At 46.7% G+C, this 230,016-nt stretch overlaps 4 protein-coding genes across 7 annotated transcripts in view; 2 read left to right on the top strand and 2 right to left on the bottom strand.

The window, feature by feature from the left end:
* The first annotated feature begins 9,123 nt into the window (after positions 1–9,123).
* On the top strand, positions 9,124–107,309 carry FARP2 (FERM, ARH/RhoGEF and pleckstrin domain protein 2). Of its 2 annotated transcripts, XM_043995279.1 has the most exons (30): positions 9,124–9,262; positions 10,042–10,180; positions 18,322–18,551; positions 45,946–46,050; positions 48,680–48,722; positions 50,512–50,590; positions 52,367–52,464; positions 53,803–53,917; positions 56,861–57,008; positions 59,533–59,628; positions 60,910–61,073; positions 61,390–61,458; positions 62,998–63,055; positions 64,571–64,826; positions 77,348–77,526; positions 89,557–89,586; positions 91,834–91,923; positions 92,615–92,748; positions 94,261–94,342; positions 94,972–95,209; positions 97,800–97,930; positions 100,283–100,351; positions 101,082–101,171; positions 101,347–101,367; positions 101,535–101,617; positions 102,060–102,175; positions 102,595–102,758; positions 104,917–105,024; positions 105,304–105,455; positions 105,797–107,309. In XM_043995279.1, the coding sequence occupies exons 3-30, from the start codon at positions 18,345–18,347 to the stop codon at positions 105,888–105,890; spliced, it is 3,219 nt and encodes a 1,072-aa protein (XP_043851214.1). In that variant the 5' UTR covers positions 9,124–9,262; positions 10,042–10,180; positions 18,322–18,344; the 3' UTR covers positions 105,891–107,309. The 2 variants fall into 2 exon arrangements, with proteins under 2 accessions (XP_043851214.1, XP_043851215.1); XM_043995280.1 differs by lacking the exons at positions 89,557–89,586; positions 101,347–101,367.
* A 139-nt stretch (positions 107,310–107,448) lies between these two features.
* On the bottom strand, positions 107,449–125,241 carry STK25 (serine/threonine kinase 25). 2 transcript variants are annotated; one of them, XM_043995281.1, is made up of 12 exons: positions 125,006–125,239; positions 124,201–124,296; positions 120,076–120,306; positions 119,218–119,274; positions 117,858–117,966; positions 116,435–116,592; positions 116,078–116,263; positions 115,599–115,744; positions 115,175–115,289; positions 113,801–113,872; positions 108,446–108,582; positions 107,449–108,230 (listed from the first exon to the last, which is right to left on the bottom strand). In XM_043995281.1, the coding sequence occupies exons 2-12, from the start codon at positions 124,228–124,230 to the stop codon at positions 108,191–108,193; spliced, it is 1,281 nt and encodes a 426-aa protein (XP_043851216.1). In that variant the 5' UTR covers positions 124,231–124,296; positions 125,006–125,239; the 3' UTR covers positions 107,449–108,190. The 2 variants fall into 2 exon arrangements, with proteins under 2 accessions (XP_043851216.1, XP_043851217.1); XM_043995282.1 differs by lacking the exon at positions 119,218–119,274 and having other exon boundaries at positions 125,006–125,241.
* Positions 125,242–180,662: 55,421 nt separating this feature from the next.
* BOK (BCL2 family apoptosis regulator BOK) lies at positions 180,663–214,274 on the top strand. The gene is made up of 5 exons (XM_043998725.1): positions 180,663–180,992; positions 181,778–182,000; positions 187,175–187,303; positions 205,643–205,806; positions 212,304–214,274. The coding sequence occupies exons 2-5, from the start codon at positions 181,778–181,780 to the stop codon at positions 212,427–212,429; spliced, it is 642 nt and encodes a 213-aa protein (XP_043854660.1). The 5' UTR covers positions 180,663–180,992; the 3' UTR covers positions 212,430–214,274.
* An 8,577-nt stretch (positions 214,275–222,851) lies between these two features.
* Positions 222,852–230,016, bottom strand: part of THAP4 (THAP domain containing 4) — a 62,572-nt gene continuing 55,407 nt past the window's right edge. Inside the window, exon 6 of one of the 2 annotated variants that reach the window (XM_043996318.1) lies at positions 222,852–223,960. In XM_043996318.1, coding sequence (XP_043852253.1) covers positions 223,841–223,960 — 120 coding nt within the window. In that variant the 3' untranslated portion in view covers positions 222,852–223,840. The remainder of the gene's footprint in view (positions 223,961–230,016) is intronic. The other variant, XM_043996319.1, reaches the window with a different exon arrangement.

Genomic DNA, 230,016 nt, shown 5'->3' with positions numbered 1-230,016 from the left:
GTCACCCTTTGTTACTGGCAGGATCTAGAGTTGAAATGATCTAGACCAAATTCAACTCAATTCAACCAACATTTATTAAACACCAACTATATACACAATATTGGATACAAAGACAAGAGCAAGAACCAGATCTGTCCTCAAGTTTCTTACCAGGGGACACACACACACACACACACACCCCTTGCAAGTCAGTTTGAAGAAAGAACATTAACAACTGAGAGGATTCGAGGAAGGCTTCATGGAACCTCAAAGGAAGATGAGGATTCTGAAAAGGTAAAGATGAAGGAAAACTTTCCCAGGATGCAAGCTGATTTGTGCCCACACATGGAACCTGGAGATGGCGTATGGAGTTTGAGGAACAGTCAGTAGTCCGGTTTAGTTAGGTCATAGAGAGCAGTAAGAAATCAGGTTCGGAGTGGGGCTGTGGCCAGATTGTGGAAGACTTTGAATGCCAGCCAGAAGAGTTTGTTTTTTGTCTTAGAGGCAATTGAGAGGCCCTGAAAGCTTTCAGTCAGACTTGTGACTTAGGAAGATTAGGCAGTCAGCTGTGTGAGAAGTGATTAGTAGGGGGTAGTGGGGAAGAAAGCCTGTAAGGAGGTTATAACAACAGCTCAGAGAAGTGATGAAGGTCTGGCCTAGGCTAAATCCCTCATTTTACAGGAGAGAGGGAGAGGGAGGGAGGAAATAAGGAAGGGGGAGAGAGGAGAAGAGAGACAGAGAGAGAAACAGATACAGAGAGAGAGAGACAGAGAGAGAGAGAGACAGAGAGACAGAGAGAGAGAGACAGAGAGAGAGAGAGAGAGAGAGAGAGAGAGAGAGAGAGCCAGAGACAGAGAGAGAGAGAGCCAGAGACAGAGAGAGAGAGAGACAGAGAGAGACAGAGAGAGACAGAGAGAGAGAGAGAGAGAGAGAGAGAGAGAGAGAGAGAGAGAGAGAGAGAGAGAGAGAGGGAGGGAATGTCATAGGGATAATAAATAGCAAAGCCAGGTTTCAAATGCACTTTTCCTGATTTCAGATATCAGATCCTTTGTAAAACAGGCCCCCCCAATTTAATAATTATGAATTTAATTAAGAAATATGAATACTTCAGTATACAAAGAATGAAAAAGTATTTTGTCCAAGAAAACTGTGACCTTCCTGTGTCCTTTATTTGTAAAGTGCTTAGCCTAGTGCCTGACACATAGTAGGTGCTTAATAAATGTTTGTTCCCTTCCTCATTACCACAAACAACCCTGCATAGCTTCGACTTCTTTCTGTTCTCCTAAATCATGACAGGTTTCCCTATGTTCTTGTATCACTAGCTGTTAATTTCCTAATTGAAGCATGAAATGTCACAAGAGACTGAAATGAGATCTCCAGGGATTGCCAACAATCTCCAAGAGGGAGCTTCTGATACCAGATGTCTATTTTCCTAAAGTCCCTCCTGGCTGCCTTATAGATAAGCTACCAACTGTCAGAACTGACTAGAAAAACAGGCACTGTGTGCATTGAGGTAAATCCCCGATTACTTAGTCATGCCTTCTGGACTTTTGAATGTCCCAGGTGGCAAACTGATGCTCAGAAGATTGTTTCATCAGTCAAGAATACTCATCTTGAGATACACACACACACATCCCACACAGAAAGACAGAGACAGAAACAGAGGCAGAGACAGAAAGGGATGTCTAACTGGGTACTAGATTGATCTGTGATCTTCTTCATGTGGATAACCCCACCAGTAATGCAGATTGCAGCATATCCATACCCTTGGAAGGACCTGGCTCCTCTCATCCATGCACTTCCATCTCCGCCCCCCCCCCCCAGGAGCTCCATTTCCCATTTGTCCATTTCTCCCAGTTATTCTCCTTGTCCTGAGATAAATACATTCTTGAAGTTTGAGTTTGAGTTTGTACCTTGAATCTTGGTTAAGAACTCTGTTTCTTCCTCTCCTACCTAATATTGCTCCTTAGCCAAGATTCTTGTGTAACTCTAGTCTCTCCCAAGTCCTGCCCACTTCTCTCTTCATCTTTTCAGCCTTTCTTTGCTGAACTGAAACTGGCCTTAGTCTTTCCTGAGGTCCTGGCCTGGCTCAATGTTCCTGAAGGACTTCTTATGACCATCCCTTCAGAGAACAGAGAGGAAACAATGGAGTCCTGTGAAACAGGTGTGAGGTGCTCTATGGAAGCATCTTTCCTTCATTGGGGACGCTGATGAAGGAGCCCTTTCCAGGTGGGCCCACTGGAAGATTTTAGGCCAGAGCTTCAAGGAGGGAATAAAGGTGGTTCTGTTTGGTATTTTTTTGGTTTTTTTTTGCAGGGCAATGAGGGTTAAGTGACTTGCCCAGGGTCACACAGCTAGTGCCAAGTGTCTGAGACTGGATTTGAACTCAGATCCTCCTGAGTCCAGGGACGGTGCTCTGTCCACTGTGCCACCTAGCTGTCCCCCCCCAGTTTGGTCTTAAGGTTCCAGTGGACTGGGACTTGGATAATAATTTTACTCCACAGAATTTCTGAGTCTCGGACCCAGAAAGGACCTCAGACTACACCAGAAAATGTATCCTTTATAAAATCCCTGATAAGGGGTTATTCGTAGCTTGTGTTTGAAGACATCGACTCAGGTAGGGGGTAGGGGGGAACCACTACTGCGCTAGGCTTGGCAAAATAAAGAAAAAAATGTAACAATCCCTGCCTCTGTTCAGGAACTTGATATTCTTACTTTAGTGGTGTTAAAACTATCCTTCTTCAGGGTAGTATAATGGTTGAGCCATCCTCAAAGTCAGAAAGTCCTGGGTTCAAGTCTTACCTTTCGTATATACCATGGGTGATCCTGGGAGGAAGTCACTTAATCCCTCAGGGCACCAGATAGGTCTCTAAGACAATAAATGGCTAAGAAGATGCCTACTTGCATTGGTGGAGGGAATTTCTTCATTGGGATTTCTTTCTACCAATGAAATGACAGGTTCGGTCCCTATCCTTAATTTCCTCTTCTCTTTCTACTTGATCCTTTTTGATCTCTAGTGTTGATGCTCCCCTGACACACCCCTCGGTTAGACTCTCAGTTCTTCAGTCTCCCTACATCCTGTGACCTACTCTTCTGCTCCCCTTCTGCTATGCACGTGGATGGTCACTATTAGCCAATGAGCATTCTGCTCCTTTGATCAAAACCCCAACAGTTGTCTTTCTGACAGTGATCTCCTACTAGCACCCCATCTCTCCCTATGCCCATCCTTATCATGACCTCCAATCCCTGCAGCCCTTAGTACTACCGTTCTGACTGCTTTCTTTCCAATTTAGACCTAGAGCTAGTTAAATAATCCAAGTCAGCTTGCTTCTCAACTCGCCAAATCTCTCATTCCTTTGTTAACCCTGGTTTACTTAAAGAACCATCTGCCTCATCTGCTTCTACTCACATGCTGGAAATCATGTGCCTGAGCTGATGAGGGACATTACAAGCAAGTTATCTAACCTTAATAGGGTCCTCACTGAAAGAAGACAACCTTTTTATCTGCTTTGTGTCCCACTCCCCATGGAAGCTGTTCCCAACTTTCACTTGGACATCATCTCCTACTCTTTCCTTATGGTTTCTGATAATGACATGGCCCTTCTCTTTGTCAAATTTAATTTATCTGTATTTCCCCTTGATCTTCAATGTGGACAAATGATCTCTTAATTGTCAAATCTGGTGGTCTTTTCTCAGTCCCTATCCTCCTCAACCTCTGTGCATCATTTGACCCTCTTGACCACCCTTACCCTCTGGGATAGTCTCTACTCTTTGAGTTTAGAGACTTCTCCTGGTTCTCCTTGGAGTCCTCTCATCACTCTTCCTTCTCAGTTGTCTTTGCTGGTTCCTCATCCATGTTACATGCACCCCAACTGTGGGTATGCCCCAAGGCTCTCTCCCTGGGCCGCCTTCTCTCTGTAAACTCTCATCGATCAACCCCCATGGGTTTAATTATCATCTCTCTACACATGACTCTCAGATCTGTAAATCCAGCTTTAATCTCTCCTCTCTGCGTTGTAAGGGAATAAAATTCTAGCCAGTCTGTCTAAAATAGCTAGTGAGTGGTTGCCAATAAAGTAGAAGCTTTAGCAAGAGTTTAGACTTTTAAGCATTTATTAAGGAGAATAAGAATTTGGTGAAGAGAGAGAGAAAGGCCTGATTCATCTATCTGTCTTGGGGAGCTACAGTTCTCCTGCTCCACTCTCCATGAGAGTCCTGGCGAAAGATAGTGAGAGAGCCAGCCTCCCCCTTCTTCCTCCCACAAGCAAACATCACTTCCAATCGTTACAGCATGTTGGTCCCACATGGACAATTGCCTATTGGATGGCTCCACCTGGATGTCCCATGGACACCTCAAGCTTTACATGGCCAAAATAAAACTCATTAGCATTCCCTATAAACTCATGCCTCCTCCTAACTTGTCTGTTTCTGCCCTGAAATTCTTCTAGTCACCCAGATTCACAAGCCTTTCTGAAGGGTCAGGAACGGAGCAGGAGATACAAATGCAAAAGCAAAGACGATCCCAGTCCCCATCTTGGGAAGCCCATTTTGCTCAGCCTCGAGAACACAACAAGGCTAAATAAATGCTGCTGCTGCTACTACTAATAAATTTGATAACAAACACATAATGCTTCTGCCCACTGCTTTATAGCTTCTGGAAGTCAAGCTTCTTCTAGATTTCCATTAGCCAGACAGGTGCAGTTATAAGAAATGGGTCCAACTCCGTCAACCCAAGGAATGATACACCCCCAAGATGGCAGGAGCCCTGCTCGTCTGCTTGCAAGTTTTCCCTCAAATACCTGAAAATAAAATACAGAAAACAAAACCACCAATTGGTGACTCTCCCTGAGCCTGCTGTAAGAGGATAAAGAACATGCCGGAATGAGGGTAGATGCTGCCCATTTTTTATAAAGGGGCCAGAGTCCGATTCCACACCCTCTCGTTTGTTTAACTTGCCTTTTGAGCATTGTTGGCATGCTCCCACTGGGGTGGCCTAGCAGGGAGAGGGGAAGGCTTAGAGTTAGGAAGGCCTGCCTCAGATAGTGACTCTCTGGTTGTCCCTGCAGGTGGAGATACCCACATTGGCTTACAAAAAGCCTCTTTAAATCCCTAATCTGCCTGCAATATAGGACTAATTTAACCTACCAAGTCCAAGAGGCAGTGTTGGCCCAGTGAACAAAAAGCCCTGGATCTCAGGGAATTGAGCCTCTAATACTGACTAGTTGGGTGACTCTGAGCAAGTCACTTTGCCCCAGTCTTGCTTTCTCCGCTCTTCCACAGGGGATAATACCACACCTGTAGAAACTCCCTCACAAGGGAGACAGCAGTAAAGGCCCAGACCTCCCAGTGTTAAGTGTCTCTCTCTGTCATTTGGGGCCACATGGCTGTGGCCATGAGTATCTTGCAGCTGTGGGCATGGGGGAGTCCCATAAAGAAGGGGGAAGTGAAATGAATGCTGCCTTTCACCTCAAAGGATATGGGCGCACATGTTTGCCATAAGGACTTTCTTCAGGAAGACCTTGTGACAAACATTTTCTGTAGTTTTGGGGCCAAATGAGGATGAATAGTCTTGGGGCTTGGACAAGGTTTGGGATCTTCAGAACACCCCCCCCCCATCTCTCCCATTAAAAGACTCTGAGGAATCAAAGAGGGTGTGGGGATGTAATGAACAGGGAGAGAGCACGGTTGCATTGCCAGGCCTAGTCCTCACTAAGCATTTACTAAAGGCCCAATGAGCTCCCAAGCATTGTCCTAAGCATCGCAGACACAAAGACTAAAAATCAACAAACCCCCACTTTCTAGTAGCTTCTGTTCAATCCAGGAGAGAAGACAGGCATGCATGATACAAAGTAAGAAGCAGGAAAAAGGTGATTTCATGGGTGCCCGGAATCCTCTCCTGAGGAAATTCCTTCCACTGACTTCACAGTAGCACAAAGCTGCTTTGAGCCCCAAGGGCACCCCCAGCCAGCAGGGAGGAAGGTGCTGAATTCAGCTCTTCTAGGTTTCACAGCTGGCCCCCCACGACCCTGTGCTCCCTCTTGCTGCTGTTCAGTCATGTCTGACTTGTGACCCTATTTGGCTTTTCTTGGCAAAGACTGGAGAGGTTTGCCATTTCCTTCTCCAGCTCATTTTACAGATGAGGAAACTGAGGCAAACAGGGTGACATGACTTGCCCAGGGTCACACAGCTAGTAAGAGTCTGAGACTGGATTTAAACTCAGGTCTTCCTGACTCCAGGCCCAGTGCTCTAACCACACTGTGCCATGTAGCTGCCCTCATACTGCTTCTACACGAAGTAAAGGCAGATTCATTGGCAGGGGGGGTGGGAGGCACAAGCAAGAGGGTGAAGGAGAAGAACCAAGGAAGGTCTTAAGGCTCAGCTCTCTGCTACTTTGCTCCTTTGATAATTTGCTCGTTGCTCATTTGTTCGTTCATTCATTCATTCATTCATTCATTCACCTTTACTGCACTTACTACCTGGCCAGGGTTCCCATCTCCAGTAACAGCAGCTAGTATTTATACATTGCTTTAAGGTTTGTAAAGAGCTTGACAAGTGTTCTTCCATTTCTTCCTCACTACCACCGTGTCACTCCCTGCCTTCACAAACCCCAGAATCAAATACAAAAGGCTCTGTTCGGCATTCAGAGCCCTTCATCACCTGGTCCCTTCCTAATTTGCAGCATTCTTACACCTTGTTCCCCAACACATACTTTCTTATCCAGGTTGCAGCACAAAGAAGACACGACCTCCTGACTAGGCGCATTTTCCCGGGTACTCTTCATGCCTGCAATGTGCTCCCCCCTCCGCTCCTCCAAATCCCACCTAAAATCCCATCTCCTACAGGAAGCCTTTGCCAATTCCCGTTAAGTCTTCCGCTTTTCCTCCGTAAATTATTTCCCAGTTATCCTGTCCCTGGCTTGTTTGTATGCATTTGTTCCCTGCTTGTCTCCCCCTTTAGATTGTGAATTCCGGGAGGGTCGGGACTGTCTTTTGCCTTTCCTTGTATCCCGAGCTCTCGGGACAGTGCCTGACACGTAGCAGGCACTTAACGTTTACTGGTGACTCCCTGACCATCCTGGGAGGTGGGTGCTATGACTGAAATAAAAGGCAGGAGTGGAGCTGGAGCAGCCAGTGGGAGGACTGGCAGGTGCCTTGTCCAACACTTCGTTTCCCAGTAGGCTCCATGAATTTTCTTCCCGTGGCTCCCTATTAGCTCGAGTACATGTAGGGGACCCCTCCTGGGGCTACGGTCCCGTGACTTTTCTTCCCGTGGCTCCCTTTTGTCTCGGGTGTGTGTTGGGGGGAGCGGGTTTCCCCGTCTAGCACTTCACTACCCTGTACTTTCCACGCATTTTCTTCCCGTGGCTCCCTATTGCCCCTAGGATGCTGTCCCTTCCAGCCCGTTTGCGTTAGGTTTTAGCGGATCTTTCGGCAGAATAAACTAAGCTTTGGGTCAAAGTGGGACAGAGACGGGTTTGGGCCCCTCGGGGAGCCCGCTCTTCTTCGGAGCCTCCAGTGATGGGGCCAGGTGCGGGGGTCATCTCTCCCCGCTTCGCTGCGGCTCCTGCTCCCGCCCTAGGGCAGCTGCTGGTTGGACAGCTAGGAGGTCCCGACCCCCCGCGACATTTGCCCCTCCTCCAGGAGGAAGAGCCAGCCCCGGGCGCACGTAGAGGGAGGGTCCATACCTCGTACAGCAGCCGAACCCACCCGGCTCCACTCGGAAGACGCCTCCGGGCTCTGGGCAACAAGCCGCAGACGCTCGTCCACCCCCTCACTCGGGACCCGCCTCTCCCTGTGGATCCCACCAATCAGAGGCCGAGCTCCCCTCTCCTGGCTGGGCTCTGGGCGAGGCCCCGCCCTGCGTGCAGGAGGGCCAATTGGAGGCCTGTCCGCGGGGGAGGGGGCGGCGCCGAGCGCGCGCCTAGCCGAGCGGCGCCCGCGACGGGGCCAGTTGGCAGTTGGGAACCGGGACGCCCCGGAGGCGGCAGCGGCAGCTGAGGGGGAGCGGGGCGGTGGCGGCGGCCGTGCAGGGAGCGGAACGTCCGGCGGGGTGAGCGGGCCGCGGGCGGAGGGCCCGGCTGGGGAGGGAAGGGGTTCCCCCGGGGCTGAGGAAGGGCGGGTGGGCGGACGGGCTCGGGCCGGGCCGAGCCGTAGCGATGGGGGAGGGGAGGGGCCGCGGGCGCGCGGGTGGGGGGGAGGACTGCGCGTGCGCGCCCCCGCGCCTGCTGCCCCTCCTCCTCGGCCCCTCCCGCAGCCGCCGCCGCGAGTCCCCAGCTGAGCCGAGGGAACGGCCAGAGCTGGGGTGGCAGGGCGGGGCGGGCAGAGTGGGAGCCCCCTGGGGGCGTCCCCACCCCGCTGTCCCATTCTCCACCCCGAGGTCCCCCAGGACCGCAGGCTCTTCCGAGCCAAGAGCTCATCTAGTCCAACTTTCAGGGTGGGGGGGGGAATGAACTGAGCCCCAGAGAGGAGTCACACGGATGGGGGCGGGGGGGGGGGGGGGCGCTGAAAAAGGATTTGAACTCTAGAGTCTCGGATACCCAGTTCTGCGCTCTTTCGTGGCACTGGGGGTACCTTTCGTTCCTTCTTTGAAAATCAGATGAAGAAACTGAGGCCCAGAGTGGTCCCTTAACCGAGGCCCCTCGAATCCAGAGCTAGCGCTCCTCGACCGGTGCCTTCTGTGCCACTCGTTCCCAGGAGGGCACAAGAAGGGGCGAGGCCTGATCTGGACCTTTTCCCTCCCGAATTAAGACGATCTCAGCTTGCAGCCCCAGCCTCTTTCCGGCCCTGGACGCTGGATCGCCCTTGGGGACTGGACTTGGGCGGGCCGTGGTGGGAGTGGGCACCCTCCACTCCCGAGCGTGTCTCTCTTTCCACCAAATCCCCGCTTCTGCTTCACCTGCTTTCCGTGGCGAGATGCCTTTTCTGCGGAGCAGCTGGTGAACACGGGCACCAGGAACCTGCCAGGAGCTGCGTCCGCGGGGCAGGGGAAACCTGCCTTGGGCCTTTGGAGGCAGCGGTTAGGCTAGCCGGGCCACACGATTGGAGCCCCGCCCCCCTCCGTTGGGCCCTGGGGCATCCCTAGGCTGCCAGGCTGGTGTCGATTCGGCTTCAGACACTCGTGGCAAGCATTTCCACTTAGGCTGCCGTGTGCTGACCAATCTTGGACTCCTCGTGGATGACCTTTCGGGGGAGAGAAATTCTCACACCGCAGTTTTATGAGATAGCAAGTTAATTTCTGAGAGGATTTAATTCTGGCTTAATCACCAGACGTTTATGTTTAAAAGGTTAATATTTAAAAACTGGTTTTACTAACTCATTAACTTGTTGAGTGAGAGAGAAGATAGCAGTGGTGAGGGATGGGGCGGGGTTTGGGGAGGGAGCTTCATTTCTGGGACCCTGTTGCATGGGCTTTGGTGACTGGCAGAGTTTGCCTGGTGGCCTTGGGAAAGTGTTTCAGGCAAGTCAGGGACAAAGTGGTGCTATTCCACATGGCCACTCCCTGGGTAAGCACATTAATGAAGGGTGGGGATTGAATTGTCAGAACCCCAGAATGTTGAAGAGCCCTGAAAACAGCTATCCTGAGGCACCAGGGAGTCTCCATAAGGAATGGTGGACCCTAAACTTTGGACAGGAGCTTGTAAAGTTAGATACATCTTTTACTACCTCTCTAACTTCCCTGAGAGAATCTGTTATGAAAAAATTTTTTTAAACCCTTAAGAGGTTATCGAAAGAAAAGTAATAGGGAAAATAAAAGGAGGGGAAATTGTCAAGAGAAATGTTTTCAGTGTCAAGTGCACAGGTCGTTTAAGAGGGCAGAGTGAGGGGCAGCCGGGCTCTGGGGAAGGTGCTGGAGGGGCACTGTTCCATGGGCTGTCTCAGGTCCTACTTATGGCTGGTGGCCTCCTATGGAGGCTGGGGGGTTCCTTGTTTGGGCTAGATGACTCTGATGTCTTATTTAATGTGAGATTCTTGGAGTCACTTGTGTGTCTCCCTGTTGCAAGCAGAGTGCCATGCACGTGATTAATGTCCATAAAATGTTTGTGAATCAATTATTTAATCACAGAATCTCAGAGCTGGAAGACTTCAGAGGCCATCTAGTGTGCCGTGCCTGAACCGGCGTCCCCTCTACGGCAGGCCTACCTGACCAGCGAACAGCCAGCCTTTGCTTGAAGACAAGCACCCAGTGCAATGCCTTGCACATGGTAGGTGTTTGTTAAATTGACTTCCATTGACTGAGAAGGAAGCAAGGGAGGGGAGGGGAGGGACAAAGTGGCCCTATGGTGGTCCTGTCACAAATGCCTTCACCATGGTTACAATGTGACATAATCTCCAAACCTGTCCCCAAATCCCCTGTACAACATCCCAGGCAAGAGGCCTTGAAGTGACTCCCCCAACCTTTCTCCCCCACCCCCCACCCAGTTGCTCTTGGTCCTGCCCTCTGAGGCTGAGCATAACAAGGTGACTTTTTTTAAAAAATAAAAGTATTTTATTATTTTCCAGTTACATGTAGAGATAGTTTTCAACATTTGTTTATATAAGATTTCCAATTTCAAATTTTTCTCCCTCCCTCCCCTAGACAGCAGGTAATCATATATATATATATCATATATATATATAAATATATATGATATATATAATAACATTAAACATGCTTCTGCATTATGTCATGTTGTAAGAGAAGAATTAGAGCAATAAAGAAAAGCCTCAAAATAGAAAAACAACAGCACCAAAAAAACAAAAGAAATGGTATGGTTCGATCAGCATCCATATTCTACAGTTCTTTTTATTTTTTCTGGATTTGGAGAGCCTTTTCCATCATGAGTCCTTTGGAACTTTCTTGTTCCGTTGTCTTGGTGAGAAAAATCTAGTTTATCACAGTTGATAAACACATAATGTTGATGATACTGTGGACAGTGTTCTTCTGGTTCTGCTCATCTCACACATCATCAGTTCATGCAAGTCCTTCCAGGTTTCTCTGAACTCCTCCTGCTCGTCGTTTAAGGTGACTCTTTTTTTCCACATGATAGCCCTTCTTCATAATATATGTCCTCAGTTCCTTTACCCAGGCCACAGTTGGCTCAGGGCCTTTCTTAATCTTCTGAACCCTCTCCAGCTTATCAGTATCCTTTTAAAACTGGTGCTCAGATCTAAATGTGACAATTCAGATGGGATCTGACCTGGAGGGCATATATATAGCGGGGCTGTGTCCTCACTTCTTCTGGACAGTAAACCTTTCTTGCTGGTGTTGGATTTCTAGTATCACCCTACTGATGCACATTGAGCCTGCCGGCCCACTCCCAACTAGGCAGGCCCTCCCACCATATAAAATTGGGGAAAGCAATAAGCATTTATTATGCACCTACTGTATATCAGGCATAATGCTAAGCACTCCAAAGATATTATTTCATTTGATTCTCACAACAACCTTGTGAGGTAGGTGCTGTTATCCCTGTTTTAAAGTTGAGGAAATTGAGGCAAACAGAGATTGAATAACTTGCCCAGGATCAGACAGTGGGTAAGTGTCTGAGGCTAGATTTGAACTCAGACCTACTTGATTCCAGGCCCAGCACTCTACCCACTTTTCTACCTACCTGAAGCCAAATGTAAGAGTTTACATCCCCCCCCCCCTTTTTGTTTGGTCTTATTTTTGATTGTTTCAGTCATCCAATGTGATTTTCTTTCTCGTTGAAAATTTAATAAGCTTGCCATCTCTGTCCTTGTCCCATTAATTGATTAAAAATGTTGAATGGCATAGGTTGTATACTCTAGAGCTATAGAACCAGGTGGCATAGTGGATAGAGTATTTGATTTGGAATCAATAAGAACTGAGTTTGAATCCTTCCTCAGCTTTGTGACAAATCACTTTACTGCTCAGTGCCTCAGTTTCCTTTTCTGTAAAAAGGGGATGATACATTTAGTATCTGCCTCACAGGGTCGTGGTGGCATTTTAAATGAAATGATATATGTAAAGCTCTTTGAAAATCTCAAAGTGGAGAGAAAGTGTGTGGATTTGTTGGCTATTATTATTATTAGAAATTTTGCAATTTGATATCAAACCATTAGCCCCAAATTTCATTCCACTTACATTTTTTTTTTAAGTGAGGCAGTTGGGGTTAAGTGACTTGCCCAGGGTCACACAGCTAGTGTTAAGTGTCTGAGGCCGGATTTGAACTCAGGTACTCCTGACTCCAGGGCTGGTGCTTTATCCACTGTGCCACCTAGCTGCCCCTAATTCCACTTACATTTTATGCCATGTTCTAGAAATCCAAACCTTGTTTCCTGTCGCCATTTTCATCTCTGATGGCCATTCCCTTCCCAAGTCTGCTTTTCTCTTTGGAAGCCCCAGCCTTTGATCAAAGGGGATAAGCATACCTCTGCTCCCAAGGGCTTTTCCTTGTGCCTTGCACTAGTAGAGGCCTAGTCAGTGTCAGCTCAATCGCATTCCTTTTCTTGCTTAAGACAGTAACAATGGCTTTTTAGATCCTCTCTGGCAGATTCTATCATTTGTGCCCATGTGACTCATCAGAAGAGGGTGGAAGTTAGCAGGCTTGACCAGCTTTGGGAAGCGTGTCACCAGGCTACCCCAGCATCCATCTCTCTTCCCTGGGACCCTGGGGCTTGGATGGTCTTTCCTCTGAGGACAAGCAGCTGCTCTTTCCTTAGAGGTCCCAGCCTCCTCCTTATTGGGGAGGGGCTCAGGGGGTTGGGCTACATCATCCTTCTTTCTTCTTGTGGCTCTGTGCTCATCCTGTCCCTCTCCAACCTCAGGCGGTTCAGGTAGTGCTTTCTCCCCCTCCCGAGCCTTCTCGAAACCATTCCACTTTGTTTGAATGAGAATGTTCTTCGGAATGCTCTCCAGAAGGGGAGCTGCCTTGGCCTTCCCTTCTCAGAGGCAGAACGGCTTGACCTTGGAGCATCTTAGGGTCTCTGCAGGTCATTCAGCTCTCCCTTGATCCTGCTTTGGTATGGATCACACAAGTATGGAGTGGGAGCTGTAAGGAATGCTACAGGTCATCGACTCAACCCCCTCCTTTGACAGAGGAGGAAACTCAGGCCCAGGAGAGGCCAGATGATTTGCCCAGGGTCATATGGCTAGGAAACATCTTTCTAACCTCAAGTCCAATGTTGTAGCCAATAAATGGTTATTGGGACATCATTTCTACTACTATCTCTGCTGTGATTGAGCCCCCGTTGTTTTGAGTGCTTGGGAAATTGTGTAATGGTGGCGGAGGAAGTCCATGAAACTTAAACTTCTGTTAATCAGAAGAACCTGCAGGATCCTGAGGACTGAGTCAGTTTGTTTTCCCTTCATATCCCCCGGCAGCGTCTGGAATCGAGAAGGCAATTACTGAGTGCTTGTTGACTTGATTTGACAGAACTGCCGAATTCCCAAATCCTGGTAGTCTTTTGACTTTTACAAGAGAATTTAACCTCTGCCTGAGAGTCTCTTTGCCTCTCTGCAGTACATTTAACCCTGTCATGGCCTGGTGGTGATGGGATACAGAATTTCATGGGCCTTATTTTTTGGCTATAATGTGCCATAAATGAGGTAGAATTGTCAGGCAGGATTTTTTCCCCTAATTTAGAGTAAAAGAATCCTCTTTTTCTTTTTTCTTTTATGCTTGTCTTTCTATTTTCCTACCAGTGTTGTGTCGCCCTTTCCCCATTTTTGTGCCCTGTTGTTAAACACCTTGATACGATTGTGTTCTGAGAGGAAAGGCTGGCTTGTGATGCTTTCCATCGAAAGTAAACAGTAGCCGGACTAACCAAGCACCTCCCGAAGCAGGACCGGAACCGAAGAGGAGCAGGGAGGAGACAGAAGCACAGAGCAGGATAGTTTGTATAGAACAGTTCCCTATAATGAATTTAGAGGATATTTCTGGACATTGGTCTTCATGAAGTTATTGGCAATTGTTGTCTTCATCGCTGCCTTGTGGTATAGTGGACAGAATACAGAAATGAGTAGTTGGGGGAGATCTGCTCCCTTTAGGAGCCCTTCATTCAGGTGGATGATATCGGGCAGGTCACTCAATCTCTCTAAGTGTCACTTTGCTCATCTGTAGGTTGGAACAGTAACACTGATAGTGCCTGTATCCCAGGGTTGTTGTTTTGCTCACAATTGAGCTTTGAGGGTTGTAGAAATGCCAGCTAGGCTTATCTTCAAGAAATGTCTGACAAGGAATCTGATTAGAATGGAGGTGCTGCCTTAAACAGGAGCCTTGTAATCGAAATATCTCCTGATCCGAGAGGAGCAGCATAAATCAAACAAGGGTGGGGGGGGAGGGGAGAGACCCGAAATACAATGTAATTAAGCGCTTGGCATGTCTGATTAAAATCTTAGGTTGCTGTGTTTCTATTTGAGGCTTTACATTCTTGCTTTTTGTGTTAGTTACTTGTATCTACCTTTATATATGGATGGCCTAAATGCAAAGGCAGCATTTAGCCCCCATAAGCTCATGATGTCTCTGTTCCTCTTGGGAGGTGATTAGGGCCTGCCTTCTTCAGTGAGGGTTTAGCCCTTGGGTGCTGTAGTCAGAAAGAGCTGGCTTGAGTCAGGACTCTGGCTTAATCACACTCCATTTCCAGCCTCTGGTCTCTCTTGCAATTGAGGAAGATAGGACTTTAATTGCTTTAATATTGATGCCTACTACTCAGTGCTGTTGTTTTTTAATTGTAAAGTGCAGAAAAGTGGTAGTTGCTCCCATTGTTAAAGGGAGCAAGCATCTGAGCCAGATTCTCCAGCATAGGTGTTAACAGACTTTTTCAGCCTGTTTAAAGTTACAGGGTACGTTTTCTGTTTGCTCATTTCCTTAGGTATTTTTTTTTTAGCTCTTCTTATCTTAAAGCTGAAGTAAATATTAAATGGGAAGTTCCTGCCAGATCATCATTGTATGGTATCAGAAAACAAACTTTCTGAGTAGTGTTATGCAAAGAGTGGTGGCCTCCATCTTGCCTCTGACATAGACTGGCTGTGTGACCCTGGGCATGTCTGGTATCCTTTCTGAACTTCAGTGTCATCTGCAGAATGAGACTAACTGTACTGACTCTCCCGGGTACTTGGTGGGAAAAGGTTCAGTAAACCTTCAAATGCTACAGAAACATGAGCTAATGAAGAAGATGAGGAGGGGGAGGAGAAGGAGGAGGAACCTGCAGAACAGTCACTTATATTTGGCATCAGTTTTGTTGCTTTTGTCCAGAATGTTTCTGACCAGAGAAGGCTGTTCTTCAACTTCATTGCTTGGACCCCTTGGGCATGGGGCTGGAAAAACTGAGGGTCCCTTCTCAGAATAATGTTTTTAAATACATAAAGTAAAACACAGAATTACAAAGGGAACTATTTCTCTTGAAATACAGTCATCAAGCTTTTAAAAAACCAAGTTCATGAAGCCCGGTTTAAGCACGCCTGGGCTAGATGAAGCTCACTTGGATTGGGTTTTGCTTTTTAGAAGGGAGTGGCAAACTACAAAAGGTTTAGCTTTTGTAATCAGTATACTTTGAAAGTAAAGTTTGGGGGCAGCTCGGTGGCGCAGTGGATAGAGCACCAGCCCTGCAGTCAGGAGGACCTGAGTTCAAATTCGGCCTCACTTACTAGCTGTGTGACCCTGGGCAAGTCACTTAACCCCAGTTGCCTCACCAAAAAGAAAAGAAAGAAAGTAAAGTTTGTTAGTTTAGTTGATGGGTATTTCACATTTACTAAGTAATCTTCTTTTTCATCCTTATCTTTTCCCTATGTTAGCTCAGTGACAGAGAATAAGACCCTCCATCTTTGGGCTCCAGGTCTTTTCCCCAGCTGTCACCCAAGTGCTCTCCCTCCTCATTTCTGCCTCCTACCCTCCTTGGCTTCCTTTCAAGTCCTACTAAAATGCCACCTTCACCAGGGAGCTTTTCTTGAGTCCCTTTAATTCAGTGTCTTCCGTCTTCCAGTTTATCTTGTCCATAACTTGTTTGTTTATCATTGTTTGCATCTTAACACCCATATTACACTGAGTTCCTTGAGTGCAGGTTTTCTTTTGTGTATGGCTCACAATAGGTGCTTAAAGGGATGTCCCCACTCCAGTTCAGGCATTCTTTCCTCACACCACAAGGCCTCCTTTCTCACCTTAGTTTCACAACAGCTGAGCTCTCTGGGAAAGACTGAGCTCCTTGTGTGGCTACTTCACTAACCACCTTCTGCTGAGGGCCCTTCAGGGAGCTTTGTCTGTCACTGCCTTGCTTAGCTCTGTCACCTGAAAAGCTTAGCTGTGCTGAACCTAACAGGACTCACGTGGAGAATACACAGGAGCCGAAGTCGGTGCTTCTCTTTGGCAATGTCTTTGTCTTCTGGGGGTTTGTGTTTCTTAGTTAGTGAAATCTTTGAACGTAAAAGCTGTTCAGAGGCTGTCTTTGCTGTAGCATGCCTAGGTGGATATTAAATACATACTACTACTGTTCAGTCCTGAGGTGATGTAGTCAGTCAGTATGAAGCACCTGCCTTCCTCCCCCTATCTCCTTGCTTTATTTGATATTTACTTATCTCTGTTCTTGTTTCTTTCCTGGAGTGTAAGCCCCTTCAGGGCAAGGGTTGTTTTGTTTTGTGTCTTCAGCACCTGGCTTTTGATAAGAATTTGTGGATTGATTGTGTGCTGTGAGATCCAGGTTAAGGATTGGAATAATTGGGGCTAGATGGAAAGCTAAAATCTTTGTCTCAAGAGTTTAACGGTATTAAAGGAAGTGAGGACTGCTGAAAGGTTATCTACTTTAGAGGGCACTTGAGACTTGGTGAAGGAACTCATTGTGTCCAGTGGTTACTGGGAACCCTAGGACTAGGGGTGAGCAGAAACATCCCATGGCCCCAGATAAAAACTTATTGGAAGAATTGGGTTTGGTGGGTGGGGTGGGAAGCCATTGGGATGACCTTAATCAACATATTTAATGTTGAGATCATTGAGTCAGTTCTTTTCTTTTTCTTGGCCTCTGGGTAGAATAATTCTTGGGAGCTTTCCTACTTTGAATAGTGTTCCTTCTTTGTAGGCAGCCTAGAGTTAGGGGGAGAGAGAGAGAGAGAGTGTGCGCATGTGTGCATGTGTGTGTGTGCTTGCATGCAAGCTACATCCTCTGGCAAGGAGGGGAATCCATATTCAGATTTACATCACTTGGAAAAGAGTAAAATGTTACACTTAAAAAATTTTAAGATTGACAAACATGGATATTGTGGAATTGTTTAAGGGAGATGAGACAAAATATATGCATTTTAAAATTATAGGAAGGGCAGATTAGGGTAATCTGTTTTCTCTTTGGTATTCTTTATAAAAACAATTGTCCCAAAAATGCTTCATAAGCCTCACATGCATATATAATCACAGCAAACCTTTTTGGCGTAACAATCACCTAACACTTTTATGTGTATACATACACAAGATATGCTTGAAAAGTGATGAAGGAACTTGTTGAGATGGTTCCTTGTATATTCTAGGCTTATGATTTTGGGTGCTTCTCAATTTGTTTTTTTAACATTCATTTAAAAATTTTGACTTCCAATTTCCCTCTCTCCAGTATCTACCCTACCCATCGAGAAGGCAAGTAATATAATATCCATTATACATGTGAAGTCATACAAGACATGTTTCCATATTAGTCATGTTAAAAACAAATGAAAAGTTGGTTAAGAAAAGTGAAGAAAATGGAAAAAATATGCTTCAGTTTGCACTCAAGTGTTGTATCTCTGGAGGTGGATCGCATTTTTCATCATGAGTCCTTGGAATAGTTGTGGATTGTGTATTGATCGGAATAGCTAAGTCTTTCACAGTTGATTCTTTCTACAATATTGCTGTGGTTGTACCATGCTATTCATTCTGCATCAGTTCATATAGGTCTTCCCAGGTTTTTCTGAACACATCCTTGTCATTTCTTATAGTAGTATTCCATTTCATTCAGATATCACAGTTTGTTCAGCCGTTCCCCATCTGATGAGCATCCCCTCAATTCTCAATTCTTTGCTTCCACAAAAAGAGCTGCTATAAATGAGTCCTTTCTCCCTTGATCTCTTCCATCATGGTGCTATTGCAAGGTCAAAGGGCATGCACAGTTTTAAAGTCCTTTGGGCCTAGTTCCAGCAATGACAGCTGGACTAGGACAGACAATGTGAAGGGGCTGTGTCATGCATGGAGAATGCAGGCAGAAAGAATCCTGCCCTTGCCCTCAAGGAGCTTAGGAGGGGGGCGGGGTCTGGAGAGGGGGTGGCACGGACCCAGCATTTTTGTGCAAACTGAGGAGGGGGGAGAGAGAGAGCACTGGATATAAGGAAAACATAGGCAAAGTTTTAGTGTAATTTTGGTGTTTTCTCCCTCTCCCCACTTTCTTTTAGTGATTACTCCTTGCTGTTGAATCATGGGGGAAATTGAAGGCACTTACAGAGTCCTAGAGACTCCAGGAAGCCGTTTGGGGGGGCCGAATCACACGGGGGTCAGCACCTTGGAGCCGGGGCAAAGTCTGTCCTCAGCCATGGCGAAGACGTCTGCCAAACTGCAAGAGAAAGACCTTGCTGCTATCAGAGTCAAGTTGCTGGACAATGCCATCGAGATACTCCACGTGGAGGTGAGAGTGGCTGGGGGGCAGGCTGGGTGTTGGCAGTGAAGGGACGCTGCTTCCCTACTTCCTTGGCAGCATGGAGGAGGCTTTGTTGTCATTGAATAAGGAATAACTTTTGGTGGTCCAGACGTCAGAGTGCCTGGAAGCAGAACATTCGAAGTCTGGAAGGAGACACTTTGATGTGCCTTTTCTTATAGCTGTTTGATCCTCTGTCATCTGAATGCTGTAGAACTAATGGAGAGAATTCTAGCAGGTGAACCAGCGGCCTGGGGGTGATGAGTGTCGGCTGCTTGGGAAGGGTTATGCTACTTCCCCCTTCATCAGAGGTTATCATAGATCCCAGAGTGTTGAAGAAGGAAATGATTCCTCCTGTTTATGGAACACAGTCACAGCCGAATGAGGTCCTGTCCTTTTCCTCAGGATTTTCAAATGGCTCTTAGGAGGTCACACTGAGATAGTTTTGGTGTCGGAGAGGCGGCCGGGGACATGAGTGAGTCCAGGAACGTGTCTGGAGGAGTCAAGAGAAGGGATGATTGGATTTTAAAGGGGACTTGGAAGAATAAGAATGACCCTGGAATGTGCTGCTGCTCCCACCGGGTCTGGGAGGCAGCCTCAGGAGAGGGGACACTTAGAATCAGCTCTTGAGGCTTCTCCCATGAATTCAGTTCATGGAGAAGAAAGTGGGCAGCTAGGTGGCTCTGTGGATAGAGCACTGGCCTTGAAGTTGGGAGGACCTGAGTTCAAATCTCACCTCAGACACATTAGCTGTGTGAGCCTGGGCAAGTCACTTAGCCCCAGTTGCCTTAAACATCCGGGGCTATCTCCAGTCTTGCTGATGTATATCTTGCCACTGGGATGACCCAGATGGCTCTGCAGGAAACAGTGAGGTTGGTGACTTTGCAGTTAAATCCAGTTCGCTACAAGTTATGACATCCCCCTGGTGTTGTGGTCCTCTTTGAGAACGAAGGACAAAGGACATCTCATGGAGGGAATCCTTGAATGGCCCACTTGCCTTTGGCTGCCCTCAGAGCTGTTAAAGCAAGGGCTGGGGGTATGGTGGGTGCGGGGGAGGATTTGGACTGATATGCAAGCCTCATTCTGCTCTTGTAAAAGGTGATTGGGAGGGGCAGCTAGGTGGTGCAGTGGATAGAGCACTGGCCTTGGAGTCAGGAGTACCTGAGTTCAAATCCAGCCTCAGACACATAACACTTACTAGCTGTGTGACCCTGGGCAAGTCACTTAACCCCAATTGCCTCACTAAAAAACAAAAAAAACAAAAAAGGGTGATTGGGATTAGCAGGGGTTGTCTTACACTGGGGAGCTAAGATCATTGGGGAAAAAGGAGAAAGGCACTGAGAACAGGCTGTAACCTTTAAACAGCTGGCCCAGTACCCTTGGAGGGCATGCTACTTGCTGACTCCCAAATGTGTGGAGAGACCCAGGGTGATGGTAGTGATGGAATGCAGACAGGGCCTGCTTCTGGCCCTTGGCACCTGGGGGACAGATCTGTGTGAGGAGGAGTAGAATACTTGGTGACTCTGTGCTCAGGGTAGTGGTGGTGGTGGTGGGGCTACGGTGAAAACCTCTTGTGCAGGACCCTGTACATAGGATGTGTGTCCTGTTGGCAGGTCGGTGATTGTGCTATGAGGTTCCATCAGAAACAGGCTCCAGATCTTCTCATATCCTCAGGGCTTCTTGGCTTCTTTTGCCCTTGTCCACAGGGGCCTGACAAAAAGCACTGAGTTGAAAGTCAAAGCTGGCTTCAGATGCTGGTGGTGGGTAGCCTGGGGCAAGTCCCTTTTCTTCCCTGGGCTGAAATTTCTTCCTCTGAAAATTGGTGGTGGTGGTGGTGATGGTGGTGGGGGGGAGGGGGGGTTGGCCTGGCTGGTGTCTGAGGGCCCTTCTAGCTTGAGATCTCAGTGACTGTAAGCACCAGCCCACAGTTAGTATGTTTGCTTTGCATTCTACAGATGAGGTAACGTTCCTGGTTTGGTTTTTTATTATGTGACCTTAAGCTTACTTTCAGGTTAATCTGGTTTTTCTTCTCTAGTTCAGCTCTAATTAATGAAAACTCTCAGTAGGAAGAGGGAAAAAAGCCCAGGTGTGGGTTATCTAGATCATAAGCAGCCCAGAACTCTCCAGAAAGACTCCCTTGGTCTGTGCTGTCTTATCAATGACCGGGATGATGCCACTGGAGGTGGCATTTCCGTGGAGATTTACAAATACAAGAGACCTCATTGGGCTTGATTTTATCATCTCTGTTCACCAGACTTCAAGATAATTTAGTTTTTTTTATGTAAATGGAAAAGTTTGGTAGAAACTCAGGAATTTCATCTAACCAAGTTAGCTCTTTGCTGCTTTTGCTAGATAGATACCCAAATTACCCACATGTTTTTACTGTTTGAAAACACTGAGATTCCAAATCCCTGAACTCAGCTGCCTCCTGCCCCCTTGCTTTCCTCGCTGGTTTGCTCTTGCTGCCCTGCGGAGGGCCATTGGCCTGGCAGCCAGACACTGCCTCTGTCATTCTGGACACTTCAGGGTTTGCTCTGGAGAAGTTGTCATGGCAAAGTTGGCTTCTAGATAGTGATGACAATTGGTTATCATGGATTACTATTCAAAATGGAAAAGATGGTTTTTCCTTAGAGGCCTTTAAAAGTGCCTTTCATTTTGTACTAGTAACGAAGAATATGTCCCAATTCCCAATTATTGTAAGAGGCTTAGGTAAGAAAGCACTTTGCAAATCTTAGAAGGCCTCCAAGTGTCCCCAGTTTTGTTGTGACTCTCCAAGAAGTAGCAGATGTTTGCTGTGGCCTCGCCTGGGACCCCAGGCTCCATTTAGCTGGTGTCTTCCATATGTTAGCAGGCATCAAGAAGAGGACCTTCATTGTCTTTGTAGAGAAGCAAACAATGAGAACAGAAATTGTGCATAAAATTGAAATGTTGACAGAGATGTTTGCTAAAGTTTTGAGAGAGGTAAATAATCCAATTAAGTGAATGTTTATTTGTACACTTACTATGACCGAGGCACTTAGAGCCAAAAATGAAATGGTACCTGTGCCCCTGTTAACGTTTTATGGAAAGAGCCTGGCATTGGAGGCAGAGGGTCTGGTTCATACCCCACTGCTGACATATACTTAGTGATCGTGGGCAAGTCCCTTCACCTTCCCCTGGTCACGGTTTTTTTGTCTCTGAAATGAGGCCATTGGACAAGATGCTTCCAAGTGTCCCTTCGAGCTCCAGACTCTGATGCTAGGTCGAGTCCTTTAACATACGTTAACTTTGTGACCCTACTTCAGTCCTTTCCCCTACATCTAGAAAGATCTTCAAAGGGGTTAGACTGCATGTCTTTCAGGGTCCTTTCCTGCTAGATCTGTGGTCCTAAGTCAACTGAGAATGGATCAGTGGTTTTGCTTTATTTATTAATTTTTTTTGGTGGGGCAGTGGGGGTTAAGTGACTCGCCCAGGGTCACACAGCTAGTGTCAAGTGTCTGAGGTTGGATTTGAACTCAGGTCCTCCTGAATTCAGGGCCGGTGCTTTATCCACTGCGCCACCTAGCTGCCCCCTGTGGTTTGCTTTTTAGTAAACACTTAACCTAATATGTTATTGCCATGTTGTTGTTTAGTCATTTTCAGTCACGTCCAACTTTTTGTGAGCCCATTCGGGGTTTTCTTGGCAGAGACACTGGAGTGGTTTGCCAATTCCTTCTCCAGCTCATTTTACAGATTGGGAAACTGAGGCGAACAGGGGGAAGTGACTTGTTCAGGGTCACATAGCTAGCAAGCATCTGAAGTTGGATTTGAACTCAGGAAGACAAGTCTTCTTGACTCCAGGCCCAGCGCCCTTATCCACTGTGCCAACTGGCTGCCCCTGTTGCCAGTACACATCAGCTTCTGTGGAGTCTGTGCTCCTGTTTCACTTTCCCTCATTCAGCAATTTTGAAAGGGGAGTTTGGGGAGGAGTTTCAAAGTTAGCCTGGTGTGGAGGTAGCTTGGCATCGTGGAACTCATGTGGATTTGAGACAACCCGCCTTTGATGTTTTCTCACTGTGTGTCCATGGACAAGTCACCTGAGCCTTATTTTTTTCAGCTGTCAAATGTGATCAGTCACCGAATAAGCATTTTATTATGTGTCTACTCCATGCCAGGCATTGTGGATATAAAAAATGGCAAAAGACAGTAGTCCCTCACCTCAAGCAGCTCACTATCACAAGGAGCTAACATGCTAAAAGCCACTTACAAACAAGAGTGGAGGGAAGGCACTAGAATTAAGGAGGATTGAGAGGGAATTAAGAGAGAGAAACTTCTTGTAGAAGTTGGGATTTTAACTGGGACTTGAAGGAAGCCAGGGAATCCTGGAGAGATGAGAGAGAATGTTCTAGGTATGGAAAACAGCTAGAGAGATGGGGAAAGGCCAGGAGTCCAGTGTGGCTGGGTCAGAGTAGGAGCCGGGCAAGGTTCTGGAAGGCTTCGAAGGCCAGACAGGTCATGATAGGGAGCCACTGGGCTTTCCTGAGGGGTGGGGCTTGGCCAGGGGCTTTAGGAAAATCACACTGGGAAAAGTGATTTTGGTGACAATAATGCTTTAGTATCAACCAGTCATCATTATTATGAGGTTCAAATGGGAGATAGATGTGATATACTTTGCAAATCTGAATGTGCCTTTGTAAATAGTAACTCTTATTATCATTAGCATCTTCACCACTTCTGTATAAGCAATTTACCAAAACTTTTAAAAACTTTTTTAAAATATATTTTTCATTTGAAAATTTTCGATTGGAAACTTGCTCTTGATGTTACATCTGTTAAACCATTATATCTTTGTAAGTTCTATAGGTATTTAGAACTTTTTGACCATCTCTAATTTTCTTTTTTTTTTTCTTTCTTTTTTTTGGGGGGGCGGGGCAATTGGGGTTAAGTGACTTGCCCAGGGTCACACAACTAGCAAGTGTTAAGTGTGAGGCTGGATTTGAACTCAGGTCCTCCTGAATACAGGGCCAGTGCTCTATCCACTGTGCCACCTAGCTGCCCCATCTGTAATTTTCAAACATGTATTCATACCTGATGACTGACTAGGGTTTTGTGAGGTCACAGAATAAGAGAAAATATTTTATGATGCTTGGTGGTAGTTGGGAGTTGCATTAGGTGACTTTTCTTATGTGGGTATTTATTCTAATGGGATATGACATGTATAAGGTCTGAAGAAAACGAGGCCAGGGACATCAATGGTTTGGAATGTTCAGAGAAGCTGGATTTGTGACTGTATCTTGATTTTACCTTGACCTAAAATGAAGTTTGAGATGCAGGGTGCAGTTTTTAGCTATTTGTGGTCAGGGGCCAGTTGTTGGCCCTAATAAAGCCTGATTTGTATACACTTGACTGTGGTTTTGAAATTAGGAAACTGGCTCTAGATCTCGAAAGTATTTTTTTCAGAGTCATAAAGGAAGTAATTTGGAAGCTTGTATATCAGGTTGTGATTTCCTGTGGTTTAAAGACGTGCATTAGTAATACTTTGAATTTGAAGCCACGGTCAGATGTGAAAAACAGACCTGAATACTACCCCTAAATGGGAAGTGGATCCTCAGACTTCCATGAGACTTTCTCTTAGGATGGATAGTATATATTGTTGACAGGTTTTAAGATTAGCGCATTATAACCCATTTCCTTGCTCCTGGTGCAAGTGGACATGTTTGGGATGTCCTTTGGGTGCCATTATTTTCAATTTTTTCAAAAATGAACGCCATTGAGAAAGTTGTGCCTAGAGATTCATGGGAGCAGTTTGGAGGAGGCTCCCCAGGGGTACAGTCTTTCTCTGTGAAACAGCTCTCCTAGAGAAGCAATAGTTTCTAGTCAGATTTACCCAGCAAAGGATGGGGCACCCAACCCCAAGCTGCTTTTGTTCTCTTTTCTACTCCCTTTTTTGCCTCAGGAATGATGGTGATTTGGTCAGCTGTAAAAGTCTTACTAGCTTAAATATGTGACAAGGAGCAGGGCAGATGAATTCTGAATCTTAGGCGTGTTCTTGGAGACTTTTAACTTTTTTTGAGCTGATTCAGCAATTAATGCTTTCTGTCCTGGAAGAAATAGTCAAAATTCCAGACAGAATTGTGGCCAGATGTTTGTCATTGCTACCATATGAATATCCTAAGTATGGCAAATAAACTGCTTTAGAACTTATTTTTGTCTGCCTTCAGAAGAGAAAGTTAGTAATTCAGCATCTAAAATTTGAAGATAATAGATAGAGGGTTTAAAAAAAAAAGGAAAGCTAGTTACCATTTCTAGTATAAACAGATTATTTAATCCTACCATGGCTTTTCACAACATACTATTTTGTTTGGGGGACTTGGTGTCTTATTTAAACTTTGCTGCCCAGGGATGTGGTCACATTGGGTGGTACAAGATAGAAATGTAGTTATTTTTATTTTTAGAGAGGGAGGGGTGGGGGTGGGGAGAGAGAGAGAGAGAGAGAGAGAGAGAGAGAGACACGGAGGCATCGATGGAGAGTCACATACAGAAAGAGAGGGAGTGCAGAGAGAATGAATAGACTCTTCGTATGGGTTTAAAGTAATTTTAGCCAGTGAGGAAGACATTAAAGCAAAATGAAAAGATAGAAGGCAATTACACCACACCAGTCTGCACGAATTTAGGTACAAATCTCAAGGAGCCATTGGATATTAAAATCTCTAGGTGAGGGTTCCTCGAAACAGCCTTTGTTACTGTGGTTGCAGGTACTCTGACGACCAGTGCTCTCTCATCTTCGTCTTTCCCCCAGCTCCCAAACTTGTCCTCATTCTCATCCTTGTCCCCCCCCACTCCCTCTCAAACTTAATTCTTTCTTTAAGTTTCTGTGCATTGTGAAGGCAAAGCAAAAGGGAGTTGTGTATGATTTCTTTTATTTTCTTTTGCTGGCAGGTAGCAATTATCCTTCAACCATTTCCAAGCACAGCCATCTCAACTCCCAAACCACTTATGTCTCCCCCTTCTTTCTCCCTCCCACCCTCCTTCCCTCCATCTCCCAAAAGGAAAAGTTAAAGCAAAAAATAGAGGCTTAGAAGAAGTCAGTTGGGGTTAGGGTGTGCCTGGGTGCTTCCCCTTTTCACCAGTAGGTCTAAAGTCCTTCTTTCACAAGTTAACAATGAAAAGAAGTGTCTGAGTAGTTAAATTTCTATAGATTGTGAAGGTAATTCTGAAAGAAAAACATTCTTCAACAACAAAAAGCATCTTGTGCAGTTCATCAAGCATTTCAGCTGTGTTTCCTTCCCTGCCAACCTTTTAAAAATGAATGTTCTATATTTACTGCTTCTATTTCTCCTTAAACACACTCTGTAGCTGGGTTTAGGGCCCTCCTGTTTTTCTGACATTGAACTCTCAAATCAGCACATCCCCTGCTCAGACAGCCTTTTTCTCCAGCCTCATTCTCCTTACCCTTTCCATTGGTGTTGAATTCTTCCTTCTTCACTTTCCCTGGTTCTGGCCTTTCTTTCTCTTCCTGTTTTGTAAAAATGCATGTTGTTCAATTTTGAATTCTTGACCTTTTGATTTCTTGCCACATTGACCCTAGACCGTGTATTCAGATCTACAGTTTCAGCTGCCCTTTATGCAAATGACTGCTAAGTTGTGGCTCCAGCCCAGACCCTTCACCCAAGACAGAGAGGCAATGTGGGCCAGTGCAAATAAGACTGCCTCTGGAGTCCAAGGACCTGGTTTTAAATCTCTGATGCTTACTACCAGAAGCCCTGGAAGCAAGTCATGTAATCTCTTCTGGGTCTCAGTTTGCTCATCTGTAAAATGAGGGAGTTGGACTATAGTCTGAGATTTCCTTCTAATTCTAGCTTTGTGATCTTACAGTCTCTTTATTATCTGCTGGATGTCTATACTTGGCTGTGCCATTGTTATCTGAAACTTAACGTGCCAGAAATCCCCAAACTGACACTCTCTGTTTTCCTATCTTGAGCGCTAAAATCATACTCTCCCATCACCAGGACTCCAACAGACCTTGTCGTTATTCAGTCTTGTGTTACCCACTATTCGTTAACCATCTGAGTTGTTGCATAGACCTCTCCCTTCTCCAATACCCATTCCTGTGCCTGGCACCTTCCTTCCTTTTGCCAAGGCTCCTAATTCTTTTTTTAATAGAAAGTAAATTGAGTGTCACTTTATTACGTAAATGAAAACAAAATAAAACCCTATGGCTAGAAAGGTACATGTACAGAGGTGAGTTATATGACAAATACATTTCAACAATCTGACCCACAGTCACATCGATCTCCTTATAACACTTCTGTATGATAACTCTAAGCATTAGTACTTGACATCTACAAAGTTTCAGAATCCTGTAAAAATTAAAGTCATCTTGGGTTAAAATACAGCACAACTTGGAGGCAGCTAGGTGGCACAGTGGATAAAGCACTGGACCTGGATTCAGGAGGACCTGAGTTCAAATACATCCTCAGATACTTGACACTAGGTGTGTGACCCTGGGCAAGTCACTTAACTCTCATTGCCCCACCAAAAACAAAACAAAACAAAACAAAAAAGTACAGCACAACTTGTAAGGCAGAAATAGAGGCATTATTATCCAGTTCTTTAACTTCACTAAAAATGTAAGGCAAACTTAGAACTTTTTTTCTTAGCGTTTTAAAAAGTGAATGGAGCTCACAAATGTTAACCTGACCAAAGTTATAATAAATTACCCACAGTTAAACATTGCGTGTAGTAAGAGACATGTCTGACATGATTTTTCTCTCTAGAGATGTAAACTGGATTTTAATTTGTTTCTAAAATGATACCAGTCAGAAAATTTGTTGTAAATCTATTGAATGCCTCACTCATTATAAGGATGCTATGTATTAATAATGAATCAATATATTTTAAGTGAAAATCCAGTGTATCTTCAGTCATAGAATACAAGGTTCCTAATCTTGGAATCATTCCTGATTCTTTCCTATCCCCCAGTCCCCAGATCCAACTAGTTTCCAAGCCTTCTCCAGTCTACCCTCACCACAACTCGAACCTTTTTTCTGCACTCCCTCAGCTTTAGCTTTGCTTTAGGTCCTCATTACCTCTTGCCTAGATTTTTTTTTTTTTTTTGGTGAGGCAGTTGGAGTTGAGTGACTTGCCCAGGGTCACACAGCTAGTAAGTGTCAAGTGTCTGAGGATGGATTTGAACTTGGGTCCTAGTGAATCCAGGGCCAGTGCTTTATCCACTAAGCCATCTAGCTGCCCTTAAAATGTTTTTGTTTTTTGGGGGGTTTTTTGCGGGGCAATGAGGGTTAAGTGACTTGCCCAGGGTCATACAGCTAGTAAATATCAAGTGTCTGAGGATGGATTTGAACTCAGGTCCTCCTGAATCCAGGGCCTGTGCTCTATCCACTGCACCACCTAGTTGCCCCCAATGGATATTTCTGTTTGTTTTTTTTTTTTTTTTGATGAGGCAGTTGGAGTTAAGTGACTTGCCCAAGGTTACACAGCTAGTTAAGTGTCAAATGTCTGAGGCCATATTTGAACTCAGGTCCTCCTGAATCCAGGGCCTGTGCTCTATCCACTGCGCCACCGAGCTGCCCCCACAATGGATATTTCTAAAAGGGAGTTCTGCCCATGTCCTTTTCCCCCATGTCCTTTTCCCCCTCCTACTTCCCCAAATACAGATACTCACAAATCTTCACAGGCTTCTCTTGTCTCTAGGAATCTTCTCTAAAGTCTGGCCTCCCACCCTCCCTTTCTAGTCATGTTACCTCCTTTATGTTCCCATCCAAATTGGTTTCCCACATAGGACATCTGGCCTCTTACCTCCCTGCCTTTGTGACTAGATCCCTTAGGTCTGGAATATACTTTCTCATTGTCTGCATTGGACAATTCCTCACTTCTTTCTGCTCTTTTCCTCTTGCATTTCCATATGTCCCGTCCTTACAGTGGAAAATAAGCTTTGTTTTTTATTTTTGTGCGTAAAAACATTTATTTGAATGAATGGGTGAAAAAAGGTGTTTATTAATTACACTGTACTAATGGGGATACACTTGGAAAGTCCGACTGTCCCTGCCCTCAGGGAGCTCACATTCTAATGGGGGAGGTTTCAACTGTAGGTCATATCGGAAAAGGCCCATGGTCCTTAGGGTAGACTGCATTGGGCTGTTAAGCAAAGGTGTCTCAATGAGTTATTTATTGGGTTAGAGAAGGTGATGCTTCAATTGTGTTGCTACAGGACAATAATGAAATTATTCATTTGCGTTAAATATTTAACAATATTTCTTCATGAAAGAGGTGAATGTTTTTTAAAAGATGTATATCTAATAGAACAGGAGGCAAAATGGAATAAATACAAGGGTTACAAATTCCTGCATTTGACAACATATTAATAAGTGAATGAAGTTAGGGCTTGTCTCTAAGGTCATTTCCACGGATTAGAGCGCATCTGTTTCTGATGTCAAAGCATTGGGTAATGCTGTGAACTTTTGGTTTGGGGCCCTTCTCAGGAGGCCCTTCCCTTCACTCTCTAATTCAGCAAGCCAAGCCTTGTGACAGATGAAAAAGAGAAGTTTAACAAACCAGCTGACCCACCTGTAGCCCCCGAGGAGACGTTGCCAGGTAGTATTTCCAGGAATGCCTTCCCAAGGCTCCTGGGTTGTCTCCATCATTGTCTGAGAGGAGATGGAAGTCAGGGTGGTGGGAGTTGTTTGAGTTGTCTGGAGCAGGCTTCTCTGTCTCCCCCTCCTTGTGGGGGGACATGATGAGGGCATGATGAAAGAATGCTGATTGAAACTGCTGAGAAATGAATAGATAGCTGACCTAGACACCCTCTTTAAATGGAGCATCTGGGAGAAGCCAACCAGACAGAGGGAAGGGCCCCAGGGGCCAAGGGTACTTGGGAGGTGTGAGTTCCAGGGCTAAAGTAATCTCCCAGGATGAAGAGTTTTTTTGGGACATGATGGAGGAATCCAGATTGCAGCCCATCTCTGTGGTTGTCAGCCTCCTTTCTTTCTGACACTGAAAAGTTCAGCAGGGGAAGTAGAGAGAGGAAGGGGGAGGGGAGGAAGAGAGGAGACTATAAGCTTCTTGAAGTCAGGGACTGTCTGGCTCTGTCTTTGTCGTCCTCCCTGGCATCTAACAGAGTAGATGGTACTATTCTGTTTTGTGAAAGGTTCTCCTAAGGTACAGTGCCCAAGGCAGAGCCCAGTACTGCAGATACGCCTGCCTCAAAGGAGGATTGTCATCTCCTTCCCTCCAGAAACTGAGGTCCTGTCAGTGCAGCTAAAGATCAAGTTTACCTTTTTTTGCTGCCTTGTTATTTTCTGGCCCATATTGAGCTTATAGCCCACAAGAAATCTTGGCTCCTTTTCCTTTTAAAAATTGCACAGATGTCTTTTGCTTTTTATATCACATTCATTTCTCAGGAAGTCCCTTCTCCCTTCTCCTCAATACAGCAAAGCTTGCCTTGTAGCAGATTTTAAAAAGAAGTTTAACAAGCCAGCTAACTCATCTGTTGTGTCTGACAGCCCGTTGCTTTTCCAGTAAACTGTTTGCCAACCATGTCTCACATTTTATAACAGTTGACATTTATTAAATTTATTACATTTTGTCTTAATAGGTTTGGCCCATTTTGCCAGTCAAGATTCATTCATTCACAGAAACCACTAGTGGTCAGAGATAGGAGCAAACGGTGTTCTGAAAGAGGGCTTCAGTTCACTAACAGTAACTGTTAGCCCAAGAGTGTTGGCACCTGAGTTGTTTTCAGTCACAATCTACAGACTAACAAAGGTGACTGAAATGGGAATAGTCAGTGTGGGGGAGTGAGAGGCAGAAAGACAGGCACACTGGCTTATTGGTGGCAGAGTTGGGAATCACTTCCGCCATTTTGAGGAGTAGTTTGGAAGTATTCAGATAAAATGACTAAAATCTTCATTCCTTCTGATCCAGAGATTCCACTACATTATGGAGGTCAATGGCAAAAAGAACAGTTCCATATTCACCAAAATATCTCTCCCAGCACTTTTTCTAGAAGCAAAGACCTGGAAACAAAGGCAATGCCCATTGATTAGGGGAATGGCTAAGCACATTGTGGTACATGAATATGATGGATTATCAGCGTCCTATAAGAAACAGTGAATATGAGAAACATGGAAAAACATGGAAAAACTTAGATGAACTGATGCAAAATGTCATAAGCAGAGCCAAGAAAACAATATGCAAATCTATACCATGATTACAGCAACGTCAATGGAAAGAACAGCCACAAAAGTCATGACTCTTGCAAAGTATCAGTCACCAAGACGGGAGAGGAGAAGCTGGTCCTTTGGAAAGTCTGACAGGCGCCCACTGGTAGAGAACAGTGCACAGAATTTCAGATTTTTTTTAGATGGATTGGTTAGTTTTACTGAATTTTTTTCTCTTTTTCCTCTTTTTAAAAAAACTTTGATATAAGGATTGACTCAGGGAAGAGGCACAGGGGCAATCTAGGTGATACAAAAACAAGAGATATTGACAAAAATCTATTTCTAAAAAGAGTAATTTATTAAGTACTGTCTGTATACAGAGCAGTGCAAGAAGTGTTGGGGAGATAGAAAGTTTTCCTGCTGAGAGATCTTTTGGGGTCCCAGTTCTTTCAATTCCAGTTGTCATCTGAAAACTTAATAAATATGCCCTCTCTAGCTTCATTTAGGTAGGGAATGGTGTGTGGTATTTACATGAAAGTAGGAAGTGCACTGGGTTTGGCCCTTCCAACCTTGGAGAGTTTCTGAGGTGGCAGAAACCTCCATGGCCGTTTAGTCTGACCCATCCCTGAAAGAGAATCTGAAGAGTGTGAATACCCAGGAGCCCCCTCATGGCCTCCTGAGGGGTCCCATTGCTTTTTCAGATTACTGAGTGAGAATTCTTTCCTCACCTTTTACCTTCTAGCCCATTCCCCCCTCCCCCCATTCTCCTTGAAGTGAGAATTTCTCCAAAGCAATTATGCCTCTGTTTTACCCACTGTTTCAACTCTGAACCTCGTTTCCCCATCCTTCAAATGAAGGGGTTGGAGTAGATCATCACTAGGTTACTTTCCAGCTCCAACAGTGAGTGACTTTCTATGAGACTGATTATGTATCTAATAATTTACATGGAGCTGAAAACAGGAAGCAAGCAAGCAAGGCCTCAGAGCAGCCATGATAAATACCACTAAGTCCACACACACTAAAGGTCTTCCTTCAGCAATAACAGTGAGCATTCTTTAAGCACCTACTGCTTAATAAAGCTCCAGGAACTGTGCTCCACCTTCTGGGCATACAAAAACAAAGGCAAAAACAAAAAACCAGTCCCTGCTCTCTGACAATATGCATATAACTGGACAAACAAGACGGAGACAGGATAAATTGGTGATGACAATAATCATGATAATGTTATCTAGCATTTATATACCACTGTAAGGTTTGCCAAGTGCTTTACTTATATTATTTCATTTGATCCTTGCAACAACCCTGTGAGGTGGGTCCTGTTATTAGGCCCAAGCGGAGTTAAGTGACTTGCCCTGTGTCACACAGCCAGTATGTGTCTGAGGCAGGATTTCAGCCCAGGTCTTCTCATCTCCAAATCCAGTATTATCCCCTGGCAACACCCGGCTGCCTCCAGGACAGACAGTAGCCTGGGGGCTGGGGTTGGGGGACTTGGGGGTGGGGGTGGACCAGGCTTCTAGCTGACATTTGAAGTAGGGAGGCAGAGACAAGGAGGGCAAGAATTCCCTGATGGAGGAGAGCCAGTATTAGGGTTAGCTAGTTATACTCAAATCCTCCCTCAGTGTTGATTTATTCTTATTTTAGGCAGCTCTATGCCTCTCACACATCTCTCAGGGTATCCGCTGTATTCATTCTGTCACACAGTTCTGTGTTTGGGATTCATGACATGTTGACCTTGGGCTTATCATTTTTTTTTTTCTTTCAGGGCAATGAGGGTTAAGTAACTTGCCCAGGGTCGCACAGCTAGTAAGTGTCCAGTGTCCGAGGCCAGATTTAAACTCAACTCAGGTGGTCCTGAATCCAGGGCCGGTGCTTTATCCACTGTGCCACCTAGCTGCCCCCAGAAAGTACATTTTTAAAAAAATTGTCTCCATTTCTTCAACTTCTCCAAGGCCCTGAATGGGACTTAGTAAGGAATTCTATTTTTGTAGGCTTTATGACTACTCAGTGAAGAACAAAAATAAGTTAGGCGGATCTAAAATGTGGTTATAGGCGTGTTTGTGAGAACAATTGTACATAAACGTATGCTCAGTGTGTGTATAATTCTGTGCTTTCCCTAACCCACTCTCAGTTTGCCTTAGTGGTATGTAGAATTATAATTTATGCTTCCCATATATTTTTGTTGAATTGAGGAATTTGTGATTGTAGGCCTATCCTGATCGCAGTGAGAGTCATCTTTCCCCACCCATTCATATGTTCTGTCTGGCATTGCACTGTGTGGATTCTGGAATGTTCACCTTTCTTAAAAGCATCAGCATTTGGTAGAGGCTAGTTGGTGGATGGCCTACACTTGTTTAGTCATTTCAGTCATTTCTTACACTTTTTTTTGGTGGGGCAACTGGAGTTAAGTGACTTGCCCAGGGTCACACAGCTAGTAAGTGTCAAGTGTCTGAGGCTGGCTTTGAACTCAGGTCCTCCTGAATCCAGGGCTAGTGCTTTATCCACTGCGCCACCTAGCTGCCCCGTTTCAGTCATTTCTGATTCTTTGTGACCCTATTTGGGGTTTTCTTGGCAGAGATACTGGAGTGGTTTGCCATTTTCTTCTCCAATTTATTTGATAGATGAGGAAACTGAGGCAAACAGGGTTAAGTGCCTTGCCTGGGTCACACAGCTAGTAAGAGTTTTCACCTGGATTTGAACTCAGGTCTTCCTAACTCCAGGCTTGGCACTCTATCCACTGTGCCATCTAGGCCACTGACCTATAGTACAGTCTTTTTATTATGAATTAAACTTTTCTTATGATCATGAGAAATGCATTCTACCATAAACCTGGGTTGGGGGATATTTATAAGTTTATGAAAAATTCATTTTTTTGTCTTTATTTTGACTCTATTGAAATGGAGACTTATGCCCTTGTCATGTTTTAGTATTTGAAATGGATTCATTTACACAAATTTGAGTAAAAGGAGGACTATCCTTTCTCATTAAAATAGTTTTCAATAAAGACAAGTAAACATTTGCTTGAAGGGCAGTTTAAAATTTTAAATATTGCTCTATCATTGGTAATGGGGTACACTCTCTAAATGAAAATCACACGTAGTCTTCTCCCTCCTTTATCCCAGCATCACAGAATACGTTCTCTTATTTTAGCAGGTACGAGGAAAGAGTTAATGCTAACATGGCAGCGTCTGGTAATCCTCTGGGAGACATCAGCATTTCTAAAAGAGGCTGTTGGTTAAACCAGGTGGTCTCTGATGGATTTTACAAAGTAACAGAGTAAAGGGAAAACATTAAAGCTGAATATTCTTGAGTCTTCTCTCAGAATATCTGGGAAGACCTTTCTAGGGTAAGGAGAGGGGGAGATTGGGTGGAAGAGGAGTGGGAAGGTTGGCATGGTCCTGCAGGAGGCAGGAGTGGGCTGGGGAGACTTAGCAAGGAGGAGGCCCACTTCTCAGCCTCCGAGGGGAAGAGGCCAGATAGGAAGAACTTTTTTTTAAAAAAATCTAATTAATTAATTAATTAATTTGTTTTTTTCCCGTTACATGTAAAGATAGTTCTCCACTTTTCTTTATACACGCTTTCCAATTTCAGATTTTTCTCCCTCCCTCCCCTAGACAGCAGGCAATCTGATATAGGTTATATATATATACACATAATAACATTAATCCTATTTCTGCATTAGTCACGTTATAAGAGAAAAATCAGAGCAATGATGAAAAACCTCAAAATAGAAAAAACAACAGCACCAAAACCAAAAGAAATAGTATGGGTCATTCAGCATCTATACTCCACAGTTCTTTTTTTTTCTTGGATTTGGAGATCCTCTTCTATCATGAGTTCCCTGGAACTCTTCTGTACCATTGCATTGGTGAGAAGAATCTAGTCCATCACAGTAGGTCAACACTCAATGTTGATGATACTGTGTACAATGTTTTTCTGGTTCTGCTCATCTCACTCATCATCAGCCCACGCAAGACCCTCCAGGTTTTTCTGAACTCCTCCTGCTCATCGTTTCTTACAGCACAATAGTATTCCATTGTATTCATATACCACAACTTGTCCAGCCATTCCCCAATGGATGGGCATCCCCTCAACTTCCAATTCCTTGCCACCACATAAAGAGCAGCTATAAATATTTTTGTACATGTGGATCCCTTTCCCCTTTCCATGATTTCTTTTTTTTTTTTTTTTAGTGAGGCAATTGGGGTTAAGTGACTTGCCCAGGGTCACACAGCTAGTAAGTGTTAAGTGTCTAAGGCCGAATTTGAACTCAGGTACTCCTGACTCCAGGGTTGGTGCTCTATCCACTGTGCCACCTAGCTGCCCCTCCATGATTTCTTTGGGAAAAAGACCCAAAAGTGGTATTGCTGGGTCAAAGGGTATGGACAGCTTTATTGCCCTTTTGGCATAATTCCAAATTGCTCTCCAGAATGGTTGGATCAGTTCACAGCTCCACCAATAATGCATTAGTGTTCCAATTTTCCCACAGCTTCTCCAACATTTATTATTTTCCTTTTTTGTCATATTAGCCACTCTGATAGGTGTCAGGTGGTACCTCAGAGTTGTTTTAATTTGCATCTCTCTAATCAATAGTGATTTAGAGCATTTTTTCATATGGGAATAGATAGCTTTGGTTTCTTCATCAGAAAACTGCCTGTTCATATCCTTTGACCATTTCTCAATTGGGGAATGACTTGGATTCTTATAAATTTGATTTAGTTCCCTATATATTTTAGAGATGAGGCCTTTTTCAGAAGTACTGGCCTCAAAAATTGTTTCCCAGCTTTCTGCCTCCCTTCTAATAGGAAGAACTTTTGATTGGGTTTGGGGGCTCTTTCTGCTGTTCCTACAGACATCAGCTGTTGTGTGCAGGAGGAATATTGTGTCATAAAAACAGTTCAGGGGCAGCTAGCTAGGTGGTGCAGTGGATAGAGCACTGGCCCTGGATTCAGGAGGACTTGAGTTGAAATCTGGCCTCAGACACTTGACACTTACTAGCTGTGTGACCCTGGGCAAGTCACTTAACCTTCATTGCCCCTCCCCTCCCCCCCAAACAAAAAACCCAGTTCATAACCAGTGTTACTAACACACTCTGCTATTCAACAATTGTGTCTCTTTCCTTTCATACTAAACGGTAATAGTACACAGCTGGTAGACAGTGGCCCATTGCCTAGGAATGTAAGCACTGCTTGCTTTTAGTTCACTACAAGCCCCAGAGAGCTCTCTATTTATACTTGGGTAAGAGACTTATTTTTGTCTCTTTAGGAAATACATTTAGTAAAAACAAATGTTAATATGAATAACCGGTCTCAGACAAAAGTTTTACTGGAATTGTGGCCGATTTTGTACTTGAAAAGTACAAGATGAAGTTAGGTAGACTCTGCTGGACCATGAAGAGACTCCCTAGTCATCTCCACCCCATGGTCCTCTCCCTTCATCCTTATGTCCTTGGCTTTGCCTAAGCCCATCTTTCACCTCTCTCTGTGCCGCGGAGGAGCTAAAGCTCCACCCAACAGCAAAGTTAAAAATGCTAATGTTTATATGTGGAACCCCTAAGGAAAGAGGCTTTGGTTTCTGCAAGAGATTACTGAAAATACATTTGTCTGCATGCAGTTCTTGACAGCAAAACATTCATTCTAATATGTACTTTTTCTAATACAGCAACTGCAAAATAATCTATAAAATGCTGTACACAAAAGAAAATGGTAACAAAAACCATTTTTCTCACTAGTAATTCCTTAGAGTTATGTGACTTTCTGTGCTAATATCTCAATAAACACAAAAGCGATTTCAGACAATACTCACTTTTCATACACATGAAGTCTACAGTACCATAAGTACAGTACAGTAAAGAAAATTCTTAAAACTAAAACCTTTTTAACCTGACTTTTACCTTCCATTGTCAGTTGGCAGTGTGGGGACATAGTGCTATGTACCATACTGCTGTGAACCTCTCTACCTTACCGGCTCTGTGGAAACCAAGGCGAAGGTCGTTGGGGCTTCTTTGATGTCATTGGAAGATTCTGAGACTGTCGAGATCTTGACATCACCTCTGACACTGACCTTCATGTCTGGTGGATGGTGTCAGAGAGCAGCTTGAAATAATCTGTCAGCCACATGTGCTTTGTGTACTGTTTGAGATCCTTAAGGGTCTCAGTATTGGAGCATAGTTACAAATGTGTGTGGTTGCCAATGCAAAATTGAAAATGAAGTTACTGGGGCAGTTAGGTGGCACAGTGGATAAAGCATCCTTCCCTGAATTCAGGAGGACTTGAGTTCAAATCTGGCCTCAGACACTTACTAGCTGTGTGACCCTGGGCAAGTCACTTGACCCTCATTGTCCTGCAAAAACCAAAAACCAAACCAAAATGAAGTTACCAATAAAATAACAGGAACATGTGAAGTCACGCAGTTATTGAGATGGATTGTACAAGCACTGTCCCTGGAGAGGGTGTATCAGTTCATTGACTCTAATCACCATCCCTGTGACTTCCTAGTCCAAAGCAACCTCCCTTTCCCACCGTTCCCTTTTACCCCTTGTTCTGCCTCCTTCTCACCGACCACAGCTGCACAACCTTAGTTCTGGCCTCATTACCTCAGGCCTAGATTATTCATTAGTCTCCCTGCCTCAGGCTTTTCACTCTTCTAGTTCCACACCAGGGCTTCTGAAACTTCCTTCCCACTCACTCTAAAATAAACAGTATGCATAGCTTATTACTGTGCCAGACTTTTTTGTGACCCCAGAAGGGCTGGAGACCCACAGTCGAAGAAGCTTTGCTTTGTACCAGGGCCCCAGTTAAGCACTCCTGTTGTCCATCAATTCCAGTGGTCCTGTTGCCTGGAGGAACCAATATAAAGTGCGTCGTTTAGCTTTTGAAGCCCTTCACAAGCTGCCCCAACTTCCCACCCTCTGGTCCACTCTCTGTTTCTCCTGTTTGGTATTCTGCCTCCCATCTCCATGCCTATGTAGGTGTTAAACTTAGCCTCAGGCTTCCCAAGTGGAGCTTCCCCTCCCCCTCCACTTCAGCTGTGGGGAGGGGGTTGGGGTCCTCTGAGCTGGGCTAAGCTATGCAGATGAAAAACCCCAGGCCATGGGCATTGCCTGTGCACACCACCGGGAGGTGCGTGAAAACCCTCAGAGTCGCTGGGAGCACAGGCTTGGCTGGCCCTGGGGGTGGCCAGCCCCAGGTTTCACCTGAGAGAGAGAGTTAAATAAGAAGGGACACTGGAGACACTGAGGGGCAGTCAGCACGGGGAAGTTGGAGACGGGGATTGGAGAAAGCAAGATGGGGTGGACTGACGGAGCAGACAGAAAGAACGGTGTAGAGAAAAGGGTTTTTGTAGTGAGTTAGACTGAAGGAGGTGGGTAAGAGAAGAAGCACTTGGGAGTTTGTCACGACAGTACAGAAAGGGGGTTTGCTAAGGAGACTGAGGCTAAGGTAGTGAGAGAGAAGTTAAAGAGTGAAGCAAGGGGCTTGGAATTAGAAGAAAGGAGCTGAGCAGTATCAGTGAAAAGTGCAGGGGATCTGGGGTGAAGGAGAAAAAGAGTGAAAGTTGGAGAAAGCTGGAGCATACCCTAAGGCAGTGCCGCACTGCCCTTGTATTAAAAGCAGCCGTGTCTTATAATTTACACTTCTTTACCCTTATCTTTTACATTGATTTTTAGAAATAAACTCTGCTTTGATTATTTAATTAAGAGGCTTCTTAGTCTTTTGCTCATCAATTTGGGAGCGGAGCCCTGTGGAGAAAATTTTAAATGGCCCTTACTAAATTAATAGCAGTCAGACAGCCAGCCAGTCAAAAGTCCCAAGATTAAGCTCCCAGTCAGAACAGCCCCAAGTTAGTTAAAAATATTTTCATACCTAGAATGCATTCTCTCCCAGTCATCCTTACAGGGAACTTTCCCACTGCCAGTGCCCTCCATCTTTATTCTTTTTTTAAACTACCTTTTATTCTCTTTATATTCATCTGACATAGACTTATATTTGTCTTCTCCATCTGGATGTGAACTGACTGAGTAGAGATTCTTTCTTTGTACCTATGTCCCCTGTGCCTTGTGCAGTAGCTGGCACATTCTAGGCACTTAGTACTTGTGGATGGATTGAGGGGTTTACATTTTACCTTAAGGGAAGTAGAGAGATATTGGAGATTTTTGAGCAGGGGGGTTATGTGATCTCTGATTTAGAAAGACTTTTGTTAGTGGTATGGAAGCTGGATGGGTGAGAGTAAAGGCCTGAAGCTTTAGGTAAATGGCAAGGAGGGCCTGTGGCCATGGGAGGGGAGAGAAAGGGGTGGTAGGTACTTGGGGAGCCCAGCACAGTGCCTGTCACCAAGGAGGTGTGCTGAATTGACAGATCGCTACCCAAGTCAGCCTTTGAAAGCACAACTAGGACTGAGTCGCTTGGCTAAATGAAAACTCATTTATTCCTCACTACTTAGCAAACAGAATATGCATTCCTGCCTAGGTCACAATCTGACTGTACCTACCAGAGCAGCCTCATCTCCTGTGATTTCCCTTTGTATGTCTGCTGTCTAACTCAGGTCTCCATTTTTATGTTGACCTTGCCCATTTCTCCTACCCAGTCTCCCCCAAATTTCATGTTCTGTCCCTTCAGGGCCCAGTTCAGTTTCCATTTCCTTCATGAACGCTTCCTTGATCCTCCCAACTTTGTTGTCCCCATTCTGCTCCCCACCCTCTGTGTGAAAGTGATTTCTTGCTTGGATCTAAGTTTTGCATTTTTTTAAATTAAAAAATATCTAGGGGCAGCTAGGTGGCGCAGTAGATAGAGCACTGGCCCTGGAGTCAGGAGGACCTGAGTTCAAATCTGGCCTCAGGCACTTAACACTTACTAGCTGTGTGACCCTGGGCAAGTCACTTAACCCCAATTGCCTCACTTAAAAAAAAAATCTTACTTTGATTATTCTACCTATTGCTCCCCTCCATCCACTGGAAAAAAGAAATAGAGAAATACAAAACCCTTGTATTCCATAAGCACAGTCAAGCAAAGCATGTTTCCATCCTCCAAGACATCTAGGCTTGAAATCTATGTCATCCTGAGTCCTCACTCTCTCATACCTCTCTCCCCCCAGTCCTTTCTGCCTTTGTGGTCTAACAGTTTCTCATGCTCTCCCTTCTCTTCTCTGACACAGCCACCATCCTGCTGTTGTGGTCCCATATCACCTCACGCCTGGACCATTGACATCGTCTTTTGGTTGGTCTCCTTGCCTCAGATGGACAAAATGATCTTTAAAAGCACTGGTCTGACCAGGTCTCTCTGCTCTCCCCATTCAAAAACTTCACTGGCTTCCCTATTATTACCTGGCCCCTTCAGACTTTTCCAGTTGTCTTACACCTTACATCTCTGTATATCATTTGATCTCACGATACTGGCCTCCTTGCTGTTCCTCACACTTGTCATGCCATCACCCCACATGGTGTTTTCCCTGGAGCTATCTTCCTCCTCATCTCTGCCTCCTGGCTTTCCCAATTTCCTTCACGTTTTAGCTAAAGCTCTACCTCCCTCCTATAAGAAGCCTTCCCAGTTCTCCTTATTCTTAGTACCTTCCCTCTGAGACTACATGGCACCCATTTATCTTGTTGTTATCTTGTTGGTATAGAGTTGTTCACATGTTGTCTCCCCATTAGACGGTGTGAGGGCCAAAATTTGATATACGGAATGTTATTTGGGTGACTCGCCTTAATATTGGGGTCCCGGAAATATGAGGGACCTTTTAGGTTCACCCTCCCCTCTGAACTGCCCTTTTTAGATATTTCTCCCAGGTCAATAAGAAAGGAGCCTTTAAGCTTTAATTCTCAAAAGGATCAGATTTTATTACTTGGGAAGTAATTAAACAATAAAGGTAAAACTATAAAAATCAAAGATAAGGAAATAGGAAAATAGAAATACAGATAAATACTCTTAACTCTAAACTTAACATATTCAATCCTCAGACCATTTCCAGTTAAGCTAGTTCAAAGGAATTTAGGGTTTTCTGTAATTAACTCACCAACACCTGGCCAAGGACGGCCACCACAAGGGCTGAAGAACCAGAGACTGCCTTCTGAATCACCCTCCCCCTCCCTTCAGGGATCGTTCAATCTTTCCTCCCCCAAAAGGGGAGGTCCTTCAGAAACTGCCTATGGAGAGTTCTTCTAACCTCAGTAGCATACATAACCTCAGAGTGGGCCAGGTGTGGCCCCTCCCAAATGAGTCAGCTAAAAACGGCAATATTAATCTTTACCACAAATAATTTTTACCACAACGGGGAATCCCTTGGGGGAAGGAACTGGTTTTTTTTTTGTTTGTTTCTGATTTTTTCCCAGAGCTTAGCAAAGTACTTGGCATATAGTAGGTACTTAATAAATGCTTATTGACTGAGGACAATCATATTCATTGTTTTTTATAGCACACTAATGGTCCATTTCATTTGTATGTTGCATATTGTTTATAGTATTTCTTTATTTTAGCCTTCAGTTGATGGGCATCTTTGCTACCACAAAAAAAATGTCACTAAATATTTTGGCAACTATCCAGCCTTTCTTTCTATCCATTACCTCCTTAGGGTATATGTCTACCAGCAGAATCTATGGATCAAAGGGTAGAGATGTTTTAGCCACTCGATTTACATAATTCCAAATTGCTGTCTGAAGTGGTTAGATCACTCCACCAGCAATGCATAACATGCCTGTCTTTCCACAGTCCCCCCAAAATGATCTCTTTCCATCTTTTGTAATCTTTGTCAGGGTTATTGTGATTTTCATTTCTCTATTAGTAATTTGAAACATTCTTTCATATGGTTGCTAATAGTTTGTAATTCTTTTGAGAACTGTTAGTTCATATCCTTTGACCACTTATCTAATAAGAAATAAATGACTTTTGGATTTCTCAATTTCTGTTGCCTATTTATCCTAAATATCTGTTATCAGAGTTAGTTGATAAAAATATGCCACCTCCCCAGAATGACTTTTCATTCTAGTCACATTAATTTTATTCTTGTGAAATTTGGTTTTCAACTTCATATAATCAGAATTAGCTTTTGTTTTTAGAAATTGACCTCTATCCCTCGTTTTTGTTAAAAATTCACTTCTTGGGGGCAGCTAGGTGATGCACCGGCCCTGGAGTCAGGAGGACTTGAGTTCAAATCCTACCTCAGACACTTGACACTTACTAGCTGTGTGACCCTGGGCAAGTCACTTAACCCCAATTGCCTCACCAAAAAAAAAAAAAATTCACTTCTTATCCAAAGCTGTGAAAGGTAGATGATCTTTTTTTCTAATAATTTTTCAATGGTATGACCATTAATATTCAAGTCACATGTCTATTTTGAATTTGTTGTGGTTTATGTCGTAACATGTTAGTTTAAGGCTAATTTCTGCCAGACTGCTTTCCAGTTTCCCCAGAAATTCTTGGCAAATAAATTGGGTAATGTATCTTTTTAGATTTTTTGGACACTTCATTACTGTGTTCAGGTATTTAGCATTCTTCTTTGACAACCCTGTTCCACGGGTCTCTTTTTCTATTTTTAAACTAATACCAAGTGATTTTGAATATTCCTGCTTTATCATATAATTTGGCGTCTGGAAGTTAATCCTTATCTTTCTGGTTCTCACTGTTCTTAGAACCATGCATCTACATTGCACCAGGCAGTTTTTATGGTTCTGCTTAAGTTACGAGTGCAAGAATGCTGACAGTGAGATGTTTCATTTTTTTATTCACGTCCAACTAATTGTGACCCCATATGGCAGACAGATGAAGAAGCTGAGGCAAACAGAATTAAGTGATGTGCCCAGGGTCACAAAGCTAATAAATGTCTGATGCCAGATTTGAACTTGGGGGATGAGTCTTCCTGATTCCAGGCCAATCACTTTATCCATTGCACCACCCGGCATGCTGCCTTAGCTGGCATACACTAAAAATAGATTTGTTCCAACTTCATGTTATCCAGCATCCCTTCTTTCCAGTCCCCAAGTAGATGATGCATGGGGTCTGGGAAGGCCTCAGATTGTGTTTTGTCTCCCATAAGCTGAAGCAGCTCCCACAGCTGTGTATTTCAGCATCTTCCAGCCGTCTTTGTGGGCTTTTTGAATGGCATTTGAGGCCGAACATTGGCATCACGCACATTAAGACTATAAGAATTGAAGATTTGGAAGATGCCCAGATTAGAGTGAAATGCCATCAGAAATGCTGGTGACCTTTTAAAGAATCCAACATGTGTTCAGCCCGAGCTTCCTATTCCTCAAAGCTTTTTTAAAAAAAAAAAATTGCCCAGTAAAATAGGAACTTGCTTTGTTATGGAGTGATTGAGTTAATTGACAAGGAAAAAGCATCATGTAGCATCGTTTCAGACAGAGAGAGGGATTTTGAATTTTGCCAAAAAGGAGGAGTAGGAATTTGGGTGGATGGAGGAATTCTGTTTGGGCAAATGAACTAGAAATGGGTACATTTAATAAACAACTTTGAAGAACTAAATCAAGTTGTCCCAGGAAGAATTTTCCCACAGTGCTCAAGACAAAGAATAAAGAAGTACTTTGTTAGCCAATCTTTTGTGACTCATTTGCATCAAGGCAAAATATTTAATGCCTCTCTTGTAAATGTAACATTTTTAACAGTACACTTTTATTTCTCAGTTTAAAAGGACTGAACAGCTTTAGAAATGGGATTATTCAAGAAAAAAGCCTGTTTTACCTGTAATTTTCTATGTTATTGCTTATCATTTATTTTGTAGTCTAACAGTGGAAAAACACTTCCACATTCAATATTCAGCTGTTACTGAGTCAATTGTGGCAACATAACCGTATGTTTGTTTCATTTTGTGTTACTTCTGATTGTACTAATGCTTCAAGAAATTTTAGAATTTTGGTTTGTCCTAAAATATTAAGCCAGACTTTGATTGGATTAACTAGACATCTGGTTTCCCAGTTGTAGCAGGGTGTCCACCAACAGATGATGGGCAGAGCTCTGTTTTGAGTAGCAGGAATAAGAGGAGGGTTTGTGTAGGTGAAAGTTTGGGCAACAACTTTTGAGAAAATCAGAATAAGGATAGAAATTAGCTGAGATACTTACAGCTTCCTACGTGAAGCCTAAGTCCTAATTTGGGTTGGAGGAACAGCGTGGATGGGGTGCCAGGGTAGAGGTCAGGAGCGCTTGAGCTCAAATCTGGTGTCACACTTGCTGTGTGACTCTGGGCCAGTCCCTTCACCCTCAGTTTGCCTCCATTTCCTCATCTGTAAAACAGCTGGAGAAGGAAATGACAAACCACCTTGGTATCTTTGCCGAGAAAACCCCACATGGGCTCATGAAGAGTCAGGTACCATGGAAATGACTGAAAAACAAGTGGGCCAGTCCCTTCACCTCTGTCTGCCTCCATTCCCTCATCTATAAAATGGGAATGGTAACAGCGCCTCCCTCCCCAGGTTGTGACACAGCACAGGGCCTGACACAGTGAGCGCCCTAACAACGTGGGTGAGGACAGAAGCGAGTGTCCTCAGACAGTAACCTAAGGGCTAGAACAGTTTGGTCTTGTGTCTCCAGCACCAGCACACTGTATCTACTGGGCCGTTACCATGGGCCAGACATGATGCTGTGTGGAGCTGAGAAGTGGAGAGCAGCTGCAGACTGATACTCAGTGGGATGGTGTATCAAGGAAGGGTTTTTGTCAGATGGGTGAGACACGGGTGTGTTGGAAGGAAGGAGCCAGTAGACACAAGAGACTGCAGATAAGTGAGAAAGGGATAATAGAATGGATAACCATCTGGAGAAGGCAGGAGAGGGGAGAGGCCCAGAGATGCTTTTAGATTTATTGACCTTGGCAAGGAGAAAAGGCTACTTTGTGTGAGACTGGAGAGAGGGAAGGGATGGTGGGAGAGGATGTCTGAGTCATGTGAGACCAGTAGGAGGGAGAGAAGAGGAAGCTGTCTGAGGATGGCTTCAGATTTTTTCAGAGAAGTTAGGAAAGTAGGTCCTCAACCGAGAGAATTGGGAGGTGGGTGGGGAAGAGAGCCTTGAAGGATGACTAGATGATTAGGTGTGTAGGAAATGCTTGGGGCAGTTTCACTTCTGTGGTTTATTATCGCTGCCATACAGAAAACTGACCTCACTTAGTATATTGACATTATCTCTTCTTGCATGTCTGGAGGTCACAAAATTAAAAAAAAACCAAACACTTTATTGAAAGATTGAAAACCAAAAAACTCCCAACTCACCAAACAGACACAGGCCAATAAGCAGGCCTTTTTCAAAGATCTCATTAGATTTTTTTTTTTTTTAGTGAGGCAATTGGGGTTAAGTGACTTGCCCAGGGTCACACAGCTAGTAAGTGTTAAGTGTCTGAGGCCAGATTTGAACTCAGGTCCTCCTGAATCCAGGGCTGGTGCTCTCTCCACTGCGCCATCTAGCTGCCCCTAATTAGATTATTTTTGATTGCTAGTTTTCTTCTTTAGCATCATCTCTGCTGAAAAGAGTAAATGTGGCTAACAGGAAGTCAGCTAACTTGTCTTGTGCAGAGGGGAAATAGGAGCAGTTTAGGATGCAGTGGAATTATTGGAAGTAAACTCTCTGAGGGCATTCTTGGAAGGTAGTGGAGGAGGGCTACATACACTCTGCCTTAGCCTCAGCTGCATTCACATATTCTCTCATTGGCCAAGAAGACAGTGGAAATTGTCGAGGAGAGGTCAAAGTCAGCAGAATAATCAGTACACATATTTATTTTTATTATTATTTATGTTTATTAAGTGCCGACTGTGCACAAGTCAAGGATGAGCTTGGGATGCTTCTGGGATGAAAGGGAGGCATAACTCTCTGGTTGCATGTAGTTCCTCAGTCAGTGTGGATGGCAGCATCTCCATACCTCCTCCTCAAGCACAGATCAAGTAGGTTGGGCACTCCAACCTACAACTCCGACCACAACTCTTCTCCTATCAGATTGAAATAGGAAATGAAAGAGACCCTTTTCATTGTTATTTGGGAGTTTCAAAGAAATCTCAATACAAATATAAACCCTTTGAATTGATTGTTTAATTTCTAAAAAATTGCTATCAATTTCCATTAAAGCCACAAATGTATTTGATTTGTGACACAGTAACCATTTGTCATATATTGTTACAAAGGTAAACAAACACACAAAATTTAACCAAGTTTTGTGTGTTAACAGGAGCTTCGTTCCACAGCTTTAAAAATGTTTCTTTTCTTGAATTGAATCTGAAATTAATTTTCTTCTGTCCTTCCTTCTTCCTCCCCTCCCCCTTTTTTTTCTAGCCCAAATGCTATGGACAGATCCTGTTAACAGAGGTGTTTAAACATTTAAATTTGATTGAATCAGATTACTTTGGATTGGAATTCCAGAATGTCCAGTCTTATTGGGTATGTAAAGAACAAAATTGTTTATTTTTGGAAAAATGTTGGAATACTGTTATACGGGGGTGAAATGCATATGACATTAAATGGTATATACTTGCTGTTGATAAGGTTCCTGCCAGCTACCTTGTATTTATTTTATTTTATTTTAAAAAACATTTATTTATTTAATAATAATAAACATTTTTATTTAAAGTTTTGAGTTCCAAATTTTATCCCTCCTTCTGTCCCAGAGGGGGAGTAAGCAGATATAGGTTATACATGTGCAATTATGTAAGACATTACCGTATTAGTCATTTTGTAAGAAAACTTGAATAACAGGAAAAAATGAAAGAAAATGAAAAATAGCATGCTTCAGTCTGTTCAGTCAGCATCAGTTCTTTCTTTGGAGGTGGATAGTATGCTTCATCATTAGTCCTTCGATCATATTGCTAAGAATAGTTAAGTCACTTACATTTCTTTATCAAACAATATTGCTGCCGCTGTGCACATTCTGGTTCTTTCTGCTCACTTCACCATACATCAGTTCATATAAGTCTTTCTAGGCCTTTCTGAAATTATCCTGTTTGTCATTTCTTTTTTTTTTTCAATCTTGAAACTATTTTATTATTTTACCGTAACATGTAAAGATAGTTTTCAACATTTGTTTTTATAAGATTTTGAGTTCCAAATTTTTCTCCCACCCTCTCCCCTTCCCAAGACAGAAAACATTCTAATATAGGTTATATATGTACAATCACATTAAACATCTTTCTGCATTAGTCATGTTGTGAAAGAAGAATCAGAACAAAAGGGAAAAACCTCAGAAAAGAAAAAAACAAGAACAACAAAAAGTAGAAACAGTATGGTTCAATCTGCATTCAGATTCCACAGGTTTTTTTTCTGGATGTGGAGAGCATTTTCCATCATGAGTCCTTTGGCATTGTCTTGGATCATTGTATTGCTGAAAAGAGCTAAGTATATCACAGTTGATCATGTTGCTTTTACTGTGCACAATGTATTACTGATTCTGCTCACTTCACTCAGCATCAGTCTGCTTAAGTCTTTCCAGGTTTTTCTGAAATTTGTCTGCTCATCATTTCTTACAACCTGTTTGTCATTTCTTGTAGCACAATAATATTCCATCACCATCATATACCCCAGCTTGTTTAGCCATTCCCTAGTTGATGTGTATTCCTTTGATTTCTAATTCTTAGCCACCACCAAAAGAGCTACTAGAAATTTGTATTTATTTAAAAAAATATATTTTAAACCCTTTTTTTGGGGGGGGTGTTTGTGGGGCAATGGGGGTGAAGTGACTTGCCCAGGGTCACACAGCTAGTAAGTGTTAAGTGTCTGAGGCCGGATTTGAACTCAGGTCCTCCTGACTCCAGGGTTGGTGCTCTATCCACTGCGCCACCTAGCTGCCCCTGAATAATCTTGCATGAACTGATGCTGAGTGAGAGGAGCAGAACCAGGAGAACATTGTGCACAGTATCATCAACATTATGTGTTGATCAACTGTGATGGATTTGTTTCTTCTTAGCAATACAATGGTCCAAGATAGTTCCAAAGGACTCATGATGGAAAAGGCTCTCCAAATACAGAAAATAAGAACTGTGGAATATAGATGCAGATTGAACCATACTATTTCTTTTGTTTTTTGATGCTGTTGTTTTTCTTTTTCTTTTTCTTTTTTTTTTGGTGGGGCTATGGGGGTTAAGTGGCTTTCCCAAGGTCACACAGCTAGTCAGGTATCTGAGGCCGGATTTGAACTCAGGTCTTCCTGAATCCAGGGCCGGTGCTCTATCCACTGCACCACCTAGCTGCCCCTTGTTTTTCTATTTTGAGGTTTTTCCTTTTTGCTCTGATTATTCTCTTATAACATGACTAATGCAGAAATATGTTTAATGTTATTGTACATATATAACCTATGTCAGATCACTTGCTGTCTTGGGGAGGGAGGGAGGGAGAAAAATTTGAAACTAGAAATTTTATAAAAACAAATGTTGAAAACTATCTCTACATGTAACTAGAAAATAATAAAATACTTTTATAATTTAAAAAAATAGAATGTTCTACAAGAATGGCAGGATCCTTTCGGTTTTTTGTTCAGTTAACAGATACGTATTCAGAGTCTGACATGTGAAAACGCAGTCAGAGAGTTTGGGGGATACAAAAATCCTTAAGGATCTTATAATCTAGTGGGAAAGAATTTTAGAGTTAGGAGAACTTCATAAGTCGTGCCTGCACCCGAGCAAGTGTGTTCTCTACACTTTCCCTGAAGAGAAATGCTTCCCCCTCCTTCCCAGCTGGACTTGGCTGAAAATACCTCCAGTGAGGAGAAACCTGCTCCCTCCCGAGGCAAGAAGTCACCCAGCGCACTCCTGGCGTGCTCTGGTTAGGAGAACGATGTCTTTACATTAAATCTATTGGGCATGTTCAAAAGATTTTAAATTATGTAATAAAAAAGTCATCTTCCTTTTTTTTCTGTTGTCATAGAATCTGACTTTTTAAAAAAGAAATATTTTTACCATTTGTTTTTCTTCTGGATTGTGAATAATATCAGCATTTTTCAGTGTGTCTGCTGAATGGACATGCTAAAAGGAAGCATTGTATAGAATGAGTTTACTTTTCTTTTTTTCATTCCCTTTAGATTTGGCTTGAACCGATGAAACCCATCATTAAACAAATACGAAGTAAGTCCATTTTTGTCCTTTGAAAAGCTTTTGATTTTTTGATGATTCTTAGTTTTTGGAATTGCTTGAGTATAGTTTGATCATCAAGGGACAGTATCAACATGAATAAAACAGCAGTTGATAAAGTAATTTCTGTTTGTTTTGGGGTTAGAAGACAATTTGCAACAGATTTACCTTTTGTTTCTGTTTTTCTTTTGCCACTATTGAAATGAATGTATCATAAGCACATACCAAGTGCTTTTATGTGTTGGAGGTACAGAGAATAAGGTAGAGAGCCCATGGACATTTAAAATTCCATTGATGATTGGTAGCAGATAATCAATAAATTACTGTCCTTATATTGGCCTTTTTTTTTTTTTTTTTAGTGAGGCAGTTGGGGTTAAGTGACTTGCCCAGGGTCACACAGCTAGTAAGTGTCAAGTGTCTGAGGCCAGATTTGAACTCAGGTCCTCCTGACTCCAGGGCCGGTGCTCTATCCACTGTGCCACCTAGCTGCCCCTTATTGTCCTCTCTTTCTTTTTTAGGCTTTCCTTCTTTGTATAACTAGTTTTAGCTTATTCGACAATCACATTATCTTAAAGGTTTTAAATAGCTTGAAGTAGTTTAGTTGCAGTAGTAATAACAACATTGTACCTTTAAGTTTTTAATGATTGGGTTTGTGAAAGGGTGTTTCTTCCTGTTGTTTGTAGATTATAAAAATTATGACACTTTTCCTTTTTCTGTTGAAATTCTACTTGTTACAGTCATAGTAGGGAATCAAGCACAATAATAATGTCTATTAGATCAGACATAGTGGTAGGATCCTATAAATGAATCATAGGATTATCACAAATATAAAAGGGCTCATTGGCCAGTCAGTTATGTTACTTGGTTTTGGAAAGCTTGATAACGATGGAGGAACCCATTTCAATTTAAACTTCCTAGATGTGTAGGAATAAATGGGTCAGAGGCATTTTTTTTCCCCGTATTTTTATTGATGATCTAACTATTCAAGGCATCCTGGTATGGTGTCTGTAAGCCCAGTTTGTGCACCAGAAAACCTTAACTTGAGACCTGACTTGGACACTTATGAGCTGCTCTAGGATCCTGAGGAAGATAGTAGTATACTTCCCAGAGCAGTGTGTGTCATCAGGGATTATGGCCTGGCCTGGGAGGCAGAAGACCTGTACCCTAGCCCCATCTCAGGCACTTAGTAACTGAGTGAACAGGGCAAGAAAAGTCACTTCCTAGTGACCCAGGAAAATGCTGTAAGTTTGTGTGGCACTGACTGATGAGTTGTGGCTCACTCATCTGGACCAATAGAGAATGCTTGTGATGGTTTTTTGTTCAGTTATATCCGACTCTTGATGACCCTGTTTGGAGTTTTCTTGGCAAGGATACTGCAGTGGTTTGCCATTTCCATCTCCAGCTCATGTTACAGATGAGAAACTGAGGCAAACAGGATTAAATGACTTGCTCAGGGTCATACTTCTGGGGAAGTGTCTGAGGTCAGATCTGAACTTGGGAAGAACTCTGTCCACTCTGCCACGTGGCTGCATTAGGATTTCCTCACACTGATGAAAGGATTTTCTCACATTGATGTCCGTCCCTGCCCTTTCTTGCCCCCTTTTCCCCCCAAAAAAGCCCTAAAAAAGCACCAGGCCTCATATAATGCTGTTCAAGGAAAGTAGTTAATATCTTATTTAAAATGAAAATATTTTTACATTGTTTCCAAAATTTCAAGTTAAACGTGTTATTTCTATGTCTATAGAAAGTAACTTTGTGGTGTTTTAAAATATTTTTGTCATAGGACCAAAGAACACAGTTCTTCGGCTAGCTGTCAAATTTTTCCCACCTGACCCTGGACAGTTGCAAGAAGAGTACACAAGGTAAAGAAGCTATAACTTAACACATTTTAAAATGAAAACAAGTTCTGGGAGCAGAATTAGTCATTGGGACTCATTAGAAAGGCAGTTATCTAAGACTTTGAACCAAGGATTTGTGACGCAAATGTCTACTCAAGTAAAATGAAATTGTTTAGACAATGAGATGGTTTTTTTTTGCGCTAATATATTGATTAAGATCATTTTTACAGGATGTTTGTAATTGGAAAAATTAGTAGATCTTTGCACAGAGCTTTCAGATATGCCTGATAGATATGTCTTATTTTTATAGAAAGATGCTCTTAAAATTTAAAAGGAAAGAGGAACCTTGGCCAGAGAAAGAATCACAATCCCTGGGTTTTCTTTTCAGCCTGTTCCTGCCTCATAGTGGACTCCTTAGAGGTCGTGTCTCTTCCCTGGGTCTCAGTTTTCTACCTAATCTTTGAAACAAAAGGATTGATCTAAAAAAATCCATCTGGCCCCTTCATTGCACTGTGGAGGCTGTTTGAAAAGACCCAACAGAAGTTGTCTGTGGTCCTTTTGTGTAGCTTCTCTTACATTAGATAACGTGATTTATGGTCATGCAAAACCTAACTGTAAAGAACCCAGGTACAGTAACCCTGATTAACAAGGTGGCCAGTGCATATTGCTCATTAGAGAAATTATATTTTAAAATATAGGATTAGATCTTTATAGAATTGACATTAAAATAGTTGGTATTAAATTGCCTTGGAAAATAAATTTTAATAAGAATTTCAGTCAGGTGATGTGGATCTCTTTTAGACTAACAGGGTTAGGCGTCAGAGAACAGGCCTATAACATCACAGTTTGGGTTGCCTTCCTCCCACGTGGTCATGGTTATTTTAGTGTTTTCTGTCACTGGGAACACCCCTTAGGACATTACAATATGTATGAAAGACTCAGCATGGTACAGTGAGAAAAGTACTAACTCCCAGGCCCACATCTATCAGCCTATTTACCCAAACTTTGCCATCCTGAAATAAGGAGAGGTTTAGAATTGGTCTGCATAATGTTGAAAAAAAAAATTAAAGGGTTTTAAGAAGCAGCTTGCTTTCTCAAGATACTAACCCCCATTAAAGTGATTTAAGGTGATTGAAATGTGTAACATTTAGAGGTAAACCTTGTTCTGGGGACTCAGTGTAAAATGTGTGTTTGACTAAGATGAAGATTGTAACCCTGAATTTATTGCCTAGAAGAGTGTACAGCTGTGGACTTGCTGGAAGGGGCAGCAGATGATGTTGGGAGACAGACACCCCCCCCCTTCTCTGCTACCATAGGGCTCTCTGGGGGAGGGGCAGCTATTAGCCACACTTGAGACAGAGAATCTGATGAAGATGCTGCGGATGGTATCACTGCTGTCCAGTTAGTGACCAGGGCTTGGGCAACTTTGCTTGATATTGCCACCACTACGGGTGCACGTTTTTATGTGTAACAGATGTCCACATTCGTTTCTAAACCAGCCCCCCTGAAAAACAGTGCCACGTCTGAGTGTGCGTGGAAGCCAGCAAGCCTGGTTGTTTGGCCAAAGCGACTTGTCCTGGCCAAGTTTATTCCCAGTTTTCCTCTGATTAGTAGGTGCTTGTGTGTGGCATTCACTCTCTGGGGCCCTCAGTGACAGCTCATTTCCTTCAAAGTCGTGTGCCACGCCCACTGCTGAAGGCCCTTCCTTACTGTCACTGCCCAGGAGCAGTGGGTGCCTTGCCTTCAGATGAGAGTCAAAGCTCGTATCCATAAGTAACTCTGAAAATCCTCTTTCTTTAGATATTTGTTTGCCCTCCAAATCAAGAGAGACTTAGCAGAGAAGCGACTCCCCTGCAGTGACAACACGGCCGCCCTCCTCACTTCTCATCTCTTGCAGTGTTAGTATCTCTCTCACCACCAGTTTTGTGAATGACTGGATCCAAGCCCATGGAGTCTCCTGGGCATGTCTATACCCAGAAAGCACCAGGGTGCATAGGGCATGTATAGAATGATGTCATGCTGCTGTTTGGCTTAGAGTTATTGCAGTGGAACTGTCTGGGGAAGAGTGTTTGGGAGCTGACGGAAACTCTCGGGTGCCCTCAGCTCCACAGGGCTTGATTTCTATTCAAACTGGGCATGTGCCTCATAAAAATCAGGTCAGGCCCAAAGAGGTAACAGATTCTGAAAGAGATGGCCCTGCCTGCTAGAGCTTTGGTCACCTCCAGTGATTTCAGTGAAGCAAAGCACAATAAACCCAAGGTGCAGAGGGAAGCAGTGTTGCTTCAAGTCCTGATGCAAGTAGAAACCAGACCTTCATGAGAAATAACAGGCATGTCCAAATCACATCTGGTTGTAAATATAACAGGGAGCAGGGGGATGAGGGAAGATGGTACGGGACTCTGAAAAGTAGAGAAACAATTGAAAATTGTCTATTAGGATAATCCAGTTTTAAAAGAGTGATAAAGATATAAATCTGAGGTTCTAAATTTGAAAGCAAAAAGGGAGGTTGTCAAAAGTTCGAGAAGTTTTTGGGAAAGAGCTAGGTAAACCCAAGGTGAACCGTTCAGTTGTCCTCCCTTGTTGCCCACCACCATGTACTGCAAAGACTCTTGGATGCCATCCGTACTTTGGTGAGGAGTTGGCAGAGGCTTGCCGTCATTCTGGGTTGGGAAGCACAGCTGAAGCTGACCAGACACAAGCAGAAGAAATCTGTGCTAGGACGCTCCCCCCCAACACACCCACACACCCCTCAACATTGAGAACCTGCTGTGTGCGGGGCCCTGGGATGACAAACATAAAAATGAATGAGTCGCTGCCCTTCCATAGCTTGCATTCTATTGGGAGGATAAGACATGTATATAGAAATGGAACAACAAAGTAAATGTGAAAGAATTCCAGTGGGAGGGTGGGCAGAGCTCAGTGAAGGTTCTGTTGACTTAGAGAAGTGTCCTGTATTTCAGACTCGTTGCCAAGACAGGCTCCCCTTGCCTCTGTGCTGTGGTGAAATGAAGCAGCTCTGACTTTCTGAAGGGTTTTTTGGCAAACTGGGCTTTGGGGACAGGGGAAGTGATGTGTTGGCTGGTTTGTCTGGTTGTTTGCTATGTGTCTGTGTGATTCATGGAAGGCTTCTCATCCTCTATTTGGCATTCATCTCATCTGTTGGGTTTTTTCTGACTTCCCAGTTTACTGTTTTTTAAAAAAAACTTAAGCAAGGTCTTTTGTTGGTTTTACTCCAGCTGAGATAGGGGACTACGAAGAAAATGCAGATCGAGAGCATCTTAAAATCAATAACTATGTACCGAACCAAGAACAAATTCAAGAGAAGATCATAGAACACCATCGAGAACACAGGTAAGCAACATCACTGTTACCTCTATTCACTAACCAGAGTGGGGCGGGGGGACTGCTGGAATGGAGGAGGGTGGTTTGTTCACACAGTCGTGATCTGTATTGGAGCCTTTGCTTTTTTTGGTCTCAAAGTGAGGGTTCAATGCAGGGGGCAGAGCAGGAGGTGAAGAATCACTGTTGTCATTTATTAAGCACCTCCTGTATGCCAGGCACTGGCATAAGGCATGAGACAGGACAGTCTCTGCCCTCAAGGGGTGTGAGGAGGTGAGAGCTTTAGGCTGATTTCATCATCTTGCACAGTGTTGAGTTCTTGGGGACACAGATTGTATTTGGCACTGCAGGAGGAGAGGCAGCAGGCCTTCGGAGGTGGTGGGATTGCTCAGTGTCCAAAGCCGGTATAAAAATCACCTGTGCTAAATGGACGTTTGGAGCCACTCTTGACGTGTCCATAAGTTGAGTCAGTGGAAATGTTTAAGCATTTTGGGGTAATGATGCCCTCTCTTCAGTTGTGAGCACAGCAGTGTAGTGGAGGATAAATGTAGAAATGAAAAAAAAACATTAATGAAGCCCTTCTGAAGTGCCAGCCAGTCTCTGCTCTGAAAGAGATCCCTCTCTAATTGGGAGGGACAGCGCTGAGTGTTCAGCTGTAGGCTAATAGACCCCAAAGTCCTCAGGTGCGTGGCTAAGCAGGGCTCCTTGGGGTCCATCTGGGAGGCCACATGGCTTGGCTGGGTGTCTTGGAGGGTCAGGGTGACCCTTGACAATAAGACCTGGCCATTCTCTTCACTGGAATGACTGCACACCTCAGTAGTGTCGCTCCATCTCTCTCCTCCCCACCTTGGGGTGGGGTCTGGGGCCCCAGGAGCTAAAGGTCAGTTTGTATAAAGGTGAAGTAGCACCCTGTCTTGTCTTTGAAGCTTTTGGTTTCAGTAGTCTAACATTAGCAGTAGAGGGAGGGCACCAGAGAAAAAGTGTGAGGGGTTAGAAATAGGATGTGCCTAAAAGGTTAGGGCTGGGTACAGCCACCCTGAGTACAGAGGGACCCTGCGGAGTTGGGGGGGGGGCGCGGCGTGACTAGTGTCACGCAAGCAGACTTCATTGGCTCAGATGGTAAAACAAAGTTGTCTTTTGGGGTGCAGGCCCCTCTGGAGGCTGCAGTGGCGAAATAAGATTCACCTCTGGGAAAGCAGAAGGAACAGGATAGAAATACAAGGTGGCAGAAATATAAGATTTGTGTTTATTTGGGATAAGGAGAGAGGAAGGGAGCAGTGGTTATTTTTTTTTTTTTTTAGTGAGGCAATTGGGGTTAAGTGACTTGCCTAGGGTCACACAGCTAGTAAGTATTAAGTGTCTGAGGCCGGATTTGAACTCAGGTACTCCTGACTCCAGGGCCGGTGCTCTATCCACTGCGCCATCTAGCTGCCCCTGTGGTTCTTTTTCAAGAAGAGTCTTTTGTTAGGATCAAATCCATTTTATAACAGCTTTCTGTGCTATTTGAGACTGTGAACATTTTAAATGTATTCCATGCTAGAGTATCACCCTTTGTACCCAGATTGTGCCAGCCACTTCTCAGGCTTCTCTTGTTTTTAATCCTACTTCGAAGACCTTAACTTTGCCAGTCAGGCAGCGCCCCATTGATTCTCTTAGAAAGGCACATGCAAACCTGGGTGGGTGTATATGTTATATTTTTAGCTTTCTCATCAGGGTTTATGGTTTCTCTTTTATAAGAAAATGTCATCCTTATTTTGTAGAGTCTCATTTCTGATGTTTCTTGAAGTTTTCCACTTGGTTTCTCCTTTGTCAGTCAAGACAGCCTGTAGCTGGTTCTTGGTGTTAAAGGGCATTTTCTTTGGTTGCACCAGGCTTAGCTGAATCCTCAAGATTATAGAATCAACTTTCCACCCACACCATTTAACATAATAACACTTCTCCAGCTTTTGGCTGACCACGAGCCGGTGAAGATGGTTAATAATAGAGAACGAAATGGGCTCATGTGCCCTATGTTGTTTGCAGGTTGTCTCCCCCATTAGGCTGGGAGCTTTTTTGGGGTATCCCCAGCACTTAGCCCAGCCCCTGACACATAGTAGGCACTTCATAAATGTATTGACTGAGGAGTGATTGGAGGTAATTGAGTAGAGGGAAGGCAGTGACATTCAGGAGAACCAGGAAAGACTCTTCATGGAAGGTGGCATTTTAGCTGGAAAGGAAGCCAGGAGGGGGAGGGGAAGAGGGAGAAGCATTCCCAGTGGACAGAATGGACGCTGAGGATGTCCAGGGGCCAGTGTCCAGTAGTGCTGAGGACGTGGGAGGGAGGGAGGTGTGAGGGCTCTGAAGGCTGGACAGAGGGAGCATTTTGTGTTTGATCCTGGAGGTGAGTAGAGCCCAGAGTCTACAGAGCAGGGGAGCAACCCAGTCAGACCCTTCATGGAGTTGGTTTCTGTTCATTACTGGTGCCAGACAAACAGCACCCCAGGGTGGGGTTCAGTGCTTGGCCCACACTTGGCTCTCCGGTGTGACGTAGCATCAATGGGGGAAATACAACTCCACTTATTTTTAGAAGGCAGCCTGACTCCTAGAAAGATTACCAGACACTTAATCCATTCTTAGTGAGCTTCTTAGGCAAGGTGACGCCTCCCTGTTGTTGGAACATTGCCTCACGTTCTGTCTGAGCTCTTCTGCACATGGTAGCTGGATATAGCTTTGCCAGTCATCTACAAACCTCCTGAATATTCCGGGACTCCACAGATGACATTCACCAAGCAAGACATTTCCTGTAGAGTGGAAGGTCATTTAGATCATTGTCATCAGCTAGGCTTCCTGCTGATCTAGTCAGTCTGTAGCTAGGTGCATAAACAGAAGACCATGGTATTTCTTCACCATTTATTAGGAATAGGTTATTTTTAATGTTGTACTAAAAACTGTTCTCATGTTATTTTTCCTTTAAAGGGGCCAAACACCCGCTGAGTCAGATTTCCAGGTACTTGAAATTGCTAGGAAGTTAGACATGTATGGGATCAAGTTTCACCTGGCCTCTGATCGAGAGGGGACCAAAATTCACCTTGCTGTTTCTCACATGGGTGTACTCGTATTCCAGGTGGGTTTCATAGGGGGAGGGGTGTTCAGTGCCTTAAAAAAACCTTGTTATCTTCAAGTTTGATTCATTTCTGTGTCCCATAGTTATCATGTTTTGTTTAGGTTTGTAAAAATTGGGTCGAAATTCATATAATTTGAGTCGAAATCAACTGGTCCTGGTAATAAATGTCAGCAAGCATTTAGTAAGTATTTATACCTGGTGGGCCTCAGTTCTGATTTGGAGGAGCAAGAGAAACGGTGTCTACTGTCTTCTATCTGATGGCTCTTCAGCTGCTGATAGCAGCTATCAAGATTGCTCTGATAAGGAAGTCAAAGCCATCTGTAGTCATATGAAATCTCTAAACCACTATTGATCAGAGAAATGAAAATTAAAACAGCTCTGAGGTATCACCTCACACATATCAGAATGGTAAACATAGCAAAAGAGGAAACTAATGTATGTTGAAGGGGATGTGGGAAAGCTGGGACTCTCATTCACTGTTGGTGGAGTTGTGAATAAATCCATCTATTCTGGAGAGCAATTTGGAACTATACCCAAAGGGCTATCAAACTGTGCATACCCTTAGATCTGCCAATATCGCTGCTAGGTTTATATCCCAAAGACATCCCCAAAAAGAGAAAAAGATCTAGTTGTACAAAAATATAGCAGCTCTTTTTGTGGTAGCTAAGAATTGGAAATCAAAGGAATACCCATCAATTGGGGAACGGCTAAACAACTGTGGTATATGATGGTGATGGAATATTATTATGCTATTAGAAATGGCAAGCAGGATGATTTCAGAAAGGCCTGGAAAGACTTGTATGAACTGATGTCTAGTGAAGTGAACATTGTACACAGAGACAGCAATATTGCTTGAGGAAGAACTGTGAATGACTAAACTATTCTCAGCAATGCAGTGATCCAAGACAATCCCAAAGGACTATGGATGAAACATAGTATCCACCTCCAAAGAAAGAAGAGATATTGATGGAACACAGACTAAATAAAGCAGGCTATTTTTCACTTTTTTTTCATTTTTTCCTTTTATTCAAGTTTTCTTATACAAAATGACTAATATGGTCATGTTTTACATAATTGCACATGTATAACATATGTGTTTGCTTACTACCTCAGGAAGGGAGGAGGGAAGGAGAGATAAAATTTGGAACTCAAAACTTTAAATAAAAATGTTTCTTATTTAAAAAAAAAAAAGGATTGGCAGTAGATAGAGCACCGGCCTTGGAGTCAGGAGGACCTGAGTTCCAATCCAGCTTCAGACACTTGATACTTACTAGCTGTGTGACCCTGGGCAAGTCACTTAACCCCAATTGCCTCACCTCCTCCCCCCCCAAAAAAAGGATTGCTCTGAGCTAAGTGGGCCTAGCTTCTTTAGCCATTTCTTGAGTGACATCATTCCTGGCTTTTCATCTTTGTCATCACTTCGTTCTTGATTTGTCAGTGTCCCCTGTAAAAAGTCGTGCCTGTTTCAGCTCAGGGTTGTAGGTGTTTCTTGGCCAGTTGTGCATTTTGGTCCTCTGCTTTTCAAGGTGACCTTCTTCTACATCATGTAGGACTGTAACTCTCTGGGATCTGTCAGTCAGGCACAAGATTGTGTCAGCGTTTTAAAGGCATTTTATTGAGGTCACCTCAAATCCGTGGTCTTTTTCATATGAACGACTCCCCCATACTTATGTAATAGATTATTTGAGCCTACATTTGGGGACTTTATGTTTATCCTGATTAAATTTCGTCTTGTAGGTTTGGGCCTAAGGCTCAGCCTGTCAGAATCAGTTTGTGTGCTGAAGTTAACGTGTCTATTTCATTATATTTTTAACCAAACCACGTTGTTCTTTCTTCCTGATGGTGGTATTGTTGAGCTGTACTTGAACAACCTGAGCTTTGTTTGTCATGCTCATCTCCCACTTACGCAGTCCTGTTTAGCCCCATGAGCATAGTATTGGATGCAACATCGTAGTGGTCATCAGTCACTTCATTGGAAAACCACAACTTTTCCTTGACTCTAAAAGCTACAACTATATTGATTGGTTAAAACATGGTTACTTAAACCCAAATATCTCCCCTTGCCCATTCTCTTTCCCCCATAAAGCCCTCCTGATTTATTTTAGTACTTAATCACTCCCTCCTCAAAGGGTCCACCTTCGATGCATGTATTAAGTGTTTTGTTTGTTGTTACCCTTGCCTTAGTGTTAGCCTCATCTTCCCCATTTTCTGAACAGACCAGCCTTTTCTTAATCCAGCTACTGCTTCCACCTGCTTTTCATCTCTTTATAGTAACTATTCTATTTGTATACAGAGCCTTATCAAAAGATTTGAATTACAAGGGAAAAGATCTTGCACACAGAATTAGGCAGTTGAAGTTTAAAAGAAAAATCTGTGATTTGGTACATTTTGTATCTATTACCTATCTAGTTTGTAAAATTATGTCAGTCATTGGCATTTGATGTTGTGTGCATGGGGGGGAGGTTAGGGTAAGTGCTTATATAATGAGAAATGTGTTCAATATTTTGTTTTTTTTTAAATGTAGGGGAACACCAAAATTAACACCTTCAATTGGTCCAAAGTCCGTAAACTGAGCTTTAAGAGGAAAAGGTTTCTTATTAAACTTCACCCAGAAGTTCATGTAAGTGTTAACACCATATAACCCTTTTTTCCCACTGCTCTCTTTAAAAACCCAGAAACATTTCTTTTGCTGGAATCTATTTTTCAAAAAATGAGTGTCATGTAAAAATCTACATGCCTGATAATATGGTATACTTTTAGTATAAGACAGATATTCATCCAGAATCATGTAGAAACTTAGACTCAAAGGGATTATGGTCATTCCCTAGTCTAATTCCTCAGTTTGCACATGAGGAGATTGACATGTGGGGGTTCAGTGACTTGACCAAGATTGCACCCAGAGTCAAGGGCCAGAATGGTCTGAAAAGTCTTTTTGAAGGTAGATCTTTATTGTCTATTGAAGGGGACTTGTGGGCAAGCAAGCACTTTGTTCATTTTTCAGACACAAATCAAAGGACTTAACAGCAGTCAGGCTTCACTTTTCAAAGGGCATTAGACTGGCAGCCCTGCTCTTTAGAGGAAAATCACACACTTAAAAGGGCTCCCTGAAGTACAGTGTCTGTGTGAGTGCTCCAGACCCATCATCAAGAGCAGTCAACCAACCAATCAAGAGCTACCGGCCGATACTTGGACTGATGGTCTTCGGATAATGTCGTGGAGGGATTTCTGGTGGTCTCATCCCTGAGGACTGGCCTTTAGAACAGGGAGACAGGAGATTAGTAAAAGGCAAGGGTGGGGTAGCTAGATGGCACAGTGGATAGAGCACCGGCCCTGGAGTCAGGAGTACCTGAGTTCAAATCCGGCCTCGGACACTTAACACTTACTAGCTGTGTGACCCTGGGCAAGTCACTTAACCCCAATTGTCTCACTAAAAAACAAACAAACAAACAAACAAACAAAAGGCAAGGGCAAGGTTTATCTAGACATGTCTTTTGCTTTCGGTATGAGCCAACATCAAAAGTACCTTTGCTCATTTAACCCCTTAGGAGAGCCACAAGAGCATGAGGATTACAGAGAAATAAAAAGACGAGCAAACGTTGTTTTTCTCACTAAGTCAAAAACGAAACAAGGGGACTGTTTTTCTTAGGGCTGTTGCCATAGTCAAGAGAGAACAAGGAGAAATTAATTTATATAAAAATGCATTATATTTTGGAGTCATATTTCTATTTGCATATAGCAAAGCTAGCTTTGGGATCAGCATGGAGATTTTCAAAGGAGGCATTTGGTTATTTCTCACTTTTATCATCCCTTGTGTTTTGGTTTGTCTTTTGAAGTTACTTTACTGTGTGTTTAAACCTTTGTTCCTTAATGAATAACCTGAGTCTCTGTGTTTTGTTTCTAGGGCCCATATCAGGATACATTGGAATTTCTCTTGGGGAGTAGAGATGAGTGTAAGAACTTCTGGAAGATTTGTGTAGAATACCATACCTTTTTCAGGCTTTTTGATCAGCCCAAGCCAAAAGCTAAAGCTGTCTTCTTCAGCCGAGGGTCTTCATTCAGATACAGGTAGAGGGTCTTACTGGTACTCTTTCCCTAAATCACTGTAAGATGATATGAGAGAGATCTTTACTGAGAGAAAGCAGTATTGCAAGATAGCCTGCATACATACGTAAGAAATGTGGCCATGTAAAATATTAGATGGTTAATCACTGTGCACTTGAGCTGAGATTTTTAAAAAATGATTTCACCAAAGTGACAGAGAGAATCAAGCTCACTCCTTGCAAGGGGAGCTGGAAGATGCCGAGAGAGCCTTGAATTGGAAACTTTGTTACTGTAACATACTTGGAATAACTCATGTTGACCATCTGAACCTTGTCCACAGTGGGAGAACCCAAAAACAACTGGTGGACTTTGTTAAAGACAGTGGGATAAAGAAAATGCCCTATGAAAGGTAAGCCCTGGGAGTTGTGTGACTGAAATGTATCGGCCCCATTCCTAAAAGTCAAAACCTAAATTCTCTGAATTTTGTACAAAAGCAGCTTCTTATTAATGAAACGAACCAGTAAATGTTTCTTAAAACACATTTTAGAGGGTTTAAAGACAGGCTGAAGTATTTCTTTTCAGATGGTAGAGCTGAGGTGCTCAGTTGGGTATAAACACCGACATTGTCATGTCCCTAAGGCACAGCTATGATTGTGTCATGGCTCTGTCTTCTGAAAATGTCCCCTTTGCTGGGCACTTCCAGGCCTCCACTGCGGGGCTCTCCAGGCCGAGCAGACTTGCTGTGGCCCACCTTGGCCTTTCCTCTTGTGTCTCTAAACCTGTGCTATCCCCATCATCTCCTTTGTCTCTGAAAACAGTAACTTAATGGCTCAGCTTGTGGGTGACTGGAATGTGCCTCCCAGTCTTAGATAGGTGTCTGATGTCTTTGCCAAGAAAACCCCAAATGGGGTCTTGAAGAATTGGACATGATTGAAACATTTGCCTGGAGACACACAGGGTCTTGCTTAATTAGTAAGTCAGTGTCTGAGACAGGATTTGAATTCAAGTCTCACCTGTCTGTTGTACCTTCTAATTGTCTGCAGGCGTTTTGTTGTTTAGTCGTGTCCGACTCTCTGTGACCCCATGTGGGGTTTTCTTGGCAGAGATCCTGGAGTAGTTTGCCATTTCCTTCTCCAGCTCATTTTACAGATGAGGAAACTGAGGCAAATAGGGTGAAGTGACTTGCCCAAGGTCACACATCTACTAAGTTTCTGAGGTCAAATTTGCATTCAGGTCTTCCTGACTCCAGCATTGTATCCACTGAGCCTCCTTGTCCATTGCCTCTTGTGCCTTGTTTTTTCTTTGGTCCTTTTTTTTTTTTTAAAGTATCATTTTTATTTTATTTTTTGGTGAGGCAATTGGGGTTAAGTGACTTGCCCAGGGTCACACAACTAGTACGCATCAAGAGTCTGAGGCCAGATTTGAACTCAGGTCCTCCTGAATTCAGGATTGGTGCTTTATCCACCGCACCACCTAGTTGCCCCTAGTATCATTTTTGATAGTCATAAGCATTGAAGCTGAGAAGTTACTTGCTATTTCCTTATGGTATTTTTCCCTTTGGTATAGTGGCTGGAGATTTGGCCTTAGAATCAGGAAGACCTGAACTCAAACCTTGTCTCTGACACATGGACCTTGTGATCCTAGACTCATTGGTGCTCCGGGAACCTCTCCACACCAGTTTTGTTTTGTTTTTAAATTAATTCCTTCTTGCATTGTTAGTTTTGTTCTCCTATGTATATATTAATGATCCAAATTTTAGTTTTCCATTTCCTACTTAGATTTCTATAGGCCTTTCATGGTTTCTGTTTGAGAAAAATAGGGAGTGTAGCATCATTTGGAATTGGGAGTTTTTCTTAATGGATAATGTTGTATGCGTTTCCTTGGGTGAAATTGGTTAGTAAGAGGAATAAGGTTCATTCTTCTAATAACTTCTTTCTTCTGCATGCAGAAGGCACAGCAAGGCTCGAATCACTGCTCGAACTTTGAATAAGGATTTGCCAAAACAGGTGAGTCTGGCTATACTTTGTACATAGCCAGGTCAGTACAGGTGTAGCTCATTTCCATTGTGCATCAATTTGTTTTTTTGTTGTTTGTTTGGTTTTTTTAGTGAGGCAGTTGGGCTTAAGTGACTTGCCCAGGGTCACACAGCTAGTTAAGTGTTAAGTGTCTGAGGCCGGATTTGAAATCAGGTACTCCTGACTCCAGGGCTGGTGCTCTATCCACTGCGCCATCTAGCTGCCTCATTGTGCATCAATTCTAAATCACTTATATTATTGGAGTAAAATTTTCACCTTTTCAAAGAGTGTTTCTGCCTTTATTTTTGGCTTGCACATGGGTTTTCTTGTCATCTCCATTCATATATTGAGACCTATCATGAAAATTTGACATTGCATTACCTCATTTTAAGTAATTGATTTTGATGTTCGTTTTGTCCAAAGATATATTTTTTGTTTGTTTTTGTTTTAGTGAGGCAATTGGGGTTAAGTGACTTGCCCAGGGTCACACAGCTAGTAAGTATTAGGTGTCTGAGGCCGGATTTGAACTCAGGTCCTCCTGACTCCAGGGCCGGTGCTCTATCCACTGCGCCACCTAGCTGCCCCGCAAAGATATTTTAAACATACTGTGGATGCTTGTGATTTAGGCCCAGTGTGTTGTAAACTGTAGTGGAAAGCAACAAACCAAACTTGAAACCAGAAGTTCTACCTCTAAATAATCGCCCTCCTATTTCTGATTTTTGATAAATTTCACCTATATGATGGGTAATTTTCTTAAAGCTTGGCAAGGAGAGGGGGCAGCTAGGTGGCGCAGTGGATAAAGCACCAGCCCTGGATTCAGGAGGACTTGAGTTCAAATCCAGTCTCAGACACTTGACACTTACTAGCTGTGTGACCCTGAGCAAGTCACTTAATCCTCATTGCCCTGAAAATAAATAAATAAATGAATGAATGAATGATACATGATCCTGAAATAGTAAAACCAGTGCAGTTAGTCTGAAGAAATGAAAATGATACCACTCAGTGTACTTATTTAATGAAAGTTCATTTGAGTATTTCAACAACCATATATGCCATGAAGAGCTTGACCAGGAGAACCTGGCTCCTTACTCCAAAGCACACGTGCTGCCTTCTGCCTGTTGTTTCCGTTGAAATGCACGATGTCGTCCCCCCCCCCCCAAGAAACAACCCCCAGATGTAGGCATTTGCCTCCGAGATCTGATAGGCTACATTTCCTGGGATCATGTCACTAGAGGTTTCTAATTGCAGGCAGAGTTTTCCTTTCCTTGGCTTGATTTGTCAGATAAAATGAAAGAATGTGACCAAAGCCTGTGTACAAACATATATTAGGTCAGCATTTCTTGCTAGTTAGTGTTTCTAATAGGAATAAAGTTGTGATAGGAAAAAAATGGATTGTGATTCTTACGTCAATGGAAGTGCTGTCTTTGATATATTTAACAAACATTTTGTTTCCTGGAGGTAAAAAATGTAATTTTACTTGTTGCTTTTTACAATTGTGATTCCTAGAGCATCTCATTTACCGAGGGCTTGAGACTTCCTGGCTCACCGTGTTCTACAAATGCCTCCTTTTATTCCGTCCCTACTTCTTCTGTGACCCCTGCTGACCTGCCCATCTGCATGGACAGCAGCAGTTCCTTCATGGCCTCCAAGGCCGTCTCCTTGAAGAGCTCGCTGGCAGAAAGGAGCAGCATGACATCAGCTGAAGAAGCTGACAAGAGAACGGTCCAACCACGTGGATCTCCAATCCTCCAGTCATTTCAAGGTGTTGGGTCTTGTCATGTTGCGAGAAATTACAGCTCCACTTGTCTGGGTGCACAGGCTAGGGATGTAGAAAGGGGACGGGGGATGACTTGTCAAAATGACAATGGTGAGGATGACTTGACCACAGGCGTCTTCATTTTCGATGCTGAGTATCAGTGTAACAAGCAGCCTGGCAGCAGGGCTGCCCCTCTGTTCACTTTGACAAACTCCCCATTGCAGGTTTCAGAAGAATTTATCGATGACGACCCAGCCGAGATCTCCTTTTTTGCTGGAGGATCTGAGGCATTTTCCTACGCCTATGGTTGTTTGGCTTTGCAGGAAGGCCTTTCATCTCAGCAGCACCCCCATTCCCCATCTTCCCCTGGCATGGGTCTTTCTCAACACCTGAGCTCAGACCAGGCCAGCCCAGACAGGTATTCTACAGAAGCAGTAGATATGAATTTGGAAGAGGATTTTGAATTTGAGGAAGGGAGTGATTTCAATGGCAATGAGCGACCATCAGACACCTCAGAGTTATTTGAGGTAAAAGCCCGAGCCAGCAGAATGCAAAGCCTTTTGAGTCCCTCGGAAACGAGTTCCCTAATAAACCATCAGTCAGAGAGCAGCTCTCTCAATGTGCCACTGAATGGGGGCTCTGCCTTGCTCACCCCCAGCTCAGCCAATCAGTCGGAAGCCAGTTCCATGGTCAATTTCCCAGCCTACTCGGTCCGCTCGGAGGGCAGCTCAGCCTTTCAGTTCTCTGACATCCTTGACCAGTTAGAGCAGCTGAGTTGTCCTCCCACCACGACCGAAGACTCCAGCACCACTGAGACAGACTCCTGGGATTCAGACACTGAGGCGCCCTTAGATGTCAGTCTATTCTTTAGCAACCCCTTTGCACAGACAAACAGTGAGAGGCTCACTTTTGATTTTCAGAATAATTTAAAGAATCTGACCCAGGAAGAGCTGACAGAAAAAATTCACATTGACCATTGATAAGCACTTTGGGAATAAACCCCCCCCCCCAAGATGTTCACAATCAGTCTTTACAATTCATTAGCAGACGTTCAAGGGGCTCAAGGGAACATGGGTTGATTTGGAGGTAGAAAATCATTTGTGTTGGTGGCTGACCGATTCATTCATTCTTTCTTCCCAGCCTCCCGGTGTGTTATTTTTATCCTGTCTTATTTGAGGAAATATGGAAGGTTTAGAACTTCTATATTAAATCCCACTGAAAAGTAAGCACTAATTATCCATATCGGTAGTAGGGTGTAGAGAACACTACATTTAGACAGTCTCTGAGAAGAGAAGTTCCCTTTGTTATTTTCTGTGGAGTCCAATACATTCTAGCGAGTCTAGTTTTTCCTTTCTCTCTGTCTCATTTGGTGGGACTAAAAATGGTGCCACAGCTGGATTTAGCCCTTGGTGTTGCCACCTCACAGTGACCTTTGAACACGGTCACTGTAGCAAACCTGCTGCAGAGCCTGTTCAGATGAGGCTTTTCCTATGGATAAATCATGAAGGACCTTTTTGATTGTCAGGCTAATGCACTGACTCTTGAATTTGCCACCCTGGATTTATGGAGTGGCACTTTGGGATGGACAAGTCTGTGTCCCAACCAATGCACAGAAGCATTTGATAACTGTCCCCCAGAGAACCCAGAGGTGCATTTTGTTGAATCATTTGAGCTGCTGCTGCAGCAGTGCAATAGAGTGCAATTGGGGGAAACCTGGAACATTTATTCAAATCGTTTTTGAAAGGTCTGCCCTCTTTGGCATTAATTAGGCCCACAAGGCAAGCAGTAGCCACCAACAAAGTGGTGCCAAGCACATCAAATGGCTTTAGCCAGAAGCATTACAGGTGCTATTCGCTGTTATCTGTTCTAGTAGCTGTCAGTAGACGTTTTCTGGGAGGTGCCTTCTGAATTGACAGTCTTGTTGTTTAGAGCCGTCAGGGAACCCCGGAAGCAGGTCACTTAGCAGTTATGCACATACTCAGGCTAAAAGAGAGAGAGTTAGTGTCCGAGAAAGCCTTCCCGTGCCCAAGGAGGCAGACCGTCCTCCAGGGTGCTTCAGGGATAGAGATGGTGCCCAGGGAGAAGTGTCTTCATAACATTTTGCTCGGGGAATTAAAATTTTAAGTTTGTCACCATTTACAATTATTGACTGACATCATTGGCACAGGGCCGACTGTTTAAACTCAAAATTATAATACTGTGGTGATTTCCTTGAAGTGTAATTTGGCCAAGAGCATCTTTGGGTAGAAATTATTCTCCCTGATAGCCGTAGTTCTTAACTTTTTTGTGTCATGGGACCCCTTGAGCTCTCTGGAGAAGCTTGTGCGCTCCTTGGCAGAATAGCATTTTTAAGTGCATAAAATAAAATACATAATTTTATTCGAATAAAATGATGTTGGAATATAGTTATCAAGATATGTTCTAAAAATTCACAGCCCCATCAAGGTGCCATAGAGTTCTGTGTGTCACACTATATTTTAGCTCCCCTTCAAAATACAAGGTGCTGGGACAGTCTCCAAGGGCACATTGCCTTCTCACTCCACATCAGTTATTTTTCATAGAAATCTTTTTTCTGGATGGAATTACTCTAGTCAAGAATTGCTTAGGTCGAACCACATATTTTCCATCCCGAACCTGTCAGAATTTTACTGGGCTGCTCACAAGGTCACGGTGTTGTTGAGTTGGCAGGGTGATGTTGTCATTCTTTCCTCTTTGTCATTTGCTTCCAGCCCATTTGGATATAGTAGGATTGACCTTGCTTAATGCCATTCCCCGTGTTGTCTGTAGAAAGAGAGCAGGAGTTTAGAGAATATAGGAAAATAAAGCTGCTGATTGTTGAGGTTTCCCTTCATCAGCATCATTGAGTTCAGAGACTCAGTCAGTGCCTTAGGTTTTGCAGTGGTTGATATATGAAGTAAGAGGTAGCTCTGCCTCCCTTTTTGTATCTCTGCACCTCTGCTCTCTAGCCTGGCCCACTTCAGTGTTTCTGACTCTCCGTGTTTGTCTGCCCCATACTCTCACCCCTGTCTTTGTCCCTCTGTGTGTCTGCTCCCTCTTTAAGGACTTTTGGCTGTGAGTTTGTGTTAGGCTCACCCAAACCTGTGGAGATGATGGGATGAATGTAGAACCTCATCTCAGCCAAGAGCTGGGGTAGGATGGTGTGAATTGTAGATTAGAGGTAAGGAATAATATCTAAGTAAAGGTTACTTCTACCACTTCACTTGTGAATATTATGTAACTCAATACCAGCTCTTTTTGTAAAGTATTTTAGGGTTAGAATAGCATCATTTTGAGCAAGTTTTTTTATACTGCTATTCTCTCTGTCATGAGGGATTTCTTATTAGTTTTCTCACTTAATGTACCATTTGATGCTGTGACTTAACTTAAAACTTCTTAGAACTTTATGTAAATAAACAACCTCTATTGCCCTACTCTTACAAGAAGAACACCCTTGTGGCTTTGGACCCTGTGTCTTCTGGGGCTGCTCTCACAATGCTGACTTTTATCGAAGGGCACATTAGACTGTTTTAGTGACTGTCAGACCTCAGCAGTCCATTGGCCATACTCAGACTGATGGAGAAGGAGGCACTGGGGAGCAGGGTGGGGGGAGGGGAGGGGACACATTGAGCTGTAGATGAAATGGGACTGTGTTGTCCTCCTGCCTGCCTGTGTTAGCAGCACAGGGAAGATGGGCTTGCATCCAGCACTGTTGGGGTCCCTCCTTTAGGTACTCAGCACAATAGGTACGTTCTGTTTTTAGAGGGCTTATCCAGAGTTATTTTTCAGTGTATAAATTGCTATTTGGAGTTTCTTCCTAAAAATGCACATTTGGACTGAATATTTGCGTGTTCAGTGTTGCCCAAAGCACGATTGCTTGGAATGTTAAATGAAAAGAAATCATAAGGGATATTGCTTCACAAACAGGGCTAATATTCTTTGGTATCACTAGTGCCTTTCACAGCTGTTTTAGACTTTTTCAAATTGCTTTTAAAAGTAGCTATGGTGCAAAATTTTAGCCAAGAGAGCTTTTGCTTAATGTTGAATGAAGGCCAAGTAAGTGCCCATCTCTCCTTGTCTTCCTCCAGACCCCTTCTTGTAACTCTGCTTTTAGGGTCTCTTGGAAAATAAGATGGTTTAATTGAGCCATACCAGACGCCTGGCCTTTCCTCGAAGGCAGAGCTGCTCTTTGCTACCCAGCTCCAGAATAGCTTACTCACGAGCCTTTGTCATTAGGTAAATCTGTGCTCTTAACCAGAGGTTGCTGTGACGTTTATTGTGTGACGCTTCTTGTGTTCTGGGGGGAGGGCAGCATCCATGGTGCGGGGCTAAGTGGAACATACAACACACACATCTAGGAGCTTTCTGCCCTCCAGGGGCTAGTATGGCCAGGACTGTGCTAGTTACTGGAACTGCTTGTCTCCACGCACCTGGCCTTCTTCCCCAAAGCACTGCAGCTAATGCCCATTAAACACTATGCCTTAGAGAGTATTTATTTTTTATTAGAGACCAAGCCAAGTTTTATATTTAGTCATCAGAAATTCAGATATTTTATGTAGTGCCAGTCATTGAACATTTTTAAGTCTCTAGAGTGGAGCTGTTAATTGTTGATTTTTTAAAAAATTGACTGCACTTGTATTATCTGTTGCAGTATATACTGTGTATTTTAGAATAATCAGTTATTCATGTACCATTTTGTATATTTCCTAGAAGTTTTTATGATTATGAAAATATGGTTGATGATCCTTTTGTCAAGCTGTGCTTAATTTTAAACTCAAGTGCTTTCCACCCTCCCCTCCCCCATATGCTCTTAAAAGTAGTGTTGATAACATGGACTGAGATGTCTCTCTTACACACACACACACACACACACACACACACACACACACACACACAAATTTATTGTTTGGGTACAAACCTTTTGGTAAGTCATTCCCATTGTTGTCATTTTGTTTTAGATGTCATTTAGATGTCTTTTGAGTGTTGAAGTAGACGGGTATATCACAATTTTATTGCAGACTCTTGCAGTGTTTCTCTGTGTCTAGGAATAATTTTAATCCATCATAAATGCTGTGAGTGTGCGTATACATTGTGTACTGCATACAGAGTGAAATCTACACCACAAGTGCTTGTCTCCAGGTACATTTATTCCCTCCCTCTCTGTGGGATCCTAGAAAAGCCATCCCATAAACTGAATGAGAGCTTCATAGATGAAAAAGTGTTTTTAAATTGGCATTCAAGGATTTATCATTGACATATTTGAGAATACTTGTTTCCCTGTAGGTGCCATGAAGTCTGTCTTCATTGTAATCTCACTCGTCACTGTACTCACTTTAAAGTGTAACTTATCCATTGATCTGCCTGTAAAGGAAGAGCCACTGACACAGGACAGGGAAGTGGGCGGCTGCATCCAGCTTCTCTCTTCACCTCCTGGCCCTGGGCCTTGCTCGGAATGGCTGCTTCACTTTGGAGCACTTTGCAATCTTGAAAGAGCCATACAAGTGTCACTTATTAGCAGTTACTCTTAAAGGAAGATAAGGGGAGCTGGAATTTCTCAATACATTTAAACTTGATCATTTTTTCAGGAGACATTTTGGTTGGCTAGTTTTGGGGGTCTTTTTACAATTTTGTTTTCTGTTGAAATGGCTGATTTCTAAATCTACAGAAATGTACTCATTCCAAACTTTTTCATTGTTTATGCAATAAAATAAGGAAACATTTATTATGAATGACAAAATGGACTTGTTAGCTTTTTTCCCCCCTCTATTTATTTACACTGTAAATTTAAACAAGAGAATACTTTCCTAGAGCTGCTGAACATCTTTGAATTAATGGTTCTTACTTCGTAGACTACTATTGAATAGAGGAGACTAAGGAAAATGACATTTAAAAAATATTTCCTATCTTTAAGTAAGTTGATTGCTGTGTTTATATAAGAACAAAGAAACAAAACCCCCAAAACCAAAACCAGGGAAATGCCTCATGTGTCATTTAGCCCTCCTTGTTAGCTGTGTATAGAATTTGTTATCTGTTTGCCATCATCTAACGTAACCAGATTGAATACTAGTGTATTCTGGACTTAGTAGCTGTTCCTTGTAGCTGAAGACCTTTTAGTCTTTCCTGTATTTTCAGGACTGCCCCTATGATGAGTTTGTGGGAGGCCATGGACAAGAGTCACCCTGGAGGAGCTGCTGCTGCTGTCTGCATCCCTGGGGACAGTATCCCAATCAGTGTATGAGATTACAGAGGATTTAAGGCTTTTAAAAACATGGGTTAGCAGTGGGCACCTTTAACATCATCTGAAGAAATGCTCTTTGTCTCAGGAATGATAGAAAAAAATGGGACCATGACTTCCTGCTTTCTTCTAGTGCCTAGTTTCTTAAACTGCGTGACCCTATAGGGGGTCGCATAACTGATTGTGGGGGTCGTGAACAAATTGGCAATGGTAAAAGGTTATGTAGACCTATTTTATATACCGATGTACCCAGGGTCACATAAGAATTTCTCGGGCAAAAAGGAGTCACAAATGGAAAAAGTTAATGAAGGGGCAGCTAGGTGGCGCAGTGGCTAGAGCACCGGCCCTGGAGTCCGGAGTACCTGAGTTCAAATCCGGCCTCAGACACTTAACACTTACTAGCTGTGTGACCCTGGGCAAGTCACTTAACCCCACTTGCCTCACTAAAAAAAAAAAAAAAAAAGTTAATGAAGCCCTGGGCTGGTTCATGTAGATTCCATCCTGTCAAATCCAGTGAATTAGCTGCATTAGCAAATAAATCCCAGTGTCAGAGCTTGTTTTATTTCCATTTTGAATAGAAATTTCACTTGGGTTTTGTGCTTTGATTTTATGCTGTGTAATAGAAATTGAGGTAATTTTGTCCCATGAAGGTCTTTTTGTTATGTAGCTATCCTTTTACATCAACACTCCTCTTAAAAAGCTCATAATCTTTATGTGTTAAAAGCCTGTCTTTTGAAGAAATACAGCTTTCCTCAGTGAGGTTCACATGTGAGCAGTTTGATCCTACAGTAGCATGGCCTTAGAAGACTGATACTGGAAGGTAATGACATCAGCTGGACCCTGGGGCGTGCAGGACACTGCTGCTGCCTTTAGATGTTTGAAGGCTGCTTGCCCCAGACTGAGTTTAGAGAGGTTGGAGTACGATGGGAGTGTTCTCTTGTCCAAGTGCTTTGGGTTGGCCAGATAGGTAGCAGCAGTTTGCCTAACAGACCCTACCTCTTCCTTCCTTAAGGGTCTGCCTAAATGCCACCTCTTTGAAGAAGGCTTCCTTGATTACTCTAGACTTGGAACACACAGCACACAATGTAGCAGTGAGTAATGTAAGAATTAGTATTCCATACTCACTACTTATTTTGAGTTCAGGAATGCTGTCTTACACTTTTGTATGCCTCCGCCATGCCTAACCTAGAATTGGACGTAGGACAGGTACGTTACTTGCTGGCTGATTGGCAGCAGAAATAGGAATTGTGGGTACCCATGTGTGGAAAGATAGTTGACCCCCAGGCATCCCTGTTGTTCCATATCAGCATCTTCCTTTACCATAATGCCCCTCTGTGAGGTGGGTCTTTTCTCCACAGATTCCTTGGGGCAGGTTTTCAATGTTGAGAGAACCAAGGTCCTTTCTGACATCATGACCAACAAGGGACTGGTGGAGAAATGCTGGGTTGATCTAGCACTAAAATTCTTGAATTAGTTGAAACTTTTTTCTAGGAAAGTCACCAATTGAACCATTCACATTTTATGGGTTGTGTGTTGGGGACAAAACAGTTCAGTTTTCCTTAATTTCTTTCTTTTTTTAATTTTAATTTTAATTTTTTAAAAGTTTTCCGTAATTTCTAATGAAATTGAAACAGGCTTATGTTTATTTGATTTGGGCATTGTGCTTTAGGAGTTTCCTCTCATCTTCCAGCAGCACTCAGAAGATGTGCTCACCATCGTGCAGTGCACTTCCTGTTTCTTCTTTGGAAAATAAATGGTACTAAATTGGCAAGAATACTTCCCAATCTGACATATTGTGGGTTCAAGTTAAGAGCCTCATTTTCCCCTCTCAAACAGCCTAGATACAAATAGCTACAAAAATGAAATAGCCTTCATTTGATAATTACTAATTGCTTGGAATCATAAACTTTATCGAGCTATTTGGACTTGTTAGTTAGAGCCAGATGCTATTTACGGGTGACAAATCTTTCTATAACATGACCTCCTGGTGGTTTGGAGGCAGAAGTAGGTTTTATATGGATTCATCAGCTTTTTTCTTCACAGACTTGTTTCCCTTTTCTAGCTCTCTGTGTCCTGATGTTTGCAGCCATTTGCACTGCCTTAAAACCCTAGTATCAAAGCTTTAGCTTGAGAGAGAAACAACCAACAGTTTAGACACTTTTTTAATGTCCTAAGTGTGCTTGTTGGTCATATTTACAAGAAGCAGCTGGTTCTTCACTGGGTCGTTGGAGTGCTGATTAAAGAGGATTTTTAAGGAAGAGAGAATTGAAATGGATGAAATAATAAAGATAAACTTAACTGTCCTTTCATTATAATCATGGTGTTGCATTACCTAATTAGACTAATGTAAGTCAAGCCTCTGAAGGAAAAACTAAAGGTAAGCCGGAGCCCTGAGTATTTGAATCCTGAAGCTAAGATTCTCAGTGTTTTCCCGACGTTACCATAGCTTTCTGCTCTATGGAAGATTTTCTTTGCCCAAAGTGTAGTTTGGTCCTCACCCCTGCAGAAACTCATTTGTCAGTTGTTGTTATGACAATGCAAATCATCTCCAACTGTGAAAGTGAATAGCCCAGCAGCAGTGTAGACTGCAGTCGGACCTAGATCCTCTGCTACTTCACTCACTTTTTACAGGATTTCATTTTGGCAATTCAAGAATTCTTCCTCGTTTGCATTTGAAGAAGTAGGCACACTTTTTTGTTTGTTTGCTTTTTGTTTTTTAGTGAGGCAATTGGGGTTAAGTGACTTGCCCAGGGTCACACAGCTAGTAAGTGTTAAGTGTCTGAGGTCGGCTTTGAACTCAGGTACTCCTGACTTCAGGGCCGGTGCTCTATCCACTGCGCCACCTAGCTGCCCCAGTAGGCACACTTTTACTTGGCTGGAACTCTGAGTCTTTTAGGTATTCTTCATTTTACCTAGTTGATGAATGACTTCCTACAAAGCTGGGTGTAAAGACACTTTTTTACTAGTAGATGACAGAGTATAACCACATTTCATTGTGTGGAGGGAGTCCGAGCTCACACTTTAAGTAAAGTAGTATTTGTTATTAACAAAACCAAGGTCTTTTATTCAAACTTAATAAAGGGTCTCCAGAGTCCTGTTTTGATGAATAGTAAGATTGTATTTTTGGCAGCCTGTTAATTGTATGTGAGCACATTTTGAGAGTCCTTGAAGTAATTGCCCTCTTAAATAGTCCTCTTTCAGTTTTATTTACATTTAACATTTTTGCTGTTAGTTAAAAATTTTTCTAGGCAAAAGTCAACATCCATGCTAGCTCTATTTAAATGTAAAATTTAGTGAAACATGAATTAATGAAGGTTTTAAAACAACTATCTTTGAGAATATCTCTTGTAAAACAAAAATTTTCTTGGTCTTTGTGGCACTGGGAAATCATTTTACCTTTCATTATACTAGGCCACTCCCTAAGATTGTTAAGTTGCAGAGAGTGCACTTTTTTGCATCGGAGAGAATTCTCCCATGAGGGACTTTGTAATGAAATGAAACTAGGCCCAGCTACCTTTCTCCCCTCCCCCTCCAGCTCCACTCATGACCACCTCTTTTTTCCTTATCCACTAAGGAGAAGAATTTATGGACTCTAGTCAGCGGACAAAGTGGATTCACTTGAAGTGATTATAAAATATTTTGGAGATTTCATTTTAAACAGAAATGGTTGTATGGACAATATTTAGCTACTTGTGTTTTTGTTGTACTTTCTGTTGCTGAAGTAGAAATGGAAGGTTCAACTTTTTGTAATTTTGGCTAATTAATGGGAAAACAGAAGAGACCTTCAGTGAAAGCTTGGATTTGTCCAGAAGACCACTCCTGGCTCATCTTTCTTTACAAAGGGGATGAGTCATTTGGCAGCATAGAGTGTGCCATCTGCAAAAGACAGGCCATGGAGCTTAGTTACTCTGCTGGGAATGCGTTCCTTTTCTTGATTCCTGAGCAACGTTGGTTTTTGTCGGGGAGCAATAAAACCTTTGTAGAGTAGGGCACAGCCGTGATTAGGGTAAATGTGATCCTGTTAAGTATGAGAAAAGCACTTTTTTTTTGGCGGGGGAGGAGAAAGGTAAGGGAGGAGCTTTTGTTGCCCACGTATTTGGTTGCTAATTTTATTTTATTTTTTGTTTATTTTATTTTATTTTTTTTTGGTGAGGCAATTGGGGTTAAGTGACTTGCCCAGGGTCACACAGCTAGTGTTTGAGGCTGGATTTGAACTCAGGTACTCCTGACTCCAGGGCCAGTGGTCTATCCATTGTACCACCTAGCTGCCCCAATTGATTTTAATTTAAATGTGTAACTCACAAGTCCAATTTCAGTAAACAGATTTTTCACGAAAGATAGTTTAACTCAAAATGATTACAGTTGAAAAAAGTGGGCTTTTTGCCGAGCATTCATAGCTAACCTCCAGGTACTTTGACGAGCTGACTCAGTTACAGTCTTCCTTAGATGTTTGAATTTGTTGGTGTGAAAATAAGGGCTTCATCATTCTCCTGCTGCTGCTGAAATATGTGTACTTAAGTTATTCAGTGAAACAAAAAGCTTCAATACATAGACTCATTCACCCTATCTGTCTTGCAGACCTGGACTGCATTGATCACACATTGTATATATCTTTACCTGGTTACACACATTAGTTGTTTATGTAGGTGCAAATAGAGGTTCAGTAGATTCTAAAAAATATTTTTTGTTCCAAAAGATGCTCTTACTTGTCATAGAGCTAAGCCTGGGTAGACTTCAGTACCTGCACAAAAGGGAGGTGACTCCCATGCTAGAACTCAACAGCTGAAGGCTTGTTACTGGGAATGAGACTAGAAATGAATAGAAATGCCATGGGCAGCGAGGTGGCGCAGTGAGTAAAGCACCGGCCCTGGATTTAGGAGGACCTGAATTCAAATCTGGCCTCAGACACTTGACACTTACTAGCTGTGTGACCCTGGGAAAGTCACTTAACCCTCATTGCCCAACCCCTCCCCAAAAAATAGAAATGCCAAATAACCAAGAAGTAGGAAATTCAAGGGTTTTTTAAATTGATGTTAAAACTCTTTTCCCTAAAATTTTGAGCAAAAGGTTATACATTTTGCTAACTGCATTGGTAGTAATTGGGACAGTATCTAAAGGTGTTTTTTAAAATCTTGATTCATGTAGGAAAAGAATAGAAATATAGCTTTCCTTTTAAAATTCACTAATGAAGACTTCATATATTTTTAGAGGACATTATGAGACCTCTCACCCTAAAATGTCAGTTGGAATATTTGTGCCATTAATTGATTTTTTTACCATTAGTTTTTATGTTGATGGTCATCAGCTTGGTTTTTCAGTAAATGGAAGCCAGTGGAAGAAATTTTATTAACAGTGTAAGCTGTCAACAACAAAAAAGAAGTGAAATATTCCAGGTACTAGAAAAAATGTATCAAAATAAACTTTAATGAATGAAGCAAGTCCAATTGACTGGATGCTATGTTCTCATTTGAATATCCTGATGTCTCTTGACCTGTCATTATTGTGTTACTCTCTCCTCAACAACCAGTTTTAGTTAAGTGCTTATGATGGGCCAGCTGCAAGTGCTGGAGATACAAAGAAAGACTTTAATAAATCAAAGGGATTTTTCTGAACTAGGCACAAAACATTCCTTCTTATTTTAGGGACTTGGTCCTTCCTCTTTTTACTCTTCTAATGATCATGCCATTTCTTTCTCGGTTCTTTAACGAAGAGAAAGTCCCCTTCAAGGAACTAAGGTATAATATCTTGGGCATACATCTCAGAGGAAACCAAATAATCTTTACCTTGGTCCCAGTCAAATGGTTTTCTGCTGCTTTGTTCTATCTTGTTTGCGATCGTATTTGGGTAAGGTTTTGAACAAATTCTCAGAAACAAAGAAAGCAACCACATGCCATTCATTATGGCAATAGTCTTGTCTCTTAAAATCTTTTAATTACTTTAAAAAACTCAACAACTTAGTTTGCCCCTGACACAACCAAATTGGATAAGCATCCATTTACAACTAATCACCTTGAACCTTAGTTTCTTTGTACAGTCTGTCCGAAATGACTTCTTGGGCCTTTCCGCCCATTAACTCCACCTCTCTCCTCTCAGTGTCCACATTTTGTCTTGTAGAGTCTGAGTGTTGACATGTTCTCTGCCTCCCACTCCTCATGGTTATGATTTTTTGGTGTTATCTTATTTCGTGACATTATTGTATCCTAGTTTACTTAGCCATTCACACATTTCCCTTCTGCTGTTGCCCATCACCATAACACCTTTCTCAGTTCATCCTCCCCTCCTGTTCCAATTGCAGGCCTCTCGGAGGACAGCTCTCCACTGTCTCCCTTCATGCTGAAGAGTTCACTGAGTTTGAACCCAGCCTTTCAGGTGTCTCTGAGTCCAACTGGACAGGGCTCATCCCCTCTCCTAAGCCCTGTCCTAGGTGATGCTGGTTGTGTCAGAGTTGAAGATGAGGATGAAACAGAACACCAGGTAGGATGCTATCTGTATGTCAGTAATTCCCAAACAAGGGGACTGTTACCCATAGTGTAAACTCTATTGCTGTGTCATTCTTGCCATCTCTTCAGCTTGGAGTCTATATGGATTTGTTTAGTGTGCACTCTCTTTGGCAGACAGCATGTTCTGAGTTAGATGATCATGGGGACCTCATCCATCTTGGTTATCTAGCAGGGAACTGTGGTTACCAGTTGTGGACTTTCTGGTTAACAATACACAGAAAGACAGAAGAGCCCACCAGTACGGGCCGAGCCCTTATCCGTGGTCTCGGCTGCTTCCTCGCCGTTGGAGGGGCCCTTCCCTTGCACCTGGGACAATCCTCTATGAAGGCCTTTGCTTCTGCAGTAGTTGATAAGGAAGCATTGGAATGTCTTTGGACAATTAAAGAGGAATACATTGAGCAACAAATGACTCGTGTCAGATGTGGTAGCATTTACTAGCTTGGGAGACTTATGGAACATCTGTTAATTAGTTCTGCTGAAACCATTTTCAAATCCAGATTTAGTCTTTACATGAGAGCTTGTTGAGTGATAGGAAGAAAGAAGACAAGCATTTATATAATACCTACTATGTGCCAGGCAGTTTACAATTTACTCATTTGATCCTCCCAACAACCCTGTGAGGTGGGCACTATTATCATCCCCATTTGACAGATGTGGAAACTGAGGCAGAGAGAGATTAAGGGACTTAATCAGGGTCACACAGCTAATAAGTATCTGATGTTGGATTTGAACTCCAATCTTCCTGACTCCAGGCCCAGGGCTCAGCACACTGGGGTGCCCCTGAGCTGACCAACATTTTACCTCATCAGATTAGGAGCAAGAGATTATCAAGAAACTTCGATTGGCAGAGTTCAAACATAAACACGTGGGGCAGCTAGGTGGTGCAGTGGATAGAGCACCAACCTTGGAGTCAGGAGGACCTGAATTCAAATGTGGCCCCAGACACTTGACACTTACTAGCTGTGTGACCCTGGGCAAGTCACTTAACCCCAATTGCCTCACCAAAACAAAACAAAACAACATAAACACGTGAAACAAGTAGGAAAGGAGGGAGACAGCAGCATGGAAAGAAAGGTGCGGTGTCTGTGCTGACATGTCAGGAGGATGTCTAGGGCCTGAGGCATGCTGGGAGTCCAAGAGGGTCGCTTGGGGGAGGAGGTCCTGTACTAATCTGCCTGCTCTCGATGGGCATGAAGTAGAACAATCTCATGTAGACAATGTGAATTCCCCAGCCTGCAGTAAACTCTGAAATGAGGGTCCTGAGGGTCCTCTGAGGGGTCCTGCCGTGCTCCATGTGCAACATCCGGCTGCAGCTGCCCCTGCTCTCTGACCCAGCTTGTGTGGCCTTTCTTCCAGGCTCGGGCTCCCTGCCCCGACGCCGTTCCCGACAGATGACAGCATGGCCTTTGAGTGGGGAGGGGGCATTTTCCTGCTCATCCCTTGTTCCTTCTGAGCCCTTCAAGAAGGGTGAATGGGGGCTGAAGTCAGAGTCTGAGAACAGGCCATAGGCACTGCAGAAATGACCATCATGAATTTGGATTCTGGGAGGGAGGGATGATTTAGCAAAGGCTGCTTGGTGTGCTGAGGCCCTGTCTGGGTCCTAGCCCTCACGCTTTCACTCACCATGAATGCACCTCACACAAGGCAGCCTCCTTGGAGTGGGGCGAGGGGGTTGGGGCGAGCCACAATAAGCATCTATTTATTGCCTGCTGTGTAGTGTGCCTGCCACTGTGTTTAAATATTCTCTCATTTGATGCTCACAATAAACTCTTCGAGGTAGGCCCTATTATGATCCCCATTTCACAATTGAGGAAACCGAGGTAGACAAAGGTCACACACAGATAGGATTTGAACTCAACTCTTCCTGATTCTAGGCCCAGTGCTCAGTGTCCTGTGGTACCCCTTGGCTCCCTCTGGGATTGGGCTTGGTGATTTCTTTCTTTTTTTTTTTTTTTTTTGGTATTAGAATTTTATTTTCCCAAATTACATGTAAAATACAAATTTTGACAGCAAATTTTTTTTTTTGGCGGAGCAGTGGGGGTTAAGTTGACTTGCCCAGGGTCACACAGCTAGTAAGTGTCAAGTGTTTGAGGCTGGATTTGAACTCAGGTCCTCCTGAATCCAAGGCCAGTGCTTTATCCACTGTGCCACCTAGCTGCCCCCCTGACATCAATTTTTATGTTGGTGGGGTTTTTTTTTGTTTTTTTTTTAGTGAGGCAATTGGGGTTAAGTGACTTGCCCAGGGTCACACAGCTAGTAAGTGTTAAGTGTGTGAGGTCGGATTTGAACTCAGGTACTCCTGACTCCAGGGCCGGTGCTCTATCCACTGCGCCACCTAGCCGCCCCCTGACATCAATTTTTATAAAACTTTGTGTTCCAAATTCTCTTCCTTACTCCCTCCCCACCGCCCCCCAAAACTCAAGCAATTCAGTATAAGCTATACATGAGCAGTCATGGAAAACATTTCCACATTAGCCAGGTTGTGAAAGAAAACAGACAAAAACAAAAATTCAGATAAAGGAACTAACAGAAAAATTATGCTTCAATCTGTATTCAGATACCATCAGTTCTCTCTCTTTAGATGGACTGCATTTTTCATAAGACCTTCAGAGTTGTCTTGGATTATAGCACTACTGAAAATAACCGAGTCATTCACAGCAGATCATCTCACAACATTGCTGTTATTTTGTATATAGTCCATTTCATGTTACATCACCTCATGCAGGTCCTTTCAGGTCTTTCTGATAGCATCCTGCTCATCATTTTTGGTGATTTTTAAAACTCCTTTCAATCCTAGAATTCTGTTTCTATGGATTTTTTTTTTTTAAGTGAGGCAATTGGGGTTAAGTGACTTGCCCAGGGTCACACAGCTAGTAAGTGTTAAGTGTCTGAGGCCAGATTTGAACTCAGGTACTCCTGACTCCAGGGCCGGTGCTCTATCTACTGCGCCACCTAGCTGCCCCGTTTCTATGGATTTTAATTCCTGAAAAGTTTTGACCAGTCTAATGTGGAAAAACCCTACGTGAGCTTACTGTGATTTCTTTTTAAGTAATTTTACCTTGCTTCAGGGAGCTCTTTGCTCATCCTTCCACCACCCTAGTACTTATGCACTTGCTTTAGCTAGGATATTTTCTCTCCTTACCATCCTAACAGGGAAAACAAAGCACAAACATGAGAAAGTTCGATGTGAGGGATTTAGAATTCTTGAATTTCTATTTCATTTAATGCTTACGTATTCATTATTTATTTAACATTTTAATGAATTTACTTTCTAAAGTTAATAAAAAGCAATTGTAGAGATTTCCCTGTCACCTGCTTTTCTCCCAGAATGGGTCAGCTCAGTGGCCATGTGCCCACTGGGTGAGAGCGTGCCACAGGGAACACTGCCTTCTCTGGACACAGCCGGCAGCTGTTGTCTTTGGATGATGGAGAGAGACAAGGATGGAAACTCTGCTGAGGCGTAGTGGGAAACCACTGCATGTAGGGTTAGATGAGTGTCTTTGACTCTGTAAATGTAGATAGATTTCATAGGCCTAGTAACTAGAAATAAGATGAGTAGCAGTTTTCCATTATCTGTGATGCCGGGAGAAATGCCTAGAATTTCCTGGCTTTTGGAAGTCCAGGAAGGCAGAGGCAATTCAGCCTCATTGAGCACAGTACTTAAGGATTCTGTCTCCTAGGGAATATTTCCATAGGATTCAGGGCCAGAGGACCTTCGAGGTCATCACGTCTAGCCTAAACTGTAGTAGTGAGGAGACGAGCTGTCAATTGCACCTGGGTCCTTGTGTTCTTTCTCATTCATTCTACTTTGGGTATTTCATGAAATCATAGAAGAGTTAGGCAGATCATTTCATCCTTTATTCTTTGGCTACAGAAACAGCCCCGGAGAATCAGGTAACCCTACCAAGGTCACATAGCCGCACGGAGCTCTACCTGGCTGGGACTTCTGACTTGAGGTCTGTACCAAACTGCATCACTACTGACTCCTTGAGCAAACAGAATTGCTGTCCCTGCCTCACTTGGTTTCCTGGCGGGCCCATTAGGGTTTTCTTTCTCTGAGCACCTTGGATTGGCCACAGTGTTATTTCCCAGTTGCATTTAGAGCAGGGATAGGAAACATTTTTTTCAGGAACATCTGCACATACAGTTGAGATTACAGTAAATCTATCAGCAATAACATTTTTCATAACAATTTAGCTTAGAACTTTTGTTGTCTTTGTTACAGTGTATGGGTAAATATGAAGAGTCTGGCTTTTGATTCATTTCTAAGGCTTCCTTTCCCAAGAATTTAGAAAAATAAAGCCCTGCCACCACCACTCCTAGACTGCCGTTTGTTATCTCATTAATCTCTGGGAGTTTGCTTTTTTTTTAGTGAGGCAATTGGGGTTAAGTGACATGCCCAGGGTCACACAGCCAGCAAGTGTGATAGCCAGGACCAGGCTCAAACCCAGGGTTTTTGACTCCCTGCCTTTCTCACTGGGCCCCAGTTTCTTTTGTAGCCTTAGTTAGGAGGTTAGGGTGGTGGATTTTTACGGTCCCATTTAGCTCCACATTCTGTGAAACCTTTGTCCTTATCGCTGAGCAAAAACTACTTATGAGAGGCTCCAGGATTCCCAGCCTAAATTCCTTCTGTGGAATCTTGTGGATGGATGGATGGGTTGGACCAGAAGATGGTTTAGAATCGGAGACTCATTCCTCTTGGTTTCTTTCTGTCCTCTGTTTAGTGGAAATGGCAGGAGAAGCCACCAGTTATTGATACTTCAGTGTAAATAAATGTTCTCTGTTTGATAATAGAATGCAGACTTAGGTTTTGTCTTTAAACTTTTGAAAGGCTCATAGAGAAAAGGGATGACTTGGCTGGCTTGGCCTCTGAGGGCAAAAGTAGGAACTAGTCTTGTTGGAACATCTGTGCTTCTCTTGAAAGCAGCTAGTTGGGTAGCAGTTCTGTCAAGTGCCAGCTTCCAGAGAGAGAGAGAGAGTACCTGTAGGAACAGCTGGGTTATAGGAGTTGTGCATGGGTCCCAGTGAGAGCCAAGAGGCTCCACAAGGTTGTTGGAGCCTAGAGGAGTGGCCCGTGATTGGCGATGGGCATGCCACACTTAGCTCCAACTTCTAAGTCAGCTGAGAAAGCCTCTCTGGGGTGAACTTGGTCCTCGAGGGTCCCCTTGGCCCAGAAGAGATCATATTCTTTGAATTGGGAATTTGGGAGATGAGCTCCTTGGTTATCCCCACCTCCAGTGAAGCCCACAGCCATGCCAGAGGAAGGCTAGATGAAGGCTACTGATGGGAGGCTGTGGCACTTCCATTTGGAACATGTTCTGACAGGTGTTTGGTGTCTTGACTTTGTGCTCACTGATGATCACACAAGGGACACCTGGGATACATGTCTATGTAAAAAGCAGTGTCCAAAGGGTGGGACATCTGGCTTTTCTTCCGTATGTGACCTGTGACAGTCTCAACCTCCCCCCCCCATCCCTGTTTCCAGTATTTACCTCAAGGGGCTCAGGGAATCAGAGGGATGACTTAGAATTATGTAATAGCTCCTGTTTTCACAGCACTTGGGCTTGGTTCTGAGAAAAGACATTCTTTTTAAGTTCCCATTGGCCCAGGATGGCAGAGGAGGCTTTTCCATATGAAAGTTTTAACCATGAGCCTGTAGAATTGTGGCTAATGGGCTCCCTCAGCTGCCGAAGCTAGTGTTCATGACGAACAAGAAACCACTGAGGTATTTTAACAAAACCTGTGTGTGTGTGTGTGTGTGTGTGTGTGTGTGTGTGCATGCACGTGCATGCACGTGCATGTGCATAAATGTATGTGTTTATACAGATAACTATATATGGGTTTACACACATACATGGGAAAGAGAGTGAGAAAGAGCAAGCACTATGTGATGTGACCTTGGGCAAGTCACTTAACCTCTGCCTCAGTTTTCTCATCTATAAAATGGAGATAAGAATACCTCCTACTTCCCAGGGGCAGGTGTTTTGAGGATCAGATGAGATTATACATACAAAGCACATTGTAAACCTTAAAAGTGTCACTTAAATGCTTGCTAATATCATTACTGTCCGTGTGTTTCTTTCTTTTTTTTTTTTTTAGTGAGGCAATTGGGGTTAAGTGACTTGCCCAGGGTCACATAGCTAGTAAGTGTTAAATGTCTGAGGCCAGATTTGAACTCAGGTCTTCCTGATTCCAGGGCCAGTGCTCTATCCACTGCGCCATCTAGCTGCCCCCAGTGTGTTTCTTCTAATACAAATGTTTTCCTAATTAAAATCATGTAAATCATGAAGCACACAAATAAGCCATATCTTTATTATACAAGAAATTGGTCATTTATACTGCTTCAGAATAAGAGATGTTTGCTTTTTCACTGATCATCAGGAGAGAAGAAAAGAATGCTTTTTTTTTTTTTTTTTGGTGCGGCAATGAGGGTTAAGTGACTTGCCCAGGGTCACACAGCTAGTAAGTGTTAAGTGTCTGAGACCAGATTTGAACTCAGGTCCTCCTGAATCCAGGGCCAGTGCTCTATCCACTGTGCCACCTAGCTGCCCTGAAAAGAACACCTTTTAACTAAAGCAGCAGTGTCAGTGTGTGTATATTGTGTATATTGTCTTTGTCTCTCTGTGCACCTCTCACATATCTACATACATAGATATTTGCAGAGAGAGGAGGAAGAACACTGTATAAAAAGTTAGGATCATGCAGGTAGACAGTTTAACTTGTTTACAAGTGTTGCTGTTTTTAGTTCTCAGAGAGTAATCTGGATCTTCCAATAATGAGCAGTCCCTGTTCTGTGCAGGAAAAACACTTGAGTAGACTCTTCCTCAAATGATTGTCTTAAAGGGGAGAAAACAACTGAAATCTTAAATCTTACTTGTGTTTTTGTCCAAATGTTCCAATGTTTAATTAGCAGGCACAGTTAAGAATGTCAGCCCCAGCAGGCTGTGCCCATGTTTTGTATAGCGCTTCAGGCTTTTCAGAGCTCTTCACGTAAATCATCTCATTTGATCCTCATAGTAGGTTCTGTTATTATCCATTTTACAAATGGAGAAACTGAGGCTAGACTTAAGGGACTTAGCGAGAGTTACACACACAGTGTCCAGGTTACTTCTGAGGCTTTTCTCCCTCATCCTCACAACTTCTCAGACCTCTCCAAGACAGAAATGTTTCCAAGATTAAAGCAACCTTAGCTGTCTGCGATGGCCGGAAGCCAAAAAAAGTTAAAGCCCCATGAACTGAGACCTTGACTTTCTCACTCTCCCTTCCCATATCCCACACTTCCTGCAGTAAGGCTGCACTCACAGACCAAACCCAGCCCTACCCCTTGGGTCTCCTCTCCCTCTTTCCGGTGCCATGGAGACCCAGGCTCCAGGCTGCCAAGGTTTGCTCAGGTAGCCACAGACAGCGAGCATGAGAGGCAGCAGCCTTTCAGGAGCAAAAGGTAAGGTGACCACACACATTGAGTTTTACCCGTCACAACTCCCCCAGTTTGACAGTCCTACCAGTGAAGGGGCAGATACCCTGTGGCACCAAGGCAACAGCTCTCGATTGCCCAGAAGGAGTGGGACAGACCACCGGGACAAGACAACATGGTGGGAGTGGGAGTCGGGGGTGTTGAGCCGCAGCCCACCAAGCCTGAGGGAAGAGCACAGCATCCATCCAGCTGGGGCCGTTTCTGACCACCTAGAATTCACCTGGGGCACAGACATAGGCTAGTTAACTCTGAATTTGCCCCATGTGGGAAGAGGCTGAGATTCTGAGATCCAGCCCCCAACAAAACCACTATCAGAACAGACAGGGTTAACAAAAGTAATAGGAGCAAATTGGGGGAAAAAACCACTGGAAATTACCAAAAATCTCAGAAAGATGAAAACTCAATGACCTTAGGCATAAGCCCATAAATTAATATGGAAAACTAACAATTAAGGGTCTAGTAAATGAGTTCAAGCATCTGTGAATAAATAACTTCAAAACTAAGGAATGATCCAACTGTTGATGAGACAGAGGACCCCAGGGAGTCACAACATTCTGAGAATTGTTTTTGTTTTTGTTTTTTTGGTGAGGCATTTGGGGTTAAGTGACTTGCCTACAGTCATACAGCTAGTAAGTGTTACATGTCTGAGGCCGGATTTGAACTCAGGTCCTCCTGACTCCAGGGCTAGTGCTCTATCCACTGCAACACCTAGCTGCCCCATTCTGAGTGGTTTAAAAGAGAAATGAAAATAATGAGAGCAAAATTTATGGCCTGCATGTTCAAAACCCTGGAATCTGCAGTGGCAGTGATGTCAGAGAAACAAATGAGAAAACAAGGGATTGGAAATAAAAATATAAAGAAGTGAAGAACAGGGGCAGCTAGGTGGCCCAGTGGATAGAGCACCGGCCCTGGAGTCAGGAGGACCTGAGTTCAAATCCGGCCTCAGACACTTAACACTTACTAGCTCTGTGACCCTGGGCAAGTCACTTAACCCCAATTGCCTCACTTAAAAAAAAAAAAAGAAGTGAAGAACAACCTAGAAGAAGAGAAGCAAAAACCAGAAACATTAAAAGAAAACTTGCTTTTGTGCAAGCAAAACCAATTGATCTCAAGGACACCATGTGCAGAAACACCCTAAGGATCACAGGTCTCCCTGAAAGAACATGACATGACAAAGAACCTTCAGCACCAGAATTCAGGAAATCAAAGAGAATTGTCCTGAATTCCTGAACACAGAAAGTGAAATACCCATTGAAAGGATTCACAGATCGCCTCCAGAAAACAGAGGAAAAAAACAACCCAAGGCTAAAAATTTCAGTACACATCATAGTTAAATTTAACAATTCAATTCAAAAACAAGTTGTACAAACCATCAGGAAAAACGGCCTTCACATGTAAAGGAGGGATGGAATCATGTGTCCTCCAGAGCGAAGTCCATGATGACCTACCCTACAAATCTGAGCATAATCATAAATGAGAAAAGCTGAATGTTCAATAACAAAGAGATGTGCAGGAGGAGTGAATGCATGAATGAATGAATGAATGAATGAATGAATGAATGAATGAATGAATGCAGCAGCCAAGGACAGCAACATTAACAGGACAGGAAGAAGCCAGTTGGGGTTCAGTGACTTGCCCAGGGTCACACAGCTACTAAGTGTTGTGTCTGAAGCCGGATTTGAACTTAGTTCCTCCTGAATCCAGGGCCAGTGCTTTATCCACTGCGCCATCTAGCTGCCCCCAGAAGCCTCTTTTCTTACTGTACACAGGAGATGAGGGGCAGTTGCAGGTCTGATAGAGGTTACTGTGAAGAGGTAGGTGACAGAACCTGGCAAGACCCTGCCTACAGGTGGATCAATGGCACTAATTCCCATTACAATACCGGGGTATACATGAATAGGAGAAGGGGATCAGAGAGATATAAATATGTTTGAGAAGTTCAGACTCCTGGAGGCAGCGAGCACTTGGTGGAGTGAAAAAGTGTGGACCCATGAAGGAGATTTTGAGTCAAATGAGGGAAAAAAGATAACCAGAGGACATTATAGAGCAGTAGCAGGCTGCATAATTAGGGACATAGTGGGGGAGGTCCCCTACCATGGGACATTGTCCTCTCTGACACCTGCAATAATTGACAGTTGTTCTGGGAATGAAACATGGTGAAAAAGGTGAATCCCTGGGTCAGTGGCAGAAACTAGCTAGAGAGGAGAGCCTAGAATGTATACTTTAGAAGCTTGGATTACATGAGGAATACAGAGAAAAGAGGAAGACCAGATAATTAAAGGGTCATGAATCAGAGAATGAGGGTCTAGAGTAGACAGAAATACAGGACAAGTAATAGAGTGAGAGGAATCTTTTTTTGGAAAGGGGGGCAAAAGAGATTTTTAAAAAAATAATGAAAAGGACTAGTTGAAGAGAAGGAGGGGAATAGGGTAACAAATTGACTGAGAGAAAAAAGGGAGAGGGAAGGATTATGTAACCAGATAAAACCAGAAGAGAAAAGGGGACTAATAAGCAAACCCCCCAAGGGAAGAGGGTGAGGGGAAGAGAGACAGTGGGAACAGGGCAACCTTAAAAAAGATTAAAGGGAAAAATCATAATTTGGAAAAAAAAAACTATTGGAGACAAGAATGACAGAAAATATAAGCCTGAGTCTCATAACTTTAAATGTGAATGGATTAAACACTCCAATAAAAGGTAAAAGAGCAATAGTTGGGATAAGAACACAGAATTCTACAATCTGTTGCTTATAAGAAATATCATTTCAAAACAAAGACATACACAAAATAAAACTGAGGGGATAGGCAAAAAACTTATTATGCATCAAATGAATGCAAAAAAACAAGAGCTGGGGCAGCTAGGTGGCACAGTGGATAAAGCACCTGCCCTGGATTCAGGAGGACCTGAGTTCAAATCTGACCTCAGACAAAAAACAAAAAAACAAGAGCTAACATCCTGTCTGACAAAGTTAAAAAAAACATAAAAAAAGGAATAAATTAGGAAATGTATTATATCTTGAAATATTATCCTGAAAGGAACCATAGATAACAAATTAATATGAGTAATAAACTTAGGTTTCAAGTGTCTTAGCATCCACATTCATAAAGTTAATATCTGAGCTACAAGAAAGAATACGTAGACAAAAAAAAAGAGTACATAGAGAGCAACACAATAATGACAAGAGACTTAAATATCCCTCTTTCAGTTTTGGATAAATCTAACAGAAACAAGAGAGAATGCAGGACTGAACAAAATTTATGGGAAAATGAGTTAAAAGACTTACAGCATCTTCTAAATGGGACAGCGATAAGATGTGTGGGGGTGTGGGGGTGTGGGTGTGTGTGGGTGCGAATTTTTTTGGGGGGTGGAACACAAGCTCCTAAGTGTTCACATTTTGAACTTGGGTCTTCCTAAAATCCAAGTTAAACCCCAAGCCACCTCTAATGCACACAACATGGGCTTTTTTTTAAGGAGTGCGTGTAGGATCAGTGGATCTGGAACTTTAAAGTGGTGGGGATTGTTTTTGAGAGAATTTAGGAAGTACTATAGCCTGTAGCTCAAAGAGCAAGCCAGTTGGGAGAGGGGGAATGAACCCCAAGTGTGAACTTGTGAATGAAAGCCTCAAGCTCTCCTGTCCCAAGGAGCCATTTACACAGGGTTTGTTTTCACATCTGCATCATTCTGGCTTATAGCACAGCTGTTAGCATCTGGAGAGCCTTCCTGGGGATGTCTGGTATTTGATCAGGTGCCATGCTTGCCAAATAAGCTAGACTGCTTCCTGCTCTTCTTATGTGATGTTCAGTCGCCTTTCTTTGTAATTGCTCGGCTGTCCCTCACTCCCAGCCCTTTCTCTGCCTCATTAAATCCTGAGCTTCAATACTCAGTTCAAATACCTCCTATGGGAGGTACTAAGGCCTTTTCCTTAGAAATGGATTAATGGGGTGGCTAGGTGGCGCAGTGGATAAAGCACCAGCCTTGGATTCAGGAGTACCTGAGTTCAAATCTGGCCTCAGACACTTGACTTACTAGCTGTGTGACCCTGGGCAAGTCACTTAACCCCCATTGCCCCCCAAAAAAAAATTAAAAAAAAAGAAATGGATTAATATTTAATTTCTATGCACTTATTGTCAAATTGCAACTGAATATGAAGATGTAGGGACCGGCTCATTTTTGTCTTTGTATTCTCTATATCTAGCAGAGTGCCTGGCCTGTAGTAGCAAATTTATAAGTAATTGTTGAACTTTTCAGAGCTTCCAGAATTTGTGTATAAAAGTAACTCTTGGGGGCAGCTAGGTGGTGCAGTGGATAAAGCACTGGCCCTGGATTCAGGAGGACCTAAGTTCAAATCCGGCCTCCGACACTTGACACTTACTAGCTGTGTGACCCTGGGCAAGTCACTTAACCCTCATTGCCCAAAAAATAAAAATAAAAATAAAATAATTATAAAAGTAACTCTTTGTGTGTGAGAAAATTTATATTCCCCTCCCCAATGTATTTTTTTTCTTAATTTGTTTTTTCCCTCCTTTTAAATAGAAATTGGTGAGAACCAACAACATTCGAAAGGTATGGAAGCCCTGAGTGGCCATTACTGCCCGTTTCAGTAAGGCTGGTCTGGGGGCTCGGAAAGCTAGGTTGCCTCGGGGTGCTGGTGATTCATGAGATGTCTGGCTTTCTCTGCCTGTCCTCTTTTTGTTCCCTCTGGGCAGTTACCCATTCTTCACCCTCAGCATTTCTGGCGCTCCTGTATAGCCTGTGAACTAATTCTGTGGCTTTGGCCAGAGCAGGCTGCCGCTGGGCCCTGACTCAGCTGTGGAAGGGAACATTTTAAAGAGTGTTGCAGGGGGGGCGGCTAGGTGGCGCAGTGGATAAAGCACCGGCCCTGGATTCAGGAGGACCTGAGTTCAAATTCGGCCTCAGACACTGTGACTGTGGGCAAGTCACTTAACCCCCATTGCCCTGCAAAAAAAAAAAAAAAAGAGTGTTGCAGGTAGAAAGGGTGCTGATGATTTCCCTCTCCTGAGAGGGCTTAGCATTGTTTCCTTGGGTCACAATTGGCAGGGGCTGCTTGGTTCTGTTGGGATAGGGGAATCCCTCTCTTTTGGGGCATGCAGGGTCTGATTTTAAAATGCTTCATACTCACTCCCTACTGGGGTTTATCATATATTTGTTACTTAGAAATTAGAGGCTACTGCACCAGTTAGGGGCATTAAGCATTTATTAAGGTAATTTAAATATTAGTAAAGAGAGCACACATGGCTCTGAAAGATAGGAAAGCCTTAGAGAAGAGAGAAAATGGGGAACCCCAGAGGGCTGCATCTGCACTCACCCTGTTCCCTCACCAAAGAGAGTGAGTGTCTGTGCAAGTTCGCTGAGGGCAAGAGCAGAGCCTGCCCATAAACTTTATTCAAAGCTCATTGGCTACCATCACTCAAATCTTTTGGTTCAGTGGATTTGAGGGCAGTTTGGTGTAGTCATGCTGATGTCAGAGCCCAGAGAACAGGTCCTTTGGTGGTAACAAGGCTTTCAAGTAGGTGTGGTTTGGGGGCCCCCGGAAGTCCCAAAACCCTTATTATTTTCTCACAGCACACTATTTTGAAGCCTTTTCTCATCTGTGACCTGTTTCAGTTTTGTACTGCTAATAAGCTCTGAAAAAGAGCAAGTTGACCATCATCATGGATCCCCGATCCTATTTCAGTTTGAGCCTTTGAAAATAAAACTAGGGGCAAATTAATAGAATCAACTGATTTTTTTTTTTTTTTTTGCCAAACCATGCTAAGTTTTTCCAGAGCTATCTTCTCATTCTCATGGCTCTGTGTGAAGACTCAGTTCTGTGGGTTGGGGTGTAGAAAGACTTGTGACAAATAGGGTTAGAGAGAAAATGATTCTAGGTGTTCAGAGGATGGAGAAATAAGTTTACCCATTCAACAGCCATTTATTAAACTACTTACTCTGTAACACACTGTGCTGAGTACTGGGTGCTGTACTTACAAAACTTACAAACGAAGAATGTTTCAATGTTGACTTGGGGAAGTGGCCTTGCTATAAAGTGAATGAGGCAAGGGCTTGAATGTTGTATACATTTTCTTCAACTTCTCCGAGGAAAGGGCTTTTATCAATGGCAGGTCATGGTCATTTGACCCTTACCAGTGTTTACCTGCTGCTTCAATAGATTCTCTTCATTCTGTAGAGTTCTCTTCATCTTCCCGTCACATGAAGTGGGACTTTATCAGAATACTCTGTTTGCCTTATGAGGTACATGAAAGACTTGGGAAAGACAGCTTGAGTTGCAGCAAACAGCTAATACTCTTTGGATTAACAAACCACCCATTTGATTCCTTTCTTCACCTTGATTTTCACATGGAAGTGGAAGGGAAGGAAAAGAGCAAGTTTACATACACTTAGGGATGGGGACAGGCCTCATCAGCCAAATCCAGGGACAGTGGTTCAGGGGGAAAGACTGCTCAAAAGAAAGATCACCGAATTCACCATAAAATCCTTCCAGAGGAGGGGGGGAGAGAACATGAAAATGCAAGCTCCTGGGGCATGTATTGAAGACACCACAGGATCAATCAATCACTGAGCAGAGGATCTTAATTTAATCCTCACAACAACTCTGGAAGGGGGTGCTGTTATTAGACCCACTTAGAGATAACCATGGCCACTCATCGTGCTACCTTGATATTATACTAGGAGAACAATCCAGATAGTTAAACATTTGTTGAATGTCTGAGAGCGATTTATTAGAGAGAGAATAGATATTTGGGGCACATAACAGTGTTTATCACCTGACTCATCTTTTGTCTCTTTCAGCGTACCCCAACAGATAATGCATATTTTATAGCCAAGGAGATTCTTGCTACTGAACGAACATACTTGAAGGATTTAGAAGTCATTACTGTGGTATGGAATCTAAGTAATTTGTCCTTTATCATTGTATTTACTTCATAGTCTTAGCACATGAACAAAACCATCCAGAAACCTTCACCTACAAAATCTGTTGTACATGTGGCCTGTGGGAAGCTTGTACATTCACTCCACACTAGCATTTTAGTTCCATAAAAGCTGCACATTTTTCTATTGGTAGCTATTGACCCAGGAACCCAGGACTTATTTTTTCCCAACTATCTCGCTATCAGAGTTTAATCGATCATTGAAGACAATTTATATGTTTCTAAGAGGCTTCTTGATCCAAGCATACAGACACTGTTGTATAGTGGTCATCCGACCATTAATTGCAAGTGAAGCATAAACTAGGAAATCGTATGCTTGTCACTGTTTCTGGCTGTTATCTGTGCACAGGCCATGTGGAAGAGGGATGCCTGGAGTGTCCAGATGTTCTTCTCTGGCTGGCGATGTTTGGTTGTTTGTATTGAGCCCCCAGAGCACTAGGAGTCACCCTCAGTGAGGTTGTTCATATCACTCCAAAGACCATCCACACAAGAAGAATAAAGTGGACGAAATGCAACTTCATCATGTGACCGTAATATCGTTAGTTACTCACAGACTTAGAGAGTGGCAGTGGCAGGTAATTCACTGTGTCTCAGTGATGTCAGAGCTTCATAGGCATGATCATTGGTGTTTTCTGCTGCAGTGGTTCCGCAGCGCAGTCATCAAGGAGGAGGCCATGCCAGGGACACTGATGACGCTGCTCTTCTCCAACATCGACCCTATCTATGAGTTCCACAGAGGATTCCTGAGGGAGATTGAACAGCGACTGGCTCTCTGGTAACTGGTGGGATTTTCCCTAGAGGCTGAACCTTTTCCTCCATTGCTGTGAGTGTGGTAGTGTGGAAAAGACATGGGCCCGGGAGTCCAGCTGACCTCAGCCTGAGTCCCGCTCTTGGGAAGGAGGATGAGAAGAACTGATCTCCAAGGGGTGACGTAAAGTGCATCACCAGCTGCACTGCACAGTCTCCTCGTCTGCTGTCATTGCCATTGTGGGGCTTTGGGTAGTTCATCAGCTTCACTGTGGGGATAAGCTAGAAGCCTTCCCAGGAGGCTCAGGGGTGAAGCAAGGGGGCCCATTACCACCAGGGTTATTCAGTATCCTACTAGAAGTGTTAGCTATGATAGCAATAAGAGAAAAGGGATTTGAAGGAGTTAGAATAGGCAGTGAGGAAACAAAAAGATTGCTCTTTTCAGATGATATGACGGGTATCCTATCAGAATCCTGTTGTTATTAGAGAATCAACTCAAAAACTAGGTGAAGTAATTAACAACTTCAGCAAAGTTGCAGGACAAACCACAAATCATTAGCACTTCTATATGTTGCCAACAAAGCCCAGCAACAAGAGATAGAGAAATTCCATTTAAAATAACTGTAGGAGGGGCAGCTAGGTGGCGCAGCGGATAAAGCACCGGCCCTGGATTCAGGAGGATCTGAGTTCAAATCCGGCCTCAGACACTTGACACTTACCAGCTGTGTGACCCTGGGCAAGTCACTTAACCCCCATTGCCCCGAAAAAGAAAAGAAAAAAAAAAAGAGATTGCCTAAAATAACTGTAGGCCAAATAAAGTACTTGGGTGTCTACTTATCAAAATTGTTAATTAGCTTCAGGAGGATATGGGAGTGAGTCCCATCTCTGACCCCTCCTGGCTGTGTGACCCTAGAGAAGTCACTGAATTTCCATGTCCTCACCAGGTTCTGCTTGGCTTTGGTCGAAGGAGTCTTCTTATTAGGGGTGCCCTACACAGATAAAACCACAGCTGTAGTCCAAAGAGAAGAAATTATTATTATCATTATTAATTTTCAAACTTTGGAAACTGATGGAGAAAGGGATAGTGTTAGATAAAATAGATTTTTAAATGCTATGCAGGAGAGGGAGAGCTTCAATTAATCAGCGAAGTGCTACAGAAGCACAGACAGAAATCATACAGCCCCTGCCCTCAAAACACTTACATTCTATCAAGGTAATTTGTGAGGAAGGCACTACTAGCTGGAGGGGAAGAAGCAGAGCATACAAAATGATGTTACTCAAGAAAAGAGAGTTATAATTTATAATTACATGTATTCTAAGCATACTGACTCTACACATGAGGAGAGTGACCCAGAGGCTCCAGCCATTCACAGTAAAGCATCATCGTGTACATCCAGAGACACAGTGTGCTTACTTTTACGTGCAGGTGATTTGTACGTGTCTGGAGAGGGAAGGTGGGGCGAGAGTGCACAGAACCCCTGGCCCTCCCTCTCAGTTACCTGCTCATCAGCTGGGCTGACTATTCGTCTGCACCTTTTAGGGAAGGAGCCTCCAGTACCCACGAGAAAGGCAACCTCCAGCGCATTGGCGACATCATGCTTAAGAACATGCAGAGTCTGAAGGTAGCGACATCCCCTTACGTTCTCCTCTTTCCCTACTTACTTATGGGGCGCATTCTGAAGTGTCATGTGCGTTAGGCCTCCAGCAAACCCCTCCTACCTGCATGTATCGGGGAAGGTCCCTTTCCTGGGGCTTTTAGGAGGCTGGATACAAGTGAGCAGCTTGTGGGGGGCTGCTTGCACCCCTCCCCGCACACCAGCAGGGAACCTCAACCTAGAGAGGTCGAGGGCTGAATGATGTTGGAGGTTAGCTCTGGCTGCTCCTGGGGGCTTCTTCAAAAAAGCCCATTGTCTCTTGTTTGCTAAGTATGGCGACTCGGTTCAATTTGTAGATAGTGTCAGTGGGATCAGCAGCTTGGATCTGAGTGCTCAGAGTACAGAGCTTTGCTGGCGCTAAACCCCAGTGTCGGCCCTCTTCACCTGATGCCACACCCGGTGCCTCCTGGCCTCCTCCCCCCGGCCAGCACGCCGTCCTCATGCTTCTCTGCAGAGCGTGCGTTTCCAACCCTCTAACCCTCTGCATCTGCCTCTTGAAGGAGCTGATCTGGCTGCCAGAGTGGCTGCCCTTGTCCATGCAGTTATAGTCCTGCTCGGAAGATCCTGATCGTTTGCCTTTGTGATTGATTCTCCAGGAGTTCACCAGCTACCTTCAGAAACATGACGAGGTTCTTACGGAACTGGAAAAAGCTACCAGATGCCTCAAGAAACTGGAGATGGTCTATAAGGAATTTGAACTTCAGAAAGTTTGCTACTTGCCTCTCAACACTTTCCTACTCAAGCCCATTCAGAGACTGATTTACTACAAGTTGGTCCTTGGGCGGTTATGCAAACACTACCTGCCAGGCCACCCGGACTATCCGGATTGCAAGAGTAAGTCTGGGGGGAGGGGGCTGTGACCAGGGCAGGCTGTGCCCTGGGATCGATGGCCATCCGGGCAGGGCGATGCCAGACGGCCGCCACTTCTTGGGTAGGTTCGGCTAAGTTTCCGCGAGCCGCAGGAGCCCCTCCCCTGAGTTGCTGCCAGGCAGTTGTGATGTGTCTGAGGGGCTGTTTTCAGGCCAAAATGCAGCTTCCACTTTGGGGTGCCAGTTCAGCTGAGGAGCTGGCTCCATCCTGTCAGTCATGAGCTTTGGAGAATGAATTGGTATCTGTGTCTAAAGAGATCCCAGGTGCAAGATCCCAGCCCTGCAGCTAGGGACCGGACAGGAGTCCTAGTTGTCTCATCTTCATTGAGATGCAGGGACATTCGAGGCTGGCCAAATGTGGATAGACCAGCTTGCCCATTTTAGGGGCTGTGAAGTGTTGGATTGAGCCGGAATGCATCCTCTCATTGTTTGTAGCAAGTGTCCTTTGTGTTTGCCTAGGGAGGCACTCAGGACACTTAGCCTTGGCAGGTACAGATCTCTTGGCAGGGCTCCTCAGCTGGGTACAGGCACACGGACCTAGGGTGCCTGAGGTTAGGGCAGCTTGTGGCCAGGGAAGGGCCCTCTCCTGGATTTAGGCCAGGACGACCCCCCTCAGAGAAGCAAAGCAGCTTGGCCCTGATCCAAGTCACCGGGGAGCCCAGAATGGTCACCAGGGCTCTCTAGCAACTTGCAACCTTGCAGTGACCCTGGGAGCTCCAGACGTGCCACCTGCTGGGGTGAGAGGGTCACCGAAACACTTGCCGCAGTGTTCATGGTGTTCCAGGGGGCTTTGTGCATCAGTGGGGAGAGAAGGCTCATGTCTGTATTAAACAGCACCAAGGGCCCATTGAGGAGCCAAAAACAATATATGCCACAGTCTCTGCCTCAAGGATTGTAAATTCCATATTAGGAAAGAGTATCTTAAACATATGAAGCAGGATGCATATTTAACCATAGACCAGTACCTTTAGTGACTATTGCTATGAAAACATTAAAGTAGTTATCAGTAGAATACAGTGGTATATCTAAAATCATTATGGTCAAGTTTTATTTGTTTAAGGAATATAGCGATGATTCAAAAGTGCAGAAATGATGAGCATAATCATATCATTAGGTAGTGAAAAAAAGCTCTGATAATATTTAACATCCATTTAAGTAAAAAACACCAAAAGACAGTGATAGATGGTTAAATATGAAAACAATGCATCCAAATGCAAAAGCCTAGAATTATATATAATGGAGCAACCTTAGAATCTTGTACTGTAAGAATAAGAGCAAAGCAAAACTTTTACTGTCACTAGTATTATTCTGCATAGTTCTATAAATACTAGTTATATCAGTAAGACAAGAATAGGAAATTAAAAGAATAAATAATTTTTAAAAACTAGCCAAAATATCTCTATTTATGGACAATATATTCAAGTGGTTACAAAACCCCCAGAAAATCATTAAGAACAACAACATTAACCTAGATGGCTTCAGATCAAGAGCAGGACTATAAAACACACAAATAATGATTACTGTTTACGTAGATCATCAGTGACAGAAAAGAGAAATGCCATCTAAAGCATTAGTAACAACAACCTTCCAACTTTCTGAATATGGTTGATGGTACCACCATTGTCCCAGGCATACAGACTCACACCTTCAGCCTACATCTTCCTCAATTCGTGGCGCTCACCCCTCAGGTCCAGTCTGTTACCAGAGTCTTGGTCCAATGTAGACCCTATCCTCAAGCAGCATAGGGGGTTGTTGGGGGGCAGGGCAAAAGAAGGAGGATACGTCCCTGAGGAGTATCTGGAAAAGCCTCTTGAAGGATAGGGACCTCCTCTGTCCTTTGGTGAAGTGGAGATGACCGTCCCTTTCAGAGATGGACACAGTATGGAGGGGCTGACTGGGGAGATGGAGTGGTGAATTTGGGGGCTCTGTAATAGCACCTGCCACCTGTCCCACCAAGCCCAGCACCTCACAATGTTGGGGGAAGGATTATCACATGAGACGATACTGAGCAGGGGCTTTGCAAACCTTAAGGTGTTAGGTAAAGTGTATCTCACTAAATATTTTCATTTTTTAATATTTTATTTTTGACCCAGGGAACTAGTTTGAACTTTATTCGTTCTTGTCTTATCCTGGGATCAATGAACTTGTTTTTCAAAAATATTTTTATAATTATGTTTTAGTGTAATTGCTTTTCTTTGAAATCTCATATATTTGGGGTTTTTGCATTTAAAAAAGTAACTTTTCTAAAGGGCTCCTAAGGCTTCACCAGACTGAATGTGAAAGGGGTGTGGGACACAATCGAAGTTTCAGAACTCATGTTCTGTAGAGCATATCACAGTTGCTTGGGCTACAGCCACTAGGAATTGATCCTTTGAAACAAGAAAAGTCCTTTTTGTTGGATGCCCCGAGGGCACAGAGGCTGGTGGAGGCTCTGCCAGAGCAATCCTCTCTGTGCCCAAGCCAGGGGCCGGCTCCACGGTCACAGTGACTGAGAGCAGCAGAGGCCGCTGGGGAGGATGCCTGACGAAGCGGCTGTGGCTCTCTTCCCGTCACAGGTGCCCTCCGTGAGATCTCTGATATGACATCGCAGCTGCAAAACAGCCTCCTCCGCTTGGAGAATTTCCAGAAACTCACAGAGCTTCAGCATGACTTGGTCGGCATTGACAACCTCATCATCCCAGGCAGGGCAAGTGCCTTTTCAGAGCCCCTCCGTGACTAAGCTCTCCTTCTCTAACGGGTGAAACTGTTCAGTTTTAGAACTGAAGAGTTGTAAGGATTCCCAGGGGGGTTAAAGTTCCCATCTCTGCTGGTGTCAATGGATATAGCAAGTCCCCCTGCTGCCAGGGGCCTCGGGTAGTACTGGAGGATGTCCCAAGAGTGGGGATTCCTTCCATCAAAGGAGTTCCATTAGGCAATCCCTGGTTGCTCTGCCTGTGATGCAGCATCACATGGTAGAGGAAGGGCTGGCCTGGGAGTCAGGCAGACCTGGGCTCCAGGACTGATCCAGTGACCGACTCTGTCATTGACCCCGGGCGTAGCTCTGTGAGAGCAGCTGTTGCCAACGAGCGGCTGGGAGGTCTCTCCAGGTGAAGTCACAGGTCTGGGCCTGTGTGTGTGTCTGGTACATTAAATGTCTCGTGTGTTGGGCTTGTGCCCGGGCCCCCGTGCTCAGGCGGGGCTTCCCATTGTTTGCCTTTCTGAATTGTTCCAAGGCAGGACACTGGTCCTGGAGAGGTGAGCATCGCGTCAGGGCTCCCCAGTCTTTGCTCTCCTTATTCACAGTCAAATCCACTTATTCAGAAACCCCCAAACCCTGCTGCTTTGGGGGCCTCTCCCGAGTTTGCACACAGGTTGGTTTTTGGATCTAAGGCCCTTTTTGGTTATTTGCATCTGGACTTGTCTTTCCAAGTCAGGCCATTCTTGGGTTGCCTGGATTTGCCTTGGGCTGGCCTTCGGTTCAGTACGTGCTTGGGGACAGTAGACTGGCTTTCCCAGTAGCCTAAACAGAACATCCATAACCCTCCCATCCGTCCCTGCACCTTCTTTAGCCCGGCCAGGCCTCAGGAACTATTCAGAGGCGAGATACCTGGGCTTCACTCAGTGACTTTCCCTTGAGCAATAGCGGGGAGCCCTGGGGTATGTGTGGGAACGGTTGGGGTCAAAGCCCAAGGGGGAGGGAATCAGGAGGGTGAGGAAGGGATGAAGCTGCCTCCCATCTTGCTCTGGGCCAGGCCGTGCCCTCAGGAAAGAGCTTTAACCACCCGTTAGGCCACTATTGCCCGTTTTGTAGATGCAGTTTCAGATCTGGAAGGGACCCTGGGGCAGTCTCACCCAGTCCAACCCCTCCCTGAACTCCCCTTGACAACCACCACAATAGAAGGGTCCCCCTAGCCTCCCCCCAAAGCAGCGCATTCACTAGGGGACAATTGGATAAAAGCAGAAGTCACTGACCTCTGGCTTCAGTGGACCCTCCCAGCTGCTCCCTTCCGCCCCCTGGGCCAAGCAGACAGCTTCCTCTTCTGTCGTCCTTCCAGTGCTCGGCCACAGCTGCCCCTCTTCTAAACACTACAGAGCTCCTGTTTCTTCAGCTGGTCCCCACCCTGGTTGTCCTCCAGGACACACTGGCTTTTCATTGTTCTCCCTAAAATGTGTAACCAAGAGCTGAGTGTGATGCTCTAAAATCTGACCGAGGTGGATTTGTGACTCGTTGAACTTTGGGTCCAAGGACCCCATGATCTTTTTCAGATGATTTCCACGTCTCAGAGGTCTGCAAAGCTAATTCTTTTTCAAACCCAGATAGGGAGAAGCCTTTACATGTAGCTATAGGATGTCTTCTTGCTAGGTTTGGCCTGACCTTGTGGCTTGTGCAGATCTTTTGTACCCTGACTTTGTCAGTCCAGGATACTCATGCTTCTTACTCTCTTAAATGTCATCTGAAAGTGTGACAGCATGCCACCTGTGCCTCCCTCCAAAGCCCTGATCAAAATGGGAGTCGGCACATAGCCTGCAGAGACCCGTCCCGAGGCCACTCGACTTGAGAGCAGGCCGCCGCTGAAGGCGCTTCAGGTCCGGGCCTTCCGCCGGCTCCACACATGCACCTCTTTGTTCTCCCTCTGCCCAAATCTGAGTAAATCTCCCTGTCCCATCTCCAGATGATGCTTTGTCCAGTCACCCCATCCAGAGAGACACAGGCTGCTCCTGATGAAGCCAGTGGGGGCTTCACTGATTGGCCCAAGTCCCGTGGCTTTAAGTGGCAGAGTCAGGGCCCAAACCCAGGCCTTCCCTCTCCGAAACCCCAGGATCTTTTACAGCAAAATTGTGAGCAGAGCGGTCTGCCCACTTTTAGAAGAGGCGTACTAACAGAGAAGGATCCTGCCCTTGGACCAAGCCCTCCAGGAAGTGCCGTAGAGTGGGTGGGGGAGGGCCCTTTGGGCGCCCAAGCCCCGGGGCTGTATGTCCCTGCACGTCCCTCCTCAGTCCAAGGGGCAGTGAGGCTCTTGCCTTGGGCCGGGCCAAACTGTTTCTCCTTGTGTCTCAGGAATTCATCCGGGAAGGCTGTCTATACAAGCTGACCAGGAAGGGCTTCCAGCAAAGAATGTTCTTTCTGGTAAGTGGCTGAGAGCAGGTGTAGTCCTGGTGCCCATCCCCTTTGTGCAGTCCTGGTACCCATCTGATCCCCATGGGGCTTCTCTCTGCAGCCATGTCCAGGGCCACTGCCAGCCCCAAAAGGGTCCTCCATGAGCCCACCCTGCGTCTGCCTTCTCTTTGCATTTTGCAGAAAGGATCGAGACAAGGCCTGTCTGGTTGTGTGCCCCAGACTTGTGTACACACATCCTGCCCTCTCATGGAGACAGACTCTGCCGTCACTGATTTCAGATAATTTCCTTAGGATCTTGTGGACAGCACAACAGCTCCTTAAACTAAGCCAAGGGGCATCTAGGTGGCACAGGGGATAGAGCACCAGCACTGGAGTCAGGAGGACCCAAGTTCAAATCTAGCCTCAAGATACCTGACAGTAGCTGTGTGACCCTGGGGAAGTCACTTAACTCCCATTTCCTCACCAGAAAAATAAATAAAATTTAAAAACTAGGTCAAGGGGCTTCCAGAACCAACTCAGGCACTGGAGAAATCCTGTGAGCCTCCCCACAACCACCCTCGGCAGCCTTGTTTTTTCTAAGTTCAGATGGTCCCATTTAATAAAGTGCCCAGGGTGTCCCCGAGACCGGCCATTTATCTCGTCAAGCTTGTGGCCAGTGGGCAGTTGTCCTCATCCTGCCAAGCGTAGTCAATCGTTGGTGCTTTTCTTGGATGTTTGCTCAAATTTTCCTGTCTTTCAGTTCTCAGACATGTTGTTGTACACAAGCAAAGGAGTGACGGGTACCAACCATTTCAAAATCCATGGTCAGCTGCCTCTGCATGGCATGCTGGTGAGTCGGCCCGGCCGGGCGGGGTTGGGGCAGCAGCCCTCGGCACTGGGATGATTCGCCCAAGCAAGCCCCTGCTTCCTGTCACCCAGGCAACATGGGGGGGGTCCTCCCTGGGCTGGGCCAGAGCTACTGCCAGTGTAGATGATGACACTTGTCCCCTGTGCTTGCTTTACAGTTAATAGTGCTGGACCCACCGGTGAGTAAGGGTGCCTCGGTCTCCAAGGGCCGTGGCTGGTGCTGACCCGTAGCTTTGCCTCCTAGAGCCAGAGTAGATGTGCCCTCTGTGGTACTTGTGGCCTGATGTAGCGGCTGTAGGGTCTTCTCTGGGGCTGAGCCCAGCTCAGCTCATGCTTGTGCCCACAGGTGGAAGAGAGTGACAACGAGTGGTCCGTGCCGCACTGTTTCACCATCTACTCCATCCCAAAGACCATTGTTGTGGCAGCCAGGTATGCTCGGGCCATGTGGCGCCCAGGGAAATGCAGACCCGTGGGGGAGGGGAGCTCAAGCACCTGTCCTGCCCGGTGAGGCTTGGTGGGAGGACACCCTGGAGTCAGGCTCCAGTCCGAACGCAGCCTCCGGGTGACCCTGGCCAAGTCACTGCTCCTCTGCCAGCCTCGGTTTCCTCACCTGTAAAATGGGGATAATAATAGCACCCACCAGGGCCATTGTGCGGATCAAAGAAAGCAGAGACCATGAAGTGACCCTGCATGAATGCTGGCTCTGTGGAGGTGAGGGAGAGATTTCTTTCACCTCTCGGAGCCCTAGGGAGCCGGCAGCCTGCCCTGGCCTCTCTGCCCAGGCTGGCAGGGCTGCCCGGCCAGGTTCTGCCCCCTGTATCTCTGATGGGCTCTGGGCAGGGTGCTGAGCCGTCCCCTCCCTTTCTTGTAGCACGCGCCTAGAAATGGGCAAATGGATGGGGGATTTGAGCCTCGCGATTGAGGTGGCCAAGTCTGGTGACAAGCCCCCAGTGCTCCTGGACAGCTGCATGAGCGGCAGCTCCAACAGTAAGTGTCATGGCCCTCTCTTTAAAGAGCAGGCTCTAGAGTCAGGGCTGGAGGCGGGGGAGGGGGGCAGCCTTTGGTCTCAGAATCTTCTCTCAGCATTTCCTTGAGTTGCCAAGGCAGGCGAGGGCCTCCTGCCCCAGCCTCAGTGTTTCTCTTCTCAGCGGGTTTGCAGAAGCCCAGCATGTCCTTGGTCCTAGTAGCCCTGTAGAAGGCCCCTCCCCCAGTGCCCTCCTGTGTGTAAAACCTTCCTGCATGTGCAGGCTCGTGTTGGGGCACCCCCCCCCCAATTAGAGCTGGACAGGACCGCTAGCAACGCGCATGTACAGGGTCACTCCGGGGAATGTGTTCTGTTCTCTGATTTGAGGAGAAGCCCTTTCTTCCCTCCCATCTGGTTCAGCTGCCCCCTTCTCCTCCCCCAGGACCCTCGGGCGAGGTCTCTCTAGAACAGGAATCAGAAGAGGATGCTCACTCCTCCCATAGCTCCCTGGACAGGCAGAATCCGCACCGGGCCAATACCACCATGCACGTGTGCTGGTACCGCAACACCAGTGTCTCCATGACTGACCACAGTGTGGCCATTGAGGTACCCACTGGGCTGACCCCTCAGCTCTTCCTCACTGTCTGCATTCATTTCTCACTTTCTCATCTCATCTCTGTGGTCAGGAGGGGAGAGGCAGCTGGTGTGGCGAGGCCCTGGGAGGCCGGGCAGTGTCTTTGCTTCCCTCCCTGCACTCTGGCCTGAAGGAGGGAGTGCTACAGGAGTGTGGGCCAATGGATGAGCATGTGCCTACTTAGATGGCATGTGTGATGGGGGCGGCCATGCCTCACTGTAGGCCAGGGCTGACGTCCTGGCCATGGTCACTAACTCGGAGGAAGGAGCCTTGGATCCAGGTTTTCTGAGGGGCTGCTGCCCTCCAGAGCTCACCACCCCAGTAACTTGGGGCTCAGAGCTGCTCGGCCCCCTTTTTCCCTGGACCATCCTGCAGAGGGCCTTGAGGGCCCCCTCTTGTCTACAGAGGCCAGACTCTTCTGTCTGGCCTGCCTCACCCGGTGCTCCCTTGGTGGAGAGCCAGGCCCTCCTCGGGAGGCACGGCTGCTTGTATTGTCCGCATTTCTCGGAGACAGCTAACTTCCATTAGAGATTTGGCTGAGGTGCCCGAGAGGCCAAGGGAAGGCCAATGGCACTTCCTTGTGTCCCCAGGGAGCCCTGGAAGGTTGGAGCCAAGGGCTGGGCAGGGGCCAGATCCGAGCAGCCTCAGATAGGCAGAGGACACAGCGTAGTAGGAAAAGCTGCCAAATGAGGGGCTCGCTGGGCTAAATTAAATGGCCTCCCCCTGAAATTCCATGACACTGGAAAAACATGATAGTTCTGTTAATGGTTTTGTGCAAGACAGCCTTGTTGGCTGATTCCCAGAAAGCCTTGAGAATGGGCCCCGTCTTAGAGGCCTCCTTTCCGCTGATGGGGGCTCCCCCAGACCCTGCTCAGTCAGTAACTTGGCCTCTAAGCAGTGAGATTTGGGGGCTCTCCATAGACTAACCTAACTTGGAGCAGTTGGGATGCCTACCACCAGGCTCTGGGGGACTAGACAGACCTTCCTAGAGTCTCAGGCGCTTTGGGGAGAATATTTCAATGTAGGAAGGCAACTGGCACCCAGGCCAGGCCGGGCCGAGCTGGCCACCCTCGGGCCCTCGCTCCCCCTGTGGTTTCTCTCCTTCTAACACGTCTCGCATCAACAGAAGTCAGTGTCACGCGCTGTCGCTTCCGTTTCTGCCGCTCGCCGGGGGTTTGCACGCCGTCGGGCTCTCCTCTCCCACGGCCCTGCCCAAGCCTTGGCCGCCCTGCCGTCCGTCCCGCTCAGGTCTCTGCTCTCTTGCTGTTTCTCCAGAGCTCCCTCCTCGCTCTTTGCTGGGCCAGGGCCCCAAGGCCAATACAGTCACCCATGTGTGCTGGTACCGGAATCACAGCCTCTCCCTCACAGATTACCTGTGCATGATTCAGGTAAAAGCTCCACAGGCTTTTGGAGTTTGTGACTCCGTAGAGATAGACGTGTCAAGGGGTCCCTTCTGCCTGTGCTCACCCGGGCATCTGGCGTGCACGTCCGAGGACTGTGAGCAGGCCGGGCAGTGTTCCTACCCCCCATCCGCGCCTAGCCGGGGCAGCCGCATGACCAGCGGGATCCCTGGCTCCAATGCCAGTGTTATTGGAAGCCTTGTCTTTGTCGAGTCCCTGGCTTCTGGCTTCCTCCCTCCTTCTCCTCCTGAGAACCTTCCACACTTTCCTCTGGTGTCTGTCTTCTCTTCGTGGCCTCTGTCCTTGTGGCCTTTTTTAACCGTGTCAGGGTGGGTGTTCATGAATCTGAAGAGATGGGCCCGGGGGGGGGGGGGGGCTGGCAGCCACTCTGTCCCTTCCCCCACCCCCTGACTCAGATAGAGTGTACCTCCTCTTTTATAGTCATGTAGCTAGTAAGCGGTGAATGCAGGATTTGAATCCAGACCTCGTGAGCCTAATCTGTGTTCTTTGTACTGCTGAGGCTCAAAACAGAGCCCGCCTGGCAGCAGGGTTCACGGTTGGGCACCTCCACACACTTGAACACGTGCGGGCCTGTTCATAGGTCCTCGGTATTGACGAGGGTGCTAAGGACCAGGAGCTGGCCTGGGAATAGCCCCCAGAGGCTGGGGGCAGGGGGCAGGGGGAGGGTGAACCACTCACACGCCTTCCCCTGGTGTTTGTGCCCTCCCAGAACCAGCTCTCAGGGTACCTGCTGAGAAAGTTCAAGAACAGCAGCGGCTGGCAGAAGCTCTGGGTGGTGGTCACCAATTTCTGCCTCTTCTTCTACAAAACTCACCAGGTAGGAAGAACATACAGGGGCTGGTGGGGGGTGGAGGAAGGGTCCAGCCGAGCTCATATAGGCAGCTCCCCCAGCCCCCTGCCCGCTGGTGCTGCCCTTCCATGGGAACGAGGCTCCCCTCTCTCGGGCTGGGGGTGTGTATGGCAAGGATGGCAGGTGGGGGAGCGCTAGCCCGGCCCTCACCGGGCCCCACACAGGGGTGCCCGCCACACCCGAGGAGAGGATGACCAGGGAAGGGACGGGGCTGGCTTTAGGGCGTGCCTGTGGCCTATTTTCCAGGATGATTACCCACTGGCCAGTCTTCCCCTGCTGGGCTACACGGTCAGTGTCCCTGGGCAGGCCGATGGCCTTCACAAAGATTTCGTCTTCAAGCTTCAGTTCAAATCTCATGTCTACTTCTTCAGGGCTGAGAGCAAATACACATTTGAGAGGTAACTCCCCTCCTGCTGGGCTGGAGTTGTGGGTCTCTGTTTCATCTCTCTGGGGCAGTGTAGACAGGGAGCATTGGAAGGGTACCGTAGCCCCCACTGGCCCCCAGAGTCACCAGTGCCATGACCCCGTGGGCCGTGCCCCCTGAGGCCGTGCCCGTGCCCGAGGGCTTCTGCTCAGGGCAAGCCACTGGCCCTAAATGTTTTTTTTTTGTTTTTGTTTTTTAATGGACTTCCTGGTATTGGAACATGGACTTCCTGTTTTCCTGGCCCATAGACCCCGACTTCCATGTCTGTGGGGTTGGCCTTCCCAGTCACTAGGACTCTCCCCGTCTCTCTGCCAGGTGGATGGAAGTGATCAAGAGAGCGACCAATTCTCCTGGGAGGACCAGCCTGGTGATGGCCCCGGGGGACGACAAAGCCACCCACACAAACTGACGGAGGCGTCTCAGGTCCCCTGTGGAGGCCGAGCCGGGAATTATTAATAAAGGGGAAAGGGAGAACACGTGTGTGCTGGATAAGGAGTCACGGGAGGGGCTGGGACCGCAAAGGCCAGCAGCGACAGAGAAGGGAAGAGTGACTGGCAAGGAAGCTGGGGCCACTCCTGCCTTGAGTGCGAGGACTTAGAGTGGCTTTCACCATCAGGTCTTGGGGAAGTGTTTAGAGCTGGAGAGGCCCAGCTAAGTGAGGGGACTCGTCCAAGGTCACCCAGATGGCTCATCCACCAGATTCTGGGTCCAGCTCCCCTCGTCGTGGAGCACACGGTTCTAGGTATTTCCTCTAGACTTCCCCGACCCTCAGGGTGTTTAGAAAGCTTGGGAGTGTGATGGGCCTGCCTGGGCCCCTATGGCAGATGTGTGTGGGGACTCTGACCATATCAGGGATGGCATCACATTCCATCTCCACATGGGCTAGAAGAGCCCCAAGAGATGGCTTGGTAGAGTTGGCGGAGCTTTGCTGTATGTCGACGTGGGCAACGAATGTCGGACGGAGGCTCGGCTGGGAAGCAGCCTTTGAAGGTGTCCTTGATTTCAGTTTCCTTGTTTGTAAAAAGAGTGGATCCCACCTCCCACCTCCCTCCTTCCTCCTCAGTTTGGGGTGAGGAGTGAGCAGAGTGCACAGTATTGGACGTTTTTGAGCAGAAAGGTGCCAGTTCCACTGGGCTCTGGCCAAATGACCACAGGCCCCAAGCCCCAGGACCAAGCGTGTGCCCATGGAGGATCTCATCTCCGTCAGGCCTGAGGCAAAGGCACCTGGGAGCCCCCCCAGCCCAGGTGGAGGGAGCTGCATCCCAGAGGAGGCCCCGAGATGACTCCAGGACAGGTGTGAGAGGGAGGGCCTAAGGCCTGAGGGCCGGACTGGGCGTGGGGGTCTGCACTGTGAGGGGCTTCCTTCACTGGGACCCCTTTCCATCCCTCTTCCAGGAAGTCAAAGGCCAAAGCTTCAGGTTGTTACCACGTGTCCTAACGAGGGAAGATCCGTTAGAAACAAAACGCTTCGTTAATTTATTGGGGACTGCCCTAACTCTTTCCATAGTTGGATTGAGATGTACAGTTGTGTATGTTTGTACTAGACAGAACCTGGTTACAAGCTAACGTGTAAACGTAAGTAGAAATAAACACCATCTTGCTGCAATTAAAGCTCGTCGTCTCTTTTCTCAGCTTAGACACTGCCTGCTACTCTCGTGAATGAAGCGCTTTGAAAGGAGATTCTTTCCTCATTCTTGGCTCTGAGTAGGAAGCAGGATCCGGGTGAATGGCCGACCCCCAGGTCCACTGTGACTAATGCCATGACTTTGCTGAGCTGTCCCTGGCACCGGTGCCTCCGTGTGTCCACAGGACTGAGGAGGCAGCTGGGGGTGGGGGAGCCCGTTGGGGGGAGGCTCAGTGCTGTGGACAGAGTGTGGAGCGGAGCTCCCACCTTGCCTCGGTCACTGGCCCTCACCTGTAACCCTGCAGGGACAGGAGCAGGGTAAACAACAAGGCACCACACTGGCTCAGGTCATTTCTTTATTGAAAGTGGCCAATCCCTTTCAATGCTCTTTGAAAACCAAAATCTTTGAATACTGAGGGAAACAAGTGAGGGTTCTAGCTGTTTACAAAACCAAACCAAACCACCACCACCAAACCCCTCCTTTTGGGTGGTTCTGGCGTGCACAGGGAGAACACGACAAAGGCATCTACTACCATCACAAACAAGACGAGGTCCGAGCCCCACAGGAGACCCTGTGAGTGGGGCTGAGGAAAGGGGAAGCTGTCCTTGGCTGGCCTGCGTGGGGGAGGGAGCAGGGCTCCCACCCCTCCTCATCTGCATGCTCCCTAACTTTGGCCCAGGAACCGTGTCTAGCACCCGGGCGGAGGGAGGGCGCAGGGCCGCACGGAGGCCCCTGACAAAGGTTCCCACCTTTCCCGACATCCGCCCAGCAAGCTGGGGAGGGGGAAGCGGGTGGCCCTGACCGCCCCACTCTGGCCTTGTACATGGCCAGCCTGCTGGAAGGAGCCCGGGACCGCCCCCCTCCTCCCCACAGGCGGGCCTCCTCCCGGCCTTTCACAAGCTTTGATTAGAACAGTAATGACCACAATGACCATGACGACGACGACAACGGCTCTCCACCAACCGGACAAGGTCCAAAGCCAGCCGTGGAGCCCAGGGTTCCCGGATGCAGAGCACGAGGGGTTTGAGGTCAGTTCTGAGAAAGTCGGGAAAAGGCCCACGGCCGGCCTCCCTCCCCGTGCCGGTCAGCGAGCCGACGTCAGGTGGTTCCTGCTATGGGAGAACCTGTGGTGGAGAAGGCCACCATGAGGCCGTGGGAAGAGCCGGCCACTGCTGGGGCAGACGTGGGCCCCGGCAGCTCCGAGGGAAGCTGGAGACCCCCAGCCTCTGACCCAACCCAGCCACAACCCCAAGGGGCTCGGCGGCAGACACCAAGCCTGCCCTCTCTGCTGCTTAGGGGGCACTGGGAGAAAGGCGAGCCCGGGAGAGGGCCAACTCACCTCTGCACCCGTTCCACCAGATGCGCGATCAGTCTGTCGGAAATGCCAGGGCAAGACTCCTCCGCGAGGCTGAACGCATTCTCCAGTTCCTCCATTGCTCCCACGTGGCCTCCGGTCTGCTTGTGCTTCTCTTTGAGCTGCGTAAGTCAGTCAAGGAGCATTTATTAAGTACTGACAGTGTGCCAGGCAAACAGAGGGTAAGGCACATAGCAGGTACCCAATGAATGCTTCCCCACAGCAGCCTGTACGCAGAACGTGAGGCTTGGCCAAGGGGGTCGCAGCCCAGCTGCACACATAGGCCCTGGCTAAACCACAACTTTGCACCTGATTTAGAAACCGTGGCACCAGGCTTTGTCCACTACACAATCACCTGCATCAGGAGGAAAGGGGGATGCCAGCAAAGCCTGGCCCCAGGAGTATCCGGACCGTGAAGCCATAGAGCCCAGGCACCCTGAAGATCCAATGCTCTGAATCTCAGAGATCCAGGAGGAACAAGTCCATGTGGAAACCAACGGGTAGGGCCAAGCATGCCACCCAAAACGGCAGCAGGAGGCAGAGCGTGGCCTTGTCACAAAACCTCAGGTCAGGAGCTAAAGCCAGAGGGATGAGAAGTAAACAGAAGACACTGACCAAGGCAAAAAGGGATGGTGGATCCAGAGATCCCCCAAAGAAATAACTCCATAAAAAGGCTCTCCAAATCCAGGGGGAAAAAAAAGGAACTGTGGAATATGGATGCTGATTGAACCATACTATTTCTTTTGTTTTTGGTGCTGTTGGTTTTCTGTTTTGAGGTTTTCCCTTTTTGCTCTGATTCTTCTCTTATAACATGACTCATGCAGAAATATGTTTAATGTTATTATGTATATATAACCTATATCAGACTACCTGCTGTCTAGGGGAGGGGGGGAGGGAGAAAAATTTGAAATTGGAAATCTTATGTAAACAAATGTTGAAAACTATCTCTACATGTAACTGGAAAATAATAAAATACTTTAACTCCATAATAAGTGAAAGCAAATGGCAAAGAACTGGAAACTAAGGGGATGTCCATCAACTGGGGAATGGCTGAACAAGTTGTGTTAGATGAATGTAATGGAATATTCCTGTGCTGTAAGAAATAATGAGCAGATGGATTTCAGAAAAACCTGGAAAGAATGACATGAACTGATGCTAGGTGAAATGAGCAGAACCAGAACATTGTACACAGTAACAGCAACATTGTGTGAGGATCAACAGTGACAGACTTAGCTCTTCCGAGCAACACAATGATCCAAGACAACACCAAGACTCATGATGGAAAATGCTCTCCATATTCAGAAAAAGAACTATAGAATCTGAATTCAGATTGAAACAGACTATTTCCACTTTTGTTGCTTTTTTGTTGTTTATTCTTTCTTGCATCTTTTTTCCTTTTGTTACAACATGACTAATGTGGAAATATGTTTAACACAATTGTAATGTATGATCTATACCAGATTGCTTGCTGGCTTTGGGAGGGGGAAAGGAAGGGAGGGTGAGAGAAAAATTTGGAACTCAAAAAAATGTCTTTACATATAATTAGAAAAAAATTTTAAATCAAATTTTTTTTAAAAACCTGAAAGGAGAGCATCCAAGGGAAAAATGGATTTTCCACAAGGACTATATTCATTCCCAGAAGAAATGAAACAAGAGATTGATTAAGAGGTCTAATGGAAAGAAATGGAAGGAGGGGCAGCTAGGTGGTGCAGTGGATAAAGCACCATCCCTGGATTCAGGAGGACCTGAGTTCAAATGAGGCCTCAGACACTTGACACTTACTAGCTGTGTGACCCTGAGCAAGTCACTTGACCCTCATTGTCCCTCAAAAAAAAAAAAAAAAAATGGAAGGAGAATAAATAGCTTAGAAGTGGCCAATCTTACCCCCAAAGAATAGACCCTCCTAAAACCTGTCAGAGGCCAAAGGAATGATTCCCTGAGAGCAAGGAATATTCAGAACAATTAAAGGAATGAAAAAAAACACCCAAATGTTAGATATTGGTTATCCAAAACAACTAACCTAGAAAGTGTTACCAGCGAAGGGGAGACAATTTAAGAATCACTAGAGATTCCCTGAATAGCATGATTTTAAAAAGACTGGACACACTACTTCAAGTAATCCCTGACAAACACTGCCCAAATCTATTAGTACCAGAGGGCAAAGTGAAAATAGAAAGAATCCACTGAGAAACCCCAAAAGACAAGTCCCCAAAAACATGTAGTAGGGCGTCCAGAATGAAGGATCCCACAAGACCTGGCAGCTTCAATGCACGAGAGATCTTGGAGTACACACACAGAGGTAAATGCCTCAGGCTCACAACAAAGATGACTTTACCCTCAAAGGTCAAGTGAACAACCTGTTCTTTCCTGGAACAGAGGCCCTGCAAGCATGGATGGTGACCGGACCAGAGCTGAAGGCTGATGGGGAAGGTGATTGTGCTTGAGCAGTTAGAATTGTAAGGGGCAGGGAGCAGCTAGGTGGTGCAGTGGATAGAGCACCGGCCCTGGAGTCAGGAGGGCCAGAGTTCAAATCTAGCCTCAGACACTTGTCACCTACTAGCTGTGTGACCCTGGGCAAGTCACTTAACCCCCATTGCCCTGCAAAACAAAACAAAACAAAAAAAACAAACAAAAAAAGAATTATAAGGGGCAGTGTGATCATCTACTGCTCGTATTCTGTTGGGGAATCTGATCCCTTCAGAACCGAATGTCATCAAAGGGGGTAAGGAGGGAGTCAAATGGAAAAAAGCAAAGGGCCTGGGCAGAGTTGGTCCTGTCCAGAGGGTTTAAGGAAGGGAAAAAGAAGGACGAAGGTAATGAAGTGGATGTGTGGGGAGAAGAGCACACCCACAGGGAGCAGGGGCACCCACCAAGGAGCCTCAGCTTACTTAGAATGGACGAGAGAACAGTCGGGTGGAGGGAAAAGCATCAAACTTCATAGGGAAACAAGAGGGAAGCTGCACCAGGAAAGGCAGAGAAGACAAAGCAGCAGAAAGAGAACAGAATGTGGAGTGAGGAGGGGGTGCCCACACATCCACTGACAGAGAATCATGGAACTTCAAAGAATGACCAGAGCTGACTCCCAAGGGTCCTGTGAGGCAGACAGATGGTCAGGGGAACCTGGACAACAGGCAGCGAGGTTAACCGCCCTGCCAAGACCAAAGAACTCTAATCGAGAAACGACTGACGAGGAGAAACCTCCGCTGAGGGATGGGGACGGGTCTTGCTTGACAATGCTTGTTTGAGACAGGGCTTTTCAACTGGGCGAAGAGCTGGGGCGAGGAGGGGGAGGTTAGTCACAGTCATTTTGGTCGTGGACTTTGCATGGTCCAGTGACTCAAACTTCTCTTCAATTTGTTTTCTAGATCACTTGCATTTGCAGTACATTTTCTTTTTTCACTTTTTTTAAAACCTCTTATGCCAAACTGTTCATTCCCTTTCCAATTTTTCTCTTCCATATTTTTTTTTTTGCGGGACAGTGAGGGTTAAGTGACTTGCCCAGGGTCACATAGCTATTAAGTATCAAGTGTCTGAGGCTGGATTTGAACTCAGGTCTTCCTGAATCCAGGGCTGGTGCTCTATGCACTGTGCCACCTAGCTGCCCCCCCCATATCTTCTTTTCCCATTTTTTCCTTGTGTTCTCATTTCATTTATTAAAACAGCATTTTCCAACCTTTAACTCATTTCCACTCTAGTTGAATTTATGCCCCAATTGTCTTTTCCTTTGAGGCTTTTCTTATAGAAGTGTTGGAGTCCTTAGGTTTGTGTCCTAAGCATGCCTCTCACCATGACAACTTGCCCTTTCCTGCTGGTCCTAAGCACTGTTATTCCAGGGACCTGCAAGCTTTCGGTGCTCTCAAGCGTTCTGACCAGTACACCCTGGGTCGGAGCAGCACTGCCCGTGGGTTTACCCTGGCTGGGAGTTCCACTAGATTGCTGCTGGACCAGCTGCATAGCTCCCGACAGGCCTGCAGGCTTCCCTTTGGCTTCCAGTCCCCGCCCTGGTGATTCCTCTCTAGTCCTGGACTAGAAGCTGGGCCCATGACCTCGGGCTGTAAGTTGGGAGTCCCTGCACACAGCTGCTGCTGCTTCTGAACTTGTCCCTTACTGAATGCACAGGCTAAACCGAAGCCTAGCTCCTCCATCTACCCTCATTATGTGGCCCAGAACAGGGCAGTAACGGAACAAATCTTAATGCCTATACATACCAGCACCGCACTGAGTGCTTTATAATGAGCCAAAAAGCAGCCAGTGGGCCCCTGTCCTCTGTACCTGTTTGGGCTCAGAATTCTTTTTGCCCTGGTAAACAGCCTCTCCCTGCCCTGGAGTACCCCGTGAGACACCCTGGGCTGGACCCAGGCCCCAAGGTCCAGAGCCCGTCTTGCTACGTCCACCTAGTCTGGAAAAAGAATTCATGGGTATTTTTCTCCCAACATCTGGTCTGGTACATTTTCTAGATTTTGGAGGGGTGGGGGTGGGGAGGAGAGCTTGCTGTCCTTTTTCCTGCTACTCCAGTCTTCCCTTCTTTTCAGTCATGTGTGTGCAGACCTTTCTTTTTGTGTTCCATTCATACTAATTTTAATGACTTGAAGGGATTCTTTTTTGGCACCAAATCGGCCATTTGGTTTTAACAGCCCAAGCTTCTCCTCAACCCACTGAATTAATTCCCTTCTTAAAGCCTGTGCTTGCCCATCTTTACTCCTTTCCCTCCCTCTGCATGGGCGACTGACTGATGGGTGACAGGAGTTGACGCCTGCACGTGAAATCGCAGGCGCTGCACCAAGGGGCCTGGCCAAGCTGGCTGTGGGACCCAGGCTGGGCTGTCCCAAGCCCCTTCTCATTCCCTCTTCTCCCTAGCCCTGCCTTCTCTTATCCTGAGGAGGAGACAAAAGACAAAGGCATGAACACTTGCAGGGGGTCCTCTGGGCCGTGCTCCCTCTTGGGGCTGCGCTATCACACCCAACTTGCTCATTTGGAGCCTGCCAGCCACCACCAGGCTGTCTGCCAAGTGGGTTCCGTGGCTCTGGCTAGCCATCTCTCTGCTAGTAGTGGACAAAGCAGTGCCTCCCGGGCCCCAGGGCCTGCTCTGGGAGGGCAGCCCCGGGCTCCAGGGCCAGGCTTGGGTTTGGAAGCCAAGGACAACAATCGGCGCTCGCCCTGCTAAGCAACAGACTCTGGGCCACTGAGGAAACGGAAAAAGCAGCCGCGACAAAGGAGAGCTCTCCCTGTTACTAAGACTTAGCTCCCAGTGATGACTCTGTTCCAGTCCAAGGTGGGGCTGTGGCTTTTCTTCCCAACCGCCCACACACGGACACGGACACACCGCCCAGGGAATCTCACCTCTCCAAAGACGGGCCGGACGAGGGTGGCGAGGCACTGGGACCGTGGCTGCCGTTTGATGGGCTCTGCAGACTGCAAAGGGAAGTTTGGTGAGTGCCGAGCAGCCGCCCCGGCCACAGTGGAAGCCATTCCTTACACGCCCTGAGCAAGACCCATTCTGGAGCCCAAAGGGCCCATCATCCCCTTGGGGCTCAGCTCCGTGCAAGAAATGAGGTGGTCCTGACCCCCTCATGAAGTGAGAGGCCGGAAGCGGCCAAACGGTCCCGGGGGAGCTGGGGGATGGTGTGGGGAGTGCCACCAGCAGGCCATGGGGAGTGTGCCAGGACCCAGGAATGGCGCCTGACTTGGCCTAGCCTCTGTCACGCTGAAGTCAGGGGGAAGGGGCCCCTCAACAACGGGAGCCCCTCCCGGTTGCAGAGTGGGGTGGGGACACCTGCACCAGAGGGGAGGGGCACCGGTCCTATACCCGCCCTGACCCCTGAGCACAGTGGCTCTGGCCTCCAATGGGGGCAGGCCTAAAGGGCTACTGTGGCCCAAGAGGGAGCTCAGGCCATAGCTGAGCCCGCAGTAAGGAGCAGCTCACGTGCAGAGCGCCTACGACGTGCCAGGCTCCATGGGAAGCACTTTGCAAATAGCCTCTCATTGGATCCTCACAACCACCTTGGAAGGGGAAGGTGCTGTTACCCTTGCCCTTTTACAACTGAGGAAACTGAGGCAGACAAGGTGAAGTGACCTGCCCCATGTCTTCCTGACTCCAGGCCCTGCCCTGCCCTCCCCACAGGCCCCAAAGAAGAGGAATTTCAGTTGGCTTGCATGGTGGGGCTGGCCACAGTCCCCCCTTTGGCAAGCTAACACAAAGGGGACAGGGACGGCTAAGGAGCGAAATGCCAGAGTGAGGGCCCTCGGGCATCATGGGATGAAATCCGGGAGAGGGGACTATGAGCTCTTAGCCCGGGCTGCGGAAGGGGGGACGGGACAGCAGTTTGTCTGCAGAGAGCCTGGGGGCTCTAGGTGGGTTGCGGCGGGGAGGAAGAAGGTGACGCTGAGTTCTGCTTGGCCCGAGGAAGAGAAGCCTCTAGTTTGGGAAGGGAGAGGAGGGGCAGGGCTGCTACAGAACGCCTGGGCCGCAGAGCGGGTATGGAGGCATTCCGGCCTGGCTAGTACAGCTCCAAGGTGGAGGCTGGCCACCACAGATAAGGGCCAGCCCTGTGGAACTCAGCCACAGCTCACAGGGACATGACAAGGCAGCGTTGACCCCAGGGCAGGCAGTCTTGGCCAAACTCGGCTTCCCACAAGACCCTGACCGAGAAAGGAAGACCAGCCTCTTCCTCCTCCCCACACACCCTGCCAGCCCCTCTTGGTCCAGTTTCTGACCTTCTGTGAGGCCTGCAGGGCCGTGCCCTTGTGCAGTTTACTGTGTGGGCTCGGGCGAATGGTTGGGGGGAACGTCCAGATGGGGCCCTGGTCACCATCCTCTGCATCTCCATCGCTAGGAACAAAGACACCATTCAAATTACAACAGATCCAGGTGATGCCAAATACTCTTGGGTCTCCTTGTGCACCCTTCTGGGGGTGACGAGTGGCAGCCGGGGTCCTGGCTGCTGTGAAAAGTGCTGCCCTTTTCTTCAACTAGAGCCTGAGTCCTCAGCCCATCATCCAGAAGGGTCCAGGGACTCGAGAGAAGAATGGAGACGCAGCTCAAGAAGAAAGTCGTCATCCCGTGTGTCCCCCCCCCCCCCTGCCTCCAGCCCTGTCACCACCAGCTCCTCCCACCCCCCACTGGGGGCCTTCTCCATACATGTCAGAATCTTCAGAGCTGGAATCCTCCCCCCGACCCTCCGACTTCCAGCGCTTGTATCTGTCGATCAGCTCCGTGAGGAAGGAGGTCTTCTTGGTGTATCGAGTGATGAATTTGTGCTTCAGCAGCTCCCTGGCCGCGGGCCTCTGGACAGGGCACAAGGAGCAGAGGGGAGTGGCATCAGCCCCAGGGGCAGTGCCAACCCCAGGTGTTCCACTAGTTCTACCAAAGAGAGGAGGGGACACTCCTTCAGGGCAGGGGGCACTTTGTTGGTCTCCCCTGTTCACTAGCACTTCACGCTTTCTGAATGAACAAATGCTGGACTTGGGGGGCCCTGCTACTGACCACCCTGTCACCCCAGAGCATCACTCAAGTGTGGGCTGCTATTCTCCATAAAACTCCAAAGCCACAAAGCAGACTGAAGGCGACCTCCGGGGGCCCCGGGAGGCCGTGAGGGCCCAGAAGAGGCGCGTACTCACAAAGCGAGGGTCCTTATTGAGACAGGCTTCCACAAACTCTTTGAAGGGCTTGCTGTGGTGCCCCTCCAGGGTGGGAGGGTTGTTTTTGGGGATCAGGAACAGAACTCTCATGGGATGAAGGTCGGAGTTGGGAGGCTCTCCTTTGGCCAGCTCGATGGCTGTAATTCCCAGGGACCAAATATCTGCCTGAAAGGAGAAGGCCCAAGGGACTGCGGATGGCAGCACAGGCAGCCTGGGACCGGGCAGGCCTCTTGTGGGTCTGGGGGTCGAGAACAAGCCCTTGATGGGCTTTGGGGCAGGGGCCGGGGCAAGGCCCTGGGGCCCCCCCCCCACCCTGCCTGGCCTATCCCCACTCACCTTAAAGTCGTATGCAGACTGCTTGATGACCTCCGGCGCCATCCAGAACGGGGTCCCCACAAAAGTGTTCCTCTTGATCTGCGTGTCCGTGAGCTGCCCGGCCACACCAAAGTCGGCCAGCTTCACGTCACCTTGCTCCGAGAGCAGCACGTTGGCAGCTGTTGAAACAGAGCAGGCAAACAGGGCTGGGGAGGGGGCATTTTCTTTGGGGCCCGGCAGCAGATGGCTCTTCTGCTCTGAAGGTGCCTGACTGCTTGGGTTACCCCTCCCAGTCGCCCCAGCTCTGCTCAGTGGCAGAGGGAGCCACTGGGAGCTGTGAGGGCCAAGACCGGAGGCTGTAGAACAGTCACCTCGGACCCCTCAGGCTTCTCCAGCCTCCAGGGAGGTCAAAGGGTGACGTGGCCCAGGAGAGGCCCGAGCAGAGGGCCCAGGGGTGGGTGCCGAGGCCGCCCATCACCTGGTGCCTTCACACCACAATGACTCTGGACTTCCCTTACTGTGAAGCAGCGGGGAGACGTCCTTTCAGGACTGAGTTCTGTCCCAGCCCCTACAAAGCCTGTAGCCAGGAGCGGGTAATGTCTGCTGAAATGAGGACATCCAGGCCCTTGCCACAGTCCCACCCTTTGCAGAGTAGTTCAGCCCGGCCTATTTGCCCAAATTCAATCACTACAGGACGCTTCAGACCGAGGACAGAGATGGTCCTTTCCCCACAAGACCTCATTCATTCGTCTTTCTGAAGGGCGCTGGGGAGCAGGGGTCACTTCACCTCTCTACCAAGGAGGAAAAGAGCACAGCAGGTCAGAGCCAGGTCAGACAGCCCAGGCCTGCTGGGGCCCGCTCCGTTGTGCCTCTGGGGCCTCAGCGAAGAGCCCAAGGAGTCGGGGAAGCCTCCACAGGCACCTCTTCTATGAGGAGTTTAGACACAGGAAGTCCAGGTGGGCTGCGGACGCCCCTGGCTCGGGCCCTTTCTCCCTCAGCCGTGGATGCAAAGGAAACAAAAGCAAACTGCTCTGGGAGGGATTGCTCAGCCCAGGACCACTGCCGGGGCTCCTTTCTAGTAGCCACGAGGGTTTTTAGAGAAACTATTCACACTGTGCGCCCAAGGGCCAGCAAAACCTCCCGCTCCACATGTGACCCTCCCCGAGATCCGGCCACTTCCAAGGAGGAAGGGTGCTTGTTCCCTTTCTCTCGAAGGCCGGCCCCTCACCTCTTCCTCCCTGTCACCTCCCCAGGCCTCTTGCTTTGAGCCATGTTGACCTGCATGGGGCCCCCTCTCCCGGACTCTGCCCACCAGAACCATCAGGCCAAGGCCCTGGCTCCCAGCCCTGATGCTGGGGGTCTCTGGGCAGTCCAGGGCACAGCCTTGTTGAGACCCTTCTCTCTCATGAAGAACCACAGAAATACCCTCTTCCCCAAGAGAGACCTTTGATGTCTCGGTGGATCTTCCGCTCCGAATGGAGGTAATCCAGACCCTTAAGAATCTCGCGCAGGATCGTGGCGATGGAGGTCTCCTCCAGAGGCCCAGGCTTTAGCTGGAGGACAGAGTAAAACGGCACCCCACGGTGAGCCTTGGCCCCAGTCCCCGAGCCTGCCTCAGAGCCCCCAGGGCTGCAGGTGGGACACCACGAGGATGCCCCTCCTGCTCATCTGTCCTCTTTCCTTCCAACTCCTACGGCAGCAGACGGCATTCCCAGCCAAGAAAGCCCGAAAAACTGCCCCTGGCCTCTGCCCCACCAGCCTCAGCCAGTCTTGGAGCCCTTATGGGCAAGAAGACAGCACTTCATTCATACGCCCCCACCCCCAACTGCCTCCACCTACTCTCTAGTGACTCCGGGCACCTGCTCTAGACATCTACCCACCCCCTCCAGGTTCTACTATGGACTGCTGGCTCTGGACCCCAGCACACAGTAGGTGCTTGTGCTTGTTACATGTGAAGGAGAAAGGCAGATTAACGAGAAGAGAGCAGAGAGCAGGGAGTGAGCACCATCTGGGGCTGGAGGCAGAGCGGCAGGAATCCTGGGGCCCCTGATCCCCATCTCCCTGAATTTTGTGCCCAGGAAGTCAACACCTCCTGGAAGAATGACAATGTGGGCAGACTTCTTCTGTGCTCGATAAAACCATGGGCTTCGGGGTCCAAGGAAAGAATATTTCCTTATTTATTAAAAAAGAGATGCTAATGAATCTTTATCTTGAAAATGGAGAGCATTTAAAAGCAAGGATTTGGGGCAGCTAGGTGGCACAGTGGATAGAGCACCGGCCCTGAAGTCAGGAGTACCTGAGTTCAAATCTGGCCCCAGACACTTAACACTTAACTAGCTGTGTGACCCTGGGCAAGTCACTTAACCCCAATTGCCTCACTAAAAAAAAAAAAAAGGCAAGGAATTTGAGCCCTGCTTTATAAACCTGGGCCCTGCCGGCCCTGCTCAGTAATGGGCCCAAGGCCTGAGGGGGGCCCAACACCAGCAGGTCACAGCCCAGGTAGGTGATAAGGTCCTGCTAAGTGGGAGGAGCTATGGGCTGGCTCCGAAGGGCATCCTCCGACCTCTGACTCAGCAGCAGCCCCGAGTTCCACGGGAGGGGGCCTCTGGGCTACATCTTCCCTAGGGGTCTCAGCATCCAGGCTCCCGGAGTACTGAGGTTCCAGTGAGTTGAGCTTCTCGGGCAGCGCACACAGCATGTCCGGCTCCTCCCAGGGGCCCCAGTAAAGCCTGGCCCCTTTGTGCAGTCCTGTGGCCTGGGCCCAACCCACACGATGCAGGTTCCCAATGAGCTCAGTCTCTTACCAGATCCAAGGCTGATCCGCCTCCCAAATATTCCATGATAATCCACAGCTTGGTGCTCTGCAAACAACCGTCAGTGAATGGGGAAGGGAGCCGCTGCAGCTTCCCCAGGTCCCCCCAGTTAGAAGGCGCCTGCTGGCTCCCGGCAGGTCAGCCCACAACTGTCCCAGGAGCAGGAAGAGGGTCCCGCCCAGCACTGGCCTCACTCACATACCCTTTCTCTACTATGGGACAGTAGGGTTAATCTCTCTAAGAGAAAGAAACCAAACCGAAGAACTCATTGCATCTCTCTAGTGCTCACAAAGGGAAAATGGCAGAGGTCATGCTGACCACCACAAGGGCCAAGGGGATGGAGCCGAAACACAGAAAGTTCCAGATCCGAGCATGGGCACAGGAAGTGCCTGAAGACCAAGGGCCATCCTGGAAAATGCCCAGGTCTGGTTTGTGCCAGGGTGCGGCTGGGCCGGGCCACAAAGAAGAGGAGATGAGAAGACTCTGGGCCCCCCAGAGCCGATCCTCCCTGGGAGATGGAGGGGGGACTGAGGACCCCCGGAGGGATGATAGAAGGCACACCATGAGCATCTCTGGAGGACAGTACAGACACTGAGGACACCAACAGCAAAGGGGATCAAAGGGGCCACAGAGGGAGTCCCCAACAGCCGTATGGGACACACGGTACATACACACGCGTCCCTAACCACGGCCAGCCCTTCCCCTCTCTAGGCCTTTGCTTTCTCTGCTGCCAAAGTGCTATAAGGGGTGGACGTGTCTGGCCCTCTGGGAGCGGGGCACGCTCCCTGTGAGCAGAGCGAATGCGCTGCCCTGCAGGAGCCTCCCCACAAGCCGTCGGTCCCGGCTCACCTTCAGGTAGGAGCCATAGTAGCGTGTGATATAGGGGCTGTCGCACTGGCTGAGGACGGTGATCTCCTGCTGGATGTCCTCAATCTCGTCCTCTGCCTCCTCCAGGTCAATGATCTTGATGGCCACCACCTCCTTGGTGCGGTTGTCGATGCCCTTGTACACCTCCCCGAAGGAGCCCTTCCCAATCCTCTCGAGCTTGGTGAAGAGCTCCTCGGGGTCCACGCGTGAGTGCTGCAAAGAGAGGGAGGCATGTGCCAAAGGATGCCCACCAGGGACCTGCCCCACAGCCTGGCCGAGTCCTGGGCCACCCCAAGGGGAGGGAGGCTGCAGGCCGGCCCATGTCCAAATGCCCCCTACACGCAGCCTTCAGTGGTAACGGAGCCCCCGAAGGTCTGCCAAGCCCTCTGCCCACATGACCTTGGCTGCTCCCTATGACCTCCCAGGAGGGGGGTGCTGTGATCACCCCATTTTACAGGGGAGGAAGTGGAGGCGGGCAGCAGTGTGGTGACTCGTCCAGTCACACAGCTAGCGGTGTCTGGGCTGAACTGGAACTCGGGTTTTCCAGAGCTCCATCCCCTGAGCCCGTCTCAGACGGTGCTCTACTCTACAATGATGAGGTCCCTTCTCACCCCGGGTTCAGGGCCTCATGCCCTCGGGTCCTTCCAGAGCAGGCCCTGGCCAACAGCAGCTGATGAGAAGGGCACCCCCCTAGAGGAGTGGGGCTGTCAGAAATGAGCCACACACCCCAGAATGCGGGAGGGCCCCTGGGGCCTCGGGGTTTTCAACTGTCCAATACAGAGGCCAGACTTTCTGCCCCCGAAGATGGTTTCCCACTCTGTCCAGGAGAGGCTCTGAGTGCCGAGCAGAGGTGCAAGGGGGCTACGTGCGCACAGACCGAAACAGGAGAAGGCAGGAGGAGAAAGCGTCAGAAACTGGAGCACGGAAAGAGGCGAGGCCGGAGCCGAGGTCAGACCACGGTGGTGACTGTGGGGAGTCCCTGAAGGCTCGGGGCGATGAAGGATTCCGGCCCAAGCCCCCTCGAGGGTTCCCCATTGAGGCACAGAAGGGCTGCCGTCAGCGTCAGGGCTGTCTTGGGCCATCTCTCATGCTCACTGCCCACGTTTACAGAGAGACCATGTGTCTTCCTCAGCACCGCTGCCAAGGCTGCTGTCCCCCTGCCAGTCCTGACGGGCTGAGGCCTGCCTGTCCTCCCTCCATCACCCGGGGCAGGTCAAGGACCTGCTCACCTCTCAGGCAAAAAGCCAAGCTGCTCCTTCTCCACAGGACAGTGGGCTGAGGGTTGTCGCAGAGCATGGGAAGGCTGGGCCCAAAGAGGGAAGGCCTCCGGGGTGTTTACACCCATGCACCCTGAGTCCTGAGAGCTGGCATGAAAGACGATCCATCTTCTTCCCACAGACACTCGGTTCTCAGCCTCTCTGGCTCTTACTGGCTTTCACCTGAGATCCCCAAGGCCTTTTGCTGTCCCCTTCATGCCTCAGGTTACCACTGACGCTTGTGCTGAGGGCTGCGGCTGGGGTGTCATTGAGGTGCCTGGAACCGGCAGAGACAGAGAGGGCCACCCCAAGGGCACCCACCCAGCCCTTCTCCAGAGGGGGCAGGCATCTCAGTCAGACACCGAGAGGCCAAAGAGGCCCGCACTCTGGAGTCCTGATGGAGGTGAGAGGGCCAGGAAGTGAGAAAGGTCAGGAGACAAAGGGATCGAGGAGGACCAGTCGGGGAGGATGGGGAGGAGGCGGCAGCCAGCCCAGGGAGGACAGTGCAGGCCGTAGGGATGGAGTCACGGATGATGGATGCGGAGCATGGAAAAATAGGACTAAGGAACAAGAAGAGTTGCAGGCGTGGCTGTAGAGAAGGGAAACCTGAGAGGGAAACACCATCAGCCAGCGCTCAGACAGCATCTCTCTGGGGCCGGGCACTGTGCTGAGCATCTCGTCTGATCCTCAAAATGACCTTGGCAAGGAGGTGTTCCTCCTGCTTTACTGAGGAGCACACTGAGGCAAGCGGGGTTTAAGTGACTTGTCCAGGGCCACTTGGATTTGAACTCAGGCCCAGAGTTCTGCCACAGCACCGGGCTGCCTTGGGGCTGCCGTCTTAGTCCTCAGGTGCAGGTCTCTGGTGGGCCCCGTATTGTACCAACAGCCTCTGAGAGCCGCCATTCACGCTGACTTCTCCCACATTAAGGACTTTCCCTTTTCCTTGAAAGAGTCTCTAATTATCCCGTGGGAGCTCAGCAGAGATCCGTGGAGAATCTCTGGACCAGTCATCAGAGGCGGCTGCTTCTGCCGAGGTTCTAGGGGGGTGAAAATGTAGGTGTGGAAGCGAGCCCTCTTTCCCCAAGGCTGAATAGGAGGCAGGAGGCCTCCCCATTCATCCGAAGCCCCGTGGGTATTCCAGCCAGGCCAGGAGAGCTCAGAGAACCGTGGCTACTTCATGGCCCATGGGAGAGAACTCAGCCTGCGGACACTGTCTGCAGGCCCCAGGCGGCGGCAGCTGCCCCATGGAGATGGCAGGCAGAGAGAGAACAGAGGCTCCCGGTACGGAGGATACGCAATGCATCTGCAGCATCACAAGGGCACAGGACGCACGCAATGCATCTGTGCTTGGAAGGGCACGATCCTGGATGAGCAGATGCCAACACAGATGAATTGAATATTGGCTTGGCCATTAGATGACGCACACCTTAGGCCCAGTAGTACAGCTACGAGGACTGGACCCCAAAGAGATCAAAGCCCTCAAGTCTTTAGAGCAGCTCTTTCTGTGGTGGCCAAGAACGGGCATAAAGGGGGTGCCCACCAGTCGGGGAATGACTGACCAAGCTAGAGCCCATGACGACTATCCTTCCTTTCCCACACGGCTCACATAGGAGTCTGGTTTGTGTGACCAGAAGTATCTGTAGTGGGCTTTGCTTCTCCTGCCTTCTCAATGGGTGGATAGGGGAAGGGGAGAAGTGGGAACAGAAAATAGAATGAAACTGCATATTAAAAAATAAATCCAACACTGGTTCAACATCAGCAGGCTTGGGTGAGGGCCCAGCTGTGGGCAATATGGGCAGGTGGGCAGGTGGACAGGAGACGGGGGCATGGCCTTGGAGGTCTTATAATCTAATCGTGGAAATAAGCACAGGAACCCCAAAGGATCCAGGAGAACAGATAATGACGTGTGAAATCCAGGTTACAGGTGCTTGGCACCAAGGATCCAACAGTCTGGAAAAACCAAAGACCTGGAAGTGAACCTCGAAGGAGGGAGAAGAGGGAGCCAGGGTGCAAGTGAAGAGGCTCACCCCACTGAGGACCCTTGGGGCTTTCCTGCCCTGCTAAAAGGCCTGGGATCACCGAGTGTGGGGCGTGAGGAATGGGCCGCTCCCCAGCCCCCTGGGCTCTAGCAGGGAGGCTGCAGCACCAACTGCACAGTAATTCTGCCTGGGCACAAGGGCCGTGTCACACACAACCGACCTTGGAACAGCGGCCTGGCATATTGGGATGGTGCGTGGAAGGATCTGCTCATGGGGAGGCAAGCCAGGAGCGACGCCCGCTTCCTGAAGTGCCCACACTCAGCAGCCGCTGCATTTCTCCCTATCCCTCCAACAGGTCCTCCCTCCGACCTTTTGTCTGTCTCTACTTGGGCATACACTTCCCCGGGATGTCACCTGTGTATACGGCGCTCCTGGGCACCACCCTGACACCATCGGCCCTCTCCAAACCAAGCACAAACAGGTTCTGGGCACGGTCTGTGCCCCAGCTCAACACGGGGGCCTGAGAGGAGCCAGTCCCCTTCCCAGAAGCCTTTTCCAGGCTTGAACAGGATTTTCTGTAGCAGAAGCGATCAGGCAGCTCACTCACAGAGAGGGAGGGGCCGTGGGCTTAAAACAGTATCTCCCCAAAGGTCAAGGAGCTGTCCCTGTTCTGACAACCCAGAAGGGTGAGCCCACCTGAAGGAAGAAGGCTGGTACAAAAGTGTGACTGGCGTCCCACGCCCCTTCACAAGCACCCCTGGCACCCAACCACGGGCAGCTACTGACAGGGGGATTCTCAATGGGGGGGCGGGGTGGAAATGTCCACTTTCAGGTGTTTGGGACCCAGAAACTCTCTGGCCCCCAGCCCTTACCTGGTTAGCAAACTCCCTCAGGTGAGCCATGGCCAGGCGAGGACCCGCCTCCGGTCCCCTCAAGTCTGTCCTCACGGCTAGAAACTGGCTTTCCACCTGCGAAGAGTCGGGGTTCAGGGGGGCCCAAGCCCAAGCCGAAGCAGCCCCTCCCAAACCTGGGGCTGCTGTTTCACGGGCCTCGGGGCCGGCCCCACCCACCAAGGGGCCCCAAGCTTGGGGGGCTGCCCCCCCAACTCTCAGGCCTCCTCCGTAGGCCCCCTCTCCCCCCTTCCACCTGAAGATCTGAACCCGAAGCCACAGCTGCCCCGCCACGGGGCGGGTGAAAAGGTGACCTTGGACCAGTCACGGCCCCTCAAAACCACAAGCCCCGCCTCCCACGGCTGGGGCGGGGGCACCATTGTCCATCCTCGTTCCCCAATCCCACCTTGGGCTCCCCTTACCCCCCGCCCCCCTCCCCCTCCTCCTCCCCTAGAAGCTGGGGGGGGGGCCCTTCGTCCTCTCCTGGGCTGTGTCCCCCTCCCCTCCTTGAATGGGTTTTACGCTGGGAGGGGGGTGTATCGCCTCCTCTTTTCCCTTCCCCCCTCATCACCTGCCCCACCCCTCCTCCCTCCCGGGTCCGCCCCTCCCCCACTCCCGCACCAACGCCCGTCTCCCTCTTTCCGGCCCCTCCCCCACCCCACCTGGCATCCCCCTCCCTCCTGGGCCCCCACCCCGTCGCGGTCCCCCTCCCCCTTCCGTCCCGGGTCCCTCTCCTCCCCCTCTGGCCCCTCCCTCCTCTCCTCACGCCCCTCCCCCCTCCCCGTACCTGGACGTAGGCGCCCCCCGGGGAGCCCCAGGCCTCAGCGCGCTCCGCCTCCGGGAGTCCCCATGGCGGCCCTCGTTCTCAGCCCGCAGTGCCTGACAGGGACGGGGGCAGCGGCGGCCCCGATTCGAGCCCCGGCCCCGGCTCCGGCTCCGACTCCCGCGGCGGTTGCAGCTAGAGAAAGCCAGGGCGGCGGAGGAGATAGGAGGGGGTGGGGTACAGGGACGGGAACGCCACTGCGCAGTCGCGGGGGCCCCGCTGCCCTCGGGGAGCTGTAGTCCCGCTTCCCGAAGCCCCGCCCCTGACGCGCGTGCGGACTCCGTCTCCCGGATCTCCTTCGGGGAAAGGGGCGGGGCTTCCGGCGTCTGCCGCGTGAGCGGCTTGCTGGGCTTGGAGGTTTTCTCGAGGAGCCTCTCGGAGGACTCCAAGTCCCAGGAGGCTTAGCGCAGAGAAAAAGGGGAAGAAGGGCGGGACCCCGAAGCCTGACCTGTGCCCAGCAGCCCGAGCTCATGAAGGAACCCCAAATCAAGCACCCGGAGGGGAGCAGTGAGAGGAGAGGCCCCCACCCCACCCCACCCCACATAGCGTTTCCTGACCTCTGTCCTCCCCCCTCCCCATTCCCCTTCCCAGTCTTCCATCCTCCTTTTCCCCTTCCACTTTCCTCCACCCTTCCTCTCCCTATCCCCCTCCCCCATTCCTCCTCCCCCCCCTTCCCTCCTATCCCCCTCCTCCTCCCACCCCCTCCCTCTTATGCCCCTCCTCCCATCCCCCTCTCCCTCCCAACCCCCTCCCCCATTCCTCTTCCCATCCCCCTCTCCTTCCCATCCCCCCCTCTCCCTCCTATACCCTCTCTCCACCCTCCATCCCCGGGTTGGTCGTGGGGTGGGGGCAGGGGGAGCCCCCAGTAGAGTGGATGCCCCTTGGGGGCCGGGGCTGTTTCCCTTCTGTCTTGGCCCAGCCGTCTCCCAGCCAGGCCCCTCCTGGACAGACTGTGTCCACCTTTAGACCAGAAGCGGTGGGAGGCCGGGTCCTCAGGGGTCAGTGCCTGACACCCGTCAGGTGCTGGATGAAGGCTGGGGAGGGTCAGGGAGGGTCACTGTCCCCTCTGGGCCAGCACTTCCTCCCTGAAGACCCAGAATCAGGGTTGGGGGGGGGTCACAGATAAGGCCCCAGGAGGGGAAGGCACCTGCCCAATGTCCCCCAGGTAGCTGAGCTTGGAACCAAATCCAGACCTCCTGCAGGTTCACTGCTCTGTCTCAGTCCCCTGCCATTCTTTCAGCGAGGTGCCCCCTTCCCTGGAAAGGATCACAAAGCCCCAGGGCTTTAGAAAGTAGGGTTCAAGAACCAACATGGCCAGCAGCCACCCAGTTCCCCAATGGCCTGGGCAAGGCTTGGGGCACACGGATCCAACCACTAATTACTTCTCTACTTTAGCTGCACCCCCCAATGTGTGTGCCAAGCACATTTCCATGTTGTAACCCCCCCACGGGACACAGACACCTTGATGGAATAGATCAGGCATGACAATCTATAAAGCTGGGGGCAGGCAGGGGAGAGAGAGGATTCAAAGCTGGAAGAAAGAAAAAAAGACAATAAGGAGCAATTAACTTCTTGAATCTTTTTTTTTTGGTGGGGCAATGAGGGTTAAGTGACTTGCCCAAGGTCACACAGCTAGTAAGTGTCAAGTATCTGAGGCCAGATTTGAACTCCAGTCCTCCTGAAACCAGGGCTGGTGCTTTATCCACTTTGCCACTTAGCTGCCCTGAGCAATTAACTTCTTGACAAAACACCAAGCAGGTTGATTGACAGACCTATTTGGGGGAATTGAGGGAGAGACTAATGAACTTCAGGCGCTGAGAATTCTAGGTTGCCCTGCAAGCCAATGACCATACAGCAGATGCTCTGAGCTAACCAGCAAGGGATTGCTAATAAGGGATTGGAGCCTAGGAGGGAGACACCCAGATCTGGGATTCATTTGTAGAGAACCCATGAGAGAATCCATTGACCCCATGGGATCTGAGAAGCTCGATGAGAGGGGGGCATAGAACACAAGAGGGGGCTGCACATGATCCAGGTAAGAAGGACTAAGGAGGTCCTTCAGGTAGGAAAGCCAGGAGGCAAGGGGGAGGGGGAGAGAATCACAGAGTCCTTGCTTGAAAGGAACACATCTGGAAAGGAGTTTGGGGGGGCGGGGAGGGAAGTGTCTAATGTTGCCGAGAGATGGGAAAGGATGAGGACTAAGAAGGCCAGGAGAGCTTGTTGGTGACCTTGTAAAGAACAGTTTGAGTTGAGTGATGAGGTCAGAAGCCAGACTGGAACAAATTGAGAAGTGGGAGGAGAGGAAGTAGACACCACTGGTGTGAACAGATTGTGTAGGTGTTTGGCTCTAAAAGGGAGGAGAGATAGAAGGTGAAAGACTGAGGGAGGACAGCATGAAGAGAAGGGTTTCCTTTTAAAGGATGTAGGAGACCTGGGCTTGTATGTAGGCATTGGGGAAGGAGCTCCTAGACGGGGAAAACTGAAGGTTACAGCAATTCAAATTCATATCACATCAGCAGGGGACAGCTAGGTGGCGCAGTGGATAAAGCCCTGGATTCAGGAGGACCTGAGTTCAAATCCAGCCTCAGACACTTGACACTTACTAGCTGTGTGACCCTGGCCAAGTCGCTTAACCCCCAGTGCCCCACAAACAAAACAAAACAAATCAGCAACTCACTCTCATATTGCGCTTTAGGGTTTGTAGAACACTTTCCAAAGATCTCATTGGTTCCTCACAACAGTCCTGTGAGGTAGGGGCTATTATCATCCGGAGACAGACAGAAGCTAAATGACTTGCTCAGCATCACCTAGTTTACACATGCCCAGTGCCATCTAACTGTCCTGTTGAACGAGATTGGAAAGGGAAGAAAGGGAGGCTGGAGGAGGGCTCTTTGCCTGGTTCAGCATGAAGAGCCAGAATGATTGGAGGCCTAAATGAGGATGGAAGCCAACGTCACCGAGAAGTGAGGGTGCAAAGCATGATGGGAGGACGGGGGTGGGGGTGGGGAGGGAGGGGGCCGATGTGGGGTCCAAGGTCCAGCCATCCCTGTGGGTGTCCAGCCTCATCCCGTACACTGAAGGCCCCCCCCCCCGTATGAGGGGAGGGGCAGAGGGAGAGTGCAAGGTCATAAGACCAATCCTGAGCTCCCAGAGAAAAGCCAGAGAAGCGTCTGGGGCGGCCAGTAACTGGGCATCTTCAGGCTGGGGTCCAGCTGGTGGAGCCCTTTGAGTGGGTGGGGGCATCCACAACTGGGGCTGAGGGGCAGCACCGCAGTCTCTGGATGTGACAAACATGAGGATTTCTTCTGCTTCCCTAGACTTATGTTAATACTCGTCAGAATTGGCTCAAAGACCTCAATCTCATTAGAATTGGCTCAAGGAGGGAATAATGTACACACTCAATTGGGTCTCTAACCCTGCAGGAAAATAGGAGGGGAAGGGGATAAAGAGAGAGGGGCAAAAGAAGGAAGGGCAGAGTGGGGGAGGGGACAGACAGAAGCAAATCCCTTTTGAAGAGGGATAGGATGAAAGAAGATGGATAATAGAATAAATATCATGGGGAAGGGAATAGGATGGAAGGGAAACAGTTAACAATAGTAATCATGAAAAAGAGAAAAGGGGGAAAGTTGTACAAAAAATATAGCAACTCTTTGTGGAGGCTAAGAATTGAGAATCAAGGGAATGTCCATCAATTGAGGAATGATGGAAAAAGCTGTGTTATATGATTGTAGTGGAAAGGTCTTGTGCTACAGGAAATGACAAACAGAATGATCCCAGAAAAACCTGGAAAGACTCATGAACTGATGTATAGTGAAGTGAGCAGAGCTGGGAGGACATTGTGCGTAGTGACAGCAGGATTGTTCAATGAGCAATTGTGAATGACTTAACTGCTCTCAGCAATGCAATGATCCAAGACAATCCCAAGCGACTAATGAGGAAGCTTACTATCCACCCCCATAGAAAGAACTGATAAAAAGAACACTTGTGGATTGTACGTATATAACCTGGTTGCAATCTTGTGGAGGGGGGAGGAAAGGGAGGGAGGGAGAAAAATTTAGAACTCTAAGTTTTATGAAAATGAATGTTGAAAACTACCCTTACATGTAACTGGAAAAAATAAAATAAATGTTTGTTGCTAAAAAAAATAGACTTAGGGGCAGCTAGATGGCGCAGTGGATAGAGCACCAGCCCTGGAGTCAGGAGTACCTGAGTTCAAATCCGGCCTCAGACACTTAACACGTACTAGCTGTGTGACCCTGGGCAAGTCACTTAACCCCAATTGCCTCACCAAAAAAAAAAAAAAATAGACTTATGTTAATAGGAGAAGAAATGGGTAAAGGAACAGCAGCCACAAAAGGAATCCATGGGCTGGCTGGCTGGCTGATCGGATCGGCCTTAGTCCACATCCTCTGAGGCTCAACTGACCGCTGCATGATCTCTGATATCCTTCCAGGCTCAGCTCAAACACCATCTCTCTGTTTTAAACATGATCCAGCACTTTAATAGATGTTGCCATACAAAGGACCCCAAATGCCATCAAATTCTCCATAGCATGTGGAACAAAAAGCTTTTAATATAGACATAGTAGAGGCAGCTAGATGGTGCAGTGGATAGAGCATGGGCCCTGGAGTCAGGAGGACCTGAGTTCAAATCCAGCCTCAGACACTTAACACTTACTAGCTGTGTGACCCTGGGCAAGTCACTTAACCCCGATTGCCTCGCAAAAAATATATATATATATGTAGAGAGAGACATAGTACAAAAAAATCTGAATCATGTGACTATGGGGTGAGGGGCATAGCCATTCCAACAGCTTGTCTGCTACAGCTGTTGTGTTTGTTTTTTTGTTTTTTTTTTTTTAGTGAGGCAATTGGGGTTAAGTGACTTGCCCAGGGTCACACAGCTAGTAAGTGTTAAGTGTCTGAGGCTGGATTTGAACTCAGGTCCTCCTGACTCCAGGGCCAGTGCTCTATCCACTGTACCACCTAGCTGCCCCACAGCTGTTGTGTTTGAAAATTTTATGTAACTTTTCAGTTGAGCAAGCACTTATTTTCTCTTTGCAATCGTATATACACTGGTATCAGACTCATAGACCATAACTTAATTGATGTTCAATGAACAAAAATCTATTTTCTCCCCCTCCCCCCTCCCCCGCAGATCCTCATGATACATAGGCACAATCTAGCGCAACAAATGCCTGCAATGCCCCCGTCCCAAAAAGCGTAGTTTCAATTTGCAGCCTGAGTCATTGCCTCAGCAGGTGGGTGGGGTGATTTGTCTTTGGCTCTCCAGAACCGAGGCTGGTCCTTGTGTTGAGGACAGTCCTCCAAAGTTATTTATCTTGACGATGCCATCAGTGTAGTATAACTTGCTCCCTTGATTCTGCTTCCTTCCTTCTGCATCATACGAGTCTTTCCTGGCTTGTCTGAAAAGGCCCCCTCCATCATTCATTCCCTACAACGCAGTAGTTAGCATTCTATCACCTTCCCGTACCAGCCGATGGGAACCCCACCCCACCCCCGTTCCCCGTTCTTTGCTGCCACAAAACAAACCTACAAATACCTTTGTACACCTAAGTCTTTCTTCTGTCTTTGATTTTTTTTTTTTAATGTGGGGAGGAAGCCGACCTCGAAGCAATAAAGCTGGGGCTGAGGGCCTTAGTGCTTGTTCTGGCATAGTCCCAAATGACTTTGCAGAACAGTCAGAACAACTCACAGCTCTACCAGACTTAGAGTGACATAAGGAAACCGTGCCTCACTGGGCCTGTCGACTCCAACATTCATCATTTCCCCTTTCTGCCGCCTTTGCCCAGCTGATGGGTAAAAAGCAGAACCTTAGAGGTGCATTAATTTGCATTTCTGTAGTTATTGGTGATTTGGAGCATTTTTTCACATGGCTATAAATATAGTTGGGGTTTCTGTCTTTGACAGTTGCCTCTTCAAATTCTTTTACCATTTATTGATTGGAGAACGGCTTTCATTCTTATAAATGTGAATAAATCCCTTGCGTATCTTGGAAATGAGGTCTTTGTCAGATAAATGTGCGGCAAATATTTTTCCCAATTAACTGTTTCCTTTCCAAATTGTAGCTGCACTGATTTTGTTTGTAAAAAAAAAAAAACTTTAAAAATTTATGTAATAGAAATTGTCCATTTTACTTTCTGTGATCCTCTTTCTCCCTAACTCAACCTTTAACCTTTCCCCTGATCATAGATCTGAAAGGAATTTTCTTCCTTATCCTTCTATTTGTTTACAATATGACCTTTCATATGTAAGCCATGTATTCATTTGGTTCAGACACTCCTTGTTAAATGAAGGCTTTCCCAGATTCTCCCAGCTACTAGTACCTTCCCCCCTGAAAATCCTCTAGTCTATATTTATAGGTATATGTATGGTTTCCCCCCATTAGAATACAGGCTCCCTGAGAGCAGGTTAATGCTGATTTTCCTGACTACAAGCAGCAGGAGGAACTAGGCAGAGGTGCTGCTGGTAGTGAGGAAAATAAGCATTAACCCTTATCCTAAAAGCCTTCTGAGGGGAAGACTGTCTGCAGGAATACCTAGCTTCTTTCTATCTTCCTGTCAGGAAGCATAGTCGATATTACACATATTGCAAAGCCAGAAGCTTTCCTGTCTTCCCAGTGGCCTTCAGGGGACCTGGTATGTAGTGGAATATTCTGGTCCCACTGCTGAGAAGCAGCAGCGTGTGACCTCAAGCAAATCACTGCGTCTCTCTAAGGACTCAGTTTTTCTCTGTAAACTGAGAAGATTGAAGACATGATCTCAATCTTCCTTTCTGGCTCTGACATTCCATGCCTTTATATTAACCTTGCAAAAGCTACAAGCCAAGACTAAAGTGGAGGGAGAGTTGGAACGTGACTTTTTGTCCGGAGATGATTGTGCACTCAATCCAGACTTTGAGGCTGAGATGCAACAAAGTATGGATCCATTTATTCTCTGCTACTTGTGCTGATCTGGGCCTGATGATTTATAACAAGAAAAACAGAGCCTTTCCTCCAGCCAACACTGTACCATCCATTATGTGGAACCATCAGTTATAGCAAATGAAGAAATATTGAATTCTCTGTATAAGTTCACTTACCTTGGCAGTATATTCTCCAGGGATGTCCACATAGATGATGAGGTTGATGCATTCACTGCCAGAGCTAGCTCAGTGTTTGGGAGGCTCTGAAGGGAAGAGTGGGAGAGAAGAAGTGAGCTAAGTGGTTGGTACATCTTCCCCACAGTGCAGTGATAAAGTTCTTTTGTTATTCCCCCTCATACTTTCTGGGCTAGTTCCCTATTTTCTTCTCTTCTGCCTGCCTACCAGACTGAAGGAAGGTGTACAGAGCTGTACAGACCTCATTGTTGTATGCCTGTGAAACCTGAAAATCATGCCAGGAAACTGAATTGCTTCCATTTGAATTGTCTTAGGAAGATTCTGAAGATCAGCTGGCAAGATAAGGTACTGGACACTGAAATCCTCTCTTGAGCGAAACTGCCAAGCACTCAAACTCTACCGTGTTTCCTCTGAGAGAGAACAAAGCTCCAATGGCTGGCCACGTTGTTCCAATGCCAAACATATGTTTACCTAAAAGATTATTTTGTGAAGAACTCACACAAGGCAAGTGCTCACATGGAGGTCAAAAGAAGGGACACAAAGACACTCTAAAGTTCTCTCTGAAAAACTTTAGTATTGATTGTGAGATGTGGGAGATGCTGGCGCAGGACTTCCCAGCATGGTGCGCCCACATCAAAGAAGGTGTTATATGGTCTGTGAGCAAAGCAGAACCACAGTAGCTCAAAAGAAACACGAGATGCCCAAATCTAGAGCCATCTCCAGTCCAAGTATCCATATGGACTATTTGTGCCTGACCTGTAGCAGAGCCTTCTGGTTAGTCATAGATGAACACACTGTACCTTGACCCAGACATAGTGATTCATTTTGGTCCTCTTTGGGCATGAAGGACAACAATCAATCAGTCTTCTTAAGGTGAAACCAAGAACCACAGTAACCATTAAGGAGATCTTGTCAACCTTAGACTATCTCCACCCCACCCCAAAAGTTACACCCAATGTCAGGATACAATTTATGACACCATCTGATGAAAACCATAGCTCCTGAGCCCCCATCCACTGCCACATCAGCTCAGAAGACACGTGAATGTAAAGACACAATGAAATAGAATAGGAAGGCAAATACCATGGGAAAAGAATCCCCCCATCCACACAGGTGGGAGAAGTGTCAAAAAAAAAAATGAAAACTGCCCTCTGCATTGGACATCAAAGCCTGCCAGAAGCAGGCTTTTTATTAATTTATCATCATTCTGATCCGTTTCTTCTGAGAAAAAATATCCAAACTGATGTATTTATCCCTTCATACCTTTGCTCACCTCTCTCTGACTCAAGTCATTTTGAAGTCCCAGGATGTAGGATTCTTGACAAGAAATATTTTGCAATATGATCAAATGTCGTTATAGAGCTAAGATAAGGTAAAAGTTCAACGAACAGTTTTCTTCATCCAACCAGACAATAGTCACTTAACTTTTAGCACACCTGATGGGAATCGTTTTTCTGAAACTATTTATTGCCTCTTTGACCACTCTTTTAAGGATTCTTCTTTTGGTTTCCATTAACTGAAGCAAGATAGGAAGCTTCTTACCCTGATTGGGTAAGACCTACCAAGGGCTCCTTGCCTCTATCTACTCTGTCAGGGTGAGGGCCTTTCCTAGAGCTGATGTGAAGTAAGGGTAATAGCACACAGTTCTAGCATCGATAGTTAAAGAAGATTAAGATTTCTGTTCCAGATTAGTCCAAGGGCTTCAGACTAGGATCATTTTTAAGTGTTCTTAGTATTTCTAAAAGGTGGGGAGAGGTGTCCACTTCTGTATAGGGAACACACACAGCCTAGACAACTTGCAATCCTAAGGTGGTTATGTTCCAGGTAGAAGCACTCTGCCTCTGAGGCTGCCCCTTGCTACTCCTTGCAGGGCTGCTGATGTCATCTGCTGGGCTGGCTATCTCTGCTGAGCATCTGTTGCTTCTGCTGCTTTTTCAGTGAATTGTTGCTAGACGGCTTTTTGACTGCACCCCTAATCCCTCTGTCTCCTGGGTTGCTCTTTTGACTGAGCTGCCATCTGCTACTACCTGCTGAGCTGAGTGGTTGGTGCTTTTTCCCCACAGGGCAATGATAGTGCTCTTCATACCCTCTGGGCTATTTAACCCAAGTGCCTTAAAAACACCCCGGGGTCATTTGGACCCAGATGGTTTTGGAGGTCAGAGGGAGGTTGGTGAATTTGCACAGCCCTTTCTCACTTAAATTCACTGAAAGTCATGACATCACTCCCTGATGTCATGGTCCTCTTTGAGAAGGCAGGACAAATACCACCACCAACAACCATAAAGGGGTAAACATCAAAACTATAGTTTTTTTGCCTCACTAAAAAAACAAAACAAAACAAAAACTATATGGTACTAAGAAATAGAGTGGTGAGTCTAGTAAATTAGGTACACAAGACACAGTAGTAAATGCCCATAGCAATCTAGTGTTTGATAAACCCAAAGACACCAGTGACAAGAACTCACTATTTGACAAAAAACTGCTGGGAAAACTGGAAAACTGTGGCAGAAACTAGGCAAAGACCAACATTAAAAAAAATTATTATTATTATTATTTTTGCAGGGCAATGGGGGTTAAATGACTTGCCCAGGGTCACACAGCTAGTAAGTGTCAAGTATCTGAGGCTGGATTTGAACTCAGGTAATCCTGAATCCAGGGCCGGTGTTCTATCCACTGTACCACCTACCTCCCCCCAAGACCAACATTTTACATTGTATACCAAGATAAGGTGAAAATGAGCATATGACTTAGACATAAAAGGTGATGCCATACACAAATTAGGAGAGTGAGGAATAGTTTAACTGTCAGATCTATGAAGGGAAGACTTTATGACCAAACAAGATATAGACAGCATTATGAGATGTAAAATGTAGAATTTTAATGATATTAAATTAAAAAGGTTTTGTACAAACAAAACCAATGCAACCAAGATTATAAGGAAAATAGAAAGCTGGGAAACAATTTTTACAGCAATTATCTCTGATAAAGGCCTCATTTCTCAAATATATCCAGAATGGAGTAAAATTTACAAGAATATAAGTCATTCTCCAATTGATAAGTGGCCAAAGGGTATGAACAGGCAGTTTTCAGATGAAGAAATCAAAGCTATCTATAGTCATGAAAAAATGCTCTAAATCACTATTGATTAAAAATTAAAACAGGGGGCAGCCAGATGGCACAGTGGATAGAGCACCGGCCCTGGAGTCAGGAGTACCTGAGTTCAAAGCCAGTCTCAGACACTTAACACTTACTAGCTGTGTGACCCTGGGCAAGTCACTTAACCCCAATTGCCTCACCAAAAAAAAAAAAGAAGAAAAGAAAAGAGCCGTGTGACTGTGGGTAAATCAACATCCTTGGGCCTCCTTTTCTTCATCTATAAAATAAGGAGGTTAGACTAGATGACTTCTATGTTTGTGATCCTATAATCCATGCCTAGTCCTTGAGGTCAAGTCCCTCTCTTTTGACAATTGTTTCCTTCCTCTCCCCCTTTCTCCTTCCCTTTAGCAGAAATTCCTCCAGACTTACTTGATATTTGGGTAGAGGTGAGTAAATTACTTTCCAGACCCACAACACCTATGACTGTCAATAGTAAAACTATGGGAATTATCCTGAAACTTCACTGAATGACACTGACCGGACAGGGAGGAGCCGGCGACCTTTGTCCTGAATTCTGGCCCTGAAGTCTAAATGCCCACATCCCCTTCTTTTCTTTCCTTTTCTCTCCTTCATGGCTGCATTTTTCGAGTGACTTTTGTCTTTCACTCTACCTTCAGTAAACAAGAAAATGGTGGAGCAGGGAATAGAGGGACACAAGTTAAACTAGACATCATTTCCCCATTGTTATATTATACAACAAGAACAACATGTGACTGAGTGGGAGCTTGCTTCTTAACTTCTCACTAAAGCTCGGGAGGAGGCTATATATAGACCATGGGGTCCTTATCCCAACTCCCACTCCTTTTGTCAAGTCAGGTCCTCAGATGACTGACTATATCCCCCCCCAACCCTGGCCCCATCAGGGCTCTTAGGGTTTTTTCCTAATACCAAGCCCCCATTCTGATGTGTTCTCCTCAATATTAATCACCTAGGCCCCTTCTATCATTGACTGACCCAGTGATTAATGCCTCAGTATAACTCGGTATCACTATACCCATTTTATAGAGGAGGAAAATGAAGTTCAGAGGATCCAAGTGATGTGCCCAGAGACACACAATGAGTTAATAAGAATCTGAGGTAGGATTTAAACCTGGTGAGACTCAGCCTCCAAGTCAGGTTATTTATTCTCTAGTAAGACCAGGGTTGGGTGAGATAATCTCTAAAGTCTTTTCCTGTTCTAACTTGGGAGGTTCTGTGATTTGAACTTTACCTTCTCCGGGTTTTCATTTCTCTTTGGCACCTTGGAGCACAAGGAAAAACTCGAAGGTAAATGAGTAGGAAGAAGGAGTCAGCAAAGAGACAGGATGAGCCACCCCCAGGATTCGTCACAAGGTTGCTGGGAGTAGACGGCCTTCAACACGGGGCCCAGTGGAGAGGCCTGTGGGAGTCTGGCTCAAGGTCTGCCTTGAGCAAGCACGTCAAGCCCCCAGAGCAGTTCTCTAAGAGAACTTTGTGACTGTCCAAGCAGGAAGGCTGGCTCCTTCAATGGAAACAATCTTTGCCAGATCTCAGACAGCCCTGAAGGTCCCTTCCAGTCCTAAATCCATGAATTTTTGCCCAAATCTGTAGGGACTATCAAGGGCAGACTCACCCTGGCATCATAGACCACACCAATCTCCAATGCCCAGCTGATCTTTGTCTAATGAGAAGATAGGGCTGTTTCTGGTCTTGGGTAAATCTATTTCCTCATTTGCAGGACATCCCTAGTTTCTGGTCTGTGGCTTGTCCCCTTCCTTAGGACAGCCCTTCGTGCCCTGATTTCTCCTCTTTACTTTGGTTCTCCCCTTTGCTGGCTTGTCTCACTGCAGGCACCTGTGGATTCTCACTACTGATGGATGTCGAGTTGGCTTCCTGCCCATTTCTTTCAATGTGGCCAATGTCACCCACTCCCTCTCTAACAAACAAGCTCTCTGGCCCCACCTGGTGCATACTAAGACTGCCATGTAACCTAACACCTCAGGACCAGACTCCCACAGGCTCCCTGGCCAGACCCCAATTATCACTGGAATGAATCGTGGGAACAAGAAGCAGTCCTCCAAATGACCTCCAGTTGGTGAGGCCTTCCCAAAATCTGGCCCAGGGAGACCCAGAAGACTTGGTTTTGTCTCTTTCTCCTCCCCACTTTCCTGTTTCTGGGTGTTCTAGTGGCCTGTGGGCTCAGTAAAAATTAATGGTACAGTAGAACAGTCGGGAAAGTTATTGAGATCTTAGGTGACATTAAGATAGGTGAATTCCCAGACTAGGGAGGTGGTGGTGGTCTGGCCCTCCCAGGCCACACTGGAGCATGAGGGTCAGTTCTGGGTACCATGCTTTAGGAAGGGCAGTGGTCAATTAGAAAGCATCCATGGTGTGGATATGGTGGGGGGAGGGGAGAAGGAACCAGGGTGATGAAGGAACTGGAGAAGAGAAGACTCAGGGAGGACAAGAGAGCTGGCTCCCAGGGTCAGTTGGCTCATAAAGAAGGACTAGCCTGTGGAAGAAGGAGGCAGACCCAGGAACAATGAAGGCAAGCTACAAAGAGGCAGGTTCAGGTTAGAGGTCAGGAATGCTCCAGTGGAGCTGTCCATCGTGGAAGGAAAGGCTGCCTCTTAGACCCTTGGTTCTGCCTCATTGGCTACTTGGAGCCTGATGCAGAAGGAACTTCAAAGACCATCTATCCTGACCTTCCTGCTTTTACAGAGAAGGAAACTTCCATAGTTGGGGTTTTTTAGGTATAGGGGAGACCACTGAGGCCCCACCCTTTGACCTCTGAAACTCCGAGTCTGCATTCTTCCTTATTCAATCACCTTTCCTTTCTTCCCTCCCTTCCTTCTCTTGTTCCCTTCCTTCTGTTCTTATCTTTCCTTTTATGAACTCCTGGGCTCTTTGTCCTCCCTACCTTCCATTGGCCCCAGCCCAGCTAAGGTGGAGACTTGTTTCTGCTGCAGCTGCTCTCCCTAAACCACCTAGGGCTCTGCCCAGAGCAAAGGGACAGAGCTAAATACTTAAGGGAGCAAGGCCAGCTAATGCATCAGAGAAATAGAGACCTGAAATGTGGTTGACGGCCTGGGAAGCCTTCACCACAGCACTCGCAGGTTGGCAAAGACCCATCACTGGCAGCTAGTGGCATTGATGGATGCTTGCCCATTCGTGAATTCATGAGTTTAGGAAAGGCATTAGCTCAGCCTGCCCCTAGCCCCCTTCTCAAACCAGTCTCTGGACTAACTCTGACCCATGCAGGGCCAGTGTTTCCAAGTCTCAAGTCCCATGTCCTTATACTTGATTGGTCTAACAACTGTTGTGTTACAGATGGAGTGGGGGAATGCTCTGGTCTTCTGTTCTCACTGAGAATCCTTAAAAGACAAGGAAGAAATGACCTTTCTTTTTTTGCCTCGGATTACAGGGAGTTTTTCTTCTGGATTTGTATCCCATAGAGATGACTGATAGAAGTCGGGGCAGGCGACTCAGAAGCCACAGTAAAAGAAAAAAGAAACATTTGGATGGAAATTATCCTGTATTTCTTTATGCCTTGGAGCATAGACTGAGTTGGGGACAGGCTAGAGGGCTAGAGGCAGGGAGACTGACGAGGAGTCCATTGCAATAGTCAAGGCGAGAGGTGATAAACCCTGAGCTAGGGCTGTGACTGTGAGTAGAGAAGGGGAGATTAGGTATGTTTGTATGTATTGTGTTGTTTAAAAATCTAAATGTGTGGTCACCTTAAATTAGAAGCTTTAGCACCAGTCTTTGGGCATTAAGCATTTATTAAAGCATACTAGGTATTAGTAAAAAGGAAAACACGTGGAGTTCAGAAAGTTAAGAAAAGGCCTATCTAGCCTAGAATTCCAGCCTGGTTTGGTTCTTCCTGAAGTCCTCCATCATGAACCTGCTTCAACCACAAACTGCCCCTACAAACTGAGTGTGGAAGCTTTTTATAGGTCCAGAGTATAGGCGGTCCTTACACACTACTTCAAGCTGATTGGTTAGCGTCATCCAAATCCATTGGTTCACTGGACTTGAAGGTGGTCTCCTGTTGAGTTCAAAGTCCTTAGCTTCTGAGAACAATACCTTCTTTTGGGGGGGGGGGTGAAGCAGTTGGGGTTAAGTGACTTGCCCAGAGTCACACAGCTAGTAAGTGTTAAGTGTCTGAGGCTGGATTTGAACTCGGGTCCTCCTGAATCCAGGGTTGATGCTCTATCCACTGCACCACCTAGCTGCCCCAGAACAATACCTTCTTAAGGGCCAGCCAGGTGTGGGTACAATCTAGTTAATTTGAAGTAGGCTAATCAGTAGTCAATCACTCTCACTTAATTCAATCAGTTTAGATTAATCTCCAGGTGAGCCTTTGAGTATCTGAAATCCCATTATTTTATCTCAGTATGTATATATGTATGAATTTGTGTATGTGTATATTCGTGTGTGTATGTAACCACACATGTATGTTTATATTTCTACATTTGTGTATGTGTATGGGTGTATATGTATATGTATAGATAAATAGACATCAATATATAGACTCAATGACTGGAAGAGAGAATGAGGCTGACAATTTTGTGCAACTCTGCCTCACTTAAATCCAATTTATACACAAGTCTGTAACGATTGGAATGACGCCACCTGCTGGAGACTTACTGTAGAAGAGTTCTGCCCATGAAGCGAAGGTCTTTGAGGGCAAGACCAGGAGTCTTTTCTTTGGTGTCAGGAAGTGACGCGGGCTGGTGGGAGAAGGAAGGAAGAGACTGGCGCTCAGTCTCGGGCTCTTTCCTCTGGACTCTGGTGGAGAAGGGAGCTAGAAATGTGCTCTCCCTTTAATAGATAGGAATCTAGGCCTTTCTCTCTCTCTTTACCGAATTCTTATTCTCCTTAATAAATGCTTAAAAGTCTAACTCTTGCTAAAGTTTATAATTTATTGGCAACCACTCATTAGATATTTTAGACAGTTTAGCTAGAATTTTAGCCCTTAACAAGTCAAGACATTGCCTTATGCCAGTTGGTCCTCACAGAAAATGAAGGATGAACAACAGGAGGGAAACATCATCCTCCCAGACCCTCCGGCTCCCAAGCTAGGAGTCATCCTGGACTCATCCCTCTTTCACCCCCGCCCCATCTCCATGCTGTTGTCAGGGCCTGTCAGTTTCACCTCTGCAGCATCTCTTGAATCTGCCGCCTTTTCTCCTCTGACACTGGCCCCATCCTGATGCAGACCCTGATCACTTCACACCTGGGCTACTGCCATAGCTGCTAGTGGGCGAGGGTCTGCTTGCCATAGACATCTTGCTTTCTTAGGAAACCATTCCCAATCCCCTTAATTCTAATGCTTTCTCTATATATAATTAATCTTTATTCTGAACGTAGCTGGTTTGTACACAGGTGTTTGCATGTAGTCTCCCCCAGTAGATTGTGAGCTTCTGCTCTTTGGCTTCTTCCTTATTCCAGGCCCAGAAGTCTTACCCATGGTACCAACTACCTACTTCTAAGGAGTGGGAAAAGTTTAACTTTATATTTGGCTTTGAAAAACAGTATTTCAGGAACCTTTTCTTTTTCTTTAATCAGCAGATTAACTCAGAGCTCTAACTGGGGTGAGGCTGTTACAGCAAACCTTAAACTGTGGGTCACGACTCCATATGGGGGTGGAGTAACTGAATGTGGGGGTTGTGAAAAATTTGGCAGTAAATGTTCGATTTGTATACCTATCTTCTGTACCTGTATGCCCAGGATCGTGAGTAGAAACAATTTAAGAAGCCCTGCATTAGAGCATTGCCTGCAGGGCACTGAAATGAGAAGGTGCTGACATTTTCAGACAAGAGAGCTAAGTCATTTTCATTTTCCAATTGGTGATATCATTTGGCTGCCATTTTAACCAAGTTTTCTTTGATGTTTGATACCAGCAGGGCTTCTTTGGGCTGTCTTCTGTAACTGGAGTACCCGTGATGACCAGTTTGGCAGTTTGGGAAATGCAGTGGTTAGAAGCGAGCACTAAAGCTGATCCCAAGGCAGGGAGCATAAAGGGAGGCAATGTGGTGGCCACAGAAAGAACCATGAACCCCAAGTTAGGTGATTCCCAGCTATGCTTTTTACTGACCATGAGAGTAGCTCACAATCTCTGAGTCTATTTTCCTGCCCATTAAAATACTTCAAAGAAAGTCTGATTCCATCCACTCGGACACTCCCTTCTATGGTTTGCAAATTGCAGTCCCACTACAATTGGGTGAACTGTCTTCAAGAGTGCTTATGGCTAAAAAAATTCATCATGCAGACAAGTAGCCATCCTTCCAGATAAAGCTCCCCAGAGCTGGCTGCGTGGCCCAGGGTGCTGACCATCAGGCCCTAGGCCTGTTGTCTCAGCTTTTCCACTTTGGTTTGGCCTTGGAGAAGCCAGAGTAATCTTTGTGATGACTGGGGGGGGGAGGGGCAGGAGAGGGGAAGAGAGGGAGACACAGACACAGACACAGAAAGGGAGACACACACACACAGAAGGGGGGGAGGGAGAGACAGAGACTGAGAGACTGAGAGAGACAGAGAGACGGGGGGGGGGCAGGAGGGAGACAGAGAGATAGAGAGAGACACAGAGAGAGAGACAGAGAGAGACAGAGAGAGAGACAGAGAGAGACATTTATTGGTATATTTTAAGTTTAAAATGAACCAAAGGGAAAATTGCTGTGTTGACTCATTTTCTATATTTAAGGTATACGCCATCTGTGTAGAACGTGTACATTCATATGGGATGTCTTAAGCCTATAACCAGGTGGCTCAAGGGGAGTTTTCTGTAGGTGTCTCTGGAAACTTGCCCAAGGGGAAAATCTCTGAAGTCTCTGGGGAGGTTGGCTGGAAATCAGGGACATGTTAAAGAGGGCACTTCCTCTATGTGTTTGCAAGAGAGTCTTTCTCATTCTCCACCCTTGGTTCTGAAGAGAGACCAGAAGCTGGTGTGTTTCTCTCAAATAAGAAATGAAGAATAAGCCAACGCCAGCCCTTGTGCAGGCACACAGAAGTGTATCAGCATTCTAACAGTTAAGAGAGTCATGCAAAAGGCTCCAAACTGGGATAGAAACCCAAGCCTTCACATATTTGAATACATTTTTTCATATATCTTCATACAAGATGTTTTCCATGACTACTCATATATAACATATTGAATTGCTTGAGTTCTTGGGGGTGGGGGGTGGGAAGGAAGGGAGGAAGGGAAGTTGGAACACAAAGTTTTTTAAAAATTGATGTCAAAATTTTTTACACGTAATTTGGAAAATAAAATTCTAAACATATACATTCATTTCATTCATCCATTTTCATCCATTTCCGTCTTTTGTTTGCTAAGGTGCATGGATATAGCCCAGAAATACAGAAGGAGGGCTGATAACCTCTACCTTAAATTTGGGCTGTCTGATTTGTAAAATATACTTCTAATGTATAGAACTTTGTAACTTGCTAAGGCAATGATGTGATTCGGGAAACCAGCTGAGATGCATGTTGTCCATTCTGTGTGTGAATCAGCTATGTAACAAACATAATCTCTGCTGAGCTCAGGAGAGGGAGGATGATCACCTTCCCCCCCCACCCCCGCCCTGCTCTGCACCCCGCTCTCAGACAGGGTTCAGTCCTAGGAGAGCCTGACCTCAGAAGAGAGGGTCAGCTCTTTTTCTGAACTCTAGCTCTTAATGCCTCTACCCTGAACTCTAAGGGAAATCACTTCAAGTCTGGGTTGGCTCATGCCTTGAATGTTACCTAAAGGGGGGAGCAAAAAGATATTCAGCGTAGAATGCAGAGCGAGTGTAAAACAGCTATTTATTTTCTCCACATAAAATTGTTGTGAAAACCTCAAAAGACTCACCAGGACACACTGACAATGACTTACACATGAAAACACAACCTAGAACCACTCTGATCTTCTCTTTGGAGGTTAACAGGCAAAATGTCAAAACGTGAAATGTTTCGTAAGCTTGGAGCCCCTCAAGGTCCATGTCCTTGGCAAGCCAAACCAGGGGATTAGGCTTCTCTTCCTACTGGCGGTAGCCGTCTTCTCCTGCCGAAAGTGCTGATGGGACTGCACGAGGACCCTCCTGTAGGGGAGATGGCACTGACTGAGGGACCCAGGAGCTCCCAACCTCCCCAAATCCCAACGTTGCCTCCAAGGTCAGGTATGTTCAGGAAAAGAAAAAAAAAAAAGCAGAAGAGGCAAACCTGAGGCCCCGAACCCAGGTTCCCCTGGAGTGATAGAGCCCAGAGCTACCTGGGAGCAGGTGCCATCGCTGCTAGCATGCAGGTGCACACTCCTCCTCTGCTCCCCTCAAAGGAACCCCTAGAGAGGAGAGAGAGATGGGAGAAAAGGGGGAGAGAAGAGAAATGGGGAGGGAGCAGAGTCAGAACTAGAAAGTCAAGCCACTCTTTTGAAAATCTACTTAGCGGGCAACTCTTCCCAGTTCAGTGGGTGATCCTCTTTTCTTTGTGCATCCCCCAACCCTACTGCTTTCAGAGGGGTCAAAGGATTTCTGTGCTACCCCAGAGTCAAGGCCTTTTAGCTCTGAGCCATGTACATTCCCAGAAGTTGCCGCCAGATAACTCAGTCCACGTTCCTTAGGGTGACCCCCTTAGGTCCATCCCCACGTGTCCTCTATTGCTGTCCTCCAATCCAGCCTTCACCACACAACAATTTAGCAGCCCTCATGTGCAGAATCCTGAACTGAGTGCTGGGGGAAATAGCAAAGAAATGGAAGATATCATTCCTGCCATCAGGTAACTCATAATCTAGTTGTGGAGCCCACCTGGACATTCATGAAATCACCAAACTGCACTTACAAAGCAGCTTCTCAACCAAGGTCAATAGATGCTGGATCATAGTCTCAGGCAGAGGAGACCTGAAAGGTGATCTTAGTTCAACTCCCTAATTTTACTGGTGAGGAAACTGAGTCTCAGAGAAGTTAAGTGATTTACCCAAGGTCACATACCGTGTCAGGGGTAGGATTTGAACCCGAGTCTTTTTTTCTTTTTTTTTTTTTTTAGTGAGGCAATTGGGGTTAAGTGACTTGCCCAGGGTCACACAGCTAGTTAAGTGTCTGAGGCCGAATTTGAACCCAGGTACTCCTGACTCCAGGGCCGGTGCTCTATCCACTTCGCCACCTAGCTGCTCCCAACCCGAGTCTTTTTAATTGCACATCTACCTTTCTTTTCTCTATGACAAAGTGCCTCCTGGCAGAGGACAGAGAAGGCAGTGTTTCAAAGATGGATCCAATTCAATCCCATTTCAAAAATACTCAATAAGCAGTGGGCAAGGTACATGCTGAGCCAGAGACAGAATGGAATGGGCCCTGTGCTCATGGAGCTTATAGTCTAGTAGGGAGAAAATACATACAAGGCTAACAATGATTCCAAATAATAGAGGTTAAGTATATTAGAGAAAGGCTCCCTTGAGAAAGTGAATTCAGAGCATGGTTTCAAATGCCGAGTGCTATCCGGAAAATGAAGAGGTCAGCTTGAACATTCTAGAGAGAACTCGAAATTCAGTCATTCAGGCTTATGCCCTAGTTGTTTGTCTTGTAACTCCTGATTCCCTTCAAGGCTTAGCTAAAGGACCACTTCCTACAAGAAGACTCCCTGGATGATCATCACTACCCCCAAAAAACATTTCACATTTATTTATGTTGGTAGAGGTTGTTCTCTTGGTGCCCCCTATGCCCACGATATCATAGGGAGGGTCAAAAAAGAAACAAATGTATGTTTACATGTGGGAGACTTGTCACTGACCTGCTGTCTTCCCAGGCTTTTACTCTCCTGGGGCTGGCGTTGGGGCTGGGACTGGCTTGATTAAACCACCTGGGCCCACTTTGGCACAAATGGGTGGTTCCTTAAAGGAGTGGTGACAGAGTCACTGTCCTAGTTCTAAGGACCCTGGAATAACACCTGTGGGTGATTCTTTATACCAACACCACAGCTCATGAGCCCTCAGTGGTTTATCTCCCATGAATGAATTCACCTCTAATCCTCAGTTAATCTTAACAAAAACATTTGTTGGAGATACAAAGAAAACAAATTTATTTTTAATTCTTTTAATCAACAAAAATCTGTTTTCTCTCCCTCTCATCTTGCCTCCTATTGATAAAGAAAAATAAAACCCTTGTGACAAATATTCATAATCAAAACAAATTTCCACAGAGACAGTGTTCAGAAAAACAGTTTTCATTCTGGGCTCTGAATCTATCTCTGAATTCTTTCTGGCAGGAGGCGGGCAGCATATTTCATCATGAGTTTGTCATTGTGTTAATCAGAACACCTGGAATATTCCACCCATAAATCTCAACTACAATTTTCAACCACTATCTGAGGAAAGGAAGGAAGAGAACATGCATTTATTAAGTACCTACTATGTGCTGGGCACTGTGCTAACTGCTTTATGAATATTATCTCATGTAATCCTCACTGGGAGGTGTCATTATTATCCCCACTCAACAGCTGAGGAAACTGAGGCAGAGTTTAAGTGATTTGCTCAGGGTCACAGTTAGTAAGAGTCTGAGGCTGGATTCCAACTCAGGTCTTCTTGATTTCAAGCCCAGCAATCTATCCACTAAAGTCCCAGGGCAATAAAGAACACAGGCAATCTCCAACCCTGAAACTATAGACTTTGGTCTCTTCATTCTGTCTCAGAAACTGTCTGCAAATGTTTCTGTGGCTAAACTGAACTGATCCACTCTGTGCCTAACACCTGAGTCATGAGTCTCAGACAGAGTAGTCAATATGTCACAGTCTTTTCTGATTCTCTGCTTGGCTAGACCTATTCCTTGACAGCAACTGTAGTACCAATCACTTCTAGCTTCAGCCTTAGCTTATGATTTTAGCTGAAGTAGTGTATCTCCTTTTAGGAAAAGGTGATGACTTTTATTCTAAAGTTGCTGGAAGCCTCTCGGTCTGCATTCATTTCAACCAATATAGCAGACAAGAGTTTAACACTATTTAATGGTTTTGAAATCAATGGTTTTAATTGTAAATATGCTAGAATGTGGAACTGTATATAGAGCTGGTATAGTAACTCAGCACTTTTAAGTGAAAGCTAAACCGAGACTGTGCTAATCTTAGCCTGCTGTCTTCCTGACTTACAAACAGTCATCTTTTGCAGGATTCTTCTTTTCCTTCTTCATCTTTCAGCAGCCACAAGTGACAATGAGAGAATTATCTTCTGTCTTCTCTTCTTAGCAGCATATCATATTAGAGAAAAGTTGCCCTTCTATAATCGAGCAAATTATATTTGTCCCATAATCACAGAACAATTCTAGTGTCCATATTACCCACCCCCAATTATTAACCCAAAAGTTCTTCAATGCTCTGTATGCAAATCACTGAAGCAGGCTGTGTTTTCTTTTTTACCTTAAGGTTCTATAGCTGCAAACCAACACCTAAGTCAGAACTCTGAGTCAGGCTTAGTTGGAACTCTGAGGCTGACCCATGCCCCAGACAAGTGTTGAACTGTCCAGGACAACTTACCTCTTCAACCACTTTTCAAAGGAGCAGGTTTACACCCATACAAGTTGCTTAGTTGTTGTCCTTCATGCTTGAAGGGGACCAAATGACATCACTATGTCAGGATCAAGGTACAGTGTGTTCATCTATGACTAACCAGAAGGCTCTGCTACAGGTCAGGGACAAATAGTCCATATGGACACTTGGACTGGAGATGGCTCTAGATGTGGAGATCTCATGTTTCTTTTGTGCTACTGTGGTTCTGCTTTGCTCCCAGAGCCCAGCACCTTCTCTGATGTGGGCATACCATGCTGGGTGGGCCTCCCCATTAGAGTGTAGGCTCCTTGAGAGCAGCGTCCATCCTTCTTTTTGCTTGTATCTATATCCCCAGCACTTGGCCCAGAGCCTGGCCCAGAACAATCGATCAATAAATGCTCCTTGACTCACAGACTGTATCACATAAACATCCAAGCAAAAAGAAGTGGTTTTGTTGTGTTTCGATGATGTTGAAAGAAGAAAGAAAAGAGAGGGAAACAGACAGTTGGGGGAAATGGGAGAAAGGCTGGGCAACTTAATTCATATTATGGGGATATGCAAATAGCATCCATGCAAATATGGAAGAAGGATGAAGACTGTCACTTCATATTCATCTAACATCACACATATATACATACACAGATACATATACATCGAGTCTGGTATAGAAAGACATTTAGCTCTACAGGGAAACAGAAACAGGAAAAGGGAAAAGGGAAGACTAAAAGGGAGGGTAGATTCAAGGTGAGATTAATCAAAATAAATCCTAAACTTGGAGAAGAGATCATGAGTGGAGGGGGTGGGGTTTAAAAGGAAAGAAAGAAAAAGTAACAACTTGAAATACAGAGGCAGGAAACAAAAAAAGGAAAAACTGTAAGTGAATTGAATGGAGGAAAATACACAGTTAATTACAATAACTGTAAATGAGATGAACTCACCTATAAAATGCAAGAGGATAAAAGAATGGATTAGAAAACAGAATCCAAAAATAAGCCGTTTACAAGAAATACACTTGAAACATAAAGACACGGGATTAAAATAAGAGCTTGTGGCAAAATCTATTATGCTTCAGCTGAACTATGAAAAGCAGAGGTGGCCCTTATGATTTCAGAAAGGGCAAAGGCAAAAAATAGACTCATTTAAAAGAGATAAAAAAGGGAAACTACATTTTACTCAAAGGCACCATGGACAGTGAATTAATTTCAATACTTGACCTATATGTGCCGAATCACATCCAAATACTTAAAGAAAAAACCAGACAAATTACAAGTCAACAAGTCAAGTCAAGAATCCTTTATTAAGCACCTATCATGTGCTGTAGTACACTGTGCTAAGGGTTGTTACAAGGAGAAATAGATTGTTAAACTGTAAGTGTGGGGGACCTTAATTGACCTTTTTAGCTCTATATAAATGTAACAAAAAAGTAAGGAAGTTAAGGACTTGAATAGAATTTTAGAAAGGCTAGATATCATAAAACTATAGTGGTTATTGAATGGGAATTTAAAAAATATTCTAAATTGTACGTGGCACCTGTGCAAAAATTGACTGCTATGTTAGTATAAAAACCTCAGAAACAAATGCAGAAAGCAACAATATTAAACCCATCTTTTACTAATAATAATGCAATAAAATTATACTAAATAAAAGGCCTCTTGAAAAAAGTATTGATTCATTGGAGACTAAATAACAGTCTTTAAAATTGGTGGGTCAAAGAATAAATCATAGAAAAGATTGATAATACTATTAAAGACAATAAAGAAAGAAAATACCAAAAATTTTGGGACACAACCATAGAATCTTAGGGGGAAATGTATGTCTCTAACACTTTTATGAACAAAAAGGGAAAAGGATAGATTAACCAACCCTCCTTTTTTTTTTTTTTTTTAAGTGAGGCAATTGGGGTTAAGTGACTTGCCCAGGGTCACACAGCTAGTAAGTATTAAGTGTCTGAGACTGGATTTGAACTCAGGTCCTCCTGAATCCAGGGCCGGTGCTCTATCCACTGTGCCAGACACAGATGAAGAAAGCCTCACTTCTTTCTTTCTTTCTTTCTTTCTTTCTTTCTTTCTTTCTTTCTTTCTTTCTTTCTTTCTTTCTTTCTTTGGTGAGGCAATTGGGGTTAAGTGACTTGCCCAGGGTCACATAGCTAGTAAGTGTTAAGTGTCTGAGGTCAGATTTGAACTCAGGCCCTCCTGAATCCAGGGCCGGTGCTCTATCCACTGTGCCACCTAGCTGCCCCTGTGCAAAATTTTAAAATAAAAATATTAGCAAAAAAGGCTGTAGCAACATACTATGATCGGGTTATCATATTGATGCCAGGAATATAGGGTTGGCTTAATATTAGGAACACTATAAATTAAATTAAACATATTGATAACATAACAACAAAACAAAAACAATAAAAATCATGAATAGATGTTAAAACAGCTTTTGACAAACTATAAGACCTATTTCTGTTAAAAACAAACAACACTTGGGGCGGCTAGGTGGAGCAGTGGATAGAGCACCGGCCCTGGAGTCAGGAGTACCTGAGTTCAAATCCGGCCTCAGACACTTAACACTTACTAGCTGTGTGACCCTGGGCAAGTCACTTAACCCCAATTGCCTCACTAAAAAAAACAAAAATAAAAACAAACAACACTAGACAACATAGGAATAAATAAACCTTTCTTAAACGTGAAAAATATGCCTAAAACCTCTAAGCAATATTAGAATCCTTTCTAAGAAGATCATGGATGAAATAAGGATGTCTACTGTCACCAATTCTATTTGACATAGAGCTACAAATGCTAGCTATCACAGCCAGACAAGAAAACAAAATTGAAGGAATAAGCATAGGTAAAGAAGAAACAATGTTATCCCTTTAAAAATTGTAATAGTATTTTACTTTTTCCAGTTACATGTAAAGATGATTTTTAACATTCATCTTCTTTTAAAAATTGAGTTCCAAATATTCTCCCTACCTAAGATGGTAAGTCATTTGACATGGGTTACATGTGTACAAACATGTAAGACATTTTCATATTAATAATGTTGTGAAAGAAGAAACAGGTCAAAAGAAAAAAGAAATTGAAACTAGTTTGCTTTGATCTGCATTCAGACTCCATCAGTTTTCCATCATGAATCCTTTGGAATTGTCTTGGATTATTATATTGCTGGGAAGAGCTAAATCAGTCAAGTCGATCACTGGACAGTGTTGCTGTTACCATGTCTAATGTTCCACTGGTTCTGCTCACTTCACTTTGCACACATTCTTGTAAGTCTTTCCAGGTTTTTCTTATAGCACAATAGTACTCTATTAAAGTTATCCCTTTTTGCAAATGATATGATGGTGTACTTAGAGAATATTAACTGAAAATTAGTTGAAATGATTAATAGCTATAGCAAAGATGAAGCATATAAAATAAATCCACACAAATCATTAGCATTTCTGTATAATACCAACAAAACTCAGCAGGAAAAGCTAGAATGAGAAATTCCATCTAAAATAACTACAGAATCAATTAATAAACAGTTATTAAGCACCCACTATTTGCCAGGCACTGTACTACATGCTAGAAATACAAAAAAAAAGATAAAAGACAGTCCCTGCCTTTAAGGAGCTTACAATCCAACATATAAAACACTAGGAAATCTACCCACCAAGATATATACAAGAGCTATGTAAATAAAACTATAGAATAAAAGTTACAGAAGTAAAGACAGACCTAAATAATTGGAGAAATACTCATTGCTCATTGATAGGATAAACCAATATGATAAAATGACAATACTGCCTAAATTTATTTACTTATTCAATACCAATCAAACTAGCAAAAGATTACTTTATAGAACAAGAAAAAACCCCAATACATCTGGAGTCACAAATGGTCAAGAATCTCAAGGGAAACTGCAAATAAATTGTGAGGCAGGGGGCTAGCAGCGCCTGATCTCAACCTAGAGTATAAAGTCATAATTCTCAAAACAACTTGGTCTTGGTGAAAAAGTGGAAAAATCACTCAATAGAACAGATTTGGCACACACCGTACAGAAGTAAATGAACCTAGTTGTTTAGGGTTTGATAAGCACAAGGACCCCAGATACCAGGGCGAGGACTTAGTATTTGGTAAAAATGCTGGCAAAGAACTATGGAAGGAATTAAGTTTAGACTAATGCTTCATACTTTATAGAAAGGTAAGCTCCAAATGGACAGATGCTGATACGTAAAAGGTCTTATCATAAACAAATTAGAAAAACAAGGAAAAAATTACCTTTCAGATCTATGGATGGGGAAGGGTTCATGACTAAACAAGGGATAGGGAACAAAATAGGCACTTTTTATTACATTTTTTTTTTACATTGCACAAACAAATCCAATATAGCTAAGATTAGGATGAAAATGATTAACTGGGGAAATTATGATAGAAAGTTTCTCTAATAAAAGTCATTTCCAAGATGTATAAGAAACTGATTCAAATTTATAAGAATAAGAGCCATTCCCCAATCGACAAATGATCTAGAGATAAGAATAGTCAATTCTCGGAGGCAGCTAGGTGGCACAGTGGATAAAGTACCGGCCCTGGATTCAGGAAGACTTGAGTTCAAATCCGGACTCTGACAGCTGACGCTTACTAGCTGTATGACCCTGGGCAAGTCATTTAACCCTCATTGTCCCGGAAAAAAAGAAAAGAAAAGAAAAAAAGAATAGTCAGTTCTCAAGGGAAGGGTGTCAATAGCCATATGAAAAAAATGCTCCCAATCATTAATAATTTGAGAAATGCAGATTAAAGTAATTATGAGGTTCCACCTCACACCCATCAAAACTGACAAAAAATGACTAATATTAGTGAGACAGCAGGAAAACAGGTACATTGATGAATCACTGTTGGTGGATCCAGCCATTCTAGAATTGGACTCCCAAAGCTAGCCAAGACGTTGGTTTCCTCTGACTTCTCTCACCTGTAGGTGGCGACAAAATCCCAATTAGCTACAAATCCCACTGCCTCCAGCCATGGTTTCTATGCCAAGCACATTTGTGGAGCTGGCCCCTGTGTGCACCAAGCAAGCGTCTCTGTCTCATTCATTCATCAGTTATTAATAAATCAATCAACAAACATTTATTAAGGGGCAACAATATGCCAGGAACAAGAGATACAATGACTTTTTCTGTTCTTTGGGGGAAATGATACTCCAGAGATCAGTGATTTCCTCTTTGTGACTAGCATCTCACTAACCCAGCTGCTGTTGCTGCTACTCCTGCTCCTGCTCCTGCTGCTGCTCCTGCTCCTGCTGCTGCTCCTGCTCCTGCTGCTGCTACTCCTGTTCCTGCTGCTGCTGCTGCTGTTGCTACTCCTGCTCCTGCTGCTGTTGCTCCTGCTGCTGCTGCTACTCCTGCTGCTCCTGCTGCTGCTGCTGCTGCTCCTGCTCCTTTTGCTGCTCCTGCTGCTACTGCTGCTGCTAGCTGACATTTATGTAGTGTCTACTGTGTGCCAGGCACCATATAAATTTCATCTCCTGTGATTTTCAGGACAACCCTGTGAAGTAGGTGCTATTATTGTCCCCATTTCGTAGATGAGGAATCTGAGGCAGACAAAGGTCAAATGACTCACCAAAGGTCACACAGACAGGAAGCTGGGTTTGAACTCATCTTCCTGACTCCAGGTCCAGTGCTCTATCCACTGTGCCACCCCTGGACTAGCAACTAGGGAGAATCAGGGAGAGGCCTTACGTAGGGTTTGCTGCTTGTGCTGAGCATTGAATGAGGCTGGAGAGTCTAAGAGATGGGAGAGAGGAAGAAGTGCATTCTAGGAACAGCATATGCAGGGGAATAGAGGCTGGAGCTGGACAGCCATGTGGGAAGAACAGGCAGAAGGTCAATTTGACTTCACCCCAGACATCATGAAGAGGAATTATAGGTCATGAACCCTGAGCAAGTCAAGGTCGTGAGAGGCACTGACCCTGTTTAGAGGACTGTGATAGGCATGGGCAGTGAGAAAACAACTAGATAAGATGCATTTCTCACCCTCATGAAGCTCACAGCTGGGGAGAGGGTGGGACAAAAACATGCATAAATATGTGTGGGGGAATCTTAGACCAAAGGTGTCAAGACTCTGGAATGGGACACAAATCAAAATGTAATTTTTACCAGATTAAAATGTAATTAGGGGGGGCAGCCAGGTGGCACAGTGGATAAGGCACCAGCCCTGGATACAGGAGGACCTGAGTTCAAATCCAGCCTCAGACACTTGACACTTGCTAGCTGTGTGACCCTGGGCAAGTCACTTAAGCCTCATTGCCCTGCAAAAAAGAAGAAGAAGAAGAAGAAGAAGAAGAAGAAGAAGAAGAAGAAGAAGAAGAAGAAGAAGAAGAAGAAGAAGAAGAAGAAGAAGAAGAAGAAAAATGTAACTGGGAAATATTTAACAAAATAAAAATATGTAAAAACTTAGAGCACATACATTTTGAAACCAAGTCAATATGTGACCTGCAGGAATCCTTATTGAAGTGTTAGTGAGCCCATTTCTATTTAAGAGAATTGTAAAACATGGGACAGCTAGGTGGCGCAGTGGATAAAGTAGTGGCCCTGGATTCAGGAGGACCTGAGTTCAAATCCAGCCTCAGACACTTGACACTTATTAGCTGTGTGATCCTGGGCGAGTCATTTAACCCTCATTGCCCCACCAGAGAGAGAGAGAGAGAGTTATAGAACAAAATGCTCTGTGATCTGTGGGGTCTCATGGGAGTGGGCATCAAAGAGGAAGGGCTCTGGGAAGGGGTGATATCTGACTTTGGCTTTAAAGGATGGGTAGGAATTTAAAATACCAATAAAGGGAGGGAGGGCACTTCTGGCATAAGTGTGGAAGTCAGGGAGAGCCCAGAATGTTTGGGGACTCAAGTGTGACTAGGTGATCTTACTAGGCTCACATTGTGGTTGGCCTGGCCCTCTTGTAGCATATGTGACCCTTGGCCCTTCTTTTCACATCCTCATTTTGATACTCCAAAGATCAGTGATTTCCTCTTTGTGACTAGCGTCTCACTGACCCAGATCTTACCTTTTGATGCCCTAGCAAAGTTCAGCAGGGAGGGCCAGAGAGAGCATCAACAGGGGGAGAATGGATGTTAAGACCTCTGGCTATTGGCTGCTGCTGCTGCCTATCAGGAAGAGGAATGTCTTTCTGCTTAAACTTCCATTTCCACATCACATTAGGGCTGGCTGCCTTGAATGCGCCTGGGCGCTGCTTCTTCCTTCTCTAAGACTCCCACAGTGGTATGAACCTAGCAGCAGCCTGTACAGTTGTCAGTTCTGAGAGCCAGACAAGTTCCAGTCCGGAGCAGACTCGATGCAGTCTGCATTCATTAAGTGCCAATGATGCGCCAAGCACTGGGGGTACAAATGTGACAGGGGCTTTGGGGAGCTTGTGCAGAGCTGCCTTGATTACTTTGGGCCACTTGTGAAAGACTCTGCCTTGTTTGGCTCCTTGCTGAGCAGCAAAAAGCTGCTGACTCAGTGGACTTGTAAAAGGGACTGTGGCCTCAGCCTGCCCTTGGTCTGCTCTTCTCTCCCTGGCTTCATTGCATGTCCAGGCTATTTAAACCTCTCTGTGAGGAGTGCTGGGGGAGGTGGAGCCAAGATGGCGGAGGAGGAGTGCTGGGGAGGGGCTATCCTCTTTCCCACTTTAGCTGCATGGAGGTCATGAGTACACAGCAACTAAAGCCCCTGCGACACCCCAACAGCCTCTTCTGTTTATGTCTTTTTGACCAAATGTCAACCTCAGATTAGAAGTGTCCAATCTTGGAGGAAACTGAATTTGAGAAATCCAGAGGCCTTGGGTCTTTCATTAGGAGCTGGCTGTCAACAGGGAGAGTTTCAACTCTTGGAAAAGATGACCACCGGCTAGCTGTGAGACTGTCTTTTCATCTCTGTCTGCATGCTCTTCCTCTACTGTTGGACATGAATGCTTTGGCAGCCATCGCTACCACCTCTGGTCTCCAGTGGCATTTCTGATGCCACCTCTGGATTTCCCATACTCACACAATTGCCTGGGTACTCCCTTCTCAGAATACTTATTCACCTATGATCAGGAAGAAACAAAACAAAACAAAAAAGCAAAAGAAATAGAGGTGCCATATGTTTATATATGCACATGGAAACTGGGTGGGAGACAGAACTGCCACCTGTCCCCCCCAAACCACTCAAACTCAAAAAAGTTCTTGCCTCAATCACGGCCAAGAAAGAAAAGGGACCACTGAGGGTCATCTCTTCTGGGTGTGCTCTCAGTTCTGGCTCAGGCCTTCCTGAGTCAGTGGTTCTCACTCAGCAGCCAGTAAGAAGACTTTTGTCATGACATAGTATCTGTCCTTCATTCAGGTTCTAGTAGGATTAAAACTGGGTGGGGAATATCTGCATGTGTTCTGTATCTTTTATCAGGACTGGGTCTTCATTGTCCAGTTCCTTATCGCATACATAAAACACTTTGTAGACTTTAATGTGCTCCAGGGAGCAGCCTGGGGGTACCACAGTGGATAGAGTGCCAGGCCTGGAGTCAGGAAGATTCATTTTCATGAGTTCAAATCCAGCCTCAGACACTGACTAGCTGTGTGACCCTGGGCAAGTCACTTCACCCTGTTTGTCTCAGTTTCCTCATCTATGAAATGAGCTGGAGAAGGAAATGGCAAACCACCCCAGGATCTCTGCCAAGAAAACCCCACATGGGGTCATGAAGAGTCAGACACGACTGAAAAATAACCAAATATCTCCTCTTCCCATATGCTGCAATGCAGACAAACTGGCCTTTTCTCTGTTGCTCACGTGCGACAGACGCCTCTTCTCTTGTCTCTGCACCTTTGCATTGGCTGTCCCAGATGCCTGGCATGCCCTCTCTCCTCACCAATGCCTCACAAAATTCTTCTCTTCCTACAAGAGGCAGCTCAAACACCCCCTTCTAGACAAAGCGTTTCCCTATTGCCCCAGATGCCCTCCGAGACCAGCCCGTGTTTCATTACTCTGTATTACGAGACTTGCACATGTCCGTGTTGCCTTCCCCATTGGAGAGGAAGCTTTTTGAGAAGGGCGATTGCTACATGCTTTGTACTTGTCTTGAAAGCAGCTCAGACCCAGCCCGGCCCCAACAGCCTCTTCAGAAAGGCTTGTCAATTGCGGGTTGGTAGATTTAGTATCATTAAGATACTGGAGCCAAAAATAGAGACGAGGAATTGGGAGGAAGGGCAGGTGGAAGGGAGAAGATGATTAATTCACACTGGAACATGCTGAGCTTGTACCAGCGAGTGGGCATGGGGTTGGGGGGGTGGGCGTGGGTGGAGAAAATCCCAGCCAGAAGTTAGAGAAGTTTTATGATCTCAGGGGAGCATGAAGGGCTGGCTATGTAGATGTGGGAGTCGCCCGCAGCCGCAGGCAGGCGGAGGTATGAGATTACAGAATGAAACTGTAGGAGAAAGGTAAGAAGAGACCCAAGGAAGAGGAGCATCACAGAATCAGGGCCGGCCAGCTGGGGTCATCCTGTCTCACCTCACTTTAGCGATGCTCGCCTTCACATCATCCCTGAGAAGAGAGGCTCAGACTTAACAGTTACTAATAGTTCATGTTCAAAAACAACCGTGCTCTTGGCTGAGTCCTGGTCTCAGCTACTGCTGGATGGAGTCCCAAAGGTCACTCCTTCATGCCCAAGGCATTGATACTGGGTTGGCTGCAAATCCAGGCATGGAGTCCTAGATTCCTGGACCTCAGATGGACTGACCTGGACCTTGGGTGGACTGAGAAGTCAATCCAAGAGAACATTTGGGGTCTGGTCAGCTAATGCCTTTTGACTGTCCCCTTGATCCAGAGTACACTGCTGCAACCAGTCCGAGGTTAAAATTTGCTATGTAGTTTGAAGACTGGAAGGGGCAGCCTGATGATGCAGTATATGATAGAGCACTGGGATTGGTGTCAGAAAGACCTGAGTTCAAATCCAGCCTCAGACACTTACTAGCTTCCGGGGCCCTGGGCAAGTCACTTCACCCTGTTTGACTCAGTTCCCTCATCTGTAAAATGAGCTGAAGAAGGAAATGGCAAATCACTCCAGTATCTCTGCCAAGAAAACCCCAAATGGAGTGCCGGAGAGTCTGACATGACTGGAACAATTGAACACCAACAACTTGAAAACAGGAACCAGTTATAGAACATCTCCACGCTCTAAGCTCAGTGCCCAGTCTCCCATTACAGAAGCCATCTTACCCAGGCTGGCATCCTGAGTAAGTGGGAGGAAGGAGCAGCGTTCACACTTATATAACATGTGCAACATGCACCAGTGTAACTCATCTGGTATGGTTAGGGGTCTGGCTCTGAGCTAGCTTGGGGCAGAATCAGAATCTTATCTATAGACTAGAATGTAGGCTTGGGGCAGGGTGAGCAGGTGTAGGCTTGGTTGAGGAGAGCAGATTGTTAAATGTTCCGTGGGAGCATTTACACCTTGGAAATTGGCAAATGTTACAAATTGGGGCTTGATTTATTATTTTGTTCATTGTTTAGATTTAACAATAGAGAAATTATTAATAATGGCAGATTAGACTTGAAAGTGTGGCGTGCTTTTCAAAGAGCTGGTTGTTAAACATTTACCAGCATACATCTCCTTGAGGGGGAGGGGGTGAGAGTTGGAACAAAGAGTGATGTAAAGGACTTCTCCCAGGAGGACTGTTAAATTTCTACAGTGCTTTGAGACCAAAGAAGCTTATTTACAGGGGAGAGGGCCTCCTTTTGTTGGTGCCAGGAGGCTGCCTGTGGGCATGCAGTGTTCATATGTCTCTGAGCCAGGAGGCTTTGGGGTGAGCAGGGACGGGAGGAGGAGAAGAGAATGACCACGGAGCCAGAGGGGCCCCCCCTTGCACAGACACTGAGTGCTAGCTTCCGTCCTTGTAAGTTCCAATGGCTCCCAGTTCTGGCACAGCTGGCCAGGGCATCCCCTGGACTTCAGTAAGGCTTCCTGACAGCTCTCAGGAGTGACTGAGCTATGGGCCCTCACCCAGGCCTGCCTCTTTCCCATAATGTGTGTGAAAACTCAAGGGGACAAGGAGGGCCCCAACTTGCAGCCTGGAGATTGAGAGATAGTTTGGTTTGTGGAATGGGCCTTGGGAATGCTGCCTGTTTCCCTCTATTCTCTCTGCATTTCTATTTAAGTCAATTGTCCTTTTTTCACTGCTATGAGGTGATGGTTGGTTATGGGCAAGAGAATCAGGCAAGGAGGAACATGGGGGCTCCAAGAAGAATTAGAATTACCGGTGAAGTGGGTCATGCTCCAGGACTGGCGAATGAGGAGAGGACCCTTGGTTGGAGGGTTTAATTTTCAGATGCCAACAATCAGAACGGACCTATTGACTTAACAGTCCAGAGACTGTCTTAGGTTGGGTGGGGGCTGCAGTGGAAGAGATGCTTCCACGGGGCTCCAATCTCCTTGGCACTTAAGCCACAGGCTGCGGGTACCTTAATCCCATGGCAGAGCTAGTCTTGACTCCTCCAGGCCACTCTTTACTCCATGGTTGCCTAAGGACCTCAGAGTCAGGTCTTGACAAGAGAGATGAATTGTCAAGATAGGTACAGGCATCACCGTACAAAGCCTGGAGTTTCCTGCTGAGATAAGAAAAAATGATAATTACACGATGGGGCGGTGGTGGGTAGGGATGTAGAGGGGGTGGCAGGGCTGATGGCAGAGATGGCTTCCTCAAGTCTCACGGCATTTAGAACTAGAAGAATCCTTAGTTCAAATACAGCCTCAGACACTTGACACTTACTGGTTGTGTGACCCTGGGCAAGTTACTTAACCCTCATTGCCCCGCAAAAAACAAACAAGAAAAAATCCTTAGATATAATTGAACCCAGACCCCTCCTTTTAGGCATAAAGTGATTCAGGCCCAGAGCAGGGAAGCTCATTACTCAGTAAGTGGAAATGGTGATGTAATAACTTAGAGTGGGGGTTCTCGACCTTTTGGGAGGGTCATGCCCCCTTTGACAGTCTGGGGAACTCTCTGGACCCCTCCTCAGAATCCTATTGTTAAATATATAAAATATATGGGATTACAAAGGAAAACAAGGATATTGAAATGTTGTCAAAATATTTTAAAAACAGATTCAGGGCCTCAGACACTTAATACTTACTAGCTGTGTGACCCTGGGCAAGTCATTTAACCCCAATTGCCTCACCAAAAAAAAAAAAAAACAAACCCAAAAAAACAGATTCAGGGACCTGGGGTTAAGAACCATTAAAATGGAGTCTGTCCAAGGATGGTAGGGCCAAGGACATTGGGTTTGGATTCAGAAGACCTGGGTGCGAGTCCCTGCTCTGCCTCCTTCCACCTGGGACAGCTAAACACAGTGCCTGGGCCATAGGAGGCTTTTAATGACGACTGATTGATTGGGGACCTCAGTTTTTTGACCTGTAAAATGAGACAGTTGGGCTGAATGGTCTCTAAGATCCCTCCAGCTCTCAGTTCTGTGATTCTTTGCTTAAGTCGATCTCTGCCTTTATCCTTAGGCAGGTAGGGAGAATATGCAGTCAGGTCTCTTGGAGACCATAACCACAGGAAACGGTTCTGCCCAGGGGCTAAGCAATACCTATGGGTACCACCGGGTGTTGTTGTCAGGCCTAAGGCACAGAAAGACAGGAAAGGGAAGGAAAGACAGGAATTCTCGTAGTTCAAGGGAGGAAAAGAGAGAAAGAGAAAGAAAAGAATGGTAAAGAGAGCAAGGAGAGCTAAGCTTGGCATGGCAGGACTTGACCTCAGCTGTGTAGAGACCTAAGGCAGGTGCTATTTGGGCGGCTCCCACAAGCACCAGATTTAGAGACCCTCGGAGATCACCCGACCCAAATCTCTACTGTTGTCGCTTGTTTGTTTATTGATCGCTTGTTGTTCTTTTCATATAAACTTACATTAATAATACATGTGGGGGCCGCTAGGGGGAACTGCAGTGGATAAAGCACTGGTCCTGGATTCAGGAGGACTTGAGTTCAAATCCAGCCTCAGACACTTGACACTTACTAGCCGTGTGACCCTGGGCAAGTCACTTAACCCTCATTGCCCTGAAAACACAAAACAAAACAAAAACAATACATGTGAAAGCATTATCACTATTAGTAACTTGTGGTTTGTAAGGCTCTATCTTCTTTAATTCTCATGACAACCCCAGCAGTTCTGTGGCCCGGGTTATCATCCTCATTTACAGATAAAGAAACTGAAGTTCAGAGTCAGGAAGGAGCTGACCTCAGATACCAATCATTGGATCTAGTCCTGTAGACTACTGACCCCATTCTTGCTTCATCAGCAGGAAGCAGGAAGTTTGTCATCATGGGAGAGTGAAGCCCTTTAATGCCTTTCTTTCCACCAAAACAAGTGATTGTTATGAGGACCCACAGTGTGTCATCAGCAAGAAGAAACAAAAGTCTAGGGGCAGGTTGGAGGTGCAGTGGGCTGTCTCCATGGTCCATCTCATGCCCAAGATTCATGTCGGCTGTCAGGTTCCTACTGGAAAATGCTGGCTCAGGTCATAGCACTGGACTCGGATTCCAATGACCTGGGTTCAAATGTTGATATTATTTACTCTCTGTGTGATCTTAGGCAAGTCACTTGGGGTCACTGGACTTGGAGTCAAGAGGAATTGAATTCAAATCTTGCCTCCAACATGACAAGGCTGGAGAAGTCCCTTGACTTCTTTGTGTCCCAGATTCCATACCCATAGAATAAGGGGGTTCGACCACATGACTTCTAAGTCTCCTTTCATCTCTAAATCCCATAATTCTGTGATAATAATTATTCTATCTAACCTGTTATTGACAACCACACTTACTGGGTCCTTGGTGGTGGTGGTGGTGCTCCTGGGCTTAGAATCACAGAAATTCAAGGACCATGAATGAATGAATGAACAAATGAACGCATGAATGAAAAGTTTGTTAAGTACTTACTCTGTGTCAGGCACAATTCTAAGTGCCAGGAATACAAATAAAACCAAGCAAGACAGTCCCTGCCCTCAAGAAGCTTACATTCTAATAGGGGAAGACAAAAAATAAAGGTGAATTAAGAATTTAAAAGAAGAAGGGTGATGGGATGGCTTGGAGATGGTGGTGGACCTAAGACTGGACAAGATCCGGTGAAAGTTCACCCTTCATATCTCAGGATCCCAGGGGTGGGAGTCTGAGTTCCCAAGGGAGAGAAGAAGGAGGCTAGGTGTCCAATCCACATCTGAACAAAAATCCCTTCTACAACATTTATCGTGGGGGTGTCTTCTGATGGGAGCCCTAATCCCATGTGAAAAGGGAACCCCTAAATCAGAGATACCTAACCTGAGGTCTGTTAACTTGTTTTTTTTAAATTCATCACTATTTCCATAAATTTGTTTCCTTTGTAATCTTGTGTGTTTTATTATGTATATATATGTATATATATACACATATATATGTATATACACACACATATATATACATATATATGTCAGGGGGTACAGAGCACCCCAGAATTTCTCTGAGGCACATCAAGGAATCTTCTCCTTGAGAAACTAAATCAGGACGGATACCCTAGAGAGATAAGAGGAACCAGTTTGGACTGAGCTAGCTTTGGGACCTCCCACCCTCCATTCTGGTCTCCCTTATGCCTGGGGAGATAAATTTGGGTGTGGCTTCGGCCTTTGTGTCCTGAAGAGGGATCCATAGCCACCCCTCACCCAATTCCTCTAGTCACTACCAGTGGGGGATGGTCCTCTACTCCTCACCCAATTCCCCCAGCTACCACCAGTGGGGGATGGTCCTCCCTCACTAAAGGAACTTTCCACAGTCAAATGGTGACCCCTCCCCCCATCAGTCTTCTATAAAAGTACCTGCCAGTCTCCTGCTCCAGGAGATTGGTACTTCTGAGCCACGTGCTTTGTGCCTATCTCCCCATGAGAAGTCCAAGGATTTCTTTCATGGTTTCCCTCCCCCCATCCTTCCCTTCCCTTGCCCCTAAATAAACTACCACCTTATTCTAACTACTTTTGTGTGCAAGAGGGTATAATTCTTTAAAGAGGAATTCCTAAGAACCGCAACCCCTAACCCAACCCCGTACCCCATTTCCCCCATTACATATATAAAAGTGATTCTAAAAAAGTAAAATAAATATGTGGTTCTGAAAAGGGTCCTTAGGATTCCCAGCATGCCCACAGGATCCATGGTCCCCCAAAGGGTAAGAACCCTTTCCCTAAAGTCAGTGTGGGTCTAAATACTTACCATGCTGACCAAAACATAGACTCAGTAAACAAAATAGAAACTTTCTCAGCATCGCCTTCCTCAGGTGGCTCCCCTGGTCCCCGGGGTGGTGGTGGGGTTGCCCCATTCCAGCTTCCGCCCGCCAATGGGGGAGGCCAGCACAAAGCCCTGGAAGCCTCCATCCCCCGATGCTTCCGGCTCTTTCTCATCGCCCATCCCTGGGGCAGCAGGGCCCAGCTCCTTCACACCCGTGTCAGACCCTCAGAGTTTCCTTGGCTCCCCTGGCTCCTCCTAGCTTGGGGTGGTAGGTGTATAGTTTGGCTCCTGGTTGGCTCTGAACTCAGGCCCCGTGGTGATCTCCCCCAGATGGCTCCCCTGCCATCTCCTTCTACAACTCAGAAGTTTTCTTGCAACGATCAGTGTCCACACCATCAAAACAACTGCCCCAGGTTCCAGGCACACTGTTCCCTGGGGAATGAAGTCCCGGGAAACCTCTTTCAATAACCATTTTCTGAGCCTGTTCCCCATTGGAGCCTCGTTGTCGTTGTTCAGTTGGACTAAAACACCCCAGGCCCTCCTCCCCCACTATCTTTCTAATTCTGTCCAATCTCACGTCCATTGCTCCCATGACACTACCCAGCTCAGCCTCTGCCAGCCCCTTCTCCTTCTGCCTTCAATCTTTCTCAGCATCAGGGTCTTTTCCAGCGAGTCCTATCTTCTTATTAGGGGCCCAAAGAATTTCAGCTCCAGCTTCATATTCTACATTCTAGTGAATAGTCTGAAGTAATTTCCTTTTTCTTTCTTTCTTTCTTTCTTTCTTTTTTTTTGTAGGGCAATGAGGGTTAAGTGACTTGCCCAGGGTCACACAGCTAGTAAGTGTCAAGTATCTGAGGCAGGATTTGAACTCACGTCCTCCTGTATCCAGGGCTGGTGCTTTCTTAAAATATTGACTGATTTAATCTCCTTGCTGTCCAAGGGACTCTCCAAAGTCTTTACTAGCACCAAATTCAAAAGTGTAAAGTCTGTGGTGCTCAGCTTTCCTTATAGTCCAACTCTCACAGTCAAACATTACTACTGGAAAAACCATAGCTTTGGCCATACAGACCTTTGTCAGCAAGGTGATGTCTCTGCTTTTTAGTCCAATGTCCAGATTTGCCATAGCTTTCCTTCCAAAGAACAAGTGTCTTCTTATTTTTTTTTGGTGAGACAATTGGGGTTAAGTGACTTGCCCAGGGTCACACAGCTAGTAAGTGTCAAGTGTCTGAGGCTGGATTTGAACTCAGGTCCTCCTGACTCCAGGTCTGGTGCTTTATCCACTTTGCCACCTAGCTGCCCCAAAAGTATCTTTTTATATCATGGTTGTAGTCACCATCTGCTGTGGTCTTTGAGGCCAAAAATATAAAATCTGACACTGCTTCTCTTTCTCCCCCCTCTATTTGCCAGGAAGTGATGGGACCAGTTGCCAAGATCTTAGGTTTTTTGATATTAAGCTTCAAGCCAGCTTTTATACTCCCTTCTTTCACTTTCATCAAGAGGCTTAAACAAAAAAAATTAAAACTGACCAGAGCAAAAACGAAAAGGGACTTTATCAGATCAGGAGTAAGGTGTGACCGCTTTTTTTTTTTCTTTTTGATACAGGTTTCTGTGACAGTCCTCAGGACTATATTCTGACAATTTCAGCCCCAGTCCAGTGACTGGAAAATTTCTTTCTTATAAAAACAGGCTGTCAGTTCTTCAACCATATCCAGAGCCTGTGAGACACCCTATTCAAGAGAAAAAGCCATAGTTAAATGCAGGGTTGAATCAGTCCTTTTTCCCAGACAGCTGCCTAATTTACAATTGGAAATTCCTAAGACCCTCTTTAGTCTAATATAGAAATTCATTTGAACCAGAATAAAAGCTAAGGGAAAGAACTAAGGTCATTGTTCTCCACCCACCTGGCCCACATTCCTTCTGCCTTTGTTATTTATGAGTAACTGGCCACCAAGATCCCAGGCTTTGGAGCTGTTCTGCACACATAGATAAGTAAATATTAGGTAATTTGAGAAAAGAGCATCTACTCCAAACTGGGGAGGGGGCGGGGCGGTGAGGTGTTTCATCAGGAAAGGCTACCACCATTTAAAGCATTGTTTCCATGGGCAAAAGAGTTCCTCATTCCAAACAACTGATTTCCAAGCAAACTTTTGGAACCCAACCTGTTTTTAATTGGGGACAGCTTGGGCTTTGCATATGTTCAGCACTTTTTGCCTTCTTATCCATGATTTCATTCCATCCTCACTGAAGCCTGACGAGAGAGAATTGTTGTGAAGATCAAATGAGATAATATATGTAAAGTGTGATAATATAGTTAGCACTTAATAAATGTGTGTCAAATGGAAAGAAATTGACTTAAATTGAACTGGCAAGGCAGGTATTCCCATTCCCATTTTGCAGATTAAGAAAGTGAGTTGGAGAAGTACTAAGTGGGGGTTTCTGTAAATTGGCAGCAATAAATCAACCTGTCATCTCCCATGGGGATGGGTGGTATGAGTTGGTGCTGGCTAAGCAGAACTGACCTGAAGGCCCGTATTAGGGGGTCCAGAAAGATAGGAGCTTTCTTTTCAGAAGTGGGTCCATTCCCAAATTTGGGAGCACTCTGAGCCATAGTTCTCAGTCCAAAAGAACCTCTGAGAGTCTATTGAATTTTAAACGTCTTTACTCACCACGGGTTAAGGGAGAGATGTCAACAGAGTTGAGTTCCTGCCAGGGCATAGCTCCTGGTAAGTGGGCTGTGTTAAGTGGACTGAGGAAAAACCTGGAATGGCCTCCTTGCTAGAACCCTGAGTGAGGGTCAGGAATGCAGCAAATGTTTTCCTTGCCTTCTGTTCCTAACTTGCCCAGTGATCTGGGGGAGGTGATTTCTCTTTTCTGAAGCTCCGTTTCCTTCTCTAAGAAGCCTTGTCGGATCTCTCCGGACCAGCTAGAGCTGTGGTGAGCTCGACTCAAGCAGCGCTGTTAACAAGGAATGAGGAAATGAGGTCATTCAGCAAAGTCACCCTGGTCCCTCTCAAGCCCCACAACCGCACCATTATCATCTGCTGTTTCCAGTGTGACGTGAGTATGTTTGGACTTCCACTGTCAAGAAGCGATGGGCACTCTGCAGCCAGGACCACTCCAAATTGGCGGCCTCCTTTGTGACAATTAAGACGGAGAAGAGGAGGGAGGTACAATGGATATTCAAGTGGGACCTGGGCTCTGAGAGATATGGGTTCGAATAGATTGAGAAAAGGAAGGTGATGGAAAAACAAAAGATATGGATGAAAATTTAGACGTAAAAAATGTAGATGGCACTTTCTTCAGCAACAGACCAGGGAGGTGCGCACTGCTGGTATTCTCCCCATATTAAAGGTAAGGAAACAGACTCGGCTTCTTCGAGGACTCATCGAGGGTCACAAGTCTAGTAAGTGACTACCACGCAGGGGATGGGGCCCCAAGCCTCTCCTGGCTGCCAGCGCAGGTGGGCTTTGTCCTGGTAGCTGCCCTATTGATAGTTCTCCTGTCTCTGGCAGTCTCTGGCAGCGACCACGTTTTACAAGAGTTTCTCACCCAAAGCACCCAGCATAGCGTGAAACAGAGAAAGTGCCCAGGAGATAACTTGCTTCGATTATTGAAAGGTAGCCCCGTGTAGTGGGAAAGGGACAGGACTGGAGCCAGGACCCCTGAGTTTGGTCTGCCTCCATCTCATTATTAGCCGTTTGAACATACCATGGGCAAATCACTTCTTTGACACATAGGAATAACTACATACAATCTACGTCACTGGATTGTTGTGAGGAAAGAGCTGAAGAAATGTGATTTAGGTATGTTCAAGGACTGGCCTCTGCCACCTTCTGATAATTCACGGGCAGCTCACCATGCCAGGCATGCCCTCGCTTCTCACCTCTCCCTCCTGGAATCCCAGGATCCTTCAAGGCATAGCACAAAGTCTTTCTCCATCCCGCGCCACCCCCTCCAATTTATCAGTGCGCCTCTCCTCCATTACTTCACGGCTATTTCTTATTTATATATGTACTGGGGATTTGATTTTTGTTGCCCTTCCCCATCCCCCACCACCAAAGCTCACTGCCAAGTAAAATGTAAGTTCCCTGAGGACAAGGACTCCTATTTTGTCTTTGTAAACCCTGTTCCCCGTGCCTGGAAAGCATCCCCTCCTCCGCCTCCACCTCAGAGCATCCTTCTCTTCCTTCCAGACCCAGCTAGAGCATCCCCTTCTACAGGAAACCTTGGATGATGCCAGCTCCTCCCAAACTGCACCTCTCTGAATGTATATCGTATCTACTTATACATGTGCATTTTGTCTACCTTTTGGGGAGCGTAAGCCTTTTAAGGACAGGAATTATTTTATTCTTTGTATTCTTACTCCAGGACCTAATACATAGGAGAGACTTCATGAATGCTTACAGATTGATTAATTTGCATCCCAAGTATCCTTACCAAGAGCCCCCATGTAGTGATAATAGAGAGCCAGTCTCAGAGTCAGGAAGACCTGGGTTCTGGTCCTACCTCTGACACTGCCTGGATGTGTGACCCTGGACAAGTCACTGAACCCCTCCCCCTGTACCCCAGTCAGATCTCTAAGACTATTAGTTGCCAATCTCCATTGGTACAGGGAGTTTCCTTAACGAGTCATGGGTATGGTCCCCCCCAAATCCTCACTGCCTAACAGTGCTTGGCACACAAAAGACTTTCTCCAACTTTTTTTTTTTTTTTTTTTGGTGAGGCAATTGGGGTTAAGTGACTTGCCTAGGGTCACACAGCTAGTAATTGTTAAGTGTCTGAGGCCGGATTTGAACTCAGGTCCTCCTGAATCCAGGGCCGGTGCTTTATCCACTGTGCCACCTAGCTGCCCCCAAAAGACTTTCTCAATGCTTGTTGAATTGAACTAAATTGAACGTGGGAACTTGTTTCCTCGCACTGCCCTTAGTTGGTTGCTTCTCCCAACGAGCCTTGGAAGGGAAGCTGGGTTCCTACTTGGTAATACTTCATTAGGAAGCACAGACTTCTTCCAGACATAGCAAAGTGTCCCTTGTAGGTTTTTCCCCGGTCCCTCCCTACAAGACCTGTGTCTCTGCAGCAAAGGTCAGCTTTGATCACCCAGAGCTGCTATTTGTGACTGAAAAAGGAACTTTCCTGTAGCATGATCTGTCCCCTCTGGATGCTGCCTGGCCTTCAGACACACAGGCTTTCTGCCTTATTTATCTCTCACTCATCTTGGTTTACATAAAATACATCTGGCCCGAAGCCTTTGATCCTTCCTACAGCAAACAGACTGCACTGTGGAGGAAAAAATAAACAGTGATGCTCTGCTTCAGTAATTCTAGGGTAGAGAAAAGAAATCAAATGAAGGCTGGGGTCAGATAGATCCCTATTGTGACCCCATCTGGGGAGCCCAGGATTGTGGAAGGACGGCTGCCTGGCTTTCCCCCATGGGCAAGACAATTTACTTCTTTGGGGACTGAGACTGAATGCCAAGTAGGGAAACCCTGGGACAGAAAGAGATCCCAGAGGACTCCTAGACCACCACTGGGAACAGGAAGAGGTGTCAACATCCAGCAGCTTTGTGTCCCATCATCTAGCCCCAGATCACAGCTCCAGGGCCGAGAAAATAATAGGTCCCAAACAAGAAAGATCCTGCCTGTGTATGAAGTGAGGACCAAGTTCTGAAAATTTAGCTATGTGGTTCTGAGTCTAAGAACAGAGGGGGATCCCAGTTCTAACTTTTTTGTTTTATTTTGTTTTGTTTTGGGTGAGGCAATTGGGGTTAAGTGACTTGCCCAGGGTCGCACAGCTAGTAGGTGTCAATTGTCTAAGGCTGGATTTGAACTCAGATCCTCCTGAATCCAGGGCCTGTGCCTTATCCACTTCACCACCTAGCTGCCCCACCAGTTCTAACTTTTAGTCCTGCACATGAGCCTGCAGTGGAATAAGCAGGGCAGGAGGCCAAGAACAAGGAAGAGCCAGTCCTTCAGTCCCTCTGAACCTGCAGAACCTCCCAGCAGGCTGAGTCTAGCAGCCATCTATGGAAACTCCACTATATATAAGCCAATAGACTCAAACCTAGATCAGGACCTTGAAGACCTCAGACCAGGATGACAGTGAACAAACATTCCCTCAGATCACACCACCTTACAAGCATGAAAAACTTGCAGATTGAGCTGTGGAAATAGCAGACATACATAAAAAAAGACAGAAACTCAGGCCTGACACCCCTTACCCCCGAGAAGTGAGCACTAACATAAAGGCTAAAGTCAATAAGTTAACTGGAAGAATGAGAAAATAAGAAAAAAAAACAACTATAAAGAGCTACTGTGGTGACAGGAAAGCCCAAGGCATAAACATAGAAGAAAACAATGATTTGAAAACATTTACAAGTAAAACTTCAGAGAAAAAGGCAGATTGGACACAAGCCCAACAAGAATCCTTGAAAGAGTTGAAAGATATAAAAAGGAGAAGAAAAAGAAAAAAACTAAAAACCAACTAAAAGAAGTAAAGGAAAACATGGGAAAGGCATTAGAGCAATACAAGAAAGTCATGAAAAGAAAACATACAGCTCTGTAAAAGAGGTAAATAATATTACTGAAGAATAACTTCTTAAAAGTTGCAATTAGCCAAACAGAAACTAATGACTACATATAATATCAAGAAATAATAAAACAAATCAAAAGACTGAAAAATAGAAGAAAATATAAAATATTTGTGAAAACAACTGACCCAGAAACTAGACAGAAGAAAGATAATTAAGTATCACTAAACTACCTGAGAACCATGAACAACAAAAAAAGTGTAGACATCATATTTCAAGAAATTATAAAGGAAAACTGCCCAGATTCTTAGAAAAGAGTAAATTAGAAATTGGAAGAATCCACTGGTCACCTCCTAAAAGAAACCTTAAGATGAAAACTCCCAGGAATATTATAGCCAAAATCCAGAACTCCTAGGTAAAGAAGAAAATACTGCAAGTAATAAGAAAGAATTCAAGTACTGTGGAACCACAATCAGGATCACACAAGATTTAGCAGCCACTATGATAAAGGAATGAAGGGTTTAGAATATGAATTCTGGAAGGCAAAGGGTCTAGGATCACAGACAAGAATAACCTATCCAGAAAAACTGAGTATAATCCTATAGAGGAAAAATAGATATTTAATTAAATGGAAAAGAGAAAAGATGAATTCCTGTGTTAGCATTAGTATCTCTTGGTCAAAATGCCAGAGCTGAATAGAAAATTTCACATTACAGCACAGGAAACAGAGAGGTTGATTAGTAGAACAGATGAGGTATGCAACATACAGAAGCAAATAAGCACAGTAAACTGGCCTTTAATAAATCCAGAGATCTCAGATATTGAGGCAATTCACTATGTTACAAAAGCTGTTGGAAAAATTGGACAATAATCTGTCAGAACTAAGGATTGACCAACATTTCATACCATGTAGTAAGATTAGTTGAAAATGGGTACATGATTTAGCTATAAAGGGTGATATCATAAGCAAATTAGTGAAGCATGAGTAAAGAAGTTACCTGTCAGATATATGGATAGGGGAAGAGTCCATGACCAAATCAGAGACAAAGAAGTCTGCTGGAGATAAAACCTATAATGTTGATAATATGATATTAAAACAATTTTGCAAAACAAAACAAATGCAGCCAAAATGAGAAGAAAAGCAGGAAACTGGGGGAAATCTTTGCAGCAAGTTTTTTTCTGATAATCATCTAATTTCTCAAATATCTAGGGAACTGTCATGAATAAAAGTCATTTCCCAATTGATAAATAGTTAAAGGATATGAATAGACAGTTTTCAGAAGAGGAAATCAAAGCTATCAAAAGCTAATAATTAGAAAAATGCAAATTAAAACATTTACAATTATCATATGGGCTAAAATGACCAAAAATGAAAATGACAAATTCTGGAGGGGCTGTGGGAAAACAGGTACAGTAATGAACTCTTGACAGAGTAATGAAGTAGTCCAGCTATTCTGGAAAGTATGGAACTATGCCCCAAAGACTATTTAACTGTGCATACCTTGACCCAACAATACTAATATGAATACTAATAACTAACATTTATATAGTGCCTACTATGTGCTAGGTACTGTATTAAGGGCTTTATAATATGATCTCATTTGATCCTCACAATGACCCTAGGAGACAGGTGCTATTATTATTCCCATTTTACAGATGAGGAAACAGGCAAAAAGAGATTAAGTGACTTGCCCAGGGTCACACAGCTAGGAAGTGTCTGATGCTGTATTTGAATTCAGGTCTTCATGACTCCAAGGCTAAGCCACTGCATCATCTGGCTACTAGGGTTATGCCTGAGGAAGTTTAAAAAAGAGGAAAGGAACCCATATGTACAAAAATATTGATCACAGCTCTTTTTTTTGAGGTGGAAGAGAAGGTGTTCATCAAATAAGGAATGGCTGAGCATGTTACATTATAGGACTGGGATGCAATATTATTGTGCTATAAGAAATAAGGAAGGAGATGCTTTCAGAAAAACCTGGGAAGTCTTGTAAGAACTGATATAGTGAAGTGAATAGAAGGAAAGCTAGTCAACTATGAAAGACTTAGAAAACTCTGATAAACACAATGACCCACGACACTTCCAAAAGATTTATGATGAAACATGCTATTTATCTCCAGACAGAGAGGTGGTGAACTCTGAGGACAGACTGAAGATTGTTCTCGTCTATTTCTTTGTTTTTCTTGCCTTTTTTTTGGTGGGAGAGGAACACATGGCTGATGAGGACATTTGTTTTGCATTACTATCCATGTTTACAATAGGTTTTGTTTTTCTTGCCTTCTCATTGAGTTGGAGAGGAAGAGAAATTGGGGCTGGAAAAAAAATTTAAGTCTCTGGGCTTTAAAAAGTAAGTGTCTTGCAATGAAATCTTTTTACATCATTCTTATCAAAGACCTACCCAATTTCTAACCCACCCCCAGGTCTTGCTCTCTGAATCAGCCCAGGATGAACTCCTCCCTAGACGGGATGATTGGAGCAATGATTGACCAAGAAGGAGGGAGTCTTGAGTTACTTCAGTTAGTGGTGGTTTCTCTGGATTTCACCTTTGACCAGCTGGAAAGGAGAGATTCAACGGTTTAAGGAAAATGGTTCTCTGGGGTACACCCAAAGTTAAGTGGTTATTGTTCTGTTTGATCAAAGAAAACATTAACTGAACTTTCACCTAAACTCTGTAACAGTTATAATTCATTTTGGAATTTTGTCTATTGGTCTGGTGCGTCTAAATTATGACTCCAAAATGGCTTGTGTGATTCTGGCAAGAAGTTTTCAGACATACTGAATAGCTCTGCACATCTTTGGAACTTTCTCCGTGTCTCTGTGCCTCTGTGTCTGTGTCTGTGCCTGTGTCTGTGTCTGTGTCTGTGTCTGTCTTTGTCTATCTGTCTCTCTCCAAATGTAGCATTTCCTCTGACGAACCTGTCTCTACTCCCACCTGCATTGATGAGTTGGGTGTCCAGAATGTGCCTACTAGGTCCATCTAGGGTTAGCCCTGAGGATTTGAAGGTTGTCTTTCTAATGCCTTCTAGCTCATAAGCTTCACCAATGTGCATCCTGCTAGGATTGTGGTTGGGTTATCAATCTTTGTGCCAGTCCTAATTAGCTTTTAGAAATGGCTATTTGTTTAGGTAGTGCAGTCAGAAGAGTTGTTTAAAAAGCATAGCCCCCTAGCACACCCCACAAACACGCAGAGCTTCTGTGATACACTCTCCCACCAGAACATGCAGAATCCAGCATAAAATGGAATAGAGTCTGGCTTGGAGAGACGTGGCAGAAAGGTGACTCAGCTCCTGGCCACTGGAAGTTCCCTTTGTGGGATGCTCCAGAAACACCTCTTTAGGCTTGGAGTAGATTTTCTGCTGGGGTCCTTATGAAGCCATGAATCCCTGTCCAATTTGTCCTGGGCTCCTGATGCAGATACTCCTGCCTGCAACTCGCTGATGTTGCCAGGATGCTGATGGAAGTCCTCTGGACCTCTGAGCTTTGACCATGTCTTCTTCTGGCCAAGGCAAGGTGAAAGAAGACTGAGACCAAAGGGCAAGGTGCTCTTCCCTCTCAGAGGTGGCTCTCCATCCTTGACTGTATTTTCCATGGTCTTGAACAGGCTTCATCTTTTTATGGATGATCCCTAGAACTTGTCTAAGCTTTCCTCAGCACTGATGCCCTTTTCTATGCAACATAACTTCTAATTCATCCAATCTTCATCAAAGATATCTAAATTGAATAAGGACTTTTCACACTTGGCTGGACTGCTTTTAATTGAGGTAATTGAAGTCGGGCAATTTCCCACCTGGTTAAGGTACCAGAGAGTAGTATTTTATCATTTCCTTTACTTGAGGTGGGGATAAATTTGATTGATCTACCTAACAAACCCTACTATCACACAGAGATATTTAGAATTATTTTTATATAAACTATAAAAATTGTATCTGTCAGGCTTGTGCCTACAAGAGAATATATGTATTATCAGAGATTCTAACTTGTTTATGCAGAGACACATCATATACAATACTTAGGTATATTTAAAGTTGTCCTGGGCACCTTGTGTCTGTAAGAAAATGTCTATCAAACTATCAGCTCCCCAACAAACTTGGGGTTTGCTTCTTCCTGCTATGTTGCCATCATATGCCCCCATGGGGTCTTCTTTGTGTAGGTTTTAATGTTTGAGACTGTGCTACTAGGGGCAGCTAGGTGGCACAGTGGATAGAGCACTGACCCTGGATTCAGAAGGACCTGAGTTCAAATCTGACCTCAGACACGTAACACTTACTAGCTGTGTAACCCTGAGCAAGTCACTTAACTTCAATTGCCCCGCAAAAAAAAAAAAAAAAGGAGACTGCTCTACTTAATCCTCACAGTGTTTGTATCTGCCCACTACCCTTTGGGTCACCTACTATTTTGAGTGTTTCATGATCTTTCCTTACATAACATCATTGAGAGAATATAAATGTGAAAAGGATGATCTTTGGAGGCAGAGAACAGCTTGGGGTCAGTGAGAGCCCTGCATGGTCCCTCAAAATGCATCTCAACCTATTCTGCTGCCTCTTCAGTGCTAGGCACTGATCACTGTCCAGCTTCAATGTCCATCTAATATATACACACATTGAACTGATTCAATGAGCTACCCATGCAACTGACCCCTGTGCTTCAAAAATGATTCTCAAAAACAGAGAAAGACACTCAGCCAAACTTCTTTTCATCAGAAAAATGTGATCATTATGTCCAGACCAGAAAGGGACAAAGCATTAAAACCCCCATAGACCAATTTCACTAATGAATACTGATGCAAAAACAACAAAAACAAACTTATCAAAGACAATACAGCCACATGTTTTCAAAATAATTCATTATGAGCAACTTGGATCTGTATCAGGGAAGCAAGGTCTGCCCGATATTCAGAAGACAAGTAAAATAATCACACAAACGTAAAAAACAATGAAACTTACATGATTGCACAACTAGAAGCAGAAAAAAGCCTTGGACAAAATACAACACTCCTTGATGTTCGTTGTTGTTATTGTTTGTCCTTCATTCTTTTTTAAAAAATTTTTATTTTTTAAATTATTATTATTTTTTAAGTGAGGCAATTGGGGTTAAGTGACTTGCCCAGGGTCACACAGCTAGTAAGTGTTAAGTGTGTGACTTGCCCAGGGTCACACAGCTAGTAAGTGTTAAGTGTCTGAGGCCGGATTTGAACTCAGGTACTCCTGACTCCAGGGCCGGTGCTCTATCCACTGTGCCACTTAGCTGCCCCCTGTCCTTCATTCTTGAAGAGGACCATGATGTCATGACTTAGAGCTAACTTGATTTTAGTGAGGGAGGGTTGCTCAAGGTCACCAGCCTCACTCTCTCCTCCAGAGCCTTCTGGATCCAGTGGCAACATAGACATCAGGATGACGAGAGATGGCCCCAGATGTTTAAGGTAATTGGAGTTAAGTGATTTGCCCAGGGTCACACAGCTAGTAAGTGTCTGAGGTGAGATTTGAACTCAGGTCCTCCCAACTTCAGAGACAGTGCTTCATCCATGGTCCATGGCACCACAAACTCTAGGTAAAGAAGGGTCGTGGTTTAATGTAATCAAATTGTATCTAAAGCCAAGAGCTAGTATCATTGGCAATAAGGAAACACTGAAAGTCTTCCCAAGACAAATGAGGATCAAGGAAAGATTTTCACTATTCTTATCTGACCTAGTTCTAGAAACAATAGTTATAGCAGTAAGACAAGAGAAAGAAAGTAGAGGTATAAAGGTCAGGAAAGAGGAAATCAAATGATTTATACACACAGGCAACTTGACAGTTTACCAAGAAAACCCAAAGAAAAACAAGAGAACTAGTGAAGAAACCAATTAAAGTTATTCATGGCTTCAAGTAAGTGCACACAAAACCCCAGTATTACATACAGTACTAACAACCCAAAAAAGGAAGAAATGATTGTAAGAGAAATTTCATTAAAAATAAACATAGGGGCAGCTAGGTGGCACAGTGGATAGAGCACCGTCCCTGGAGTCAGGAGGACCCTACTAACTGTGTGACCCTGGGCAAGTCACTTAACCCCAATTGCCTCACTAAAAAAAATAAAAAATAAAAAAATAAACATAAACTACATAAAATATCTGGGTGTTAACCTATCAAGAAACACTAGAATATTATGTAACTACAGCTACAAAATGTTTTTATAGAAATAAAGCTGAATAATTGCTTGTAGGTGGGCCCTGCTAATATAAAAAATGATGATGCTCCCTAATAATACAGATTTTGTGCTGTGTCAATCAGGATACCGAGAGGATACTTTATCAGATTAGACAAAACAACAGCAGCATTCATAGGTGGTAGCAAGAATATTAACTTAGGCTTTTAGTTGGTTCCAGCCCTGGTTCTTCATATGACCTAGAAGTCTGACCTCAGGCAAGCTCTTAATCATCTGGACATCAGGTATAACCCATCTTGATGGGCTGGGGCTGGTGTCAGAGGTACTGGCTCAAATCTTGCCTCTGCCACTACTAAGTATCCCTTGGGCACATCACAAGCCTCAGTTTCCTTTTCTGTAAAATGAAGGCAACCTCTGAGGTCTGCTCTAGCTCTGTCATTCAAGGACTGAACAGTCTTGAAGGTTCCTTTTGCCACTAACAGTCTATTTTTCTAAGATTTATACTCAATCATAGGATTTAAAGGGCAGAAGTACCTGAGAGATCATTTAGCCCATTTTACATAAAAAGTGATTGAGGTCCATAGAGGTTAGGTGACTTACTCAAGGTCACACAACTGTTAAAAGGCAGTTCTAGAACCCAGGTGTCTGACTCCAAAGTCTATGTTCTTTCTTCTTCACCATGATGTCTTCCCAAGTCTTTCAGGGACAGGGAATTGAATTCTGTGAGTTAAGGCCTGATTAAAGTAAAAGATTTGCCTATTCTTTTCCCAAAAAGGGCTTTAATAAATCTAAATGCACATGATGGGCCCAAGAACTCCTGGGTCCAGAAGTCTATCAGTTGAGGTACATGGAGCACACTAGAACTGTGTGGTGGCTCTTTGGTTATTGTAAAAGCAAACTTGAGACACTACCCAGGACATAGAGAAAAGTGGTTTTCTTTGAGAGCTAAGAAGATACTCAAAGCAGCAGCAACACCCAACTAGGCAGCCCCACCCCTACCCCAGGAGAACCTGAGGGAAAGCCCAGTGAGGAAGCCAAGAGGGCTCAGACACACGGAGCTAGGGAACTTCCCAGACAGCCAGCATTCAACAAGATCCTGGCTGGGAGGTTTGGTGGCAATGGGCTTCACCAGTTGGGGGAACTGCAGCAGGAAGCTGGAAAATATAACCTGGCTGCCCTTCTACAAAACCACCCTCAGACATATCAGTTGATTCCCACCAGAGATGTTTTAGGCCAGTCCTCTTCCTTTTACAGAGGAAGAGACTGGGGTCCAGAAGGGAGACATTGGCTTTCTTAAGGTCTTATGGTGAGAGATTCAGGACTTGAAACCCGATCTTCTGGCTTCAACTGTGGGCTTCTTCTCCAGATCAAACCCTGCCTTCTCTGTCTTCTTAACATCTACAGCCCTTCTTGTCTGGTCCCCAGCTTTGCCCTTTCTTTGTTCTGGCTCCTCAGTTAGATTGCAAGCTTCTCAAGGATAGGGAGAGGTTGTAACTTATGCTTCTTTCTTCTGGCCAAAGTAGACACTAAACAAATGTTTGTGGAAGACATGATACCATCCAAGGTCTTTGGATGCATAAATGAGAAAAGCCATAAGTATCCACTGTCAGAGACTACACTTAAACTCTGGGCTTCCCAGCAAAGTCTTGCAAAGGGACTTTCAGAGACACGTGCATATGGAAGATCGTCAAAGAAAGTGGAATTGGCTGTGTCTGAAGCTACATGTGTCTGCAAGGGGGGGGGGGTTAGCAGTTAGGTGGAGCAGTGGATAAAGCACCGGCCCTGGATTCAGGAGGACCTGAGTTCAGATCCAGCCTCAGACACTTGACACTAGCTGTGTGACCCTGGGCAAGTCACTTAACCCACATTGCCCTGCCAAAACCAAAACAAACAAATAAACAAAAACCCAAACAAACAAAGAAAAAAGAAAAAAAATAAACAATGAGCCAGGTGGATTTCAGAAAAACCTGGACTTACATGAACTGATGCTGAGTGAAATGAGCAGAACCAGAACACTGTACACAGTATCAACAACATTGTGTGATGATCAACTATGCTAGACTTAGCTATTCTCCATAATACAATGATCCAAGACAATTCCAAAGGAATCATGGTGGAAAATGTTCTCCACATCCAGAAAAAAGAACTGTGGAATCTGAATGCAGATTGAACCATACTGTTTCTAATTTTTTTGTTTTTCTCTTTTGTTCTGATTCTTCTTTCACAACATGACTAATGCAGAAATATATTTAATGTGCTTGTACATATACAACCTATATCAGATTGCTGGCTGTCTTGGGGAGGGGGGAGGGAAGGAAGGGAGGGAGAAAAATTGGAACTAGAAATCTGATGAAAACAAATGCTGAAAACTATCTCTACATGTAACTAGAAAATAATAAAATACTTTTATGATAAAAAGAAATGCAAGCTGTACTATAATAATAACAACAACAACAACAGCTAGTATTTACCTAGCACTTGAAGTATGAAGAGCTTTACAAATATTTTCTCATTTTATCTTCACAACAATCCTGCAAGGTATGGGTGCTATGATTATTTTACAGTTGGGGAAACTAAGGCAGATAGCAGTCAAGTGACTTGCCCAGGGTCACACAACTAGTGAGTGTCTGAGGCCAGATTTGGACTGTCTTCCTGACTTCTGGTCCAGTGCTCTATTTATTTACTGTGATCATCCTCAAAGTTTCATGCACAGCCCTTTTTTCTTGTCTTATATGAAAATGCCCCGAGGTCAACAGTTAAGATCCATTTTGTCCTTCCCTTTCTCTCGTTGCATACCCTGCTATAATTTTTCTGGCTTCCTGTTGACATTAGTGAAATTTACAAAGCAGAAGATGTTATGATTGGTCAAAGTTTTATCTTAAACTGGTATTGCATAGGAACTAATCAGAAATGCAAACAAACTGTAAAGAACAAATGAGCTTTGGACTTAAATCTTACAGAACAAAGAGAGGGAGGGAAAGAGGAACAGGGAAAATCACTGCTTGTGTCAGACCTCTCCGATGGGCAGCTCAGCAACGACCCCTCAGGGTCCAGGCAGGGAGAATGGAGCCCAGAAATGACTGGCATATAAAAATCAAATCGGTCATTAAAACCTATTTTTAGGTAAAGAAAAAGGCCTATCTGTACAAAAATATTCCGAGTAGAACCACTTGTAACAGCAAAAAACTGGACATTTACTGAGAAGATATAGCAAGGACAGAAGTTACAGAGACAGTCCCCGAGATCCAGGGTGCACAGAGACCCCATGTACCTACTCAGTCCCTCAGGAAAATGGTCAAGCTTACAACACAAAGATAGTGAGGCAAGGGGCAGTTAGGTGGCGCAGTGGATAGAGCACCAGCCCTGGAGTCAGGAGGACCTGAGTTCAAATCCGGCCTCAGACACTCAACACTTACTAGCTGTGTGACCCTGGGCAAGTCACTTAACCCCAATTGCCTCACTAGGGAAAAAAAGAACCTACTTTGTGCCAGGCACCATGCTAAGCACCTTCTAGCCCCAACTGAGATCATGACAGGGCATTTACGTGAGCAATGAATGAGTCTCTCCCTTGCTGGGTGCAGCTTCTCAACTGATGGGTTCAAACCACTGCTAGGCTGGATCAAACAGGTCACTCAATCGATGTCTTAGCTCCTCACCAGACTCAGGGGTCACTGCTCCGGTGTTCCCCCTATCTCACCAGGCTTCTTGCACCCCCCCCCCCCCCGCCCACTCTGTGATCCAGTGACACAACAAGACATTCCATTGTTCAATTCTGGGCATTTTCTCTGTCTCCTCCATTCCCAGAATCCTCTCCACCTCTTGGCTTCCTTCAAGTGCTAGTTAAAATGTCACCTTCTACAGGAAGCCTGTCTTAACCTTGGCTTAATTTTATTGCCCTTCCTCTGTTGATAATCACCAAGTTATCCTCTATATATCTTGCTTGTATGTAGCTGTTGGCCTGTTGTCTAGACCCGAGCTCCTTGAGAGCAGGGATGTTTTTAACCTCTCTTTGTATCTCCAGCATTTAGCACAGTGCTTGGCACTTAGTAGGTGCTTTTCTATGTTGACTGACTGACTGACAAGTTGCCAGTGAGATTTCTCTGTTGGTTTGGTTCTCACAGATTTCCAGGACATACCAGTCCCCTAGCCAGCCACTTCCCTCTTAGAATTGTCTCAAAATGCCTAAGATTGGGAAAGAATAAACACAAGAAAGACAAAAGAAAGAAAGACACTGTGTACTCGCACACATGGTAGGCAGGTAGGAGATAGGACAGCTGCACCCCTCCCACCCTTGTCATCTCCCCAACTAGCCAGGAGGAGAAAATGTAAAAAAAAAAAAAAGACTGAGGGAGGAGCTTCACTATTCTTTTGTATATGAACTCACTCTGGGCTCTGTGCCTCCTGAGTCATCTCTTCAGTCTTTCCGGCATGGAAACTAATTAGAAGCCTTTTTGTTGGTGCACAGTATGAACCCCAGAATCATCATGGCCAGAGCAGGCTTCTAAAGTGTTCACTATTGACGACTCCGGCTTCCAAGACTGGATCTTTGTGGGTCAGTCCCTGCAATGGGGTAGAAGGGTGTGACATCCTACTGAGTGGTTTCTAAGGCCCTTCTTCCAGAATTGTTGGCCTTGCACTTAGAGGTCACCTAATACATCTTTGTTGAATCGAATTATCCAACCCTTGGAGGGAGACAGGGTGAGTATCTCCAATCTTGTTTTTGTTGGAAAAACTGAAATGGAGGGAGGCTGACTGATTCCCCGAGGGTCTCACAGCTGGTGTGGGACAGAGAATGAGAACTGAGAAGATTTGGTGCCAGCTGTCTCCAGCCTTGACCTCCCTTCTGAGACCCACATCTCCAGCTGCTGCCAGGATCCCTGCAATTGGAAGTCCCACTGGCCCCTCAGTCCTAACATGTCCAGGAAAATGTGTCTCCCCCATTAGGATGTGAGCTCTTGAAGGGAAGGGACCGTGTTTTTGCATTTCTTTTTGTCCTTGTGTGAAAGACTGACTGACTTTCCCCTAAATCCATTATTTTTGTCAGCAGCTCCACCATCCACCTTAATCTTCTGTGTTAGAAACTGTGGTGTTCTCTTCAGTTTCTCTCCCTTAGGGCAACCGGTAGCACAGTAGATTGACCTTTGGAGCTGGAGTCAGGAAGACCTGAGTTCAAATCTGCCCTCAGACACTGACTGACCAGCTGCATGATTCTGGGGAAGTCCTTTAACCTGTCTGCCTCAGGCTCCTCAACAGTAAGATGGGGAGAATAATAGCACGTGCCCAGCAGGATTGTTGTGAGGAACAAATGAGTTCGTGTTGCTAGAGTTCTCAGGGCAGTGTCCAAGGTGCTACTTGGTAGACGCTTATGTGCTTATTTTGTTCATTCTTCCTCTCCCTTTCGTCCTATCCAGGTGTAGCGTGGCATAGCAGAATATTGGTCTCCAAGTCAGAAAGACTCTGGTTTAAATCCCACCTCCATACTTACCAGCTGTGTGACCCCCCAGCCTCCCCAACAACAACAAAGCAAAACAAAACAAAACAAAAAAACAACAAAGGCTTTTGATCTACTGGCCTCTAAGATTTCTAGCTCTAAGTCTTCGAGGGGACGACAATGCTCAGAGATTCTGGTTTGGGGGAGGGTTGCTCTAGGCAGCTTCTGAGGTCCCCGCCCACTCTGAGATTCTGTGACCTTGGCTTAGGATCCTATTTCTAGAGAAAAAAAGAGACCTCAGAGGCCATCCAGTCCAACACCTTCGTTTGACAGAAAAGGGAAACTGAGGATCAAAGAGGGAAAAGTGGACTTTGGAGGTCAGTCCCCTTCCAGGTGCCGCTTCCCTCCCCGCGGAGAACACTAGCCATTCTCCCTTAATCAATCACAGTAACTAGCTGGTTCCTCCTTAAGAGAGAGAAGAAAGGGGAGCCTGGTTTCTAACCGAGTTCTTTGACTCCGCCTCCTACTCATTTCATTTTCCTTAGAAGGCTTTCTCTCCCTGACACTGTCTGTCTGTCTGTCTGCCCGCCTGCCCGGCTTTCTGACTTTCTCCCTCAAAGAGAGTCTATGTACAAGCCAGAAGGACGTGGGATGGTCCACAGACGCTAAGAGCCAGGGAGAAAGATACCCTACCCCACTGGAGCCTAGGGAAACCCAGGCACCCAGCAGACTTTCTGCTGAGGGGGCACGGAGCTCTGAATCGGGCAGAGGAGACGTGTGTATGTGCTCGTGTGTGTGTGAACGGAAGGAGACGAGGAGGAGCCCCTGAAACCAAGATTTATCTTTCATCTTTGCACAGGGGGGGAAAATGCAACTTGAGAGGTGAGCCGCAGGGTTGCTTCGTTGAAGGGTGGGGAAGCGAGGTGATTAGGACTTGTGCTGTGAGAACCTGAAGCCTCACATGTGAGTGAGGGGTCCTGGGGGCTCGCCTGGTCCTTAGGCCCCGGGCCAGGGCTGCACCTGCGTCCTGGTAACCGCAGAAACCAGATGAATGGACGCCGGAGAAGGGGGCAAACAGCCTCCGGCTAGGATAGTTGGGTGTCTCTAGTGGAAGTCCAGGCGCCGTGTGACATCAGCCTCGGGTTATCACATGAGTGACCTCGAGCCGGACCCCAGCTCTCCCTGGACCTGGGCAGCTGCGAGGACTGGCCTTGGAACCCGGGGCAATGGGCTGATTTCCTGATTTTTGTTCTTTGAACTCGGTTGATCCTGCCTCAGTCGGGGGCGGGGGCGGGGGCGGGGGGGGTAGTCTGTGTTCGTTCCCAAAGCTCTCCTTTGTGAAGGGGCTTCCCCTTGCCCCCAGCCACCTCCTCAGGGACTCCCCGCTCACCCCTCCTTTGGGGGTCCTTTCTAGAGGAGTCGGACCCAGCACTTCCCGAGGGAGCCCAGGGAGAGCGAGCTGGGGATGAATCATAAAGGGTGGGGTGAGAAGAGGGCCTCGGCTCGTCTTGGAGACTAACCTAGCAGAAAACAGCTCGGTCTCCACCTTGGCAGGCACGATGCCTCTTTGCCGCCTGCCCGCAGCGCCGCGCGCGGCGCCGCCAGCCTTCGCTCAGCGGGCTGCGTCGCCAGCCTTCGCTCAGCCGGCTGCTTTCTCTTCCTAACAGATGGAGGTTCTGCGGCGCTCGTCAGTGTTCGCGGCGGAGGTGATGGAAGTCTTTGACCGCTCCCCCACCGATAAAGAGCTGGTGTCCCAGGCCAAAGCCCTATGCCGGGAGTACATCCATTCCCGGCTCATCCGGGCCGGGCTGGTCTGGAGCAAGCCCGAGTACAAGGCGCCGACGCCCGGTGGGAAGCTGGCCGAGGTGTCCGGCATCCTCCTCCGGCTGGGTGAGTGGGGGCAGCGGCTGGGGTAGGCTCCAGAGCTGCCTGATGCGGAAATGACTCAGTTGTAACCTGAGAAATGGGCCCATTTCCCTTACCTTCAAACAGCTTCTGGCTAACGGCCACCCCAGTGGGCTGGGCATCTGGGGTCAAGTCTAGTCTCTGCTCCTTCACAGCTGTGTGCGCAGAGGCAGGTCGCTTAAAACGTTCGTCTCCCCCTCCTCCACAACCTCGATTTCCTCTTTTGTAAAATGGGGTTAAGATCTTACAGGTCGGGGCAGCTAGGTGGCACAGTGGATAGAGCATCGGCCCTGTAGTCAAGAGGACCTGAGTTCAAATCCGGCCTCAGATACTTAATACTCACTAGCTGTGTGACCCTGGGCAAGTCACTTAACCCCAATTGCCTCACCCCCCCAAAAAAATCTTAGAGGTCACGAGGAATGTACTTTGTAGACCAACAGGGGCCACTTCGATGTGAGCTATGTGGAAAGGATGCTAAATTTAGCGTTAGAGGGCCTGGGTTCAAATTCTGACTCTGCTACTAACTAGGCTCAGGTGAGAAAGCTGAGGCCCAGAGAAGTGAAGGCACTTGCCCCTAGTTACAATAAGAAGGCCGCTGGGCCTCCGTGGGCATTTGGACGACCGGGACTCTCCAGGAGAGGGTCCCAACTTCGATCTCTGAGCTGCTGGCCTGGGAAGGGGAGGGGAGGACGTAGGTCCCAGAAGGTACCAGGGACTGTCCTCATTACGTGGCTTTGCCAGGCTTTTACCCTGCCAGCATGCAGTAACCACATCAAGCAGCACATAGTAGGTACTCAATAAATTTTGATTGACCAACACTTACTATGTGCTAAACATATGTGCTAAACACTGTGCTAAACCGGCAGGTACAAAGGATACAACAGTCCTTGCCCTCAGGGAGCTTATATTCTAATCAATCAAGCTTATAGTAAAAACCTACTATGTGCTGGTCTGAGAACCCTGAGTTCAAATCCTGCCTCTGACACAAACTGGCTGTGTGAATTTGATCAGGGCACTCAGCCTCTCAGTGGTGTCTCAGAGAAGGGGCCAACCTGAATTGGTGAAGGTAGTTCCCTTGTCTGGGAGCTTTCGGTACCAATGAATGTTCCTGGCACTGTGGCAACGATCCCTGTGAACAAGAAGCTTACACTCTGCCATCCCCGAGCCTTGTAAAGCACGGGGCCTACATCCTCTCTTTTGTTTCTGGCAGCATCTCCAAAGGGGGCAGGGTTGAAGGCTGTGGCCCAAGGCTGAGCCTGAGTCTGGGGGAGCTAAGTTAGCCTCTTCTGGGAGGCTCCAAGGCCTTCCTCAGGACTCCTCTGAGAGCTCCCTGCCTTGGGGCTCTGGCCTTTCCCCTATGCTCAGCTGCTAGGCTTGCCCCAACAATTCCTCATTCCTGCCTCTAGGCTCAGCAAACTGGGCTCAGAATTCCTGGACCTGGTCCCTCACGACCATCCTCCTGCCCTTGGACCTGGGTGCCTGGGCCTGGCATCTGCTGCTGCTCTGCCTTGGGTGCCCCTGTCTGCTCTAAGCCATGGCACCAGGGAGGGGGAGAGAGTGGAAAGAGCGTGCCAGGTCAGAAGGAAGAGACAGGAGGGATAGAATTCGAAATGAGAACCAAGAACTGCACAGATCTGGAAAAGGGACTCTGCATCAGAACGGAGAGATTTCTGGAACAGCTGGGTTTGCAGAGCACCCAATAGTATTATCTCTTTGTATCAGCTCCAGTTGGCGATGGGAAACCTTGAGACTTGCCTAGAAAGTGTCTGCGGCTGGATTTGAACTCAGGTCTTTCTGATAGTTCCAGGCCCAGTGCTCTGGGCACTGTGGCTCCCGTAGCTGCCCATGACTTTCACTAGGCTGGGAGCCCCCATCAATCAATTGATGGGCATTTCTGTGCCCAGTCTGTGCCAGTCACTTTTTAGGCCAGGACAGAACCAGGCCCAGGGGGCCCTGATGGATGCCTCCTCTTTGGGAATCCCTAGAAAAGGAGGGTCCCAACCGTCCTTAGGCGCTGTATCCAGGGTGATTGATTCTCGACATTTACAAAAGGAAAGATTGGGACTTTTTCCCCAGTGTCTCTTGCGAAGCCCCGCCCCCTGCCACTCCAGCCCATTTCCTCTTGCCCAAGGCCAGCCCCCTCCCCGAGTGGAATGACCCCATTTCCTTTCACTTTTTCTCCCAGGGTCTATTTCTAGTCTCCGTGATTGTTCGGTCGTTCTCCTCTGGATTTCCTCCAAGCTCTCCACACTTCCCAGGAGGGCCAGTGACCCCCTCAGGCCTCTTGGCTTATGCAGAGGGCCTCTGTGGTTTGGCTAAGGCAGGAGACTGCTGTTCAATCAGTACATGGACAGTGAGTTCAGAGGAGCCTGAGTTCTGATCCTTCCTCTAGCACTGCGTGACCTTGGCAAGACTCTGAATCTCTGTGTGCCTCAGTTTCCTGATTTGTAAAATGGGGTGGCAAAACTTCCTTTACTTGCCTCGTGAGGCTTCACTGGAATATTGTATGTAAATAAAGCACTTGGAGACCTTAAAGGTGCTCCGTCAAGGCCTGTTTTATGCAGGAGTGTGCTGGCAAGGGTTATCCACCCTGGACTCTGGAAAATAAGGACAATTAGCATCTCGTCTTCTTATCTCCATTTTGCAGAAGAGGAAATTGAGACACGCTGAGATTAAATGATCTGCCTAAAGTCACACAGCCACAAGACCAGACTTTTACGCTGAATCTGCATTTATTAACATCTTCTCTGCCACTTCTCAAGTCGAGACAATCAACAAAACAATCAAGCCGCCCTGATTCCCAAGGTTTGCCAGTTTCCGAGGCTCACTCTGAAATGATAATAATCAACTCTCAGGAACTAGTTCAAACTGACTCTAGCACACCCCTAGCTAAGTGTTTTATGTAATGCTTACTGACTTATTATGACTTCCTTGAGAGTCCAGGCTCCCGCCTGATGGAAAAATCTCTTCTACAAATGGTCACTCGGCCTCTGCTAGGGTATTTCCAGAGATGGGGAGGTCACTATCTCACAAAGCAACACATTCCATGGTTGGGCAGGGCTAATTGTTAGAGTTTCTTCAGCCTTTTCCCCAGGCTGCCCTTTCCTTCTCCCTATGCCCACCTTTTTCTTGTGATTTTTATAAAAAGTCTAGGTAGGGAGAGGAAAATTTGTAGATATTCTTGTCACTTTGGCTGGTCGTTCCCTATGATGCAGTGGCTTTAGATCTAGACTGTCTTCAGAGGTGTTGGCTGGAGAGCCCAAGGTTTCTGCATCTACAAACTTGTTGATGTCAATGGTATTTTAAAAAATGTTTATTAGAAGAGCCAACCTCAGTCAGGAAGACTCGTTCAAGGACATATCCTACCTGGGTGACCCCGGGCAAGTCACTTAACTGCCCAACATCCAGAAGGCTCTTGAAGACTTCCATTTACAGATGTGTTGTCAACATGCATTAGCAAACTGAGTTTCCTCACCAAGGTGTTCCTGGTGCTCATAGGCCTGGACCCCAAAATATCTTATTACAAACTTAATAAACATCAGTCAAAATGAGAAAAAAGTCATATGTCAGAGGCAAGGATGAAGTGCTGACTATAGAGCCAGAGAGACCTGGGTTCAAATCCCGCTTCTACCACTTCCTAGCTTTCTCCAAAGGGAGCCTCGGTAATTATAAAGGGCACAATAGGTTCTCACACATTTTAAACACAACGGGTTGGAGGAGTTTTGAAGCTCTGTTAAGGTCTGACATCACCCACAACTTCCCAGTCCCTCTTCATAGATTCCCAGTCAGGCAGAGGGAACCTGGGAAGGTGGAGACACTGCTGGAACAAGTAACAAAAAGGTTTTCAGGGGCCACGTCAATGAGAGTGGCTATTCATGTATGGAACCTTAGTTAGGAACCCATCTGACTAGGGGTTCTTAACCTGGGCTTTGCAGATCCCCCAGGGTTCTGTGGACAGACAAAGGCATTAGAAAGTCTATGAACTTGAATGGGGGGGAAAGTGATGTCTTTATTTTCATTAACCTTCCTTTTCCTTTTATTTTATGCATCTCACATCACGATGCTGAGAAGGGCTCAGTCCATGGGCTTCCACAGACTCCTAAAGGCTGTGTGACACCCCGTCCCCCACCAAGGTTAAGAGATCCTGATTTCTGGGGCAGCTAGGTGACACAGTGGATAAGCACCGGCCCTGGATTCAGGAGAACCTGAGTTCAAATCCGGCTTTGGACACCTGACACTTACTAGCTGTGTGACCCTGGGCAAGTCACTTAACCCTCACTGACCTGCCCCACCTCAAAAAAAAAAAAAAAAAGAGCTCCTGATTTCTAATCTCTGAGTGCCATCACTATCTGACCCTCACAAACATTCCCCCATGAACAGTTATCCTGCCTTAGCTCGAAGACCTTCAGAGACAGGGAACCCACTCCCTCCCCCAAGGCCGTCCATGCCTTCTTGGGAAGCTCTCTTCCAAGACCTCCATTTTCCGAATAAGAAAATTGAGGTCCAGAAGGGGTAAGTGATCTGCCAAGGGCCACAAAGCTACACAGAACTCAGGCCTGATCTCCTAGCTCTGGCTTGGGGTTCTCTTCGTGGGACCCCAGGCCTCTGAGACCCTGCTGGGTCTGCTGGTCATGTCAGCAGAGGCTAGGGGTGTGTGTGTGTGTGTGTGTGTGTGTGTGTGTGTGTCTGGGGACCCAAGTTCCGGGCCTGCCCCCTTCTACTGGCCCCGGAGTAAGCTTGGAGCCTCTTTGGATCTGTTTGCTGCTCTGTAAAATGGAGACAATGGTAGCCCCCCCCCCTTGTAATAACGTGCAAAGGGCTCAGCAAACCTTAAACCGCTGTAGAAATCTTATGAATGGATCATAGATTGGGCTGGAAGAGACTTCAGAGGCCAGAGAGGTTGTTTCCCAAAGGAGAAAACAGATGGCACCGGGAGTGGGAGAGCCCGGGAACGAGCCCGGGGCTTCTGTCTCCAAAGCCGGCACCCTTACTGCCTTCTGTGGGCCTCAGTCTCCCCACGTGTAAAAGCCGTGCTGACGATCGCCATTGGGCTCTTTCTCTGACCTCGAGGTTGCGGGACCTCGGCTGGGGTGGGGGAGGGGACGGTGCCACGCCCCCCTGCCGTCCCGCTCCCTTCATTCCCGTCTGTCTCCCTGCAGGGGACGAGTTGGAATACATCCGGCCCAACGTCTACCGCAACATCGCTCGACAGCTCAACCTCTCTCTGCAGTCGGAGACCGTGGTGACTGACGCCTTCTTGGCTGTGGCCACCCAGATCTTCGCAGCAGGTAGGTGGGGCGGGGAGGGGGACCCGACAGGCCGCCTCCCTGCTGGGATCCCCATGGGGTGGGGCTCGGGTTGTGGAAGGCAGACCTGCAGGCGGGCTGCTCAGCGCTAATGATTTTCACAAGCCCAGTACATTCCTTGGAGGTCACATACCATTAGGTGGGGTCGTGATGTGCCATACCTGGGAGTCGGCCACCCTCGTCAATGACTTAAGTCACCTCTCCTGCTCTTTGTAGACAAGCTCCAAGCTGTCTCCCTGGGGCTGGGAGCCTCTCATAAACGAAGGAATGAGTGAGTGAGTGAGTGAATGAATGAATGGAGTAAATGGATGATTGAATGAGTGAGTGAATGAGTGAATGTATGAAGTAAATGATTGAACATGCATTTATTAAACACTTATCATGTACCAGATACTATGCTAATTCCTGGGGATCCAGACACAAAATCGAGGGAGAACTTGCCCGTAAGATGCTTACATTCTAGTAGAGGAAGACCACACAGAGTGGGGTGTGGGGGCCAGGGAGGAGGTTTTGGTTTGGGGGGCCAGAGGGATGGTGAGCTGGGCACTCTTTCCAGGTGCTATTGATTAGATTGGAGAATTGTTGTGGTTTAATGAACAGAGTTCTGGACTTGGGAGAAGGGAAGACCTGGGTTTCAGTCCCACCTCAGACATTTACCAGGTGGCCAGTTACTTCCCTTCTCCTCATTGTTGGCTTCCTCATCTTTAAAGTGGGGGGTTAGACTAGAAGGGGGTCTAAGGCCCCTCCTAATTCTAGATTTCATGTCTCGATGTGATCGCCACGTGAGAATCATGAAATGCTGCTGTGATCTTCCCTCACATAGGCGGGTAGGGGGAGAGATCAGACATAGCAGCCCAGGAGGGGCATTGCCTTGTGGCCAGGCAGATGGCCTGGAAGAGGGCTGGAAGGGCTGGAGGGATGCCAGCTGGTACTAGCAGCGCAGGACACTGACGGCTCTGCTTTCTATGTGAGCAACGATACCAATCAGGGCTTGACGGATTGTTTTGTTGATCTGCCTAGACGTTAGAAATCCGTGGAGAAAATGTGAGTGGTACTTATTGAAATGGGCCGTGCCTTCTTGGAGAGCTGGTTGTTAAACATTTACTGGCACACCCCTAGATTGAAGCACGGTCTCATGTGGTAGAGGCCAGCTCGAGCCAGCCAGGAGAGTTTGTCTTCAGTTGCTAACCAAGGTGTCTTAGTCCGAAGGCAGGGGTTCTTGACTTGGGGGGAGGGTCCCAGGGACACAGATTCTGGAGATCCGGTAAAGGCGGCGCTGGTCTTTGTGGGGAGGAGAGGGTGGCTGCCGCAGGGTAGATGGCAAGGTGGCCCGTATGGACGACTCCGGAATCGGAGAGGCTGTGGATGGAGGGGAAACCTCAGAGCCAGAAACACTTGGGTCCAGTCCTGCCTGTGACGTGTCCTGGCGGTGTGGCCCTCAGGAGAAGCCACTTAATCGCTCTGTGTCTCGCTGAGATTATAAACTGCGGACCAATTGTCGGTTGGCATTGGTGGAAGGAATTTCCACACCGGGTATGACGAAGATATCAGCTTACAGTTTAGGATCAAAAAATTAAAATGGAAAAAAGCTGCCCCAGAATACTTGGAACTGAGAGGGAAGTTAGAGAGGGGGACAGACGTCGGCATCCCCTCCCCCCCCTCCCCGCCCCATGGTGGACTGGCCTCCCCAAGGGGAGATGGGTCACTCTCTTCCCCAGGAGGACGTCTCCAAACAGCCTCCTCTCTGGGGCCCCTCGTTTGGGGGCAGGGCCCAGTGCTCGCCCTTTCATGGCTGACTCAGAAAGGCCAGACCTCATGGGGGAGTGAATACACATATTTTTTTCCTCTTAAAATGTGAATTCTGGATGCTGCATGGAGTGCCTCAGAGATGTCCAGCTCCCCGAGCCTGTCCTGCCCTGGTGTGGCCCCAGCCTCAGGAGGCTCCCTGGCGGAGGACCCAAGAGGGGACGTTTAAATCCATCCAGGATTGCCTCCAGCCCTCATTAGCTTCCCAGACGCAGCTGAAAAACAGCTTGGCTGGCCTGGACAGAGCCACAACCTCATGTCCCCTCAGTGCTGCTCTGTTCTTAGGAGAGCCTGAGCCAGCGGGAGCTGGTGTCTGGAAGGAGAATAATGGGACCAACTGTGGGAGCAGAGAGCTCCTAGGCTCCTCTCTCTAGGGTGTGGCTGGACACCCTCTGCTCATCCTCGGGAATGTATGTGGGGCTCTTCCCAGGACTGGTGGCCAAGACTCAGGCAGTACGGGCTCAGGGACTAGCTGGCAAGCCCTGAGTCATCCCCAGGATTTCCTCCACTCTGACTGAGGTCACTGGGCCTGGCACAGCCAGTCATGGGAGGAGCAGGGGGAGGAGGAGTTCTGATGGAGAGAGTGTAACAGCATCTGTCCATTTTCCTTCGCTATCAATGTCCTTCATTTCCCATGAAGGGGAAGGGGCAATTGTGGCACAGAATCCATGGAAAGCAAACACACGTGTCAGCAGAAATGTGCAATTTTGTTCCAGTTTTTCCTTTTCTTATTGTAACATGCCTGGCAATTAGAAGACATATGCGCTTGAGTGTTAAAACATTAACTGGATGAGAGAGAGAGAGAGAGAGACAGACAGACAGACAGACAGACAGAGACAGAGAGACAGAGAGAGGGAAGAGGGAAGAGAGAAGAGAGAAGAGAGAAAGGAGAGAGAGTAGTTCAAATTCTGGACTTTTCCTGGCAAAGCTTTGTCCTGAGAAATGCCTTGCTGACATTCTATTTTTGTTTCAAGAGACGTATTTTATTTTGACTTAGAAGCAGCTAGGTGACTCAAGGTGCCTAGAATTCGAAGTACCTGAGTTCAAATCCATCCTCAGATACTCAGCAGCTGGGCAAGTCACTTAACTTTTCTTTGCCTCACTTTCTGCCACTGCAACATGGGGGTGAGAATCGTACCTACCTCCAAGGGTTGCTCTGAAGATCAAATGAGATATTTGTGAATCACTCAACATAGTGCCTGGCACAGAGCTGGCACTTGATAAGTGCTTATTTTCCCTTCCCCCACTGCCCTTGATACAAGTATTTCAGTATTTAGGAATATGGGTTTTTAATGGGATGAGCGGGAGGAAAGGGAGAGAGGGTGGACAAGAAACTTCATTGATCCAGGAGACTCTTCGGTGAGGCAATTTCTCTCCGAATATAACTCTCAACACCTTTTCTGCAATTGATAGCCTTAGAGTTGTTTCAGTTTACGTTTCTCTAATTATGAGTGACAGAGCATTTTTTCATATGGCTATTGATAGCTTTGGTTTCTTCTTCTGAAAAATGCCTATTCATATTCTTTAAACATTTATGAATTGGGGAATAGTTCTTATTCTTGGAAATTTGATTTTCTGTACATATTTGATTTTGGGGGTGGGGGTGGGGCAATGAGAGTTAAGTGACTTGCCCAGGGTCACACAGCTAGTAAGTGTCAAGTGTCTGAGGCCAAATTTGAACTCAAGTCCTCCTGAATCCAGGGTTGGTGCTTTTATCCACTGAGCCACCGAGCTGCCCCCTAGATATTTGATTTCAAAATTAGATCTTTACCAGAGAAACTTACTGCAAAGATTTTTTTCTTCTAGTTTCCTGCTTTTCTCCTAATTTTAGGTGCAATTGTTTTGTTTGTAAAAAACTCTTTTTAATTTCATGTAATCAGAATTATTCATTCTAGCTCTTGCAAACCTCTCTATCTCTTGTTCTGTCATGAACTTTTTCCTTATCCATAAATCTGACAGATAATTTCTTCTGTGCTCCACTAATTCGTTTATGACATCACCCTTTCTATCTAAAGTCTTGTACTGATTTTGAGCTTATCTTGGTAAACAGTATGAAACATTGATCTGTGCCTAGTTTCTGCCAGACAACTTTCCAGTGTTTATAGGGTCAGTTATGCTTAGAGTTTCCTAATATTGAACCAGCCTTGCATTCCTGGCATAAATTCATCCTGGTCATAATGTACTATCTCTATTATATATCACTGTAATCTCTCTACTACTATTTTATTTAAAATTTTTGCATCCATATTCATTAGGGAAATTGATCTATCTTTTTCTTTTTTCTGTTTGATTCATCATGGTTTAGGTATCAAGACCATATTTGTGTCATAGAAGGATTTTGATAGGACTCCTTCTTTAACTATTTTTTTCAAACAGTTTATATAATATTAGAATGAGTTATTCTTTAAATATTTGGTAGAATTTGCTTATAGATCCATCTGTCTGGTTCTGGGTCCCTCCCCCCCACCTTAGGGAATTCATTTATGGCTTGTTTATTTTTTTTCTCAGATAGGGTTGGTTTTTTTTTTTAATAGTGAGGCAATTGGGGTTAAGTGACTTGCCCAGGGTCGCATAGCTAGTAAGTGTTAAGTGTCTGAGGCCGGATTTGAACTCAGGTCCTCCTGACTCCAGGGCCGGTGCTCTATCCACTGTGCCACCTAGCTGCCCCTCAGATAGGGTTATTTAAATATTTTGTTTCCTGTTCTGATTATCTGGGCAATTTATATTTTTGTAAATAATCCATCCATTTCATTTAGATTGTAAGTTTTACTGGCATGTTGTTGGGCAAAATAGCTCCTAATAATTGCTTTTGTTTCCTCTTAATTGGCTGTAAAAATCACCTTTTTCATACTTAATGCTGGTCATTTAATTTTTTCTTTCTCTTTTTCAAATCCGTCAATGGTTTATCTATTTTGCTATTTTTTCTTAAAAATAACTTCCAGTTTTCTTTATTAGTGTAATTTTTTAAACTCTCAGTTGTACTAATCTCTCTGATCTTTAGGTTTCCTATTTTTTTGTCTAATTAAGATGTTTTAATTTACTGATTTTCTAATTTTTATAGTTGCGTGTGCAATTCATTGATATGCTCTTTCTTTTATTGATATAGGTATTTAGAGATATAAAATTTTCCTTATGTACTGTTTAGGCTATATCCCATAAATTTTGATATATTGTCTCATTGTTGTCATTATCTAATGAAATTGCTGATTATTCCTTTGGTTTGTTCTTTCATCTACACATTCTCTAGGATTGTTATTCAGTTTCAAATTAATTATTAATCTATGCTTCACTAAGATATTTTATTAAATTTATTTTTATTGCATTATGGTCAGAAAAAGATGTATTTAGTATTTCTGCTTTTCTACATTTGTTTGTGAGGTTTTTGTTCCCTAATACATGATCAATTTTTGTGAAAGCTCCATGCACACCTGAGAAATAAGTATACTCTTTTCTATTTCATTCAATATTCCCCAGAGGTCTCATTTCTAACTTTTCTAAATCTCTCTTCAGATCCTTAAATTCCTTCTTGTTTATCTTATGGTTGGATTTATCTGAGAGAGGGTAAATTGAAGTCCCCCACTATTTCTTCCTGCAAATCATTTAATTTTTCCTTTAAGAATTTAGATGGCATGCCATTTGGTGCATATATGTTCAGTGTTGATATTAATTCATTCATTGACTATAGTTCCTTTTAGCAAAATAAAATTTCCCTAATTACCTCTTTTAATTAGATCTATTTTTCCTTTTGCTTTGTCTGAGATCATAATGGCCATCCCTGCCTTTTACTTTAACTGAAGCATTAGATTCTGTTCTAGCCCCATATTTTAGTTCTATGTATATATTTCTGTATCATGTGTTTCTTGTAAACAGCATATTGTTGGATTCTGGTTTTAAATTCATTATGCTATCCTCTTCTGTTTTATGGGTGAGTTTATCCCATTTACATTCATAGTTATGATTGTTAACTGTGTATTTCCTTCCATCCTTATACTAACCCTTATACTTATCCTTCTCTTTTTTACTCTACCCTTTCTGCAATAGTATGTTTTGGTTCTGACTACTGTCTCCCTGATTATTCCACCTTCTATTTCTCTTAACCTCTTTCCCTACTACTTCCTTTATAAGTTTCTGTACCCAATTGTGTGTGTGTGTATTCTTCCCTTCTTGAGCCAGTTCAGATGACAGTGAGGTTCAAGTCTTGCCTGCTCCCACTTCACTACTCTGTCCACTGTAAAATTCTTCCTTGTGTGCCCCATTTTATGTGGGACAATTTTCTCCTTTCTTCTCCCTTCTACCCTCTCCCAATGCATTACTCTTCTCCACTCTTCCATTATTCTTTTGAGATTATCTAAACATAATAGGGTGACATCCAAGCCCTCTGCCTAGACTCCCTCTAAGATCCTTGGCAATGATAAAATTTCGAGGGATTAGGTTTCCTATTCCCCATATAGAAATGTAAACCGTTTAAACTTGCTTGGTCTCATGATTTTTCACTCATATCCACCTGTTTATGCTCCTCTTTAATACAGTGTTTGAATGTCAGATTTTCTACTCAGCTCTGGTCTATTTTATCAGGAATGCTTGAAAGTTCTCTGATTAATTAAATTTAGGATTGTTATTTAGTTTCAAATTATTAATCTATGCTTCACTAAGATCTTTTATTAAATGTATTTTTATTGCATTATTTTTTTCCTTGTAGGACTGTACTTAGTTTTGCTGGGTAGGTTATTCTTGGTTGTAATTCTAGATTCTTCCCTAATGGAATATTATATTACAAGTTCTCTGTTTCTTTACAGGGGTAGCTGCAAAATCTTGTGTGACCCTCACTGGCTCCTTAGTGCTTCAATTATTTCTTCCTGGATGCTTGCAGTATTTTCTCTTTTACCTAGGAGTTTTCAGTTTAGGATTTCCTTTGGGGAGGGGGGGGGCGGGAAACTGGTGAATTCTTTTAATTTCTACTTTACCCTCTAGTTATAAGAGATTGGGAAGTTTACCTTTATAATTTGTCGAACTAAGATGATTAGGCTTTTTAAAAATCATAGCTTTTAGGTAGTCCAGTGATTTTTAAATTATCATTCCCTGAGCTATGTTCCAGGTCAGTTATTTTTCCTATATGATACTTCACATTTTCTTTATTTAAAAAAAATCTTTTGACTTTGTTTTGTTGTTTGTTTGGGGTTTTTTCAGGTTTCATGGAATTGTTAGCTTCCATTTGGCATTGGCCAAATTTTTAAAGAAATTTTTAAAGAAATATTTTTTCAGTGAGTTTTTGTACCTCTTTTGCCAAGCTGTTAATACTTTTAAAAATAACTTTTAGCAATTCTTGTTGGGCTTGGGTCCAATCTGTATCTTTTTGAGTCTTTGCTTATAGATATTTTCAAGTCATTGTCTACTTCTATGTTTGTGCCTTGAGCTTCCCTGTCACCACAGTTGCTCTTCATGGTTGGGTTCTTTTTTGTTTGTTTACTCATCCTTTTACATTTATTTCTTTACTTGGGACTTTATGTTAGTGTTGGTCTCTGTTAGCCTCTGAGGATTCAGGACTAGGGGATATCTGACCTCTGCTTCTGTCCTTTGGTGTCCTTCTGCTGCTTTCACAGCTTAGTCTGGGAGCCTGCTATTTCCAAAGTGGTGTGACCTAGGGAGAAGTCAGTTTACTACTCTCTTGGTCTGAATGCAAGTTGGGTCTGTTGGCTTGTATATGGCTGAGTTTCTGTAGACTGCTGAGGGATTCAGTTGCTGTTAGCCCCCTGGAAGGTTCTGCAGTTTCAGAGGGACTGAACTGCTGACTTCTCTTTGGTCTTGGGCTTGGCTGTTCCACTGCAGGTCTATGTACAGGACTAAAGGCTCTACTCCTGGGCTCAGAGCCATACAGCCAAGCGCTCAGTGCTCAGTGGGTTCACGACCCTGCAACTCCTCCTCTCTACCCTGGATCTGTGACCCAGAACTGGGTAATGAGTGGCAGGCTTGCCAAATGGTACCCCTTCTTGCTCCCAGAACTACTTCAGGGCTCCCTTGGGTGCTCTTTCTGTCTTGCTGCTTCCTGCCCTGGAGTGTTCTCAGCCCCCTTTCCATCCCTGGGTGTCAGATAGCCTCTCACTACTGCTGCATGGTCCTGTCCCACCCCAGTATCCACAGACCCCTCTTTCTCTCTTTCTAAGTTTCCCTGGGCTAGAAAAATGATTCTATGAGCCTTGATTTTCTCATCTGTCAAATAGAGACAATAATACCTACTGTATATGCCCTTTTAATGGGGCTGTTAGTTGGCTAAGCTGTTATTTACATAGCACTTTATGGAGTTCAAAACCCTAACCCTAATTTCACCCTCACAACAGTCCTGGGAGGTAGATCGCTATTACTATATCCATTTTACACATAAGGAAACTGATGTTAAGAACCTTTAAGTGACTTGTCCAGGGCCACACAGCTAGCAAGCATCTGACTCTATTCCCAGTGCTCCATCCAATGCCTCTGGTTGTTATGAGATCATGGGCGTCGTCTGCTTTGCAAACTCTGAAGTAGTATATAAATAACAGTAATTATTTTTGTCGTGTTTCCAGTTTCTTGCCATTAGAGATGGTACCACTAGTAATCTTTTTGTACAGGGAGGGATTTATTTTTCTTGATTTAAAAAACAACAGGTTTTAATGATGCCTTCGGTTTTTATATCACTGTATTTTCTGGGCATCATCCATTTTGCCCCGCCCTGCACTCCCCAAATCAAACCTTCCCTCAAAACACAGAAAACCAATGAAGCAAAAACTGAAAACATTTACCAGCCAAGAGAGTGGTCACGTCTGATGGGGGATGGGACCCACAAGAGTCAGTTCTCCTCCCCTCCCCCACCAATCAATAATCTCCTTGGGCAGGAAGGGCAATCATCGATCAAAGGTGCACACATTTCTGCCTCTTGCCTCGTTTCCCAGAGTTGTGGGGCTTGTTCGTTCCTCTTCCTGCTGAGTAACTGATGCGCTTATGTGGCCACCTTTGCTCTACCCCTGGAGGAAGTAGAGAAACCTGAACTTGGGTGTTCCCTGGACGTTGCATTTCACCTGTTTGCTCAGTAGCCACAAGGGCAAGGTCCCAGGATCAATTCCTGAATGGGTCACTTAGGTCTGCTGGGTCCCCTGGCCCCAGATGACCACTTACCCAGATCAGCTGCTATTCCAGTTTGTGCTATTGGTCACACAGGCTGATTAGGCAAGAGAGGGTGGATGAATGGGGGAAGGGAGGAGAGGAGAATAAGCATTTATCGTGCCAGGCATTGTGCTAAGCACTTTGTAAATATTTGATCCTGGTGCTATTATTATTATTATTTCCATTTTACAGTTGTGGAAACTGAGGCAAACTGAAGTTAAATGATTTGCCCAGGGCCACATAGATAGGAAGTATCTGAGGCTGCATTTGAACTCGGATCTTCCTGACTCCCGGCTTAGCGCGATTCCTAGTTGCCTCATGGCAGATTCATTCCCATTGCTGAGGGTGGGTGAGTAGAGAAATAGCCCAAAAATGTGAAAGCCAGTCCATAGCATCATCATCCCAAAGGGCCTTCCCAAGGACCCTGGGGGCCTCTTGGGTCTACACTACTTTCTTCTCCTACCATTTCTCACATCCCCCAAATGACTTCCTTGAATTCCGATGCCGGTATGAGGTCGAGGTGAGTGGCCAATGCTATCTTCTCTCTGCTGAGATAATTTCCTCCAGCGCTTAAAGAAAGCGATTAAAAAACAACTTTAGCTAAAAAGCCTTTTGAGATCTGAACAGAATCTCCTGGGCTGACTTTCCTAACTCCCCTCTGCCCCCCCCCACACACACACATTGGTGGGCCAGGTTCCCAGAGGGTGGCTGATGACTACAGCTCACCGAGAGCCCACTGTGAAAGGAGACAACACCTGGGGTGGGGGTGGGGGTCAGCTTTGGAGAGGTTGGAAAGGCCGGGTGCTGCTGGGGTGCAGCAGTGAGGCAGCACAGCAAGGGAGCCGGGGGGGGGGGGGGGGGGCGGGGGGGGGGGGGCTTGAAAGGCAATGACTGATGACCGCAGGGGAGGACAGAGTGGAAAGGATTCTGGCCTGATGATTAGAAGTTGTGGGCGCCTTGGGCAAGTCACTTAACGATAACGGGAATCCTTGCTGACATTTCCAGGGTATGTTAAGAGGTACAGTGGGCTTTGCATTATCCTGCTGGATTCTCCCTCAGCCTCAGGTTCTCAATATGTAAAATGGGCACCATGCCTGGAAATTCAAAGAAAGGCAAAACCAGAAACAAGCAGTCACCACTTCATCTCTTGGGTCCTGAGGGCAAAAGAAGCTGGGCAAAGCCCCGCCCCCCCTTGCCCCTTCAGTTCAGACCCTGTATACACTTTGGCGGAAAAACCCCAGATGGTGAGGAAGCCTCTTGTGCGACTGTCTGGGGTCAGAAATTCCCTGATTGCCACGGGGCACCTCAGCTGGTTTTCCTCCTGCCTCTTCCATCCTTTGAAGCTCAGGCCTCAGATCCCAGGCACTGACTCCTTGGCCCTGTCCCCTTCCTCAGACCGCTCTCCCCTTTGCAGGCCTCTGCCCACCCGCTCCACCCCCGCCCTGCTCTGTGCTCACTTTGGGAGGTCAGTAGAAAATCGTCAGATTCCGTTCGGCCTGGCCAGCTCCAGCTAGCCAGCAAGGGAGGGAAAGATCCCAAATGGAGATACTGAATTTGGCAGAGGGAGCCTGCTGGAACCACAAGAGACTTTCCAGTGATTCCAGGCAGCAATTTGTTCTGAAAATAACAGGTAAATGGGAGTGAATGGACTTCGCATCCAGAGAGAGGGTAGGAATTATCCTTGTTGGTACCAGCTAAAATAAGAGGACGTTCAGTCCAAGAAATGCTGATACTGCCAGGGAGTGAACGGGAATGAACTTGGAAGAGAGCCCCTCCCCTCCATCCTCAGACGCTACAATGGAAGGACAGTGTGAGGGGGGAATTTGGTGTCTTCTTGTCTGAGCCTGCTAAGATCAAACGAGCTAGCCCCTGAGGTCAGTCCCTTCCATCTCCAAGACTCTGCACACGAAGACATTAATTAGGCTGAGAGATTCCTATCAAAGGGGAAACAGAACACCTTCTGAAGAGGCCAGATTCAAAAGCTCCCCATAGGGTGTTCTACAAAAAGGATTTCAATTTTCTGTGACCATTCTGCCCTCTTCGCCTTCCCCATCATGCAGGACCCCCTGACCGGGGACCCTTTGGAAACTCCGAAGCCCTGGGAGGTGGAGGGCTCTGCCTGGTGGGGGTTCGGTCTTGCTCCAACTTGGATCTCTGAGGAGTCGGGGGAGGCACGTTTGCCTTCAACCCACCCCGTTCTGCTTCCTCTTGAAATGCCCCCTGCCTAAGAAGCTGAAAGCACCGTCCTGTATTTAGTGCTGAGTCTCGGCGACCTGCTGTCTTCTGTCTCTTTCCATCTGGAGAGGGGATCCCAGAACATCTGAGCTGGAAGGGAGTTCAGGGGCTGACCAGCTACTTTATGTTCAGTCGTGTCCAACTCTTTGGGACCCCATGGACCTTACTGTCCGTGGGGTTTTCTTGGCGAAGATACTGGAGTGGGTTATCATTTCCTTCTCCAGAGCCCGCTTCTTACCTGAGCAGAAATCCCTCTCTGCCATCCCTGACAGCTGGTTACACAGCCTTTGCCTTGAAGACTTCTGGTGACGGGGAGCTCATCACCTCTCCATTTTTGCACTGTTCTGTAATTGTAGGGAAGCTTTCCCTTACTCCAAGCCTGACTTGTCCCCTTTGCAAATTCTACCCCTTGTTCCACATTCTGCCATCTGGGGCCAAGCACCAAATGTCCAATCCCGCTTCCTCAGGATATCTTCTCCAATACCTGGATGTAGAAGGCTAACCATTCATGGACTGTATCCCTCTGCAGATTTTTAGTTGTCAGAGGGAAGATCATTTGGCCTGTTGTTTTGAAAGCTGAAACCCAAGCGGTGCCTCAGCTTTTAACTCTACAAAGGGGCCCCAGGCAGAGCCAGGACTGGCTCACACCCACAATCCCTGCCCCAGGGGAGGCTGAGCCCCTCAGGATCCTGCCCTGAGGCCAGCATTAATGGGGCGAGGCCTGGAGTGGGAGGAGTGAACCAGCCAGAACTGCGCTGCTGAGTAGAGGGACTGGACCAGTGAATAGTCCCTGAATTTCCAGCCTGAGCGAGCTGGGGAGACCTGGCCTTAAGAAACAGACAGACAGGCAGAGAGAAGGACGGACAGACAGACAGAGAGAAGGACAGACAGGCAGACAGAGAGAAGGACAGACAGGCAGACAGAGAGAAGGACAGACAGGCAGACAGAGAGGACAGACAGGCAGACAGAGAGAACTGGCTTCAACATTTGCACAAAGCTGCTTGAAAGGCAGTGTGGCCCATAGAGGAGTAAGACTAGTCAGGGGTCCTCAGGCTACCTGTGTGCTCTTGGGCCTCAGTATCCCCATCTGTAAAAGTAGGGCATTGGCCTAGATGTCCCTCCTGGCTCTAGACCTAGTCTTTTATATTACCCACGTGCCCTTTGAATAAGTGACTTCACGGCTCTGAGTCTCAGTTTCCCTCTCTGTATAATGAGGGGGATGGACTGGAGGGGCTCAGCAAAGGGGTCCTCCTAAAATCCGCCCAAAGGAACCACATTTTGTTCTCTCCCCCTGAGCTGTACAGGGTCCTCTTGTCTCCTTTCTCAGCCTACTTGAAATTGGGTCTGATCATGCTTCTTCGACCTTTATTTCTTTCATTGCTTCCACATCTCCCAAAGTTGTCTGACTCTTCACAACCCCATTTAGGGGGTTCTTGGTGGAGATCCTGGAGGGGTCTGCCGTTTCTTTCTCTAACTCGTTTTACAGATGAGGAAACTGAGGCAAACAGGGTGAGTGACTTGCCCAGGGTCACACAGTGTCTGAGGCCGGATTTGAACTCAGGGAGATGAGTCAGAGTACTCAGAGGTTCCTCTTTGTGTGACAGGTTAGTTGGGGTTTCTGCCTCCTCCAGAGCTGGTTCATTTAAATTTTTCTCTCTAAACAGAGAATCCTGGGCCGGGATCTCAAAGGGCACTCAGAGGGCATCTGCTCCACCTGTGCCCGCCCTAATTTATAGATAAGGAGACTGAAGCCCAAACCAGGGCCTCCAACTCTTAACACCCGAGAGAGCCCCTTCCACTGCCTCTGTACTTCTGGGGATGAGCAGAAGAAAGGGTCAGACCTGTTTGGTGAATCCAAGCGGTGCCACCAGCTGGCACATTCAATCAAGTGACCAAAAGCCCCCTAGTGCTTGCTCCTTAGGAGTGGAAGTCCCGAGTGCCATCCTGGTCAGTAAGCCAATGAGACTCATTAGCCAGACTGTGTATCATATATTTTTTGTTTGGTTGGGTTTTTGTGAGGCAATGGGGGTTAAGTGACTTGCCCAGGGTCACACAGCTAGTAAGTGTTAAGTGTCTGAGGCCGGATTTGAACTCAGGTCCTCCTGACTCCAGGGCCGGTGCTCTATCCACTGCGCCACCTAGCTGCCCTGACCGTGTATCATTAGTAACACCTCGGGTTTTTGGACCCTGTGATCAAAGGATCCAGACTTAGAGTTGGAACAGATTCCAGAGGTCAGCGGCATCTTTACAAAGGAGGAACTAAGGCTCAGAGAAGTTAAATGACTTACCCAGGGTCACACAAGTAAGCTAAGCTTTACAACAGGCATCCTTTGACCCCTGCGGGAGACTCAGTGACCTCATTAGTATGATGAAATAATTGGACTGTCTTGGGAGGTTGTGAGCCAGCCCCCTCCCCAACCCCCCTGGAGGCCATAAAAGGATTAAATAAAGTGTTAAGTAAACCTTGAGGCCTTCGGCAAATGCCGTCAGTATTAGTAGTATTAGTGTTAATAGCAGTAGTATTAGGGATTCCTCTTCTGGCATGGCTCCCTCTAGATGGCTTCAGAGGTCTGGGACTTCAAGCTCTGGACTGGATGATTCTTATCAATTCTCAGAATGGCCAATCCACCATTTATTGATTATTGTTTATCAACATCTATTATTGCTGTTGTTAGCATCACAACGATTATTCAACAAGGCTAAGGGCCTTCCATGGTCTAGGCACTGACCAACAATGGCATGCAGTCCCCCAATCCTACAAGAATGGGCCTCAGTGGCTCTTGGGAGCCCAGTCCTTTCTTGGCCACGGTGCTGCCTACAGCTACCAAGGTGGTTGGACTGGGCAGGACAGGCGCCTTTGATCTCTGCCAAGGCGCTGTTCCCAAGTGGGGCAGGCGATGGGTAAACAGAAGATCTCTGTCTCCAGGTTGTTAAACCATCACCATTTATGAGAAGAATGTTTACTTTCAAAGGGAAGTTAATCTCTCTGCCTTGGGCGGCTCCTGGCCTTGGCATCAGCCAGGGAGGTAAGAGAGGCTGGGGCAGAGGAGTGTTTTGGCAGCCCAGCCGAGGAAAGAGCCGGGTTAGGCCAGCCTCAGCCTCCACCTGACTCAGCTTCAGTGTGGGGCCTGGCAGCCTGGGGCACCCCCTGGATGTTGGGGGGCTGCCTGCTGAGAAGCAAGGGGGCCTGGCTGGGCACTGCTGGAGTTTCTTGGGGAGCTTGGCCTGGGGCAGGGGGGAATGTGACATAGTGGATAGCATGCTGTCCTGGGAGCCAGGACACTGGGCCCTAATCTGCCTCTACCATGAATCCTGTGGGACACTGAGCAAGTGGCCGATCCCTCTGAGAGCCTCCTGAGCCGTAGAATCAGGGCCATTTACCAGGTCAGGGCTTCTTAATCCTTCCTGTGTTCCCGACCCCTCGGCCGCAGTCTGCTGAAGCCCATGGACACTGTTCTGCCACGTGTTCAATGCATAAAAGCCGATACCTTGGAGGAGACAGGAAACCTATCCCTTTGGAATAAAGATGTGCTTTCCCCCCATCCTGGATCCCCTGAAAGCCATCTTCAGCCCCAGCAAGGTCTTTGGCTACCATATTCAGAACGCCTGCCCTCGATCCGGCCGAGGGATTCTCCCGCTCTGATATTCGTAGAATCCCACCTATGGGCTGAGAGGGAGGGGCCTCAGACCCGTCTATTCCAACCCCCTCGTTTTATAGCTGCAGGTCTAGAAAGACCAAGGGACTCCCCCAAGTTACGCAGGCAGAGGACCCAAACCTGGGTCTCCTTGGACTGAACCCCCTCTAGGCTCTGGGCTAGCCCCGCCGGGCTCATCGTGTGCTGCCAGGCAGTGCGGTCACCAGGAAGAAACCACTGTGGGCTTTAGAAGTGGAACTAGAAGTCAGGAGATGTTGCCACATTCATCTCTTTCTAAAAAAAAAGCACGCCTTTCCTGTGTGGCGGCTCTCCCAACCCAAAGCCTCCAGAGGTTCTTTTCGTAGATGATGAGGGGTCAGAATGCCAGCTCGGTGTCCGGGGCTTGGGGCGGGAAGAAGCTCAGGCCAGGCTGGATGGGTGTGGGAAGGAGAAAGGCTGCGAGGGGACCGAGTCAGGAGCACAGGATGGCAACCACCCCCGGCGTGACTCAACAAGGATGAGCTGACCGTGTCCAGGGGAGGGTGACCAGGATGGGGGAGGGCCTCGAGTTCTTGCCCAGTGAGAATCAGGAGCAGAAGCGGGCAAGCTGAGAGCCCCGTTCAAGGATTTGGAGGGAAGTCCTGGGGAGGAGGTATTAGACATTCTGTCTGGCCCCAGACCCGGAGGCCCACTTAGGCAGTTTGGCATAAAAGACAAAGGCCCTCACCTTGGGACCTGCAGCCAAGTTGGGAAAGGGCTTCCCTGGAGGCCAGAGAGCCACTGGGCTCCTCCCACTGGACAGCTACCAGGGCAGCCCGGGTGACCCCTTTGTGTTCTTGGCCTGGCCTGGACCAGATGGCCGAGGTCCCCCCCCCCTCAGCTCTGGTGTCTTTCCACTCCAGCCAAAGGTCAGCCATGCTTAGCATGAGGAAGGGGAGGTGCTCACAGGGGGTCAGCGGCCAAAGAGGGCAACAATTCTCTGTGATGATAAAGAAAAAACAAAGATGTGGGTGATCCCTTCTCCTGTGGCTTCCCGGCTCCTATGATGAGACTTCTGGGGGCTGTGGAGGGTCCTGTAAGTATCAGCATGAGCAGTGAGGGATAGTATGGAGAATGCTGCTGGGCTTGGAGTCGGGAAGGCCTGGGTTTGAACCCCACTTCCAGCAAGTTAGCTCAATGACTCAGTATTCCTGTGGCAGTGAGGTGGCCCAGTGAGGAGACTGCACTGACTGCCACACGGACCTCTCTGGGCTTCCTCCTCTGCAACCTCCTTCTAGCTCTGAATCAAGGCTCCTGTGATTTATGAACCAGAGGAAAGACCCAGTCCCTGCCTCCGGCAGAGGGACTGTTTGTTATTTCCCTTATTCTGGACACTGGGCCTCTTCATGGAGCCCAAGATTCTGTTAGCCCCTTTCTTATCTCCCATATCACATTGTCAACTGGAAAAGATCTGGGGGTGGTAGTGGACCACAAGCTTGCCTTTCCCACATGAGCTACAGTCTAACTGCAAGCCATCTGGCTCTAAATCCAGTGCTATTTCCTGTATGCTGTACAGCCTGGTCAAAAAGTCTGTTGTCCCCAACTAAATTCAGCAGACATGTCTTCTCTATGAAGGAATAGAACCCCAGCTTCATGCCTGGCAATAGAGATACCCTTTCTATTGACTTGTTTGGCCTTTGGGGGTAGAAAAAAAACCCAGAAGGAGTTTGCTTGTTTCCTGAGTCTCATCTGACTCCCACCCACTCAGGCCGAGGAAAAGGGCCCTGAGCCTGGATCACATCACTCCCCCTTGCTGAGGGAGCACCCTCTGATTTGGTTCACAAGCCAGAAGATTAAGGAAGCTGGAGGTAGGAGGGCACCAGGGAGCAGCTGCCCTGAAGCCTGGCCACACAGGAAGCTGTGTTGTGAACGAGATTAATTTGCTGATTGTCCTTTTACAAAACACCCCCCCCCAACTTTCTTCCCACATTTGGTTTTATGCTGTGAGACCCCAGCCTGTTCCAGGAAACAAGGGGACAAGGGGTGTGTGTTACATGCGTGTGGTGTATTTTCTGTGTGTGGTTGTGTGTGTGTGTGTGTGTTGTATGTGTGTACGTGTGTGGTAGGAGGAGGGAAGAGCAGAGGTCAGCCCTAGGCACTAGAGAGACAAACCCTTAGGATGAAGCCCAGGGTGAGCCCACTTGTTCTAAGGTTCAGCCTAGGTGGGTGGTCTGCCTTGGGAAAGGAAGTTTCCTTCATGAGAGTGAATTCTAAGGAATGTTACAAAAAATAAAAGGTGAAGGAGAAGTAGAGATAAGGCTGAGGCCGCCAACCAGCCCCTGCTGATAGGGTCGGAGAGAAAAGAGGAAGGGGCTTGTAATCCGGCCATTTATGGAACTCAGTAACTGTTTGCCCAAGGTCAGCTTTAGGGCAACCTTTGGAACTGCCTGTGGGGGCAGGAACAGGCCGAAGGCTAAGCAGGTGCCCTCCAGGAATGAAAGAAAAGCAGGAGAGGGAAAAGGAGAGAAAAGAAGAAAAGGAGGAGCAGCTAGGTGGCGAAGTGGATAGAGCACTGGCCCTGGAGTCAGGAGTACCTGAGTTCAAATCCGGCCTCAGACACTTAACACTTACTAGCTGTGTGACCCTGGGCAAGTCACTTAACCCTCATTGCCTCACTAAAAAAAAAAAAAAGAAGAAGAAGAAAAGGAACTAGAGCCAGCCTCCCTCCCAGCCTGGAGGCCTTCACTTGGTCTGTGTCCTGGATCCCTCCACCCAGTCTCCCTTTGGCAATTGGGGAAAGCCTGTGCACCAACCCTTCTCAGAATGTTTTAAGGGGCATAAAATCCAATCCAGGACCACAAAGGAAACCGAGTCAGGGAAAATAAAGATGGCATATTTTCCCCCCAACAAAGTTCATAGAACCCTTTCCCTGAACTCTGTCCACAGGCTCCTTTGGAGTCTGGGGACCCTCAGCTAAGAACCTTGCTCTGTCCCCCGTAGTGGAGAGTGGAGACCTTGGCTCTGACACTTACTAGCTATGGGACCTTGGACAAATTATTTCATCTCCATGAGCTTGCCTTTCCTCATCTGTGATGTGGGAATCTAGTAATCCTGCCATTTTCCTATCCAGAGAGGTTGTACAGTGCCTGGTACACACACAGTGGTGATTAATCAAAGTTTCATGAATGAATGAATGAATGAATGCCTCAAGGGATTTGGGAGATAGGACTTATAGACCTTAAGGCACTATAAAATGGGAGTTATTGCTATGATAATAATGGAAATGAGTGGCTCCCAAACAGTATCAGAGAGCCCTAATGCTTAGCCCTTGGCCCCCTAAAGTCAGGGGGTAGAATGCAATGATCTCTGAAGTTCTTTATGGTACTAAGAAATGATCCTTGATCCTATGATCCCTTGAACTCCATAGGTAACTGGAAAATCCCAACATTCCCTGGAGCCAGAGAGGAAGAGGGATGGTGGGCAGTAGGCCAGTTGAACTAAGGAAAACTGGGTCTTTCTTCTTTTACAGGAATAACATGGGGCAAAGTGGTCTCCCTCTATGCTGTGGCAGCAGGCCTGGCTGTGGACTGTGTGAGGCAGGCTCAACCAGCCATGGTCCACACCATTGTCGACTGCTTGGGAGAGTTTGTCCGGAAGACGCTGGTGACGTGGCTCAAGAGGAGAGGAGGATGGGTAAGTGTGTGTGCTCATTCTTATTTCTAGAAAAACAAACCCTGTAGAATGGAAACAAAGCCAACAAAATCCCCAGTGGTTTTGTGGAAGGTGGGAGGGGGCGGGGGAATAAAAGGATCAGGAAGTCTGGCCGGTGGCAGGACTACCTTGGTACAGCAAGCAGGTGCGCAACAGGCCAGCTCTCATTGTGTTTCACTTCTGACTTCTGGCAAGCTCTAAGTCCAGCTCCTAAAATCTGAGCGGGCTCTTCCTTTCTCCAGGCTGAGCTGTAGCTCTCTGGGCACGGACTTCCCTCCAGCTGAGGCCCCCACCCGGGCTGCCAGCTGAGTCCAATCTCTAACGAGAGATAATCATCTCGAAGGCTTGCACAATTTCCTCCACTCACGACCCTCTTCTCAGGCCAGGACGCGATGGTGTTGAGCTGGGAAATGGAAATTTCCCCTCCCACTGCCTGAGGGGTCAGGGTCTGTCCAGTCGTGGCAAACGAGGATCACAGTGTGAATTCCATTGGAGTTGTATTGGCCAAACAGCCAGAGACAGCATCCTGGACCAGTGCTCACTACCTCTGGGGTGTTAGGCAAGTCCCTTTCCCCGTCTGAGACTCAGTTTCCTCACCTGTACAATGAGGGTGTTGGACTGGATGATCGCTCAGTTCCCTTCTAATTTGAGATCTGCAATCTGGTGATCTTTTCTTACTCACTGCTGTTTCAAGCTAGGGACACGCAGTCAGTCAATAAGCATTTGTTAAGTGGCCGCTATGTGCTGGGCCCGGTGCTAAGGGCTAGGGATAAAAAAAGGCAAAAGACGGGTATGAGAGGCTTTGAATGCCAAACGGAGTGTTTTCTGTTTGATCTTGGAGGCAGAGGGAGCCCCTGCAGTTCACTGAGCAGGGCTGGGGTGAGGAGGAGTAGGGTTTATTGAGTAGTAGAGTGACATGGTCAGACCTGTGCTTTAGGAAAATCACTCTCGTGGTTGAATGGAGGCTGGACTGGAGTGGGGAGAGACTTGAGACAAGCATACCCTCCTCCAACCCCCAGCAGCTATGGCAATAGTCCAGCTATGAAACTGGGGGCAGTATGGGGCGGGGGAAGAAGGGGGAATGTTAGAGATCTTGCAAAGGTGAAGTTGACAGGCCTTGGCCACAGATTGGATATGGAGGGTGAGAGACAGTGAGGAGTTGAGGATGAGGCCCTGGTGGTGAGCCTGAGAAACTGGGAGGAAGGTGGTAGCCTGGGCAGCAACATGGATGTTCAGTACTATCCTGGGCTTTCACTCGAATAGAGGCCTTCCAGGTGAGGAAACTCCCTCCACCAATGCAGGTGAACACCTTCTCTGCAATACAGAGCACAGAGGAATGAAATTATTTGCCCAGAGTCACCCAGCCAGGATTGCCTGAGGTTGAACTTGAACCCAGGGCCAGCTCTCTCCAGCACCCTATACTGCCTCTGCCTTGTTACACATACCTGTTGGTCCATGGGCTAGTTAGTAAGCAGAAAGCTGGCCCAGTCAAGACTCCTGGCCAGAATAGGGGAACCCTGGGTGTTGATCCCAGAGGCCGGTAGGTTCAGTTGTCTTCAGAGAGAAGGGGAAGAAGAACCCTGCCTATCGCATGCCCTGCCGCCTGGGTTGGTTACAAGGCGCATCATGCAAAGCAAAGAAGCTGGCGGGTTCCTCGAGGGTCAACAGGAACTGGGCCCCACAGGGTTTCACACCCAGGGCTGGCAAACAAAGGGGCAGCTGGAGGAGTGAGTGGGAAGACAGGGACCCTGGGCAGACTCGTTCATCCTCTGTGGGAGCCTGAGGCCCATGGCTGGAAGCCCAAGCTTCAGGGAGGCCGGAAGCAGAGGCCAAAGTAACACCGAGGCAGACAGGGGTGTCAGGTTCAAGTGCAACAGATGGAACCAAAGGGACAAAAGAGAGGAGGAGCGGACACAGGGGATGCTTTGAAAGTCACACCTTCAAGGGGGCAGCTAGGTGGTGCAGTGGATAGAGCATCGGCCCTGGAGTCAGGAGGACCTGAGTTCAATTCTGGCCTCAGACACTTAACACTTACTAGCTGTGTGACCCTGGGCAAGTCACTTAACCCCAATTGCCTCACCAACCCCCCCCCCCCAAAGAAAGTCACATCTTCAGAAGCAGAACAAGCTGCCCGAAATGGAGGCTCCTGTTTCACGCCTAGGCCTCTTGTTCTCTTCTGTTATGGACTGGAAACGCTCATTTTATTCCTCAGCATTTGTTAAATTCAGAATAAAAATAAAGTCAGCAAATGGAGCTTACAGTGCCCACCCCTAGGAGTGAAGAGGGTTTGGGTCTGATTCACTCAGCCTCAGTCTTCCTCTGCAGACGAGACCCAGAGAAATAGTCGTTTGCCCAGGGTCACCCAGCTAGGAAGGTGTCAGAGGATTTGAACCCAGGTTTTCACCTGAGCCATCCTGCACAAATCCCCAAAGGAGGCCACTTACCTGACCCCTGGATGCGTGGGTGGAGATGAAGGGCTTGGCAGCCTGGCAGCTGAGTAGGGACCCCACCTTCCTTGGCCACGCCCCATCATTACCCAGGATTTCCCTGTGCTCATCTAGAATTCCCTGCCCATTCATGGTAGGGTTTCCTCTGGGCAGCCCCTCCCAGGGCTGAAGGTTGTCCCTGGGAACTACAGACAAAGGGACCCCACCCGTGGCTCCCCAATTATTGCTGACGGTGGCATCATGCCCTAATAAGGCAGGGAAAATGAGCAGAAGCGGTCCCTGAGCCTTGCCTAAGAGGCCGCCCTCCTGCCCGAGAGCTCCCATGAGGAAAGGTGACCACCATTCCCAGTGGACAGTGGCCGGGAAAAGGGGGACAGGATTGGTCCGGCGCCCCACCTTGGTGACATAGCATCTCTGTCTGGGATTCTGTCTCTGTCACAGTTTCCTCACCTGTGAAAGCAGGGGGTTGGGCTGCTCTTCTCAATCTCTGCCCTCTAGTAGCAGGGCCCCGAATGTGGGGTATTTTGTTGGGCCCTTGGGGCTTCTGGGCTCCTGCTTGCTAGGTCAGCAGGCCAATCACAGAGTATTTCTGGAGTCCGCTTGGCACTAGGGGCCGTAGATGTCTGCAGCTCTGTCCCACCCCGGCCCCTGTAAAGTGGCGCCCCTTCGTCAGCAGAGCTGGGGCTCTCCCAGACCCGCTGGGGTCTCTGTCAGTCCTCTGAGTACCCCTAGGCTCACTGCTGCAGCTGGGAGGCCTGGGCCCCCCGGGGACGTGGGGAAGGAGGAGGGGGCACAGGAGGCAGCCTAACCCCTCCTCCCTGGACCTCTGCTCACAGGGGCCTCTTCATCCTTGCCCGGGTTTGCTTCTGCAGACCCTCCAAGTGAGGGCCACAGGCCGGTGAAGGGGTGCTAGGAAGGAGGCCGACTAGCTCCCCCCAGGACCCATGATGGGCCTCCCTTTGCCTCTGCTGGGCCCCATAGCCTACCCCAGCTCCCAGGAGGGTGTGGACCACCTGCATGGGCTTTCCACACCTTGGACGCCCTCCTCCCCAGGAAGTCAGTTCTCCCAGGGGCTGGCACCTGGGCCAAAGTCCTGGATGCCCTGGCCTGCCCTTCCCTAGCCACCTTGCCTGCGGGGGAGGGGCCAGCAGGCCTGGCTCCTCCCCGGGATTGCCCCTGCACAGCTATGGCAGATTGAGGCCAGGGGCCTCAAGGCTGGACAAAAGTACCTCCTCTCCAGCTAGGGAACCTTGGCCAGCCTCCAGGAGAGCTCATGCCAGGTCCCTGCTTTTCCCTCCCACCCTTAAATATATTCACGCCTGCTCTGGACTTTCCTACTGGTGTTGGTGCTGTGGCTGAATGGGAGAGTTGCTAGGGCGTCTCTGGGGCCTGGCCTGCCTGAGGACTCACTGGCCTTGGCCCTGGCCCTGGCCCTGGCCTGGAGCTAGGCTGCTTTGGACAGGGTTCCCACTGGGGCTCTGACATGGACAGGCTTAAGAGCTGCAGGACCACCCCCTAACCCCCGGACCCCTGGGTCATCCTGCCCGGTGTTAGCAAGAGCCAAGACCCAGCCCTGTCCCGTTGCCTGTGTCCAGGTCAACAAAGCTACCTCCAATGGAGGAGTATTTTTATTTCGTGCTACTTTTCAATATTTCTACTTGAAAAAATGTAACATATATTTTTCTTCACCTCCATTTCCAAATCTACTCCCCTTCCATCCCCAGAGAGCCATCGCTGGTAACCAAGAATAAAAGCAGTTCAGCCAAGTTGGACCGTATGCTGTGTTTCAGGCCCATAGTCCACCACCTCTCAAAGGAGGAATAGAGATGCCTCTTTTCTCCTTCAGGGCCATGCTTGCTTTGGAGGAGGATAGATGGTGCAGTGGTTAGAGTACTGGCCTGGACTCAGGAAAACTGGAGTGCAAAGCCAGCTTAGATACTTATCAGCTGTGTGACCCTGGACAAGTCACTTTACCTCTGCCTGTCTTAGTTTCCCCAACTCTAAAATAAGAGTCATACATAATAGCACCTGGTGGTTGTGAGGATCGAATGAGATAATATTTGTTCATTTATAAATATATTTGAACAACCTTATCAAGCCCTCACTTAGCACAGTGTAGGTATAGTTATAATTCTCTGGCATTCAGGTGTGATTGTTCTGCTGTTGTTATTCTTTCCATTGATGTAATTTTAGTTATTGTGCATCTTATTTTCCTGATTCTGCTTACTTTGCTTGGTATCTACCCTGCCCTGGGATTCTGGGAACTCGTCACATTCCTCACTTCTGGTAATAATATCCAATTCCCCAGTCAAAGAGCACTTACTTAAGAAGAACTTTTTTGTGTGTGAGGCAATTGGTGTTAAGTGACTTGCCCTGGGTCACATAGCTAGTTAGTGTTAAGTATCTGAGGCCGGATTTGAACTCAGGTCCTCCTGAATCCAGGACTGGTGCTCTGTCCACTGGGCCACCTAGCTGCCCCCAACTCTGTCAACACTGATATTGTCTCACATTGTACATCATGTGGCAGAAGCAGAAGTCCCTGTCCTAAGTCCCACTGGGTCTGACTCAGCACCTCCCTGGAGCCTCACAGTCCAATTCAGCCCCTGGTCTTAGGACCTCGCCCCCATTCCCTGAGGGGCTTTGTTATTATTATTGTTTAATCTGTCACCTAAACTCCATTCCCAACACCCAGCCCTCTGCTAAAGCTGCTGCGAGATGCTGGCAAGCTTGTCTCTACACAATGGGATGAGAGAGCCAAGCCCTGGGCTGCCGGGAGCCAGCCACAGGCGTCATTTAGCAATTTACAGGGTGTGGAGATGCCAGAGCAGCTGTTCACAGCCACGGAGGGGAGGAGGAGAAGGGTGGTTGGCAGGAGGCTGGAGGAGGAGGCTCTGAGACTGTCTCAGCTAATGGGTAGGGGCCAAAGTGTGGTCAGGGGAAAGAGTGATGGATCGGGGGCCAGAAGGCTTGGGTTCAGATTTTACCACTTCAGGTAAATCATGGGACTGCCCTGGGCCTCAGTTTCCTCCTCCCAGCTCGGGAGCTAGGATTCTAAAGAATACCAGAATTTCTAGGTTGGAAGGAACCTCAGAGACCCCTCTGGTCCAACTGGTGCCTGAGCAGGAATTTCCTCTTGTTGGCCTCCCAACAAGAGACCATCTACCCTCTGCTTGCAGATCTGCAGGGATGGGCAGCTCACTCCCCACTCGGGCATCCAGTTCACATAGAATTCAGCAGCTCTGATTAGGAAGGTTCTAGTTTGGACTCTCCAGGTGCCTCACTTCCTTGGCTTGCCAGCCCTTCACGCACTTGAAGACAGACTCTGCGTCCTCACTCTAGGTGCCCACCAGAGCTGGGATGGCATAGTTACAAGCCCCCTCCAGGCAGGCCTGGTCTGGCCCGATCTCATTTGCTCCAGCCCTGAGCCGGGAAGTGTCTGCTCCGTTCTGCCCTGAACACTTAACTACTTAAGACCTCACTGGAGTTCTTTGTGAGGTGTCTGGTATCAGCTCCATTTTCCAGAGGAGGACCCAGCGACTCAGACAGATTATTTGTTCCAGTGGAGATCTAAACCTAGGCCTTCCCACTTCCCACTTCAGCTTCCTCCTCACATGCCCCCATGTCCCAGCCCCCCTCCCTCCCAGCAGGAATTCCCTCTAGAGCCTCCTGAGAAAGGATCAGCTAGTGACAAGGAGATCACTATCTCCCAAGGCTCTGGTGCCTTTGGGGATGCTTTTTTTTTTTTTTTTTGGTGAGGCAATTGGGGTTAAGTGACTTGCCCAGGGTCACACAGCTAGTATTAAGTGTCTGAGGTCGGATTTGAACTCAGGTCCTCCTGACTCCAGGGCTGGTGCTCTATCCACTGCACCACCTAGCTGCCCCCCTTTGGGAATGCTTTTAAAGGAAAACCCACCTGGTCTATGGAGGGACCTGGCCAAGCCAGGAGCGTCAGCTGCTGCTCCCGAGCATCTTCCTGGGCAGACCATCTTCTGGGAGTCTCCTAATAAGTGGCTTGTTTTCTTTCCCTTATAGGCAGACATCATGAAGTGTGTGGTGAACACTGACCCCAGCCTTCGATCCCACTGGCTCGTGACCGCTCTCTGCAGCTTCGGTCACTTCCTGAAGGCCATCTTCTTTGTCCTGTTACCAGACAGATGAGTGCCCGGTGCCCCCTAAACCTTAGGGCCGGGTCTCCCCTTCCCCGGCCAGAGCAGGGCTGCCCCTGCGCATCCTGGACTCTGGGGATGGGAAGAAGCAGAGGAAAGTGCTTGTCTCTCCAGCAGGGAATGCTTGGGCCTGGTTCTAAAATGTCTTTCACTTTGGGAATAGGCAGCTATCTCTGCCTGGGAGCAAGCCTTTGAAGGATCTCATTTCCCTCCCTAGTGGCAGAGATGTCAGTGTGAGAGCAAGGAATTCTGGGAAGCTGCTGGACCAGCTCCCCCCCCATGCTCAGCACTCAGCTGCATTTCTCTAAACTAAAAAGAGACTGTCTCCTCTGGCTGGTCTCTTGTTTCTGCTCCTTCCTGTGGTGTCAGTGGTCAACCTTCTCTTTTTAAAAGCCATCTATGTCTCCCCTTCCCTTTGCCCCCACACTCAATCAGTGGCAGGTTCTCATCACCTTCCCTGGGACTTCTATAACTCAGTCTCCTTGACTCCAATCTCTCCTCTCTTCATCCCTCCTCCAGAGCGCTGACACAAGGCTGACTGTGGCACTTCCCTGCTTAAAACCCCTCCGTGGCTCCCTAGTGCCTCTAGACAATTCCCTGGGCTGGCTTTTGTTTCTACATCACAATTATGCGCAATTGTCCAGTGAACCTTTCCTTTGCATAAAGAACATCGGTTAAGAAAAATGAATTGACATGAAATTAAATTAATTAAATGTGTTTGCTGCCTTGTGCAGCATCTGCACCTGTTGTCTTCCTCCACTCCAAGAAACAGAGGGAGGGACATTCCTTCATCTCTTTCTTTTATGTGCTTAGTCATGTGATTTCCCATCAGGCTCTCTGTTCTCTGGCCAGACTGGGCTCCTGGGTCATTCCCCAAATCCCCCACCCACATGCACTTGCACAAGCTGTACCACAGTGTAGGGAACACACTCCCTCGTCACTGCCCCTTCCAGGATCAGTCCTTCCTAGCCCTCCCCTCCCCTCCCCCTTCAGCAGTTACTGTTCTCATTCTTTATTGACTTTGTATTTATTTATCTGTATACATGTGGAATTCTCTAAATGGAATGGAAACTCCTTGAAGACCAGGACTGCTTCACCTTTGCCTTTCTACCCCAGCATCTAGCATAGTCCCTGGAACGTGGTAGGCACTTAACAAATGCTTGTTGATTGACTGATTGACCCCCACGATTCCTAAAACTTCCTACCCCTTCAGATTATCTTATATCTCGCATTTACTTCTCCGGGTGACTTGTAACTCTGAGTAGAGTGTAAGCTCCCTCAGGGCAGGGCTTGTCTTCATTCTTCTTTGTGTGCTTGGCACCTGGTAGCTACCTAATAAATGTTTGTCGAATGAATGAAGCCAAAGAGAAGTCAGCCCTGTCCTCCCCCCACTGTCCTCCAAGCTGGTCCTGATTTCAGTCTGCCAGAGGTGCACACGACTCACCCACTTTTGAAAACTCTCAGCCAAAAAGATGTTCGATCCTCCCCAGTGAATTTAGGAGGGGAGGGCTCTGGCCCAGTGAGCTTCCAGTCTTTTAAGCCTCAGGCTCGGCTTGCTTTTGGAAGCAGGCTTTGAAATGAGCAGGAGTGAGGAAGGGTACAATGACTGTGGAAGAAAGGCGTGGCTCGGCTTGCTTTTGGAAGCAGGCTTTGAAATGAGCAGGAGTGAGGAAGGGTACAATGACTGTGGAAGAAAGGCGTGGCCTGCCGGGCATTCTTGTCGGGGAGAATCAGTTTTGTGGACTGGAAAACATTCTGGTTAGGACTTTCTTCCACCCACCCCCTTCCTTGCTATATTGGAAAAAGGTTTCCTGATCTAAAGATGTGTGTGTGTGTGTGTGTGTGTGTGTGTGTGTGTGTGTGTGTGTGTGTGTGTGTGTGTGTGTGTGGAGTGAGAAGGAGGGATGGGGGGAGAGGAGAAATGAAATTGTCAAAAGTAACATGTCAGTGTTCTCAAGACCCTCCTATATTCTGAGGACAAATAAACAGGATTTTTATCATTTAAAAAAACAAAACCAGGGTGGGACAGAGATAGACAGTGAGTCAGAGGCAGAGAAGCACATCATTTTGGGCAGAAGGAATAGCCTGGGAAAAGGCAAGAAGGCAGGAAAGCCTGTTAAACACTCACCGGGCAGAAGTATTCTGCTGGTCTGGAGCTAGGAATGAGTGAAAAGTCCTAATTTTAGACTTACATTGCAGGGGGTGGCTGCTTGTGGAGGGAAGGCATGTGGTGCCAAGCAGAGGAGTTTGGATCTCATTTGGGGGGCAGCAGGAGCCATGGAAGGTTGGTGAGCAGAGAAGTAACGTGACCCAAGGGTTTGTTATAACCACAAGGAAAATTTGTGTCAAAACCTGTGAGGCGGCCAAGACAGACGGGCGGAAGCCATGGAAAACTGACTGGCTCCAGGGCATACAGGAAGGTCTCTCCATTCTTTGTCCTCCTCTTCCCAGCACCTACCCCAGCTGCCCGGTAAACAGCAGGTGCTTCAAACGTGCTTGTTGACTTTGAATAGGGACAGAGGCCGTGCCTTCATGAAGAATAATAGGCTCTGTGTGAGGAAAAGAGGTAGAAAGGTAGCCGGTGGGGCGCTATCTGAAGGCATGGTGTGACCACATCACTATGAAGCTGAATGGAGAGCAAAGGCCCCCAAGTGAAGGTGGCCGAAGAATTGTGCAGGTCGCACACTCGCTGGCAAAGTCAGGAGGAAATCACCACCAAGGAGAGCAATGCAAACCCCGACGACGCTCGGGTTGTGGGAAATGATCAAAGATGGCACCTGCAGATGTACTGGGGGTGGGGCCTGCCAGCAGGAAACCAGGTGCCCAGGCGCCTTTTGGGGGCTCTCAGCTACAGCCCAATGGCTCTGGAAAGCAATTTGGACTTAGGCCCCCAAAGTGACTAAATAGCTGTATTTGGGGCTCCGTGAGCTTACTGTCAGGCACTTAACCACAAGCAGCTTAGAGAAAGGAAGAAGGGTCCCATCAACACCAAAATATTCAGAGGGATGGGAATTGGACCTGGGATTTCATTGGTTTAGGGCACTTCTGGGGGAGGTCACTCCTGCTACCAGGGCAGGGTGGCACCTTCTCTGCTGCTTATACTCTTAGGTCCCCAAAGGGTTAAGTGAAGTGCCAAGGGCTACCCAGCCAGGAGGCTTGAGAAGCAAGCCTGGCCCCCCTGGCCAGCTTTCCAACCACTATGCCAGGCCGCCTCTCAAAAGATTTATAGGAGCGTGCGTGCGCGCGCACTTGTGTGTGCATGTGTGTGCACACATGTGCGTGATCAGAGAATTGCAAAGGAACTCTGCCAACCAATTGAGGAACGGCCAAACAAACTGTGAATGTGGTTGAACGTTCGCTGCATGAGGGTGGGGGTGAATCAATCAATCCTTCACCACCCCTTAATTGAAATAACAAGATTCTCTACCCAGATGCCTGGATTAGGTGAGAACACATCTCAGTCAGACCAGAAGTATGAGCTGGGTGTGAACAAGGTGTGACATTTCCATTGAAACAATCGAGCAGTCAAAACGAATTCTGCCAGGTGAGACTGGAGGTCTGTTTGGATTGGTTGAGGGAGCTTGATCTCCCCCCATGGGTTTTGTACAAAACCAGTGAGCTGGTCACACTGGGGCATTTTGGAAGCATTTGGCTTAGTGATGGACAAATTCTAGCCAAGCTGATGAAGACAGGCTTGGGCAGAGGGTGAGCACAGGCTTCAGTCCTGGGCATCTCCCCTTTACCAGAGAAGGACTCTGTGAATGTCAGAGGGTCAGAGGATTTGGAATTTCTGCCTTGGGAGCCACAGAGTAGACACATTGAAGAAAGGCTGCTTGAAGAGTCAACAGGCTGTCCAGCGCAGAAGCTTTGCATGCCAAGGGGAAGTTAGTTCATGAGTGCCCCATGAAGAAGGGGAGGAAAGGACTTTCAGGAACCAAGAGCTGTGTTAGCCCTCTGCCCATGTGCCCTCACTTTCCCCCAGACGCTAAGCATTGGTGAGAGAATGTATCAGACTTATTAGGGGATGTTTTATATCAACTGTTCTTACTAGACTGCCTGAGTAAATATTTCTAAAGCTAATTAGATCTGGCTGGCAAATTGTTATCAGTTGATCATCACTGAAGGAAAATCTATGGAGGGTGAGAGGGTGAGGGGGGGGGGCTGTGAACCATAATACTAGGAAACCAGTCCCTCCTCTCAGAGCTGTCATAGCACCTGAAGTTGAGATGAAGCTGCCCCCCACTGGGGATCTGCCCTTCAAAGTAAGATGCCAATAGGCATATGGATTCAGGAGGACCTGAGTTCAAATCCAGCCTCAGACACTTGACACTAGCTGTGTGACCCTGGGCAAGTCACTTAACCCTCATTGCCCCACAAAACAAAACAAAAAACCCAAAACAAACAAAACAAATAGGGGTGCGGAGCACCCATTACAACTGCACCACAAGCAACTATAAATAGGAAGGATTCAGAAAAGCCCTGGAAGACTCATTTGAACTGATGTAGAGTGGAGTAAACAAAATTAGAAAAACAATGTGCACAATGACTACAACAACAGACAGAAAGAACAAAGCAAAACTGAATGGGGTGGAATGATAATAACCAGGCTTAGATCTGGAGAATGGAAAAATGCACCTGTCTCCTCTTTGCAGAGGTGGGGATTTGGGGGGAGTAAGTATAAGAAGGTGGGAAGGTAGGAGGGGAGCAGGTTATGAAGGGCTTTGAATGCCAAAGGGAACTTAAATAATAACTGATTACACACATGCACGTGCACACACACACACACAGACACACACATAGACAGAGATACACACACACACAGACATAGACACACCCTCTAGGTCTCCCTTTCTTGCAGGAATGGAAGTGCAGCGGTCACTCCCGGCCTGACCCCAGTGCTGATTGGCACAGACGTGGTATTTCTGAGCTGTTCGCCCCGCCCCTGGATGGCAGCTCGGTGGCCCCTCCTCTTTCCCCCAACCCCAGGGGTTCATCATCTTGTAGGCACCTGATTGGCTCTAGCCCCGCTGTCGTTCAGAACTATCAGGGATCCCAGACAAGCCGTGGGCCGCGCCCTTCAACAGGAGCTGCTGATTCACGCTCTTAATCCTCCCCAAGTTTGAGGGAATCCCGCGTGCCGGGACACTTATCAGTGGGCGCCTCTGCGGAGCTTCTCCCCAAAGCGAATTTCATTCAGTTCGGTAATCTTAGCGAGCATTTCTGACATGCAGGCACCGGGCTGTGCTCTGGGGAAATAGGGCCAAGAACCCCGTGGTCCCCGCCACCAAGAAGCTCGCGCACGCGTGCACAAGCAGGTAAATAGAGGCAGCCAGACATCGACGCCAAGTAAATCTGATTTCCAAGGAAGAGAGCAGAAAGAACAGGAAGCCTCGGGGGAGGTATGGCGGGAAGGAGGAAGGAATTCTAAGAGGCTGAGGCCAAAGGGATGGAGGCGCCCCCTTGCCAGTAGGAGAGGGATGACCCAGAGAGGCAGGAGGAAAGCGCTGGGGCCAGTGTCCTCTCGGCCGGGCGCGAATATACCGAGGGGGGAGAAGGGCATTGCAAACATTCCCGGGCCATGGAAGGGCGCAGACCTCGCCCGGCGGCCCTTGCTGCGATCCCAAGCACGTCGTTCAGCCGCTCCGGGGTCCCAAGCACGTGCAGGGTGCAAGGTGATGGGGCAGAAGCGAAATGATACGGACCCTGCCCTGACGTTGCACGTGCAAGATGTGTTGGAAGCCGGTGTGGGCCCAGGCCCTGGAGGGCACTGGGCTAGGCACTGGGGACCCCCGAATGAAAAAGCCCTGCCCTCTGGGGGCTTGCAGTCTTTTGGGAGAGACAAGACGCCCACACAGGATGCAAGATAAGAAGAGATGGGGACAACGGGAGGTGTCCGCCAGATGCTCACTGAAGCCGAACTTGGAATGTGAGAATTCCAAGAAGTGAGGGGGAGGACACACCGTCGGGCTGTCCGTCAGTCAGTCTGTCAGTCAAGAAACATTTTACACAGCATCTCCAAAAGCCCCCACCCAGAGACAGTTCGCAGGCAAAGTCACAGAGTTGGGAAGTGGGCTCTGCTGTCCAAGAAAGAGTCCGTTCAGCTGGAGGATGGAGTTCACGAGGGGGAGTCAAGGGAATCTCTTAAATCCCAAATAAAGTGTGTGTGTGTGTGTGTGTGTGTGTGTGTGTGTGTGTGTGAGAGAGAGAGAGAGAGAGAGAGAGAGAGAGAGAGAGAGAGAGAGAGAGAGAGAGAGAGAGAGAGCGAGCGAGCACATGGATGCATGTGACTGCTGTATATCATAAATCACATTCTCCAAAAGCCCCCACCCAGAGTCACCTAAGGTGAGAAGGAGCCTCTTCCTGGCCAGCTCCCCGGCCCAGAAGCTATCGCTGGGCACCCCTGGCCCGGGCACTGGGTGCATGCCCTGACCTGTGCCGGTGTGTGTGTTACAGGGCCTTCGGGAAGGTTAGGGGATGGCTTAAGGCCCACAAAGAACCAGACCCGCGGATCCAGAACATGATTGAACAGCAGCCGGCTCAGCTGCCTCAGCGGGACTGAGTCTTCTGCTCTGTCTGGGCTTGTCCCGCGGCCTCTGAGGGAGCTGCTGCTCAGCAGAGGAAGGAAAGGCCGGCTCTGGCTGCTCCCAAGCTTCGGGCTCATTGGCCCTGGAATCCTCACGGAGCAGGACTCCAGAGGGAGGGAGGGGGGCCACCGCTCCGTGATGAAGGTCAAAGCCCTGCTCGAGTGTGTGGGTCAGGCTTTGTGCATTCCCAGTCCAGCCCCTCTGGGTCCCCCAAATGCTTGTTTTGAAAAGGGAGCAGTGGGGGCCAGGCAATGAGACCACCCCCTCCTCTTCTTAAGGGTCACACTTTCCACTGGCGAGGAGTAAATAGCACTGGGCGGGAGCCCTCCCGGGGCCACATCATTCATCCTCCTTGGGCCTCGATTTCCCCTTCTCTAAAATGAGGGGATTGGACATGACCTCTGAGGTCCTTTCCAGCTCAGGTGAGCCAAGCACTTTCCCCAGGCCTCTCCTCTCTATACACTATTAGACGCTGCTTGTGAAGCATTAATTAGGCTCTGTGTCCTGTTTAGATAAGAGAGTAGAGGGTGAGTGATTACCCTTCTGAGCCTGCTTTGTTTGAATAACTCTCCACCTACTGGCATTTTCCAGGCTATCGGCCAAAGGCTGCTTTGGAGAGTCCATAAATCTCTGAGATGGTCCATTCTCAAGAGCATGGGAGGCCCAGGGCATTGAGGCAGAAAGGAAAATTGGGACAAACCTTAGAGGAGGTGGAGGACTGACTCTGGGGCCCTTAAAGGCCCTTAAAGGTGGCTGAGAGCCCACACCCTTTCTATAGCAGCTAGGGGCAAGGGGAGGGGGAGATGACAATATACTGTGGGCTCCCACCCAATAGACCCTCCCACACAGCCCCAAGATTATCATCTGTAAAGCGCTGGTGACATTCCTAAGCATAGCCTTTCCTTAGCCCATTTTGGAGGTGACCCCTGCTTCTGTTCAAATACAGGCTGTGGGAGGCTCCCCTGCCTTCTCTTGGTGGCCCTACCTGTTCATCCGTGTCCTAGCTGTCAGGAAGACTCCCACAAACCCCACAGAGAATCTAAACACTATCCAGGCCTGGTTATTCCATATGAAAAACAGGAGGGAATTTTTCTGGTTTGATAAATGGCAACTTAACGTGAATTTAGCAGGCAGCAAGCAGTTCTAGCAAAGTCTGTTCTCCAACGCCAGACCTAAGCTTGTTTCTGCAAAGCTACTGCTGTTTATTCAGAAGTGCCATGGTCTACAGATTAGAAGGGCTACTTCTTCCCAGTCGAATGTTGTTCAGTGGCAGAGATCTCATTCCCAAAAACAGAGGGGAATTACTGCCCCCAACACTGAAATCACCAAACTCAAAGTTGTGGATCGTTCATGTCATGTAGGAGCCCACACAAAATCCTTTATTCATTCACGGAAGCTTAACTCTGGCCACCTACACCTTCTCCTTGGTCGAGGGGGTCATTAGTTTCACCCCCCCACACACACTTCCTGGCTTTGTCTGCCTCTTGTCCTTAAGAGAAGCCCAAGTCTCAAAGAACAGGCCCTCTGTGTCCCATTGGTTGGAAGATGGGTTTTGGCTATGACCCTCAGATTTCAGGATCCCTGCCCCCTGGAAGTAAAAGAAAAGCAATATGGTAGCTGTTTTGATCCTTTAAAAGTAAGGGCAGGAGCAGCTAGGTGGCGCAGTGGATAAAGCACCAGCCCTGGAGTCAGGAGTACCTGAGTTCAAATCTGGCCTCAGACACTTAACACTTACTAGCTGTGTGACCCTGGGCAAGTCACTTAACCCCAATTGCCTCACTAAAAAAAAAAAAAAAGTAAGGACAGGGGCAGCTAGGTGGCACAGTGGATATAGCACTGGCCCTGAAGTCAGGAGGACCTGAGTTCAAATCTGGCCTCAGACACTTACTAGCTGTGTGACCCTGGGCAAGTCACTAAACCCTCATTGCCCCACAAAAAATAAAATAAAATAAAAAAGTAAGGGCAACTAGGCTATTTTTGTTTCTCACTGAAACTGTGATGTTGTAGGTTCTAATTTTCTTTCTAATACATTTCTGTCATGCTCTAAGTACTTTATACATGTTATCTCTTTTGGCTTTTACAAAAGAACCTGTTGGTGTACAGGGTATTATTATCCCCATTTAATAAAAGAGGAAACTGAGGCTTGCTGATTTTCTACACAGCCAGCTTTGAAGGCAGCATCTGCCCCTGTCTTCTGGATGTCAAATTATCTTTTCCCACACTGTCATCCTAGTAACCCCATCTTTTACTTTATTATGCATCATTGGGCCTCAGAAAAAAGGCCTATGCAAATATAAAAATAATAATGAAAAAGTTATGACTTGGGCATCCTCTAATTACTCCTGTGCCCTGGATCACCTTTTGAAACACATATTCAGACCATATTACTAGGAGTTTTCATAGACTACTGAAATCTACTTCCCTCTCAGTTCTCTGCCAATCTGGCTCCTTTGTCATTGATCTCGCTTTTATGTCCTAATATAAAACCATGCAAATGTACCTCCTATACTAAATCTTAAGTTGTGCTTCAAAAGCCTCCACATATTCTTCCCCCAGTGTAGACATGCTGTATTTCTTTTTGTGTTGTCTCAGTTTTTAGGATTTCTCAAATGCCCACTGTCCCCTCTGTTGCCGAATCATTGCCATTTCTGGATTTATGAATAGAGGATTTCCCGAAGGTCTCAGTTCAGTTTTGAGCAACTAAATCTTAACCTTTGGGGCACCCAATATCTTAGATTTCATGGAAAATTTTGTCTAAGAATTCCACCTCATCTCTTCGCAATCTACTGAGACCAGGCATTCTGTAAGATCCTAAGATCACAGGCTTGGAGCTGGGATGAAGTTAGAAGCTGTTTAGTCTAGGGGTGTCAAACTCAAACAGAAACCATACATAAGGATGCCTGTGGGTAGCATGTTGACTTAGAAAACATCACAAGCTTATGTATGTTGTGTGTGTACCTCTCCACATATGTATGCATGTGTATGTGTATATCTAGACAACACACATTTTTCTATGTTATGTTATATGCATGATATATTATTTATATTTATATTATTTATAGATATACATCATATGTGTATACATACATATATACATGTGTATGTATAATTATTAATACCTCAAGACACTAAAAATCAGATTCGAAGTATACTTTAATCTGGCTTGGACCTTACTGGACGGTTATGGGCCAAGGGCCCCATATTTGACACCTCTGTTCACCCTCACCTTGGCCCCCATTTGACGTATGAAGTAGTGGAGGCCTGGAGACCCAAGGGAGGGCCAGGATCCAAAGGCAGGGCCTCTTCTCCACAGCCTGAGCCCTTTTCACTGTGGTATTCAGCTTCCCTTGGAATTCTCCTCTCCTTTCTTGAATCTTACAGACATCTGTCTGTACCAAGCTTCCCCAGCCATGTATCAATAACCTTTTCAGCTCAGTGTATCATTGGTAAGGCCATGTAGCAACCACACTTGTTGGCGTTGCCGTGAACCAGTGAAAAGGCAGAGGGAAGAAGCTTCCGGTCAGTACCATTCAGGTCTTCAAGGGTAGGGACTTTTCATTTTTGTCTCAAAATCCCTGGTACCCGGTAGCTGATCAAGAAGCATTTATTGAAGTGTTGACTGTGTCAGGAACTGGGCTGAGCAGTGGACTGTGTGCTGAACTATGTGCAAGGGGTCCCTGACACAGGAGAATGCTTAATAAAGCTTGTTGAAGTTTGGTACCAAAGAAGAGATTATAAGAAGACACCGTCTCCTCCCCCCAGTTCCTCCTTGGCAAAAGTGGTGTGTCTACAGGTGTGGAACAATGCAAATGACGTCAGTTAAAAAAATCAGTTTTTGCTGAAATTTATTTCTTCTTTTAAACATTTTTTCCTTTTGTTATAAGGGATGGCTCCCAATGAGGGGGAGGGATACAGTGGAATTGTAGGTGATAGAAAAAAAAAAGACACCGATTAATTTTTTAAATTGCTAGTCCATTGATTGATGACTGAGGAGAAAGAAATCTAAAGTGGGGAGGTCGGATGGAAAAGAGGGGAGAACGGAAAGGGGAGAACGGGGAGATCTGGGAGAGGGGCAGGTACCAAAGTGCCTCGGATGCCACACACAGCAAATACTTTTATTCTTTTTCGGATGCACCAGAATTTGGCACATTTCAAGTACAGCAAGATGAATGTTCTATTACAGTACACATTCACAAATCACTTCGAATGACAGGAATTCCCTGTCCCTCAACACCAGGTTCTTTTCTCCCTAAACCAAAGAAGTGCATCTTATCAACCAACCAAAGAGTATTTATTAGAGCCAGACACTGGGCCAGGCCAACGGGGATTCAAGTACAAAGAATGAAATCATCCCTGCCCGCAAGAAGCTTACATGATGTTAGAATCTGTCATGTTTCTTCTGAAATTCACATACATTTATCAAATGCCCTCCGTGAGTAAGGCACTATCCCCTTGGTTGCAGAATTGCTCCTGATTACTAATGATTCTGTTCTACTGTCACCAATATTTTAGAAGTCACCAAATGAATCTGTCTAACAATGTCAGAAATGTGAAAGGTCTCCCCTTCCTGATTTCCTCTGGGAAACAAATCATCCCCATCAGACCAAACAAAGGTACAAAGGACACGTGAGGATGTTCAAAACCACAGCCATAAAAATAAAGGGGTTTTATTTGGTTTCTCTGCCATTTTAGGGTCCCAGGGACAGTCTCACGACACCCCCCTTCCGGAGCGGGGCGTTCCTGTATCACTTTCCTGAGCTGCCCCACCCCGCCCCGACCGCAGCTGCGCACACTCAGCCATCCTCATTGCTCCGCCCCCTTAAGGTGTCACTTTCTTGTAGGTGATGTGAAGATGTTGCGTCATTGGCTGGGTGGTGGTTGCCATGGAGACCGTCTGCTCCAGTCTCCCTTCAGCGTTCAGCCGGAACTTTCGCATGATCTGAATAGGAAAGAAAAGTCCCATCATTTGGGTGTAACCAGCATCAGCCTTATTTTTAAACCCTTTGGAAAGGCTCTGCTTGTAACCCTCTGTCAACAGCTGTGCCTTAAACGACAAAGCATCACACACGGTCTGACTCTTCACCCCTCATTCCCCTTCCTCCTCATCCACTTAGCAGCCACTCCAGACGCTTGGAGCAGATGGCCTGGGGGCCCCTGGGGAAATCGGCACCTCCAACCCCAACCCCAGCTGGAGCCCGCCCTCCTGAATCTCCCAGCCACAACCGAAGCGATAATCCATCTTTTCTTGGGAAAATGCATCAGTATTTATTAATAGAAGATCTGGAGGCATGCTTAATGTGGAAAGAACTCTCTGTCTCTGTCTCTCTCTGCTTGTCTCTGTCTCCTCCCACCCAAGCTTTCCATCTTGCCAGATTGTTGAACATCTACAGAAGCCCTGAGTTTTCCCCAGTTCTCCTAACTATTCATACATTGTTTCTGTGGTTCTGAAATATGTTATCCAGAATTTAAATGACCAACATCCTCTTTCCAATCTAAACCTCATACCACCAAACCCAGTTAGTCTTTCCCGTTTTTGTTTGTTTTTAACCTTCCACAGGGACAGGATCTTGTAAAATGCTGAGAGGTGCTCAATGGGACAGCAGTGGGGAGGGACTAAAGATCTTCAGGGGGCAGCCCTCCCCTGGGCTCATCCACAGAACCCCAATGTCAGCTGGAGCAGACTCCCAACATTCAGCACTGGCCATAGCAGACTCTGCTCAGTTCCCTGCACAGCACAGCTGCTTTCTGTTACTTTGACTCTGGGAGACTCAGCAGGAGCAGGACCCCTAGCAGTGGGGGAGCCCCAAAGCCCCTCTCCATGTCTATTTGGAAGAGGTGGGGTGCAGACCACTGTGTGCAACAGAGAAAACTCCAGGGAGCCTCACAGAACTCCCCAAATGGAACTGTGGTTTGGGGACGTCCCCCTCATCTAGGCTTCTCTGAATCAGAAATCGAGACAGCAGTGGTGGCATGTTTCTGGGTCTCGTTTTATACATTCAAGGCTTCCCACTCTTTTGAAAACAAACAGCTTAAAAAATATTTGTCTTTTCCTGACAGAATTTTGACACGACTGCCTTATACCCTTTTGCCTCTTAGTGCCAATCTTTCAAATGATTCGAGTCACGGGCTGGCTGGGTACACCCTCCAGTCTCATGAAGGCCTGTGCGTGGCATGGAGGCCAGCCTGGGTTCTGGAAGGTCCTGCCACAGGCCTCGAGTTTGGGCAGGTGTGGCCACCCTGGAGAGCCAGCAAGCATGGGCTGGTCCCAGGAGCTGCCTACTGAGTGCTGGTTTGGAGCCAGTCATGCCTCTCACATAGGCAGCTATTAGCAGGATTACCTATGTGTGCTACAAAGAGTCAGGATGGGTTTATAAATGTTCACTGCCCTGAACCCCCTTAGGTCTTGGCTGCGTGAGGAGTCCAGTGATGGAACAAATTCAGTAAATCTAGAGAAGAAACGGGGAAAACTCTCATTTGACCCAATTAGAAAAGTGAGCTGGAGGGAGCGACCTTTCCTCATCTAACACAGAGCTCTTGGGGCTCATTCTGGACCAGAGGAATCATGCCTGGGAAGCCCTGGAGAGGCCAACCCAACTGGTGCTTGTGCTCCACAGGAGTTGGCTGCACTCAGCCTGAAAATCAAGACATGGGAGCAGGAGAAGGTGAAGGGTGGCCCAAGTCGTGGACTTACTTGCAACTCAAACAGCTGGAGAAGGGTCCCAACGGGTAGCTGAGCCAATATGGCGGCCGAGGTCCTCAGGGAAGCAGCCACTTTCCTTTGGCTTGGTTAGGCATCCTCTCCTCAGTACTACCTGTCCTCATCCTTCTCTCCTCCTTGCACTACGCCAGGGGTTGCTCCCCGCCACATGTTCCCAGCCCCCACTACCCCCATCCACACACGAATTCCATGTCCTCCCTTCACCCAGGAGAACAGGCCTTTCTCAATGATGGTATCTGAGGCTGCACAGGATGGGTATTTAAGAGAGATTTGTTCAGTTCCCGTTGGGAAGAGCTAGATGAAGGAAGGGACAAAGGGCAGTGTGGGCCGTGCAAATACAGGAGGGAAGGCAAAGCAGTCTGCTCAACCTGAGAGGTCTGAGAGGAGCCCAAGATGGGGCTGGCTGACTGTCACCCTGGGGAACTCTGGGCACCGCCCCCGATGGTGACACACTGGGTGCCTGCACTCTCCTGTGGAGACGATACTGAGATTGTGCCGAGCCAGAGAAGGGGTCTAATAAATGTCTATTTCCTCCACCCCTAACAGTGGGGAGAATATGGGCCTTAGCCTCAGGAAGCCTTGGGTTGAATCTTGCCCTAGACATCAACCACCTAGGTGACGATGGAGCCTCAGTTTCTCTTTTTGTCAAATAGAGACAGCACTGCCTTCTCCCCAGCATTGATGTGAGGAAAGCGTGCTCTACCCTGAAAGCAAGTTATGATTGTGCTTGTGCCCAGGGCGGGGGCATCTGTCTGGGACCCAGGACCAGGGAGACCAGACCCATCACTCACTGATGAAGGAGGACAGTATCAGGCCCAGCTCGTTTCTCTTTCTCTTATACAAGGAGGCCTGGGAAGAAGGAGAACCCTGGGCCTTTGGGCCTCAGGAGACCCCGTCAGACTTTCCCTGCTGACCCCTGGTTCACAACAGACTGCCACAGAGGAAAATTCATTTCCTTTTCCTTTGTGGGATCCAGTTGCTTCCAAACCCTCCTCAGAGTCTGAGGGCAGCTTTCTTGTCTTCACAGAGAGATTCAGCCAGCTGGCAAACAAGATACCACCACACAGGCTGGCACTGTGTGACTAAGTCACTTAGCCACAGTGACGGCAACTAGACTGTCAGCCCTCTATGGGAGAGGCAGCAGCATATACAAGGCAGGCCACCTGGGACCAAGGAAAGTGGCCAGACAGGGCAGTCCCAGGCCACGGATACTCTTCCATCTTCGGGAAGATGACCCTTCCGGAGGGTTCATCTGCAAGGTTTATAGGAATCTGTGAGGCAAACCATCCAGCTTCCCTGCCATCCCTCAATAACAGACACATTATTGGAGGGACGCAGCTCAGTGGCTCCATGCACAGAGCACTGGTCCTGGAGTTAGGAAGTTCTGATTGTCTGCTTATTTTTTGGTTGTGCCCAACTTTGTGCCCAACTCTTTGTGACCCCTTTTGGGGTTTTCTTGGCAAAGATACTGGAGTGTTTGCCACTTTCTTTTTCAGCTCATTTTACAGATGAAGAAACTGAGGCAAACAGGGTGAAGTGACTTACCCAGGGTCACACAGCTAGTAAGTTTCTGAGACCGGATTTGAACTCAGGAAGATGAATCTTCCAGACTCCAGGCCCAGCACTCTATCCATTATGCCACCTAGCTGTCCCTAGAGTCAGGAAGACCTGGTTTCAAATCTCTCTTCAAACACTTAGTAGTTGTGTGACCTTGAGCAAGTCACTTAACCTGTCTGCCTTGATCCACTGGAGAAGAAAATGGCAAACTGCTACAGTGTCTTTGCCAAGCAAACCGCATGAACAGCATCAGTTTGCTGTGGCTCACAGGGTTCTCAAGAGTTGGACAGGACTCAAGACTCGGCAACAACAGCAGACACGCGTGAAGGCCTGAGGTGACACCGGGAGGCAGGGAGAGCACAGGGACTTGGTCCTTACAATTCACTGCCAAGGAACCACAGGGACTCCTGTTTTGTTCTGTGAGCCAGCAGGACCCATCTCCTGGCCTGACTTTTGCCACCTGAAGATAGAAACAGCCCCATACCTCACGAGGGAAAATCCACCGTCACCGTTGTTTCCACAGCACTGCTCATCCCCCACTGAGGGCTTCAAATTTCCATCTCCAAAGTGCTGTTCTTAGCCTGGCATTTCATTATTCAACATCCTCCCACTCACCAAGTCCCTGCCCTGCCCTCGGCACAGCCTGATGACTTCAGGCGGCTCCTGGGTCAGGGTGACATTATGCAAGGCGTCTCAAAGACAGCTGTTCCAGTTATCTCCGAGCTGGGCAGTTGGGGGCTGAGACCCAAGGACTCCAGCCAGAAGAGGAGGAGGAGATGGCTTCAAAAAAGAAAGACTGGGGGAGGAGGAACGTGAGGAGACCAGAGGCAAAGTTCTGGCTGAGAGGACAGAGCAGAGATGCTGAGGGAGAGACATTCATCTGAGCCGGTCTCAGGCCACTACAAGAGTAATTGCTCAAGCAGTCATCGGGAGGTGAGATGCCTCCAGACGCTTCTCCAGAGGCAGATGAGAACGCAGGGCTTTTGAAAACAAACCAAGAGCCATCCTCAGGAAGCTGCCTCCTCCTGGGAAGCTTTCCTTGAAAACACGGACAGGGACAGAACAAACACTGCAGGAGGAGAGTCCCAACGTCCATCCCTGTGTCAGTGGACCGAGAACGTGAGGTCATGCAAAGCACGAGGCCACAGCCGGAGGGTCGCTTTCTCCTAGACCTGCTCAGTGCAGAAGAAGCCGAGGGATCACCCCCGAAGCCAGAAAAGTCTGCTCATCCAGGAAGATCACACACCTACGTGAAGATGTGAACCACTGTCCTGCCAGGTGGGGGCGTGCCTCATCCAGGGTCCCACCTCTGCTTCGGACGCGTGCAGGGCTAAGTTGGCTCAAGCGGAGGAGGCCGTGACTATCTCCCAAACCATCCCAGGGAGGGGCAGAGAGACAATTTCTCCATCCCCAGAAGGAATGGATTCATTTATGCCGATAAAAACCGCTGCGCACAGTATGGCGGGTACGGGTTCTCCCATCCCTCCTCTCTTCCTCTTCTGGGGTGGGAGGGGTCAGGGAATCTCACATGACCACAGCCCCAATCTGTTTTTAGTAGCTCTCTAGGCCCAATGCTCATGTGAATCTTCCCTCTAGCAACAAAATGAGGCTCCCAAGTCTGCAGCTGATCCTACTAAGGGAAGAAAGCGTAGCCAGGAGTGCAGTCCCACTAAGGCCCCCCCTCGAAGCAGCCTGAGTCCAAACGACAACCAAGAAAGCCAAAGGAAAGGAAGCTGATGGATGCTGTGCTCCTGAGAGAGGCAGACATTGCGGGGGGGGGGGGGGTCCTGGGGGAGCCTGGGAGCCAAGCGGGCCAGGGCCACTGCCTGACAGCCGGCCTCCCTCTGGGCACCGGCCCCTTGGGACACTGACCCCACCACAGACATGGAACCAAGAGCAAGGCAGGAAACAACCAACAACTGAACTCAGGAAGCAAAAGCGAATCTCTGTGACCTGCACGTAAAGGAAGTCCTCAAGAGAAGCAAAGCAAAGGACCAAAGCACCTACACCAGGAAAGATGGAGCCAGACCCGATAAAATCCAATGGGTGATTATTACATCAGAGCAACAAGGCACAGCTTTTATGTGTCCTGGCATCACCCTGGGCACTTAAGTCACTTAACACGTTTGCCTCAGTTTCCGTAGGTGTGAAAGGGGGTATAATAGTCCCTACATCCCAGACTGTGGAGGGGATGGAATAAGATACAATTCTCAGAAAAGTGTTTTTAAAAGCATAAAATGCCTAAGATGACAAAGGAAGCCAGTTATACTGAGTTTTCAAAATATTAAAAACATTAAGTTCACAGACCCCAGGTTAAGAACGTCTACATTAAAGGAATTAATGGAAGTCTGTGGCTCAGAAAAACTAATCAAGAGAATAGGAGATGAAACAACTCACAGAAACACAGAAAAGCTGAGAAGAATGTGTAAAAGCCCAGAAGCACGTTGTGGGGCAAGAATCAGTCCATCACAGGGTCAGGAGGTGAAGTCCCCTCTTTTCACAGCCAAGGAAACTGGCCCAGAGAGGTTAGTGGCTGGCCCAGCATCACACAGCACAGGGAGTACCTGAAGCTGGATTGGAATCCAGGGCTCTCCACCCCTCCCCCCACTCCCCCTATGCCCTTTAAAAATCAAAGAAACACAGAATGCCAGGGAGGCCAAGCCACAAAGACAATGGAAGACAAAGTAATATACTTCATCCAATGGGAACCCAGAGGATAT

This window comes from Dromiciops gliroides, chromosome 3 (genome assembly GCF_019393635.1).
Source record: "Dromiciops gliroides isolate mDroGli1 chromosome 3, mDroGli1.pri, whole genome shotgun sequence".
In the NCBI taxonomy this organism is placed as follows: domain Eukaryota; kingdom Metazoa; phylum Chordata; class Mammalia; order Microbiotheria; family Microbiotheriidae; genus Dromiciops; species Dromiciops gliroides.
Note: the sequence above shows the minus strand (reverse complement) of the source record. Positions and strands in the feature narration are given on the sequence as shown.

Excerpts from the sequence above, each read along its gene's own strand:
- BOK (XM_043998725.1), top strand. The coding sequence starts at position 181,778 with ATGGAGGTTCTGCGGCGCTCGTCAGTGTTCGCGGCGGAGGTGATGGAA. Across the intron at positions 187,304-205,642 it reads CACCCAGATCTTCGCAGCAG|GAATAACATGGGGCAAAGTG; the intron begins GTAGGTGGGGCG and ends CTTCTTTTACAG. Across the intron at positions 205,807-212,303 it reads TCAAGAGGAGAGGAGGATGG|GCAGACATCATGAAGTGTGT; the intron begins GTAAGTGTGTGT and ends TTTCCCTTATAG.
- FARP2 (XM_043995279.1), top strand. The coding sequence starts at position 18,345 with ATGGGGGAAATTGAAGGCACTTACAGAGTCCTAGAGACTCCAGGAAGC. Across the intron at positions 18,552-45,945 it reads TCGAGATACTCCACGTGGAG|CCCAAATGCTATGGACAGAT; the intron begins GTGAGAGTGGCT and ends TTTTTTTTCTAG. Across the intron at positions 77,527-89,556 it reads AGGATGAAACAGAACACCAG|AAATTGGTGAGAACCAACAA; the intron begins GTAGGATGCTAT and ends CCTTTTAAATAG.
- STK25 (XM_043995281.1), bottom strand. The coding sequence starts at position 124,230 with ATGGCTCACCTGAGGGAGTTTGCTAACCAG. Across the intron at positions 117,967-119,217 it reads GCGGATCAGCCTTGGATCTG|CTAAAGCCTGGGCCTCTGGA; the intron begins GTAAGAGACTGA and ends TCTGTCCTCCAG. Across the intron at positions 108,231-108,445 it reads CTGGTGGAACGGGTGCAGAG|GTTCTCCCATAGCAGGAACC; the intron begins GTGAGTTGGCCC and ends TCTCCACCACAG.